Consider the following 288,358-nt stretch of genomic DNA (forward strand, 5'->3'; position numbering starts at 1 on the left):
GACATAATGGCTGACGAAAACCGCTCATAATTTAACATATATCTCTAGTCCTAAACTTAAATACATATATGTTGATGATTTTCACTATTTAGAAAACTTGATTAGAGTGGATATGTGACTGGTTGCAGAAAATCCATAGAACATTCTACTTCCTTACCGCACTATTAAATCAGCTTGAAAATCTGACCGAATGTAAATATTAAACACCTATGGTATATTCCCTATTGTGGACAAGATGACACCTCAGGCATGACTGTAGACATGTAGTTATTTAACGTGTACACCAATAGCTCAAAACTTATCAAAGCCCTTAAGGCACGGTAGGAACGGGATATTCGGACAGCTAAACGAAAGAGGCTGTACAAGTGCATGTACATACAGTATTTTTAATGCATGAAAACAACATGAACAAAGTGAGCCTTTCTTTCGGTAAATTAGAGTTAGTTCCGGTCAGATTTAAAGGAATTGTTTAACAATTGCAAGTGAATAACTCTAAACGGTAATAGTACACAGTGTCTTATTCTATCAACTTCCAGATAGTTTTGAGCCATCCCTTCAAAACTGTTTAATTTGGCAGATGAACTAATATTGCAGTCTCAACGTGTAAAATATATATTTATGACGTATATAATATATTGCCACTTCGTTTTAATCCAAAAGTTTCGAATGGAATATCAATGGCATTGAATAATGCGCCAACTAGTCTCTGATTTAAATAACGACATCACCAAGTCAAAGCCATTAACTCACAAATAGTCTTTACAATCGTGAAACGGAGCAGGGCTCAACCACTCACACAGCAGTAAAATACACTTAAATACAGTTAACATTGGTTCAATGTAGCCTTATTTAGGAAAAATATAAACACTGATTGTCATAACGCTTAAAAATAAAACAGCGCCTGACGTGGTTTGAAACTAACATTCATAAAGTATTATACACCATCCTCCAATCACAATAGACTGTCTGCCTAGTCATGTGCCACCATGAGCACGCCACTGAACGTGGTTTCCTGTGTCATGGTCGTAGGAGCCGAGCACCTGCCCAGGTAGACCTCGTCACCAGCTTTCAAATCCAGCACCACGGAGTTGCTAGCTTGCTGGTAAGATTGTGAGTTATCAAAGGCGCTGCGGGACGCTATGTGTATTTTCGGTTCATTGTCGACCATCAACGCGCAGTACGCCTGATTCACACCCATTTGTTTCTCGATACTCACGAAGAAGCTGTACAAGCCTGGAAAAAGAAATGTATGTATAATAAAAAGAACAGCTGTTACAAGTCAATACTTGATAAACGTTAGCATAACCTTAAACTCATCGCCACTTCAGAGAGAAATTCAGCAAGTTTTCATTTTTTCCGGTGGAAACTAAACAAACTAGAATGGTACATTTACATATTAAGGCAATTCTTTCTCAGAGCCTGCAGGTATCTGCAGTAAATAAAGAGAGCATATATATTCTTCATACTTTTATGACTTTATCTTCGTGGCCCTGTTATAGAGAAATTTAATATATCAGTTGCATTGTCATATGTACCAGGTAAAGATGTTATAGACACCAGTCTCGTTATCACAAGTACCTGGTATAAAGCCGTTAAAACACCAGGCTAGTTATCATATGCACCTGGTAGAGACATCAGTCTCTTTATCACAAGTACCAGGTAAAGGGGAGTTAAAGACATCAGTCTCGTTATAACATGTACCTGGTAAAGAACAGGTAAAGACATCAGTCTCTTTATACCATGTACCTGGTAAAGAGCAGGTAAAGACATCAGTCTCGTTATACCATGTACCTGGTAAAGAGCAGGTAAAGACACCAGTCTCGTTATAACATGTACCTGGTAAAGAGCAGGTAAAGACATCAGTCTCGTTATAACAAGTACCTGGTAAAGAGCAGTTAAAGACATCAGTCTCTTTATACCATGTACCTGGTAAAGAGCAGCTAAAGACATCAGTCTCTTTATACCATGTACCTGGTAAAGAGCAGGTAAAGACATCAGTCTCGTTATAACATGTACCTGGTAAAGAGCAGTTAAAGACATCAGTCTCTTTATACCATGTACCTGGTAAAGAGCAGTTAAAGACATCAGTCTCTTTATACCATGTACCTGGTAAAGAGCAGGTAAAGACATCAGTCTCGTTATACCATGTACCTGGTAAGGAGCAGGTAAAGACATCAGTCTCGTTATACCATGTACCTGGTAAAGAGCAGTTAAAGACATCAGTCTCGTTATCACATGTACCTGGTAAAGAGCAGATAAAGACATCAGTTTCGTTATACCATGTACCTGGTAAAGAGCAGGTAAAGACATCAGTCTCATTATAACATGTACCTGGTAAAGAGCAGGTAAAGACATCAGTCTCTTTATACCATGTACCTGGTAAAGAGCAGGTAAAGACATCAGTCTCTTTATACCATGTACCTGGTAAAGAGCAGGTAAAGACATTAGTCTCTTTATACCATGTACCTGGTAAAGAGCAGTTAAAGACATCAGTCTGGTTATCACATGTACCTGGTAAAGAGCAGATAAAGACATCAGTCTCGTTATACCATGTACCTGGTAAAGAGCAGTTAAAGACATCAGTCTCGTTATAACATGTACCTGGTAAAGAGCAGGTAAAGACATCAGTCTCTTTATAACATGTACCTGGTAAAGAGCAGTTAAAGACATCTGTCTCTTTATACCATGTACCTGGTAAAGAGCAGGTAAAGACATCAGTATCGTTATACCATGTACCTGGTAAAGAGCAGTTAAAGACATAAGTCTCGTTATAACATGTACCTGGTAAAGAGCAGTTAAAGACATCAGTCTCGTTATAACATGTACCTGGTAAAGAGCAGGTAAAGACATCAGTCTCTTTATACCATGTACCTGGTAAAGAGCAGGTAAAGACATCAGTCTCGTTATAATATGTACCTGGTAAAGAGCAGTTAAAGACATCAGTCTTGTTATCACATGTACCTGGTGTAGATCAGTAAAAGACATCAGTCTTGTTATCACATGTACCTGATATAGAGCAGTTAAAGACATCAGTCTTGTTATCACATGTACCTGGTACAGAGCAGTTAAAGACACCAGTCTTGTTATCACATGTTCCTGGTATAGAGCAGTTAAAGACACCTGTCTTGTTATCACATGTACCTGGTATAGAGCAGTTTAAGACGCCAATCTCGTTATATCATGTACCTGGTAAAGAAGCAGTTAAACACACCACACTTGTTATATCATGTACCTGGTATAGATCTGTTTAAGACACCAAACCTGTTATGCCATGTACCTTGGTTTAGAGCAGTTAAAGACACCAGTCTCGTAATCACATGTACCTAGTAAAGAAGAAATTAAAAACACCAAACTTTTTATACCATGTACCTGGTATAGAGCAGTAAAAGACACCAGTCTTGTTATCACATGTACCTGGTAAAGAGCAGTTAAAGACACCTGTCTTGTTGTAACATGTACCTGAAATAGAGCAGTTAAAGACACCTGTCTTGTTATAGCATGTACCTGGTATAGAACAGTTAAAGACACCTGTCTTGTTATAACATGTACCTGGTTTAGAGCAGTTAAAGACGCCAGTCTATTAACCACATGCACCTGGTAAAGAGCAGTTAAAGACACCAGTCTCGCTATCACATGCACCTGTCACAGAGCAATTAAAGACACCAGTCTCGCTATCACAGGCACCTGTCACAGAGCAGTTAAAGACACCAGTCTCGCTATCACATGCACCTGTCACAGAGCAATTAAAGACACCAGTCTCGTTATCACATGTACCTGGTAAAGAGCAATTAAAGACACCTGTCTTGTTATACCATGTACCTGATATAGAGCAGTTAAAGACACCAGTCTTGTTATACCATGCACCTGGTAAAGAAGCAGTTGAAGACACCAGTCTCGTTATCACTTGTACCTGGTATAGAGCAGTTAAAGACACCAGTCTCGTTATCACATGTTCCTGGTACTTAGCAGTTAAATTCACCAATCTTGCTATACCATGTACCCGGTATAGAGCAGTAAAATATACCAGTCTCGTTATCACAAGTACTCGGTACAGAGCAGTTAAAGACACCAGTCTCGTTATCACGTGTACCCGGTACAGAGCAGTTAAAGACACCAGTCTCGTTATCACATGTACCTGGTAAAGAGCAGTTAAAGACACCTGTCTTGTTATACCATGTACCTGATATAGAGCAGTTAAAGACACCAGTCTTGTTATACCATGTACCTGGTAAAGAGCAGTTAAAGACACCAGTCTCGTGTTATACCATGTACCTGGTAAAGAAGCAGTTAAAGACACCAGTCTCGTTATCACTTGTACCCGGTACAGATCAGTTAAAGACACCAGTCTCGTTATCACTTGTACCCGGTACAGATCAGTTAAAGACACCAGTCTCGTTATCACATGTACCTGGTACTAAGCAGTTAAATTCACCAATCTTGCTATACCATGTACCCGGTATAGAGCAGTAAAATACACCAGTCTCGTTATCACATGTACTCGGTACAGAACAGTTAAAGACACCAGTCTCGTTATCACGTGTACCCGGTACAGAGCAGTTAAAGGCACCAGTCTCGCTATCACATGTACCTGGTATAGAGCAGTTAAAGACACCACTCTTGTTATACCATGTACCTGGTAAAGAAGCAGTTAAAGACACCAGTCTCGTTATCACATGTACCTGGTATAGAACAGTTAAAGAAGAAAAAAAACAGTCTCGTTATCGCATGTACCTGGTACTAAGCAGTTAAAATCACCAATCTTGTTATACCATGTACCCGGTACAAAGCAGTTAAAGACACCAGTCTCGTTATAACATGTACCCGGTACAGATCAGTTAAAGACACCAGTCTCGTTATCACATGTACCCGGTACAGAGCAGTTAAAGACACCACTCTCGTTATACCATGTACCCGGTAAAGAAGCAGTTAAAGACACCAGTCTCGTTATCACATGTACCTGGTATAGAACAGTTAAAGACACCAGTCTCGTTATCACATGTACCTGGTACTAAGCAGTTAAAATCACCAGTCTCGTTATCACATGTACCCGGTACAGATCAGTTAAAGACACCAGTCTCGTTATCACATGTACCCGGTACAAAGCAGTTAAAGACACCAGTCTCTTTATCACATGTACCTGGTACTAAGCAGTTAAAGACACCACTCTTGTTATACCATGTACCTGGTAAAGAAGCAGTTAAAGACACCAGTCTCGTTATCACTTGTACCTGGTATAGAGCAGTTAACGACACCAGTCTCGTTATCACATGTACCTGGTACTAAGCAGTTAAAATCACCAATCTTGTTATACCATGTACCCGGTACAGAGCAGTTAAAGACACCAGTCTCGTTATCACATGTACCCGGTACAGATCAGTTAAAGACACCAGTCTCGTTATCACATGTACCCGGTACAGAGCAGTTAAAGACACCAGTCTCGTTATCACATGTACCTGGTACTAAGCAGTTAAAGACACCACTCTTGTTATACCATGTACCCGGTACAGAGCAGTTAAAAACACCAGTCTCGTTATCACATGTACCCGGTACAGATCAGTTAAAGACACCAGTCTCGTTATCACATGTACCCGGTACAGAGCAGTTAAAGACACCAGTCTCGTTATCACATGTACCTGGTACTAAGCAGTTAAAGACACCACTCTTGTTATACCATGTACCCGGTACAGAGCAGTTAAAGACACCAGTCTCGTTATCACATGTACCTGGTACTAAGCAGTTAAAGACACCACTCTTGTTATACCATGTACCTGGTAAAGAAGCAGTTAAAGACACCAGTCTAGTTATCACTTGTACCTGGTATAGAGCAGTTAACGACACCAGTCTCGTTATCACATGTACCTGGTACTAAGCAGTTAAAATCACCAATCTTGTTATACCATGTACCCGGTACAGAGCAGTTAAAGACACCAGTCTCGTTATCACATGTACCTGTTACAGAGCAGTTAAAGACACCAGTCTCGTTATCACGTGTACCCGGTAGAGAGCAGTTAAAGACACCACTCATGTTATACCATGTACCTGGTAAAGAAGCAGTTAAAGACACCAGTCTCGTTATCACTTGTACCTGGTATAGAGCAGTTAAAGATGCCAGTTTCTTTGTCATAATCCTCTCCGTCATTTGTCAGCACTATTGTCAGAACAATGCTGCCGTTCCGTGGGCCTTCCTTAGCGATACCCTTTACAGCAAAGGCAGATATTTCCTCTGAAAACCGAAAATATAAAAACATTGAGCAGAACAACAGTACTGGAGGTGGACTCCAACGGCCGTCTGACATTCTTTTGTTTCGGTCAAACATGGCATAACTCTATAATTGTTATTGTCAGAGCTTTGCTTCACGTCTCTTTTTTATCTCTGGCAATGTGTGTACCCAGTTTTATTTAAAAACGATTTTAAGGTAAGGTCAGAGGTTTCGCACGCCGAAGACAGAGTCGACAACACTAAGGTTATCACTCTACATTTAATGCTTATGCATTGTATTAGAAATGACCTGTATTGATATGCTATACTATTTTATAACTTTCAACTTCAATGGTCAGGATAACAGATCGTGGTGATGGCAGTATATCTGAATCATACTGTTTCTGAATAGTTGTAACGTATAGTTTCCCTTGAGGAATAAATAACGCACTTTCGCAAGCCTCGCTGTGACACAGAACAGTTTCCGAGTCCTTGCCAACGCACGAACGTCCAAGTATGCCATTGCTGTTGCAGTTCCGGTCACGTGACATCTGGCCCACTCCGCATGTGCGACTACACGTGCCCCATGAACTCCAATCATCCCACAGACCATCTGAAAAACAGATTAATGGAATTTTATGTAAATAAAATAATCTGACATGGCCGCTTTTTTGTACTTCAAATGATTTTACTGCTTGAAAAAACGGTCAACTGCGTAGATACTGAGTCTAAGCTAATTCACATTAAAATGATATCGTGACATTCACTTCATTGCATTACGTTATGCACAAAGCGCAACGTCGTGAAGCGTGTATTGGGGAACTGATTTTAATGAGATTTGGGCATTTAGTAATAAAAGTGTGTTTTTTTTTCTTTGGGAGCTTACGCCGAGATTTCATAGAAGAACATACAGTTGTAACTCAACATAAAATAAAGCAGTCTTGTGCTAAACCCTCGATATGTATTAAAGTAAGTCTAACTACGCATTTGCATGTATACATGAATATACTTTGGTCTCGTTACATACCATTGCAATCAATGACACACATTATTGTCTGCTTCGACTCCCCAAGGCATGCGTGTCCGAAGAGAGAAGGCACTGAACAATTTCTGGTCCTGGAAATGTAGCCGAAACCACACGTGGTACTGCATGTTCCCCAGTCGCTCCAGGCATCCCAGTGGCCGTCTTTAACATGAAATGGTTTCGAAATATTTCAGTATAGTCATATGGCATAAACTACCCGTAGCGTGCTTAAATAGCTGATTTTACTCAAATACAAAACAGCTCGGGCTATGTTTCATACATGTCTTAAAAACAACTACATATTTGGTGAATTTTTCGTAATTGCGCATGAAGGAGAAAACCCGAATTGCAATTACATTTGTGACAAACGACTCTAGTTAAAAGGAGATACCTTCGCAAGATTTGTTGTAGCAGATTTCGTACTCCCTCGCCTCGCCCAGACAGAACAGACCGTCGGCTTCGGGATAAGGGTCGTCGCAATTGCGGTCCCGGTGACGCATCCCCACCCCACATGTCTTGCTACATCCAGTCCACCTGCTCCATGTACCCCATTCACCGTCCGCTGTATATACAATTTGATAATAAAGAATAACATAACCTTAAGTCTTGTTAAGGAGACATTTCTGGAAGTTTTCATTATGATCGTAATCGATCAAAGTCGAAAAATGAAATGGTCTTAGTTTCATAACTAGTACTTTGGGCGCTTTGATTTCTTTGTAAAAGAGTGAGTCTTCATAAGATTTTGGGAACAAAACCTGGACATCTATCTCCCCCGCTGCAATCTTCGGTCTCGGTACTGTTACCATGACATTCTTCTCCGTCGTTTTCTGGGGCGGGGTCAGTGCAGTTGCGCATGCGCAAACGTGTTCCGTTGTTACACGAGACGCTACAATCCCCCCACTGTTCCCAGGCTGCCCAGTTTCCGTCCACTGAAAGATAAACGGAGCGTGGTTTCGTTTTAATATAAACAATACTGCCAATGTTAGCTACAAATAAATATGATTGGTAGCAGAGTAGCTGGCTGAGAATCTACTTTCATGTCGTATAATACAAGAACAAATCGGACTTGGACATCTACATTTAATGTTCAGTTACATACCATGTCGCAAGACTTCGCGTGTACATAGTCGTAAAATATAAGCGATTTAAATAAAACAATAACACAATAAAACAATAAAACAATAAATGAATGGCAATGCCGTCAGTTATAACTTACAATGACCATTACGAATACATTGTATGTTTATTTCGATTTTCAGTTTTGATTTAACTCAGTCAACTAAAAATTAACAACCGTATGACACTTGTGCAGTTTCAATTTGTATTAAATGAAACAGGTCCCAGCTATCTCGTTTTCTTAACAAAAATGCTTACCCAAATCACAAAGTTGGCATGACAGTTTACACGTCTTCTTGGCGTTTGTTTTGTTGCTACAGTAGTCCTTGTCAAGAATTACTTGGCATCCATGGGATCCTATTTCGTCGTAACACGCTCCTGTGTCAAAATAATCATTTTTGTATACTTTAAAATTTCTTTTGCTTTACGTTAGGCCGTTTTGATTAATAATTAGTTCACTTAAGACAAAAACAAGTAAGAATAAAATTATATAATAAGTAATAGTTAGATGTCATAAAGGAACATTTTAATAATGAAGAATGAGCGAAGTGAGTGTTGTGAAAGAGCCCTCTTAATCATTAAAACATTACTTCAGGTCATCTTTCTGTCTCTAGAATACTGACTCATTGGCTTATTCGGAACTCCTCGGCCATTTTTATCGAAAACAACCTCGGATTTTTGCCGGTAAATCAGGTGTAGTAGTTCGTAGATATTTTAATTATATCCTTCATTAAATGTAGTGTTTTAGAATTGGTTTTATTGATCTAAGTTTAAATTGATTGCCCGTGAAGTGTATTATTGCAAACATAATTAAGATTCCCAAGAGTTAAGTCATAAAGTTTAACTGCTAAATAAAATTACTTCGCGATCTACTATCTTTGTTTAATGTCAACTCCTCTTCCGAGTGTTACTGACATGAACGGTGCGCGCCGGCTTGTTAGTGAATTTTTTTTATAAAACACTGATGAGGCAAATCACATCAGAAAAGTGAGAACTAGGGTATAAAAGAGAACACAATTTAGGTAACATGATAAAAAGTGATTGGTGAACTGGTAAAAGGATAAAAACACTGCTCGCTTATTAAATGCTTAATGGTTGCCACAGCCACCTTGAATGTGTCAGGGTGGGCATAGTGACAATATGATTTGGCAAACTGTTCCAAAGTACAACCGAGTGAGGATAGAATGAAAATTTGTGATAGTCAGTTTTTACTTGAATTTGTCTGCGACATAGTGGGTGCATTAGTCTGGTAAATCTTATTGGTGTTTGAATATAAGATGGCAGCGTAATAGCAACATGATGATGGTATATGTTGTAAAACATTACAAGTCGGGAATCTAGTCTACGTTGTTCAAGTGAGCGCCAACCAAGACTTTCCTGCATGTTTGTAACACTGGAAAGAGGAGAGAAGTCATGTTTAACCCAACGGATAGCCCGACGTTGAACCATTTCAATTTTATTGGTGTTTGATTTTGTGTGTGGGTGCCAAATTGTGCTTGCATATTCTAACTGTGGGCGGACAAGGGTTTTGTAAGCTAAAGTCCTGACACTTTCTGTTTTTGTTTTTATATTTCTTTTAATGAAGTTGAGAGTGTTATTTCCATTGGTGGTAATTCTCGAGATATGAGTGTTCCAGGTGAGGTCTGCTGATATGTCAACACCAAGATATTTAGCACTTGAGACTAGCTCTAAGATCTGGCCATGGAGAATGTATCGATTTCTGATGATATGCTTATTCTTTGTTATGTGCAAAACTTGACACTTGGGGGGATTAAACTCCATATCCCAATCTTTTTCCCATAATTCCAGTTGTTTGAGGTCATTTTGAAGGATAGCACAGTCAGAGGGTGAATTGATGGTAAGGTAAACAGCAGTATCATCTGCGAATAGTCGAACTTGTGATTTGATAGTAGAAGGAGGTTATTTATGTAAATCAAAAAAAAACAACAAGGGACCCAGTACAGAGCCCTGAGGTACACCAGATGTTACGGGTACTTCTTCAGAATGATCGCCATCCAAGACTACTGTCTGACTTCTATGAAGGAGAAATGCCTCGGACCACTTGAGAACCTGTGGACAAACACCATAATCCTGTTGTTTGAGTAGAAGTTTGAGATGATTTACCTTATCAAAAGCTTTGCTGAAGTCCAAAAGAATTAAGTCAGTTTGATTACCTGAGGAAGTGATTCTTACAAGATCGTCGGTCAGCTCAATAAGTTGAGTTTCGCATGAGCGCTTTTCTCGAAAGCCACGTTGTAGATCATAGAGAATATTGTGTTTGGTCAGATGTGCAGAGAGATTTGAGGCAATAATGTGTTCTAATGATTTACATAAAATACATGTAAGTGAGATAGGTCGATAGTTTGCTGGGTTGCTGGAATCACCCTTTTTAAATAGTGGGCATACAAAAGCCTTCGTCCAGGTAACAGGGATAGAGTTTGTGGTTAGTGACGTTTGGAAGAGGACTGAAGCGGACTTAAACGTACCGCTTTTTGAGTATGTAAACCGACCAAATACATCAGTGGTTGTTTTCGATAAAAAATGGCCGAGGAGCTCCGAATGCCCATTGACTAACACATTGTCAACGCAAAATATGACGCAGGTAGTGTGTATTGGATGAGTGGCATCTAACTGATTAAGCCAAGTACTAAGAATTGACCTACATTTTCAGCCAATGAAAATGCAGCTATACAATCATAAAGATCTGTGCTTAATTCAATTAAGAAGTTCAATTTGTGCGGGTGTTTAAAGGTCCGCCTACTGCCTCTCATCCACACTTCAAGTGTTAGATTTTGCATTGACAATGTGTAAGCCAATGAGGTTGTATTCTAAGACAGTTAGATGACCTACTTCAAGGATTAAGAAGGGCTCGTTCGCTACGCTCACTATGACCAATCTTATTAATTAAAAAGGTACTTCAAGTCTTCTAACTATCACTAAATGATTGTCTTCATGCAACTTAATTAGCTGATAATGTAGATTGTATTCTAAGAGGTATTTTTTTCTGGTTGACTTGGTAATTCCCAAGCATCCAAGCCAATACGATATGTTATATTTCGCGCGCAACATAAAGCATAAACAAATACATTATATATACCAATTATTAAACAGCGTCTTACCGGGTTGGCATTTGAACAACTCATCGTTACAAACTATGTCACCAAGCGTATTGGTACATATTTGACAGCAGCTTTCTTCTTTGACTGGCTCAGGTTTTTTTGTTGTTGTTGCAGCTGGTCGAGCGGTTGTGTTTGCTGATGCCACTGTTGTTGTCTTGTTTGCTGGTGCAACTGTTGTTGTCGTGTTTGCTGGTGCAACTGTTGTTGTCGTGTTTGCTGGTGCAACTGTTGTTGTCGTGTTTGCTGATTCCAATATTGTACTTGTTGCGTAGTTGTTGGTTGTTGTATTATATGATCCTGTTGCATTTGCCGGCGCTGTTGGTATTTTCATAGCTCTAGTTGTTACCGCCATTGTCTTTTCTGTGGTAGTAAATGAGGGTGTAGTACTGGAAAATGTGTAGTACGCACCGAAGAGGCTTAATAACAGTGTTTACCCCCGTTGACGAATGATTTGAAACGCTTACTGATAAATAATTAATACGAACTCTTCTTTTAAATATTGTTAAAATATAATATACTTAATTTATATATCCATTCATGCTAACTCTATTGCTTAGCATGGGATCGTTTGTAATTTCACAAGTTAAAATTCCCATGATCATGAAGTAATTTTAAAATAACAACGCCATTTTAACTTTTCGAGTTAATTCACGCATTGAGTTCGAACAATATTATTGTTATTTACTGTACTGACCTGTGTTAGAAATACTTGGGGGACTAGATTCAGCCATGTTGTTTCTGCGATCATATCTGGATACCGCCATGATGTCTTCCAGGGAACGCCTTGTTTTATTAAGACAAGAGGATTGCTAAAACAAACAATTACATACGAAAATAAGAAATTGTTCTTAGTGGTTTGATACAAAAAATAATAAAAACATTCACATTCTTAAACTATTAGTCATTCTAAAACTATTAGTAAATGGATTTGATAACTAAAACATTTACATTCTTAAACTGAAAGTCATTCTAAAACTATTAGTAAATGGATTTGATAATTCAAGTAATAAAACATTCAAAAAAGATAAACAGTAGTGTAAGGCGGAATTTTATGAATTTGATGCAGGAAAAAAACAGTAGTGTATGAATTTAATGCAAGAGAAAAACCCAGTAGTGTATAAATTTGATGCAAGAGAAAAACCCTGTAGAGTATGAATTTAATGCAACTTGAAGAAAGAAAACCAGCAGTGTATGAATTTGATGCCAGAAAAAAACCCAATAATGTATGAATTCGATGCAAGAAATAAAACCAGAAGTGTATGAATTTGCTACAAAAGAGAAAAACAGTAGTGTATAAATTTGAAACAAGATAGAGAACCAGTAGTGTATGAATTTTATGCAAGAGATAAAACCAGTTGTGTATCAATTGATGCAAGAAAGAAAACCAAGAGTTATTAATTTAATGTAAGAAAAAAACCCAGTAGAGTATGAATTTGATACAAGAACGAATACAAGAAGTTTATGAATTTGATACAAGAACGAAAACCAGAAGTTTATGAATTTGACACAAGAAAGAAAACCAGAAGTGTATGAATCTGATGCATGAAAGAAAACCAGAAGAATTTGAATTGATGCAAGAAAGAAAACCAGCAGTGTATGAATTTGATGCAGGTTAAAAAAACAGTAGTGTATGAATTTGATGCAAAAAAGAAAAACAGTAGTGTATGAATTTGATGCAAGAAAGAAAACCAGTAGTATATGAATTTGACGCAAGAAAAAAAACCCAGTAGTGTATTAATTTGAAAAAAGAACGAAAACCAGAATTGTATGATTTTAATACAAGAAAGAATACCAGTAGTGTATGAATTCGATGATGATAGATAAAAAGAAGTTAATAAATTCGTTGCAGAAGAGATAACCGGTAGTATATAAATTTGATGCAGGAAAGAAAACAAGCAATGCATGAATTTGATGCAAGAAAGAAAACCAGTAGTGCATGAATTTGATGCAAGAGAAAATCTCAGTAGTTTATAAATTTGATGCAAGAGAAAACCCTAGTAGTGTATGAATTTGATGCAAGAGATAACCTCAGTAGTTTATAAATTTGATGCAAGAGAAAACCCTAGTAGTGTATGAATTTGATGCAAGAGAAAACACTATTAATGTCTGAATTTGATGCAAGAGAGAAAAATAGTAGTGTATGAATTCAATGCAAGAGAAAACCCCAGAAGTGTATGAAATTGATGCAAGTGAAAACCCTAGTAATGTATGAATTTGATGCAAGAGAAACCTCTAGTAGAGGATGAAATTGATGCAAGAAAGAAACCATGTAGTGTATAAATTTGTTGCTAACAAGCAAAACAGTAGTGTGTGAATTTGGTGCAAACAAGAGAAACAGTAGTGTATGAATGTGATGAAAGAAAGAAAACCAGCAGTGTATGAATTTAATGCAGAAAACCCCCCAGTAGTGTATGAATTTGATGCAGGAAGGAAAACCAGTAGTGTATGAATTTGATGCAGGAAAGAAAACCAGCAGTGTATGAATTTGATGCAAGAAAGAATACCAGTTGTGTATGAATTTAATGCAGAACAACCCCCCAGTAGTATATGAATTTGATGCAAGAAAGAACACATGTAGTGCATGAATTTGTTGCTAACAAGAAAACAAGTAGTGTATGAATTTGACGCAAGAAAGAAAACCAGAAGTGTATGAATTTGATGCAAGAAAGAAATCCAGTAGTTTATGAATTTCATGCAAGCAAGAAAACTAGAAGTGTATGAATGTGATGCAGGAGAGAAAGGCGGAAGTTTCTGGATTTGGTGCTCACAAGAACAAAACTAGTATATGCATTTGTTAAAAAACACGAAATCCGGTATGACAATGGTAAACAAAAAGCAGGATGTCGAGACGTTTATGAATTTGATGCAAACACAAAAACAAGAGCTGTAATACAAATGGTTTCGAAAACACAAACACCAAAAGCGTGTATATTTAATGCAACAATAGTGTATGAATCTGGTGTGAACAAGAAAATCAGTGGTATTGGTGTTTAGAAGAAAAAAACAAAAGTGAATGATTTGGATGCAAAGAAGAAAAGTAAAAGTCTAAGCATTTGATGCAAAGAAGAAAAGTAAAAGTCTATGCAATGATGCAAAGAGGAAAAGTAAAAGTCTATGCATTTGATGCAAAGAAAAGAGTAAAAGTCTATGAAATTGATCCAAATAAGAAAAACACTAGTGTTTGATTTTCATGCACACAAGATAACAGTAGGCTATTAATTTGAATTGGTGAACACACGATAATCTGTAGTGAATGTACCTCAGGTGCAAACAAGGAGCCAAATTAGCCGTATTCATAAAGCATCTTAGAAAAAAATGTCAACTTAGTTGAATTTGATAAAACAAATAAGTTTTACGCACAAAAATACAAGGAAAAGATACAACCAATAAAGCCATACGCATTATTTGAATTATTTTGGAAATAAATAGAGGGTATTTAAATAAACGCTGTTTCAATTCGAAAATGTTCACTTGACACAAATTGATTTTTTTTTCCTTTAAGAAGCTTTATGGAGTACCCATAAGTGTATTGAAATGGCGCAACATCTCAACAATTGTGAGTTACAAAAACTCTCACAAATAATAAATTTTGTTCGAATACGGAAGGCAATCATGTGCAGTATGAATTTAAATTGAACATAATTCATGAATAACATATAATATCACACTTAATATGTAAGAATAGTGTTTTCCATTTTTTTTTAATGTTAAGTTAAAATCATGTGAAGAATTCTTGGTTTAATAAGCACATGAATGATAGCGTATGGTTGTGAAATTATTTTTTCTTCATATATTTGAAAGGCAAATTCATATAGATAATGACCGAATTCTATTTTAATTAGATATGCATTGTACCCGTTTGTCGGCGCATCCCAATGTGTAGTAATAGGTGTTGTTGTACGTGTTTCTCTCCAGAAAACATACCTGTAAATGTAACATAATGATACAAATATAAGTAAGGAATTATCCGCCATTTCACTTATTATTATACTTTATGAAATGCTATTATGTAATTAATTTCGTAAGATGTATTTCAGAATTGCATTGTTCATGTCTACCAGCTGTGTTATTGAGTCATATGATGCAAGTAAATCACGTAGTAATTTCAGTTTACTCTTTATCATTAATGCAATTATACACTTCACTGGCAATCAATTTAAACTTGATAATACAAAATACACTTTAAAACACTACCATTTATCAATACCATTATTTCAAATTTTACGAACTACTTCAACTGATGTACGGGCATACATCCGTGGTTGTTTCCGATGGAAAATGGCAGAAGAGTTCCGAATGATGTTTATGGGAAATTATATCAATATTTACAATTGAAGAGCAAAAATGTGTGCAAAAATAAAATTTAACGTTTAACACAGTACCATTTCAAAACACCAAGACACGAAAAACAATAAGTCTTAATTATAACCAATATCTAACATCAAATACATGTAACAAAAGAAAGAAACAACTGAAATTGGGATGTCATAAAGCATTAGGAGTGAACTCGCCTATAATCCCTTTAAAGTTCACTCGTGTCAGTTTAATTTAACAACGTAATATTATTTTAACTATTATTGGTCCTCATACTTTTCTTTTGGAAATATTCAATATCAATACGTTTTAAAGCAATGATTTATCTGTTACTAGTGTTGGAGTACAAACCTCGCAAGCCTTTGTAAACAGAGTGCACTCTTCAGTTATATTAGTGACATTTTCACACTGTAAACACGGCCCCGCTCGATTCACTGGAAATAATAATGAATATACTCATACTAGTTCATACATACCCCGTTCACACAGAACTTCGATCTCACCGCGCTCATGCCGCTCATCCCGACCTCAAGAATTTATCAGACCGGTGCTGGATCGGCGTCAAAATCGATGAGTACATGTATATATCGTCCGCGGATCGCCTGATCTACGCTTGAATAACGATTTCTCCACGACCGTCGCGTTTCCGATACCAGGGGTATAGAGGTTTAGAGCGTGGTATAAGCAGGGCCCTGTGTGTGAACGGGAAAGCTTGAAAAAGATGATCAAATAAATTATTCGTTTATAACCCGTTCACACAGGGCCTCGCCTTTACCACGCTCTAAACTAGTTACCGAATCGTGACCATTCGTGGTATCATCATGGCAGATCGCGAGAGGGTCTTCATGAACATTGTAGGGTCGCAGTAGAATCGCTAAGATCGTGAAGCTTCACGACCTCGCTACGCTTATTTGAAAATGTTCAAGACAAGCGTAACAGGAGCGTGGCTACAATGAATCGGGGTGGACGCATTGTTATAGCGTAGAAAAATCGGCATAAACGTAGAAGCATCATGGAAGCATCGTTGCAAGATCTTCATTGTCGTAATAACATCGTAGTGCAATCGGCGAATAATTGAACTACGTTTATACTCGCCGACGTCGTGTCTACCAATCTAAACTCACTGACCTGTCTATCGTAATGTACAGTCTGAAGCCTTCTTTCTGCAGCTAGCCATGGCCGGAACCAGTATCTGCTTTCTCTCCTGCTTCTTTTCCTCCTAGTAATATTTTCAATCAGCTATTCGACCAGCATCTTCTCTTACTGAAGGATAACAAGGTGTACCAATTCCGGCCTATTCGTTTTTCAACGAGTTTGATTGATCTGAAAGGCTGTTTGAAGTCTCTCAATTTATTTAAACGCATTGAATCAAATCGTGCAATGATCGTGTCGAGAACGTAGTGTAGTCGGCAAGAGGGCGTAGAGCAGTCTTTTAAGTATGTCTATCAACGCAGTACGGTCGTGTATATCGTGGTGACAACGTAGTAGGAGCGGCACACGACCGGTAATGGTCGCGGTGGAAACGTGGTACAAGCGCGAAAGCATCGTATCGGAAACACGGTGGTCGTGGAGAAATTTTGTACAAGCGTAGATCAAGCAATCTGCGGACGATACTCATCGATTTTCAAGATTTTGACGCCGTTCTCGCCCCGATCTGATAAATTATTCAGGTCGGAATTAGCGGCGTAAGCGTGGTGAGGTCGTAGCTCTGTGTGAACAGGGCATAATGTTTTGCGAAACAGTTGGACAGGAACGGGGTTAATAATTTAAACCATATTTTCTTCTTTAAAAAGCTGGTGGTCTTTCGTTTGGTTCCACATTATTGTAAGTAGTGTAACAACGTAAGCAGCCCCTCTCAGGCTGTGTTTTTAATACGCCGTGTTTTCTACCCAATTCCTGTGTAACACGTACTTTTTATCCGATTTGACAGTCTGCGTACCGAATATTGCCAGCTGTTGAGTATCTACGTACAGCGTATCGTCCTCTTAAAATGCTGCATATTCCTTAAAAAGTCACCAATTATCTTGTACAAAAAGCTGAGTTGCACGGCTACATCCTCCGTTATTTTGTATAAGGCGTCCCGAAAAACTAGCAAAACCCCAGCCAACCCCATCTAGCCGACGCGACACGATTAATATTAATGATGATTCCAGACAGATGTAATTTTAAAAGACCTGGTGAGACCACCGACCACTGGTGGGACCACCGAACACCAGGACCCATGTTCGATTAATGTTGTGAGTTGGGTTTCATCCTCAAACTGAGAAATACAAGGTTACCAAGCTTAACTCATATAGTTACATACAAATGTCAGTTAACATTATTCGCGTTGGTAAAGGAATATGTGAAAATAATGGTTTTAAGACATGCTAGCTGATGTCTATGACAGATACACATACATTTCACGATAACGAAGGGTTAGTTAATGTGGGACACAGTAACTACACGTGAATTTACTTGGGGGAGGAATGTATCTAGCATTTATTATGAATATTGTCATGATGCTGCCGAAGTTGTCGTCGATTACTGTTTTTAAAAAACGACATTTGTTTTGCCACAGATTTCACTAAAGATCTTAAAAATATTTTAATTTACCTGATTCGAGAAATCCATCATTGAGAGCTACAAAGGCGAAAATCGCTACCAATACGATTCCAAGTGTTTCTTTCGACATCTTTTACAAACTCGAAAGCTGTTATTGTGAATTCAGAAACAATGAGCTCCCAACGTTTCTTGAATTGCACAATCCTAGTTGAATATGAGAATTTCTTATCTTTTCTTCTTAAAAGTGCTATATCGGGCCTTCCTGTTGATAACACACATAGATATGAGCACTGTTGTATAGGGAAGAGATTCTATCAAGGACCGTTGCCGCAGTGGTTCTGTACTGCACTGACAGTCGGTGAAAACTCACACACGACAGGAGAAGCAATATCGCAGCTCACGGTTAAGACCACTTGATTGAACTCAAATAACTTTGATAAGGAGTTTGGTCGTTTTAGTTTCATTAGTTAATGTTGTGTTCAGATTGCGCGTACATTATTATAGAGCGTGTGTGAGAGTGGTCAGTGTGTACGCATTATAGTGGTCAAACAACTTTCAATTGGTTAACTATTACATGTATTAGAATTCAATTATGCACGAAATCACCGTAACATTCCCGCCATTCTATCTCTCGGGCATCGCTGTCCTGACGGTCGTTTAGTTACAACTTGGAAACCTTTTCATATCTATTAATCTTTTGAATTGTTGCAAAACAATACTTTTACACCGCTGGTATATGTTTCATTTATTTACATTACTGTATTTAATTAGTCGGCGAAGGCCGCCAACTATATTTGATAATACTCAAGACATTGTTCCAACTAAGGGACCAGTTCATAAATTGCAGAACAGTGCTTTCGATATTTTCCACGTTGCACGATAAAATGTCAAGTTCAATGTGTTTTATAAAAAGTTACACTTTAATTGATAATGAAACCTTAAATTATAACTTTTAATTATAACTTTGAGTTTAAATACAAACTTCCCCCAAATAGAAGAAGGTTACACGGTACTATTAAAATATCCTTTATGTTTCTAAAACTGAGCTTAATTGTTTGTTTCCTTTGTATTAACCAGGTACTGTGTATTTAAATTACTTGGTGAAAGTATTCATTTATGTATCTTAATATGTTGTCTGGAATATACATGTATACTGTTTTCCATGCTTTTTCTCCTTGTGATTCGAATAAAAGTATATAAACCGGACTGACACCCGTCGTACTTATACCCTGGTTAAAATTGGCTCTCCGACGAAACTTCACACACTGAAAGCCAGCGGTGCCAGCTTCCGCGTTGAAACCACGAGGCGACGTCGCGTTGGAATGGCCACCCCGCCTATACACGTGCGCTTGAGATCTTCCTGCCCCGGCGACGTCCGGGTGCCACAGCGAGGTCGGTGACGCGAGGGCATTTCTTCTCTCCGCTGCTTCATAGATAACCGCCATAGGTCTACCCTCCCCGTCCCACCCGCCCATTTCATTAAAATTTGTAGTTTGTCCCTGTGATATGAACACCGTATTCTTTACTTAAGCGCGTTTGAGCAGCGTCACCGCTCTCAATCTCTATATCTGTGAAACCATGGACTCCGTATTCTTTACGTGATCGCGTTTGAGCAGCGTCACCGCTCTCAATCTCTATATCTGTGAAACCATGGACTCCGTATTCTTTACGTGAGCGCGTTTGAGCAGCGTCACCGCTCCCAATCTCTACATCTGTGAAACCATGGACTCCGTATTCTTTACGTGAGCAGCGTCACCGCTCTCAATCTCTACATCTGTGAAACCATGGACTCCGTATTCTTTACGTGAGCAGCGTCACCGCTCTCAATCTCTATATCTGTGAAACCATGGACTCCGTATTCTTTACGTGAGCAGCGTCACCGCTCTCAATCTCTACATCTGTGAAACCATGGACTCCGTATTCTTTACGTGAGCAGCGTCACCGCTCTCAATCTCTACATCTGTGAAACCATGGACTCCGTATTCTTTACGTGAGCAGCGTCACCGCTCCCATCTCTACATCTGTGAAACCATGGACTCCGTATTCTTTACGTGAGCAGCGTCACCGCTCTCAATTTCTACATCTGTGAAACCATGGACTCCGTATTCTTTACGTGAGCAGCGTCACCGCTCTCAATCTCTACATCTGTGAAACCATGGACTCCGTATTCTTTACGTGAGCAGCGTCACCGCTCCCATCTCTACATCTGTAAAACCATGGACTCCGTATTCTTTACGTGAGCAGCGTCACCGCTCCCAATCTCTACATCTGTGAAACCATGAACTCCGTATTCTTTACGTGAGCAGCGTCACCGCTCCCAATCTCTACATCTGTGAAACCATGAACTCCGTATTCTTTACGTGAGCGCTTTGAGTAGCTTCACAACTCTCAATTTCCTGTATCCGTCTTCATCAGTCTTCATCCGTGTTCCTTCGTCGCTGGAGAAAGAACTTACTTTCCTGGACGTGTTTTCTTTTTGACTATACGTGTTTTCTATCTCTGTTTTTTTATCAAAGTGTTTTGGTGTTAAATAGTGTGTATTTGGATATTTATTCTAACGAGTACTTAACAAGTAAGTGCAAATTGTCATCTTTTCATTTTTCGTAAATTGTTTTCTTTCTAGTTAACGCGTAGCTTATTCTTTGGTGTTCTGTTTATCTGTGTTTCTAGAAGGTTTCGCGTTTTTTATTCAAGGTCAATAAATATGATACATGTAAAAGTGTGTACAGTTTTTGACAAGTATCTTGTGTCTGGTAGGAGTTTGGGCTCTAACCTTTAGGCTTAGTGTTTTTCTTTCTCCGTGATAATATTAAAAGTAATTGGACTGCTTTATACATTTTTGTCCTCCGTTGGAGTGCATTTTTCACTAAATTACAGGCGTAACTAGGGTTACTAGATTTTGTGTGACTCCGTATATGTGACTAGATTTTAACAGATTGGATAAGATTTTCAGATGACAATTATTTAGTGTTAATATGTAAATATTGCAATATATACGATATCTAAACACAAAATTCTGGGTCTGAAAGATGGTTCGACAGATTTAAACAGATTGGATAAGATTTTCAGATGACAATTATTTAGTGTTAATATGTAAATATTGCAATATATACGATATCTAAACACAAAATTCTGGGTCTGAAAGATGGTTCGACAGATTTAAACAGATTGGATAAGATTTTCAGATGACAACTCTTTAGTGTTAATATGTAAATTTTGCAATATTTCACGATATCTAAACAAACAATTCTGGGTCTGAAAGATGGTTGCACAGTAAACACTTGATCCGAGCTCCAGTCTATTCGCAACTGCTTCTTGTACGTTGAACGATGTTGTTACGGGCCCGATATGCTTTTGGTATGCATTTTGTTGTTTATGAGGAAAGTCGATGCCATTGTCTGCACACCATGTATTTAGACGGCTATGGATGACATTTTCAAATAGCTTGTATAGCACCGGCAATAGAGAAATAGGTCTGTAGCTACTTGAGGAGGGTTAGGGTTAGGTTTCTGTATAGCAATAGAGAAATAGGTCTGTAGCTACTTGGGGAGGACTTTTTGGTTTTCCCTCTTTGTGAACTGGGAGAATGATACCAAGTTTGCATTCTTCTGGAACGTAAGAGCATTTGATCATTAGCGTGAATAGTCGTGCAATATATGCCCGCAGAGTTTTACCGCCGTATTTTATGTACTCCGGAGTTACTTTGTCATATCCGGGGGCTTTTCTCATCTTCATTTTTCTGATAGCATTATTTAACTCTTCGATATGTACGTTTTCTGTTAAATTTGGATCGAACTCATAATCATTAGATTGTATGAATGCATTAACATCAAAATCCAATTTGTTCAGAAATTCGTTGTCGAAATGTGGTGCACTCTTAGGTTTGAAAGTTTGTGAGTAGTAGTCACGAAAATCATTTGATATTTGGTGTGGGTGCCTCATTGAGGTACTATAGCTAGTTCATTTATTGGATTTGATCTAGAAGTACGTTTCGTCTTTACTTCATACCAAAATAGACGCATGTCACACTCCGCAGCCTCGTTTAAGTCATTATAAAACTTTTCATTGCAATTGTATATAGCAGCCTTTTGGGTGTTGATGAATGTTCGTTTTGCCGGTTTGTAACTGACATATAGTAGATTATCACGCTCTCTGGGTTTTCCTGCAGAACACCATTTTTTCGTTCATCTTTTTGTATCATATGTGCGAATTTTACATCACTAGTCCAATAAGGCTTAGCAAGCATATGTTATATTTTGACATGGGTAAGTTTGATTCAGCACATTCTAACATTGATCTAATTATATGATCATAGAGTGAGTGTATATCAGTATTACACAACCGTATACTATCAAGACTAAGTTTGCACAGTTTGTTATCAAGAGCGGCTGCGTATGTGTTAAAATGTTGATCTGTACATTTGTTCAATGCAATTAATAGTTTATCAGGCAAAGTGAAGTGATATAACGGAAAACAGACAGTGGTTACAATGGGTAAATGATCGGATACAACACAACAACCATCGTTAACAAATCAGCTATCTAACACAATATCTAACTGCGATTTACCTAATACAGTACAACATAATCTAGATTACTTTTACTTGGCTTTAATGTGAAATTCACTACTCTGTTTATACACGGCGAAAGTTCGTTGTCAGATAAAAACTTATTAAATGCAGTTGACCTTTTGTCATTAATATCAGTTAGTTGCACATTAGCACCACCACATAGCACTATAAAACCGTCATTTGAATACATATCATAAATAATTTGTAGTTCGGTTAAGCATTTTATATAATCATCAAATGTATAATTTGCCGATGGTAGATACATGCATAAGATAGGCGTAACAATAGTGGACTCTACACTTGTTAATTTTATACCAGTCAAGCGAGTTGATTTAATGTTTCTCAGTTCTTGCACAGCGAAAGTGAGAGATTTCTTATACATTATGCTCAAACCTCCTTTACCCCATTTAGCGTTTAAGTCAGCTTGTTCACAGACACAGATATACCTATATGACGAGTGTAGTGTATCTATGAATGTGGCGCTGGGTGACTTAAGTTTGTGCTCGGGAATACATGCAATGTCGATGTCGTGTCTAGAAGATTATGCACCAGTCAATTGTAACCACGCCCCCCCCCCAGGTCCGGAGAATAGCGGGGACTTTGACTTTCGGTCTAGCCAACCCCGGCTAAAATTCCCGCCCTGCGAGGACGAACAGATGGTAAAATCCCCGCCAAATGCCCCCGAACCCCAGGGACCCTAGGTAAGGCCCATTCCCCGCTGTATTTAAAGCGAAGACAAAACCACCGCATTCACCCGGCACTGCGGGGCTTCCATAAAGGTAAAAACACGGCCCATTTCCCCGGCTATCACCGGTAAAACCCCCAGACCTGGGGGGGGGGCGTGGTTACAATTGACTGGTGCATTACTTAAAGAGCCAGCTGACGACATGGCATCTCTTACGTTCCATGTAAGAATATTGCACTTAGTCGGAGTTACATTACTCATATTTACTAGAGTGGAAATGTAAAACATAAGAAAAATTAGCATTGTACTATTCATTATTATGTTCATTGTAGTTGTTAGCGACATTAAACATATCTTACCATGCCCTTTCCGAGTACCATCGGCGACAATACATCTTCTTTGGCCAGAATCAGGGGCTTTCTATCGTATCGCAGTCACTTTTGAACACAGTAAGCATTAGTGCTTAGCTTCCGCGTTTAGTGTTTATCAATTCAGCGGTCTCTGTGAATATCTTGTGACCTTCTAGAAACTACTCCTGAAGTCCTGATTCATTGGAGTCTCTCTGTATTGTCGATGAGGTAGAGTTTAGTGGCACCACGTTGTCAACGCCGTTTCGTTGCGTGTTTGTCTTTGTTATTTGTTCGTGGTTGTTGGCGGGGGGGGGGGGGTCAGGGGGAGGCTCTAGTTGCTATGGTGATGGGTTTCCGCGTGGCAGGAGCGGTCACATGAGCGCTTGGTGAGTTTTTAGGCAAATGCTGTTCATTTTCTCCTATGACGGCCGCGGCATATGAGTGCGGAAAATAAATTGATTCAAGTATGGAAAGGCAGTTCAGTCAAACTACTATTCATTCATTTAAACAGTTACGCAATACCTTAGCTGTGTACTGGGTATTTCTGTCTGTGTACATGTTTGTACATGACTACTTTCATAGATGTAACAGTAAAACAAGTTTTAAAATTTGTAAAGCCAATTTGAAATGTAAATCAATCATTTGAACATTTGATTTAACATCCGTTACATTGAAACCGCATCGGTTATCTTTGAACAGCCGTACTTTGTTTGTTCGACATAATAAGAAGACACAAATTTTAAACTAGTTACCTAAGAATGCGTACATTGCAAAATTATTATTACGGGTGATTTTTTAAAACATCAATTTCACTTCACATTTTTTAATCTTAAAAACATAATAACAACATATATTTCTGGAATTACTGAAGAATGTATTTAGTATTATATTTTAATATAATATGTATTGACAACACATTGATGTATATGACTGCATAATCCCGTCATCAACCTGCACTGTTGTGACCTTGTCTATCCCAGCTTTAATACAGGCACTGCATCTGTAAAAACCCAAAAGCAATTAACTTCTAAATCATAAATCATCGACACCTAGTTTATACATTTGGTATCTGGATAGAAACGACTGAGATATATACATATAGTATTATATATCCATTTCATACGCATGTTCACCTAAATTCTAAGCTAGAAGCAATACTACAATATATCAAAGAATTCCAATGCAACTTGTTCACTAAAGATCTTATGTTAAACCGGCAACATACCATATTTATTACATTATTATACCTTTTGGAAATGTAAACATATATCGTTAAACCTCGGAAGCTCTGTGTCCACCACTTTAATTCAACAACTGAATTCTGAGATAAATTTTGTACCAGGAATCACTTTCAGTAAATTTTACTGCAAAAACAATTGTTTACATTTTTTTACTACCTTCCTTGTAATTGTGTATCACGTGCACAGTGGCTTGATGACAAAGGCTCATTAAATAATAGCCAAAATTATATTTTATACATACTTGAACATCTATATTATCAATATAATACATTGCCATAAACATAAAATGAGTTTTGACAAAATTCAAAAATATCCTATACTGTAATATGGCAATGTATTAGATTGATAATATACATGTTCAAGTATGTATACTATAATTTTGGCTAGTTGAAATTATTTATTGTGACTTTAATGAGCCTTTGTCACCAAGTCACTGTGATCACATGGTATACATAGCAGAAAGCAATGACGTAGTTAGAAATTCCTCCTATACGAACGTTGACATCATGCATCGACATAATTAATATACTTGTATATCTTTTCAATGGATTATTGATTTATTGTTGTTGTTAGATCATTAAGACTTCACCTTTCATTTGTCACTAGTTCGATTAGTATGTGCTTTAAATTGGACTTAGTTTGAATATTGACACAAATACGTTGACTATATTGTATGTATATTTTTGTCCACATGGGCTATGGCCTTCTGGATATTCCGTAAATTAATCTTGAATCTTGAAATCATGTATTACCTACATGTGGTTAAGGCGAATAGATCATTACGTCATTTACAATAACTCATTTCCAATTGGGTAGCATAGTAAGTATGGAGGCTATTCGTTGCCAAAAGTCCAGACGTGTTATTCCCACAATGTGCTTCTTAATCGTACTAAATATCTCTTACATTTGTCAATGTAGACATGCTATTTGTTGTTTCTATTCGTCAGTTGTTCCGTATTGATTTGTCATTTGTCATTATAGTAGTCAAAATGTATATTTGTCAGATCGACCCTGTATAAACTCACTAAAACATAGATCGTATAACTTGCCTTTAACAATATGATGATGTAATTTAGAAAGCCGAATCGTGCATATGTAAAACTGCAATCCTACAGTCGACACTCGCACACAGGCATCTGAATCATTGTTTGCCTCTTAAATGTTGTTTAAAACCATTTTGGGTACATACAATGAGATAAACAACACATCTGAAGATATTTAGTGTCTTTCATATACAAAAAAGAAACAAGGTATGTAACTCAAACTTACCCGATTTCACGGTAGAGTCCAGTTTTATGCAAATTTCTCAACCAACATATTAACAATCCATTTTTAAATAAGTGACATGGAAAGAAGAGTCAATTACCTTTAAAATGGTGTGCGATATGTTGGTATAACTATATTGTCTTTAGACAAACAAGCATAATTCAATGTCCAATTCTCGTGTTTTTCTTTAGTCGGAAAGAGTACAGCAAATTCATATCTTCAATTTCCCCCGTGTAAACAGTACTAAACACAGACCTACTGAAGTTATTTTATGCTTCAGTGTACAGATAAATTAATTCCATTCCATAATATCACGAAAAGACTTTTTTTGTATATCAAAGACGCTAAATATCTTCAGATGTGTAGCGTAACCGCATAGTTGCACGATTACCGCCCTTTGTTATAAATTAGCCATTTACGCTTACAAAGTTAAATGTCTGGCGGTGTATTTCAAAGGTTAGTTTTACATTTTAGACTTATTTATTCCATACAAATATTTTATTAGCGACAATAATAATTAAAGAAATTATGTTAAACATTATTAATTAACCGGGAGTTGTTTTCATAAACAGTATAAGTAAAAATAAAGCTGTCTCCCTTCATGTTTTCGCAAAGTGGAATATACCCGTTTTACCCATCTTAATAATGAACTCGTCCGCCCAGTGAGTATATAAGCGCGTCGCTTAGCTAAAAGATTCATTCTGTGTTTGACCGCCGTCGAGGTAACTTCAAACAGTAAACCGGAAATAGTCTTTTGAAGGCAAATAATTAGAGTCTTGACCTTCTGGTTGTTTAGTATTGAACACAGAGCATTGGGATCTGTGGGATAAAAAGGCACCAGGAACTTGACATCTATAGGGTTATCTAGCGTTCCAGTTCAAGTAGCCAGATACATAGAGCATTGCGATCTAGTCTGGTGAACGGAACTGGTGGCTAGAAACTCTAATAAGCCTCATACCTGAGAACTGCGTTGGCCACAGAGCATTGCGATCTGCGCGCTGACAAAGGTTAAGGTATTTTGCATTGCCAATAAACAAGCTCCCGTAAGAGAAAGCCATTCATCATTAAAGTGACTGAAATTTATATAAACCAATGCATGATCTTTGAACCCTGATTATTTGGTTGATTATGTTTTAACTCACCAATCATTTTTCGAATCATTTGTTTTAATCATAAGGCAAAGTAGCCTGAGGAAAATTTATATAAGAGCGATCCATATAGGCTCTACGACACCGATTGAACATACAGCCGGCACGTTACAGATGTGTTGTTTATCTCATTGTATGTACCCAAAATGGTTTTTAAACAACATTTTAGTGACAAACAATGATTCAGATGCCTGTGCACTCGCATTCGTAAAATGAACATTTGCAGTCCAACAAGTCCAGGCTTACAAAAGTCAATTGACAAGTTCAGAATTACAAGGATAGACGATTTCGCCTATACCTTATATGGTAAATGTCACAGAAAGAAACGGAGGTGAATGGGCGGAGCTAACGAATCAGATTTTCTTTCGTTTATTTCCGTCGAATCAAGCAAGGGAGATAACATCTTCGCCAATCTCCTGTAAATTCCCGGTTGTAAGTCCGAGTACTCTCTCTCAATAAAAACTCAAATTAACTTTTATTTTTTACATCTTTTATTTTATTTTGACGATCAATGTTCCTAAATGGGTTTTAAATCACCATATTATTTAGTCAATTGCAGTTGGGTGTATCTGAGCTGGGCTAACGGACCCAGATTTATACTGCCACTGTCAGTGTTTTTTACTTATATACCCAAGCAGGCATTTATTTTATTTACAAGTGGACCATGGGCGGGTTGTTCAGTGGGGGGGATGGGGAGCTGTAGGGCTTGTCCCCCCCCCCCAGTTGGCCCGCAAGTAAACTTAATGGTTATTTTTTGTCAATATTTCTCAGAAAAAAAAGTACATAATTACGCCATAATGCACCAATTCAGACTAAAAATATTTCATATATTCTAGGGGGGGGGGGGGGGGGGGGGATCCCTTAACCCCACTTCCCACATTTTAAACATATTAATGTCATGCCCACTCGAGGGATCATGTCCAAAAAGTTGTGCCCTTAAGTAACGCCCCTCTAACGCAAGTCCCTGTTCAAAACCTGCTCCAGCAAACCCACGAAACTTTTGATGGACATCATAATGATATCCACCTAGTTTTGTCTGATGTTATACATTTACTATCTTAATAAGCATGTATGGTGTAAACGTGTAATTTCAATACATCATTGAAACAAAATATCCATGTGGATGGAAGAACAGCCCTCCAACCCACTTGTGTCCCCCAGTTATGAATTACGGGATCTGCCGCTATGAACCTTAACAATCAAGTGGGGGATTTCAAATGAAAAAAAATATCGTGAGTCTTAGATTAGAAAAACAAACGCGCGATTTTTCCCCTCCAAAAGGGCTAGGTCCGCTTCACCTAAATGTGAAAAAAGCCCTGACTGTTGAGTGTGGGTGGGGTATAAAAGCTAGCAGCAAGTAATAATTGTTTATTAGCAATAAATTGACTTCATCATTAAAATACTTTATTAATTACCTATAAAATAGTATTCGTTACAGTATAATGTACGAGTTATATGAAGTTGTAATCTTAGTGTATTTTATCCATACAGTTCCAACTACCAGGTAAGAAACCTCTGGGGCATCTTAGTGAATAAATAGATTTTTTTCTTCGTAAATTTTAAATTATCTAATATTACTTGCAATCTTAAACATTGCAAAAAGGCAAGAAAGTGTCCTCTAATGGTTGAATTTAAAATAGTGTCTATAGTAATTTAAAGCTGCACTCTCATAGATTGACAGTTTTGATAACCCTTTTTTGTCCCAGACGCGGCTGATTTTGGCAGCAATGCTTTCTATACAAATAATAAGATTACTCACAATAAAACAGATCTAAATTGTTTGGAAAACTGCCGACATTTTTCATTTTTCTTAAAACGTTACTGTATTATCACTTTTAGCCATAAAACATCAATTTGCGAACGTAAAACTGAAAAACTGTGTCTGATCTTTTGTCAGAAGTCTTATACCACTGGTATCCAGACATTTACGCAAAAATTGGCTAATTCCAAAACAAAAAATAAAAATAGTTGCCAACACGGTCAATCTGTGAGAGTGCAGCTTTAAAAGAAAAATAAGACAATGGGATTTTTCATTTTTGAAGTATAATTTAATGCTAATGACTTACATTTTGTTGTGTTTGAGTCAAGTATCATTTTGCATACATCTCATTTCATGTCATGTGTGCGTATTAATTACTATTATATAGACAAAAACATGTTGTAATATCGTATATTATTTTATTCGACATGAAATAATTTATAATCCATCCTGTTTCCAAATCATAGTCCATAGTGTCATAATATAGATGATTCGTAATGTCCATAATAAGGTTCGCAATGTCCATGGTCCAAAGTATCCATAATTGGTTTAAATAGAGCCGAGTGATAGCGGAAATTTCCGAAAGACGTAAGGAGGAGTTAAGACATGGTTAAGGCGGAGTTAAGACATGGTTAAGGCGGAGCTATCTATCAATAAAATTAAATTCATCTCGTAAACATGTTCACCTGCGAATGAAAAGTTACCACCATACAATGTGTTTTGTAGAACTACGAACTGAAATCTGTCTTCTACACTCCGCAATATAAAACCCGGCATGTGACTTTCACAGGATGACGTGTGTTTAACATACACAACTCTATAAACACGACTGAATCGTCTGATGAATAGATGCAACGAGAATAAAACTCCAATCGGTACAATGAAAAATGAAAATGTGCAGTGTAAAATGTAAACATACAACCGATGAGTTGGCGGTTGTAAACTGTAAATTGTTAAATCATCAATGATACAAACCTAGAATACACACATACACGTCTGGACTTTTGGCAACGAATAGCCTCCATAAGTAACTGGCTAAGAATCCACTTCCATGTGGTATAATACAAGAACTAATCGGACTTGGAAATTTACATATACTGTTCAGTTAGGGTTTGCCATGTCGCAAGGCTTGGCGATTACATAGTCGTCAATTGATATGGGTAAAGCAATGGATGGATGGATGTATGGTATGGATGGTATGGATGGATGGATGGGTGGGTCGGTGGTTTTTTTTTTTTTGGGGGGGGGGGGTGGGGTGGGGGGTGGACGGACGGACGCACGGACGTGGATGTGGATGGATGGATGGATGGATGGATGAGTGTGGATGGATGGATGGATGGATGGATGGATGGATGGATGTGGATGGATGAATGGATGAATAGATAACTAGAAGACCGTCAGTTGAATCGTACAATGACCATCACAGAAAAAGGTTGTGTTTGATTTTCAGTATTGATTTATCTGAAGCATGTTAACTACAACATTACGACCATATGACGCTTGGAAGTTTCAATTTGCATTGAATGGAACAGGTCCCACCAATCTCATTATCTTTTAAGAAATGCAATCGGAACACCTCGGCCAGTATCCAATAGGAATTGGCCTATCTCGAAGCTTGCCGGAGATGGGCGATTGAAAGAAATAGGGGTCAACTACTGGTCAGGCCCAACCTCCATGTCAAGTTTGAGGGCCATGGGTGCAGGCATTGTTGAGTTATCACTCGGACAAGCTTTAAAATTATTTTACCATTAAAGGTCACTGTGACCTTGACCTTTGACCCGATGACCCCCAAAATCAATAGGGGTCATCTACTGGTCAGCCCCAACCTTCATGTGAAGTTTGATGACCATACGTACAGGGATTGTTGAGTTATCACTCGGACAAGCTTTGGTCCACCGACGGACCGACCGACCGACCAACCGACCGACCGACATACCGACATGCCTGTGCAAAGCAATATACCCCTCTTCTTCGAAGGGGGGGGGGGCATAATAAATAAATTAATTAATGGCAAGACCGTCGGTTGTATATTACAATGCAATGGCTTTCACATGAGACAACAAGCTTTTCTCCATTTCGAGGAATTTGGTTTTTATTTCAATTTTCATTTTGATTTAACTCGAGCATGTAAACTACAAACTAACGACCGTATGACAGACATTTTCTATTTGTATCTAATGAAACAAGTCCCAGCTATCTCAAACAAATACTTACCCAAATCACAAAGTTGGCATGACAGTTTACACGTCTTCTTGGCGTTTGTTTTGTTGTTACAGTAGTCATGGTCAAGATATTTTTGAATTTGGCAACCATGGGATCCTATTTCGTCGTAACATGCTCCTACAAAAAATAATTGTTTCGTATTTTACACATTCTTTTGCTTAACGTTAGGTTTAAATAAAATCATAGTATACATAAATACTTTAATCTTAAGTATAATTAATCAAATGCCGTTTTGATAAATAATTAGTTCACTCTAGAACAGAACAAGTAAGAATAAAATTATATAATAAGTAATAGCAAAATGACATGAAGGAACATTTTATTGATGAAGAATGAGCGGAGTGAGTGTAACGAAAGACCCCTCTCAATCATTAAAACATTACTTCATTTCATCTTTTTGTCTCTAGAATACTGATTCATTGGCTAACACATTGTCAACGCTTAATATGACACAGGAAGTGTGTATTGGATGAGTGGCAGTAATCTTATTGATTAAGCCTACTACTAAGAATAAGACCTACATTTCAGCCAATGAAACTGCAGCTAGAAAATCATTAAGAACTACGCTTAATTATCAGAAACTTCAACTTCCGTGGGTGTTTAAGGTCAACCTGCTGCCACTCATCCGATACACACTCCCAGTGTTAGATATTGCATTGCCAATGTGTTAGCCAATGAGGTTGTACTTTAAGCCAGTAAGATGACCTAAAATAATACTTAAATGATTAAGAAGGGCTCGTTCGCTACGCTCACTATGCCCAGTCTTAATAATTTAAATGTTACTTCAAGTCTTCTTACAACTACTAAATGATTGCCTATCTGCAATTTTTTTGGTTGAAAATGTAGATCTTGTACTAAAAAGTGTTTTTCTCGTTGAATCGGCAATTCACAAGCATCCAAGCCAATACACTATGTTATATTTCAAGCGCAACATGTAGCATCAACAAATACATTATATATACTAATTATTAAACACCATTTTACCGGGCTGGCATTCGTACAAATTGGCGTTGCAAATTTGTTCTTCACGCGTATTAGTGCAGGATTGACAACAGCCTTCTTCTACGACTGGCTCAGATGATTGTCTTGTCAATGCTGTTGTTGTCACTGATGTTGCTGTTGTTTGTGTTATCGCTATTGTTGACGTCGAAGTTGGAATTTTATTTGTATTCGTTGTTGATGGGTGTAAGGATGGGAAAGTGTATAGTATTAACCGAAGCAGGTTTGATGGGAATCTTAAGAACATTGTTTATCCCCGTTTACGAATAAATTGGAGCGCTTATTGAACAATAATCAATACAAAATGTTCTTTTAAATCTAATAATCGACTAAAATTAATATTTCCATTCATAATATCGCTATTGATTAGCATGGAATCCTTTGTAATTTTACAAGTTAAAATTCCCATGATCAAGTAATTTTAAAATATTATTTATTTAAAGGAATGTTGTTTTGGGCTTTCGGCCGAGTATATCGATAGTTAACAATACACCGATATGGTCTGATCCATTGTGATGAGGTGAAAACAACATTATTTGTACTGAACTTTTCGAGTCAATTCACGCATTGAGCTCGGACAATATTACTGTAACTTATTGACCTGTGGTAGAATTACTTGGGGAACGAAATGCAGCCCTGTTGTTTCTGCGATCATATCTGGATACCGCCATGATGTCTTCCAGGGAACGCCTTGTTTTAATAGGACAAGAGGCTTGAGGCTACAACAATCAATTACATAAAAAATAAGAAAGCGTTCGTAGTGGTTTGATACAAAAATAATTAAAACATTAACATTCTTAAAGTATCATTCATTCTAAAACTATCAGTAATGAATTTGATTATTGAAACATTAACATTCTTAAAGTATCATTCATTCTAAAACTATCAGTAATGAATTTGATTATTGAAACATTAACATTCTTAAAGTATCATTCATTCTAAAACTATAAGTATATGAATTTGATAATTAAAACATTCACATTTTTAAACTATAAATAATTCTAAAACTATTAGTAAATGGATTTGATAATTAAATCATTCACATTCTTAAACTATTAATAATTCTAAAACCATTAGTAAATGGATTTGATAATTGAAACATTCACATTCTTAACCTATTATTCATTCTAAAACCATTAATAATTGGATTTGATAATTAAAACATTCCCATTCTTAAACTATTAGTCATTCTTAAATGATATACGCTTGAATACGTTAAATTTAGTTATTTTTGCCTTATAATTAAATATGCTTGTTCCGGCTATTCATATTTAAGTGGTGTTTTCAGTGTTCAAGACCATACTCATTTCTTTATATAATATCACTGTTTATTGGTACAGGTTTCTAAAAGGGACCAGTTTTCAAGTCAGTATTTATGCGAAAAGCTACAGAAACAAGCTCAGTGGCAAAATGTTTAAACATAAACCCGGTTTAATGGCACTGGGTAAATGCCAAAGACATATGACATAAAATCTCAAACAAGAAACATGGAAGAACAGCACAAAACTCCACAAGCAGCACAGTGCATGTACACACTTTATATATAAAAAAACTAGGTATGTTTATCAAGGATTGTTAGGTACCGCCTTGGAACGGTCAGTAAAATGTAAAGATTTGTTTATTGTCGGATATCATGTTACAAATAAACATAAGCAATGTAGCTTAAAATGATAGAGCCATATATATATATATATATATATATGTATATTCATCTCCAAGTCCAAGCGTTTTGGGGAACAATATGAATTTAAATGACAAATATTTCATATATGACATATAATAAAACATATAATTTTCGATTTCCTTTTTGAGTTTTAAGTTTAAAATCATGTGATGATTTCTTGGTTTATTAAACAAATGTTATTAAAACGTATGGTTTTGACATTATTTATTATTTTTAGTTTTGGAAAGGCAAAATCATATTAAAAGTGACCGAGGTCCTTTTAGATTAGACATGCATCATACCTGGTTGTCGGCGCATCCCAACGTGTAGTAATAGATGTTGTTGTACGTTTTTCTCTCCAGAAAACATGCCTGTAAATATAACATAATGGTACAAATATATGTAGGGGATTATCCACCAGTTAACACATTATGCTCTCTGAATTGCTTACATGTATTTCATTACGTATGATGTATTTTACAATTGCATTGTTCATGTTTGCCAACTGTGTTATTGATTGATATCATGGATATGCAGTTATTAGGTTGCTATTCTTTGTGACGTAGTTTGAGATAGAAGTGAAACTGAAACCATTAAATTAATACTTCAATCACTTCTTATGTTTCAAAATTACGTAGACATGTAACATACAATTCGATATTGCCTTTGCTAGCTTTCAGTTTTGTTGAATTGGTTAGGGTTAACCGTAACCCTAACCCTTGTTTTCTAAAATTAATTAGATACGCATTATATTCTTACAATATTTCAAGCGTATTATTGAATTAATAACGAAGATTCCCTAGAGGATAGTCATTAAGTTAACAGCTTAATTGAAATTACTACGCGATTTACTTGGAGTGCAGTTAAATGTAATGATTTCTAAATCGTAATCCGTCCATATACATCCGGAATTGTTTCCGACGGAAAATACCCGAGGTGTTCCGAATATTTATTACTGTGGGGGCCAATAAGAAAAAAACACCATGGTGCACTTAGACTGTCAAATGGTTTAAGATAAAATAAAAGTCGTCGTCTTTGCTAAAATTGTCTGCGACCACTTCAGACATAGCGATAAGAGTAACAGTGGGGGTTTATCTTCTACATAATTAAACAATATATATATATACGTGCCAAATGTTGGGGTAAATACTACTAGAAGTTGATGAGACATCCTAAGACAGGGATTGGCTCGTAGGGAACATCTAGGTCTAACAACTGATACCAGCCTCTGATGTAAGGTTGACCAAACAAATACTCAAGGTTAAGGCTTATATATATTTTTCTATTATTATCCAGTGTGTGGACTTTGTGTGTGGGTTAATACCACTAGAAGGAGATGATTTGACGCCAAAGACTTGGTACCAGGGAATAAGGGACAGCTCGGGTCAGTTTGACCAAAATATACTCAAAACGTATTAAATAAAGGGTTAAAAGCCAATATATGGACTTTGGGGTGTTTGTATGGTTCTTCTAAAAGGACGCGATGTGACGCCCGAAACCGGATACTGGCATGCATGAAATATATAGGACTCAAACTTGCTAACCGCCAAAATAGGCCAGGTTTGGTTCAGGTTGACCAAAAATGACTACACGAGTAAATGACCGCAGATTTTACTATTTTAAGCCAGTGTGTGGACTTTAAGTAAAGGTTAATAATACAGGAAGGACGTGATGTGACTTGTAAGTAGTATGTGTACACTTCACAACCTCTGTGTATTGATATTAATCTACTTGCCTTGTTCCTTCTTATCAGATATCCGATCTGAGAATCCTGCTGTGCAGTTTGGGAGGTTTTATTATAGAAATGGACCCTAAATGGCTCTGAGACAATAAACGAATACATAGGAACTTGGCCCCTACTTTGACACCAGCGCAATTAGCAGAAGAAAGTTCAATACTCATGTAAGAAAGCATCAATGCAATTAAATGTGCTAAAACGCGTTGGGAGAAATCTCTGCAAAGTAGGTAAACTTAATATCTACTACTCTTTTATTATGTCAAACTTTAATTTCTGTCCCTTAACATTTTTGGTCGAATGCATTTTTGTCGATAATTAAATACCAATAAGATTGAACAGATACAAGAACGAGCATTACGGTTTATCTACTATGACCAGACATCAAATTCTTCTTCCTAATCAATTAAGTCACATCTTCCATCATTAACAATTGGAAGACTAAGAACTATTGCCTTAGAAACCTTTAAGATCATATACAAACAAACACCACTTAATCTTCACGATATTTGGTAAATCAAAAACATCAGAGGTACCCCAGGTAAGGACCACAAAGTATGGCATCAACTCCTTCGGGTCTTCTTCTTCGCCCAAACTCTGGAACTCACTCGCTCATTACTTTCGTGATAAAACAAACTTGAGTCAGTTCTGAAGTTTGGTCAACACATGGAACGGACAGAGTTGTAGGTGTTCTTCATGTTCACTGCATAAATGTGTGTTGAAATTTTTGAGAGGCTGGTGCTAATCAGGTTATCTTGATTCTGATTCAAGCTGATGTGTGTTTTAGTATCCTTTTAAGTAATGCACGCTTGTGAACGCCTAATGATGGATTTTTTGTTTATTTAAAATGTATAAGTCACAATCTTAAGGGAAATCAATTTTCACTATCGAAAAAATAAAAATAACGTTAAACTAGGTAAGATTATAAAAATACTCCTGTATTTATAAAGATACGTTACAATGATTGAACTGGTGGATATTCCCTTCATGCAGTTCACTCTGTACAACATGTTACTATTATTGTATAACTTCTCGACAACTCATAGAACATGGGGAATATTTTTTATCCTCTGCATATAATGTCATATTTTTAAAACAGAGAAGTTCAAGCCGCACTTTGGTCTTATCAGATACATAAGTTTGGTCTTATCAGATACATAAGTCATCCTGATCATGGGTAGAAATACCCAATAATATGTATTAAAGCAATGTTTAAACTATAAAAGGTATTTCAGTACAAACCCGGCATTTATGTGTATAGTCAATGCACTCTTCAGTTATATTTGTGACATTTTCACACTTTAAACACGGCGACGTTCGTGGCACTGAAAATAATAATGAATATACTCATACCATTATTTACTGTAAGCTTGTAACACATATATAATATTATCAAATATATGTGATATGAATTATTCATTAACGTTTTGCCAAATAGGTGCATGGACAGGAACTTCTGCTGGTCTTTCGTTTGGTTCCACATTCTTGTGAGTAGTATAGCAAGGTAAGCAGCCCCCTCCCCGACTCTGTTTCGAATACTTCTACCCGATTCCTGCGTAACACGTACTTTTTTTATCAGATTTGACAGCATGCGTACCGAATATTGCCAGCTGTTGAGTTTCTGCGTACCGGTACTGTGTACCACCTGCTTAAATGCTGAATACTCCTTTAAAAGCTACCTAAATACCTGAGGTGCACGATTACATCCGCAGTTCTGTTGGATTAGGCGTCCCAGAAAACCGGCTAAACCCCAGCTAACCCCATCTAGCCGACGCGGCATGATTAATATTTATAAGATAAATACAATATGAATAGGACTTCATGATGATTCCAAACAAATGGAATTTTGAAAGATTTGGTGGGACCACCGACTACTGGTTGAAATCATAAATTTACATAGATATGTTAACATTATTCGTGTTGATAATGAAATATGTCAAACTAATGGTTTTAAGACATGCTAGCTATTTTTATGACCGACACACACACACATTCCATGATAACAAAGGGGAGTGAATATGGGGACCAGTAACTACACGTGAATTTACTTGGGGGATGAATCTAGCATTTATTATGATTATTGTCATGGTGATGCCGTACTACTTGCAGTAGATTACAGTTATTAAGAAAACAATGCTTGTTTTGGCACCAATACCACTGAAGATCTTTTTAAATAGTTTAATTTACCTGATTCGAGAAATCCATCATTGAGAGATACAAAGGCGACAATCGCTACCACTACGATTCCAAGTGTTTCTTTCGACATCTTTTACAACCTCAAAAGCTGTTATTGTGAATTCAGAAACAATGAACTCCCAACGTTTTTTGAATTGCACAATCCTAGTTAAATATGAGAATTTCTTATCTTTTCTTCTTACACGTGCTATATCGGGCCTTCCTGTTGATAACACACAGAGATACGAGCATTGTTGTATGGGAAAGAGATTCTATCAAGTCCGTGAGTCCATGTTGACGCAGAGTATGTGTGTGGTGATTATGTACCACACTGATAGTACTAGGTAAAAACTCGCAGACGACAGGAGTTGTAATATCGCAGCTCATTGGTAGGATCTCTTGATTGAGCTCAAATAACTTTGGAAACGAGTTTGGTCGTTTTAATTTCATTAGTAAAAAGTGCAACTCTTATTCAAAATCATCACATACACATGTATAACAAACATAAATTTTGAGTGATTAACCTTCGACTCTTTGCTGAATAATGCATTGATGGAAAATCTTAATTACTGATAACAAGTTCGCAACCGTGTATTTAATAGTTGAAAACGCAAAAACATTAAATGATTGGTGAATGCTAAAGGATTTTCTGTGATCTACTATCGACTCATAAGGTAGAAATACCGTGTTTTCTGCACCTTTCTTTCAAATTAAACGCAGTATCCTTCATAGGAACCATTGTTTTCAACATTAATTAATCCTGTTTGTTAAATTTAAACAATTGTATTAAATATGGTAAATCTTATTTGGGAGTAATAGTGCATGTTGTTCATATAGTAGACCGAATGAATCTTAGCTTAATAAACAATTTCTGCTTCTGTCTATTCTGCTTTTTCTTTTCTAGTTCTGCTTCAGCTTTTGATATTGTCTATTTTCCATATAATTGATCTTTTGATTGTCTTTGACTTTCGGTATTCACTAACGATTATTAATATGCATTTATATACTTTTGTTGGATAATTTTACTGGTCTTTTTTAATATACGCCATACATACACTTGACACAACTCATATTCTAGGTATGTTTTCACTGTCTCTCTACTTAAAATACTCTGTCGGAAAATTGCTCATTGGGCTAACGTTTCTTCTTATCATATACTCGACTTAAAGTAAAAGTTATTGTATCTTGTAAAATTAGAGAGATTCCTAATGACAATGTATTGACACATTTCTTGAAAGTAATTCCCCCCGTAGTATAGCTCCTTGCCTAGACTGATATTGGCACATCCAAAATTTATTTAGACGCATTTAAAGACATTTAGAGTGGCTGCCATTTGTACAGATTCAGGAAAGCCATTCTCAACAACAATGAGTTTTTCACATAAGTATTCATCCAAGCCTTTCCGCAATACTGATGTATTTCGGTCACACTTAATAATCCAGTTGTATGCAAAGTGGAATCATCGGCAAAGAGGTCAATGCAGGTTTTGTTCAGAGAAATATTAATGTTATGGATATAAATCAAAAAGAGAAGAGGACCGAGAATGGATCCTTGTGGAGCACCACTTTTAACATTATGAAGTGTAGATTCTTACCATCATCTTTTACGCATTGTCTTCGATGAAGTAAATATGAAGTCATGAGCAGAAGGATTGGACCAGAAGTGATATACTCGCATTTTCGCAAAATAATATAGAGATCAACAAGATCAAAAGCTTTAAGGAGATCTAGAAACCGTTCCAACAATTTTACCACAGTGTTTACCGACAGGAATGATACTGTCGAAAGCTTGAAAGAAAATTATGAAGTATAGAAAACTCCTTAGTAGATTTGCAATGTGTATCTTGGAAAGTGTAGGAAGAATTAAAATAGGTCTATAATTGTTAAGATAATTTATGTCTGAGACCTTTGTGAATTGGAATGATGATCTTGTAGTTGATCTGGAAATACTCCACTTGAAATGCTATTGTTAATTATAGAAGTTAAAGGTCCAATAGTAACATCTCGGAGTATTTGAGAATCTTTGGTCCTTTTTTCTCAAGCCAAGATGCCTTAGAATTATAAGTTTTGAGTCTTTGAATTTCAAATTCAGACTCGAGACGTTAGTGAATGGACTGGACCTTGTAGGCTGTAGAACTAGGTAACAAGATGTTATTGAAAGTTTTATTGCAAAATGTAAGTTAAGCAAACAGTGTAGGCAACTCAACTACAGAAATATGACAAGTCTTTATACACAAGAAATATTAAACACAGAAGATATAACCTTTTTATGTAAAAGTATAACAAAATGAACAGGGAATTAAGATCTTAAATATCTTATGAATATATTATAAGTTTTATACAAGTGCATAATACATCTGTAAACTGTATTATCAATGTGTGCTTCATATTCTCTTAGTTAAAGCAAATCTTAGTATTATGGTTTTATTGCAACAAATTAAAATATATCAAGCACTATCACATGTATATAATTATACACTTATTTTTAAGTTCACCTTATTACCACAGCTTGTATTATGCCACTTGTAACTGACTCTTGTATCACTAACTCTTGTAATTATTCTTAACAAATCTTTGACAAAATATGAATAGCGTAAAGCAGACTGGAATTCTGCCATCGAATGTGTCACCTGTCATACTTGTTCTGGTAAAGATCACCATTGCCATTGACCTATTGACCCCAGAACAAATAGGGGTCATCTGCTGACCATGACTAATGTTCACACCAAGTTTGAAGACTTGACACCAAGTTTTTCAAAAATAACTGATTTGAAACAAAAGACACCAACACCGCCAGACAAAGTAATTCGTACACGTCTACCATGCTCTGCAGGCATCACAGAACGGGTGTAGGCTACATGTATACTTTTACAATTGTGTCGAATGTATCAGACATTTAAAAAAAATAATTTACAAACAAACTGCTATTATTCAGCATAAAGGTGCAAAGGATTATATCTTAGAATGGTTCAACTTTCTCATTAATGAAAGAAGCCATCCAATTGTTTAAATGAAATAAACATTAAAATGATTAATATCATGCTATTGGAAAATGGAAAATGGACGCTATATTATAATTTATACATATGTGAATTAATGTATCATGTTTATACTACAAAAGATGTAAACAAATATTCTACTGCAAGTTCAATGCAATTCTGTTTCAATAGGATGACTAATTTCTAGTTACAGTATCATACATCGCAAGTACAACCACTGTTTACCCTCACAGCAAAGTTTTAAGACTTTTCTTTAATTAATAATATGTATAACATCATAAATGACATTGCCAGCATGAATAATGTCATTACATATTTCTGAGAAATAACAAAACTAGTACTGGTAGTCTTTGACATGACATGGTGTGGAGAAATATTGTTATAAATGTGGGAAATATATAGCAATGTTTGATGTCTGAAGCGCTGTAAATCATAACATTAGTATTTATTATATAAATATAATATCACATTGGTGGCCATTCAAGTCAAAGATTAATACATCTGTTTTATAAAGTCCATTTGTATGACACTTATGTAAATTTCATCGATTTATCATATTTACAACAAGTAAAAAGAACAGTAACTTACACACACAAACATATGGCAACATCATCAACTATGAAGAAATAAATTAGAATGGAATTTGATCTGAACAAATTTTTAGCACTGTAGTTACTAGTAAATGAAGCACTTACAATGTAACATAGTAACATTTAGAATGCCACGTTAGAATCATTAACAAGTCACGTTAGGCCACAATTAAAAAATACCTTGTTTGACCTCAATTTATCAACACTTGGAGGGGCTGGTGGTTTTTTTTAATTCCTAACCCCTTAAATGATAAACTGAAATAAAATAGAATAAAATAAATGTCCGGAGAGAGTAAACAAGGAGAATTTGTGGGTTGTTCGGCTTATGCCTAACAACTATTTATTAATTATAGCCTTAGTAACAATTTCTATACAGCACTTATAAAAATATGTAAATAAATAAAAACAAATTATTGTATTCGATTGTGAGTGGAGAAATTTAAAAGAAAACATAAATTGTCAATATCTGAGCTGAACAAACCCAGACCATAGATGAGATATTGTAAGAGACAGAAAGGGCTACATGTGAAGATATGGCAAATAACATCATCGACAAATCTAGAAATATTTTTCGTGAGAACATATAATGTGCATGATAACAAATTTTAAACATTTGAGAATATATTAAATGTTAAGAATTTATTGCAAAATCTCTGTTACACTATAGGCTAGTAAGTAATATTTTCTATGCTTTTTAGTGAAAAATCATGGTATATTCACTGCTTTAAAAAAAAATGCTTTCTGATCATATCTAAAAAAGCGCTGTTGCAGTCACTGTGGTGGTTTGAAAATCTTCAGAATGATGTCACCAAAAGGTCTTCAGAATGTTATTTATATCACATGCTTTTTCAATTTACACCTGTTAAATTGACATTTTATCAAAAGTTTGAGAATGAAAGTAACAGAAAAATTGCTCAACTCCTGACATCAGGAAATTATACTTCGCTTGTAGCTGCAAATTATCATTTGTTAATATGAAATCGCTGAATCATGTACTTTATGAATTCTTAAAAAAATAAGGTTAAAAACCATTTAAAAACAGACCTCCATCCTTTAACAATAACACGATAAAAACAGAAACAGTATTTTAACACTCAACAAATACATACAATGTAAGACATAATGATGAAACATAACTAAAAACAAGAGTGCCTCATGGCAAACACCACTCAGTTGGTTGTTTTTGTTTAAAAATAAGGGCTTGACTTGACTTGTGTCATGTGCCTTGCTTAACGTGTGAGTATTGTGTCTGGCAACATGAGTACCAAGTTTCATTTGAATACCTTCAACGGTTTTTAAATTACAGTCAAGGTTAAATTTTTCGAAACACAAATGCTGCCGACACCACAGCTAAGTCAATAACTATAATCTTTTTATTGAGAAAGACAAAAGATAATGAAAATTTCTTTCTCACGGGCAGATCCAATCATTTGTTCACAAATTTAAGTAATGTTTTTTTTTCAAAAATCTTTATCATTATTTTATTTGTTGTGAAAAAAAAAATCACGGAAAATATTTGTTCATGCTTTACGTTACAGCCAACACTAATGTTTCCACCATTTTCTGATTCCAATCATTATTGTAGCTTTAAGTTTACTTAAAGTTAACAGTGAACGTTTTTGTTTCAGAGAGCTTGAAAGAAAAGTCAATTTGAGAAAGTGGGAGTATTACAGAACAGCCAGGCTCTTCAGACACCACCCCCGCTTCGCTCCACTGAGATCTTTTCTACATCTTCAGCTAGTTCTGCAGCTTTTGCAAATCTGGAGTTTGTAACACTGCCTTTCTTTATGTAATTCATCAGCTGAAATTGAGAAAAGAATAGTTGTTAAAGTTTTACATCTTATGAAAACTATACCATACAGTACCTTGTAGCCCCATGACATACATGTAGGCTAGCAGAGTTTTCACACATAAAAAGTGAAGCAAAATGATATAAAAAAGAATACTTTACAATGATTTGAGACAGCATTTTACCCTTGAAGTGTAGAACAGTTGTAACTCAATTGCAAATAGAATGAAAAACAAATATTTTTAAAGCGTTTCTTTTTTTTTATATACATACAATCTTACATAAAGCAATAAAAACATAACTGCTAAAAAATAAAGTAAAAACTAATTCAAAATCTCCTCATAATATTTCTTTTATTGAATTACTACTGTATGTTAAAACATATTTGGTGTGAACAACCAGCCTTACCCCGTAGAAGCCACGTGATATATGATATTTAAAGCAAAATATTTGGGTGCAAAAATGTCAGTGTTGATAACTTTGCCTGCTACTATGGAAGCAATAAAGAAAATAACTTGGTTTAAAGATTCTATGAATCTCTTGAAGATACAAGAACATCAATAGAAAAACTAGAACGAAAGACAGTTTGGAATTGAAGTACTGATCAAGTTCATATCAAATTGCTCTTACAGGGAAAATTTTTCATTCCTGATCTTTCCTGGCCAAAGAAAACACTTACACAGTGTCAATGCTTTGACATGGTTTACATTATAACATCCAAGGGCCGTTCTGTCAACAATCCTAGGAGAGATTTTGAACCCAGGAGAGATTTTCATCAGTGAAAATTTCACCTAGATACGAAATAGCTCCTTGACATTAGCAGCACAGATTTAAGAAATATAGTATTATCGAAAATCAATCGTTTCTTTCTACAATCGCTCATAATTACAGAATATTTAGAATCTATACCTTAACACTTTAAATACAAATTTTATGAGGCTTTCTGAGTTATTTAATCCATTAGGGTATTCCAGGTGAGCTGAATGAATGTAAATATATAGAAGTTAAGACGGTGTCCATCTTTTGCCTTGTCCTATCCAAGGATGAAGGACAATAGTAGTATAAGCAGTACACCCCGCCCTCCTATAAAAAACCTATATATAGTAACGCAAATCTTGCACTTAGCCCTAATTGCAGTTAACTGTCATGAGTATATACATAGTGCAGACATTAAATGTTACAAATATAACATGCTTTAAATGCCTGGATGTTCATATTTAATTGATTCGTTTATAACCCAAAGGTGTTCTATAATGTCAAGTGTGTTCAGCTATTTACTCACCAATACCTAATCACTTCTAGAAGAGAAAGAACACACTCAGCGTATTAACAATATATTGATTGATTGTAACAAAAGCAGATGGCGCACGTGTCTGTTTTTTTAAATCACTCAACAATCATTTAAACCAGAGTTAAGAGACTTTCTTCACATGTCAAATATAAACATACATTGTAATGCATGAATTGTCATAGTGAGCACATGTGCTAAGGATTAACTGTATTCTTTTCTTGTCTTGTCACCTCTTCAAGTTGAAAAAAAAATGAACACCAAGACTATGTCAGCACCTCTTTTTCATCGCTTTACAGACAGGAAAATTTTGTTAAAAATCAATTAATATTTACACCTGAACTTCCATTCCTTAAATGAAAAGCCTTTCTGCAATTGCGAATATTTTCCAATGAATGCAACATCATTAGATATGTAAGGATCGTGAATTGATTGTTTTTATCTTGCCAATGTATTGTGTCAGCAGGCCACAACAAACTTTATATGTTGGAAAGTTTTAATTTATGATATGTTAAATGTATTTTTGTCATTAGCATTTTGATTGTAAGTTAAAAAGTTTAAATGTATCAACTATGAGGTGAATAAAGTTTTCCTGCATTATTATGTCATCATATAATAAACTGTTGCCAGTTACAGTCGGGCCATTTGATTTACCAAATGCGTGAAAAAATAAATAACTGTAATGTTAACTTAAATGAAATTCAGTATTTTTCTAAACAATTTTGCAAAGATATAATGTACTTTTGGTGTAAATATAAGTAATGTATTGCGTGATTGATATCATTATCTGGATATGAACACAGTTGGGCTCCTTCAAACTCCACAAACTTTAACCAGTCCAACAGAGTTCATACTCTGATAATGACATCAACTATACAATTCATTCTTTAAATAAAAATATATAGTTCAATCTTAAGTGCTAAATGCTACATAAAATCATAATGACTTTGATGTATTCACATCTTCAGTGTACAACAAGATGTCAAACAATCACACACTGATTTGTTACATCAAAAGCAAGAGAGCTTTAAAGAAAATGTTGATGCCTGTCTGATTTTTTAACTTGATCAAGGGGCATTACTTAACAATTATCCCAGCCAGCATTATGGGCCTTGCTACATGTGTGCACATTGTCTCCTTCAACATGTGAACAAAGTTTCATATGAATATCTTGATGGGTTTTCCAGTTATGACCACCTATGACACAAAGGCTATGAAAATACCTTGATCAATTTTCTCCGTAAAACATTTGAGTTACAAATTAATGTCTGAAACATAGTCATGTTGAGTAAAACTACAGAATATAAATTAGCTAAGGTCACAAAGAGGGATGTTAGACATCAAAGAAACCTTAGAAATAAGAAGGTGTCATTTGTTAGTCCAAAGCTTTAATAATTGGCAAGTGGGATGAATAAAGAGAAGAAATGATAGGCTCTATGGCTGGCTTGACTCTTTTGGCTTCAAGACTTGGGTTGCCAGTTTTTAAACAAACTCTTATGAAAAGGATTTGGTATCTTAATCATTTTTGTTAATATTGATACAACACAAAAACATTGATGTTGAAATTATTTAAAGTTGCAAAGGCCTGACAGTGAGCGACTAATTGGGGCCATGCAGCAACCAGGCTGGACTAGAAGCACTGACTTTCTCATCATGTTCCATTCACCAACTAACCACATATCTTTCTCAGCCCAATTCAATTGGCCCTTCTTACAAAAAAACCCACACAAAACAAGCAAATTCATTAATAGATATGGCAAAGTATATGGAATGAAACTCAAGTTTTGGATATAAAATATGAATTTGTTTGCAATTGTTTGAAATAAAAGAATACTGTTTATAGTGTAGCATTTAGAATTGACCTGGTAACCTAGTTTTTGACCCCATGTTACCCTGTTTCAAATTAATAAAAGATTTCATCAAGGTAAGCATCCTGAATAAATTTCATGAAGAAGTTTCATGAATATTGGACAAGAAATATTGCAAAAAGTATAGCCTTTAGAAGTCATATGCAAAGATTAAGTGACCATATTTTTGACCCCATGTGTCCTAGTTTCAAACTAACCCAAGGTGTCATTGAGACAAATATTTTGAATAAATTTCGTTGGTCCCATGATTTCTCTATGCTGTGATCTTATAACCTAGCTTTTGGCTCCATGTGACCTCAGTTTGAAGAAAGGATGACAAATCAATACCAATACTAGGTTCTGGACATGATTTTTCAAAGACTAGTGTCTGATCCCAGGTGACCCAGTTTTAAACTCATCAATTGTTTCATCAAGGCAATCATTCTGATTAAGTTTTAATAAATATTGGACCAGATATTTAGCCTCTAGAATGTTCTCAAGATTTGACCTATAATGCCTCAATAGTGTTCCAAAGATGTTTTCTAAGATTTGACCTTGTGACCTATTTTTACCCAATCTTGCCCACATTTACAAGTGGATGAGACTTGATTAAGGGAAAAATTCTGGACAAGTTTGAACATAATCTAACTAATCCCTACCAAAATATGGTTCTAATGATATGGTTCCAGACAAAGAAAACTATCTAAGATTTGGCCTAGTTATCTATTTTTGATCACATTGACCTATATGTATGTCCAAGAGTTCATCAAGATAAGATTTGACCTAGTGACCTAGATTTTTACCCCATATGACCCACTTTCACAAGCCGTTGAGATTTCATCAAGGAAAATTTTCTGACCCAGTTTAAGCATGATCTGACCAAACCCTACCAAAGAGGCCAGACTGACAACGCCATATAAATAACCCTCCTCCCAAAACCTTTCGTTTGGCAGTGGATAAATAAATAAACCCTGTATCTGTTGAAGCCAGAGTGATATGCCCTACTACACATAAATATATTGTCACATGTGTATTGTCACTTGTAACATGTGTGTTAAGTTTCTTGTAAATATTACAGAATATATAAATGGCCAAGGTTAACAGTTGTTGCAATATGACACCGCCAATTATATCAATGTTTTGACAAAACCTCATTAACTTTTTTGTTGAACAACATTTATTAATAAAGAAGACGCACAATTCCTTACCATTAACGGACAGAATGATGATCGACAAGTTTGAGGCGAGAATGTTGTTATGCCATATATTTCTATATTGAGCTATAACCATCTTGCAATTAGTGGTAATTTTTTAAAAACATATTAACAATCATCAAAATTAGTCTTTTGGATGAACAAGCCCAAATTCATTTTTTGAATCAGCCCTGCTGTATAAAACCCAGAATTCAAGCAAGCCCAGAAAGCATTTTACCAGTGCAGGGCTTGCGGGCTTGTGCTAATTGCGACAACTGTATTAAGTTTCGCATCATTAAAGGAAAAGTGAAAAAAAATGACAATAAGTGATGCAAAAATAAAGAAAAAAACAAACATTATTATGTGAAAAAGGTTCAGTCTTGGAAGAAATTCCGAAAAATTATTGAAACGCAATGTCGAAATCTGCAAACACTGTTAAACCTTGTATAATGAGAGGTAGTTTGAACAGATGATACATTTTACTGTATCAATAATTTTTCAGTGCTCTGTTAATAAATCTCAAGCACCAAATATAGTTGTCAAAATAACGGCACAGGTATTTGCATGGCACACTCGATTGATTGTTAACTTATCTCAAAATGTGTGCATGTTCAGTTTTCTGCTATTTAATGATTATTCATTGGTATACTGAATGTGAATGAAAATCAAGAAAATGGATTGTTTTTAACCAGTATTTCATTTCAAAGGTGTTGTTTTTCGGCAAAACAGAGTAATTTCATACTGTTATCGATATAGATAAAGCTCATTTTTATGCAATTTAAAATCTCATTAAATCAAACACACATTTTGAAAACAGTTACGCCCACCCCGAACCCACTCCCTTTCCCAACTCCCACTAACTCTATCCCTACCCACACCCCCCCTTGCAAAATGCTCGCAATGTGTCATGCATGTACATTACATGTCATAGTTGTCAGGAGTCATCATCAATATTTCTTCTCCTTAATGGCGCTTTCTGGGCTTTTATATTTGACATTAACTGAAGAAAATAGATGGAAAACATTGTTATTTATAAATTTATGTTCTCAATAAAAAAGATAGGAAATATTGTCATTTAGGACATGTTCTTAAATAAAATAGATGGGAAATACTGTAATTTAGGACATGTTCTTAAATAAAAAAAGATGGGAAATATTGTAATTTAGGACATGTTCTGAAATAAAATAGATTGGAAATATTGTTATTTAGGACATGTTCTCAAATAAAAAAGACAGGAAATATTGTAATTTAGGATATGTTATCAAATAAAAAAGATGGGAAATATTGTAATTTAGTACATTTTCTGAAATAAAATAAGAAGGGAAAAGTTTTTAGGACAAGTTCATAAAAAAGGATGAGAACTATTGTAATCTAGGACATGTTCTGATATAAAATAGATGGGAAATATTGTTCTTTAGGATATGTTCTCTAATAAAGTAGATTGGAAATATTGTAATTTAGGACATGTTCAGAAACAATATAGATGTGAACTATTATTATTGAGGACATTTTCTCAAATCGGGAGTAGCGTTTTGTGAAAGTATAAAACCAAAAACTTCAACAGAACAGAAACAATCAATGTTTAACAGCTAATGGACTGAAAGCCACTTTAAACTTGCAACATGAGTTACAGCAAATTGGTTACTCCTTCTTAAACCAGCCCGCGGCCACTTGTCGATGCTTTTTTCCCGGCAAGGCGTAATCTCTGTGCTCCACATCATGAGTTTTTAGAATGCTAAGAATCTACAATAATCACAAACTGAATTGCTCACCTTTGTTAAGTTATTTATTTTATCTAACATCATCACATATTAATGACATAATGGCCCTTTTATCAACATGCAAACCACAAAGATAAAGATTTTCCCCAACTATTCAGTCAACATCACAAACCAATTATAATGTTTAACTGCCTTAATAGAACAATCTTCACATAAACTGACCATTTTTTACACTTTTTTAAAAAAGCCAGTATTACTACCTAAACATTTGTTGTGAAACAGTGACTGGATATCTTGATTTATTTTTAGATTTTCTGTTCATGTCCACACACCTGAGTTTTGCTTATAAGTAATGTTTGAAAATTCTGCCAAACAGCTCATCAGTTAAAGATAAAACTACACAAATTATAGACTAGTATTTAACCTGTCAGTGTTCTTCTAGGGTAAAGAGGTTCAAGTCAAACTTATTGAGTTTGCCTTATTACTAACAGAAATAAATCTAATACAGCCATATGGCTTATCAGCAATCAGATGTAAATTAGAATTCAGTGAATCAGACATGTTGTCTGTCAAATTGCCAACCACTTTTCTAGAAAATAACTTGACCCACAGACCTAAAAATCAAGAAATAATGTGCATACCAAGTTTGAAAACTCTACAACTAGTCATTCAAAGTAATTGATGTAAAGTGTGATGTGGACAACAGGGATGCAGCAGGCAAAAACCCCAATGTATCTACCACACTTCACAGACCACACAACAAGAGAACAGCAAGCGGATGTCACATACTCATGTCTTTTTGTTTTGTCAAAATGGGGCATTATCAAACAACAATTGATAAAACCTCAGTTGAATGTTTTTTTTAATAATGGCCATAGTTTCATGTTTTGCATGGCGCAGCTGCGGACAACAACATCAACACTATTGCAATACCTCATTGTTTTAGGTGCAGACGAGCTAAAATCTACAAACGATAGAGCAGCATATTATAGTAAGTTATAACCAGGTCTGGGAAACTGAATCATGTCCCCTTGAAATTTGAAAGTTCAAGTCAACCTAAATGAAATTCAAATTCTGTGAAATCATAAATATTTGTGGGACATTAATTTTCGTGGATTTTGTAGGTTGGTTTATCCATGAATTCAAGATCCCAACTAAAATTTGACCTTTAATTCTGAAATCATACTGTCCTCAGGTATACCTAAGGGTATACATGTCCTCATATGAACATACATGTTCGCGGTATACAACTTGTAAGTACCGGATTCATTGTTTCTTTTACTATTAATATGTTTTATATTATATATTACTTAACCTTAATGATAATAAATTAAAGTCAATTGTTAGTGCTTGTTTCATTGAAGTGTCAAAAACTGCATGACATAGATGATACATAACATGATATCAGTGCATGGTGAATTTGCAGACAAACTTCAGAACCCATGAAATTGTCCTTTTTTTCGAAAAACCACGAAATTTCAAGCCCACTCATATAAATGATTTCCAGTAGCTTGTTATGAGTGAACATGTAAACAAGTATCGAACCTGTAGGAATTCTCCCATATCCACTTGAGCATTCTTGTTTAGGTCGACCTCACTGAGCATCTCGTGCAGCTGGTCGTCTGATACACGCTCACCGATGCTCTGTAACAGGCACATGTCACATATGGGCAAAACACGAGTACCAGGATCATAGTTATAAACATTTTCAAAATATGTTGTGTCCTATAGGGTGCATTCTGTTTTAAGAAACATGAATATCATCCTAGGGACATTTGAATGCAATTAAATTGTGCAGAATACATTTTCCTGACCTCTTAAAATGCAAATTCAAACTTGATTAAAGATATGGTCGGCACTTTCCTCAAACTTGATTAAAGATATGGTCGGCACTTTCCTCAAACTTGATTAAAGATATGGTCGGCACTTTCCTCAATCAAAACAAGAGCAGTCACAGGAAAGTCATAAAATGCCCAGAAAGGACTTGTTGGACAGAAAGCCATTAGTTGGCCCTGTGTGGCCTTGAGTATGTTATATATTTTCTTGATGACCTAACCCTCCCTTCCCATGAAGTTTGGAATATTGATCTTTAACTCAGAGTAAAGTATGTACATGGAAATGAAAAGTGTATATCAACATGTCTCTTAGCTAAACCATTGGTCATATATTGATCGGAAACAGATTTTCTACTCAAGGTGAACATAACCGTGGTCTTCGACTCAATGACCTCAAAATCAATAGCATTCATCAGCTGGTTATTGCCAACCAAGTTTAAGATCTCTTGGCATAAGCAATCTTCTGTCATTGATAGGAAACAGATTTTCTGAGGTCACTATGACCTTGACCGTTGACGAACTGACCGCAAAATCAATAGCATTCATCTGTTGATCATATCCAACATGCTTCAAGTTTGTTTGAGGTCTCTGGACCTTAGCATTCTACTGTTATTGATCATAAACTACACGGACAGATGGACAGACAAACTGTCAGATTACTATGTGCTGCTATTTTTGGTCATAAAAATATTAAATATTGTAACCATCAATAAGACTTACCTTAAAGTATCGTCTGAGGTCGTTCACAGTGATATATCCTTTGTTGTCCTTATCCAAGGAGCGGAACCTCTTGATGTAGTCGTTGATCTCGACCTTTGTGAGATTGACGGGCTCGTCCTGGTTAACGCGGCCCAAATCAAGGCCCATCTCCTTCCGTAGAAAGCGTTTTGCCCGCTCCATTTGCTCCTGTGAGGAGATCATTAGTCAATTTAGTGTAATATAAACTGGTGAAAAGGTTATACTGGTGGATATCACAAAGCAACAGAGGGTTTGGTGGAGGGCGGGCGGAGGTTGAGGGACTATATGGGATTTTGTTTGGTAGAGGTTTTCAATTTATTTTTGTGATAATTATCAAAAACAAGTATACAAATATTTTAGTCATCTATCTTAAAAGATTCATATAACCTTTATTTCACCTTTCTTCCTATCATAACATGTGCTCAAAAGCGATCATGCTTAACTGCCTGGATGTGTATTCAAAAGGCCCTCACAAATTTAAAATTGATTGCTGAATTATTTTTTTTATCTGCTCTTTAATAGTTAATTATGTTCTAATGCCCTTTCCAAATAAACACTGCAAATTTAACACCACATGTTTACCCATGTAGTTTTCAAGAGGTCAATTAACTAAATAAACCTTACCTTTTGTTTCTGTTTATTCCACTTCAACTCTTCGGCCATGATTTCTATGACCCTAGGAAGGGCCTCTTCCGCGGCATGAACATTACAGAAGGCAAGTCTGGTACGACGCCCGATAATGTCGATGGCAGTGCATGCGTACTCACGTATGGCATATCTGACCTATGAACAAAAGCATTTGGTATAAACAGTAACATAGGCCTAAAAATATACTTCTGCTTAAGGTAAAGAGGGAATGCTTCATATAACAAGAGCACCACAGGGACAAATGGAGCATTACTGGACAATTTTTCAAGTCAGAGTTATGGACCTTGCTTTACATGTGCATGATGTCTCTGGAAACATGAGTACCAAGTTCTATATGAGCATCTTGAACTGGTTTTTTATTTATTACCAAGATAAATGTTTTCCCATGACACTGACTACACCAAGGCATTCACAATTGTCTTTGAGTAGATTGTATAATACTAAAATGTTCTTTAGTTTAAGTTAGCCGAAATGTTTTATGATAAGGCAAAATGTATCCAGTAAGTATTATTACCCAACAAATCATTTGAATGTGCAAACTAGCCAAAAAATAACATGTGGTCAATCGATCAGAGGTTTTATACATTTGGCTAATGTAAGCTTTAAAACTCTTTATTCTTTGCCTAACTTAGCCTCCTACGAAATCACCAATGTATAGGAATGCCTTTAATCTTAAATGTTTGGAAAACAGACGAGGCAAATTATCCAAACCTCCGCCTCCAGATAGGGGAATTCCTCATGCAGTCTTCGGCCAACCACAGGCCAACGCTTTCCAGTCAATGTTGCCATCTTTGCAACCTTGAACGCTTTGTCTCCATACGTGTTAGCTAGATGTTTGGCAACCTGGAAGACAATGTACAGACTTGTTATATATGTTAGTTCATCCAAATTTCTATTACCTTGATAGACCTCCCTTGTTCAGAAACACACCAATCTCCATTGTGAATATCAAAGATAAAAATCAAAATCAAAAACCTATTCAATAAAAAATCAACTTAAATATGCAGACTGGTTATAACTACATGAGTACAAACAGAATCATACTAACCTCCATTTCAATACCAAAATCCTGCACCAGTCTAATGAACATTGTGGGTGACCACCCATGGGCTCCATCTAACATCAAGCCCTTGGTTCGGCAGCCCGAGGCAGGTTTGAGTCCACATTCCTTTATCGCCCGGTCAACTGTCTCCTCAGCCATATGTCGGTAAGTTGTCCATTTCCCTCCTGGAAACAAGAATAGGTTTATATAATAATCATAGAACTGAAATTTTGGATTTGTTTTAACGTGATATTTTATATTATAATACCTTAGTGACTTTGCCTTTAAGAAATTACTCATAGTCATCATTAGTAATTCATTCATGTCTCATGTAATAGCTTTTAATACGAAACTCACATGCAGTCTAAAAATAGATTTCTTGCTTTCTCCAGCACCTTGGCAGAATAGGTGTTTATAAAATCAAGTTGAAAATCTGACCAAATTCTATGATAGATTGTACACAATTATTCTTCCCAGAACATGGTTATCGCCTACATTCTATATATTGTATTAATGTACTTGGAAGAAATTTGCCCAGATATGATTTTTTCCCTTCATTAGAGTTTTGACCCAAGTTTTTCTCACTATTTTTCCACTGCTAATTATAGATGAGAAATAAGGGTAACAACAATACCTGCAACAGTGATAAGTTTATCCTCTGACACTTCAATAATATGGTTCCTGGCTATTGACTGAGTGTCCTTCTTGTTTGGGTCGCATACCAGAGGACGAATACCACACCAGGCTGATAAAACATCCCCTCGCCGAACTGTGGAAGAAAACGAAAGAAAACATGGAATTTCCCCAGTGGTTAAGAAGGAGGTCATTTGAAGGAAAATGTTAACAACCAACAATCACCCTATCACAACTGTTCATGCTAAACCCTTTGTGCTCAGGAAGGCTAAAAATAGATGCATTACATCGGTTTATTGAATTTTATTTCTTATTTTGATTTTCCTGGTTGGCAAATAAATTAATAGACAAATGTAATTAAGTTTAATTTTTATTTATATTTTTTTATGAACCGTCAAACTTTTGATACAAATATATATTTAAAATATCCATCAAAAAGCAATTTTATTTACACAAGCTACACTTTCAATGGCCCAAGTGAAGGCTTTTTCAAACTGGGATAAATTCAGGTTATCAAGCACTAGTGACTGAAAAACCATATCTTCGAAGAGTTTGGGGGCAGCTTTAGACTAAGGGCTAAGTCAACAGTCAACTTTTATTATCAGTTAAAAAACAATTTCTTTTGGTTCTTGGAGCCTTCAGATGCATGAAAGTCCATCAGTCTGTAGACAAATGACAGCCCTGAAATCCAGTTGGCAGATTTTAGTTTTTACTTCCCATTAACCAGTAGGTTAGTGGTTAATATCTATCACAACACATACCTTCTACGTCCGGGTGCAGGTAGTTTCTGACCTCCTTCAGGATAAACTGGATCTCCTTCTCGGTCGGGGCTGGCTGGAACGTCAGGTCGCACGCATTGTCTGTGGTGCCTGAAAATTCACCAGTTTTATGGTTGTAGATTTATAGGTAAGAAATCAATTAAGATATTTTTATCTAATTGTCTTCCTGCTCTACAAAAAAAGTAAATCTAAGGGAAGAAAATCTTGTAGAAGTAAATCTAAGGGAAGAAAATCTTGTAGAAGTCATTTAATTGTCAAGGGAGATAATGAAGGGAGATAATTGATGTACTAAACAACTACATTATTGAACCATTATTAACAGTCTATCATTGTGAGCTGCCTAGAATCAGAAAGAATTGAAAGGGACTTGCTCTTGAAATGTTGGCATTTTTTTTTAAATCTGCATGAATTTGAGTTATTTTAATAACTTTTATGAACAAACACCAACTGGCAAATAAGCCCTTGATTTTCAATTTTCAATAGTGTCTTTATTTATTCACAGCACAATAGAGCTTTGTTAATAATTCTTAACACAAGAGCTCTATTATGTGTAATTTGGTTATGTGTAATTACTGTTACAAGCTTTTTCTTTACATTTCACACACAATTATATTGTTTTATTTGTGACCCTATAAAACATGAACAAGCCCCTCTAAAGTACAGGCATATACTGGCTACAAGGCTACCAACCTGCCAGTGTGATGTTCTGCCACGGCAAGAAGAAGATAATTCTTCCATCACTGGTGGAGGGGTCCAGTAGTCCCATGTTCTGGGGGCTGAAAAATGGGGAAATAGAATAACAGCAACACCTTGACCATAATTTAGTTCAAGCCAAATCCATATCATTTAAACTAATGCACTTAAAGATGCACTCTAACTCCCAAATCAGATTTACCACAATAAATGATATTGTTTAAATATTCCAAAAAGGATGAATAAATGTCAAAAACAATAATTCTTACGAAGTTAAATTTGAAAGAAATGCGCATACAACATGGTATTTCTACCTTGAGTCTAATAGACCACAGTTGTATCTTTTACCATTCACCAATCATTTAATATTTTTCACTTTCTGCAATTAAACACACGGTTACAATTTTGTTTAATTCATATTTTCCATAAATGCATTATTTAGTAAGAAGTTAATGGTTTATCAGTCAAAATTGATGTTTGTTATATACATGCATGTATTGATTTTGAATAAGAGTGTTCATTTAAGTATGTTTGAGTATACACAGCATGTTGATGACAACTTCCGTGTCTTTAATGTTAAAGCTCTAGTTTGACGTCAAATGAATCATTGGATATATCTGCCTGTTTGTCTACTGCGCTGACTGGATGCAGGAGTTTCTATGTATGTATTTATTTTGAATAAGAGAGCCACTTTAATAAAGCTGAAGTCCTTGACATGTGTAATGGTGTATAGACAAAGGCCAAATAGACAATGTTTATACCTGTAATAGTTGGGTAGCACTACATGAACACCGGAGCTGGGCTGACAGATTTTGGGAGTCTGGGGGCTCCCCATGGTCCGTATTGAGTCTGTGTAAGGCCCAGTGGCATTGACAACACACTTTGCCTTCACGTCAAACTCTTTTTCTGAAATAAGACAATTTTAATAAACATTTTATTTACACAGTTTATCTCATAATCCAACTTAATCATGGCCATCTGTTCAAATTGGAGATAGACTTTTTCATTTAACATGGGGTGTTTCAGATTAAAAAATATCATTGAATAAAGCAGAGACAGCGAAGCAATACCTCAAAGTGTATTAAAAACACCTTCAATTAAGATATTCATCAGTGTGCAATACGTATGTAAGTGAAGCCCCCGTATGTAAGTGAAGCCCCCGTATGTAAGTGAAGCCCCCGTATGTAAGTGAAGCCCCCGTATGTAAGTGAAGCCCCCGTATGTAAGTGAAGCCCCCGTATGTAAGTGAAGCCCCCGTATGTAAGTGAAGCCCCCGTATGTAAGTGAAGCCCCCGTATGTAAGTGAAGCCCCCGTATGTAAGTGAAGCCCCAGTATGTTTGTGAAGCCCCATATGCTCGTGAAACACCGTAAGGCTCATTACTAAAGCTCTTTTCCCCCCCATCAATATCAACAAAATAAATGTCTTTCCCTATTCCTCTTTAATCGCATTTACATAAATTTACAGAACAGTATTTTTTGGTTTAGTGTTTTTTTTGTGAAAAGTATTTGGAAGCTTAATAAGAAAATTCTTAAGGAGCACTGAATGTTCGACTAGATCAATGATTCCCATCTCCATAAACCATAGAGTTAATAGCTAGAATGCAATAAAATATCACCTCAATTTCACAAAACCAGCGTTTCATTTTATTATGTATATTTAATAGTAAGAATATGTGTGAATAGTCCCACAGACATTGCTCTTACAAGAGTGTACTAATTCACAGAGTGTAATGGACCATTTACTACAGTTATGCGACAAACCTTGACTAATGGCAATTTCAACAACAAGCACATCACTATCATCATTATTGATTTGAAGTTTACAAACTATGGAATAAGAGCATGAAGCTTATATGATGTAATGTTTCTTTTATGTGGTTTCAAACATGATATCATCATTTTTTATCAAGGTATTGGGAAAAATATGTCAATTTGACAAAAATTAGAAACTCAAATTTTGCAAAGAAATGCAAAAGAATGCTTTAAAAATTGTCAGTTTAGAAAAAAGTAGGTGATTAAATTTATTTCTAAAGAGATACATCAACTCTTCCATGCAAAATAGATTGGGGGTCCAATTTTTTTATTAAGGAATATTTTTCAATTAATCAATCAATCTGTTTTTATTTCCAAAACATAAAGTTGGGAATTTTATTTTCACAGTTGAAATGGGACTGAATGTCAGACCCAAATTGGTCAGACCTCAGACACTAGTTTTAAGGCAAAAATGTGGAACTGTTTTCAGGCAAGCAGCACCAAGACATTTACAAAATATTCCTTATTTTACTTTAAATGAGGAGTATCAGGCTTCCCGTTGGCGATCACCATTGTTGCCATTTGCGACAAAATCGCAAGAGTGGAAGACAACTTTTCAAATTTGGCAAATTTCTGGCAACAATTATTTATGGAAAATATTTTCTTAAAATGACGTAAGCTGTGCCCATGCGGCCTGCATGATAATCGATTCTGTCACTGTTATAAATCAAGCTCATCAGCTGGTGCGACAAAAAATCCAATAATTAGGGCAAGCAGTCACGGCCCAGTCAATTCTGCAAATTATTGCGGAATTTTATTGGTTTAATGGATTAACAATGACATCCTTTAACTATAACGTCTCTTATTAGCAAACAATTTTAATATTTAGCTCAAATGCTTTGAGTAAGTTTTCAAAATGCAAATCATATATTTTAAGGTTGTCTGAAAGTCATGTGATATGCAAATTTCGTAATGACGTTGTCACGCTAAAAATATATTTGCTTTCAGTTTTGTTGCAATTTGTAATTGCTATATATGCAGCATTCTATGGGTTTAAAAAATGTCAAAAAGATTAACAGGAGTCATTTGAGTATGCTTACAAATAAAAAATGTTACATTCCATTTGATAAGGCTTCCGATAAGTTAGCTGGAGTAAAGAGTAGACAATTTTTTATTAGGATAGTATGGCCGTAGTTTGACAATGTATATTTCTTTGAAATCCATTTATTTTAAGTTTATCTCATAATTGTATTTTTTCATTCTATGACACTATTGTATGCAGGCATTAGACTGAAATCAACATATTGATGAAAATGTCGCATCTTTTGCGATATTTTCATTATTTTAAATCGCCACAAAGGGCGCTGCCCTGGACCCGTAAGGGCCTTTTGTGGCCCCCTTATCCCCCCCAAAAAAAGTGGCAGCAACTTTTTAGAACCCGGGGGGAGCCCTGAGTATTCCAGTAAAACATATATATATGGGGGAGGTGGTGATGGTGGGGGTGGGGTGGGGTAGGGGTTTTGGAAGGCAATTATTTTCTTAGTATATGGGTGGGTGTCTTTTTTCACTAATTTGGACCCCAAAAGGGTAAATTTGCTTCTGTTTGTGGGGTGGTGTGAACATTACACATTTTAAATCAGACTTTATTTAAAACATCAACAACTTCACTAGTCATAGTAAAAACAGCAAATTGATAATACTGGTTACTAATACATGAAGACCAGACAGCAATGTAACCTGTAGAATTACAGTAAGGCAGAAGTTTAAATCTGATTTTATTCAAACTTTATCTAAATGAATAAAAACAATTTATGTAAGGCAAATTAACTCACCTGTGAGCCTGTCCTTGAGTCTTGCACCAGTAACAACGTCGTTCCCGTCCGCGTCCTTACTTCTGTACAGTTCAACTAACTCTGTGTAGTTCGCTATTGTGCCCCCGAACCGCGCTGTTGATATGGCGATAGAGAGACACATTCTTGCGTCATCATGTTGACCTAGAATAGATTAAGGGCAGAGTAGGTATGTGAGTGCAACTCTCTAACTGTGTTTGCGCAGGAGTCAATCTGACTACCAAGGTACAATCAGTCTAAGTCATTATCAAGGTCTAGAGCAGTATTTAAAGCTACTTATCTTCAAAGCCATACCTGTTAGTCTTCAGAAACTCATATTGATCAAAATAGCTTCATTCTTATTGCATCCTCTTGCGCCTGAACTAGAAGTGTTTGACATACACCTGAGATAAATTAAGACCGTGCGTCTAACAGTGGTCGAAATTAGCACAAGCCCGCAAGCCCTGCACTGGCAAAATGTCATCCGGGCTTGCTCAAATTTTTAATTTTATAGGCAGGGCTTGTTAGAAAAATTGCCAAGCAAGAGTATATGAAATCAGGCTTATTCATCCGTAAGTCTAATTTCGATGACTACTCTAGCAAGAGTCAAACCTTGGACATTGTGATTTTTTTTAACAAGAATGATAAAATGCTAAAAGCTTTCCATCAGAATTTTCCGAAGACAATAATAGTTATATTATTCCCTATGATCAACTTAACAAACCTAATAAATGTTCCTGGAACAGTTTTACCTAGTAAACATATGTACAGAATAGAAAGTATCATAAAGACGCTCACCATCATAATACACTAACGCCCCGACCAGTTTGTCCCTTTTCAGCATGGGGAATAACTCCATGGCTTTCTTCTTGGACAGGAAGTAGCTGGGTTTTAAGCGCTGTTTTCCGGCTACAAAGTCATACATCTTGATCCCAGCCCAGTAATAGGGAACCTGCCAGTATCTATTTTAAAGACACAATATGACTTTTGATTCATGCTAAGTTGTATGAAACATAGATACATGCTTACACTCTTGCGCACAGTGGTCAGAAATTGGCTTAGGCCACAACAAATTGATCATTTGTTCGTCTGATTTGCCGCACCTAAAATTCGAAAAAACGAAAAAAAAACAATAAAAAAAACTTTTTTTTGCGCCCCGCACATACTTTTTGGCCGCGCATATTATTTTTTCTGTTTACTTCTGAATTTCCTCTACTTTTTGAAGTTCTTTTACATAGAATTTAAACCTGCAACGTCGACTTCGCCTTTTTGAAGGTATTTCCATGCTTTACATTCTTTGCGAGCAAAGTTTCCTCGTGTCAGGACAAAATCAGGTCCGGGTAACCGCAAAACAGCCGATATTTGTTGACAGTCTTTTTTGTCGGGAATGTTTTGCAGGACGCACCGTTGTTATTTATTTCCGGTATTATTCAGGTTACTTTCAGTTTTCGTAATGTATAAATACATGTTTAAAATGAAAATCAGTGTCATTGTCAATGGATTATAGACTTAAGTAAACAACAACAGTTTCACAGCACCGAAGGCAATAATTATTATGTGTGTTTTAATAATTCATTGTTTTGTACTCAAAATTAAGTGTTAAATAATAACTAGATCGGATTTTGAGTGCACAACTTATATTAAAATACACGGACACACGACTTACAACAATTGAACATGTTTTCGTGAGTAATTTTTTAATTCTAAAATGTATTTCTCAGTTTTCATATAGTCATAATTGTTATAAACAGATAAACATAGTAGGACTTGTAAATGTTTTAAAAATATTCCCCCCCCCCCATCCAGGGTCCGGGGGTTTACCAGGGTTAGCCGGGTGACTGTGGTGGATTTACCCGGGGTTGGCTGGACTGAAAGTCCAGTAAAGTGGCCTGTGATTAAAGTGGCCTGTTTCTTACGGGCATTAAAGCTATGGAGGCCGTCATGATATTCTTGTTCAAGGCACAGACCTTTACCCCGCAGGTTCATGGCAAAGGCGAGGTCTTGAAAGGAAAACGTCCTTATTCCACCACCTGCTCTTATATAATGACCGGTGCAACATTTGCAGATTTGTTTGGTGCTGCTTTAATCATGATGTGTCGCAATTAAATCCACAATGTCTTTTTTTTTAAATGTTCTCTGTGTTATTTACATTTTCGATCTTCTGCAATGTCAAAGTCACTACAACCTTATCATGTGCTTCAAGAGGTTCAAATTTAGACCTGACCCAATATTTGGAAATGCTCAAATGTTGATTTACTCTGGCAAGTCTAAAATGTTTTTTTTTGTGATAGTAAGGTACGGAATAAATACAAAAGGTTTGGTCTTCGAATAATTGCACGTTACTATGAGGAATGTTGTTTTTACAATATATCCATGTTTAAATTGAACTTAATAGTAAAGCACTGGATCTTATTGCCATTTGTTAAATATTGAGACAGATTTTCATGTGATACAATCAAAACCTTTTCATTTATAACTGAGAACCTATGTTTGCAATTAAAATGCATTTCTTGACATAATTGTATGATAAATTTGGTAAGAAATAAACTTTTTTATATTTTGTTTTAATTTTTCGCTTTGCGCTCGCCTCTGAAATGCCTTAAATTTAAAAAAAAGTATTATTTTTTTTTCGCTCGCTCGCTCCTACTTTTTTTGGGCAAAATCCGTAGAACAAATGATCAATTTGTTGTGGCCTTAGGGAAAGCAATATTTGATAAGCATACAGAGAGCTAAATTTTCTACCTTCTGTACCCTGTGCGTAGGAGTGCTTAGTTATTTTGTAATAAACGAATTGTTTTACATACTGACTTATTAATTATTTTACGCAATGTTTTATAATATGAAATGGAACACCTTTTCTGAGTGATGGTGGAAATCTTTTCTTTTAGCAAGAACCTGTACTCTGGAAATGGGACTTACTTATACACTGGCAGCATGATGGGGAATGGGTAGGCCAGGTGTGTGTGTGTGTGTGGGGGGGGGGGGAACAGGTGGTTAGGAAATGGGACTTACTTATACACTGGCAGCATGATGGGGAATGGGTAGGCCAAGTGTGTGTGTGTGGAAGGGGGACAGGTGGGTTAGAAATGAGACTTACTTATACACTGGCAGCATGATGGGGAATGGGTAGGCCAGGTGTGTGTGTGGGGGGGGGGGGGGGGGGGGGAACAGGTGGGTTAGAAATGAGACTTACTGGGTAGGCCAGGTGTGTGTGTGGGGGGGGGGGGGGGAACAGGTGGGTTGGAAATGAGACTTAACTTATACACTGGCAGCATGATGGGGAATGGGTAGGCCAGGTGTGTGTGTGTGGGAGGGGGGGAACAGGTGGGTTAGAAATGAGACTTAACTTATACACTGGCAGCATGATGGGGAATGGGTAGGCCAGGTGTGTGTGTGTGGGGGGGGGAAACAGGTGGGTTAGAAATGAGACTTACTTATACACTGGCAGCATGATGGGGAATGGGTAGGCCAGGTGTGTGTGTGGGGGGGGGGGGAAACAGGTGGGTTAGAAATGAGACTTACTTATACACTGGCAGCATGATGGGGAATGGGTAGGCCAGGTGGGGAGCAATCTCTATCAGGTTGGCTCGCTCATCCAATGCCTCCTTCACCATACGGTACTGAAACACAAACACTAAAGTTCTGTACGAATAAAATGGCATAAGTATTTCATACATTTGTTGTGATATTGATAGAAAAGCTGTATACATGATGAATGGGTCGCTTTGTGTTCTAATTATGATTAATGCATTTATGCAAACAAAACTTAATTTAAACCATTTAAAAATAAGTCAACATTACCACCAGACTCAATTGACTCCAAAAGAATAAAGATTGCAAAAAACTTTCAAATTTGTGAACATGTACCTAGCCGATATCTAGGTTAATCACAGCCTTCTTGAGATTGCGGTAGTACCCATTCAATATGAAGGTTGAGAACAACCTTCTGAAGAGTGTTAGATATCTTGGTTGAGTGTTTTGAAAATAATGGACAAACCTGTTCGATATCTAGGTTAAACACAGCCTTCTGCAGATAGCGGACACCACCGTGAATCAGTTTTGTGCTTCTGCTGGACGTCCCAGAGCCAAAGTCATACATCTCAACCATCGCTGTCTTCAGGCCTGAAACATTTCCAAATATTATTGTGAGGTTAGTTTATACTAAATTCTTTTAACTCAATGGTTTAGACAGCTTTAAGTTCACATAAGTCACTCTTTGCAGGGTAGAAATCAGTACTGGTGTTCATTTTAAGGTCATGAGAATATTCCACTGGTAGGGCATAAACCAACTACCACTTGGATGAGAGGTGGACACCTATACCACCAGACAAATCTTACTTTTGCATGGTTTATGACAAAAGGCACCCTAACTTTCAATATATATTGTTGCAATGTATCTCATGCATTAACACATTATATACAATACAGGAACTTTTACTCTTATAACATTGACGGCATTGTAAACTTCAAACTGTGCAATGTTTAGTTATCCTAAGTAAGTTACAAAAGTCCTCTGCTTAATGGAAAAACTGTGTTACATTCATGTCAAAAATGTTTACATAATTATTAAGCTTAAAAGCATGTTAATGAGTTGAGTTTAACCTTCTTTTGTACAGTTATTTCATACATCCCTTATATCCAGACCCCCTCTCTCATGCGTACCTCTGCTGACGGCGTCAAATGCCACCCCAGTCCCTGTGGCCCCTCCCCCGACAACCAGCACATCAAATTCTTCTGTTGCTAGGGACTTGAGTTGCTGTTCTCTTGTTGGTAACGGAGCCCATGCATACTTCTGCTCTACCTCACTGGCTGCAGTTACATGCTAAACAGAGCAGAACTAACATCTTGAATAGTATTTTATACAGGTTTACAATACAATATTAAAATGCTTAACTACAAAGTGTGAAACAATCTTCATGCTTGGGTTGTAATAATTGCTACGAGAAGTGTTCAAATTATATCAGAGATGATCATTTATATAAAAGTAAATTCTGAAAATCAATACCAAATACATTTTTGTTTTCCTCTTGAAGATCAACCTGCTCTTGTATGTTATGACAGTTTGACTTGTATTTAATACCTACAACCTCTACACTGTTAAAACATTTTCCAGGCTTGTCCAGATTCTTTATCTTACATAGCATTACTTTCAAGTCCAGTGAAACTGTCATAATTTGGGCTAATTTAAAAGATATAATTTGTAATCACTGAGTATTCATTTTAGATACATTAGGCTACCTTATATTTTACAATTTTTAACCTGTCTAAATTTCAAAAGTTCATAAAAATAAACATACCCGCTGTTCCTCTGGTTTCATGTAGGTCCATAACAAGGCTCCTCCCCCTAGCGCAACACTGGTGTAACCCAGCTTGGGCAGGATGCCGCTCACTTTCCGAAATGACCCCGCCATCTAGGCCTCAATTTGTATTGACATCCTGGTAGTTGTACAAAAAATAGACTATATTCCATTATTCTACAAATTTTGGCCATTGCTGGGGAGTATACCCACCACCAGTCACTCCAAAAGTAAAGGGCTTTTCAATTCACAGAGGCCGTGGTAAATACAGCTTATTTCTAATAAAAAAATAACATTTTTTCCCCGAATTTTTGACATTTGTAAAAAAAGTAAATATTTGATTATATTTTTTTAAAGGGACTATTTCATGGTTTGAAAAAGGCCCTTTTTACAGATAATTTAAAAGAAAAATGAAATAAAGTGTTGCAAATCATTAGGAGTGTTGAAAATAAGTACTAAAAGCTGGAACCTTTCATCAAATACTGATATATGCTCAAATATTGTGTTTAAAGTCCATGATTGTGTAATATAAGTGTTTTCAGATACATAACTAGGAAACCACATTTTTGGTGCCAAATCATAGGCGAGTCCGTTTGAAAAATCACAGAATCTCAGTATGATACAGCAGTGTTGGAATGTCAGCTTAGCTTCAATCATGAAAAGAGTCCCAGCATCTATTTATATGGTCTACAGTAGAGAATACATCAAGCTATATTGAGATACTATAATGATGTTAAAAGGGCTCAAATTAAGCACTCCCACACTCGCAAACTGTGAGTGAATAGTGGAATATGAGAGTTGAGATTAAGGTATTGTGCAAAATCTCGGAAAAAAAGCAACTTTCAATTTGCCTACCTTTTTTTCATAAAAACACATAACACAAAGATGACTATACAAGCAAAGTATGCTAAGCTCACATTGTGACTGGTATTTCGTGTTCAGATTTAAGGCAACAGTATTTGAGGAACAGTCTATAGGAATATAATGGACCATGATTTATAATTTTATTTACATTTCGTTTTAACTTTAATCTCCTCATCCTCTTCATATCTTAACAAATATTTTTTTCCCATTAACCTGACCAACCCTATTTTTTCCTGCAGACCCTACTTTCTTTGCGCAAATATTGTGCACATTTTCCCCTTTAAGAAAGCACCCTGCCCCGTTTTCGGACCTACCCTGTCTGTTTTAATTTCTGCTAAAACACAACCATAGTATAATTGTGTGAGGTGCATTTTTTGAGTGAACATGTTAAAGTTTGACCATTTGACATTTAAAATTATCTACAAAAGTGATATACCCTGATACTGTATAAATCGGTTTGGAAATTTTGATTGCATTTCATTAGTGTAAATAAGTTGTACTTATGGCCTATGGCCCGTAAGTATTGCTGCCATATCATTCAAGAAATATTACTATATATTGAGAGCCTTTAATTGGCAATCAAAAAAGTGTGAAAAACATCTTGTTGTCTTATTCTTTAAGTCATTTTCAAAAACAGTGGCAATACTATATTAATTGTCCATCTTATGTATAAGCATGGCAGAAGTGTCCCCCAAAAATGGTTCATAATAAACTTAAAACAAAGTCAAACATTATGCCCTCACTGAGCACCATGATGTCAGGATTATTTGGACAATTGATTGTATTATGTATGGACCGAAATGACAGCTGTCTTGTCATTGACATCGGATGCCTGTGAGGCAGTTTTAAGATTATGGCCATTCAGAGTGTGAGGATAGTAGGTATAGTTTTTAATCATGTTCAGATGATGACTGATATTTTTTTGCAGATAAAAATGTGTCCTCTTAGCAGCAGGGAATAAGTAAATATGACAAAATTTTAATGATGAATATGAGTTATGGCCATGACCTTTGACTCTATGACCTCATATCCATAGGAGTCATCAACTGGTCACCCAAAATCTTAATGTCAAGTTTGAGGGACATGGGCGCAGGCATTGTCAAGTTATCACACAGACAAGCTTTTTGCGTTCAATAACACTGTGACTTTGACCTGATGACCCCTAATATCAAAAGGGGTCATCTACAGGTCAGGCCCAACCCCCAAGTCAAGTTTGAGGGCCATTGGTCCAGGCATTGTTGAAATATCACTGGGAAAAGCTTTGTCAGCTTTTTCGCGCTAAAGGTCACTATGACCTTGACCTTTTGCCTGATGACCCCCAAAATCAATAGGGGTCATCTCCTGGTCAGGCCCAACCTCCATGTCAAGTTTGATGACCATATGTCAGACAACGCGAAAACTTTTTTTTCTCCATAGGACATTGCGACAGGTAAACACTGAAAGTTTACCTGTCGCACCAAATTTTTACCTGTCGCAATGTTACAAACGGTATTCAGTTACATCAGCCTAAACCTTGATTTTAAGTCTCTTATTTAAATAAGTTTTGTAATTCCCCATTATAACAGGCATAAATCTTCTTGGATAGATGTGTGTCTCCATTATAAATTACAAAAGGGAAGCTAAACATCATGTAAAAAAAAAAATTCGGATATTATGTCATTTTATTCCCCATACCACCCAAAAAAACTCATCTGGTTCGTCTACCAATGGAACAGCTAGATCTTACTCTTTTAATTCATCTTTAAATTAAAGATACAGTAGGGTTATAAAATGTAACAAATTGTACTACAAGTCAAACTCAGACGCAACATTAAACGCAAAAACGAAAGTAGAGTTCTTGTTATTGGCAATGTTAAACAGAGCGGAAAGAGTGGCAGCTCGGTATATTCATCATCTTATTTAAATTAACACGATTGCCGGGCACCACTTCGCCAAAAAAAAAAAAAACCTCCGGAATTTTGTAATTTCCGAACATTTCCGTAAAATTAAAGTATTAGAGTACGAGCTAAAATTGGAACCTTATGTGCTTTATCGGCTTTTACGGAAACATGTCGAAACGGGGTTTACAAATAGTGATACACAGATTAACACCCTGAATAATCATGATATAATAGTTAAAAATAACTCTGAGCATTTATTTAGAAACTGAAAGTAAATTTGCCGAAAATAAAACGGTGCTGACTGTAATTTTTCACCGGACATTGTAACCGACCAAAACAAAAGTTTCATCGGTCAAAATGGAAATATTCCGGATATATTCGCATTGTCTGATATGTCCAGGAATTGTGCAGTTTGCTTCAAGGTAATTGTGACCTTGACCTTTGACCTCTAAAACAATAGGGGTCATCTACCTGTCAGGACCAGCCTTCATGTCAAGTTTGATGACCATACATGTAGGTCTAGACATTGTTGAGTTATGACTCGGACAAGCCTTAAAATCCTTTTACCATTAAAGGTCATGTGACATTGACCTTTGACCCCTATAGCAATAGGGGTCATCAAATGGTCAGGCCCAATCTTCATGTCAAGTTTGATGACCATATGTCCAGGAATTGTTGAGTTATCACTCAGACAAGCTATTGTCAACCGACGGACTGCCTGAGTGGCCTACATGTGCAAAGCAATTTACCTCTTCTTCTTCAAAGGGGGGCATAATGAAATTATGAATCATTTTCCGTTATATTCCTATAGAATAATAGATGGCCCATAGATGGAACATATATATATATATATATATATGTCTGGACAAAGTGTCCATAATATGATGCTTCAACTGTATTGTCATCACTATAATCATATACGGCACTTCAAACATCCTATCTCTTATGCAAAACTGAATTTGTGCATGCTTGCAGATTGAAAGGTCCTGCCTGGTTGACAACATTGGGCATACACTCTTCCAAGGTTCAACAAATAATAAAACATTATCAATACTTCTCACCACAGCATTTTATGCTTACACTATTTTCAATGACAATGTTCACGTCTGTTTTATTCATTGCTCTTATCACATAAGTCATTTCTCAAAGGGTATTCCCTTACTAGTAGTTACATATTATAAAATGTCAGAGGGACTGGGACGAAACAAGTGGGATGAACTGGAGAGGTACGGTTGCTATTTTCTTTCGCACAATATCCGAGCTAAATATAAACAACTTATTAACAACGTGAAACAATTACATAGACACATTAAATTGAAATACTGAAAAACAGTAACTAAACGTGATGACCAGTAGACATCTTACCTCTGCGAAAAGTGAATGGAAATGTCAAGAGTGACTGACAACCTTCACCTCTCTCAAATCAGTATACAAACGAAAATGTTTATAGCGTCAACTTCAAAAATTATTTGTTCGTTTCTAATTTGGACCCACAACAGAGACAAACCGTTATATATAACATAAAGACATAATATCTTATTATTCAAGTGTTTTGTTGTCAATAACAACAATACTTTTTAATTGGCTTGTCTTGTGTTTTCGTTTACACTAATCTTTAAACCGGTGAAGGTCAAATTTGTTACCTGACATGTGAATCCAAATATGAATTGTATCTTTAAACAATTTGTGAGGTCATGCGCCTTGTCACATGCTAAACCCTTTATAAACACTCATTACAAATGTGGTTCTTTTATATTTACCAACACTTATGCGACTGAGAGTGATAACTTCCCTTCCTCCTTTGACCAGAGGCGAGCTCCCGTCTCTCGCAGGAGGGAGGGGCCAGATTTTGAGGAGGATGTCGATGTTGGGGAAAAGATTGTTAGCAGGCCATCACTACCTATTATCACATCGAGGTTTGAAATATATATTTAAAATATTAATGATAATGCAGATATTTTAATGTCCAAGCTATGTGACGATTACCCTTGGATAAGAACCAGCCGCCCAGTTAGCTCAGTTGGTTCGAGCGCCATGCTAGTGTTTAAGTTGTTGTTGGTTCGAGCCCCATACCAGAAGCACTTTTCCTCCTAAGTTATTAATCGTGGCAGCAGTAAATGGCAGGATTGCCTCTGTCGACCTATAAGGTTAATAAGGGGAGGAGTGTAGTGTGTGTGGGTAAGAACAGGTTAGCTCAGTTGGTTAAAGCGCCGTGCTAGTGTTCTGGTGGCCATGAGTTCAAGCCCCACACAGGGTGCACTTTCCCTCCCAGGTTTACTTCAGAACCAACTGCCTGATTATCTCAGAGTGCAGTGCCACTGTGTCTGCGGTTGTGGGTTCGAGCCCCTCAGTGGGCACCCATTTCTTTCCATTTTAACTTGGATGGTGGCAGCGGTAAAGGCAGAAGTGCCTCCATTGGCCTAGAGATTAATTGGGGAGGAGTAAAGTGTGTGTGTTGTTTTAGTGCCCTATTAGTGTTTTGGTGGTAGTGGGTTCAAGCTTTACACTTGGCACGCTTTTACTTCTATGTTTACTTAAATAATGGGTTTTTAAACTTGAGGGATTTTTTTTTATCATCAGCTGATCATTACTACATTGTTATGTTTCCCTTTTACTTACAACTCTCTGGTGTTAATCCCACACCAAACAATTTCGAGTACTATATGAACTTGAATACCATTTCAATTTCACAATTAGAAACTTTATTGTAAATTTATTTTCAAGTACATATACTTATATTAATCTTGAGTTTGTTATAAAAAAGGATGTTTTATTTGAACATGTGTTCAGTGTGTACACCATGTACAAATAGCTAAACATGCCCTCATTACATGAAGGGACTGACAAATACCTGCCCAATAGTTTATTTTGGTTTTCCTGAGGTTACGGTTAGTAGTCAATAAAGTATCTGATATCAATTCAAACTTTAAGTAGCTACTAATACCATAAAAATCGTGTTGAGTTGAATGCAGTGAGTCTGCTAAGATTTGTGAAAAGACCCATGGGCGCCTATATATATGGACTATGAAGACACAGTAACCCAGACACCATTTTTTTTGACAGGATCATCATATAAGCTCTTGGCTCTTATAACTAGTTTCATTGTATTTTAAATTCAAGCTTGCAAAGTCTTCTTGGATGATATATCCGTTCTAGCCATCGCAGTCACTCGCGAGGACCAGTAAACTTTCACAGAATATTCCTTTTGCCTGGACAAAATTGGTCTGGAAAACCGGAAAAAAAAGCTGATAGGCTTTTATGTTGGGATTATTTTGCAAGACACAGCATTTGAAGCATGAGCTCTTGTTCAAATATTGTTTTTTTCAAAGGAATGATGCCGGATATGGTCCGGTCACCAGGAGTCTACCAGTGGCAAATTTCTTAAAAAGACTGGTGTATATGTATATGGACAAGAGTTGCGGAATAATGAATTACATTTTAAAACTTTTTTATTATTTCTTTACAGAAAGATAGATTTTCCAAACCCTTATGTTGAGCCTAAACAGGCTTGGCTGGAAAATATGAACACAATCCGTACTGAGAAGCTCGGAATAATTGACCTACACCCAGACGTGTTCAGTGCTCCTCCGCGTTTGGATATTCTGTACGAAAATATCAAATGGCAGCAACTGTACAGGTATATAATTTTTATATTTGATAAATAGAAATTCATAAGCATGTAGATTTAGTTATATATTGGAATCCTGTTTGTCATATCACATCCCTTGTCCCATCACACTCTTTGTATTGAATATCTTGAAGTAGGATTGTTGAAAGTTTATCATCTTTACATATGGAAAAAATTACACACCAAATACTGCTGGCACATCACGGACTTGACTGTTTAAGGATTTACGCCCCTTGCCGAAATAAAAAAACAGTGATTACCAATGCAAGTTCTTGCCTTACTTGTCATTGAATACATTGCAGAACTTCGCACATATGTACATAACAGATAGTTCATTGCATAAATGAAGTCACATATGATCACTTTGACAGCGGTATTAAAAAAAAAGCGCTTTATGAAAGGGGCATGAAGTTTTGCAAATGTTGGTCTGTTGGTCTGCACAAATTTTAGAACTGTTTCATACCAGGTATTTATAAACCAAAACTTGATCCTCAAAATAACTCGAGACTGGCATGACCATTGTTGTTGCTGCAGTGACGGTGGCTTGCAAAAACTAATCTTAAACATATCTCAACAACTGTTAAGATTTTCAAAGGAAACTTTATAGTACACATGTAGCCATAGACTCTACACACATGCAGGGTTCTCAATAAGTTTCGGTTGAACCGTCTCAAATAGTAAAGTAACCAACCAGCTTCTACTTATAAATTCTACTTAAAATTCATTCGTTTCCAAATTTGAACCGGCCCAAATTCTTATTGAGAACACTGCACATGTGTAGCAAGGCCCATAACTCTTGCTTTAAGAATTGTTGAGTTATGTCCCATTTCAACTGAAAAAAAAGGCAAAAAAAAAAATGCTGAGTTTACTGTTTTTTTAATTTAAAAGTGATGTTTGATGGATTTCATAGAAATGTGAGGATTTCATAGTCATACTATTTGATACAGATTGACCTTTTTATGGTAGTTAACTTTCATTTTGCAGAGTGCTAGTGTTTTTCAGTCTTTTTAAGTGGTTGACTGTTTAACCCCTATTTTTATTTTTTGCACAGGTACACCATTTTGGCAAATGTCTAAGAATTTCTGTTTATTTTGATGATTGTTTATAACTCTCTTCAGGGAAATAAACTATGAGCGTGCATTGACAAAGGGTGACATGGACAAAGGTCGCAGAAAGCCTTTTAGACAAAAGAGCACCGGCCGCCATCGAGCAGGCAACACGAAGAACCCAAACTTCAAGAATGGCTGTACATCCCATGGGCCACGTGGTCCGCATAGCAAATACTACATGTTGTCCAATGATAAGCGAGAAATGGGACTAAGAATTGCGTTGTCTGTGAAATATGCACAGAACGATCTACATATCGTTGATTCTCTAGAAATTCCTGTAGATGATCCGGAATATCTGCAGGAAATGATGGACACACGTTACTGGGGATTTTCCGTACTGTTTGTTGATGATACGGATGTGATGCCCATGAACTTATCACTAGCGTGTAGTGAGCTGGGACAGTTCAACCTACTGCCCGTGTATGGACTGAACATTTTTAGTATCTTGAAGCATGAAACTGTGGTTCTTACTCTGGCTGCTGTTGAAAAACTTGAGAAAAAGTTGCTTGAGCAACTGCATAGGGCTGATTATAAGCAGCACACAAAGTAGTCTGGGCTTTTAACTGATCTGGCTGTTGTTTAGATGTATGTTATACAGCTGAATAGTTATCCAGGACTCAGCACAATATGATCATTACTCAGTTCGTTAAAAGAAGGAGATACATCTGTGTTGTTCTAAGCCCTCTGTTTACAAAAAAGCTTAGAGATCTTTGGAGATCATTGATCTTTATCTCAAAATTCCATATATGGATGAACATGTGATTTTGATCAGTGATAGCTGGGTAAAAAAAAGATATAAACTTGTTAAGGCTCCATTAAGGAATAGGTTTTGAAGTCTTTGTTTAGCGGGTAAGGGTTAGCTAACTGTAACCCGTAACTCCATATTGAAATTGCAGGACTTGATTCCATCTAGAGCCAGGCCCTTATTTTATGAATTAAGTGCGATGAATGATAACAATATGTAGTTAAATCCAAATTCTGACTGAAGACGAATTGTTTATTGTTGAACATGATGATGTTTTGACTTTGAATACAATTTTGTAAAAATTGTTTTGTCTTTGTCTCCTCCAAGGTATTTGTTTTGTTTGGTGCCTATTTATCCTACTACATATATATATATATATATTCTGGAGTTTCAAAGTTTCATTTATCACTTGTCTGTTGTCTGCTTAGCCCAGCGCATGGTTTCTGCTATCTTAAATTGGAACAGTTACCATTATTTGTATTAAATTGACCACTTTATGCATTTTTAACTGGAATATTTGTCCTGCAAGTTGTGATGTCCGTGGTGGCAGTCATACAAAAATTCCTGCCTTCTTCCATAACCCACAATTCATACAAGGTGTGAGACTGTGACCTGGATTTAGGTTAAAGGACGCACAACATCAATATATTATGTATTTAACTTATTGGTAACTTTTAAGCATTTTCTGATAATACTTGGTACATAACTATTCAAATTTTGACATTCGCCGAGTCTACTTGACATTCATGAGGAATTAGGACATCATTGTTCTAACACTACAGTCAATTGAAGTGGTAAAACATGTTTATTGTAAAACGACAATTGTCAATTTCTTGCAATTTTCAAGAATTTCTTTTTAGTTGTTGATTGGCGTATGTCTTTAAAATTCCTGTTGTAGACAATGTGTATGACTAGTCAATTTGGTGACCTTGACCTTTGATGTGGTGTTCCAAAATTCAGGAGTCTACATAGTAATCTGCGGGTTAGGTAAAACCAACCTCTCCAACAAATTGGAGGACCGTATGTCGGAGCGTTCTATTTATATTGATATCAGACAAGGGTTTTGTACTAAAGGCCACTTTGACCTGCTGACCTCAAAATGGGGGTGGGGGAGGGTAATTTGCAGGTCATGGCCAACCTTCCCAACGAGTTTTAGGACATAAGGCTTGAGCATGCTCTTTACATCAATCGGACAAGGTTTTTTGTTTGTTCAAAGTCACCGCGTACATGACCTTTGACTGATTGAGCTCAAGCTCAATATTGGGGCTCACGAATACGCACTTTGGTAGTTTGTTAAGAGTATTCGAAACTCCTCGTCCAACAAAACGTATGCCAGTACATCAGTAGAAAGTTTGTGAATATTTTGTTTGAATTATATTATAAATTAAATGTAGTGTTTTATCTTGTATTTGTAGATCTAAGTTTAAATTGATTGCCAGTGTATTATTGCAAACATAATTAAGATTCCCAATAGTAAAGTCATTAAGTTAAACTGCTTTTGAAATAACTACGCAATCTACTTAATTGCAGAGTAGTTAAACTGAACCGATTTCTGACATTGTAAACCTACCATATACATCCCAGGTTGTTTTCGATAAAAATGGCCGAAGAGCTCCGAATGTGTTAAGAGAATTTCTTTTAAATAAAGATGGTGCAATAGTTCAATGTCAGATTGGATTTCTAGTGTCCCTGATTTCTATTGTTGTTATCTGAATAAAAAAACATACACGTATGCTCAAGGTTCTCATTTACACCACTAGTAGACTACATGATGCAGAAATAACAAGAGAAGATCTAAATAATTATGTAACCCTGTCTCATAAAAACAGATTTAAAAGAAATACACAGAAATCATTCTTGATAATCTATGCCTACTTGTTAGTGGCATTATATCTATTTCATTATTATTGCATTCTCCCTGGTATTAAATTTCACTTCTATAAGAACTCAATACATACACCGCTGTTTTTCTAAAATATTTCTACCATGCTTGAATTCCCTTCATTGTTCTACTCTCTGGGTTCAGCAAAACTTCATTGAACAAAGTTTCTCTTTTTAAACTTTACTGTGCTAATTGAATGAACCGGGGAAGGATATGAAGTAAAATCGCGAAATTGTAAGTGTCTAGATTTTACTTGATTATACTATATATATTTGTATGTTATTATTAATTTATACCTCTTACATATTATGTTGTCCACTACGTACAAAGGTTTATTCATCAGTGTGCATGTGTTTTATATAGTAACTGAAGTGTGTTTTTAAATTCGTGCGTCTTTTGAAGCGTTAATAAAACTTTTTCAGCGAGTAAAAAAATCCCTCTATTCTGAAAGAGAATGACGGCACAGTTAGTGTCCCCACGTGCAGCGCACGCGCGGAACCTCCGTGAAAATGAGGAAGCTGTCGAATGCAGTCTGTGCCTCAAAAACTTCACAAAGCCGAAAATCCTGCCCTGCTTTCATTCGTTTTGCCTGAAATGTCTCCAAGACTACGTGGAGACGAATGCTCACAATCAGAAATTCGCATGTCCGCTGTGCGCGTGCGAGTGCGTCATCCCTTCCAGTGGTGTGGACGAGTTGCAGACGAACTTTTACATCAAAGCCGCGCAGACGAAACTCAAAATAGCGGCAAATAGTCCTTGTGAGGTAGGTTGGTTTAAAAGAGTATAATCATAGTTTCTTTTACGACGACTCTAAAATTTTTTAGTGAAATCGGTGTATCTCGACCTTTGGAATGTTTAATGAAACAGTTTTCTTTACTTCTTTCATACAAGCAGTCGCTTTGTTTTTGCAACACATTTTATTACAGTTTTCTTTTTTCCTTCAAATATTTGTGTAAATCACATGGATGTAGCATGCCTTTGGGTTGTTTTATTAAAACAAACCAAAAAAAACAACAACAAAAACTTGAAACTTACCACCGTTCTAGTTATAGTTTGTGTTCCAGAGATGAATTAGACTGGGGGTTTCTAACCCACGCCACATAAGCGTTTTAGTAACCAGAACAGATTATACTTGTTTCAAAGGATGTTCCAAGAATACGAATAAATAAGATTTTGTACTTATTTCAATATTCACTTCCTTGTCACATCTTTGTGACGATGAAACGTAGGGTAGAACCCGGGAGTAGGATTTGTTATTTGCCCCAGGTAGAACACAACCGTATACATTGTCAGTAGTCCCTGGGATGTTTAAGTGCAGGATCGTGGCGGTGTGGAGCTGAGGACTTATACAGCGCCTTTAGTATGGGGCTAGTACTGCGATAGATCGTAAAGGGGTTGTTGTTTGACAATATTGTTAAAGTAGTTACATGTAGTTTAAAGTTAGTTTTTTTTTGCCGTTCGCAGGTTTGCGACGATGGATCAAGGGCGGAGCGGAGCTGTATCGAATGTGAACAGAACCTGTGCACGAACTGCAGCAGGGGCCATCTCAAGATGAAGTCGTCACGTGACCACCATCTCGTGTCCTTGACCGAGAAGTCGCACGCGGGTGAAGGTCAGGTCACCAGCAAGTCGTTCTGCGAGAAACACAAAGGTATTTCGGCACAGTACAGTTGTTATCGATTTACGTAACGTAAAACGGAGGCGAATCCTGGATCTACTGTTTGAAGGGGCGTAACAAAATAACAATGCAGGCAGAGATAATTCGTGCCTCTGCTAGAAAGTCCAGTATTTTGCAACTTTGACAGATTATTTAACTTTCTACTGAAAAAGTCATAATTAGAGAAATTATATTTCTATATTACTGCATTATACATGAAGTGGCTTTGTTGAATTAATACTGGTTGAGCTATGTTTGATGACCGAGAAAGCTTACATGGACAAAACAACCTGTACACAACAATATGTTCTTGCAAATCAGAACATATTCTTACATGGTCGCACAAATCTATTGGAGAGCGTTCGTATTAAATTAATTAACAACCCAATCGACAGAAAATGAAATATCATTTCTTTTTTGCGGATCTCTGTTAATGGATAGGCAGAACACATCTTTCTTCGAGATGCGTCGTCTTTTCATGTATATCTTAAAACAATAATATATGATAGCGATCGCAAATGACTATTTTATGGCAGCGATTGCATACATCTGCAAGAGGGTCTACCCTCGATAGTGCATACACCTATACCAATGGTATACAGACTACAGAGCACTCATGTGATCGTCTGTCTGTTGCCCGTGTTGAGTCTTGTAATAGTGATGCGTTACATTCAATCGAACAGCGTAAGCGTAAGGATCTTTGCCGAAATCGATGCCACAATGGCGTTGACGGAAATGAGCACCCGTGTATACACACGTGGACGACACTTTTCTGCATAGGCCGACAACGGGAGAATACTAGTATGTTAACTTTCAAATGATGAAAAATACCCTTATCGAAAATGCCGAAAAGCATACAAATTGGAACCCTAATGCACCGTGTTAAAAATACTTTATCCTGCCAAAGGGAAGACAAAAAACGTCGTTTGCAAACTTGCATAGCAAATCAGGACTGATGCACATAATCAGGGACGAGTGGTTTGGGGCATCTATGAAAAGACGGTGCCTCACAAAGAATGAATTAGCATGCTTCCCATAGAGTTCACATCAATTCAAAGGGAACTCCTAAACGTAAATTATCATTGCCTTCATTTCAGATGTATTATTTAAATTCATGCGAACATATGTCTGTCGTCCCAAGGGTCACAGGTTCTTTCGCCCACACGCTCGACCACTGCACTTTCCGTCTTTGATGAGGGGACAAAAGTTCGCCTGCCCATAGGCTTGATTATGTTTGTGTACATTCTGTTTCCTAGGCGATGATTACTTATGGAGTACGTTTTATACATTCTGATTCCAAAGCGATGAGTTGATTGCCAATGGAAACAGGTTTATATACATTCTGATTCCAAAGCGATGAGTTGATTGCCAATGGAAACAGGTTTTATACATTCTGATTCCAAAGCGATGAGTTGATTGCCAATGGAAACAGGTTTATATACATTCTGATTCCAAAGCGATGAGTTGATTGCCAATGGAAACAGGTTTATATACATTCTGATTCCTAAGCGATGAGTTGATTGCCAATGGAAACAGGTTTATATACATTCTGATCCCAAAGCGATGAGTTGATTGCCAATGGAAACAGGTTTATATACATTCTGATTCCAAAGCGATGAGTTGATTGCCAATGGAAACAGGTTTATATACATTCTGATTCCAAAGCGATGAGTTGATTGCCAATGGGAACAGGTTTATATACATTCTGATTCCAAAACGATGAGTTGATTGCCAATGGAAACAGGTTTATATACATTCTGATTCCAAAGCGATGAGTTGATTGCCAATGGAAACAGGTTTATATACATTCTGATTCCAAAGCGATGAGTTGATTGCCAATGGAAACAGGTTTATATACATTCTGATTCCAAAGCGATGAGTTGATTGCCAATGGAAACAGGTTTATATACATTCTGATTCCAAAGCGATGAAGCAGGTTTATATACATTCTGATTCCGAAGCGATGAGTTGATTGCCAATGGGAACAGGTTTATATACATTCTGATTCCGAAGTGATGAGTTGATTGCCAATGGAAGCAGGTTTATATACATTCTGATTCCGAAGTGATGAGTTGATTGCCAATGGAAACAGGTTTCTATACATTCTGATTCCTAGTAGACGAGTTGATTGCCAATGAAAACACATATTATTTTTTTTTGTATTTTTTGATTCCTAGGCGACGAGTTGAGCTTCTACTGCCGGAAATGCTCAGTGCCGATCTGTCTGCGGTGTAAAGTGACGGTTCACGAGCAGCACACGACGGAAGACCTTGCTGACGTGGCGGCAGAAATACGTGTTCTCCTCATGGACATGCTTAAGGTATGAAATGAGTTCTTGAAAAAAATAACGTACATAAGCGGCCAGTGCCTTCGTCTGCGGTGTAAGGTGACGGTTCACGAGCAGCATGCGACGGAAGACCAGCTAGTGTGGCTGCAGCGATGCATTCTTTTGTAAAGGTATCACATCATTTTGAAAATAAACACATTTTGTCATGGCGAACTTATACCTTTGTCATTAAAGATATTCAAGTCAAACTTGATTCACAACTGTCGAAAATACACATGTACAAGAAAACCCCCACAATTCTGCGTTTCCTCTTCGGCGCTCCTTTTATAAATAAAATCAAAGCACTGAAAGTACTGAGCGGAGGGTACCATAAATCTGTCTGAGATGCTCAAGCCCAACCCAGAGGACGGACACCTTGTCCTTTGTGTACTAGATATCGTCTTCTCACGTACAATATTCTATCAAAAACGTTAACTAGTGTTGTAGACGTTCGACTTTTACTTTTTTTAAACAACATAATGTTGTATTCGATTTTAGGGTGCCCAGGGCATGCTACCTAAGTTCCACAGTCACCTTAACGACATCACCTTCTATAACGATCACCTGGAGAAAGAGCGGGAAAAACTCAAGGACGAGATTATCTCCCAGGTAGAGTGTGCAGCTTTCATTGTGACTTTAGGGAGTGGGATGCAATAATGAAAGAAGTGTCGTCTTCGATATATAATACCAAAACTTGACATAACTCTTCTAGCACTGAATAATCGTTGCACCTCTTTGTATTTAGGACGAATTGTCGTATGTTTTCATGAAAGACCGTAGAGCTAAAAAGGTTATTTTTGCAGGGTATCACAAAATCAAGTATCGAAACCGTTATATTCTACCATTATAATTTAACCAATGTTTAATATTGAATGTTTTTAGACAAAGAAGCTCCATGAGAAAGTGGACGACCTCTGCCGGAAGATGATGGCGGACGTAGAGGACGAGTATTGTGTCGAGGTGGCGCGCCTCGGCACGCGCAGGCACATGATAAGCGATAGGACGACCTCTTTCTCAACGCAGCTCCACTCAGCTAATCAGGTAAAAGCTTTACATATCTGCCAACAACCAGGTCGTAGCAGATGTATAGAAAGAACACTGTGTCGGGACGACGCGTATAAAATATCAGCGATAGAACAGCGCCAATGTCAACACAATTACACACTCATTCAATCAAGTAAGGTGAAGGATGAGTGAGACAGCATCGAGTCTTGTGTCGATGTTATACAAAGCCCCTGGAACGGACACAAATATGATCAGCGATGGGTTGACTTTGCTCTGAACTCCTTTTTCATTTAGCCAATCAGGTAAGAGTTTTTCTATATCCAACCAATCAGATTGAACCTGGCATAGACGACAACAAATGTCAAGATGAAGTGCAGAAAGTGCAGTTCGACTTCGTTCGGACGGCCATTCAGGTTAGCGGTATCCTGTTTCCAGACAATCGAATGGATTGGAATACGCGCATTATTTCGAGGTAGCGCGCAGATATAATTGTAAATTATATAGTTTTATTTATATACCGGGAAATAAATTTCTTATTCGTGAGTTGATGAGCACCTTAATTTCATCAGGTGGTGTGTTACGGGTCGGATGCAGACATCGCATGGAACCGTGACAACTTGGCGGAACAACTTCAGAAGATGGCGAGCCTTGTCACACCCTCGGACATGATTCACCTAAAGATGGACTTTATACCAAGCGATGACGTTACTTCCGCCGGCGTCGGCGACCTCATTGGCGCGCTGAAGAAGATCAGAGATCCAACCGAAAATTTTAAGGTGACTGTTAACAAACTTATTAGAAGTGACGATATAGAATTTGCTTAAATTAAGGTTGCAATGAATTGAAAACATCTAGCGAAGTGTCGTAGAAGTTAAACATTAGAGACCGGGTAAAACCAATTAAAAAGGGCAAATTAGAATTGTAATGCATACTTTAATTGTTATAAATTGTTAATTTATGCGAATTTTATACCATTATACGGAATTTGATGCTTTAACCCTAAGCCTTAAATACGTTTTCACTTTTTCTAGTTTTAAAACTATTTCCTATCAAAGGTTGAGGAGTTCTCGGCATTTTCCGTGGACAACAGTTTCAAGGCCGTCAATAGCGTCTGCCCCGCCGACGACGGGTCCGCATGGATCGCACTGGGCTGGACAGCAGACGCGCACCTGTTTTACCGGCACGGGGTCAAAGTTAAAACGCAGGTGGTGTCCAGGACGATCGACTGTATCGGGCGCGATGGCGAGACACTGATTATGTCAAGCAACGAGCAGAAAGTGGTCGGGAAGCCAGGTCCTGGTTTCAATCTGGACGATTTTGCGACGTTTCCTGGCTACAACCCACGTGGGCTTGCCGTGACGCCAAATGGTGACGTATTGATTTGCCTTGCACAGTCAGCTGCGTTCCAAGACTACAGGCCGAATCACAGAAATAAAGTTGTCCGCTTAAATTCAGCCGGGAAGATGATCAATGAATATGGCGCAGACGGGAAGTTGTTCATGTACCCGCTTCGGGTTGCGGTCAACGTCAACGGCGACATTTGCGTATCTGACTGCCGAAAACAGAAGGTCATCATTGTCAAAAAGACGGGCGAGTTGAAGACAGAATATAACGGTTCTCCTGGTGAAGAGGAAAGACGCTTCGAGCCGCGGGGAATCGCCTGCGATGCCCGAGGCCACATCTTCGTGGCGGACGGAGCGGGCCACGCCATACACATGCTTGACCATACGGGGCGGTTTATGCGCCATGTAGTCACAGAGGACCAGGGGCTGTTTGGCCCCTACTCGGTTGCCGTTGATAGGGACGATTACCTATGGGTCGGTTGTAGGGACGCTGATATTAAGGTGTACAAGCTTAACTGGACGTAGGGTGCGGCCCTGCTAATGTTTATACAAAGCTTAACAGGATATTGAGCTCGGCCGGGTGCATTTTTTATTCAGAGAGTATTTATTAAAACAAATCACGTGACAATATTGTAAGAACAAGTGAAAGCGTAACAGGATATTGAGCTCGGCCGGCTTAGTTTTTTCAGAGAATATTTATAAAACAAATCACGTGACTACATTGTAAGATCAAGTAAAGGCAAAAACACAGTCAACGCATGTTCACTCATTTGAGCATGTTAGTACAATACTAAGAGTCTGATAGATTTAGTTTCACAATGAAAACTTTTGGAAATAGATATGTGTTGTTAGAATAGGACTTTTACCGGAATGTTACGTTTTGATGGTGAACCCATACGAGTTTAGCATCACTTGAAAGCTATTTGCTAAGTGATTATTGAAAATTTAGAAAAAAACAACTCAACAACAAATAAAATGTAAAATGACCGAGTGTACTTCATTCATCAAGTATTATTAGCCTGTACATGGGCTCTTTAGTTAAACAGAAATCGGATTACACAAAATATTTTGGTATTTTTGAAAGCCAAAAGAAATTGTTATATTATGTTTGGTATATTTTTTACACTTTCCTTTCTCTTTCAAATGATACAGAAATCCTATGGGGGTCACCATGCATCTAAAATTGACATAATTGTGAGTCACATACCTTAATATTTAAAATGGTAGAGTAGTGCAGCAACCGTGCTTAGGTTAATTAGGTATAAATTAGTGAAGTGAAAGCCCTTTTGAAATGTGTAAAATAAAACGCACATGTGTTTGTCATTATATTTTAGTGCGTATTATGCATATTTATGCTGTTTGACGTGAACACATAGTTTCTTAATGATAAAAGAAATAAAACTATTTTTTTTTGTCATAAAGCTGAGATTGTTGGCTTATTAATATAAAATGTAAACTTCTTTGAAAGTACGAGCTAGAAGGTGGGCATAGAATGTGTGACTTACGCTGGCAAAATGACAGCATCTATGTAATTAACAATGTGAAAAGAGGTAACAAATAAGACCAAAGGTCACAGAGTTTATTATATAAATATAGGTTTTTTTTGAAAAGTCTTGGTCGACAGTGTTCCCTCGGGTTGACAAGATACACTATCACCTAAAGAAAGTGCAGAATATTGCCTTAAAGTAATGGTGAAACATCTATACACATAGGTTTCTTGAGTCCTTGCTTTACAAAGTTTGAACAATTTATACTTAACTTCATAATCTACTCAACAAAAACAGACAGTCTCCACTTATATTGTTTCTCTTTTAATGATAGTGACTTAAATGTACTGAGTGAAACGTACAGTTACTTTCATCAATGTGAATGTCACCCCCTCCCCCCGCTTTTTAAAGGAAGTTCGATACTATGTTCTAAATACGGATATGTATAAGGTTAGATTTTGATATATATATATATATATATATACAATATAAATGTATATATGGTTAGGGTTACATACTATAATTCAGTACAAAAACTCTGATAATATCATATATCAAACGTGTTAAAATTGCATCTAATAAACACTTTTTTGAAAGGTGTATCCAAGCGTTGGAAAATCTTTGAGCATGATAATCACTTAAACTAAACTACAAACCAGATTCTATACAACCAGTGTATGATGGAGTCCCTAAAAATAATGCTTTATGACTACATGAAGGTCCAGGTGATTCGTCGTATAATTGGTACGAGAATGAATGACATTCATATGCAGTGTAAAACTCATTGAAACCCTGGCTCTGGCCAGTCTCATGAACCTTACACCATTCAAACCGTAATATTACCATGCAAATCAGCAAACACATCAGTCGCAACATAAAATAAGTCTCATCGCCTTTAACTTATGCAGTATCTGACTCTACGATTTCCCCAGCGTGATCCCTGCCGTTTCCCTCCTCATCCCGCTCTGTGATACCGATTTCCTGTCCCTCTATGTAATCCTCCGCCAAATGGACCAATCGCTGCAGTGCGAGTAGCGATAGAATAGTGACGTCATCGTCAACGCAAGCCTCGTTCTCGTAGTTTTTCACGGGCCAGACATTGTTTCTCGGGACTCCAAATATTGACGACGCTTTGTTAACTTTTGTTTCAATTACCTGGCTTTTAAATACACCAGAAAGGTCCTCGGCCAGTGTCGGGCATGCAAGGTCAATTTTGGTCAGCAAAATTGCGAGAGGAATGCCTGTAAAAAGACACTTTTGTTTTATAACCGCATTGGATAGGATCAGAAAACAAACTAAAACTGAACCATTGTGATATTATTATATGCCTAAGAGTCGTGAAGCTAGAGTCACAACGAGCGCTGCCAACATGTCTTTAACCGACTGGAAGACATATCAGTAATATCGTTGTCGGATTCGAAGTCTAATGGAGTAGTGGAACGAAAAAAAAGACTGTCAATTAGGGGGTAAACATACATAGCAGTCTAATATATAGAGCCTTCATTTCTTACTTCTCTCATTGACGATGCGTGTGAATGTCTTCAGCCAATCAGCAGTCTCGGCATCCATATCCGGTGCTGAATCAACCACCAGGGCCACACAGTGAACCTCTCGGCCCCGGGGAGGCTTGCACACAAAACCCGGACTCCGGGTCGAGCAATGCACGCTCGGATGGAACTGGGATGGATAAAAAAATTCGTTACCACCTTCGGTCGAACTTTCCAATAAGCACCGGAAACACCAGAATTAAACTTTAATTGTGACATGACTTCTGTGTACAGTAGTTGCTTGATTTAGTAATTCATCGGAAAGGTAATTTTACACTAAACCATAATTACTGTGTAATGTTCCGGAATGTTGCCATCCAGAAGAAATCCCAGTTCTGTGGCGTCTAGGCCCCATCCCCGCCTTACCCCCGGGATGTCACAAAGCCGGATGTTTGGGTTGGCGCCTGACCTTGTCCGTAGCCTGTAGGGCTTGTACTGGGATTTGGAGTAATGGGAATGTTTTACCGTTCATGAATGTAGGTATCAAAAGGTTTACCAATCACAATTTCGACAATTACATTTACATTTGCCGAATACAATAACCGTGTTGTTTGTTAACCCTCGAATACAAAACTTATGGTTTCGAAGAGATCGCTTTTAAAAACAGAAAAGACATTGTAAAACGGTTCATTGACATAAAAGGAAGTAGATTTGTTTATCGATATTATCGCGTTTGATATTTTAAGCAAACCTGCGTGGTAAAACTGTTCTCGCCGATTCCAACCTGCGCTATCTGTCGGAGCCTTTCGGAAAAGGCCGACTGGACAGTGTTAACGAAGCCGGACTTCCCCGAGCCTACAGGCCCTAGCAAGAGAATACGTACATCGCCGGGCGCTGATTCCACCGGGCCCTGGTAGCACCCCAGTTCTTTACATAATAACTCGGCGAGCTGGATATGTATCAAATGGGTTGAATTAGGCTAAATAACAAATCACCATAACGTTCAGATGTAGGTGATTTGGTCAATATTAAAAACAAATATGTTTTTGTTGGTACAGATTTACATATAGTTGGATGTGTCGTATCATATTTACGGAGTTGACAGTCAATTATACGGAAAACACTCCGTCTCATGAGACCTAGGTTATAAAGAAACCAGTATTTAACATTTGTCAGTACACACATACTAGTGCCTCAAATACAATTCATTAATGGCATTTATTTTCTCCGTCATCCCGTCAATCCACCAGGAGAGACTCATTCACACGTCGTTACATCCGATGTGCAAAGCAAACACAAGTGTTGGTTCAAATTTGAGCGCTGCGAAAAGAACGCCAAACGCAAGTTTGTTGTTTGTTCTTCCAGTCGGAAAAGGGAAATAAAATCTACAATTATTAAAACAGAGTTATGGCCCTTGCTATACAATTGTGAATTGATTCTGACAACACATGCACCATTGTACTACTATTTCATTTGAATGTTTTGTTAAAAGTTTTTAGTAATAACAATGGTTATAGTTGTTGTACCACGCCGACGAAAGCACCAAGGAAATTAAAATTGCTCGAGTAGTGTCTTCGAAAACCAGAGATGCTAAACTTAGTATTTAATGTTCTATCACCTTTTGGTTCCAGTCCGGCGTTTTCCTCCAAAACTTCGCGGACTCCAGGCAGCATTGTTCCGTCTGTGTCTCCACCGTCTTGAGTCTAACGCCATCTTTGTAATATATTTAAAAAGACGTAATTTAAGAAATAATCTTATACAAAATTACCTGTGTAAATATGTATTTTTGGAGTATCGTTGCTACTATGTGGGTACCGTTCAAGCAATCATTTTCTATCTATAAATATAACGTTTATTTAGTATATTTGTTTTAAACATCGCGTTTAGCCACAGTAATATTTTATTCCGTCAAATTACATTGGCAGAATCTCGTAACTTAATGGATCGATAAATGATAGGACTTTTTCCGGACATGAAATGATTAAAACTATTCCGCATTAATTTATTAATAGCAAATCCATAGATTTAGACAGTTCACCTACCTGTAACTTTATACACTTCCAGCTCGGTGACGTCCATAGTGCCGTTATTGATATCCGCTGATTGAAGGCCAGCAGTGTCGAAGTTTGTGCCAAATGTATTCATATTGCCATTAAGTTTAAAAATGCCATTCAAACACGGCGCTTTTGAGCAGAATGGATTTAAATCACAACCCCCAGGACCAAACGCAGGCCCATGATCTGGACTCGAGATCACAGTGTTACAGCCCGGTTTTGCCGGAAACCTATTACATTTCCTTAAACCTGAAAACTTCAGCTGAAAGAGATAGGCGGCATTATCCACAGACCAGGTATATGAGCTTTCCCAGCCAACACTTGCAAACCCTCCATAGACAGACCCCTTTGGGTTATAGAGCACGGTGACCGTGGGCCCCTGGTTGTTGCATTTCTGGTGGAATGTGGCCACGTCGCAGCCGTCGTTAGTGAAGCTGTACAAGAGCGTGAACTTCTTCGGACTGCCGCCGATCCATGTCTCCAGTTGCTCTTTATCGGTCTCTGTCAAGCGGCCGCATGACATCGCTGATTTTGCCTGCCGGTGATTGGATAGAAGAAAATACCAAGTTAATAGTTTCTGGGGGACACATTTATAGATACGGATAGATATAGTATTGGTTAACATGCTATTACATAAACTAATTGTTTCATTATATATATATATATATATATATATACATGTATATCATGATCTGCGCTCACTTAGTTGCCACGCAGCGGTCCTACTAAACACTACAAAGTCAGGCAAAGTCAAGCAAAGTCTAGCAAAGTCAAGCAAATTGAAGCAAAGTCATTTTTATTTTGAACAAAGTCAATTTATTAACACTTATAATTAATATTTAACACAAAAAGATGTCTTTGTCGTATAAATGACTTTATGAGAACGAGAATAACGCATACTTGCATGATACAATATACAAGTTAAGCAATGTCAAGCAAATTGAAGCAAAGTTAGTTTTATTTTGAAAAAAGTCAATTAATTAACACTTAAAAGTAATATTTACAAAAATATGTCTTTATAGTATAATTGACTTTATGAGAACGAGAATAAGGCATATTTGCATGATACAATATCAAAGTCAAGCAAGGTCGAGCAAAGTCTAGCAAAGTCAGTTTTATTTTTAATATTTAGAATATTTATTATTTATGTTGGACAAATGTAGAATTTATAGCAAATATAGTGTTAAATGTGTGCAGTTACATTACCGCAAGGTAGCAAAGTCCAGCAAACTAAACTAATCGCGGAGCAATTACCCCTAGTCCACTAATTTTACACTTTCCTTCCATATTTTGAAAGGATCACATTTATTATGTTTTTCTATTATTCAATAATGCTTTTAATAAAATTATTTTAGATCTTATTATTGCAAATGCATCTGTTGTATTTTTTATGGTCTTGTAAAGTCATTCAATGTGTAGCAAAGTCAGTTTTTTTTTGCATTTATATAATATGTAGTATGTATGTATTATATTATCTATGTTGGAGAAATTTAGAATTTATAGAGAATGTAATTTAGAATATGTGAAATTACAGTAATCTACAGTAATGTAAGGTAGCAAAACCCAGGAAACTAAGGTATGCGGACCAATTACTCCAAGTTCATTATTAATTTTTACACTATTGCTGTTTAGAAACGATCACAATAATGTTGATGTACTAATGTATTAATATTCAATTATGATATATTATTTTAGATCATATATATGAAAATAAACGTTTTATTTGTTGTTGTGAACATATGATAATCTTTAGTTTTCAACGTCTAGCAAAGTCAATCAACGTGTAGCAAAGTCAGTCAACGTGTAGCAAAGTCAGTCAACGTGTAGCAAAGTCAGTCAACGTGCAGCAAAGTCAGTCAACGTGTAGCAAAGTCAGTCAACGTGCAGCAAAGTCAATCAACGTGTAGCAAAGTCAGTCAACGTGTAGCAAAGTCAATCAACGTGCAGCAAAGTCAGTCAACGTGCAGCAAAGTCAGTCAACGTGTAGCAAAGTCAGTCAACGTGTAGCAAAGTCAATCAACGTGTAGCAAAGTCAATCAACGTGTAGCAAAGTCAGTCAACGTGTAGCAAAGTCAGTCAACGTGTAGCAAAGTCAGTCAACGTGCAGCAAAATCAGTCAACGTGTAGTAAAGTCAATCAACGTGAAAGTCAGTCAACGTGCAGCAAAGTCAATCAACGTGTAGCAAAGTCAGTCAACGTGTAGCAAAGTCAATCAACGTGCAGCAAAGTCAGTCAACGTGCAGCAAAGTCAGTCAACGTGTAGCAAAGTCAGTCAACGTGTAGCAAAGTCAATCAACGTGTAGCAAAGTCAATCAACGTGTAGCAAAGTCAGTCAACGTGTAGCAAAGTCAGTCAACGTGTAGCAAAGTCAGTCAACGTGCAGCAAAATCAGTCAACGTGTAGCAAAGTCAATCAACGTGTAGCAAAGTCAGTCAACGTGCAGCAAAATCAGTCAACGTGTAGCAAAGTCAATCAACGTGTAGCAAAGTCAGTCAACGTGTAGCAAAGTCAGTCAACGTGCAGCAAAGTCAGTCAACGTGTAGCAAAGTCAGTCAACGTGCAGCAAAGTCAATCAACGTGTAGCAAAGTCAGTCAACGTGTAGCAAAGTCAATCAACGTGCAGCAAAGTCAGTCAACGTGCAGCAAAGTCAGTCAACGTGTAGCAAAGTCAGTCAACGTGTAGCAAAGTCAATCAACGTGAAGCAAAGTCAATCAACGTGCAGCAAAATCAGTCAACGTGCAGCAAAATCAGTCAACGTGCAGCAAAATCAGTCAACGTGTAGCAAAGTCAATCAACGTGTAGCAAAGTCAGTCAACGTGTAGCAAAGTCAATCAACGTGTAGCAAAGTCAATCAACGTGTAGCAAAGTCAGTCAACGTGTAGCAAAGTCAGTCAACGTGCAGCAAAATCAGTCAACGTGTAGCAAAATCAGTCAACGTGCAGCAAAATCAGTCAACGTGCAGCAAAATCAGTCAACGTGTAGCAAAATCAGTCAACGTGCAGCAAAATCAGTCAACGTGTAGCAAATTCAGTCAACGTGCAGCAAAATCAGTCAACGTGTAGCAAAATCAGTCAACGTGTAGCAAAGTCAGTCAACGTGTAGCAAAATCAGTCAACGTGTAGCAAAATCAGTCAACGTGTAGCAAAGTCAGTCAACGTGTAGCAAAATCAGTCAACGTGTAGCAAAGTCAGTCAACGTGTAGCAAAATCAGTCAACGTGTAGCAAAGTCAATAAACGTGCAGCAAAGTCAGTCAACGTGCAGCAAAATCAGTCAACGTGTAGCAAAATCAGTCAACGTGCAGCAAAATCAGTCAACGTGTAGCAAAATCAGTCAACGTGCAGCAAAATCAGTCAACGTGTAGCAAAATCAGTCAACGTGTAGCAAAATCAGTCAACGTGCAGCAAAATCAGTCAACGTGCAGCAAAATCAGTCAACGTGCAGCAAAATCAGTCGTGCAGCAAAATCAGTCAACGTGTAGCAAAATCAGTCAACGTGTAGCAAAATCAGTCAACGTGCAGCAAAATCAGTCAACGTGTAGCAAAATCAGTCAACGTGCAGCAAAATCAGTCAACGTGTAGCAAAGTCAGTCAACGTGTAGCAAAATCAGTCAACGTGTAGCAAAGTCAATAAACGTGCAGCAAAGTCAGTCAACGTGCAGCAAAATCAGTCAACGTGTAGCAAAGTCAGTCAACGTGTAGCAAAGTCAATCAACGTGAAGCAAAGTCAATCAACGTGCAGCAAAATCAGTCAACGTGCAGCAAAATCAGTCAACGTGCAGCAAAATCAGTCAACGTGTAGCAAAGTCAATCAACGTGTAGCAAAGTCAGTCAACGTGTAGCAAAGTCAATCAACGTGTAGCAAAGTCAATCAACGTGTAGCAAAGTCAGTCAACGTGTAGCAAAGTCAATCAACGTGCAGCAAAATCAGTCAACGTGTAGCAAAATCAGTCAACGTGCAGCAAAATCAGTCAACGTGCAGCAAAATCAGTCAACGTGTAGCAAAATCAGTCAACGTGCAGCAAAATCAGTCAACGTGTAGCAAATTCAGTCAACGTGTAGCAAAATCAGTCAACGTGTAGCAAAATCAGTCAACGTGTAGCAAAATCAGTCAACGTGCAGCAAAGTCAATCAACGTGCAGCAAAATCAGTCAACGTGTAGCAAAGTCAGTCAACGTGCAGCAAAGTCAGTCAACGTGTAGCAAAATCAGTCAACGTGTAGCAAAGTCAATCAACGTGTAACAAAGTCAGTCAACGTGTAGCAAAGTCAGTCAACGTGTAACAAAGTCAGTCAACGTGTAGCAAAGTCAATCAACGTGTAGCAAAGTCAGTCAACGTGTAGCAAAGTCAATCAACGTGTAGCAAAGTCAGTCAACGTGTAGCAAAGTCAATCAACGTGTAGCAAAATCAGTCAACGTGTAGCAAAGTCAATCAACGTGCAGCAAAATCAGTCAACGTGTAGCAAAATCAGTCAACGTGTAGCAAAATCAGTCAACGTGCAGCAAAGTCAGTCAACGTGTAGCAAAGTCGGTCAACGTGTAGCAAAGTCAGTCAACGTGCAGCAAAATCAGTCAACGTGCAGCAAAGTCAATCAACGTGTAGCAAAGTCAATCAACGTGTAGCAAAGTCAGTCAACGTGCAGCAAAATCAGTCAACGTGTAGCAAAGTCAATCAACGTGCAGCAAAATCAGTCAACGTGTAGCAAAGTCAGTCAACGTGTAGCAAAGTCAGTCAACGTCTAGCAAAATCAGTCAACGTGTAGCAAAGTCAATCAACGTGTAGCAAAGTCAGTCAACGTGTAGCAAAGTCAGTCAACGTGTAGCAAAGTCAGGCAACGTGTAGCAAAGTCAATCAACGTGTAGCAAAGTCAGTCAACGTGTAGCATAGTCAATCAACGTGTAGCAAAGTCAGTCAACGTGTAGCAAAGTCAATCAACGTGTAGCAAAATCAGTCAACGTGTAGCAAAGTCAATCAACGTGTAGCAAAGTCAGTCAACGTGTAGCAAAGTCAGTCAACGTGCAGCAAAATCAGTCAACGTGTAGCAAAATCAGTCAACGTGTAGCAAAGTCAATAAACGTGCAGCAAAGTCAATCAACGTGTAGCAAAGTCAATCAACGTGTAGCAAAGTCAGTCAACGTGTAGCAAAGTCAATCAACGTGTAGCAAAGTCAATCAACGTGTAGCAAAGTCAGGCAACGTGTAGCAAAGTCAATCAACGTGTAGCAAAGTCAGTCAACGTGCAGCAAAGTCAATCAACGTGTAGCAAAGTCAATCAACGTGCAGCAAAGTCAGTCAACGTGTAGCAAAGTCAGTCAACGTGCAGCAAAGTCAGTCAACGTGTAGCAAAGTCAGTCAACGTGCAGCAAAGTCACTCAACGTGCAGCAAAGTTAATCAACGTGTAGCAAAGTCAGTCAACGTGCAGCAAAGTCAGTCAACGTGTAGCAAAGTCAGTCAACGTGCAGCAAAGTCAGTCAACGTGCAGCAAAGTCAGTCAACGTGCAGCAAAGTCAATCAACGTGTAGCAAAGTCAGTCAACGTGTAGCAAAGCCAATCAACGTGTAGCAAAGTCAGTCAACGTGTAGCAAAGTCAGTCAACGTGTAGCAAAGTCAGTCAACGTGTAGCAAAGTCAATCAACGTGTAGCAAAGTCATTAAACGTGCAGCAAAGTCAATTAACGTGTAGCAAAGTCAATCAACGTCTAGCAAAGTCAATCAACGTGCAGCAAAGTCAATCAACGTGTAGCAAAGTCAATCAACGTGTAGCAAAGTCAATCAACGTGCAGCAAAGTCAGTCAACGTGTAGCAAAGTCAATCAACGTGTAGCAAAGTCATTAAACGTGTAGCAAAGTCAATCAACGTGTAGCAAAGTCAATCAACGTGTAGCAAAGTCAATCAACGTGTAGCAAAGTCAATCAACGTGTAGCAAAGTCAGGCAACGTGTAGCAAAGTCAATCAACGTGTAGCAAAGTCAGTCAACGTGCAGCAAAGTCAATCAACGTGTAGCAAAGTCAATCAACGTGTAGCAAAGTCAGGCAACGTGTAGCAAAGTCGGTCAACGTGTAGCAAAGTCAATCAACGTGCAGCAAAGTCAGGCAAAGTATAGCAAAGTCAATCAACGTGCAGCAAAGTCAATCAACGTGTAGTAAAGTCAATCAACGTGCAGCAAAGTCGGTCAACGTGTAGCAAAGTCAATAAACGTGCAGCAAAGTCAGTCAACGTGCAGCAAAGTCGGTCAACGTGTAGCAAAGTCAATCAACGTGCAGCAAAGTCAGGCAAAGTATAGCAAAGTCAATCAACGTCTAGCAAAGTCAATCAACGTGCAGCAAAGTCAATCAACGTCTAGCAAAGTCAATCAACGTGCAGCAAAGTCAATCAACGTGCAGCAAAGTCAATCAACGTGCAGCAAAGTCAATCAACGTGTAGCAAAGTCAATCAACGTGAAGCAAAGTCAGGCAAAGTATAGCAAAGTCAGGCAATGTCAAACAAATTCAAATAATCTTTTGTTTATTTTAACTGCTTTTAACAGTGTGTGTATAATACGTGATAAATTACGTCATATATGCTACGTCGGAAGGCAACATTTTGCTTAAAATAAAGACTTAAATCAAAGATAACTTTTCTTTTACTACACCATTTTATTACCAAAGTTTGATAAGGTGATAAGTTCCCTCAAACAATTCGACAAACCTGTTTCAAAAGTAATGATTTGACAGCGCTACGTCAGACGGCCGTATTGTGAAAAGGTTTGTCGAAGTGTTTTAAGAAACTAAACTCTCAATCAACCTCTGGTAAAGACCAAAGGCGGGGCTTCGTCAGCGGCGTAGACTGCGCTATGTTTCATTTAAAATGGTGAAAAAAAGTGAAGTTATCTTTGTTTAAAGTCTTCATTCTAAGCAAAATATTGGCTTCCGACGTAGCATTTATGACGCAATATATCACGTGGTATTCACACACTGTTTAAGCTTGCATTAAGTGATCCTTTAAAATTTGAAATGATACATTGTAAAATATATGTGCCATTACTTTTAGAAATAGTAGCAATGTACGAAATAGTAGCAATGTACAAAATATGTAGAATACAACTTTGCAAGCCAAGCAAAGTCAAATAATATTACACAGAGTCTAACTTGCTACACTAAAAGCCTTGAATCAAAATAGTTGAACTGTCTGGACATACAATACAGAGCTAGCTAGACTTTTATTTATTTTCTCCTAACACGCAGAGCAGACTTCTGAGACAGAGCTAGGGTGAGTTGGTGATGAACACACAATCATGCACAACGCAGTATATTGTTTGTAAAAATGTACATGTGATCGCGTGAGTCAAGTTTATTAAGGTCGGGCAAAATATCATATATTTTCAAATTCAAGCAGTCAATATTGTAAATAGTCCGGAAACGAAAGTAATTAGTTATAACCCATACAGGCATTAAATCGTACGTGTATACAAACTCCATTATATGTAGTAGGAATACGAAAGTTGACGATGATTAATTTTGAATGGCATTTAAAACACCCCTAGAAAATTGTACGACGTCATTAAATACATCTTTACCAAAAAACAAATAAATTTTCACTTACTTTGTTAGATGTGCTCGCAAAAAATCTCAAAAATGAATAAGTCTACTTCCCACGTACTTTATGTTACAAATACTTCTTATCTCCCTTTGCAAGTAAATGATAACCCCCCTTTTCGAGCTATCAGTATTCTGTTCAACATTGAAATAAGTTAACAAATTACAAGTGAATTTTTACCGTTTTTGATTTTAAACCTATATTTATGTTTCAAAGATGATTACCGTCTTTTCAAGTAGTGTTAATGTTGTCTTGTAGTTTTGGCCTTTATTTCTCAGGTAATAACACAGTCAATCAATTGGAATAACATCTCATGGAGTGCGAAGTTTAAGGGTTATTTTATCATGATTCCCAATGAAGACTAAAACATGTATGAATCTATATAATACCACCAGTTCTATAATATGTATATAAACGTTTAAACAACCCCCGCAGTTAAACGATTTGAAAATGAACTTGGTTTAAATAATTTATAAGACATAGTCTGATAGATACAAATAAAGAATTGGAAAAATGTTTAAGTATATATCAACTGAGCGTTTGTTTTTCGTGTTTTGTCAGATTCAGGCTGTTTTTGCTTTAAAACGTTTGTTTCTTTGTGTGATAAATACAAAACACATACAAATGTCATTGCCGTCAATATCATTAAACCTGTCGTACAAATGGCAGCCTTCTTTTTGTTATTTAAGCGCATGTTATTGCATATAAACAAGTTAGAATTTAACATCTTTCCAACACAAAAAGCGTTGTCTTATTAGAGTAACTAGTTTATACCAAACTATTTAGTACCGAGTGTCTATATGAGAAGCCACGAGGTAAACCCTTATGGGGATTGATTCCGAGATTTCATACGTGGGATACCCGGATGTAAGATGCGCATTCTACCCATGAATTAGTCCACACTATAAAATAGAGTGTTCTGTTTTACTCACAACGATTTTTGTCATGCTCAACTTCTAACAAAGAGATGTTTTCAGACTGGGAAGTGTTACATGGTCTCCTATAACTATTGCAACTCTACTGTAAAACAATAACTGCTGAAAGTATATAGCGTAAATAGTGTGTAATGACGTTAATGTTTCGTGTAGTGAATTGTTAAATACAATTCAGATTCATTTGTTGAGCAAGAGAAGCGAGCATGAAAATAAAAATAAAAGCAAAATAAATATTTTTTAAGATTAAAATACTCCTCTTATAGGTATTATTAAGCTTTTGTTTAAGCAAGTATGGAAAAGGTTTCCCGATTGGCGAACTCGCTCCTCACTAAGGCGTCCCGGGTCTGAATCCCGGCCTAGGCGTTGCGAGTTTGTAGTCACCAAGCCGGACTAGATGGTTTTCTCCAGGAACTCCGGTTTCCCTCACAACACATGACCACACTCTCGCGCAACACCATGCCAATGAGAGTGACCGAATCGTTGTAAACTATATATAGTTTACAATAACTATGGAACAACTGTTTATGCAGTTGTCTGTCCACGATTTTTACTTGCGGCTTCTGCAATGTATTTAATGTTTATGTAGTGCAAACGTTCGAATAATTATTAACTGACCTTAAACTATCTGTGAACTTGTATACATACAAGTTTCTTGAGACCTTGCAATACTTAAAAGGAACAGACAAGAAGTTAAATTCTCTGATGGTTTCCTCTTTCAATGCCCGAAGGTAAAACGCACAATTACTTGCAGCAATGTGAAGGTCAACTTATCGCACATTTTTATAAAGGTTTGATGCCTTGTTTACATAAATAATAACAAAACAAACCGTACTTATATAACATGTTTTTACTATATAGGTATAGAGTTAGGTTTTAATAAATATACATCTTTACCGTTTATGTACCGTATATATCATTCAGTACAAAACTCCGGATAATATCATATGCCAAAACTTTTAAACTGCATCTTAACTTTATTTGGAAGGCGTGTCCAAACGTCGGAATATCTTTGAGCATGATGATCACTAAAGAATCTACAAACAAGATTCTTTAAAGACCTGTATGCTAGTTTTCCTAACAACAATTCTTTATGACTACATGTAGGTCCAGATGATTCGGCGTGTAATTGGAACGAGAACTAATGACTATTCGTATGCAGTGAAAAGCTCATTGTAACCATGGCTCTGGTCAATCTCATAAACATTTCGAACCTAACACCACTCGAACCGTAATATTGCCATGCAAATCGGCAAACTCGTCTGTTGAAACACAATCAACATAAACCTCATCGCTCGTAACTTATGCAGAAGTATCTGACTCCACGGTTTCCCCAGCATGATCCCTGCCGTTTTCCCTCTCATCCCGCTCTGTGATACCGATTTCCTGTCCCTCTATATAATCCTCTGCCAAATGGACCAATCGCTGTAGTGCGAGTAGCGAGAGAATAGTGACGTCATCGTCAACGCAAGCCTCGTTCTCGTAGTTTTTCACGGGCCAGACATTGTTTCTCGGGACTCCAAATATTGACGATGCTGTGTTGACCTTTGTTTCAATTGCCTGGCTTTTAAATACACCAGAAAGGTCCTCGGCCAATGTCGGGCATGCGAGGTCAATTTTTGTCAGCAAAATTGCGAGAGGGATGCCTGTAAAGAAGACCCATGCATTTGTTTTACAACACCATTGATTAAAAGAGAGACACATGTATTATTAAATCAGGAAACAAACTGAAACTGAACCATAATGAGTAATATATTCGTAAAAGTCGGGAAGCTAGAGTCACAATTGACCTTACGACAGGATTTGATTGACAGGTCCTCTCAGCCAATCAGAATGTAGGGCTGATAAGCCGTGTTGCTATCCGCCATTTTGTCCGTCAAACTGACCAGAGTCCGTCATATACATGCGCTGGCAATTCCTCGCCTTTTTAAGTATTATGGTAAAAAGGTGTTGTCATGGCACTTGTAATTCGGATACAAGGTAGCCAGGCCGACTAAAGATGGCTTCCAATTCGTTCCGTATTCGAAACCAGCGAGTTATTTAGAAAAATGCAAGTGCTGTATCAGACTCTGTGGAAGACCTCATCAACAGCTGAACTTGGAAATTTTGAAACATCGTTCAAAGGCGAAACATCTATACGTCTGTACAAAAGTATTTTTTTTGAACAAAACTACTTATTTCAATCCTCTCAAAATTTATTTAATACTGAAATTGTCCGTGCATGACCTAAATAAGTGTTACTATTTTTAAACTATAAACATCGTACATTTATGCTTTGGCTTGTGTTGTCAAATCGGCATTAATGGCTATTTAATATCCGGTTCAACATGGACACGATTGATTTCATTCAAGATAGAGGTATTTTTGTTGATACCGTTATGTAGTTTTTATAAACTGCTTTGCTTTCAAAGTAAATCAGGAAATATCGTACAACTAAATTTTTGTCCGAACCATCGCATGCTTCCGAATCTCATCTACTCGTATGGTTCCTATGTAAACAATGGCTTTTCTAGCTGTCATTCAGACACATTTCATAGATTTCTTATTTTCATATCAGCACTTTGCCGACGGGAAATCCAATCAAGAAAACCCTGACCCTCAAGCAGCTACTGTATTTGACCAGCTCACACCAGCCAGGCCTCCTCCAAAACTCAGATAAATATTTGAGCCACCAAAACAAAACGAGAACAGATCGGTCTGAATCGTTAAGGTATTATTTTCTGTATACCAGTAAAACAATTTATTTCACTGTACATTTAAATCAATTATTATGTTCATTAGCACTTGATTCTGCCAAACATGTGCTGTAAAGACTTAGACTTATTATGAATAAAGAACAAGTCAAACATGTACATATTTTCATTGTTATTCTTATATTTTGGGCAATTTACAATAATCTACAATATTTAATGATAGTTCATCCAATGTTCAGAGTCTGGATCACATGCACACTCGATTAACAGTATTCTTTAAGTTGCACCCTTACAGAATTCTAGTTTGACACTTTTTGTCTCAGAATCGGCTTATTTAGGCATTCTTTAAATTAAGACCTAATATATAAATCACAAAGCAAACTTCTCCGAGCCAAAATATGATAAATGCAATCGAATCCTGTGTAAGTTGTCAAATGGATCAATCTGTGAAAGTGCAGCTTTAACAGTGAAAAATAACTTCTGCTAATGCTATATATTTTAAAATATATTTGCCATTGCAATAAAGAGATATTCACCTACAATATCATACATAAACACCAAAGAAATATCAAAGTTTAAGTAATGTTTGCAAAACAACAATGTATTTAATAAATCTGATATTAAATATGCAACAACTGGTGTTATACTCCAGAACTGAAGCTAACATCATAGAGGTACATCCTTCCAAGAATCCATCAAAACAACATGCTGAACAACTTCAAGAACTCTCTTCAAAAGACCACACTTTCCTGAAATAAATAAAAGATGCCAATATTAAAATAAATCAGTTACATGTATTGTTAAATATTTTAATACTAGCTGTAAATGCTACTGCCTTTGATGTTTGCTTTCTACATGTATATCATAATGAAATATTGACAAGATAATAGCTAATGTTTTGTGGTTGTTGTTTTTCTCTGAACAAATAGTCCATTACTTTTGTACAAAGGTAAAACCAAATGTTATAAAAAGCTTTAAAATAGGTCCTACCGATTATTTGTAAAACTTGTCATCACTGGTTTTGTCTTGCGGTTGACATTGCCTGGACTGGCAAATATCACGTGTGTGTGGGGGGGGGGGGCGGTTTCCGGTCTTATGCTAGGTCCCCTGTGGCGGTAGGCTTGTTGAAGACAATAATAAGGGGACTTCCTTATCTCCATCAATCAGAATTCTTTAATGGTGTCAACGGTAAATAGCAGGAGACCCTCCACCAGCCTTAACCGGTAAATGGGGGGAGGGTAGTGTGTGTGGGTTAGAACCAGCTGCCCGGTCAGCTTAGTTGGTTAGAGTGCCGGGCGGTTCTGGTGGTTGTGAGTTCGAGCCCCACACCGGGGGCACTTTTCCTCCCAGGTCTACTTTTACAGCCAGAGTGTGTGAACATGTTCCACAATTTCTGTAAGAACAAAAATCAAAGCATGTGAATGTTTGAGCAATGCAAAAGTTACAGATTGGTATCACCCACGATTGTCACTTGTCAACTATTACATTATTATTCATAAGGGAGAGTGTTCAATCGCTTAGAACTGAAACTTTTTATGCATAACTCCAATAAACCATTTCTGCTCATACTATCGAATACAAGGTTATACTGTATAGCTGGCATGTAACTGTTATTTAATGTCACTTCCGGGTTCCCCATTCGGGCCATTTATGATTTACTCATATTGTGCGATGATTTAATCTGTGTTCCAACAATACTGTAAGAAGGACCGGTGTTATTAAAAGTTAAACTTACCCTTGTTTTCATTTACAGTATGCGTCACACACACGCTTTTCCTTTGTATCGATGTCAATATTGACAACATGGCGGCTATCCGGTTTTCTCTGATTGGATAGATTTCACCCCGTAAATGTTAGATATCGTCATTTTCTAAAGATATATCGAGCCTTCCGATGTAGCAGCCAGTTACAAATTCCTTTGACTTCTATTTTTTCGCATTGTAATTTCACATTTATGATAATTTGTCAGGAATATCGGAAAGCGAAACGACACGAGACGCCATTACTTCCTCGTTTGTTTGACGGACATAGACAGAGTTCGCTCCCTTGATATCAGGGGGCGTGGCTTAGAAGCCGCTGTCGTAAGGTCAATTGACGTTGTCAACGTGTCTTAAATAGACCGGAAGACATATCAGTGTTATCATTGACGGGTTTGGATTCTAATGGTGGATTGGGCAGAAACTTAACTGTCAATTAGGGGTTTCAGACTCAACACTTCTGGTGTTACACTAAAGTAATATAGGGTCCATAGTGTCAGTGCCGGTGCACGTTAAATCACCTGGTCCTTATTTCTCAAACAAGCTTCAGTTTCATATAAAATGTTCAAGCTAAGGTCACTATTTTGTTCTGGCATACTTGTCATTTTCTCATTTTAAAGCTGGAGTTTAGAATATTTAAAGGTAAATTATCTTAAAGGTAATCGTTCTGAACATCTTTCTGTACAGCAACATCAAGTATAAGTAGTTTGGCTAAATGAAATAAGATACTTAAACCAGTTTTTAACCGAGAAATAAGGACCAAAGTAGCTCTTACCATTGTTGCATTGGTCTGTGTGTGAACGATTCCCGTAACATTAGCAGACTTGATTTTTCATGAGTCGACTCCTAATGACTGGTGTCGTCGTTAAATTGACATACACAGCAGTTTTAAATATATAGAGCCTTCATTTCTTACTTCTCTCATTGACGATGCGTGTGAATGTCTTCATCCAATCAGCAGCCTCGGTCTCCATACCCGTGGATGTGTCAAGTACCAGGGCCACACAGTGAACTTCTCGGCCACGTGGAGGCTTGCACACAAAACCCGGGCTACAGGTCGAGAAACGCACGAACGGATTGAACTGGATGGGAAAAAACTCTCGTTACCGGCTTCCTCACTTGCCCTTGGGTCAGAATTTCTTATCCTTGCCGATTTTCATGTAAAATATTTGTTGTATTTAAGTCAACACAAGAGGTTTTTATTTGTCACAAACAACCTGCTTACCGTGTACTGTTCCGGAATATTGCCATTCAGAAGGAATCCCAGTTCCGTGATGTCGAGGCCAAGCCTCCGCATCATCCCCGGGATGTCACAAAGCCGGATGTTTGGGTGACCGCCTGACCTTGACCTTAGCCTGTAGGGCTTATACTGGAAGGTGAAACACATGTAATACGGATGTGAAGGTTTTATGAATCTTTGTAGGTAAAGATTAGTTTTTTAAAGCGTTTTCTTTAATGTTTATGTCGTTAGGTTCAATCTATTCCAAAAGATAAACATACATCCGTGCAACATATTTTGGTGAGCAAATTTTACCAAGGAATGATTTTTTCAGATATTTGTTAAAATCCCATATGACTTTTACCAGAAAAGTATTTTGATAATATGAATCTGTTTTTAAGTCAAAAGTTGAAGATGTTTTTTGGCTTTTTGATAATATCTTTTGATATTTTTGGATTGTGTAAATCATGTTGGCAACTGCAACTTTCGCGGTTTCAAGTCACTAAACCGCGGGATCTTCTTTTCACAATATAAACCGGAACTCTTTTTTAATATACTCGCTCATATTTATTCCATACAGTCAAACAATCAATCAGTCAGCATAACAAATGGAACACATCGTAACGCTATTGTACGTATAGGAACGTGTTGGAACGTAAAGAAACGGTTATCTGAAATAACCTAAACACATTAATCAAGACGCATACCACATATACACACTAACAATCATAATATTGCAATTAACATAGCAAATAAAGGTTCACAAAGTGTTTTCATGCCATTCAAAGATACTTAAAAGTCAAAAAATGCTCTGAAGTTGTCAAGCCATCAACAATTGCCTTAACTAATATTTCCTTTATATTGTAGATTAACTTCATTTATAAAAAGCAAAATTGTAACAAAATATAACTAAACATTGGCACTTTTCCGATTTATTCAACAATCAAAGGACGAGGCGCTGAAAAACTATCTGCGGGCAAATATGTGAGAGTTGCAAATTTTATTTGAACTATGGGAATGGGTGAAGAGCACATAAATAAAAGTGAAAAATGTGCCGACAGCGCTTGTGCCCACACTGGGCGAAGAAACAAACATATCTATATCTTTATGGCGTCTTGTGTCATTTTGTTTTTGTAAATTTCACTTCAACCGTCGTAATCCCCCATCCCCATGTATTAGATGTTCCAATGCATATATATATATATATATATATATATATATATATATATCATTTATATCATATATATATATATATATATATATATATATATATATATATATATATATATATATATATATATATATATATATATATATCATTTCCTTTTAATACACGTTTTGTTTAAGGAAAATCATTTTTTACAAACAACTTCAGCAATAATTCCATTCAAAATGCATAGCTTTATATCAATTCAGTCGACGTATCCCCATGTATTTGAAGTTCCAGTAAATGCTCTTTTCAATCGCGTCTAAAGATTTTTCGGTGCTTTGATTAGATAGCATACATTTATTTAGATACATTTTATGAACTTACACGTTTTAATTCTTTGAGGAAAATGATTTTATTTTTACGAGCAACTTTAGCAATTATACCTTTTAAAATGCAGAGCTTATCAGATGGTCGTTTTCCCGCGGTGAGGACAAACATGTGGTCAGTTAATGTATGTAGAAATTATGTTTAGAATATCGGAACTAGTCTGTTTTTATGAATGAGAATAGGATTGTGCTTTTTAAAGTTTATTGATAAATTTAATGTTATATATATTTATGTTTAATGTAAGTACCTTTGTAAAAACAGTACTAGTGCTGTTATGAATGCTTCGTACTCTTTGGATGTTAAACAGGTTTAATCCGAACTACTTTGCTTCACCAAACGTATGCATGACTCACTGTCGTATCAGGGCATGTGTGCTTATATAAATTGAAAGCCTAATGTCTAAAACTATGCCAAGAATACACCGGAACGAAGCTTTAATGCAAACATGAAAACTTATCATTAGAAATATAAACGCCTAAAATCATAGAATGAATAGTATCTTGTTATTGTGTAGCAGGTAAATTACAATGTATAGTATTTGAAGCATTAGCAATGCGAAACCTGAGATACAACTATTTTAACACTAAGACAATAATCATATTTGTTCCTTATCTCATAAAAGTCTAATTAAAAACACCATTACAAAAAAGCATGCTCCAGGGTCACGTCAGGTTTAAATAACAAATCCTGCAGGCGATGGGACACTTGCGGTCGGTAATAATTTATGAAACATCATGGGCTAAACTAGAGTGAATATCAATACTGTATGTTATCTTCCTACCAGAGCCTCCATTATCTTGACCCTCATTAATCTGATAAATATAACGATCAAAAAATAGTTATACTCTGCTAAAAATAAAACGCCGGGATACATAATCACAGCGCGGAAATAGCCGAACAAGCAAAAACTCATACTCGGACTGCAACATGACCAATCCATGTGTATGGTTTCGACGTCATTCTGCTAAACATAGAGCGCATTGAGACAAAAAAAATGGGTTAAAACGACATGAATAGAAGTAGTTCTTTGGAGTTTGTGGTCTTAAGACTACCTGCGCGCATGCGCAGATAGTCTAAAAACCAACATTTATTCATGTTTTTTCACTCGCACGTCACTTACTTGCCAATTTTACTCTCGCCCGGAGCCCTCGCAGCTGCCAGCCAATTAAAACCCAAAACAAGCCCATGGTAACTTTGCTAAATATATTTCGTATACGTATCTTGCATATTCCGGAAAAAGAATCTAAATAATGGGTCTGATTTATTTCTGCTATGATTATTACCATGAAGCGTACTCGTTAGCGATCGACAAAGCTCATGAATTTAATAAACATGTTCCTAGCTGCGGCACAGGAACCATTCCTATTCTTATTACACTTTTTCATAAATATGCATATGCTTTTGAGTCAAAATATGTTAAAATCTCCGATGGTCATTTCAAAGCTATGAAATTACCTGAGCCTTTTCCGCACATGTCCGCAAGAATTTTGTATTACGGCGAAATGGTATAAAAGAAAATACATTAAGCTTAACCTTTTGAAAGTTTTGAGTCTTTTTCCTTCGAATCATTTCGTGTTGTGGCGATTCCATAACATTTTGAATTATTACTACAATAACTATTTTAATCAACATTGCCATATGTTTGGCTATAGCCTTACACACCGATGAAATGGTTTTGCAGAAATCTTTTTCAAAACTCAAGTAAGAGCTATCTTAAGAACGGGAGACATGAATGCCAACGAGTTGGCCTCGTCAAAGTGGTAGCCAATTGACCTCTAAGTGAAACCTTGACTTTTGAGAAAAGAGCACAAATGCTACGCGTGACACATCTTCCCGTATATAGTTGTACATTTCTGACATGTTTGATCGAAATTCTGAGTCAATTGGGACACAATTGTAACGCACAGACAACACGGACTAAAGAACAAACGGACAGTGCGACTACTATGACTCTCGTGGAGAACATTAAAACAATTCTTATGAATAAAAGTCTGTGTTCAAATATGTTTTGACTTCGAAAAATAGTATTTCATGTTTATTATCGCGTTTGAAAAAAAAGTCCCAAACCTGTGTGGTAATACTGTGCTCGCTGTTTCCAACTTGCGCTATCTGTCGGAGACGTCCGGAAAACCCCGACTGGACAGTGTTTACGAAGCCGGACTTCCCCGAGCCGACAGGTCCTAGCAAGAGAATACGCAAATCGCCGGACGTCGATTCCACCGGGCATTTGTAGGACCCCAGCTCTTTACACAAAGACTCGGCAAGCTAGGTAAGTATCAAATCAATCTGTTGTTAATAACGTATTAATATAGTCAATAAAGCAAACCTCTGTTTATATTGGTACAGATTATCATTTAGTTGGATGTGTCTTATCAATCAAATGCACATTTACGGAGTTGATAGTCCATCATACGGAAAACACTCCGTCTAATGAGACCGAGGTTATGAAGATACCAGTATTTAACATTTGTCAGTACACACACACTAGTGCCTCAAATATAATTAATTCATGGCATTAGATTCCTTCGTCCTCCCGTCAATCCACCAGGCGAGACTTATTCGCACGTCGTTGCATCCGATGTACAAAGCAAAAAAAGTATGGGTTCAAATTTGAGCGCCGCGAAAAGGACGCCAGTCAGTCGGACAAAGGGAAGAACTCTTCAATTTTAAAAACCGAGGTTATGGCCCTTGCTCTACATTTGTGAATTGACTCTGGCAACATATGCACCATCGTACTACCATTTTCTTTGAATATTTTGTTAAAAGTTTTTAGTAATAGCACAGGTTAAAGTTGTTGTTCCACGCCAACGACAGCACAAAATATGTAACAATTGCCCGATTAGTGTCTTCGAAAACCAGAGGTGCTACACTACTTATGAAACTTAGTTTTGGACGGTCTATCACCTGCTGGTTCCAGTCCGGCGTTTTCCTCCAATACTTGGCGGTCTCAAGGCAGCCTGGCTCCGTCTGTGTCTCCACCGTCTTGAGTCTGACGCCGTCTTTGTAATTTAAGACATAGTTTGATACATAATAACCTATGCGCATTTATTGTGTCTCACCATTACTCTGTGGTATATAATCAAGCTATAGTTTCTTACTTTTACCATTTTTTGTTTAATAAACTTACATTAAATTGCATTGCCAGTATCTTGCAACTGTATTGATTGATAGTTTAGCGTAACGCTATGGAAACCGCCAAGTATTCAATAAGATCTCAGAACAATTTCTCCAAGTTCATATTTTATTTAATTACTGAATATATTTACAGAGTGTAGCATACTCATAATTAGTCTGCTTCCCAAAAACCCACTGGTTTAGTTTTAAAGTTGCACTCTTACTCCCAAATAAGGTTTACCACACACTTAATACAGTTGTTTTAATATACCAAAAAGGATGAATACATGCTGAAAACAATGGTTCTTATGAAGGATACTGAGTTTAATTTGAAAGAAAGGCGCAGAAAACACGGTATTTCTACCTTATGAGATGAAAGTAGATTACAATAAATATTTTAGCATTCACCAACCATTTAATATTTTTGCCTTTTCAGCTATTAATTACACGGTTACAATCTTGTTATCAGTTATTAATATTTTCCATAAATGCATTATTTAGTAAGTAGTCAAAGGGTTATCACTCAAAATATATATTTGTTATACATGTGTATGTATTGATTTTGAATAAGAGTGTCACTTTAAATCTATGTCAGAACTTCTCTTTTGTACGTCTGAGTCCATCTCATCTTCTTGACTCCTAACACAGAGAAATGTTTGAAATATTTACCAAGATTGTTGGGCAAATGTGACAACTGAACTAATCAAGCCCATTCATTTGTTACAAACATGACAACTTATTCATAACTGAACATTTGTACACAATCAGCTGTCCGCCACATACGCATAAGCATAAGTGGGCAAGGCATATCAATCAAATATGCCCAATAATAGTTAATAAGTATTAAGAAGAAAACATGTATGACAAACATACATTTAATAAAATGCTAATTATTTCATAGAAGTAACGATGACGTTCTCGTAACATTACAATTGTAATCGGAATTTTCCCCGAAAAACATATTATTAAACTATGCCGCATTATTTATAACAAATCTATAGCTTCTGATAGTTCACTTTACCTGTAACTTTGTACACTTCCAACTCGGTGACGTCCATCGTGCCGTTATTGATATCCGCTGATTGAAGGCCAGGAGCGTCGAAGTTTGTGCCAAATCTACGCATGTTGCCATTAAGTTTGAAAACTCCATTTTCATTTGGTATTGGCTGACTGTGAAACGTGTTTAGATCGCCTCCGTAACCAAATACAGGCCCAAAAGTTGGACTCGAGAACACAGTTTTACAGCCCGGTTTTGCCGGAAACCTATTACATTTCCTTAATCCTGAAAACTTCAGCTGAAAGAGATAAGCGGCGTTGTCCACAGACCAGATACCTGAGCCTTCCCAGCCAACACTTGCAAACCCTCCATAGACGGACCCTTGTGGGTTATAGAGCACGGTGACCGTAGGTCCCTGGTTGTCGCACCTCTGGTGAAATGTAGCCGTGTCGCAACTGTCCTTTGTGATGTTGTACAGTAGGTGGAACACTTTCGGGCCGCCGCCAATCCATGTCTCCAGCTGATCTCGATCGGCTTGTGTCAAGCGGCCGCTTGACATGGTCGATTTTAACATGCTGGTGATTGTTAGAAAAAAAACAAGTTAATGAATTATTGCAACGAGCGATTTATGATTATCTTCGTTTTTTGCACATTCACACGGCAGCTTTTGTCGGTTTCTGGTTAGTGATTGTTTCCCATATTATAGAGACTATGTCCTTCGAGTTTACTTATGTTAAGCTATTTATGCAGGGTATTGCAATATATCATATGCTGCCGCCTATACAGGGTATGTCATATACTGCCACCTATGTATGGTATGTCATATACTGCAACCTATGTATGGTATGTCATATACTGCCACCTATGTATGGTATGTCATATACTGCAACCTATGTATGGTATGTCATATACTGCAACCTATGTATGGTATGTCATATACTGCAACCTATGTATGGTATGTCATATACTGCAACCTATGTATGGTATGTCATATACTGCAACCTATGTATGGTATGTCATATACTGCAACCTATGTATGGTATGTCTTATACTGCCGTCTATGCAGAGTATGTAATATACTGCCGCTTATGTATGGTATGTCATATACTGCCGCCTATGTAGAGTATGTCAGATAATACCGCATATGTATGGTATGTCATGTACTGCCGCCTATGCAGAGTATGTCATGTACTGCCGCTTATGAATGGTATGTCATATACTGCCGCCTATGTAGAGTATGTCAGATAATACCGCATATGTATGGTATATCATATACTGCCGCATATGTATGGTATATCATATACTGCCGCCTATGTAGGGTATGTCATATACTGCCACCTATGTATGGTATATCATATACTGCCGCCTATGCAGAGTATGTCATATACTGTCGCCTATTCAGGGTATGTCATATACTGCCACCTATGCAGGGTATATCATATACTGCCGTCTATGTAGGGTATGTCATATACTGCCACCTATGCAGGGTATATCATATACTGCCGCCTATGTATGGTATGTCATATACTGCCGCCTATGCAGAGTATGTCAAATACTGCCGACTATGAAGAGTATGTCATATACTGCCGCCTATGTAGGGTATTGCATATGCAGTCGCCTATGCAGGGTATTGCATATACTGCCGCCTATGCAGGGTATTGCATATACTGCCGCCTATGTAGGGTATTGCATATACTGCCGCCTATGTACGGTTTGTCATACACTGTTGCCTATGTAGGGTATGTCATATACTGCCGCCTATGTAGGGTATGTCATATACTGCCGCCTATGTAGGGTATGTCATATACTACCTCCCATGCGGGGTATGTCATATTTTACCGCCTGTTTAGGGTATGTCATTTACTGCCACCTATGTAGAATATATCATATACTGCCACCTATGTATGGTATGTCATATACTGCCACCTAGGTATGGTATGGCATACACTGCCGCCTATGCAGAGTTTGTCATATACTGCCGCCTATGCAGAGTATGCCATATATTACCGGCTATGTATGGTATGTCATTTACTGCCGCCTATGCAGAGTATGTAATATTCCGCCGCCTATGTAGAGTATTCATATATTACCGCCTATGTATGGTATGTCATATACTGCCGCCTATGCAGAGTATGTCAAATACTGCCGACTATGAAGAGTATGTCATATACTGCCGCCTATGCATAGTATGTTATATACTGCCGCCTATGCAGGGTATGTCATATACTGCCGCCTATGCAGAGTATGTCATATACTGCCGCCTATGTAGAGTATGTCATATACTGCCGCCTATGTATGGTATGTCATATACTGCCGCCTATGTATAGTATGTCATATACTGCCGCCTATGTATAGTATGTCATATACTGCCGCCTATGCAGGGTATGTCATATATTACCGCCTATGTATGGTATGTCATATACTGCCGCCTATGTATAGTATGTCATATACTGCCGCCTATGCAGGGTATGTCATATATTACCGCCTATGTATGGTATGTCATATACTGCCGCCTATGTATAGTATGTCATATACTGCCGCCTATGCAGGGTATGTCATATATTACCGCCTATGTATGGTATGTCATATACTGCCGCCTATGTATAGTATGTCATATATTGCCGCCTATGCAGGGTATGTCATATATTACCGCCTATGTATGGTATGTCATATATTACCGCCTATGTATGGTATGTCATATACTGCCGCCTATGTATAGTATGTCATATACTGCCGCCTATGCAGGGTATGTCATATATTACCGCCTATGTATGGTATGTCATATACTGCCGCCTATGTATAGTATGTCATATACTGCCGCCTATGCAGGGTATGTCATATATTACCGCCTATGTATGGTATGTCATATACTGCCGCCTATGTATAGTATGTCATATACTGCCGCCTATGCAGGGTATGTCATATATTACCGCCTATGTATGGTATGTCATATATTACCGCCTATATATAGTATGTCATATACTGCCGCCTATGCAGGGTATGTCATATACTGCCGCCTATGCAGAGTATGTCATATACTGCCGCCTATGTAGAGTATGTCATATATTACCGCCTATGTATGATATGTCATATACTGCCGCCTATGCAGAGTATGTCATATACTGCCGCCTATGTAGAGTATGTCATATATTACCGCCTATGTATAGGCTAATGATCTGCCCTATGATATAGAGACCTGAATTAGGGTCGTGTTTTCTAAGGAGCAGTGCGACAAGAAAGTAATATTTAAAAACCTTATCAAACATCATAGTTCAATCACAGGAATTTGACTCAGTGTTTGGTCTTATATGATATATGAAGTCATTATATGACCAAAAACTGACAAAAAAAATCTGAAGATGAACACAAACGGATCCCATCTTATACAGTAGGAAAACGAAAGTTGATGATGCTTGTTCATCAAATGGTATTTAGATCTCCCTAGACAGTACAAAGACGTCATAGATTGCATCGAAACATCAAAGGAATGTTCACTTACTTTGAAAGGTTCGCTCGTAAAAACACTAAAATAAATTTAAGTTTTACTTCCCACGTATTTAATTTGTAAACAAACAAATAAGTTTTGCCTCCCTTTGCAAGTGAATAATTATCTCCCTTTCTGAGGCATGATAAGTACAAATTACAACTGGAATTTAGACTGATTTCGATTTCAACCATAAATATCTTCAATATCAATAGCGGCTACTTAACAGAATATATCCCCGTTTCCAGGGAGAATGATAAGTACAAATTACAACTGGAATTTATACTGATTTCGATTTCAACCATAAATATCTCCAATGTCAATAGCGGCTACTTAACAGAATATGTCCCCGTTTCCAGGGCGGATACCTTCTTGTCAAGTTGTGCTCGTATCTTTCTGTGGTTTTGGTAATCGTAACACTCATTTGAATACAAAAAAGAGGAAATGGAATATATCTAGAAGTCAATACCTAACTCATGGAGGTTGACAAATTGCGCTCAAGATCTATTTCAATCAAATGTTCAAGGTAGTCAAGTCTAAGGACCATATAATTTTCTAAGTTTGAATGTAAATGAATTAGTAGAAAAATAATTCCGTTTGAATGTAGCGTAATATCCGCTAGGTGGCGGATAGAAGGTTTCGTGCACGAGGAATTAAGGGGAACTGTCATTCAGCTTTGGGCAGTCGACGTGTTAACTTCAAATACTTTTCTATCGATTGTACATGTACATGTAATGGCTAGTGACGAAATCCGGTCTGACCAGAATGCGCTCGAACAAGTGTGAGCTGAGCTGAAGCAACATAGGCAAAACTATTTATCTCTAAGAGACAAAGTTTGTGGAAATTCAGCGAGTGTTGCTAATGACGTAAAGAAATTTAAATCAGAAAAAGACATATCTTGGAAATATCAGGGCAATAAACTGCAGTTTGATTTCAATAGCGAAATTGACGATATCGCCAAGCAGTCACTCTGGGCGTCAGAGCATTTTAAGCCAGAATATTGTTAGGAGCAGCTCAAGGAACTTCTTGACAAATTGCATAAGCGCAACAAACTTATTCGCATCGCTGACTCTTCTTCCGGTGGCTGGGAAACAGTCCGGCATTATGAAAGTAATCCAGTAGCCAGTGACTCTGATGGTGAGGCAAACATTTACAAGGCGGAGAGCCGTGCTCTCAGAAGGAAAAAGTCTTCTTCACGCGGCAGGTCGTTGGGTCGTAGTTCGGACTACGTTCCTGATTTTACTGATAAGTCATGGGGAGCTCCTGCTTCCGTCGTCAGGCCGTCGGGACATCAGTCAGCAGGGGTCGGCTTTTTCGAGGCCCCTACGGAGCTTCATACGGGTCAGGATTCGCCGGTTCATCTTCCGGACCCACGGGACCCTGTTTTGCCTGTGGCGAATTCAGTCATATCCGCAGAAACTGTCCATACATTGCAAGAAACCCATCATCCGCCACAGTTACGTCCGGGGACCAGTCAGCAGTTCGAAAATGAATTTGAATTTACACACGAATATTTTGAATATGAACAAGGTCAAAAGAATATTATTGTTAGGGGCAAGTTAAGAAAGCATGTATAAGTTTGGCAAGATATTGGTTGTAACGATTTCATATTAGATATATTAGAGAATGGGTATAAAATTCCCTTCTATTCGAAACGTTTTCAGTCATTCATTAAGAATAACAAATCTGCTATTTTGGAGCCATATTTTGTATCTGAAGCGATTCAGGATCTTTTAGACAGAAATTTGATTGTATTGAAAGTGTGTTAGTGCACCTTATGTTGTTAATCCTCTGACGGTTTCTGTACACAATTCATGTAAAAAGAGATTAATACTTGATTTAAGAGTTGTCAATAAACATCTGTGGAAGCAGTCGGTTAAGTAAGAAGATGTCAAGGTGGCTCTTTCATTTTTGCGCAAAGGTTATTACATGATTAAATTTGATTTGACTAGCGCGTATCATTTTATAGAGATATTTAGGCCACACACACAGAATTTCTGGGTTTCTCTTGGACTGACAAAAATGGTGCAGAAATTTATCATAAGTTTTTAGTTCTTCCGTTTGGATTGTCAAGTGCATGTCACATGTTTTCCAAGGTAACACGCCCGTTAGTAAGCAAATGGATGGGGGGGGGGAGGGAGAAAAATTGGTGTCGATGTTTCTTGATGACGGATTTGGGTTTGTACCAAATGCTACGAAATGTTATTGGGTACCAGTTCAAGAATTAGAATATTTGGGCATCTTATTGAACTCAATGCTTGGGGTTTTGTATATTTCTGATCGCCGTTTAAATAAGGCAAAAGAAGTGATAGAAAATATGTTATGTTTTGTCAAGCAACATAGGAATGTCCACGTCAGAAAATTGCCAGTTTAGTTTGCCAGTTAATATCTTTGTCCATTGTCATTTGTCATGTTTCCCAAATCATGACCCGTAATCCGTCGACTGAAAGCATCGAGCAGTTGGAGTTTTGGCAAGCTAACCTGCATTTATACAATAGTAAGAATATGTTTGATTCACACAAATGCTCAAAGATCGTTTATTCAGATGCTAGGTCTACAGGTTATAGTGGGTACGAGGTATACTCGGTTAACGGTATTTCACATGGTATGTGGTCTGCGGATGAGTGTCAAAAATCCTCCACATGGTCAGAATTGGTTGCAGTGTATACTGCTTTCAATTTTGCACATTCTTGAAAACTAAAGGGTAAAATGGTTTACTGACAATCAGTCTGTTAGTTCCATAGGCATCAAAGGTTCTATGAAACCTGAGCTACAGGGTATTGCTTATGTGATTTTCAAGATATGTATGGAAAAGTCCATTAAACTTGAGATTGAGTGGGTTCCCAGATCTCAAAATGAGTTGGCTGATTATTATTCAAGAATTGTAGATTATGATGACTGGGGACTTTCGTTTCAAACACTGCATTTGTTACAGTTAAGATTTGGCAGGTAGATTGGTTCGCGTCTGAGCACAATGCGAAGTTAAAGACATTTTATTCCAGATGTTGGACACCATCATGTACTGGTATTGATGCGTTTACAGAAAACTGGGGTGGATCGTTTGGCTTGTTTATTCCATCCGTTTCTATTATCCTGAGAGTTTTAAATAAAATGATTGTTGACAAAGCGTCGGCTGTGATTGTTGTGCCATGCTGGAAGTTTGTTTGGTGGCCTCTCCAGGTTTTTTGCGTAGTTCGGTATTACTAAGCATTAGAACATGTGATATTATATTTTATGAAACACATATGTCATTGTTTATAGAAAGCAGTAAAACGGATAAATATAGAGATGGATCATGGGTTATCATAGCCCAAACTGGAACAAAATTGTGTCCTGTTGAAAATGTTATAAAGTTAGATTGGTGTGAGTTTAAGAATGATGATGTTGTATTATGCAATTTGAGTAAGATAAACATGGTTATAAACCAAGAAATAAAAATGTAAAAATGTTATATACTAATCTGCGTGATCTGTTTTTGGACGCTATTAAACCTCATGTGGGATAAATACAAAACACTTACAAATGTCCTTGGCTTCAATAGCATTGAACCTGTCGTATAAATGACATCCTTGCTTTTTATTTAATCGCATTTTATGGCATTTACATTAGTGATGAAACGATTATCGAGTACAATCCATAAATCGTCGCTGACAATGCTGCTATGTCGGCGACAATCCATAGTGGTTTTCCAAAATCAATGTCGCTAATGTTTCTCCCGGTAACTACGTATTTTTTGTTTTGTGGTAAAGTTGAGTAAATGTCAATTTTTCTTATACAAATGCGGTGAATATAAACACTTAAAAACTTACAAACTCTCCCAAAATGACAAATTGTTTTAATTGTTCATATGTTTCATAAAACCTTCTTCAATAATCTTACCTGCAAATCCCGGCTCGATGCATTCAGTTTTTGAAACCTTTTTGGTATCGTTTGTAATTAACTCATTTACTTTTTGTGAATGTTTTATGAAATTAAGATATTCTTATGAAATGTTCAATATAACAGGTTATTCAATGTTAAGCTGGTTCACAAATATTTAATATGCTTTTACATGGATAAAATGATAAAATACTTGCTGCGGCGTGCATCATTTTGCAATTGATGAGCAATTCTTAAGTATGGGTTGTGTTGTTATGTTTTTTCGTTCAGTTATTAAAGAAAAAAAGGTTATGAAAATTTACTAACTGTTGCAAAAAGCATGACTATTGTATCACAAGTACTGATTTCAGGTTAACCATTTAAATGATCATAATGATACTATGTATAAAGAATGTATTCTTTACTGTTATTAGGAACTTTCGATTATTGTCCGATAGTAAATCGAAATGCTTGGTTGCATTCGATTCGATTATCGATAGCAAATGGAGTCCGATTTTCAAACACTAATTTACAGGTTAACAATTATTATATTTCCAACACAATAAGGGTTGTCTTAGTGATAAATTGCTAGACCAGTCATAGAGTTACTAGTTTATACCAGACTAATCAGATCCGAGTGCCTATATGGGAAGCCACGAGAAGGTTCCCCTTTCGGTGATGGAACCCGAGATTTCATATCTATGATACCCAGATGCCATGAATCACCCCACACTTTAGAATAGAGTGTTCTGTTTAACTCACAAAGAATTTTGTCATGTTCAAATTCTAACAAAACGAAGGTTTCAGACTGGGAAGTGTAACATGGTCTCCCATAACTATTGCAACTCTTTTGTAAAACAATAACTTCAGAGAGTGTGTAGAGAGAATAAAGTGTGATGACGTTTAACGAGACAATTTTAAGTACTTGTACAACACAGTTAAATACAATTCAGATCCATTTGTCAAGCGAGAGAAGCGTGCACTAAAATTAAAAAATACAAGAAAAATGAATGATTTTATAAATAAAAAATATGCCTCTTATCAGTCTCATTAAGGTTTTGTTTAAGCAACTACGGAAAATGTTTTCCGGTAAGCGCACTCGCTCCTCACCAAGGCGTCCCAGGTCTAAATCCCGTTTGCGAGCTTGATTTGTAATCACCAAGACGGACAGGTGGGTTTTCTCCAGGAACTCCGATTTCCATCACAAGAAACAACACTATTGCGCAACATCGTGCCAACGAGAGTGCCCTAATTGTTGTCAAATAAGTACAGTTAACCAGCCAGTCCAGATCTTAACTTGCGGCTTCCGCAACGTGTTTAATGTTTATGCAGTGCGAACGTTCGTATAATTAATAAATGGCCTTAAACTAAGTGTGAAAAGTCTATTCATATACGTTTTTTAAGACCTTGCAATTTTTAGAAGGAACCGTCAAGAACCTCAATTCTTAAGGGTAAAATACACGAGTAAAACGCACAATTACTTGCAGTAACTTATAGTCAACCTTTCTTGCGTTTTTAAAAAAGTTTGATACCTTGTTTACATAAATAATAATAAAAAAATCGTATTTATATAACATGTTTTTACAATATAGGTGTAGGGTTAGATTTTAATAAATATGCATCTTTACTGTTTATCTACCGTATATATAATTCAGTACAAAAATCCGGATAATATCATATGCCAAAACTTTTAAACTGCATCTTAACTTTTCTGGCAGGCGTATCCAAACATCGGAATATCTTTGAGCATGATGAAAACCACAAACAAGATTCTATACAGACGTGTATGCTAGTTTTCTTAACAACAATGCTTTTGACTATTTGTAGGTCCAAATGATTCGACGTATTATTGGTACGGAGAATGAATGACTATTCATATGCAGTGTAAAAGTCATTGAAACCATGGCTCTGGCCATTCTCATAAACATTTCGCACCATACACCATTCAAACTGTAATATAATCATCCATCGGCAAACAGGTTTGTCTAAACACAAGCAACATAAACCTCATCGCTCGTATCTTATGCAGCAGTATCTGACTCCACGGTTTCCCCAGGGTGATCCCCGCCGTTTCCCCCCTCATCCCGCTCTGTGATACCATTTTCCTGTCCCTCTATGTAATCCTCCGCCAAATGGACCAATCGCTGCAGCGCGAGTAGCGAGAGAATAGTGACGTCATCGTCAACGCAAGCCTCGTTCTCGTAGTTTTTCACGGGCCAGACGTTGTTTCTCGGGACTCCAAATATTGACGACGCTTTGTTGACCTTTGTTTCAATTGCCTGGCTTTTAAATACACCAGAAAGGTCTTCGGCCGATGTTGGGAATGCGAGGTCAATTTTGGTCAGCAAAATTGCGAGAGGGATGCCTGTAAAAAGACACTTGTTTTATAACCGCATTGAATAGGATCAGGAAACAGACTGAAACCGAACCACATTGATATTATTATATTTCCAAGACTCCGGGAAACTAGAGTCACAACTAGCGCTGTTAACATGTCTTTTAGAGACCGGAAGACATATCAGTGCCATCATTGTCGGATTCGACGTCTAATGGTTTAGTAAGAAGATACTTGACTGTCAATTACGGGTAATAGGTTCGACCCTCGCATCAACAATAATTGTGTAACGCTAACCGTATATTGATTTTATACACTGGCGCACAGCGGGTTGGATTGTTTTCTCAAACAATGAATAAAGACTATTTGAATATATTGCCAAGAAAATATCGCTTTTATCTTTTATATCAGTTGATTGCAGATATCTGTACATACATTAATACTTCGAATGTTGTATAGTTATAAGGCAGAAATATATTAAACTATATTATTACGTATATACTCAGCAGCTTTAAAACGCTATAAACAGAATTGTCTGTATTTTAATTGACATGGTATATGCCGTATTTTTATGTTTTAATTCGGGGGGTCCAACGTGTTTTGTGTTTGCCGAAACAAGCAATAATTCAGCTTATACATTCAAGAACTTTTTCGTTAAGGCCTCTAGAAAAATAGCTAAAAAACTGAGAGAAGCACAAGAGTGTATCTTTATTGCGAAAAAAGTGATATCCTCCCAAAACACCCAAATCCCTTTGAACAACGCCATTTTATTCCGCATCACACATTTCCCTTACTTAAGATTCGGCAAACACAAAACACGTTGGACCCCCTGTAATCGATATCATGGTTTGTAAGGCCGATATTCTGGTACAAGATTAGCCTGTATTTGTATGATAAAAACCACCCTTAACGCACGAGCAGTGTTCTCGTGTTTTGCCCGTGGCTCGAACTTTTCGCAATAGCAAGTAGTATTATTGAACATATCCGACATAGATGCACATGCTTGAAAATCAACATCGTATTATTCCATAGTCGGATTTTATGATGCCACGTTTATAAGAACACCAACGTTCTGAAGCGTTAGGTATGTTGCGAGCCGTAAGTAGAATTACTGATGTCGCCAGAGTTTATATTTGCCATCCCGCAACAATACCCCGCTTAAGGGAGCCTTTTGAGGCGATTGGATCAACAAAAGATCGGCGCCCCACGTTCAGGACAGCCCCTGATCACGACGCAACAACAGGATGAAATATACGCCGGCTCCACCAAAGACATCCGTCGGGGGGCAGCCACTTAGCATCAGACAAACTTTCGGAGTCCGTGGGTTATTTGACTTTTTAACATCACTAAGCTCATGGTTTGTTAACAATTTCGATTGACTTTTAGACAATTGAGTTGAGATTTCTATTTCAGGCGACCAATTCATCCATGCACTGTAAGGCGTAGACTTAAGGACGTTGACCTACGATGCCGTCAGCTGGGCGACTCACATGGACACATGCTCATGTTAGATGGACGCGCAGACGATGGGGGCTGTTTTATTTTCGGACGAATCGAATTTAACGTTCTAAATTCTGACGGTTGCACTCGTGTTTATCGTGAAAAAGGAGAACGATATTTAGAACAATGTGTTAAACGAAGCAATCGTGGAGGTGGAGGAGTGTACAGGTGTGGGCAGGAATAACATAATTTGACAAAACCCAGCTTGTTGTTCTCAATGGTACTGTAAATGCCAGACGTTACATTGATAATGTTTTACGTCCTGTTGAACTGCCCATTCTGCAACTTAAGCATTCCATTTTGCAACATGACAATGCGCAAGCCCATACTGCTCGCTTGACAACTCAATTTCTAGCCCCCCATGCCGTTCAAACAATAAAAGTGGCCTTCTTTATCAGCAGACATGCCACCGACCGAGCATGCTTGAGGCGAGCTAGGAAGACGCGTTAACGCTCGACGATAAAGGCCAAGTAAATTTAACAATCTTTGTCAGGCTACAGTGCAAGATTGGAATAACGTTCCACAGGAGAAAATTGCTTATATTGTGCTTTCGATGAGGCGAATTTGCGTAGCATGTAGTGCGGCAAATGGAAGCTTCACAAAATATTAAATTGCGAATTTAGTATGTATAAGTACCGCTTATTGGAAAACGAATTCTCCTGATATCAATTTTCCAACAATTGCGTTTTTAAAGCTAGAGTTATATGGAGCCTCTATTTCTTACCTCTCTTAGTGACAAGGCGTGTGAATGTCTTCAGCCAATTAACAGTCTCAGTCTCCTTATCCGCGGATGTGTCAACCACCAGGGCCACACAGTGAACCTCTCGGCTACGTGGAGGCTTGTATACAAAACCCGGGCTTCGGGTCGTGAATTGCACGCACGGATTGAACTGGATGGAAGAAAAAAGCCTCGTTACCGGCTTCCTCACTTGCTCTTGGGTCGGAATTTCGCATCCGCGCCGATTTTCTTAAATTGCTTGCATGTTAAATATTTGTTTTATTTAAGTCAACAATAGAAGGTATTTTTAACACAAACAACCCACTAACTGTGTACTGCTCCGGAACATTGCCATCCAGAAGGAATCCCAGTTCCGTGATGTCGAGTCCAAGCCTCCGCTCCATCCCCGGGATGTCACACAGTCGGATGTTTGGATGACCGCCTGACCTTGTCCTTAGCCTGTAGGACTTGAACTGGGATTTGGAATACATGTACTACGGATGTATATGTGTAATGAATCTTTAATATACACCCGTGCATCATGTTTTGGTGAGCAAATTTTTACCAAGGAATATTTTTTCAGATATTTGTTGAAATCCCATGTGCTTGTTCCAGAAAAGTAATTTAATAATGTGAACATGTTTTTGCGTGAAATGTTTTGGATTATGTAAGTCATGTCGGCAACTGGAACCATTCATATTCTTTTTTCATAAAATATGTATCGATATATGAATTTAAAGCAAATCTGTTAAAATCTTCGATTGCAATTTTTGCAAAGCTCTTTTATTACCTGAGCGCTTTCTGCACACATCCGCAAGAATTTGGTATTGTGAAGAAATGGTTAAAAATTCAAACACATAAAGTTTGACTTCTTGAAAGTTTTGAATCTTTTTCCTTTAAATCATTTCGTGATGTGGTGATTCCATAACATTTTCAAGTATCACTAAAACAACTATTTAAAACAACAAAGATTTATATTTGCCTATAGCATTTAGAGCTACCTTAGGAGCGGGACACATGAATGTCACCTTGTTGGCCTTGTCGTAGATGAAGCCAATTGACCTCTAAGTGAGACCTTGACCTTTAAGATAAGGTCACAAATGCTATGCTTCCAATTTATTTGTACATTTCTGTGATGTTTATCTAAATTCTGAGTCAACTGAGTCACGAATACAACGCAAGGACACACGGACTAAAGAACAAACGGACAGTGCGACTAATATGGCTCCCGCCGAGAACACAAGATAAAACTATATTTTATCAATAAAAACTGTGTTCAAAGATATTTTGATTTCAAAAAGTAGTATTTCATTGTTATCATCACGTTTGAATAAAGTCCAAAAGCAAACCTGTGTGGTAATACTTTGCTCGCCGTTTCCAACTGGCGCTAGCTGCCGGAGCCGTCCGGAAAAAGCCGACTGGACGGTGTTAACGAAGCCGGACTTTCCCGAGCCTATAGGCCCTAACAATAGGATGCGAACATCGCCGGAATTCGATTCCACCGGGCATTGGTAGGACCCCAGCTCTTTACACAAAGACTCGGCGAGCTAGACATGCATAAAATGGGTTCAGTTAGGTTCAATTACAAATCACCATTACGTATATATGTAGATATAGATGTATTGTTCAATAACACAAATCTTTGACGTTTTTGTTGGATTTACATATAGTTGGATGTGTCTTATTTATCAAATCTACATCCTTCAAACGGAAAACACTCCGTCTCATGAAACCTAGATTATGACGAAACCAATATTCAATATTAGTCATTAAAGACAGTTGTTTTCTTTGTCTTCTCGTCAATCCACCCGAGACTCATTCACATGTCGCTGCATCCAATGTACAAAACAAACACAAGTAAGGGTTCAAATTTGAGCGCCGCGTAACAAATGACAAAGGGAAGAACTCTTATTTATTTTTTTAAAACCGAGGTTATGGCCCTTACTTTACACGTGTGAATTGAATCTGACAACATATCGTCCTTCCATTTCATTTGAATATTTTGTTAAAAGATTTTAGTAATAGCAAAAATTAAAGTAGATGTAACACGCCGACGACAGCACCAATGATATAACAATTGCCTGAGCAGTGTCTTCGAACACCAGAGGTGCTTTACTACTTTTGAAACTTATTATTGAACGGTCTATCACCTGCTGGTTCCAGTCCGGCGTTTTCCTCCAACACTTGGCGGTCTCAAGGCAGCCTGGCTCCGTCTGTGTCTCCACCGTCTTGAGTCTGACGCCGTCTTTGTAATTTAAGACATAGTTTGATACATAATGACTTATGCGCATTTATTGTACCTCACCATTACTCTGTGGTATATAATCAAGCTATAGTTTCTTTACTTTACCAAGTTCATATTTTATTTAATTACCTAAATATATTTACAGAGTAGAGCATAATAATAACTAGTCTGCTTCCCCAAAACCCACTGCTTTAGTTTTTAAGATGCACTCTAACTCCCAAATAAGGTTTACCACACACTTAATACAATTGTTTTAATATACCAAAAAGGATGAACACATGTTGAAAACAATGGTTCTTATGAAGGACACTGAGCTTAATTTGAAAGAAAGGCGCAGAAAACACGATATTTCTACCTTATGAGATGAAAGTAGATCACAATAATATTTTTAGCATTCACTAACCATTTAATATTTTTTGCGTTTTCAGCTCTTAATTACACGGTTACAATCTTGTTATCAGTAATTAATATTTTCCATAAATGCATTATTTAGTAAGTAGTCAAAGGGTTATTACTAAATATATATATTTGTTATACATGTGAATGTATTGAATTTGAATAACAGTGTCACTTTAAATCTATGTCAAAAACTTCTCTTTTGTACGTCTGAGTCCATCTCATCTTCTTGACTCCTAACACAGAAAAATGTTTGATATATATACCAAGATTGTTGAGCAAAATGTGACAACTGAACTAATCAAGCCCATACATTTGTCACAAACATGACAACTTATTCATAACTGAACATTTGTACACAATCAGCTGTCCGCCACATACGCATAAGCATAAGTGGGCAAGGCATATCAATCAAATATGCTTTATAATAATTAATAAGTATTAATAAGAAAACATGTATGACAAACATACATTTAATAAAATGCTAATTATTTCATAAAAGTAACGATAACGTTCTCGTAACATTACAATTGTAATCGGAATTTTCCCCGAAAAACATATTATTAAACTATGCCGCATTATTTATAACAAATCTATAGCTTCTGATAGTTCACTTTACCTGTAACTTTGTACACTTCCAACTCGGTGACGTCCATCGTGCCGTTATTGATATCCGCTGATTGAAGGCCAGGAGCGTCGAAGTTTGTGCCAAATCTACCCATGTTGCCATTAAGTTTGAAAACTCCATTTTCATTTGGTATTGGCTGACTGTGAAACGTGTTTAGATCGCCTCCGTAACCAAATACAGGCCCATAAGTTGGACTCGAGAACACAGTTTTACAGCCAAGTTTTGCAGGAAACTTATTACATTTCCTTGATCCTATCAACTTCAGATGAAAGAGAAACGCGGCGTTGTCCAAGGACCAGATATCTGAGCCTTCCCAGCCAACACTTGCAAACCCTCCATAGACGGACCGTTGTGGGTTATAGAGCACGGTGACCGTAGGTCCCTGGTTGTCGCACCTCTGGTGAAATGTAGCCGTGTCGCAACTGTCCTTTGTGATGTTGTACAGTAGGTGGAACACTTTCGGGCCGTCGCCAATCCATGTCTCCAGCTGATCTCGATTGGCCTGTGTCAAGCGGCCGCTTGACATGGTCGATTTTAACATGCTGGTGATTGTTTATAGAAAAAAACAAGTTAATGAATTATTGCAACGAACGATTTATGATTATCTTCGTTTTTTGCACACTCACACGGTAGCTTTTGTCGGTTTCTGGTTAGTGATTGTTTTCCAAATTATAGAGACTATGTCCTTCGAGTTTACTTATGTTAAGTTGTTTATGCAGGGTATTGCAATATATCATATGATGCCGCCTATACCGGGTATGTCATATACTGCCACCTATGTATGTTATGTCATATACTGCCACCTATGTATGGTATGTCTTATACTGCCGTCTATGCAGAGTATGTTATATATGGCCGCCTATGTATGGTATGTAATATACTGCCGCTTATGTATGGTATGTCATATACTGCCGCCTATGTAGAGTATGACATATACTGCCGCCTATGCAGAGTATGTCATATATTACCGCATATGTATGGTATGTCATGTACTGCCGCCTATGCAGAGTATGTCATATACTATCACCTATGTATGGTATATAATATACTGCCGCCTATGAAGAGTATGTCATATACTGCCGCCTATGTAGAGTATGTCATATACTGCCGCCTATGCAGAGTATGTCATATATTACATCAAAAGTATGGTATGTCATGTACTGCCGCTTATGCATAGTATGTCATATACTATCACCTATGTATGGTATACCATATACTGCCGCCTATGAAGAGTATGTCATATACTGCCGCCTATATAGAGTATGTCATATACTCCCACCTATGTATGGTATTTCATATACTGCCGCCTATGCAGAGTATGTCATATACTGCCACCTATGCAGAGTATGTCATATACTGCCGCCTATGCAGGGTATTGCATATACTGCGTCCTATGCAGAGTATGTCATATACTGCCGCCTATGCAGGGTATTGCATATACGGCAGCCTATTCGGGGCATTGCATATACTGCCGCCTATGCAGGGTATGTCATATACTGCCGCCTATGTAGGGTATGTCATATACTGCCAACTATGCAGGGTATGTCATATACTGCCGCCTATGTAGGGTATGTCATATACTGCCCCCTATGTAGGGTATGTCATATACTGCCGCCTATGTAGGGTATGTCATATACTGCCACCTATGCAGGGTATGTCATATACTGCCGCCTATGCAGGGTATGTCATATACTGCCGCCTATGTAGGGTATGTCATATACTGCCCCCTATGTAGGGTATGTCATATACTGCCGCCTATGTAGGGTATGTCATATACTGCCCCTATGTAGGGTATGTCATATACTGCCGTCTATGTAGGGTATGTCATATACTACCTCCCATGCGGGGTATGTCATATATTACCGCTTGTTTAGGGTATGTCATTTACTGCCACCTATGTAGAATATATCATTTGCTGCAGCCTATACAGAGTATGTCATATACTGCCACCTATGTATGGTGTGTCATATGCTGCCACCTATGTATGGTATGTCATATACTGCCGCTTATGAAGAGTATGTCATATACTGCCGCCTATGCAGAGTATGTCATATATTACCGCCTATGTATGGTATGTCATATACTGCCGCCTATGTAGAATATATAATTTGCTGCAGCCTATACAGAGTATGTCATAAACTGCCGCCTATGTAGAATATATCATTTGCTGCAGCCTATACAGAGTATGTCATATACTGCCACCAATGTATGGTGTGTCATATACTGCCACCTATGTATGGTATGTAATATACTTCCGTCTATGTATGGTATGTCATATACTGCCGCTTATGAAGAGTATGTCATATACTGCCGCCTATGCAGAGTATGTCATATATTACCGCCTATGTATGGTATGTCATTTAATGCCACCTATGTAGAATATATCATTTGCTGCAGCCTATACAGAGTATGTCATATACTGCCACCTATGTATGGTATGTCATATACTGCCACCTATGTATGGTATGTAATATACTTCCGCCTATGTATGGTATGTCATATACTGCCGCTTATGAAGAGTATGTCATATACTGCCGCCTATGCAGAGTATGTCATATATTACCGCCTATGTATGGTATGTCATATACTGCCGCCTATGCAGAGTATGTCATATATTACCGCCTATGTATGGTGTGTCATATACTGCCACCTATGTATGGTATGTCATATGCTGCCGCCTATGCAGAGCATGTCATATATTACCGCCTATGTATGGTATGTAATATATTTCCGCCTATGTATGGTATGTCATATACTGCCGCTTATGAAGAGTATGTCATATACTGCCGCCTATGCAGAGTATGTCATATATTACCGCCTATGTATGGTATGTCATATACTGCCGCCTATGCAGAGTATGTTATAAATTACCGCCTATGTATGGTATGTAATATACTTCCGCCTATGTATGGTATGTCATATACTGCCGCTTATGAAGAGTATGTCATATACTGCCGCCTATGCAGAGTATGTCATATATTACCGCCGATGTATGGTATGTCATGTACTGCCGCCTATGCAGAGTATGTCATATACTGCCGCCTATGTAGAGTATGTCATATACTGCCGTCCATGTAGGGCATGTTATATACTACCTCCCATGCGGGGTATGTCATATATTACCGCTTGTTTAGGGTATGTCATTTACTGCCACCTATGTAGAATATATCATATGCTGCCGCCTATACAGAGTATGTCATATACTGCCACCTATGTATGGTGTGTCATATACTGCCACCTATGTATGGTATGTCATATACTGCCACCTATGTATGGTATGGCATATACTGCCACCTATGTATGGTATGTCATATACTGCCGCCTATGCAGAGTATGTCATATATTACCGCCTATGTATGGTATGTCATATACTTCCGCCTATGTATGTTATGTCATATACTGCCGCTTATGAAGAGTATGTCATATACTGCCGCCTATGCAGAGTATGTCATATATTACCGCCTATGTAAGTTATGTCATGTACAGCCGCCTATGCAGAGTATGTCATATACTGCCGCCTATGTAGAGTATGTCATATACTGCCGCCTATGTAGGGCATTGCATATACTGTCGCCTATGTAGGGTATTGCATGTGTGGTATATCATATCCGCCGCCTAGGCAGAGTATGTCAAATACTGCCGACTATGAAGAGTATGTCATATACTGCCGCCTATGTAGGGTATTGCATATACTGTCGCCTATTCAGGGTATTGCATATACTGCCGCCTATGCAGGGTATTGCATATACTGCCGCCTAAGCAGGGTATGTCACATACTGCCACCTATGCAGGGTATGTCATATACTGCCGCCTATGTAGGGTATGTCATATACTGCCGCCTTTGTATGGTATGTCATATACTGCTGCTGATGTAGGGTATGTCATATACTGTCGCCTATGTAGGGTATGTCATATACTGCCGCCTATGTAGGGTATGTCATATACTGCTGCTGATGTAGGGTATATCATATACTGCCGCCTATATAGGGTATGTCATATACTGCCACCTATGTAGGGTATGTCATATACTGCCGCCTATGTAGGGTATGTCATATACTGCTGCTGATGTAGGGTATATCATATAATGCCGCCTATATAGGGTATGTCATATACTGCCACCTATGTAGGGTATGTCATATACTGCCGCCTATGTAGGGTATGTCATATACTGCTGCTGATGTAGGGTATGTCATATACTGCCGCCTATGTAGGGTATGTCATATACTGCCACCTATGTAGGGTATGTCATATACTGCTGCTGATGTAGGGTATGTCATATACTGCCGCCTATATAGGGTATGTCATATACTGCCGCCTATGTATGGAATGTCATATACTGCTGCTGATGTAGGGTATGTCATATACTGCTGCTGATGTAGGGTATGTCATATACTGCCGCCTATGTAGGGTATGTCATATACTGCTGCTGATGTAGGGTATGTCATATACTGCCGCCTATGTAGGGTATGTCATATACTGCCGCCTATGTAGGGTATGTCATATACTGCCGCCTATGTAGGGTATGTCATATACTGCTGCTGATGTAGGGTATGTCATATACTGCTGCTGATGTAGGGTATGTCATATACTGCCGCCTATGTAGGGTATGTCATATACTGCTGCTGATGTAGGGTATATCATATAATGCCGCCTATATAGGGTATGTCATATACTGCTGCTGATGTAGGGTATGTCATATACTGCCACCTATGTAGGGTATGTCATATACTGCCACCTATGTAGGGTATGTCATATACTGCTGCTGATGTAGGGTATGTCATATACTGCCGCCTATATAGGGTATGTCATATACTGCCGCCTATGTAGGGTATGTCATATACTGCTGCTGATGTAGGGTATGTCATATACTGCCGCCTATGTAGGGTATGTCATATACTGCCGCCTATGTAGGGTATGTCATATACTGCTGCTGATGTAGGGTATGTCATATACTGCTGCTGATGTAGGGTATGTCATATACTGCCGCCTATGTAGGGTATGTCATATACTGCTGCTGATGTAGGGTATGTCATATACTGCCACCTATGTAGGGTATGTCATATACTGCTGCTGATGTAGGGTATGTCATATACTGCCGCCTATATAGGGTATGTCATATACTGCCACCTATGTAGGGTATGTCATATACTGCTGCTGATGTAGGGTATGTCATATACTGCCGCCTATATAGGGTATGTCATATACTGCCGCCTATGTATGGTATGTCATATACTGCTGCTGATGTAGGGTATGTCATATACTGCTGCTGATGTAGGGTATGTCATATACTGCCGCCTATGTAGGGTATGTCATATACTGCTGCTGATGTAGGGTATGTCATATACTGCCGCCTATGTAGGGTATGTCATATACTGCCGCCTATGTAGGGTATGTCATATACTGCCGCCTATGTAGGGTATGTCATATACTGCTGCTGATGTAGGGTATGTCATATACTGCCGCCTATATAGGGTATGTCATATACTGCCGCCTATGTAGGGTATGTCATATACTGCTGCTGATGTAGGGTATGTCATATACTGCCGCCTATGTATGGTATGTCATATACTGCTGCTGATGTAGGGTATGTCATATACTGCTGCTGATGTAGGGTATGTCATATACTGCCGCCTATGTAGGGTATGTCATATACTGCTGCTGATGTAGGGTATGTCATATACTGCTGCTGATGTAGGGTATGTCATATACTGCCGCCTATGTAGGGTATGTCATATACTGCTGCTGATGTAGGGTATATCATATAATGCCGCCTATATAGGGTATGACATATACTGCCACCTATGTAGGGTATGTCATATACTGCTGCTGATGTAGGGTATGTCATATACTGCCGCCTATATAGGGTATGTCATATACTGCCACCTATGTAGGGTATGTCATATACTGCTGCTGATGTAGGGTATGTCATATACTGCCGCCTATATAGGGTATGTCATATACTGCCGCCTATGTATGGTATGTCATATACTGCTGCTGATGTAGGGTATGTCATATACTGCTGCTGATGTAGGGTATGTCATATACTGCCGCCTATGTAGGGTATGTCATATACTGCTGCTGATGTAGGGTATGTCATATACTGCCGCCTATGTAGGGTATGTCATATACTGCCGCCTATGTAGGGTATGTCATATACTGCTGCTGATGTAGGGTATGTCATATACTGCCGCCTATGTAGGGTATGTCATATACTGCCGCCTATGTATGGTATGTCATATACTGCTGCTGATGTAGGGTATGTCATATACTGCTGCTGATGTAGGGTATGTCATATACTGCCGCCTATGTAGGGTATGTCATATACTGCTGCTGATGTAGGGTATGTCATATACTGCCGCCTATGTAGGGTATGTCATATACTGCCGCCTATGTAGGGTATGTCATATACTGCCGCCTATGTAGGGTATGTCATATACTGCTGCTGATGTAGGGTATGTCATATACTGCTGCTGATGTAGGGTATGTCATATACTGCCGCCTATGTAGGGTATGTCATATACTGCTGCTGATGTAGGGTATGTCATATACTGCCGCCTATGTAGGGTATGTCATATACTGCCGCCTATGTAGGGTATGTCATATACTGCCGCCTATGTAGGGTATGTCATATACTGCCGCCTATGTAGGGTATGTCATATACTGCTGCTGATGTAGGGTATGTCATATACTGCCGCCTATATAGGGTATGTCATATACTGCCACCTATGTAGGATATGTCATATACTACCTCCCATGCGGGGTATGTCATATTTTACCGCCTGTTTAGGGTATGTCATTTACTGCCACCTATGTAGAATATATAATATGCTTCCGCCTATACAGGGTATGTCATATACTGCCACCTATTTATGGTATGTCATATACTGCCACCTTGGTATGGTATGGCATATACTGCCGCCTATGCAGAGTTTGTCATATACTGCCGCCTATGCAGAGTATGTCATATACTGCCGCCTATGTAGAGTATGTCATTTACTGCCGCCTATGAAGAGTATGTAATATACTGCCGCCTATGCAGAGTACGTCATATATTACCGCCTATGTATGGTATGTCATATACTGCCGCCTATGCAGAGTATGTCATATACTGTTGCCTATGTAGAGTATGTCATATACTGCCGCCTATGTAGAGTATGTCATATACTGCCGCCTATGCAGGGTATGTCATATACTGCCGCCTATGTAGAGTATGTCATATATTACCGCCTATGTATGGTATGTCATATACTGCCGCCTATGCAGAGTATGTCATATACTGCCGCCTATGTAGAGTATGTCATATATTACCGCCTATGTATGGTATGTCATATACTGCTGCCTATGCAGAGTATGTCATATACTGCCGCCTATGTAGAGTATGTCATATATTACCGCCTATGTATAGGCTAATGATCTGCCCTATGATATAGAGACCTGAATTAGGGTCGTGTTTTCTAAGGAGCAGTGCGACAAGAAAGTATTATTTAAAAACCTTATCAAACATCATAGTTCAATCACAGGAATTTAACTCAGTGTTTGGTCTTATATGATAGTTTTAGTTTTATTAACAAATACAATAGACAATATGTCCATGAGTATACATTTACAAATAGAGAATTATATGCATGTAAGTAATCAAATGGTCAAATAAATCACCAATGATCATATAAATAAATATTCATGTTTCATGTCATAATAGAGACACAATATAGCATTATGTACATGTATATGACAGCGAGAGATCATTGTGTACATGAAAAACACATATTATTCATAGTAATAATGGTATTGGTTTCTAACATTAAATGCCTTATGTATATACATAGCTAAATTTCTATTCACTTTAACATTGTCCGATTGCATTAACTCAACAAACTTTGGTACATTTGGTCTAGTCCAATAATATTTACTAATATAAGTTTTTCTTAAATCACTATACAATGAGCATTCTAAAATAAAATGAAATTCATCTTCTAATACATAACAACACAAACATTTTCTATCAATATATGGTATTGGGTCAGGTTTGTGCCATCTGCCTGACTCTATTGACAGTCTATGTGAAGAAACTCTCAATCTACACATGTCTTTTCTAAATTTGTACATATTAACATTTGTCAGATAAGGTTGTAACATAAAATTACTAAACATTGTATACGATCTTGCACGAGATGAGTTATTTAATTCTGACATCCAATTCTGAATAAACATATCATTTAGTCTTGTTTTTAACAATGATATAAACATATTTTCATCACCAACTCCTTGGTTTAACCATACATAATGAAAGCCTAGAGATTGCAATAAAGAACACACATCATTTGCCCAAGATTTACAATTAGGTCTTGTTTCAATATAACTACACATATGAGAATACATACCTTTAACATATTTATGAGCATCTAATTTTATAACTTTCAACCAATATCTTATAACATTAACAACTCTCCTAGTGTACAATGTAGTTCTACCAAGTTCGCCATATATAAAGTTATTCTGAGTTTGAATTTTAACACCTAATAATCTTTTGCAGAAATTTAAATGTACTCTTTCTAAAACAATAGAATCCTTTAATCCCCATACTTCTGATCCATAATTTAAAATTGGTAAGATTAATTTATCAAACAAATCTAACTTATTACTAATAGACATATATGGAAATTTAGCTAAATATGAGTTTAACTTGAAAATAGCCTTGGATGCCTGTCCTGCTAAAGTATCAAAGGTGGTAGTGAAGGAACCACCACAGGTAAAAATAATACCTAAATATGTAAAATGTTTAACTATTTCTAAATTGACCCCCTTATAAGAAAAAACAATATTTTTCCTTAACCTGCCTCCCTTTTTAAAAATCATAACTTTAGTCTTGGTAGAATTAACACTTAATTTCCATCTATCACAATACTGCTCTAGTAACAACAAACCCTTTTTTAACTGGTCTTCAGAGTCAGCCATAATAACAATATCATCTGCATATAATAACAGAAACAGTTTCAGCATACCTATATCAATACCATCAAAACCATTTAACATGTAATACTCTTCAATATCATTTAAATACATAGAAAATAAGAATGGAGATAAGCTTTCTCCTTGTCTAACACCAAGCATACATGTAAAGTCATCTTTACTAATAGTATTATGCATTTTAATTCTAGACTTAACAGTGGCATACATAGATTTAATAACATTAAACATATTTCCTCTAATTCCTAACTTCAAAAGTTTATACCAAATGACATCTCTCACTAAAAAATCAAAGGCCTTAGTAAAGTCTACAAAAACTGCATAAAGTCTCTTATTATTTTCTAACAAATAATTTATAACACCATGTAGTACAAAAATATTATCAACTGTGCCCATATTTTTTCTGAAACCAGCCTGTGCCTCAATACATACATGATATTTTTCAGCCCAACAATTTAATCTATTATTTATTACTTTAGTAAACAATTTACCAAATGTACTTAATAATGTAATACCTCTATAATTATTTGTATCATTCTTATCACCCTTCTTATGCAAAGGTACAATAAACCCTTCAGACCAAGCCTCTGGAAAATATCCACAACTCAACAACTTATTAAACAAAGTACATACAACAATAAAGAAATTATTACTATTAATACCATGTTTAAAAAACTCATTTAACAGATAATCAGGCCCAGCAGCTTTACCATTATTTAACTGGTTACATGCCTTAACAATATCCTCATGTGAAAATGGGACATTCAATTCTTCAAACATAATATTCAATTCTTCATTCATATATCTATCATGAAAATACAAAATATCTTCATCAGGTTGATAAAATGTTGAATCTGGGTCATTAATAGCCTTAAAATATTGTAGAAAATCTGCATTTGACAAATTACCACATTCTTCCTTAACAACTGACCCTTTTAACATTTTCCAATACATCTTAGCATTTGATAATCTAACACTTTCTAATTTCTTAGTCTGCATTTTATCATACATACATTTCTTTTTTCTCACAGTACTCTTATACAAGCTTCTGGATTCTACCATATTCTTTCTATTTACATCACATGGATAATTTCTATACATGTTTAAATTTTTATAATAACAGTGTTTTAAATTTTTACAACCATCATCAAAATATAAGCCATCATTTGCTCTACATACATGTGCAACATTATTATCACAATATTTTTTAAACAAAGGTGAACATATATCTTCTATAATATTACAGAATGATTTCAAATTGGAATCAATATCATCTTTACTATGTGAATTTTCAATGTCATCACACAGTGTTTCAAGCATATGTGTAGTCTCTTCATTATTTAATGTGTTAACATAATCATTCTTTTTGTCATCACTCCACATGTATTTATATGATATATTATCAACTGTATCATCAATTTTCACATCTTCATTACAAAGACTATTATTACCACAAATTTGTGAACATCCCAAGCTAAAACTAACAACACAATGATCAGACAGAATGTTTGGATCTAACACATTAAAACTCTTTACACAACAGAACATCTTTTTTGAGCATAAAACTAAGTCAATAGTACTGCATCCTGCTGCATTAACCAAAGTATATTTTCCTATATTGGCATCTAATCCAATCCTACCATTTAAAATTCTCAAACCTGACATTTTACAGAAATCTAACATCATATTCCCATATTCATTTACAGTTTTATCTAAATTGCTTCTATGCATATATTCATCTTGTACATAGTCATCTGGGAAAATATCTTCCAAACAAGTATGAATATTATCATTTAAGACAAAATCTGGCCTTTCTCCAACTCTAGCATTAAAGTCTCCACAAACAAAATATTCACAAGTATTTTCATATATAATATTAAAATCTAAAATATCATCCAAAATCAACTCAAACACTGAATTATCAGTTAAATATTCTCTGCAACTACCCTTAGGAATATTATAAGTCAGACACAATAATACATCATTATCTGTATTTAGTAACTGTCTATCTAATTTAATCCACTGAATACAGTCACTAGTATTTTTGACAAACTGAACATATTTTGATAATTTATTATGTACATAAATCATGACACCTCCACTACTTCTCTTTGAATGTTTAACCTTATCCTTTCTATTTAGAATATAGGTAGAAAAATTAGCTACATCATAATTAAATAAATCATTTGACCAAGTTTCAGTAAATAAAAGTATGTCATATGTTTTAAACAATGATTTCATTTCAGAACTGTCAAGTTTATTGTATTGTTTACCTACAAGACCTTGTACATTTAGTAAACACACTTTGACCTCGGTCATGACCCCATCGCTGTCCTACTTCTGCGTTCCTGGTCTCTGGTTGGCTGCTTCTTTTCGCCCACCTGTCACCTTGTCTTGTTTCTGATTCCCCGCGCCTCTACGCACTATAGTCTCTTTCTGGGATTCCCCGATCGGTTTCTCGCTCCCCACGCTATTTTTAACACTAACACTATGTTTATTTTTACCGCTCGACACGGTCACAGCTGGTTTCCCAATGTGGGGTTTCACGCTCCTAGTTGAAGACGCCCGTGTTTCGTGTGTTGTGATTTTCTTCGCCCCGGAATTACTTTTAAATACTTGTGTTGGGGACTTAACATGTTGTGTCTGATTGTTCATGGATGTATTTGGATACGACGTAGCCTTTGCTGCCACAGGTAAGTCATCGCTTATCACATGTTCATTGCTCGAAGTACATGTTGACCCAGTTTCAGGACGAATGTTTACATATACATCCGAGGGGGCGTGTCTCTCAGGGGTGTCCTCTTTGTTGATACTCGGTTCGTCCACGAAAACGCTAGTTTCTGCTCCCTCTACGACCGTCTCGTTGGAATATACCCGTTGCCTAGTTACATTAGCATTTTCTACGATGTTTTGCGACTGATCGATGTACATTTGTATGCGATTAGTGCCTAGTACTCCAAACCAGTCCGGAAATTCGTCCCTCACACATACTCCGTCAATGAACAATCTCGCTGGGTATCGTATTTGTACGTTTCTGCGATTCACTCTAGCTTCAACCGCTTGCTCCGATTTGTAAAGTGCTGATCGTGCATTGGCTATTTCCTTTGGGTACTGCCTGTCAATGCCGAAATTACTTTGTTTCAGTAAGTAGGCTTTTCGCATGATGATTTCGGTATCCTCATAGTCTCTAAATCGCGCTATCAACGGTCGTTTCAGATCATCATTAGCCCCGTTTCTCTTCCCCCTGCCTAATCTATGTGCCCTGTCAATACAGAAATCGTCCTCATCTAACCCTAGCTCACTCTCTAAAAAACGAAGCAGGGTGCGCTTGTCATCGTGCTTATATGACAGTTTTTCGGTTATGCCATAGAAAATGAGATTATTCCTCATGTTTCTAGCTTCATTGTCTATTGATCTGTAACTAAGGGCCTTTGTAAATGTTAGTTGCTTATTAAACTGCTGTTCTAGTTCTACAATCCGTACCTCAAGATCACTACAGTATTTGTATATGTTTTGTACATCATCCCTACATGCATGTTGCTCGTCTTCTACGTCGCTGATCTTCTCAAAGTTCTTATTTACTTGATCAAATATACTGTTTAGCTTCTCGTCAGTAGACAAATTAGCAAACCTTTCACTACTGCTACTACTTCCCTTCTTTCTTTTCTTTCCCTTTGTCACCTGTGTGAATTTCCCGCCATCTCCGCCATTGTTCAAACTTGAAAAACGATTCATCACTGGTATTTCCTCGTCTATTTCGATCCCTTCCTCCTCATCCCCACTCAAAACGTTACCATCACTGTCACCACTAACACAATTAGCCATTTTCTATGTAAAACAATCCTGTTTAAATTAAATATTTATATTTTTCACTGTCCACTATTGTTTACACGTCTTGACCACTTGACCACTCAACCGTATGATATATTCAGTCATTATATGACCAAAAACTGACAAAAAAAACAACAATTTTGGAGTTTAATAAAACGATTAAAATTCTGAAGATGAACACAAACGGATCCCATCTTATACAGTAGGAAAACGAAAGTTGATGATGCTTGTTCATCAAATGGTATTTAGATCTCCCTAGACAGTACAAAGACGTCATAGATTACATCGAAACATCAAAGGAATGTTCACTTACTTTGAAATGCTCGCTCGTAAAAAAAACACTAAAATAAATTTAAGTTTTACTTCCCACTTATTTCATTTGTAAACAAATAAGTTTTGCCTCCCTTTGCAAGTGAATAATTATCTCCCTTTCCGAGGCATGATAGGTACAAATTACAACTGGAATTTAGACTGATTTCGATTTCAACCATAAATATCTTCAATATCAATAGCGACTACTTAACAGAATATATCCCCGTTTCCAGGGCGGATACCGTCTTGTCAAGTTGTGCTCGTATCTTTCTGTGGTTTTGGTCATCGTAACACTCCTTTGAATACAAAAAAGAGGAAATCGAATATATCTAGAAGTCAATACCTAACTCATGGAGGTTGACAAATTGCGCTCAAGATCTATTTTAATCAATGTTCAAGGTAGTCAAGTCCAAGGACCATATAATTTTCTAAGTTTGGAAATGTAAATGAATAAGTAGAAAAATAATTTCCGTTTGAATGTAGCGTAATATCCGCTAGGTGGCGGATAGAAGGTTTCGTGCACGAGGAATTAAGTGGAACTGTCATTCAGCTTTGGGCAGTCGACGTGTTAACTTCAAATTCTTTTCTATCGATTGTACATGTACCTGTAATGGTTAGTGACGAAATCCGGTCTGACCAGAATGCGCTCGAACAAGTGTGAGCTGAGCTGAAGCAACAGAGGCAAAACTTTTTATCTCTAAGAGACAAAGTTCGTGGAAATTTAGCGAGTGTTGCTAATGACGTAAAGAAAGAAATTAAAATCAGGAAATGACATATCTTGCAAATATCAGGGCAATAAACTGCAGTTTGATTTCAATAGCGAAATTGAAGATATCGCCAAGCAGTCACTCTGGGCGTCAGAGCATTTTAAGCCAGAATATTGTTAGGAGCAGCTAAAGGAACTTCTTGACAAATTGCATAAGCGCAACAAACTTATTCGCATCGCTGACTCTTCTTCCGGTGGCTGGGAAACAGTCCGGCAATATGAAAGTAATCCAGTAGCCAGTGACTCTGATGGTGAGGCAAACATTTACAAGGCGGAGAGCAGTGCTCTCAGAAGGAAAAAGTCTTCTTCACGCGGCGGGTCGTTGGGTCGTAGTTCGGACTACGTTCCTGATTTTACTGATAAGTCATGGGGAGCTCCTGCTTCCGTCGTCAGGCCGTCGGGACATCAGTCAGTCAGCAGGGGTCGGCTTTTTCGAGGCCCCTACGGAGCTTCATACGGATCAGGATTCGCCGGTTCATCTTCCGGACCCACGGGACCCTGTTTTGCCTGTGGCGAATTCAGTCATTTCCGCAGAAATTGTCCATACACTGCAAGAACCCCATCATCCGCCACAGTTACGTCCGGGGACCAGTCAGCAGTCCGAAAATGAATTTGAATTTACACACGAATATTTTGAATATGAACAAGGTCAAAAGAATATTATTGTTAGGGGCAAGTTAAGAAAGCATGTTCAATTTTGGCGAGATATTGGTTGTAACGATTTCATATTAGATGTATTAGAGAATGGGTATAAAATTCCCTTCTATTCGAAACCTTTTCAATCATTCAATAAGAATAACAAATCTGCTATTTTGGAGCCAGATTTTGTATCTGAAGCGATTCAGGATCTTTTAGACAGAAATTTGATTGAAAAGTGTGTTAGTGCACCTTATGTTGTTAATCCTCTGACGGTTTATGTACACAATTCATGTAAAAAGAGATTAATACTTGATTTAAGAGTTGTCAATAAACATCTGTGGAAGCAGTCGGTTAAGTAAGAAGATGTCAAGGTGGCTCTTTCATTTTTGCGCAAAGGTTATTACATGATTAAATTTGATTTGACTAGCGCGTATCATTTTATAGACATATTTAGGCCACACACACAGAATTTCTGGGTTTCTCTTGGACTGACAAAAATGGTGCAGAAATTTATCATAAGTTTTTAGTTCTTCCGTTTGGATTGTCAAGTGCATGTCACATGTTTTCCAAGGTTTCCCAAATCATGACCCGTAATCCGTCGACTGAAAGCATCGAGGAGTTGGAGTTTTGGCAAGCTAACCTGCATTTATTAAATAGTAAGAATATATTTGATTCACACAAATGCACAAAGATCGTTTATTCAGATGTTAGCTCTACATGTTATAGTGGGTACGAGGTAAACTCTGTTAACGGTATTTCACATGGTATGTGGTCTGCGGATGAGTGTCAAAAATCCTCCACATGGTCAGAATTGGTTGCAGTGTATAGAGTACTGCTTTCAATTTTGCACATTCTTGAAAACCAAAGGGTAAAATGGTTTACTGACAATCAGTCTGTTAGTTCCATAGTCATCAAAGGTTCTATGAAACCTGAGCTACAGGGTATTGCTTATGTGATTTTCAAGATATGTATGGAAAAGTCCATTTAACTTGAGATTGAGTGGGTTCCCAGATCTCAAAATGAGTTGGCTGATTATTATTCAAGAATTGTAGATTATGATGAATGGGGACTTTCGTTTCAAACACTGCAATTGTTACAGTTAAGATTTGGCAGGTAGATTGGTTCGCGTATGAGCACAATGCAAAGTTAAAGACATTTTATTCCAGATTTTGGACACCTTCATATACTGGTATTGATGCGTTTACAGAAAACTGGGGTGGATCATTTGGCTCGTTGTTCCACCCATTTCTATTATCCTGAGAGTTTTAAATAAAATGATTGTTGACAAAGCGTCTGCTGTGATTGTTGTGCCATGCTGGAAGTCAGCTGTATTTTGGCCATTTATCTGTCCGAATGGTAATTTCATTAGTAATGTAATTGACTGGTTTGATGTACGTCGATAAAAATATCAAAACCCAGCGTATTTTATGCGCTTGTTTGGTGGCCTTTCCAGGGGTTTTGCGTAGTTCGGTATTACTAAGCATTAGAACATGTGATATTATATTTTATGAAACACGTATGTCATTGTTTATAGAAAGCAGTAAAACGGATAAATATAGAGATGGATCATGGGTTATCATAGCCCAAACTGGAACAAAATTGTGTCCTGTTGAAAATGTTATAAAGTTTATAGATTGGTGTGAGTTTAAGAATGATGATGTTGTATTATGCAATCTGAGTAAGATAAAACATGGTTATAAACCAAGAAATAAAAGTGTAAAAATGTCATATACTAATCTGCGTGAACTGTTTTTGGACGCTATTAAACCTCATGTGGGATAAATACAAAATACTTACAAATGTCCTTGGCTTCAATAGCATTGAACCTGTCGTATAAATGAAAACCTTACTTTTATTTAATCGCATTTTATGGCATTTACATTAGTGATGAAACGATTATCGAGTACAATCCATAAATCGTCGCTGACAATGCTACTATGTCGGCGACAATCGATAGTGGTTGTCCAAAATCAATGTCGCTAATGTTTCTTCCGGTAACTACGTATTTTTTTTTGTTTTGTGGTAAAGTTGAGTAAATGTCAATTTTTTCTTACACAAATGCGGTGAATATAAACACTTTTGCTTAAAAAATTACAAATTGTTTTTAATTGTTTATTTATATGTTTCATAAAACCTTCTTTAATAATCTGTCTCTAAGGTGTCGTTGGTCCGGTCTTACCTGCAAATCCCGGGGATCCCGGCTCGATGCATTCAGTTTTTGAAACCTTTTTGGTATCGTTTGTAATTAACTAATTTACTTTTTTGGGATCGTTTTATGAAGTTAAGATATTCTTATGAAATGTTCAATATAACAGGTTATTCAATGTTAAGCTGGTTCACAAATATTTAATATGCTTTTACATGGATAAAATGATAAAATACTTGATGCGGCGTGCATCATTTTGCAATTGATGTGCAATTATGAAGTATGGGTTGTGTTGTTATGTTTTTTCGTTCAGTTATTAAAGAAAAAAAAAAACTTACTGTTGAAAAAGGCATGACTATTGCATCACAAGTACTGATTTCATTTAAATGATCAAAATGATACTATGTATAAAGATTGTATTCTTTACTGATATTAGGAACTTTTGATTATTGTCCGATAGTAAATCGAAACGCAAAACACAAAAAGGGATGTATAAGGGATAAATTGCTAGACCAGTCATAGAGTTACTAGTTTATACCAAACTAATCAGACCCGAGTGCCTATATAGGAAGCCAAGAGAAGGTTCCCCTTTTGGTGATGGAACCCGAGATTTCATACCTGGAATACCCAGATGCACATTCTACCCATGAATCACCCCACACTTTAGAATAGAGTGTTCTGTTTTACTCACAAAGAATTTTGTCATGTTCAAATTCTAACAAAACGAAGGTTTCAGACTGGGCATTGTTACATGGTCTCCCATAACTATTGCAACTCTTTTGTAAAACAATAACTTCAGAGAGTGTGTAGAGAGAAAAGAGTGTGATGCCGTTTAACGAAACAATTTCAAGTACTTGTACAACACAGTTAAATACAATTCAGATCCATTTGTCCAGCGAGAAAAGCGTGCAAAAAAATACAAAAAAATACAAGAAAAATGAATGATTTTATAAATAAAAAATATGCCTCTTATCAGTCTCATTAAGGTTTTGTTTAAGCAACTACGGAAAAGGTATTCCGGTAAGCGCACTCGCTCCTCACCAAGGCGTCCCAGGTCTAAATCCCGTTTGCGAGCTTGATTTGTAATCACCAAGACGGACAAGTGGGTTTTCTCCAGGAACTCCGGTTTCCATCACAAGAAACAACACTATTGCGCAACATCGTGCCAACGAGAGTGACCTAATTGTTGTCAAATAAGTACAGTTAACCAGCCAGTCCAGGATCTTAACTTGCGGCTTCCGCAACGTATTTAATGTTTATGCAGTGCGAACGTTCGTATATTTATTAAATGGCCTTAAACTAAGTGTGAAAAGTCTATTCATATAAGTTTCTTAAGACCTTGCAATTTTTAGAAGGAACAGTCAAGAACCTCAATTTTTAAGGGTAAAATACACGAGTAAAACGCACAATTACTTGCAGTAACTTATAGTCAACCTTTCTTGCGTTTTTTTAAAAAAGTTTGATACCTTGTTTACATAAATAATAATAAAAAAAAAATCGTATTTATATAACATGTTTTTACTATAAATGTGTAGGGTTAGATTTTAATAAATATACATCTTTACTGTTTATCTACCGTATATATAATTCAGTACAAAAATCCGGATAATATCATATGCCAAAACTTTTAAACTGCATCTTAACTTTTCTGGAAGGCGTATCCAAACATCGGAATATCTTTGAGTATGATGAAAACCACAAACAAGATTCTATACAGACGTGTATGCTAGTTTTCTTAACAACAATGCTTTGACTACATGTAGGTCCAAATGATTCGACGTATTATTGGCACGGAGAATGAATGACTATTCATATGCAGAGTAAAAGTCATTGAAACCATGGCTCTGGCCATTCTCATAAACATTTCGAACCATACACCATTCAAACTGTAATATAATCATCCATCGGCAAACAGGTTTGTCGAGACACAAGCAACATAAACCTCATCGCTCGTATCTTATGCAGCAGTATCTGACTCCACGGTTTCCCCAGCATGATCCCCGCTGTTTCCCCTCTCATCCCGCTCTGTGATACCAATTTCCTGTCCCTCTATGTAATCCTCCGCCAAATGGACCAATCGCTGCAGTGCGAGTAGGGAGAGAATAGTGACGTCATCGTCAACGCAATCCTCGTTCTCGTAGTTTTTCACGGGCCAGACGTTGTTTCTCGGGACTCCAAATATTGACGACGCTTTGTTGACCTTTGTTTCAATTGCCTGGCTTTTAAATACACCAGAAAGGTCCTCGGTCAATGTTGGGAATGTGAGGTCAATTTTGGTCAGCAAAATTGCGAGAGGGATGCCTGTAAAAAGACACTTGTTTTATAACCGCATTGAATAGGATCAGGAAACAGACTGAAACCGAACCATAGTGATATTATTATATTCCCAAGACTCGGAAAACTAGAGTCACAAATAGCGCTGTTAACATGTCTTTTAGAGACCGGAAGACATATCAGTGCCATCATTGTCGGATTCAAAGTCTACTTTCAAAGTCAATTACGGGTAACAAGTTCGACCCTCGCATCAACAATAATTGTGTAACACTAACCGTATATTGATGCTATACACTGGCGCACATTAAAGAAGCGGGTTGGATTGTTTTCTCAAACAATGAATAAAGACTATTTGAATATATTACCAAGGAAATATCGCTTTTATCTTTTATATCAGTTGATTGCAGATATCTGTACATACATTAATACTTCGAATGTTGTATAGTTATAAGGCATAAATATATTAAACTATATTATTACGTATATACTCAGCAGCTTTAAAACGCTATTAACAGAATTGTCTGTATTTTAATTGACATGATATATGCCGTATTTTTATGTTTTAATCCAGGGGCTCCAACGTGTTTTGTGTTTGCCGAAACAAGCAATCATTCAGCTTATACATTCAATAACGTTTTCGTTAAGGCCTCTAGAAAATTAGCTAAAAACTGAGAGAAGCATCTTTATTGCGAAAAAAGTGATATCCTCCCAAAACACCCAAATCCCTTTGAACAACGCCATTTTATTCCGCATCACACATTTCCCTAACTTAAGATTCGGCAAACACAAAACACGTTGGACCCCCTGTAATCGATATCATGGTTTGTAAGGCCGATATTCTGGTACAAGTTTAGACTGTATTTGTATGATAAAAAACACCCTTTACGCACGAGCAGTGTTTTCGTGTTTTGCCCGTGGCTCGAACTTTTCGCAATAGCAAGTAGTATTATTGAACATATCCGACATAGATGTACATGCTTGAAAATCAACATCGTATTATTCGCCAGAGTTTATATTTGTCATCTCGCAACAAAACCCCGCTTAAGGGAGCGTTTTGAGGACAGCCCCGGATCACGACGCAACAACAGGATGAAATATACGCCGGCTCCACCAAAGACATCGGTCGGGGGCAGCCACTTAGCGTCAGACAAACTTTCGGAGTCCGTGGGTTATTTGACTTTTTAACACCACTAAGCTCATGGTTTGTTAACAATTTCGATTGACTTTTAGACAATTGAGTTGATATTTTTATTTCAGTCGACCAATTCATCCATGCACTGTAAGGCGTAGACTTAAGGACGTTGACCTACGATGCCGTCAGCTGGGCGACTCACATGGACACATGCTCATGTTACATGGACGCACAGACGATGGGGGCTGTTTTATTTTCGGACGAATCGAATTTAACGTTCTAAATTCTGACGGTTGCACTCGTGTTTATCGTGAAAAAGGAGAACGATATTTAGAACAATGTGTTAAACGAAGCAATCGTGGAGGTGGGGGAGTGTACAGGTGTGGGCAGGAATAACTTAATTTGACAAAACCCAGCTTGTTGTTCTCAATGGTACTGTAAATGCCAGACGTTACTTTGATAATGTTTTACGTCCTGTTGAACTGCCCATTCTGCAACGTAATCATTCCATTTTGCAACATGACAATGCGCAAGCCCATACTTCTTGCTTGACAACTCAATTTCTAGCCGCCCATGTCGTTCAAACAATAAAAGTGGCCTTCTTTATCAGCAGATATGCCACCGACCGAGCATGCTTGGGACGAGCTAGGAAGACGCGTTAACGCTCGACGACAAAGGCCAAGTAAAGTTAACAATCTTTGTCAGGCTACAGTGCAAGATTGGAATAACGTTCCACAGGAGAAAATTGCTTATATTGTGCTTTCGATGAGGCGAATTTGCGTAGCATGTAGTGCGGCAAATGGAAGCTTCACAAAATATTAAATTGCAAATTTAGTATGTGTAAGTACCGCTTATTGGAAAACGAATTCTCCTGATATCAATTTTCCAACAATTGCGTTTTTAAAGCTAGAGTTATATGGAGCCTCCATTTCTTACCTCTCTTAGTGACAAGGCGTGTGAATGTCTTCAGCCAATTAACAGTCTCAGTCTCCTTATCCGCGGATGTGTCAACCACCAGGGCCACACAGTGAACCTCTCGGCTACGTGGAGGCTTGTATACAAAACCCGGGCTTCGGGTCGTGAATTGCAGGCACGGATTGAACTGGATGGAAGAAAAAAGCCTCGTTACCGGCTTCCTCACTTGCTCTCGGGTAGGAATTTCACATCCGCGCCGATTTTCTTAAATTGCTTGCGTGTTAAATATTTGTTTTATTTAAGTCAACAATGGAGGTTATTTTTAACACAAACAGCCCACTTACTGTGTACTGCTCCGGAACATTGCCATCCAAAAGGAATCCCAGATCCGTGATGTCGAGTCCAAGCCTCCGCTCCATCCCCGGGATGTCACACAGTCGGAGGTTTGGATGGCCGCCTGACCTTGTCCTTAGCCTGTAGGGCTTGAACTGGGATTTGGAATACATGTAATACGGATGTATATGTGTAATGAATCTTTAACATACACCCGTGCATCATGTTTTGGTGAGCAAATTTTTACCAAGGAATATTTTTTTCAGATATTTGTTGAAATCCCATGTGATTGTTCCAGAAAAGTAATTTAATAATGTGAACATGTTTTTGCGTGAAATGTTTTTGGATTGTGTAAGTCATGTTGGCAACTGGAACCATTCATATTCTTGTTACTTTTTTCATAAAATATGTATCGATATATGAATTTAAAGCAAATCTGTTAAAATCTTCGATTGCAATTTTTGCAAAGCTCTTTTATTACCTGAGCGCTTTCTGCACACATCCGCAAGAATTTGGTATTATAAAGAAATGGTTAAAAATACAAACACAAAGTTTGACTTCTTGAAAGTTTTGAATCTTTTTCCTTTAAATCATTTCGTGTTGTGGTGATTCCATAACATTTTCAAGTATCACTAAAACAACTATTTAAAACAACAAAGATTTATATTTGCCTATAGCATTAAGAGCTAACTTAGGAGCGGGACACATGAATGTCACCTTGTTGGCCTTGTCGTAGATGTAGCCAATTGACCTCTAAGTGAGACCTTGACCTTTAAGATAAGGGCAAAATGCTATGCTTCCAATTTATTTGTACATTTCTGTGATGTTTATCTAAATTCTGAGTCAACTGAGACACGAATAGAACGCACGGACACACGGACTAAAGAACAAACGGACAGTGCGACTAATATGGCTCCCGCCGAGAACACAAGATAAAACTATTTTTATCAATAAAAACTGTGTTGTTCAAAGATATTTTGATTTCAAAAAGTAGAATTTCATTTTTATCATCACGTTTGAATAAAGTCCAAAAGCAAACCTGTGTGGTAATACTTTGCTCGCCGTTTCCAACTGGCGCTAGCTGCCGGAGCCGTCCGGAAAAAGCCGACTGGACAGTGTTAACGAAGCCGGACTTTCCTGAGCCTACCGGCCCTAACAATAGGATGCGAACATCGCCGGAATTCGATTCCACCGGGCATTTGTAGGACCCCAGCTCTTTACACAAAGACTCGGCAAGCTAGACATGCATGAGATGGGTTCAATTAGGTTTAATAACAAATCACCATTACGTATAGATGGAGATATAGATGTATTGTTCAATAACACAAATCTTTGTTTTTGTTGGATTTACATATAGTTGGATGTGTCTTATTAATCAAATCTACATTTACGGAGTCCTTCATACGGAAACCACTCCGTCACATGAGACCTAGATTATGACGAAACCAATATTCAATATTAGTCAGTGCACACATACTAATGCCTCAAATATAAATCATTAAAGACATTTGTTATCTTCGTCTTCCCGTCATTCCACCATAGACGCATTCACATGTCGCTGCATCCAATGTACAAAACAAACACAAGTATGGGTTCAAATGTGAGCGCCGCGTGACAAATGACAAAGGGAAGAACTTATTTTTTTTAAAAAACCGAGGTTATGGCCCTTACTATACATGTGGGAATTGAATCTGACAACATATCGTCCTACCATTTCATTTAAATATTTTGTTAAAAGATTTTAGTAATAGCAAAAATTAAAGTAGTTGTAACACGCCGACGACAGCACCAATGATATAACAATTGCCTGAGCAATGTCTTCGAACACCAGAGGTGCTTTACTACTTTTGAAACTTATTATTGAACGGTCTATCACCTGCTGGTTCCAGTCCGGCGTTTTCCTCCAACACTTGGCGGTCTCAAGGCGGCCTGGCTCCGTCTGTGTCTCCACCGTCTTGAGTCTGACGCCGTCTTTGTAATTTAAGACATAGTTTGATACATAATGACTTATGCGCATTTATTGTACCTCACCATTACTCTGTGTTTTATAATCAAGCTATAGTTTCTTTACTTTACCAAGTTCATATTTTATTTAATTACCTAAATATATTTACAGAATAGAGCATAATTATAACTAGTCTGCTTCCCCTAAACCCACTGCTTTAGTTTTTAAGATACACTCTAACTCCCAAATAAGGTTTACCACACACTTAATACAATTGTTTTAATATACCAAAAAGGATGAATACATGTTGAAAACAATGGTTCTTATGAAGGACACTGAGCTTAATTTGAAAGAAAGGCGCAGAAAACACGGTATTTCTACCTTATGAGATGAAAGTAGATCACAATAAAAAAATTTAGCATTCACTAACCATTTAATATTTTTTTGCGTTTTCATCTCTTAATTACACGGTTACAATCTTGTTATCAGTAATTAATATTTTCCATAAATGCATTATTTAGTAAGTAGTCAAAGGGTTATTACTAAATATATATATTTGTTATACATGTGTATGTATTAAATTTGAATAAGAGTGTCACTTTAAATCTATGTCATAAACTTCTCTTTTGTACATCTGAGTCCATCTCATCTTCTTGACTCCTAACACAGAGAAATGTTTGAAATATATACCAAAATTGTTGAGCAAAATGTGACAACTGAACTAATCAAGCCCATTCATTTGTTACAAACATGACAACTTATTCATAACTGAACATTTGTACACAATCAGCATAAGTGGGCAATGGCATATCAATCAAATATGCCCTATAATAAGTATTAAGAAGAAAACATGTATGACAAACATACATTTAATAAAATGCTAATTATTTCATAAAAGTAACGTTACGTTCTCGTAACATTACAATTGTAATCGGAATTTTCCCCGAAAAACATATTATTAAAACTATGCCGCATTATTTATAACAAATCTATAGCTTCTGATAGTTCACTTTACCTGTAACTTTGTACACTTCCAACTCGGTGACGTCCATCGTGCCGTTATTGATATCCGCTGATTGAAGGCCATGAGCGTCGAAGTTTGTGCCAAATATACCCATGTTGCCATTAAGTTTGAAAACTCCATTTTTATTTGGTATTGGCTGACTGTGAAACGTGTGTAGATCGCCTCCGTAACCAAATACAGGCCCATAAGTTGGACTCGATAACACAGTTTTACAGCCCAGTTTTGCAGGAAACTTATTACATTTCCTTGATCCTATCAACTTCAGATGAAAGAGAAACGCGGCGTTGTCCAAGGACCAGATACCTGAGCCTTCCCAGCCAACACTTGCAAACCCTGCATAGACGGACCCTTGTGGGTTATAGAGCACGGTGACCGTAGGTCCCTGGTTGTCGCACCTCTGGTGAAATGTAGCCGTGTCGCAACTGTCCTTTGTGATGTTGTACAGTAGGTGGAACACTTTCGGGCCGCCGCCAATCCATGTCTCCAGCTGATCTCGATCGGCCTGTGTCAAGCGGCCGCTTGACATGGTCGATTTTAACATGCTGGTGATTGTTTATAGAAAATAACAAGTTAATGAATTATTGCAACGAGCGATTTATGATTATCTTCGTTTTTTGCACACTCACACGGCAGCTTTTGTCGATTTCTGGTTAGTGATTGTTTCCCATATTATAGAGACTATGTCCTTCGAGTTTACTTATGTTAAGTTGTTTATGCAGGGTATTGCAATATATCATATGCTGCCGCCTATACAGGGTATGTCATATACTGCCACCTATGTATGGTATGTCATATACTGCCGCCTATGTATGATATGTCTTATAATGCCGTCTATGCAGAGTATGCTATATATGGCCGCCTATGTATGGTATGTAATATACTGCCGCTTATGTATGGTATGTCATATACTGCCGCCTATGTAGGGTATGTCATATACTGCCGCCTATGCAGAGTATATCATATATTACCGCATATGTATGGTATGTCATGTACTGCCGCCTATGCAGAGTATGTCATATACTGCCACCTATGTATGGTATATCATAAACTGCCGCCTATGAAGAGTATGTCATATACTGCCGCCTATGTAGAGTATGTCATATACTCCCACCTATGTATGGTATATCATATACTGCCGCCTATCCTGAGTATGTCATATACTGCCGCCTATGCAGTGTATGTCATATACTGCCGCCTATGTAGGGCATTGCATATACTGTCGCCTATGCAGGGTATTGCATATACTGCCGCCTATGCAGGGTATGTCATATACTGACGCCTATGTAGGGTATGTCATATACTGCCACCTATGCAGGGTATGTCATACACTACCGCCTATGCAGGGTATGTCATATACTGACGCCTATGTAGGGTATGTCATATACTGCCGCCTATGTAGGGTATGTCATATATTACCGCTTGTTTAGGGTATGTCATTTACTGCCACCTATGTAGAATATATCATATGCTGCCGCCTATGTAGGGTATGTCATATACTGCCGCCTATGTAGGGTATGTTATATACTACCTCCCATGCGGGGTATGTCATATACTGCCGCCTATGTAGGGTATGTCATATATTACCGCTTGTTTAGGGTATGTCATTTACTGCGACCTATGTAGAATATATCATATGCTGCCGCCTATGTAGAATATATCATATACTGCCGCCTATGTAGGGTATGTTATATACTACCTCCCATGCGGGGTATGTCATAAACTGCCGCCTATGTAGGGTATGTCATATATTACCGCTTGTTTAGGGTATGTCATTTACTGCCACCTATGTAGAATATATCATATGCTGCCGCCTATGTAGGGTATGTCATATACTGCCGCCCATGTAGGGTATGTTATATACTACCTCCCATGCGGGGTATGTCATATATTACCGCTTGTTTAGGGTATGTCATTTACTGCCACCTATGTAGAATATATCATATGCTGCCGCCTATACAGTGTATGTCATATACTGCCACCTATGTATGGTGTGTCATATACTGCCACCTATGTATGGTATGTCATATACTGCCGCCTATGTATGGTATGTCATATACTGCCACCTATGTATGGTATGTCATATACTGCCGCCTATGCAGAGTATGTTATATATTACCGCCTATGTATGGTATGTCATATACTGCCACCTATGTATGGTATGTCATATACTGCCGCCTATACAGAGAATGTCATATACTGCCACCTATGTAGGGTATGTAATATACTTCCGCCTATGTATGGTATGTCATATACTGCCGCCTATGAAGAGTATGTCATATACTGCCGCCTATGCAGAGTATGTCATATATAACCGCCTATGTATGGTATGTCATGTACTGCCGCCTATGCAGAGTATGTCATATACTGCCGCCTATGTAGAGTATGTCATATACTGCCACCTATGTATGGTATATCATATCCGCCGCCTATGCAGAGTTTGTCAAATACTGCCGACTATGAAGAGTATGTCATATACTGCCGCCTATGTAGGGTACTGCATATACTGTCGCCTATGTAGGGTATTGCATATACTGCTGCCTATGTAGGGTATGTCATATACTGCCGCCTATGTAGGGTATTGGATATATTGCCGCCTATGAAGGGTATTGCATATACTGCCGCCTATGTAGGGTATTGCATATACTGCCGCCTATGTAGGGTATTGCATATACTGTCGCCTATGCAGGGTATTGCATATACTGCCGCCTATGCAGGGTATTGTATATACTGCCGCCAGAGTATGTCATATATTACCGCCTATGTATGGTATGTCATATACTGCCGCCTATGCAGAGTATGTCATATACTGTTGCCTATGCAGAGTATGTCATATACTGCCACCTATGTATGGTATGTCATATACTACCACCTATGCAGAGTTTGTCATATACTGCCGCCTATGCAGAGTATGTCATATATTACCGCATATGTATGGTATGTCATATACTGCCGCCTATGCAGAGTATGTCATATACTGCCGCCTATGTATAGTATGTCATATATTACCGCCTATGTATGGTATGTCATATACTGCCGTCTATGCAGAGTATGTCATATACTGCCGCCTATGCAGGGTATGCCAAGTATATATATATGTTGTTATGTCATGTTTGATATAGGCTAATGATCTGCCCTATGATATAGAGAGCTGAATTAGGGTCGTCTTTCTAAGGAGCAGTGCGATAAGAAAGTAATATATAAAAACCTTATCAAACATCATAGTTCAATCACAGAAATTTGACTCAGTGTTTGGTATAATGATAAAAAAAAACAATTTTGGAGTTTAATAATACGATTAAAATTCTGAAGATGAACACAAACGGATCCCATCTTATACAATAGGAAAACGAAAGTTGATGATGCTTGTTCATCAAATGGTATTTAGATCTCCCTAGACAGTACAAAGACGTCATAGATTACATCGAAACATCAAAGGAATGTTCACTTACTTTGAAAGGTTCGCTCGTAAAAAAAAACACTAAAATAAATTTAAGTTTTACTTCCCACGTATTTTATTTACAAATAAGTTTTGCCTCCCTTTGCAAGTGAATAATTATCTCCCTTTCCGAGGCATGATAAGTACAAATTACAACTGGAATTTAGACTGATTTCGATTTCAACCATAAATATCTTCAATATCAATAGCGGCTACTTAACAGAATATATCCCCGTTTCCAGGGCGAATGATAAGTACAAATTACAACTGGAATTTAGACTGATTTCGATTTCAACCATAAATATCTTCAATATCAATAGCGGCTACTTAACAGAATATATCCCCGTTTCCAGGGCGGATACCTTCTTGTCAAGTTGTGCTCCTATCTTTCTGTGGTTTTGGTCATCGTAACACTCCTTTGAATACAAAAAAGAGGAAATGGAATATATCTAGAAGTCAATACCTAACTCATGGAGGTTGACAAATTGCGCTCAAGATCTATTTTAATCAATGTTCAAGGTAGTCAAGTCTAAGGACCATATAATTTTCTAAGTTTGAATGAAATTGAATTAGTAGAAAAATAATTTCCGTTTGAATGTAGCGTAATATCCGCTAGGTGGCGGATAGAAGGTTTCGTGCACGAGGAATTAAGTGTAACTGTCATTCAGCTTTGGGCAGTCGACGTGTTAACTTCAAATTCTTTTCTATCGATTGTACATGTACCTGCAATGGTTAGTGACGAAATCCGGTCTGACCAGAATGCGCTCGAACAAGTGTGACCTGAGTTGAAGCAACAGAGGCAAAACTATTTATCTCTAAGAGACAAAGTTCGTGGAAATTCAGCGAGTGTTGCTAATGACGTAAAGAAAAAAATTAAAATCAGGAAAAGACATATCTTGGAAATATCAGGGCAATAAACATATACAACCTTTATAGTACTAAGCTACAGGAGTAGTATGCGTTTCCAGCTGTTGAACGGCTTGTTTATCAGCCTGAAAAAGAAATACATTAAGCGTATAAAATGATGAAGTGCTTGGTTCGAATAATATTTCGTAAGTGCTTGGTTCGAAAAACGGTTGTAGCGTTATTACCGCAAAATGCGGACGTTGCTATGATAACATAACTTATGGAATATCGATAGGTGTACGGTTAATGTTTATGAATAGTTATGTAAACGAAATTGCGTATATTACGGGCGAAATTTTGAAAAAATGGACAGTTAATGCTTGGTTCAAAGATTCCCGCAGCACATTTCGCCTCGATTGAAAACTTGTGACACGCATTCCAACTAAACTACAGAACTGTCTGACAAAATGAAGGTACCATATCACAGGGAAAATTTGGCGCTGGAACATGATTGATGTTAGGAAATTTAATTGTTTAATTATGGAGAGAAAATAAACAAAAATACATACCGTCTCACTGGGCGCAGCATTTTTTTAGTGCTTGGTATCAAAACAATGTACCACGTGATTACCGCCTCTGATTAGTGATGAAACGATTATCGAGTACAATTCATAAATCGTCGCTGACAATGCTGCTATGTCGGCGACAATCGATAGTGGTTGTCCAAAATCAATGTCGCTAATGTTTCTTCCGGTAACTACGTATTTTTTTTGTTTTGTGGTAAAGTTGAGTAAATGTCAATTTTTCTTACACAAATCCGTTGAATATAAACACTTTGGCTTAAAAATTTACAAACTCTCCCAAAATGACAAATTGTTTTAATTGTTTATATGTTTCATAAAACCTTCTTCAATAATCTTACCTGCAAATCCCGGGGATCCCGGCTCATTTACTTTTTTGTGAATGTTTTATGAAATTAAGATATTCTTATGAAATGTTCAATATAACAGGTTATTCAATGTTAAGCTGGTTCACAAATATTTAATATGCTTTTACATGGATAAAATGATAAAATACTTGATGCGGCGTGCATCATTTTGCAATTGATGTGCAATTATGAAGTATGGGTTGTGTTGTTATGTTTTTTCGTTCAGTTATTAAAGAAAAAAAGGTTATGGAAATTTACTAACTGTTGCAAAAAGCATGGCTATTGTATCACAAGTACTGATTTCAGGTTAACCATTTAAATGATCATAATGATACTATGTATAAAGAATGTATTCTTTACTGATATTAGAAACTTTCGATTATTGTCCGATAGTAAATCGAAATGCTTGGTTGCATTCGATTCGATTATCGATAGCAAATGGAGTCCGATTTTCAAACACTAATTTACAGGTTAACAATTATTATATTTCCAACACAATAAGGGATGTCTAAGGGATAAATTGCTAGACCAGTCGTAGAGTTACTAGTTTATACCAAACTAATCAGACCCGAGTGCATATATAGGAAGCCACGAGAATGTTTCCCTTTCGGTGATGGAACCCGAGATTTCATACCTATGATACCCAGATATCAGATGCACATTCTACCCATGAATCACCCCACACTTTAGAATAGAGTGTTCTGTTTAACTCACAAAGAATTTTGTCATGTTCAAATTCTAACAAAACGAAGGTTTCAGACTGGGCAGTATAACATGGTCTCCCATAACTATTGCAACTCTATTATAAAACAATAACTTCAGAGAGTGTGTAGAGAGAATAGAGTATGATGCCGTTTAACGAGACAATTTAAAGTACTTGTACAACACAGTTAAATACAATTCAGATCCATTTGTCGAGCGAGAGAAGCGTGCAATAAAATAAAAAACAACAAGAAAAATGAATGATTTTATAAATAAAAAATATGCCTCTTATCAGTCTCATTAAGGTTTTGTTTAAGCAACTACGGAAAAGGTTTTCCGGTAAGCGCACTCGCTCCTCACCAAGGCATCCCAGGTCTAAATCCCGTTTGCGAGCTTGATTTGTAATCACCAAGACGGACAAGTGGGTTTTCTCCAGGAACTCCGGTTTCCATCACAAGAAACAACACTATTGCGCAACATCGTGCCAACGAGAGAGACCTAATTGTTGTCAATTAAGTACAGTTTACCAGCCAGTCCAGGATCTTAACTTGCGGCTTCCGCAACGTGTTTAATGTTTATGCAGTGCGAACGTTCGTATAATTATTAAATGGCCTTAAACTAAGTGTGAAAAGTCTATTCATATACGTTTCTTAAGACCTTGCAATTTTTAGAAGGAACAGTCAAGAACCTCAATTCTTAAGGGTAAAATACACGAGTAAAACGCACAATTACTTGCAGTAACTTATAGTCAACCTTTCTTGCGTTTTTTAAAAAGTTTGATACCTTGTTTACATAAATAATAATAATAAAAAAATCGTATTTATATAACATGTTTTTACTATAAAGGTGTAGGGTTAGATTTTAATAAATATGCATCTTTACTGTATATCTACCGTATATATATAATTCAGTACAAAAATCCGAATAATATCATATGTCAAAACTTTTAAACTGCATCTTAACTTTTCTGGAAGGCGTATCCAAACATCGGAATATCTTTGAGTATGATGAAAACCACAAACAAGATTCTATACAGACGTGTATGCTAGTTTTCTTAACAACAATGCTTTACTACATGTAGGTCCAAATGATTCGACGTAGTATTGGTACGGAGAATGAATGACTATTCATATGCAGTGTAAAAGTCATTGAAACCATGGCTCTGGCCATTCTGATAAACATTCCGAACCATACACCATTCAAACTGTAATATAATCATCCATCGGCAAACAGGTTTGTCGAAACACAAGCAACATAAACCTCATCGCTCGTATCTTATGCAGCAGTATCTGACTCCACGGTTTCCCCATCGTGATCTCCGCCGTTTTCAAACAATGAATACAGACTATTTGAATATATTACCAAGGAAATATCGCTTTTATCTTTTATATCAGTTGATTGCAGATATCTGTTCATACATTAATACTTCGAATGTTGTATAGTTATAAGGCATAAATATATTAAACTATATTATTACGTATATACTCAGCAGCTTTAAAACGCTATAAACAGAATTGTCTGTATTTTATTGACATGATATATGCCGTATTTTTATGTTTTAATCCAGGGGCTCCAACGTGTATTGTGTTTGCCGAAACAAGCAATCATTCAGCTTATACATTCAATAACTTTTTCGTTAAGGCCTCTAGAAAACTGAGAAGCAGAAGAAACACCCAAATCCCTTCGAACAACGCCATTTTATTCCGCATCACACATTTCTCTGACTTAAATTTCGGCAAACACAAAACACGTTGGATCCCCTGTAATCGATATCATGGTTTGTAATGCCGATATTCTGGTACAAGTTTAGACTGTATTTGTATGATAAGGACCACCATTTACGCACGAACAGTGTTCTCGTTTCTTGCCCGTGGCTCGAACATTTCGCAATAGCAAGTAGTATTATTGAATATATGCGACATAGATGTACATGCTTGAAAATCAACATCGTATTATTCCATAGTCTGATTTTATGATGCCACGTTTATAAGAACATCAACGTTCTGAAGCGTTAGGTATTTTGCGAGCCGTAAGTAGAATTACTGATGTCGCCAGAGTTTATATTTGCCATCCCGCAACAATACCCCGCTAAAGGGAGCGTTTTGAGGCGACTGGATCAACAAAAGATCGGCCAAGTTCAGGACAGCCCCGGATCACGACGCAACCACAGGATGAAAATATACGCCGGCTCCACCAAAGACATCGGTCGGGGGCAGCCACTTAGCGTCAGACAAGCTTTCGGAGTCTGTGGGTTAATTGACTTTTTAACACCACTAAGCTCATGGTTTGTTAACAATTTCGATTGACTTTTAGACAATTGAGTTGATATTTTTATTTCAGTCGACCAATTCATCCATGCACTGTAAGGCGTAGACTTAAGGACGTTGACCTACGATGCCGTCAGCTGGGCGACTCACATGGAAACATGCTCATGTTACATGGACGCGCAGACGATGGGGGCTGTTTTATTTTCGGACGAATCGAATTTAACGTTCTAAATTCTGACGGTTGCACTCGTGTTTATGGTGAAAAAGGAGAAAGATATTTAGAACAATGTGTTAAACGAAGCAATCGTGGAGGTGGGGGGGGGTATATGGGTTTGGGCAGGAATAACATAATTTGACAAAACCCAGCTTGTTATTCTCAATGGTACTGTAAATGCCAGACGTTACATTAATAATGTTTTACGTCCTGTTGAACTGCCCATTCTGCAACGTTATCATTCCATTTTGCATCATGACAATGCGCCAGCCCATACTGCTCGTTTGACAACTCAATTTCTAGCCGCCCATGCCGTTCAAACAATATAATGGCCTTCAGACATGTCACCGATAAAGCATGACTGTGACGAGCTAGGAAGACGCGTTAACGCTCGACGACAAAGGCCAAGTAACGTTAACGAGCTCTCTCAGGCTACAGTGCAAGAGTGGAATAACGTTCCACAGGAGAAAATTGCAAATCTTGTGCTGTAAATGAGGCGAATTTGCGCAGCATGTAGTGCGGCAAATATAAAATTGCGAATTTAGTATGTGTGAGTGCCGCTTATTGGAAAACGAATTCTCCTGATATCAATTTCCCAACAATTGCGTTTTTAAAGCGTTTGAGTGTTTACGTCCCCGTGTGTACATGCAATGAACTATCAATTTATAAAACTCTTTTATTTAATATGAGATGATTTGGCTCTGTACTGAATTATATTAAAGGATCAGTTTGAGTTATATGGAGCATTTTTTACCTCTCTTATAGACGAGGCGTGTGAATGTCTTCAGCCAATGAGCAGACTCAGTCTCCATATCCGGTGATGTATCAACCACCAGGGCCACACAGTGAACCTCTCGGCCACGTGGAGGCTTGTGCACAAAACCCGGGCTTCGGGTCGTGAATTGCACGCACGGATTGAACTGGTTGGAAGAAAAAAGCCTCGTTACCGGCTTCCTCTCTTGCTCTCGGGTCGGAATTTCACATCCGCGCCGATTTTCCTAAATTGCTTGCGTCTTAAATATTTGTTTTATTTGAGTCAACAATAGAAGGTATTTTTAACACAAACAACCCACTAACTGTGTACTGCTCCGGAACATTGCCATCCAGAAGGAATCCCAGTTCCGTGATGTCGAAACCAAGCCTCCGCGTCATCCCCGGGATGTCACACAGTCGGATGTTTGGATAGCCGCCTGACCTTGTCCTTAGCCTGTAGGGCTTGAACTGGGATTTGGAATACATGTAATACGGATGTGTAAGTGTTATGAATCTTTAACATACACCCGTGTATCATGTTTTGGTGAGCAAATTTTTACCAAGGAATACTTTTTTCAGATATTTGTTGAAATCCCATGTGTTTGTTCCAGAAAAGTAATTTAATAATTTGAACATGTGTTTGTGTCAGAAGTTTTTGACTGCTTGACAATATATTTTGATAGTTTTGGATTGTGTAAGTCATGTTGGCAACTGGAACCATTAATATTTTTGTTACTTTTTTCATAATATGTATCGATATATGAATTTAAAGCAAATCTGTTAAAATCTTCAATTGCAATTTTTGCAAAGCTCTTTTATTACCTGAGCGCTTTCTGCACACGTCCGCAAGAACTTGGTATTATGAAGAAATGGTTAAAAATACAAACACATAAAGTTTGACTTCTTGAATGTTTTTAATCTTTTTCCTTTAAATTATTTCGTGTTGTGGTGATTCCATAACATTTTCAATTATCACTATAACAACTATTTAAAACAACAACGATTTATATTTGCCTATAGCATTAAGAGCTACCTTAGGAGCGGGACACATGAATATCACCTTGTTGGCCTTGTCGTAGATGTAGCCAATTGACCTCTAAGTGAAACCTTGACCTTTAAGATAACGGCACAAATGCTATGCGTGACACACCTTCCAATTTATTTGTACATTTCTGTGATGTTTTATCTAAATTCTGAGTCAACTGAGACACGAATACAACGCACGGACACACGGACTAAAGAACATACGGACAGTGCGACTAATTTGGCTCCCGCCGAGAACACAAGATAAAACTATTTTTATCAATAAAAACTGTGTTGTTCAAAGATATTTTGATTTCAAAAAGTAGAATTTCATTTTTATCATCACGTTTGAATAAAGTCCAAAAGCAAACCTGTGTGGTAATACTTTGCTCGCCGTTTCCAACTGGCGCTAGCTGCCGGAGCCGTCCGGAAAAAAGCCGACTGGACGGTGTTAACGAAGCCGGACTTTCCTGAGCCTACCGGCCCTAACAAGAGGATGCGAACATCGCCGGAATTCGATTCCACCGGGCATTTGTAGGACCCCAGCTCTTTACACAAAGACTCGGCAAGCTAGACATGCATGAGATGGGTTCAATTAGGTTTAATAACAAATCACCATTACGTATAGATGTAGATATAGATGTATTGTTCAATAACACAAATCTTTGTTTTTGTTGGATTTACATATAGTTGGATGTGTCTTATTAATCAAATCTACATTTACGGAGTCCTTCATACGGAAAACACTCCGTCTTGTGAGACAGAGGTTATGACGAAACCAGTATTCACTATTTGTCAGTACACACATACTAGTGCCTCAATTATAATAATTCACTAAAGAAATTTCTTTTCTTCGTCCATCCGTCAATCCACCCGAGACCCATTCACACGATGTTGCATCCGATGTACAAAGGAAACAAAAGTATAGGTTCAAATGTGAGCGCCAAGAAAAGAACGCCAACGCAATATTTTTATGTTTTAATTCAGCCGGAAAAAAGGGGAAAATCTCTACAATTATTAAAACCGAGGTTATTGTTCTTGCAATTTTTTACATTTGAGAATCGACTCTGACAACATATACACCATCGTACTACTATTTCATTTGAATATTTTGTTAAAGGTTTTTAGTAATAGCAATGATTCAAGTCTTTGCACACCGGCATAGGAAAAGCCGACGACACCACCAAGGTTATTACAATACCCCGATTATTGTCTTCGAAAACCAAAGAAGCTGAACTACTTTAAAACTTAGTATTGGACGGTTTATCACCTGCTGGTTCCAGTCCGGTGTTTTCCTCCAGCACTTTGAGGTCTCAAGCAAGCTTTGTTCCGTCTGTGTCTCCACCGTCTTGTACCTCATGCCGTCTTTGTAATCAAGTATAAAAGACATGATTTGTTTCTTAATGACTTATGTGTTTGATTATGTTTCGGCAGTGTTACTATGTGGTACATTATCAAGCTATACTTTCGAGCTTTGTTCGCAATTTTTCGCGAGCTACAAATGCATATATTTATGTCATTTCACATATCTTTAGTAGAAGATGTCTTTTAAACATCGCATGTAAACATATTTTCATAGCACTGAGTGGATTTATTAACAGCGCGCTCGACTACGCCGCTTTGACTTGGAAGTGAATGCAATATTGATGTATGTGCCTGTCAAAAGCAATAGAAATTAAATTAAAAAGTAAACAGTGACCATAACTCTCGGAGGCCCAAACATTATCTAATGAAAGGTCTCTATAAACTCTTTATATATACCAAGTTTGCTCGCAAAATGTCAACCCTTACTTAAGTTATTCAATACCAACCATTTTTCTATTAATAATAACTTTGACCTTGACCTTGATCCTATGGGCCTCAAACGCAATCTTATAAAAGGTCTCTTTAACCTCTTCCTATATACCAAGTTTGGTTACTAGATTTCAAACCTAGCTAAAATTATTCGATATATAAGGTGACTTTGACGCTGCCCTCCCACCAGCCCGCCCAAACAATGACACAAGTCAATCTTATAACTTGTTTTCCATTTGTGAAAATCTGGTGAAGAATAAATGTGCTTGTCAAAGATCAGAGGAAAATTTAAAAAAAAAGTCAATCAAGGGCCATAATTGGTATTTATGGTTTAAATGGAGTTATGTAACCATATTGTAAGATGGTAGTCATTAATTGTGCAAACTATTAAGCCAATCGAATCAAGGGTATAGAATCTTTTGTTATTAAAATCCAAACTTGCCCTAAAAACTTTAACCCAAGTTCCGAAGTCAACCAGGGGCCATAACTTGTATTAAGGATAATATGGAGTTATGTAACGTCATTGTGTGATGGTCCTAAACAACTGTGTGAAATATCTAGACAATTGAATGAAGGGTATTGGACTTGTAAGTGAAAATCCCAACTTCCCCTGAAACTTTAACCGGACACCGATGCCGACGCCGACGCTGGGGCGAGTAGTAAAGCACTCCTTATTCTTTGAATAGTCGAGCTAATAAACGGTTAAATCATTAAACCATGCTGCATTATTTCAAGTAAATCAAGAGTTAGATAGTCCACTTTACCTGTAACTATGTACACTTCCAGCTCTATGACGTCCATCGTGCCGTTATTGATATCCGCTGACTGAAGACCAGGAGCTTCGAAGTTTTTGCCAAATGTATTCATATTGCCATCAAGTTTAAAACACCCATTTAAACACGAAACATTTGAGTAAAATGTATGTAAATCGCAACCACCACTGCCAAACACAGGTCCATGATCTGGATTTGAGAAAACAGTTTTACAGCCCGGTTTTGCAGGAAACTTATTACATTTTCTTAATCCTGAAAACTTCAATTGAAAGAGAAAAGCGGCGTTGTCCACAGACCAGATACATGAGCCTTTCCAGCCAACACTTGCAAACCCTCCATAGACAGATCCTTGTGGGTTATAAAGCACGGTGACCGTTGGTTTCTGGTTGTCGCACTTCTGATGAAATGTGACCGCTTTGAAACCGTCCCTTGTGATGCTGTACAAGAGCGTAAAAGCCTTCGGACCGCCGCCAATCCATGTCTACAGGTGATCTTGATCGGTCACTGACAAGCGTCCGCTTGACATCGCTGATTTTGCCTGCAGGTGATTGGAATGAAGAGAATACCAAGTTAAAGTTTTCTGGCGGACAAATATATAGATACGGATATATAGTATTGCTAAACATGCTTTTAAATAAACTTATTGTTTCATTATATATTTTGATCTGCGTTTATCTCATGTACGAGTAGTTGCAGCGTAGTGCTTTTGTCTTTGACTAACTCAGCAAGACTCTTGGAACTTACTACACTAAAAGCCAAAAATCAAAATAGTTGAACTGTTTAGACATACAACAAATAGATAACTAGACTTTTTTTATATTTTTTCTCCAAAACATGCAGAGCAGACTTCTGAGACAGAGGGTGAGATGCTGATGGTGATGAACACCAAATCATGCACAATGCATTCTATTGTTTGTAAAATGTACATGTGTTCGCGTGCGATTTGACAGATACTAAAGATTTAGGTTGTGCATATTTTCATATTATTTCAAATTCAAGCAGTCAATATTGTTTTAACGTCCGGAAACGAAATTAATTAGTCATAACCCATACAGGCATTAAATCGTACATGTATACAAACTCCATTATATGTAGTAGGAATACGAAAGTTGACGATGATTAATTTTGAATGGCATTTAAAACACCCGTAGAAAATTGTACGACGTCATTGAATACATATTTAACGAAAAAACAAACAAATAATTTTTCACTTACTTTGTTAGATGCGCTCACAAAAAAACTAAAAAATGAATTAAAGTTTATTTCTCACGTACTTTATGTTTCAAATACTTTTTATCTCCCTTTGCAAGTGAATGATAACCTCCCTTTTCGAGCTGTCAGCATTCTCACATAGCTGCACTCTCACAGATATACCATTTTCACAACTTTTTCATTTTTTTGTCCTGGAAAGAGCTAATTTTTGCATACATTTCTGCAAACCAATGATTCAAGATTGTTGACAAAAAAAACAAAACAGATCGTAGAATTTTATATTTCCGTTTGAAAACTAATGTTTTTATGGTTTAGACCGATACTAACGGTTTAAGAAAAATGCATAAAACATCACTTTTTGAATTTAAATTAAAAAAATCTGCGATCTATTTTTTTGTCAGCAGTCTTGAATAACTAGTTTGCATAGATTTTCGCAAATTTTGGCTCGTTCAAAGACACAAAATAAAAAAAGTTGTCAAAACGTTCAATCTGTGAGAGTGCAGCTTTATATTAAACATTGAAATAGGTTTAAAAATTACAAGTGTTTTTTTACCGTTTTCGATTTAAATCATAAGTCTATGTTTCAAAGATTATTACCTTTTCGAGTATTGTTAATGTTGTCTTATGGTTGTGGCCTTTCATTCTCGGGTTTTAGCACAGTCAAATAATTGGAATAACATCTCGTGGAGACCGAAGTTTAAAGGTTAATGTCATCATGGTTCCCATTAAATATTAATCATGTATTAATGTATATAATGTCATCGGTAATGTTATATGTATATCAACGTTTAAACAACCCCCGCAGTTAAACGATGTGAAAAGAAACTTTTTATCAATTCATAAGACATGGTCCGATAGATACAGATCGAGAATGCCAACATGTACATTGATCCACTGCGCTTTAGTTTTTCGTGTTTGAACAATCAGAATTAGGTTGTATTTGCCTAAAAACGTTTTTTCTTCTTCTTGAGATCAATACAAAACACATACAAACGTCATTGCCGTAAATATCATGAACCCTGTCGTACCAATGGCAATCCTGTTTTTTTTTTATTTCATCGCATTTTATTGCATATAAACAAGTTAGCATTTAACATCTTTCCAAGTAATCAGTACCGTGAACCTATATTGTAAGCAAAGAGAAAGGTCCTTTACGCCGATTGAACCCGAGATTTCATACATGTACCTGGGATACCCGGATGTCAGATGCACATTCTACCCATGAATCAGCCCAGGCTTTACAATAGTGTTCTGTTTTACTCACAACGAATTTGGTCATGCTCAAATTCTAACAAAGCGATGGTTTCAGACTGGGCAGTGTTACATGGTCTCCTATAACTATTGCAACTCTATTATAAAACAATAACTTTAGCAGGAGCGTAGCTAGCCCTCTATTCATGTGGATTTATAGTTGTGGTAGGGGTTTCGCGGGCATGACCCGTCGGAAAAATTTGAAAACCCTGACACAATCTGGTGTATTCCGGGCGTTCTGAGATGCTTAATTTAGTACTGGAAAATGGACATTTTTAGGATCATGAAGTCAAGTACGCATACTGAAACTTTGGCTCGCAAGACCCAGGTTGGGTTTCAGTCCCGGGTCTGAAACCCAACCTGGGTCTTGCGAGTTTGATTTGTAGTCACCAAGCGGGACAAGTGGGTTTTCTCCAGGAGCTCGGGTTTTCGTCACAGCACAAGACCACACCCTCGCGCAACATCGTTAACCAAGTTAAGTTTCAAAACAATATAACTAATTTTCAAAATGTTCATTATAATTAATTAAATTGAATAAACATTAAATCATTTTTTTTTAAATTAAATTAAATTAAAATGCTCGCAAACAATCTGAACATGAAGTGTGTCAGCAATGACAAAGCATTGTTTTCTATTTTATTTTCCATATATTTATGCATGTTACTTTATAACATACGTTCAATTTCAGAATTCATGAGATATACGGAACATATTTTTCATATTTAATCCATGTAAGTAAAAGTGGCCTAAACCAGACATGTGAAACTAGATAAATGGTAGCAGGTTAAAATGTATCCAAATTTAAATGTCTCCACCAGATAACACACTCTGTAATAGTGAACAAGAGCCCCACGGAGCAAACGCGCCAATGTTCGTCTGTCTGACTCAATTATTATTTAAAGCAGTGTTTTCATAAGATTCACCTGATGAGATTAGTGTGCCCATATACACTTGGTTTCGATCTTGAATGATTTGCCCTGTATCATGTTTGCTCTGATTTAACAAGTCATCAATACTGATATTGTTCACAATTTATTGTTCACATAATTAACTTATTGACTTAACATATTTTGAATTGAGACTGTTCTGTGATGGCCTTTTAATATTTTTGTATTTAAGTTATTTGCAATAATCTTATGCATGCATCATGCCAAGCTTGTGCATATTGTCTATGGCAACATGAAATTATTAAGAATATCATGGTATGGCCAAGATAAATTATTTTGATGCGGACAACAACATCAAGGCTCTCATAATAAAAAAAATGAAAAACAGGCAAGCTTGAACAAAGAAGCAGGACTATCAACTAATTTATCAATAATCAAAAGTTATCTTTGCTCACAGAGCATATTTAAGGTCATGTGTGACAATCACATACCAGCACCAGCTCACTCTTGTCCTCTAACCAAATAGTCCCTTGTCATGACTCTAGCACATAGAATTTTCTTCCTAATAGAATCACACAATCACTAGTTATGTAAGCCTTTAATGTTTTTTTTATTCATGCTTTAACAGATCATTGCACCTTGATGCTTTAGCACACCAGCCGTTTTCATGATCAATACAAATGTACATTTAACTCCAAGCCATTCACCCAAGTCAATAATAATACTTTCTTTCTTTTCAACAGGTGGCAGTCAACAGATCATGTAGGCAGAGGACATTCTAAACTTCATCTCATTGAGAATGGCAGTCACCAGTTCACACAGAGTGTGGCAGTCAACAGTTAATCTTAAGGTGTCAGTCAACTGCTCACAAAGAGTGTCACACTCCACAGTTTATCTTCAGCTGGCAGTGAACAGTTCAAGTGGAGGCTGGAATCTTCTGTGTGTCATTTCTGATGGAGTTGATGAGATCTTGGTTGATGAGGAAAATAAATCGGAGACAAGTAATCTGAAATACAGAAATTTTAATCAATTATCAATAATAATGCAAACACTAACGAGACAAGTGCCACGGAGTGAACACCAATTGTCGTTTGTTATTTTTTTTGCGCATAACTCAACAATTATTAATGTCAAGGCCAATTTCATGTCAATGATTTGAGACAGAGACGACCCAAAAGATACATGAAAAACAAAGATGAGCTAAAAAAAAAAGATTCTCTGTATGCCAAAACATCTATCACCTGTTTATGTAAAACCTGTCCCTTTAAGTCCTACCTGTCCCTTTAAGTCCTACTGTTCAAGATCTTATTGAAATTCTGAAACAAGCAAGTCCACCAAACAAGGATGATTCTAAGTAACAGGTCTGCCTCTGTCCGGAGATGCACTTTATCCCCCAAAACAAAATAACTATCAGCACTGGTTTGTACTTTCAACTAGGGCTCAACCCCTTTGACGCACTCCCACTCACCTCGACCACGGAGTTGTTGCTGAGTCTCTGCTTGTTTCCTGTCAGTATTGGTTTGCCATCAATGTAAATCGGCCGCTTTCCTTCATTAGCAATGTAAAAGTCTCCGTTACCGCGGAGTTTGATCATGCCCTGACGACGGGAGATTTTCCACGCAGGGCCTTCCAGAGAGAGGTCAACATCTATCTGGTTGTCTTTTGTGGCCCGACCCAGAGTTATCTGGCATAGATAAATATTTACAGATTCTGACATCGCCCTGCCTTTTAAATGTAATTTCATTGAAAGAAATATCTGCTCAAAAGGTAACATTCCTGCAATTTCTCCTTTTGTAATTATGTTAATAGTGATTTAATCATTATCTGAAGTCAAGTTGTTAATATTCTGTCAAAATCATTTTTTTTATAAAAATTGAAATATTTCTCCTGATGCTCTTAAAAATATATTTTAAGACTTTATGATTAACTAAAAAGATTTTTTTTCTACTTTCTATACATTTTCTTCTCTGCTTATGTTGTGATTCTTAACTAAATTTCTTTTAAGTATTTTCTTTCTAATCTTAAAGATTTTTTTTATCCAAAATATAATCTGTTTTAAGTTCTTCTGTGTACAACATTTCTGCAATGGGAGAATGGCATTGCTTTGTAGTTTAGGGCCTCAAGGGTGGTTTCAATATTGGTCTTAACTGGATCTAAGATTGATTTAGGGTATCGTATTGGTATGTTATAAATAACTAACCAATAAAGTGAATAAAGTCACTGATGTATAACCATAAATTTTACTTAAGTTCTATATTGAATACCACCCCAGCAGAATTTATGAAATGGGTCGATTGTCTTTGTGTTTTTTAAATTGAAAAACGGATGTGACAAAAAGAATCTGAGAAGAACAACAGCTTACTGAAAGTTAACATTGTCTTCCAGAATATTTGAAAGTTAACAATAACAATATTAACAATGTTGAGGTTTACAAGGTTTCAAACTTAAACATGAGTTCTGACCAATCACTATTATTGTCTTACCTCTCTAGACCGCATGAGATATCTGACAAGCCGACCTCGTAACACGGCCAGCGTCTGGTTGTCAAAGTCTGGCGGGCTGATGCCTGCAACATATACATATAAGTGACATAACTATAAGATTTTTGTTTCATTATTATAAAAAGGTGCCTGAGTTCTATTGAATTGGATGCTGAACTGGTAGATCATGATAAGATGGCCGAGTTACGAGGGGTATCTGATACTGTATAAATTTACAAGATTGGTGAGGTACCTTTTGTCACTTAAAGGAGCCCTGCTGAGTGAACAAAAACACTTTGTTTCTATCCAACAAGGTTTACTACTTGACAATAAAAATCAGAAGTTCTTTAATAATGACTAAAGCTTAGACAATACGTCAATATTTTTGTAATTATAAAACCCTGACAAACCTACAAAACAACCAGTAGCACTGTCTACCAGCATGTCATGCACATGTTTTCTCCCTTTCATAGTTATGAAATCTTTTTATGAATTACTTCAGTCACTTTTACAATAAGGTCAATAAGGTCCCTCTCACCTGTAACACTGTCGACAAGCACCTGCCATCGTGGTAACTCCTGTTCAAGGTTTCGTATCTCACGTTTGTTTTTCCTGTCAGCAACAGCCAGTTCCTGCTCCAGAATATCATCCTTCGCCTCCTGTGTGAGGGATAATTAATTAATTAATAATTGATTTCTAAATAATACTTGTTTAAATTAGACTTTAATAAACTTACAAAATTGCAAAATTCTAGTCAATATACTTATAAATTTGAAATAGCGTATAAATTGTATATAAACCAACTATCAAATAACTAAATAAAATCAACACTTTACTTTGAAGGCTTGTCATAAAAAATTGAAAACGTTTACCCATGAAGCACATGTACTTGATATGTAGTACTCTAACCTTAAGGTCTTCATCAGTAAGTAGGTCCTCAGCGTCTGAGAAGTTGAGGACATGATCTCCCCGTGGCATTGGCTGTATGGACTGGTCCGGTAGAAGATGATACTGCTTCATCTACAGAAGGGGAAATGTTAAAATTAATGAAGAAGTTGAGGACATGATCTCCCCGTGGCATTGGCTGTATGGACTGGTCCGGCAGAAGATGATACTGCTTCATCTACAGAGGGGGAAATGTTAAAATTAATGAAGAAGTTGAGGACATGATCTCCCCGTGGCATTGGCTGTATGGACTGGTCTGGTAGAAGATGATACTGCTTCATCTACAGAGGGGGAAATGTTAAAATTAATGAAGAAGTTGAGGATGTGATCTGCCCTTGGATTTATCAGGATGGACTGGTCCTGTAGAAGGCTATCCTATGTCATCTACAGAGGGAAAAATGTTATAGTTAATGAAGAAGTAAGTTGAAGACATGATTCCATACTGTGTTCATAAACCATAAAGGCAAGAAAAAATGTGAACAATATTGATATTTACATTTTCAATAATTGTTTACAACACTTAAAAATTAACAGTATCTTCTGCAATCAAGTATTTGCTATTAAAGATATGTAACCAACAACATGTGTTGGTATAGAAAAGCTGATATTTGTATCGTCATATCATTGGTTAAATGATGTCGCACTTATCCAATGGGAGCACAATTTTGAAATAAACAATGATGTTGTAACTCCTTGTGTGTTATACAACATGAACATCAAGTCATATCTATACAAAGGACTCTGCGAATGCAAGTATTTCTGCATGTTACAATCATGCAAATGTATGAATAATAACAGTAAATAGAATCTAAAAGCATTAATAAGAGCATGACGCAGTAAACTCCGCCATTTGTCTGTTGTTTTTGTAGTTACAAAAGGAGCATAACATAACAATTATTAAGCCAAAGTTATAGGCCTTACTGTGCCATTGTATATATGTCTGGCATTATGTGTACAAAGTTTCATTTGAATACCTTGAATAGTGGCCATTTTTTTTGCACATCGACAAGCCTTAGCCATAACAATTAATTTCAATGATAAGTGTTCAAGAAATAATACCCAAAGGAAAGGTTCAGTGTTCACCCAAGATACCTTCCCTTCAACCACTCACCAAAAGCCAGTGTGCGTGCAGGCACTTGGGTGTCCTGGTTGGGTGGTCACCCTAGATACCTTCCCTTCAACCACTCACCAAAAGCCAGTGTGCGTGCAGGCACTTGGGTGTCCTGGTTGGGTGGTCACCCTAGATACCTTCCCTTCAACCACTCACCAAAAGCCAGTGTGCGTGCAGGCACTTGGGTGTCCTGGTTGGGTGGTCACCCAAGATACCTTCCCTTCCACCACTCACCAAAAGCCAGTGTGCGTGCAGGCACTTGGGTGTCCTGGTTGGGTGGTCACCCTAGATACCTTCCCTTCAACCACTCACCAAAAGCCAGTGTGCGTGCAGGCACTTGGGTGTCCTGGTTGGGTGGTCACCCTAGATACCTTCCCTTCAACCACTCACCAAAAGCCAGTGTGCGTGCAGGCACTTGGGTGTCCTGGTTGGGTGGTCACCCTAGATACCTTCCCTTCAACCACTCACCAAAAGCCAGTGTGCGTGCAGGCACTTGGGTGTCCTGGTTGGGTGGTCACCCTAGATACCTTCCCTTCAACCACTCACCAAAAGCCAGTGTGCGTGCAGGCACTTGGGTGTCCTGGTTGGGTGGTCACCCTAGATACCTTCCCTTCAACCACTCACCAAAAGCCAGTGTGCGTGCAGGCACTTGGGTGTCCTGGTTGGGTGGTCACCCTAGATACCTTCCCTTCAACCACTCACCAAAAGCCAGTGTGCGTGCAGGCACTTGGGTGTCCTGGTTGGGTGGTCACCCTAGATACCTTCCCTTCAACCACTCACCAAAAGCCAGTGTGCGTGCAGGCACTTGGGTGTCCTGGTTGGGTGGTCACCCTAGATACCTTCCCTTCAACCACTCACCAAAAGCCAGTGTGCGTGCAGGCACTTGGGTGTCCTGGTTGGGTGGTCACCCTAGATACCTTCCCTCCCCCACTCACCAAAAGCCAGTGTGCGTGCAGGCACTTGGGTGTCCTGGTTGGGTGGTCACCCTAGATACCTTCCCTTCAACCACTCACCAAAAGCCAGTGTGCGTGCAGGCACTTGGGTGTCCTGGTTGGGTGGTCACCCTAGATACCTTCCCTCCCCCACTCACCAAAAGCCAGTGTGCGTGCAGGCACTTGGGTGTCCTGGTTGGGTGGTCACCCTAGATACCTTCCCTCCCCCACTTACCAAAAGCCAGTGTGCGTGCAGGCACTTGGGTGTCCTGGTTGGGTAGAACGTCTCAGCGTGTTGGTCCAGCAACTCCTTGAATGTCTCTAGGTTTGGCGTTGTTGTCTGGAATATCACATGAAGAGAAGATGTAAGATACATTTCCGAAATTGTATTCAGATATTCCGTCCGTCTTTAGCACAAATCATTTTTCTATCAAAGGCTCCATGACCTTGACCTCTGCCCTACTAACCTCAAACCCTGTTCGAAAACAAACTAAGCAAAACAAGCTCGTCAATCAGATTAAGTAAGCATGATCACAATGCCATTCACCATTAGAGAAACAAACAATTCAAAGAGTTTCCCTTAACACCGAGTGTGTTTCTAATGTTATGATTGAATTGGCTGACGAGGAACAGATACAAACTGTGCATGTATGGATGCTTTGAGCATGCATAAGACTGTCCCTATAGAAGTTAGTTTCAGGTTGATATGTAAAAGAAAATGCCTGATTAAACTTGATCGTCAAGCTATAGATGTTGCCCTACATGTATTTAGGCAGAGCAAAATCCACAATCATTCGATGCTTAAATTATAATAAATACATTTAAATGCTAAGTGTTAGATCATTGTCACTAGTATTGGATTATTATTTAAAATTGGTTTCCTTATAAATTTTCTTGAGGCTCTTGACTTATTCTTTAAAGAAAAAGAATCCTTCGATAACATGATACCAGTACATACCGAGGGTACGTTCCCCAGCAGCGTCTCCTCTGCCTTGCTGTAAAGGGCCTTAGCCTGGACTGTGGCCAGAACATCCGGGTGAAACTGCTTCATTGCCTGTACTGACAGTCTGCAGAATAACAAGGTACCTCAGTGGTTATGTCAGGCCTGACATTTTTTATTGAAATAATGGGACCCAACAAAATATCCAAAAAAGTTCACCAAAATTTGACTCAAAATTTAAAAACATAAACACATTTTTTTAAAACTCTTAACAGCTAGAACAGATAAGAATGCCATCTATGATTATTTTCTCCAAACTCAGCAGCTTAAAGGAAGCCATGCATTGTTTCTTTGTTTGTAACATACATGCACTATGGTTAATTCACAATTTTAGGCATTTTCAAAATTCTAAGCCCCTCACCCCATTTCCAAAAATGTGGGAGAAAAACCCAGAGTGTAATTGACCTTGTCAGACATATGTTTTTTGTCATTGTCAGCCTTTGATAGTGTGCAGGGATGTCACAGAAACATAACAAATACCCCCTGATGGGGCCTTATTTTCAGATTGTGAAACATTTATATAATGCTCTTAGTCTGTTCGTCTGTGAAATAGAGTTTTAAGATACAAATGTATACCAAATAATACAAATACTAAATTAGACTAAATAAATGAAAACAAATGTTCTGCCTTGTCAATTTCTCAAACAGAGCAAGGCCAGCAAACATTTTTCTTGTAAGCCTTTTCAATTGTATTGACCAAAGGGAGTTGTTGGGTAGGCTATACTAATTTCATCATCTCCCAATGCCAACCCTGCCACCTTCACATTCCTTATTTTCACAATTTCATCATCTCCCAATGCCAACCCTGCCACCTTCACATTCCTTATTTTCACAATTTCATCATCTCCCAATGCCAACCCTGCCACCTTCACATTTCTCACTTTCACTATTTCATCAACTTCCAATGCCAACCCTGCCACCTTCACATTCCTTACTCACAATTTCATCATCTCCCAATGCCAACCCTGCCACCTTCACATTCCTTACTCACAATTTCATCATCTCCCAATGCCAACCCTGCCACCTTCACATTCCTTACTTTCAAAATTACACCATCTCCCAATGCCAACCCTGCCACCTTCACATTCCTCACTTTCACAATTACATCATCTCCCAATGCCAATCCTGCCACCACCTTCACATGCCTCACTTTCACAATTACATCATCTCCAAATGCCAACCCTGCCACCTTCACATTTCTTACTCACAATGTCATCATCTCCCAATACCAACCCTGCCACCACCTTCAGATTCCTTACTTTGAAATGATGGGGTCATAGAGGAGACTGTACCAACGTTCCTGGATCTCCTTCAGGGTGAACTTGCAGGAGAACTTCACCCCCAGGTACACAGCAGTCAGGTCGTTTGTCTTAAAGACACAACATAACATGGGATTAAATGTTTTTCTGTCATAAAAGTTAATTTGATGTTAAGGAAAACTGTGATAATTGTAAAAAACGCTCAAAACACATTAACTTAGATAAATAATATCATTCAGTGAGAATTTGCATACAAATGCAGCAATAAACTTAACTCCCTTAAATGCCTATCTGTGTTAACTATATCAGTAAAATAGCATAATTTTTTTGATATCCAGTATCATGTTGAGTTTTGTTTATAAACACAAATAGGCGGCCAAGATGGATGCATGTTTATACACTGAATGAGAGGTGTAATAGGTCGTCTAAAAAGCTTCCTAATGTTATATTTTTTTCATTCTCTCAATGCATATGCCACTAGCATGATATGTGATCAGAAAATGATGTGATATGGATTTTCAATATGGCTTGAATATTTTAACAGTTGGATATGGATAAGGAAATTAAAATTATATAATAGGACTAAATCTGTGAACTTGATTTTCTGCCATTATGTTTTGAATAAAAAATATATTAAAATTTGTTCTACTGAATTCAAGCCAGTAGTTGTTTAGAAATAGCTCGACGGATTGGTCCTATATCATACTGTATTAAAATTAAAAGGGCCATGTTAAAAAATCAGTACGGAATGTGCTGATAATATGCACATCTCTTCTTGTAGATGAAGCTTCCCATATAGTTTCATATAATACGGGACAGTGATTGGCAAAATGATGGACGGACAAAAGGATGAAGCGGCGACTATTTGCTAACCCGAATTAATTTGGGAAAGCATAATAATCTTACTGTCTGCCGCCATGCATATTATAAGTATTATGTACATATACCTTGTTTGTCATAAAGGTATGAGTAAAATAAACCAGGTTTGACTTGACATTACCTGTTGAACAGCTGTGATGAGGGCAAGGTCATCTGTAGGTTTCCAGCGCCCGAGATCCTTGGTGGAGGCCGGGGGAGGGGGCTGGAATTAATAGGGGTTACTTTAAGGAGGTTCCAGGTTTGAACTAAAAGGAGCTTAACTCAGTGGCTTCCCTACAAAAATAACTTAATGGTGCCGACATAAACTGCTCTGATCCATGTAGTTTCTATTGTTATATGTAACCATATTTAATCCTTTTACAATCTTGACATGCCTTCAAATTTTGATGGCTTAAAATAAAACCAGAATGCTTTTGAAGTTCTGAAAATGTTAAAGTTTGTTCATACAAAAATGGACATAATAAGATTCATACAACTTAGAAATAGATAAAAAAGTGAAGTAAATGTAATGTTCATTTAACTCCTATAGAATACAGAATGATGGGTCAAAACAAAATAGGTTCTATAACTTTAATGTCACTTAAAACTTTTTCTCTTTCACCCCTTGGGTCACCATCCTGCACCTACCCGCATTTTCTGTTTTTTGGACTTGTTGCGTGAGCGTGAGGTTTTGCAGACTTTCCCTGTGCTAGGCCTCTTGCGGGGCTCAACCGGGGGCGCAACCGTCCCAACCTCTTTCTTCACTATCTCACGTACTGGCCTCTCCGGCTCCACATAGATGGGGCCGGAACCTGCACCAGTAAAATAGGTCTCAATTCCTACATCAGTACATGCATTATAAACCAGACTAGGTCAATGAACATAAACATTTAACTAACACACATTAAGCAACTCGACTCTGCATAAAAGAATCAACCCATAATACATATAGTCAAGTCATTAAGATTGTTGAATATTCATATATGTAGCCAACCACCAAACTACATATACCATCCAATGTTAAAACTTTTAAAATATGACCGTAGTACATTACATGATATAATGACAAACCAATTTCAAAAGAAATCTTACATTTCCTGTCCCTTGTGGGTCGTTCCTGTTTTAGGAGGCTGGACTCTACCACTTCATCATCAAACCTCTTCCGCTTGATTGACCGCTTTGAACTCCGCCTCTCGTTGGAACCGTAAAGGTCTGGAGTGGGCTGGTACCTCGTTGAGTGGGGAACACTGCTGGCTGCTATGCCAACTCCTCGCATTGCCATGGAAACACTGTGTGATTTAGTCACATTATAGGCAGTGTTTGCTGTCACTAAAGGTGTGCTTGTTGCTAGGGGGAAACTGGTTGTCAGGGACTCAGAGGTAGCCATAGTAACAGGTGACTGTGCGGCAGCCATATCCATGGTGACAGGGGTAGATGGAGAGGGTCCCAAGTTTTGAACAGATATGTCTGTCATTTGAAGATTCTATAAAGAACAATAATTATAATAATTTTAATACTGATACTCATTATAAAAGTAATCATGATCATAGAAACGGAAAACAAGGGGCCCATTTGGGCCTATGCTCTACTAGCATGGCTCTTTTAAGCGATGCACTGAAGTGAACCCATGTTCAATGGGAAGCAATCAGTGAACCATATGTTTCAAAGGGAGTCATACACTACAATAATACACAACTCTCTGTACAAAGCTGTCTCGCTTTGCATTTCAAAGGCCATAATCCTTTCATACCTGGGCGCATCTGGCTGGTTTTTGAGAGGAACCAAACTCTCATATATCTTACTACTATATTTATATATTTATTTAGATACAATTAAAACCATAATCCAGTCATACATGGGCAGATCTGGCTGGTTTTTAACAGGAACTGAGGAAAAAACTGAAAACTTTGTCGCCTTCACAAGCAACCATTTACAAACACATGGATGACGGACAACAAACAATTGCATAAGCTCTTCTGGCCTTTATGCTGGCTACCGTTAATTTTGTCAGAATAATTTTATGCTATAGGGGTTTATTCAAACAACAAAGAACTAAATATGGTATTCAAATGGTATTTTTGTTATTTTCATGATTATTTGATGTGTAAATGATAATTTTATGAAGAATTAATGATAAAGGATGCTTTTTAAATAAAAGAATAACAAAAATTAACAGAAATCAGGACTTGATTTAAGCATGACCAACCAACTTTGTTACACATTTTTGCGATATGGCAATTAATTAATGGCACATCAGACCAGAACAGTCTAGTGATGTGTGAATGTTAAGAACGATGGGATATTTTGACATTCCTACAAGTACTTAAAGGTTACACCAGATTGGCACCTAAAAAAGTTTTTTCTGTAACGAATCTCAGGACAATTATTTAATAAAATGTTTTACTCTTTGATATTATAATTGTAAAAAAAAAATTGCAAGAATGTAAATAAAAAAGTTGGAGACCGGGTTTGTACCGATGTCGCCAAATTGCAGTCCAGTTTTGTATCCACTGTGCTACGAAGGCTTTAATATGCAAAACAAGAGGCCCAAAAGGGCCTATGCTCTACTGGCATGACTTTTGTGGTCATATCAAGTCAGAGCATGTATGTATGGGTAAAAGGCAACAGACATATAGTTTATGTTTTGTGTTTGGGTTACCTGAAAACGTAGCACGTTCAATATCTGAGCCCAGAAAGTATTGTAAGCAGATTAGTTGCATGAACTATTTTAATATGTGCCAAGTAAAAGTCATCTGACAAAAAAAAATGCTTTCAAAACTGTACTCATAGTAAAAATTTCTGTAGTTTTAAAAGTTAAAAAAAGTTGGTCAAAAGGTCAAAGTCAAGGGCATCCTAGGACAACATTGATCAATTTGAACAAACATTCACAATCAATTGTGCTGAGATGGAAGCACAAACACACAAACAGATTTTCAAACCTTTCCAGATTAATGTGAAAACCTGTGAACCCTGGGTGTGGCCAGTAATGACACCAGGTGCATAACTTAAACATTCATAACCAATTTTGTTAAGATGAATGCGCAAACTACAGAACTTAAAGCTAAATAATGGCCTTTGGGCTTTCAACAAGAACAAGGCAGTGTAATTCGCAAAATCAACTGCAGAATTGTCTCTCAAAATCCTAGACTTGTCTCCCTTAACTCTAGACTTGAATTTACATGTACATGTAAACTTGGCTAAAAATAGAATTCGCTCATGCAGACCTGGCTAAAAATAGAAAGCATTTCTTTAAAACTTTCATGGCCCATAATCTAGGCATTCATGGGCGGATCTGGCTGGTTTTCGAAAGGAAACGAGCTCTAATGGATATCTAGATACTGTACAAGTTTCTTCGAGATACAATCAAAACTGAAGACTGTATCGTGTTCACAACCAATTGTTTACACAATAGCATTTTTTTATACTATCAAGGGCCATAATCTAGGCATGCATGGGCGGATCTGGCTGGTTTTCGAAAGGAACCCAGCTCCAATGGATATATAGATATTATACAAGTTTCATCGAGATACAATCAAATCTGAAGACTGTATCGTGTTCACAAGCAATTGTTTACAGACGCACGGATGCACATACTACGTACACATTACCATCGCATAAGCTCTTCTGGCCTTTGGCCAGTAGAGCTAAAAAACCATGTTCAGTTATCATAAAACACTTACATGTGTGGATTATTTGTCAAGTATTCCAATATCTGTAAATCTGGGACAAATCTGACAGGTTGTGTATATGTATAAAACGGTATTTGTGACCCAGATATATTTATGTGAAAAAAACTTATGACTTATTCATTCCAGTTTAGATCACGGTCAAGTAAATATGGGTAGTTGTTTCGTCAACATATTTTTACAGTTCGTCAACCTAATTATAAGTAGCAATTAATGAAACTATTATGTCAAAATTATTAGGTGTGAGCAAACACCAATTTACAAAGAAAGGAATAATTAAGTAAACCATTTTATTTAATATTTTACCTTTTGAAGTGTATGTTGACAAACGAAGTGTGTGAAAACGTTTATTACTCAAAACTGTTTTTACATATTTCTTATTTAAAATCACATTGTTAATAAATGAAGAAATCTTGGTGTTTAAATCTTTTTAATAAATATAAACAGTATAGCATATATATTTTTAACACAAACAATATCAAAAGTTAACAGTTATTTATGTGACATTAATAAACACAAAATTTGACACATCATTAACACAACAATCTTAATATATTTATTTATTTATTTATGTGACATATGCATTTTTTTCACTTACAGTCAGATTATAAAATTCATGGACATATATATAACAAAAAAATTAATGCGCATGAGTTAGATTCTGATTTGTCAGGTCATCGTTGTGTACATCGTCTGATGGAGTCTGTCCCAGCGATGTTGCTGATAGTCTGAAGTAGTTGGGTGCTGTTGAGCTTGTCCTCCTGGTAGCGGTCCCAGGCGACACACTGACACGTACGGTTAATTGGGTCATCAAATGTTTAAGCTACTTGGTTTCGCATAAATGTGTGAAATAGTTCTAAACAATTAAGTTGACGAAACCGCTTATAGGTGTGACAAAACATCTTGGCAATTTACTATATAGAACATGTGTGATGAACTGGAGAGTCGACTAGTCCAAATAATTGTACGTTGACAGATTTTTTTTAGATTTTTGATATGGCAAATCCTTCAAGTACAAATTGTTTAGTATCAAAAGTGGGTAGTTGTTCCGATCAGGATTCCGGGTTAAAGCATATAGCGTCTATAAAATATCATAAGAACAAGAATTATTACCCGATAATGTTAATTAATATTAGTTCCGTACACAAAAAATAAATATCCAACTTATAATTATGAGTTTGACGGCTTTTCTTCATTTCATTCTGTCAAATCATAACGATATATACATGACGGGCACCTGCAAGGCTTCAGGGCACAGTTTTAAATCGCTCGGAACATTTCGGCCATGGCCGAGTTGCTACGATTGTGTAACGAGGTCTATCTCGAAGCTTTGTCGGAGGAGGCCGAGTTATTACGATTGTATCGAGTTGTTCCCCTTCGCATAATTGTTTTCTGTGTCAGTCAACTTTCGTTTTATTGGAAAGGTAAACAACTTGTTTTAATGCATTAAATGCTTGTTTAGTGCAAAATAACATTTCACTTACATGGATAAATATGAATATAACTCTTTATGATCAATTTCAACCATAAAATACTTCATTTTAAACAATTTCAATATTTTTAAAACACCCCCGTTTTTTGCACATTCCCGTTTAGACGTTAGGGATTGGAAGAATCCCGTATAACACGTTTATTATTTTAGACTAGAGAGTCGACGAAACTCTGTAATTAATACTAAACAATTTTGTCATTATTATTCAACATCATTGATGCAGAATATACCTATACATTTTTTCGCCCAGTGTAAAATGGTAGAGAGTTGTAGCTTTACAGGGACACATAAGAAATGTCAAAATAATAAGAAAGTATCCCTGATTGTAGCTTGACATATGGGGAAGACATAGGGGTAACAATAGACTAGAGGATGCTCCGAGTTACATCGTGGGTTAGTTCTCTAGAGTTCTGGCTTGTGTGTTGATAGAAAGCATTTAAAAAATGATCAAACGAACCATTATAATATAAAACGTTACATACAAAATGTAGTTATTTGAACAGAAAGTACCCATCAAACAGCGATATGAAAATAAAATGTTATTATTTCGACCAACGTCGCCATTGTTGATACAGTAAAACATTATTTCATCATCGTCATCGGAATGGTTAGTAAATATAAACATCGAATAAACATCATCATCATCATCATCATCATCACCACCACCACCACCACCATCATCATCATCACCACCACCACCACCACCACCACCACCACCATCATCATCATCAACATCATCATCATCATCATCATCATCATCATCATCATCATCATCATCATCATCATCATCATCATCATCATCATCACCACCACCACCACCACCACCACCACCATTACCATTTTTTATCTAATCTGTGTCACTGTGGTCATCGTCGTCGTCACCATTTTTTGTCATCCGTCGTCATCATCATCATCATCATCATCATCATCATCATCATAGTCGGTATCGTATTGTCATTGAGTAGGAAGGCCTCATGATTGGGCCATGGACGGAGCGGGGAATGGGGGAATGGATGAGTCCGCTTCCACTCAGATATTTTTTAATAAAGCTTCTATGAAAATCTCAAATTCAAGCACGTAAATAGATGAATATATATATTGTTGCGGCGCGCATTTTCCAACTAGAAAAGATGGACAGAGATGTTTGTGGCCCTATTGTAGTTGCTTGGCAGAATATTTTGGCGGCGACCCAGGCAGCCGCCCATCACCTATACCACATCCAAATCACAACCTTTGTCATCGTTGGACGTATTGAAATGAACAATAATGATATGCACTGCGAACATAGCCTAAACATATATTTTTTAGTAATTATAACTACTAATATATTTTATTAAATATTGGTACCGTTCACCCTTAGAGACTGCGTATTGTCTTCACGCATATGTAACTTATTTTGGTAGAATGTTTAATTCAGATTCTCCTTTCTGGCACGGGAATTAGAAGATATATTTAAACTGGAGTCAAGCCATAATTTAGCCGTATAGGAGCGGTCAAACCAAGTTACAATAAGACCACGACGACTGCCAAATGTATTATCTATTGCCGATGCTGGCAGAGAGTTCCTGTGCAGGGGTACATATCGCCAACAGAGATACAAACTTTCATTTTTACAGTTAACACTATGCTGACTACTTATTGAGTTTGAGTATCAAAGATCTTTACTTAAACCCAGTCCTGCAATTTGAAATGGTGTTTATACATTTAAAAAACTCGAACTTGATATTTAATATTAATCCGGATAAAGTAATATTAAATTTGAAATTGAAATCTTTTAATCTAGAGCTCAATGGTTGCGCGTGACGTTTTTATAGAATTAAATTAATGAATTGTTAAATGTAGTCGATATGAATACATGTATTATTAAATGAATTATTAAAAAGTGTTTTCATATTGTTTTAGCAGCAAGATTCTTGGCAATTTGGGAATAAACAAATAAATAAAGACTTTTAGTGCTTATATTTGTGTGTATTTTTTAATCAAGTTATTAACTTGCTCTCACTAAATATCTTAACTTGAATACCACGGAATATCTTACATATATACCAGTCAATGCTCTCTGAGCAGCAGTAAGATTGGAATGCGTTATTGCAATACAAAGAACATGGAAAACGATTAGCCATTCCAGTATCAATAGTTGTGAAAGTTGCGATGGATAAACTGCAATATTGTGATGCCTGCAACTAGCACTCACCACCATGCGCTCACCACATGAACACGTCGCTCTCCTTCTTCTAGCGCTCACCGGTAGGTAGTTGGCTGGACTTAAGGCTGGCTCATACTTTTTGATTGAACTCTTTTAAAATTACTAGTGAAATGGCAAAATAGGGTTTGGGAATGATGACATATATAAGTCCAAAAATAATTCAGATACGATGGGAAGGTCAGACGAGGATGTACAATTTATGGAAAGCGTTTCAATGTCAAGAACTGCTAACCCAGGAGCTAAGATAACGTTCCAAAGCAAAATTTGTTCGAGATTGTCTTGTCTAAAACTGCTTAACCAATACCTATGTTAGAGATCTTTAATCAAGTTTGATTGAGATCGTATTGTCTAAAGTTGCTGACCCTAGAGCTAAGGTACAGTTCCACTACAAAGTTTATTTGAGATTGTCTTGTCTTAAACTGCTTGACCAACCCCTAAGAAAGAGATCTCTTACCAAAGTTTGTTCGAGATCGTCTTGTCTTAAACTGTTTGACCAAGACCTAAGAAAGAGATCTCTTACCAAAGTTTGTTCGAGATCGTCTGGCCTTAAACTGCTTGACCAAGACCTAAGATAGAGATCTCTTACCAAAGTTTGTTCGAGATCGTCTGGTCTAAAACTGCTTGACCAAGACCTAAGATAGAGATCTCTTACCGAAGTTTGTTCGAGATTGTCTGGTCTTAAACTGCACAACAAAGGCCTAAGATAGAGATCTTTTACCAAAGTGTGTTCGAGATCGTCTGGTCTTAAACTGCTTGACCAAGACCTAAGATATAGATCTCTTACCAAAGTTTGTTCAAGATTGTCTGGTCTTAAACTGCATAACAAAGGCCTAAGATTGAGATCTCTTACCAAAGTTTGTTCGAGATCATCTGGTCTTAAACTGCATAACAAAGGCCTAAGATTGAGATCTCTTACCAAAGTTTGTTCGAGATCGTCTGGTCCTAAATTGCATAACAAAGGCCGAAGATTGAGATCTCTTACCAAAGTTTGTTCGAGATCGTCTGGTCCTAAATTGCATAACAAAGGCCTAAGATTGAGATCTTTTACAAAGTGTGTTCGAGATAGAATTGTCTAAATCTTCTTAACGAAGACCTAAAATATTTTATCAAGTTTGTTCGAGATCGTAACTGCTTGACCAAGACCTAAGAAAGAGATCTCTTACCAAAGTGTGTTCAAGATCGTCTGGTCTTAAACTGTTTAACCAAGAGCTAAGATAAATTTTCTGTACTAATACTGTTCGAGATCCTCCTATCTAAAGCTGCTTTACCCAAAGCTAAGATTATGTTTTACTACGAAGTATGTTGAAATTGTCTTGCCAAAAAGGCTTGCCTTAGAGATAAGAAAGAGTTCCACTACCACGCGTCTTACCCATGAAAATTGAAAAACATATCCTCTCGATATGTGCTTATTCAACTTATTAAGGATACCAATACTTGAATGGAACATTCTCAACCTCTCATTGATATATGTTTGGTCACATCAACAGATATAGTCTCAATATCTTGAGTTGGCGAAGCTTTTCTCTACCAACCATGTCGATAAGACTGTCTTATTTATTGCCAACTCAAGTATGACCAGATATAAAACGAATTATGATCGCCTTCATGCGCTATTTTTTGTTTTCGACTAAGAGTGCTGTAGTGATCTAAATATAGATGTTTATATTGCAATCTATACCGACAAACTACTTTGCTTTTTCGTGAACTTAACCTTATAAAACTTTTACAATTCGAACGTGTGAGCCTGTGTGGGTTTGCCCTGGAATTCGTTAATCAATTATTAAGCGAATAACGCCTACAAAAAGCAAAACAAATGCATCAACTTCCAACGCCTGTAACAGACCTAAATTATCCAAGCATTTCAGATTTTCACGTGACACTTCTAGAAGTTGCCCCTGGTGGCTAAATTCTAAAAAAAATGTAATGTACTGAAAGAAGTCCAATCAGAACTTTCTGCTCCCATAGCAGCTCTCTTCATGATTTCTTTGAGTATTGAGAACTGGGAAAGTCCCAAGACAGTGGAAACTCGCGCATGTCTGTACTATCGTTGTTGAGTGTGAGTAAAGTTGTCGAACGTATTATTCACAAACATGTTTTTTTTATTATTTTCTGCAACAAGCCGTTCAATCCGTACGTTCTAATGAAGAACAACATCATTGTCCAGGAAGTTGGAAACCATAAGCATTTCGGCATAACCTTATCACCATCTGAAACTTGAAATGATCACGTTTCCAGCATTAAGCAGAACGCATGGCTACGCATTGAGAAAATTTAAATTCGCGCTCAGAGATTCTCTTGAAATCATGTACAAAACATTCATCCGCCCAACTTTTAAATACGCAGAATCAGCATACGATACCATTACGGTTGTACAGCAGGAATATTTGTTTCTGGTGTGTGGATGTTTGTCTTTCTGTTCTGTGTGATTGGTGTTGTTCCCGTGGTATTGAACGGAGTTCATGTTATAACTGTAGTTTTTCCACATACATATTGCAAGGATTCAGTTGGAAGCAGCTCGTATCATATCCGGAGCAACTCGGCATGTATCGTTTGGAAACCTTTATGCTGAAACCTGTCTTAATGTAGACGCCGGAAATATAAACAATATTCTCTATAAAATGCATTCATTTCATGAGGCTTACATACATAGCTTTGATGTCAGACATTACATCATTATACATTACATCATTACGTAACATCATTACATTACATCACACAGCCTCGGAAATTCCCATCTAAGAACTCTTCAATGCATAACCGAACTTTTCTCTCACAATCTTTCTTACTATGGACAATTTCGCTCTCGAATTATCTTCCAGCGACAGAAAGAGAAAAAACAACAACAACGACATGATGCCTTTTTTGGAACTAAAACCCTGAACAAAACTTTGTTACAGCTTTTTTGTTTCCCACGTCCCTCACAGTGTCAACAAGCATATTTTCGTCGATGTTCATATACATATCGCCTCAATGAAACGCTTTCCATAGATTTCATATCTACGTCTGACCTCCACACCGTCTCAGAGAACACCATCATTCTATAATAGTTGCAATTGTATTCTCATACTATCAACCTGCACACTGACCTAGCAAACGCTCGTTTACCTAAACGTAATAAATAAAACACACCTTTTGTTTAGGTTTACTTACTTTTTGTTTACTTTTTTATATATGTTTACATAACTGGTTTTATGCACCGATACAGGATTAATAAGTAATTGTTTGGAAAGGTACAGGTTGACAGAACACACATGTTTAGCACTATCAGTGTCAATAATCTATATCTCGCACTGACCTTGTCCTGTGCTAGCATTAACTTTTAATAAATATACCGCATTATGATGTTTATGTATAAGTATGCATACTTTCAGCCCCGTGTGTACTGTCCTACTCCACCATCAGTGCCAACAACCTGTATACCGCTCTCACCCTCGGCTTTCAGAGCATCGTCCGTCCGTCCGACACTACCAACGTTACCCTGACACTCGGCATTTACGCCATCAACTATCTGGTAAAGTATTCTTCTTACACAAGTATATAGTGTAGTTATATAATTTATGGTCCTTAGTGATCATTGATTGAAAATCGACCCTCGTTCAAAGGATGCCGCTTAGTTAAGTCTAACTACTTGTCATTCTGTAAATGAATCAATCTAACGGAAAAGGCCATTTTCATAAAATGTTGTACTTCATGCTTTCCAAACGACCACTCATAAATATTCATTGTATTGTATAGTATAGTAAAGTATTATAGCGTTTTCCAAATTATAGGTAGGCTTATCTAGAAAATCAGCAAAGGTTAATTTACCTGAGATGAGTAGTTTCCAATACTGGAAAGTGAATGTATGTTTTTTGTCATGTAACTTCGGGAAAAGGCTGTTTTTACATTTTTTAACCCTGGTTATGAAATTTGGATAATGTTTCCATGGTTTTCATAACATGAAACAAATGCTCTGAAGACTATTATTATTTATATAGTACAGTTATTACTCTATCCGAACTTCTGAAATACTCTTATGAATGTTAGTTGGCGAACATTTTCCTGTTAGTGTCAAAGATATTTCGACGATGATTTCGTTATGAAAAACTTATTGTTTTGTCAATAAGATATCAATGGTGTATGTTTCTGATGAAATACTTGGATTGTGAATATCTAACTAAGCAAAGTGTTTGATGCTACTTGGAGAGCCAATTTCTCCAGACCACTTAAGTCTTCTTTCATTAAAATTGTTATCTTGCTCCGTAACTCCGAATCTGTTACAAGTGACTGAATCTTTTCTGTAGTTGTCATCTAAAGGCGTCCTGCTATTTTTCAAAACACACCTTGGTTTTAGAGAAGGATTAGCGCGGACTAACGCCAAAATGAGATTTGGATTAGGCAGGCTTATTTAACCTTAGTTCTTTGATCTTTGTTGTCCGATAATTAACTGGTCAATTGTAAATAATATTAATTTCATTTCACTCCTTGCAACTCACCGTGATGAAAGCAATTTTACCTACCTTTTAACAGAAAGACGTCTATGCGTTACTATAAACAACTCTTTCTGAAACTTTGTCCTAGGGTAACCGATGTACAAGATACAACATAAGATATAAGATACAACACTAGATATAATATACAAGAATCTTTTTTTAAAGTCGGGTATGTGTTAACAAGAAACATTAGCCCAATTAGCTATTTTCTGACATGAACAACAAAGATACATAACAAATAACAATGAGCTTGCGACCTGAAAATAAAAGCGTATAGGTTAAAATGAACTAATATTGGAACAAGTATTAACAAAAGCCGTTCGTTATCATATTCATGCATACAATAACAAATAGTAACAGTGATAACATGGACAATTTTTCCCAGCTGTATGCCCAGCTGTACGGGCAATCCACCAGCACACGGTTGTACAGAGTTTTTCATTTCATCAAAGCACTAGTACTAATGGGTACATTTGGTATCATTTGAAAGGGCATTGCTTGGTGATCATTTATTAAAAATATCTGGTAAGTAATTGCGGTTCTTTATTTTGACTGAAATCGAACGTTAAATGACCAATTTTGCAGTCGTTCAATTTCCTTACAACTACGGTCCAAACTCATAATGTCATAATGTCGAAGTCGTCGGGACCATGGAAAATACTTTGAGATTACGTTCACAGGAGCTGAAATAACACTTCGGTTTTCACGACGGAAATATTTAACAAGACCGATTCAATTGCGGATGTAAACAATAGACATAATTCGGACTAAAATGTGTTGGGTTTGGTGCCATACTTTTTGTATTTCGGATTTGTCGAGTGCTCGTTTTCTCGAAATAGTTTCCAAGGTCCCGACGGCTTCGACATAATGAGTTTTGAACTGCACTTTGTAATGTTTGGTATAATTTTCTTGCTCTGCACATAACAACGTATGTATGGTTACCAGACATCTAAAATAATAATAATAATAATAATAATAATAACAATAATAATAATAATAATAATAATAATTATACGTAGGCTACCTTAGATACTTCAAGTCAAGTCAATATTTATTTGTTGTCGGGTACTACATACGGCAGTAAACATAAGCCATGTATATGTACATTATGTTATAGCAGTTAATTAACGGATTTATTTGCAGGTACGCTTTAACTCTAAAGAAAACTAGTTGTCATAATTTGACAAATACGGGAACAAAGCTGATTTTATAATATCACTACATTAAGCAAAATCAAAATACTTTAATGATCGTTTGCACTTTCGAAGTAGGGGCACGAACAATTTGTGTGAATCACAGACATAAGTATGATACAAATTGAATGTTTCATGTACAGAGATGTGTGAGTATTTTCTGCTTGGTCTGCGTATAGAGCTTTCAATGTCATTTCAAAACTAGAGCTCATATATTTACACCCCCCCCCCCCCCCCCGAACAATACAATCCGAGCTATGCTGGACGCAAGTAGGTGTTCTTAACGAGTGAAAGAATGAGATTGGACTTGAGTAGTTTCGGTATTTTGGGGCCTTTCCTTGAAAAGTATTCTTGATTGCCTTTGAGCATTTTGTTCATTATCTGACATTTAGCTTAGAAGTCAACTTTCACCGAGGCTAGGATATATCTTTTTACCCGTATTTTTGTTTAGAGAAAATATTGAGTAAAAAAATAACACCAATATTAAAAAAAACGTATATGGATGTACGCAGTTTTCTCGTGCAAATCCAAACCCTGGGAACTGTTGTATACCCATTGTTTTTTTTCTTCTGTATAGTTCTTAATTTCTGTCGGTCTTTACTGCGTTTCTGACGCTGTCACTGACCTAGACTGAGTTTCTGAGTGGGTGTGTTTTCTCATATTTGGCATATTCTTGCATTATATCGAGTTCCGCCTGTTCCAAATTGTTTATGAATATTTTATAGATATTATATTTTAATCGTAAAGATATAAAATTTTGATTTGAAAAAAGCAACACAAACAACAATAATGTCATTGGAACACATGGCTTGGTACTAGCCAATCTTTAACATTTTAGTCTCATGTTGAAATTTGGGAACTCCAGGTTAGTAATTTTGGAAATGATTGTGTACAAAATAGTTAAAGACATCGTTTGTAGAACATACGTCATTGTTTACAAAAACGGTCATCCAATAGCAATTGGCAATGCCTGCCCTGTCATAGCAGCTTTTTTAAACGACATTAGTGTTTGTAGTATGGAATCCGACGCAAAATGTTATTGTTTGTTGGCCCCGTCAGCCTGGAACCAGTTTCCATTTTGTGTTTTCTCATGTTATCGATTTGTTAATAATTGATATTTTGTTTTGCATTGTTACATAACTAAGTAGCTTTAAGACATGAGTGCGCTTAGAAGAGGCTAATATTTCGAAGTTACATCTGGCTTATCCTTCAACAATAGACATGTAATAAAAGGCACTGTCTGTGAACACATCGTAACCGAACAAAGATTTGAACTTCTTTAAAGATTGCAAAACTGATATAAGAATTAAAGTCTAGGTTATTGAATGTTATTTTTAGAAATAAGAAACAAACACCGTACACCGTACACCATACACATATGGTGCATAAACACTTGGGATTTAATGTTTTCAATTCATTTTAATTTATTTTCTTTTGACAAACTGGACTAAAATGCCGGAAATTGCATTCTTTGCAATTATTAGCTAATAAATAAATACCAAACCTCGTCGTACTATAAGTTCAGTGTATAGTCTAACTTACTACCAATTCATTTAAGCTCGATTGTTAAAACGGCACACCGAGAACGCTTCATCGGCGGAAGAGAGGTAATACATCATGCATGGAGCTCGAAACTATGACACCCCGAATGCGAAGCGGACGCGAGCCAACACTTTCCGCCATGTTGGACCACAATATTCACAAATCATTTCTGTCCACACATTTTAATAAATCGATTCGTGAAAAATGTGTATTGTCAAACAAACTATACTCAGTTTCGGAGCTCCACTGTCATTTTTATCGAAAACAACCTCGGATGTATGCCGGTACATCAGTTGAAGTAGTTCGTAAATTTTTTAATTTAATCATTTATTAAATATATTGTTTAAGAGTTGTATTTATTGATCTAAGTTTAAATTGATTGGCCGTGAAGAGTTTTTTTGCAAACATAATTGAGATTCTCAAGAGTTGAGTCATAAAGTTTAACAGCTAAATCAAATTACTACGCGATCAACTTGCAGCGGACTTGTACGTACCGCTTTTGGAGTATGTAAATTGTCCAAATACATCCGAATGCTATACTCAAATATATTTCCACACACGATGTCGTTTACGTCATCTGCATTTACCATCGTCTCTCGGTCCGCTTGCAGACGTGTTGTACTGCGCTTAAAATATAGACAATATGCTTTAGGCCAAGTTCACACAAACGAGTATTTTTTCTGATTTGAATTTCGTTTACATATAAATTCGTTTAATAAAAATCATCAGCAATCAAGCAAAGCTAAAAACGGGAAGTTTATATAGTTTGTGAAAAAAGTGCTCGTTTACAAAAGAGACAAAAAATATGCTTCGATACGTGTAGAAACTACCATATCAAGCTCAACATTTACAAAAGGTTTTGGAAAATGTCATCACATTGTGGACAATGTGTTTTGTAAATATTGATGGCCCATGTGGCCTTTGTGTGCCTTGTGGGGATTTAAAGGAAAATGTGAACCTGCATTAACCGTGTCCGATCTGGACTCTGTGCATTTGGCCCAAACGTCTGTGTCCAATCTACACGTTTTGCATCCGACCGAGTGTCTGATCTGCACTTTACGTGTAGAGACACTGGGTATGTCTCACCCTCTACGGCTGCTTGCAACATCACTGTCATTGAAAGTTTACTTTAAATATTAAACAAATTCTTACAGTATCGTAATTATGCTGTTCTTATGTTTTTTTCAACTGTCATATTTACAGGATGTGCATAACCAGGAACTTTCAGTCTCCGTCTGGATTCAAGCGGTAAGAGTGTGTTACTTTTATATTTTGGCGTTTGCCAATGTCTTTCAGTAGAAAATATCATTTTATTTAAGTAATGGACCTGTAAACTATGATGTAAAAGGTTGCCACACTTAACAGCGTGCACTTATAAAACCGAACACTCACCAACGCGATGACAGATTTAAAAAAGTGTTTGTCTACAGGGCTGGACGGACGGACGGTACTCCTGGTCTCCCACCGACTTCTCCGACATTGAAACCATGTACCTTGACGCCGACGGAAGCTGGGATCCAAGGATATCTGTACAGAACGCGTGAGTTGTAGCGTTATCATCAATATTCTTGTATCTTGTGTGCCCATCACCATCGTCATCATCATCATTAAATAATTATCATCACCACCACTACCGTTCGCCAATGTAAAGTTGTCGATTATAAAAATGCTCTAGAAAGAAAGAAACATATAAGGCGCCGACAAAATATTTTTGTTTGAACAACTTAATCAAATTAAAAATTTCCAAGTTTAGCCACTATTCTGTCTGCCCCGTAGGCATGACCAGGATGCGTACACATCAAGTGAACAGGTGTTCCAGGTGAACAGCACGGGCTACGTGGAAATGTCCTCTTCCGGTCAGTTCACGATCCACTGCCCAGTTGATGTACAGTACTTCCCGTACGACGTCCAGACCTGCACACTGGGTAGGCTAAGCTTGAATGTTGCATGCATTATGTACATTTCCTTCCCTATAGAGCTCTACAGAGCGTATATATGACACATATTCATAATTGTGACGTTGAAAAAGGGGTTACGTTTACTTGTACCTAAATGAAGGTTATAGCACATGCATTCCGGAAACACTGTATTAACGTTTATATAACCTGTGTTAGTTGTCTTGTCAAGTTTTTAGTCTCGTTACCTTTGACGTGTATGCCTTTTTCTTAATTTGGCGCAATGCGTTTTATTTGTTTTGTGTTGCTTTGCAGTTATTACAAGTTCGGTCTATCCAAGCGCCAGTGTCTTCTTCACTGGCGAGAACGCTGACACAAGCCAGTTAACCGGAAATGACGAATGGGAAATAACGTCACATTCAGTTGACTCATCCGATTATGACGCAAATGCTACGTCATCGTTCAGGTGAGTGACTGTAAATAATATTAACGCAGTAATTAAGTATCGCTTTGTCTTTATGTACACGTATGAGAAGTTGGTTATATATCGGATAGGAAAAGATCCAAGACAGTCACAATTTTATTTTTGATTATTTGAAATCATTTTAGCGTAATGTATCATTTGTTTGCTATAAAATAACACATTCGTCAAAATGTCCTAGTATTGTTGTGTACATGTAACATACAAGGTACGTGAGACGTCAAGTTAGGATATTGTTATAAGGGAGGCATCAATTCTCAACAGTTTTATGCTTTGGCTATGGAAAGCTTGAATTTTTAATACTGTTTAACACATTGTTTCACTATTCACAAATGATGACGTCATTTCCCGAAAACTTCCGCAAAGTACAACAACCATATAAAATAGTGTGTGTATACCACGTGATAAATTGCGTCATTAATGCTACGTCTGAAGGCAGTACGATTTTAAGAGCATCCGTAACATGTACTGCAGGTTAGCATACACGTACAAGTAATGTTTCGCATCTGTAAATCAGTGCAAGCAATTTACGCTTTTGTTGAACTTTTGTACTATTGAAGATTTGGTGGAATGTAGCACTGTCTAAACTTCTTCTATCTATCGCTTGACATAGCTATAAGACTTTGATCAATCTGCAGCAAAGTAACGTACACATTGGAGCTGACACGTCTGACGTCCGGGGCGCTGCAGGGGGCGCTGATGACGCCGCTGCTTCTCTCCTCCTTTCTCGGGATAAGCACCTTCCTTGTGCCGTCAGAGGCTTCCGGGAAGCTCTTGGTCCCCCTTGCGATCCTGGTTGCACAGGCGCTGTTTATAAACCTCCTGAGCGAGGAGATACCCTTCTCTGGTAACCCATCGCCAGTTATAGGTAGGTTTCTAAGATATGTAATAATAAAATTTGCATTATCTACTGGTCAATGTAAAGTTGAAAAATAACTGAGATTTGATGCTACAATCGGCAACTGACATATGGTCGGTTTGTTGTTAAGTTTGAACGTTATTTGTTTGTTTTTATTTACATTTGGATTTGGTTTTACAAAACAACAACATGAGAATACAAAAATTAAAGGGTATTTTCTCTTACTCCATCGTTTCGCATTTAATCTTACCTGACTTAAACATATACATATACTTTTATTTTCACCTCGTGTTCTTGTGTCTGATCAGGCGAAGACTGTTATCATTTTTTCTATAGAGACCACTGATGTATATTACGTCATTTCAGGTACGTATTTGAAGGCTTTAGTGGCAGTAAGTGTGGTAGAAACGGTGTTAACAATTTTCGTGGTGAGAATTTATCACAATAAAGACAGACGGAAGCCAATGAGCAGACTGTTACAGCGGTTCACAGCCTTTCTCACCGTCGTTACGTGTGTTGGTTCAAACCAAGACAACTCTAACTCTGCCTCGACCCCTACCAGTGAGTCGGAGATTGAGTCAAATATAGAGACTCCAAACACAACCACCACGGAGGTGCCGGAAGTGGTTCATACGGTAAATGGGGCGAAGAACCCCATCAAGCGCCGCTTGAGTCTGAAAACGATCAGCCCTGACCACAGCTTCGCTACCTCGAGTAAGGAAGACTTTCGTAAGGCGAAGCGTTCGCGCGCGTGGGGTGACACGGGCACTTTATGTGGGCGAGGCACAGACCGGAAGTGGACATGGGAGGATATGTCACGTGGTTTTGACAGGGTGTTCTTCGTATTGTTTTTGTTGTTAAGAGTGATTTTAGCAGCGGTTTATATGACAAAAATTGAAAGCGGCAATAGTTCGTAGTTTACAGAAAAGGCGTCATTAATGTAAATAGATGTAAAACGTTGGTGATATGTATTAAACGATGGTACTGAGTTACAGAGAATCAGAAAGCAGTGTATTTCAGGATAAGGAAATATGTATCCGATTTTTAAGGCATTACGTATTTACTCGACCACGCAGGCAGATACGTTCATATTCGTAAATGATAATGTGATGTGACTTATAGTAGCCGTAGTTTGAGGGTTTATCCATATATATTGTTAATTTGGATCCGACCGGAAAAATGACAACTGTTTATTTTTCTGTTTTATTTCTCACCTAATGCCAGTAATGTTTGAGAGTATTTTAACGATTTTGTTGAAATAATATTGTTCGTTATTTGTTGTTTCATTCCGCACAGTTTCATCAAAATGATGTACATATGAGTACATTTATGTCATAGCATCTCTTTCTCTGTTTAGTTTATAAATAAACTGATATAGCATTTCTTTCATTGTCTTAAAAGCTTTCATTGTCTTAAAAGTAAAAAAAAACAGCATGTAACCTATCAAATCCGTATGATTCAAATACCGTTAAGAATTTGATAATGTATCTACAGTTATTCCGATCTTATTTCATAAACTATACCGCTTTTATGATAACCTATAAAACACCATCACAGGATAACATTATATACATCATAATATATCGCCATTGAATAAAGCTATTAATTCCGAGAGATTTTCCAAGCCAGGTCGACACCTCGTAAAGAAGCTATCTGCTAAGCTGTTTTAATGACCTGCTGGAAATCTTTTTTAATGGCTAGCTGGAAACCTTTTTTTATGGCTAGCTGGAAACCTTTTTTATGGCTAGCTGGAAACCTTTTTTATGGCTAGCTGGAAACATGCTTTCAATGGCTGACTGGGTTGAGACCTATTTTAATGGCTGCCTGGAAACCCTTTTTAATGTCTGGCTGGAAGCATGTTTTAATGGCTACTTGGAAACCTTTTTTCTATGGCTGACTGGTAACATGTTTTAAAAGCTGGCTGGAAACCCTTTTTTATATCTGGCTGGAAACATCTTTAAATGTCTACCTGGGGACCTAGTTTATGGCAAACATGTTTTAATGGCTTGCTGGAAACGAGTTTGAAAAGCTGGCCCGAAACCTGTTTCAATGACTGGCTTGATACTTGCTTTAATGGCTAGCAGGAAACCTGTTTTTATAGCTGGCTGGAAACCTGTTTAAATTGCTGGCTGGTTTTAAGGCTGGCTGGAAACATGCTGGAAACCAGAATTAATGGCTGACTGGATACCTTCTTTAATGGATGACTTGAAATCTGTTTTAATGGCTTGCTGAAAACCAGTTATAGTGACTTTAAGTGGTGAACAATAATATTCGATCTGCTGGCGAGCGATTCATGCGGAGAGCACGGGGCTCCCTATTGGGATGAAGATATATTGTATGCAGCCGATGGAGACCAGCGATGTGGTAGATGGGAGCCCTTTCTTTTGTAAAAAATAATGTCGGCCCTGTGGAACCATCCAGATTTCATCTATCGGTTTCCACAGCATTCAGGTTTGAAAGTAGCGTATACTCTACCAACCTGTGCGGGTAAATTACCCTCTTTGGCATCAACACTTTCAGTTTAGGTCACACATGGAGAATAATGCAACCATATTGGTGCGGGCATTATAAGCTCGAATTGAAGACGTCGCTTGTGCCAAGTTATTTCCATATTCTTACAATAAAGTGGGCACCAAAGTAGCAATCTGACATTTGACACATACACAATCGGACATCTGATATTTGATTCCTATATTTAGCCTAGATCTTGAAGGTATTTGTGGCCTTGACCTTGAAGGCATGTAGCTGAAAAATACACTAGATGCACATCGTCTTCATGTGGTGTTTTTGTGAAGTTTTTTTGAAATCCTTTGATGAGTTTTAGTCAGTTGTTGGGATCTCTCCAGACCTATTAACGGAATTTCGAAAAGACGGATACACGAACAAAACACTGCATTCTTGCCCTTCCAGGACAATAAGAAAAGGCATCGTCAAAATGACCGGAAGCGGATGGTTGTTAGTCGGGAGGCCAAATAGTAAAGGGAAGGATAATAAGAGCGACACAGAGCGAGTGTCCTCGCCCGGCTGCTTTGAACATATGCATTTTGTCGCCAACATCACATGAACCATGTTTCTAATATATTAAACAGTTTGTGAGCTACGGTCAAGGTCAAAGAGATTTCACTCATCCTACGAAACCAACGACACGACAGACACCGACACAAAGGCTTTGACCATGTTTCGACTATTTTATGTCGAAAAACAGACGGACTAAAATGACTAGATCCATAACGACTACAACAAATATTCTGTATTTTTATTTTGTATACATATCAAACACTCGAAATCAGCTCAGTAGAAAATGCTAAAGCTTTGTTGTCAACAAGATTCTCTCTAACAATAAATAGCTACGACTAGTTATTTACATTTGAGATTACGTTTCTAAGATTTTAATAAACTTATCTCAGCAAAACTTTACAGTCATGTCTCTCTATCTCAAACTACAAACTTAATAATGATATGTGCATAATAAGGAAATACAACGCAACAATATTAAAGATGCACCTTGCGAGTGTTTCGCAAAATTTGTCCTTTTCACAACACACTCACATATATACATATAAATGTTTGTCAGTAATTACTTCTTTTTCTGTAAAACCTGATCTCTAAGAGCTTGAATTTCGGGCGTCAAACATTTGTAGACAGTCAACTGAAAGAAATAAGAATCCAGTTGTTGTTATCAATATTGAAACGAAATAGAACGGAAGTAACCAGGAATTGCAGCGAAGTTACCAGGAATAACAGGGAAGTTACCAGGAATAGCAGAGAAGTACAATAATTACAGAGGAAGTTACCAGGATTGGCAGGGGAGTTACCAGGTATTTCAGAGAAGTATCAGGATTGGCAGGGATGTTACCAGGAAAAGGCAGGGAATGTACCAGGAATAAGCAGGGAAGTAACCAGGAATAGCAGGGAAGTAACCAGGAATAGCAGGGAAGTTACCAGGAATAGCAAGGAAGTTACCAAGATTGGCAGGGATGTTACCAGGAATTTCAGAAAAGTATCAGGATTGGCATAGATGATACAAGGAATAGCAGGGAAGTTACCAGGAATATCAGGGATGATACCAGGAATAGCAGGGAAGTGACCAAAATTGGCAAGGAAGTTACTAGAAATAGCAGGGAATAACAGGGATGATATCGGGCATAGCAGGGAAGTTGTCAGAAATATCAGGGACGTTACCAGGAATAGCAGGGAAGTTACCAGGAAGATGAGGGAATAACAGGGAAGATACCAGGGAATATCCAGGAATAACAGGGAAGTTACCAGGATTATCACCAGGAGTAGCAGGGTAGTTACAGAAATAACAGCATAGTTACCAGGATCGGCAGAAAAGTTACCAGAAATAACAGGGAAATTACCAGGTATGGTAAGGAAGTTACCAGGAATGGCAAAAAAGTTACCATGAACGGCAGGAAAGTAACCAGGAGTAGCAGGAACTTTTCAGGAATAATACCAAGAATAGAAGGGAGGTTACCAAGAATAGCAGGGAAGTTACCAAGAATAGCACCAGGAATAGTAGACCAAAATAGACCGATACTTTACCAGAAATAACAGGGAAGTTACCAGGATAGCACCAGGAATATCAGGAAAATTACCAGAAAAAAACACGAGGAGTAGGAGGGAAGTCATCAGGAGTTGCAATGAAGCTACAAGGAGTAGCATGGAAGTTAGCAGGAGTTGCAAGGAAGCTACCAGGAGTAGCAGGGAAGTTATCAGAAGTTGCAAGAAAGCTACCAGGAGTAGCAGGGAAGTCATCAGGAGTTGCAAGGAAGCTACCAGGAGTAGCAGGGAAGTTAACAGGAGTTGCAAGGAAGCAACCAGAAGTAACAGGGAATTTGGCAGACGTTGCAAGGAAGCTACCAGGAGTAGCAGGGAAGTTAGCAGGAGTTTATAATATAGCCACAACCACATGAATAGAGTCATGTTCATCAGTTTCGTATGAAATATGCTTTTCATAAAACAAAGCTAAACTTCTTTAAAGGAACACACACATAAACAAGATTACGCGCCATAAACCCTCCTCCTACAATGTAAGTAAAATCTGTCACTTACGTCATCGATTTCACCATGGAAACTCTGGAAGCCCTCGCATGATCCTACCAGCAGCCCCGCCTGTCGCCGCTCTACGTTTCCTGGAGATGAAAGAATATTCAACATATAAATGGAATGGAAAATTACTAATACATATGTACGTCAAAAATATTTTTTCAACCTTGACATTTGCAGAAATTATTAACACTAGTTTTCTTTTGATTGTTGCGCACTGCTTGTACATGTTAAAATATGAAAAAAATAACATTGGAAAATGAATATTAAACACAATTGAAATCAAGCTTTGTAAAGGAAATATTTTAAGGATCATGTCTCAATTAAACTGTACAGCGAACCTTTAAGGTTGACGGACGACCGGTGGAAACCCTTCCAGTTCTCCACGATGCCTGTTAACGTCTGACCGTCGTACACGAGCGTGACGTCATTCCAACCTTCAACCTGTGAACATGACGTCACACAATAAATTGCTTTACTCTATGAATAGCTGTTGAAATATCAAATGGACAATTAATACAACATGTAAAATGACATCAAATAAAAAGATAGCATTGATATAAAAACCATTGACAGTGATGGCAGGGGCACACTGAGAACGCCCCATATCATTGATTGTGACCATTGGCAATGATGGCAAGGGACCACTGTGAACCTCCTTAGCAATGATTGTGACCATTGACAATAATGGCAAGTTGACCAATTTGAACGCCCCATAGCATTGATTGTGACCATTGACAATGATGGCAGGGGGACCACTGTGAACGCCCCATAGCATTGATTGTGACCGTTGACAATACTGGCAGGGTGACCACTATGAACGCCCCATAGCATTGATTGTGACCATTGACCATGATGGCAGGGGGAACACTGTAAACGCCCCATAGCATTGATTGTGACCATTGACAATGATTGCTGGGGGACAACTGTAACCGCCCCATAGCATTGATTGTGACCATTGATAATGATGGCAGGGGAGCCACTGTGAACTCCCCATATCATTGATTGTGATCATTGACAATGATGGCAGTGGGACTACTGTGAACGCCCCATAGCATTGATTGTGACCATTGACAATGATGGCAGGGGGGCCACTGTGAACGATCCATATCATTGATTGTGATCATTGACAATGATGGCAGGAGGGCCATTGTGAACGCCCCATATCATTGATTGTGATCATTGACAATGACGGCAGGGGGATCACTGTGAACCCCAATAGCATTGATTGTGACCATTGACAATGATGGCAGGGGGACCACTGTGAACCCCAATAGCATTGCTTGTGACCATTAACAATGATGGCAGGGGGGGCACTGTGAACGACCCATATCATTGATTGTAATCATTGAAAATGATGGCAGGGTGCCACTATGAACGCCCCATGACATTGATTGTGACCATTAACAATGATGGCAGGGGGGGCACTGTGAACACTCAAAGGATTGATTGTGATCATTGACAATGATGGCAGGGGGACCACTGTGAACGTCCCATAGCATTGTTTGTGATCATTGACAATGACGGCAGGGGGACCACTGTGAACGCCCCATAGCATTGATTGTGACCGTTGACAATACAGGCAGGGTGACCACAATGAACGCCCCATAGCAATGATTGTGACCATTGACCATGATGGCAGGGGGACCACTGTAAACGCCCCATAGCATTGATTTTGACCATTGAAAATGATTGCAGGGGGACAAATGTAAACGCCCTATAGCATTGATTGTGACCATTGATAATGATGGCAGGGGAGCCACTGTGAACTCCCCATATCATTGATTGTGAGCATTGACAATGATGGCAGTGGGACTACTGTGAACGCCCCATAGCATTGATTGTGACCATTGGCAATGATGGCAGGGGGGCCACTGTGAACGATCCATATCATTGATTGTGATCATTGACAATGATGGCAGGAGGGCCACTGTGAACGCCCCATATCATTGATTGTGATCATTGACAATGATGGCAGGGGGGGCACTGTGAACCCCAATAGCATTGATTGTGACCATTGAAATCAATGGCAGGGGGACCACAGAGAACGCCCCATAGCATTTATTGTGACCATTGACAATATTAATGACAAGTGAACCACTGTGAACGCGCTATAGCATTGCTTGTGACCATTGGCAGAAATAGGAATTCAATGTTTTCAATGATAACAATAATTTCAGAGCTTCGGTTTCTTAAAGAATTACAACAGGTCGTAAGTAGAACACATATTTAGTTGCTTCTACATTTTGCATGCCGGATGACACTTAAATGTTTAATATGATTTGAAAAAGAAATTTTACAGCTAGAAATACCAAAAATACCGGGAACACACTTACCGCAGGGACGTTGATGACAGCAGGCTCGTTATTGTACGTCTTGATGGCGAATTTGACGTCGTTGTTGTTGGCGACCACCATGATGGACGGACGGCCGGCCTGGCCCTGACAGTTTGTCACCAGAGCCTGGTACGCCGAGCGGTTGGTGCTTTTAGCTTGGCGCCTTCTCCGAGTAGACCTAAGATGGTTAAACGTAATTATAATAATGATTCGAAACAACAGTATTGTGGATTTCAACCTTTTATACAGAACGCTGAACATATTTTAGACTTGACATCAAAATTTAAGTCTCGTCTCAAAGATAATAATTACAGAAGTTAGGGTTTAAAATTTGACGTGATTAAGATATTTACTATACAATTTCACAAACAATAATGAGCTTAAATAAGAAGTACACCCACCTTTTTCTCCTCTTGCCCGTGACCCCGTCCCACAAGTTTTCTGATACCATGAACGGAAGTAGGTCGTTGGATGCACCCCATCCACCCGACGCCCCTCCACCCATAGAACCACCTTGGCCCCCGCTGAAAAAGCCTCCCTGTGTACTTCCACCGGAAGTTGCACTTCCACTTGAAGTTGCTCCGCCAGCGGATGAAGAGGTGCCGAAGAACTCACCGCCGACTTAGAACAGATTATATATTGATATGATAAAACAGGGACAAATAATACAGGTACCTTAGCTTTAAAAGTATTTAATTGTATACCTAAACAAATTATTTTGTATTTAAATCAACCCTCTCATTTTGATTAACTAATATATTTTAGCACTTAATGAAGGCCAATTTTAAAATCATAGCATTAAGAACATACCCGCCGTTCCACCGGTAAACTGCCCCGTCTCCGCCGGCTGCACGCGAACCGAATGCCGGATAATATTCTTTCCTTCTGTACCGCCCAGTCCCAGAGACGCTAGGCTGACCCCACCGTCAGGGTTGAAATTGACGTCACCCGCTGGAAGTCGCTTAACATTGGTGTCGATGATGCGACGGACGCCGCCACCGGAACCGACAACTTTCCCCATCTGCGTGAAATCGCCGCCCGACATTCCAGATACGTCGGTTAAAATCTGAGTGATGTATTAGAGTATGCATGACTGTTAGAAAAGCAATTAATTACATAAGATAACAATAACTCCAAGTATACTTACAAATTTCCGTACGGAGTTATCTGTCCCCGTTGTAAATATCCGGATGTTAATACCGAAAATAGAGTGCTCAATATTTAATAAAAGGTGAATGAAAGAGAAGAAATGGGTGGTCTTTTTGCATAGAGATTAACATAATTTGACACTGTATTGCAAAAAAGATAGTTTTCAGTGTAAAAATTGGAAAAATCATTGCCTGTGGAACTATGTATTATTGGTTGTCTGTAAACTTATTCCGTCTTGACCTCAGGGTCATGTATTACTACACAATTTTGTGAGACACAGCGTTAATCAACCCTATGTTTTCTTGCGATTAAATTTTGTGTCTTGGGTTATTCTACAGCAGCCAGTTACTTATTTTTCAATTTGGACTGTTTCAAAGTGAAAAGCCAGGTTAGTGTATCAATAAAACATATAGCAAAAATAACTTTGGCCAGAACTAGGAATCTGTTTAGTTTAGCGGGGAACGTTTCAGTTAATAGCAGAACGTTTTACCAAAATATAACTATATGTACTTACGCCGGTTCCCTGCATAGATGCCCTGCCCCCGAAGCCACCCGACCGACCGCGATCTGGAGAATGTAATAATGCATTTAGCCTAACGTTCGTACACATATTACCATTATTGCAAAGGCGTAATTTAAAAACAACATCAAACAGTAAGAGTACTTTATAGCATGGTAATCTTTTCAAGCACAAAGCTACGCTGTACACAACTTTCATCTCAAGACAGAGTGTTGATATCAAAACAACATGTAATTTAAAGGTTAAAACGTGTGTCAATGTTGTTGGTCCAGTATTAAGTTGTTAACGAGCATTGAATTTGTTCCCGAATACACAACGCCGCAATATATCTTCTAGGCGTAACGGCCACAGAGCTACAATTCATGAGTGGTTGGATAAACATGTACATATTTTTTGGTGTGGTGGAGAGGTTTCCTACTCACTCATGACTGTGGCGCCGTTGATAAAGCTCCCATCTCCGGGTACATGCAGTCCGAGGAACTTCCCTTCCTCGTGCTTGCTCACACCCGGTGCAGACGCACCCCGGGGCGCGGACCGGTTAACGATACCTGTGCCCGTGCCCTGAAAGTAAAAGGAAACCGCATCATAGCATCACCTTAACATGGCAGTAAACGCTAGATTTTTTTAATTTATGAATGAACAGCACAATTATGGCAGTAAACGCTAGATTTTTTTTTAATTTATGAATGAACAGCACAATTTTTGTTTAATTTACGAATATAACAACACAACAAGTTATACAGTCAAAACTTGACTGAAAAAATATCATAAAAGTATCATTAAAATACATGCAGCCGATTGTATTCTTTGGATTGGTTAGAAGTTTGAAGAAATGTTTATTGATTGGTCAATATGTATCCAATAATTATATTGGTGTTATATATTGGTGTTATACATTCATGATTAGTGTTGACGTCCACATCCCAGTTTCTCGAACATTCTCACGTTCTCATCCAACTGAGTTAAAAAATATACATTTTAAAATCATTGGAATTAGTTTTTGAGTAATGAAGTACATTCGAGAAACTGGCGCCAGGGGCCTGGTTTCAATAAGATATTTTAGTCGTTAACTTTACGCTGCTTAAGAGCTCGGGGATACACTTAAAGTAACGGGTAGAATCAAAGTAACGGGTAGAATCTTTGAGATAAATTTCTTAATGATAGTTTTATTGAAACGCAATTTTCGCCCAAAACGGGGTTCCGCCTGGAAATTTACAATCTTAAGCCTTTCGTTTTTTATTGAAACGGGGCCCTAGCCAATAAAGATCTTAATTATTATTTTATGTGTGCTCATGTTATCAGATTTAAAGGCTTTAATACACATAATGCATTTTTAACAAAAAAATTAAGTTCCCATGCATTTGTTTTTCTGTACAGTAAACACTATAATAAAAACAGCCATACAACCAGATTGATATTAATGTTTTATTATATTATTAAATTTATTTTATTACATTCAAGTAGTATTGAGTAAATGTTTTAAATAAATGCACACATACAGTCAAACCCCGTTGGCTCGAACTCTCAAGGACCGGCCAAACTATTTCGAGTCTGGGGAAATTCGAGCCAAGCGGGAACGACGAGTTTCAGTAAAAAGAAATCGGTGCTTTAAATCCAATTCGAGCCAGCGAGAGAATCGAGCCAAGCGATTTCGAGCCAACGGATTTCGACTGTAGCAATAATCTGGCATGCTGTCCCTCGTCTCATGTAGAGACGTGTGCATGTTTGCAATGTGACCGATGATTTGTTAAATAAATAGATTTCAGTTATTATATATATATTCGAACGAGCAAGAAATGCAATAACTGATCAAACTGTGTAAATGTTATGCAGGAACAAGCATAAAATAGTTGGTATCTAAAGTAACTGTTAACCACATAGAACAGTACATTGCGCAATTTCCATTGTACATGCATCAGTGCGCGGTGACTTCACTACCTGTACAGTTGTCTCCACCTTGACCACGCGCCCGGTGCTGGACCTACCGCTAGGGAGCGGCAGCCCCTGGGACGTCTGACGGACACTAAACGACTGACCACCGCCACTGCTTGACACTGTCTTACCGCCCGGCGCGTTTCCGTTGATGGTGAAAGTTCCCGCACTTCCCATGCTGTTTGCGGTTTTGACTTCGGCGGTACTGACTACGTTACTCGACGGTCCGGAGAGTGTGAACCTTGCTTCCTGTGTCGATTGAACCGGGCCGGTCTGAACGGAAATGGTGCCCTGGGGAGATAACCCCGTTGCGCTGGCGTCTTGCGTGTTAACGGAAGCCAACATAGAAGCGGCGTTTGCGTTTTTGTTATCAGAGATTTGTGTATTTATAGCTTGCGAAGCGTCAGTGTTAACTGTGGACGCCTGCTGGTTGCCTACCGTGCCAGAAGCTGAACGCTCCACTGTGAACGATCCAGAAGTTCCAGATAACCCTGCGCCCGCCGCCCCAAGTCCGCCTGCGATGCCGGTAGGAAGATTTTCCACTGTGAAGTAAAGTATAACGATATCATGAAGTAATAACTGTAGCGAGTTACCAGAATCAGGACTCTATCAAATAACGCACCTTATCCTTAAAATAATTCAAAGGAAACGTTGAACAGGCTTATCGGATATAGCTAGAGATGTAACCCTTATACCGACACCTGATATTTACCAGTAAATTGTCCACCCACAACACGACCGCCGGAGAGGGTGTTGGTGACCTGCGGCCTCTGGTTCTCAATCCGCTCCTGGACCGTCCATTTAGAGCCACCTCCAGCGGCAACACCTCTATTTGATCCGCCGCTCGCAGCTGCACCGCCGGTCAGACCGCCGGTCCATTGAGAGTCACCAACCGTCCAGTCACCGGAAGTACCACCAACCATTGAGCCGCCAGACAGGTCGCCCGTCCAGCCTCCGGAAGTACCCTCACCCGTGGACACTCCAGATAGATCGCCTGTCCAGCCACCGGAAGCGCCGCCACCCATTGAGCCTCCGGACAGACCGCCCGTCCAACCACCGGAGGCGCCGCCACCCATTGAGCCTCCGGACAGACCGCCCGTCCAACCACCGGAAGCGCCGCCACCCATTGAGCCTCCGGACAGACCGCCCGTCCAACCACTGGAAGCGTCGCCAGTCATGGAACCTCCAGAAAGTCCACCCGTCCAGCCGGCCGTTCCACCCGTTTGTCCACCTGGCGAACATTGGGTAATTTTATACAGAATAAACTATACAATATATATAATGATAAAACGTTTTCTCGCATTTTTTTAAAAATTTATATCCGCTCAAAACGAAATAAGGAACGCTTAATCAAACATCAAATTTGGTACTGTCGTAATTAACGATGCACTGATTTACTAAATACCACGAGCACCATGCGATATTGTAGATTTTAATATCATTTGAATATGTTATTGTTATTACAGTGTCAATACGGACAAAGGTACTGTTGGACTAAATTAAAACTACATACCTGTAAATGAACTTCCTCCTGACGAAAATAACCCAGCTGTGTCGATTCCCAAACTTCCGGATTGTTGTTGTTGTTGCTGCTGTTTGGTCATCTGGTCCTTTAGCTGTTTGAGCAGGCCGCTCATGAGGGAGGCGTCAAACTTGGAGCCGCCAGATCCCGTACCACCTGGCGTACAAAAATGGAGGGGAAGCATGAAACAGGAACATCTCCAAAATCAGTATTTTTCTGGTTTGTTAGGCTTCTTAATTTATTGTGTTAAACATGGAAATACGCTTCTGTAAATTCAAGATAATGTAGTTGAGTAACATTGTCAGACATTGATAATTCAGGGTAAATGACATTAAAGCACACTATTTCAATGTCCTATAAACTCTTAAGTGAATTGACAGATTTACTCGTGATATAACACTGATTTCTATTGTTTAACGAACACAATAAATGAAATGCAAGTTCCACTTGTGTTCCAAAAACAAGATAAGAAAAAGGGTTCAGTTTCTTACAGAAAATGGTTTGAAGGCATCCATTATGTATTCGATAGTTACACAATCCCGTGCAGGAATACAAACAATGCGGTGTAAGTGTAAACAATAAAACAAGTATATGCAGCATGTTCAGCATGGTCAGCAAGATTGCTTGAAATCACAAATCATTCAGCTTCAAAACCTACAGAGATGGAAAGTTCCAAATAGTCTGATATGTTTCTTTGAATCACTGTCATGTGTTAATAAAAACACATGTAATACTTCCGAACAGGTGTTGTATGCTCCAACTCTCATTTTGCCAGTGTTTTTGACGAATATAGGAATACATATCAGGTTTAGTAATACCTCTTGAACACTTCTCAACAACCTTCTACCTAATGGTAAAAAGTGTCCATATTATTTCATTTTTCATCGAGAGCTATGCATCAATAATGGTTTTAATGTCTTAACTTATTATTATAAAATGTTTCTCAAACATTTCTTAAAGGATTCATATTTTGTTACTTTATACGTGCAGCTAATGGGCCTTTAAGAGTTATCAGTCTTACAAATCACTTTGCTCTGATCGTATGCAAACTTCACTTTCACGTCTTAATGTCTGTCTGGACCTCACTGACCTGTCGAGCTTGTCCAGTAGAGACTGTTGGCAGTGTTGGCAGCACCAGAGTTCCCGCTGGTGCCCGAGGTCACGCCGGTACCGGAAGACCCACCGAAACCCGCCTGCAGCTGACGCAACATGGCGTCTAGGTCCGTCGTGTTTAAGCCCGTTCCCGACATAGTACCGCCTGAAATATGACCTTGGTATGTCACCGGAGTGGATAAATGCACCCGTTATATGGTCCATATGTAGTTTCACAATCCAGAAGGTGATAAGGGTTATTGTGCAAAAATAGGGTTCGGTTTTTTCTCGGGTCTAAAATTTCAACATCATATACTATCTCTATGTACGCGAGACTTTCCCTAGCCTTATACACCATAATACTCGATATTTTTTAGAAAAGTAGTAAAAAAAAACGACTTCGATAGAGGAGAGGCTAAGTAGCCTAAACTTCAAAAGAGGTTCTATCAAAAGCAACAGGTTCAAACGCCAATCAAACACAACTACACAGGACAATTATTATTTCACATACATGAACATATCGTTATTATTCAATGCTGGAGTGCGTACACTAAGTGTTAACTTAGACCCAATCTTAACTCCCAGTAAGCCGGACGTTACCTCCGATTGTGCCTCCGGATGATGTGAACTCCCCCGATATATTGAAATACCCGGTGCCGCCCTGGTTAGCCCGCGCCATCTCCTCCATGAGCGCCTTCACCTGGGCGCCGTCAAGACCTGCCAGGTCAGCGTTAATGCCTACATGGAGTGGGAATAATTATATCTTGGAACAAGGTCAATGTAACATACGAGTTCATATGAAATTATATGTAACATGTTCTCTAAGCGACGTAAAGTCCTGTTAGATCAGTGTCGACGCCTACACGGCGTGAAGGTAATATTTAACAACACGCTCAAAGTCAAATCGAAGTTTTAAGGACACACCTGTGAATATAAAACAAGAACGAGGACTGTCCGGAACTTATCTGTGAATGTTAAAACACGAACGAGGACTGTCCGGAACTTATCTGTGAATGTTATAACACGAACGAGGACTGTCCGGAACAGATAGATATATTTATTTCAGAAATAAAAATGTACATAACATGGCATTTAAATACATGATAAAAGTACAAATAAATAAATGCATCCATGTTAAAACCACATTATATTGCTAAGGATAACTGAAAAAAGAGATTAAAAATCCCTTATTTCCATTTCCATAAGAACTTACCTGTGAATGTTATAACAACAACGAGGACTTTCCGGAACTTACCTGTGAATTTAGAACCAGATAGAAGATTGCACGGCGCAAACCTGTGAATATTAAACAAGAACAATGACAGTCCGGAACTTACCTGTATATGTTGTACCGGAGGGAGAGAACCCAGCCGAAACGTCGAAGGAGTTGGCGCTCGTCCCGGAGTTACCGCCTTTGGCAGCCATCTCCGTCATCATTTTCTGGAGATCTAGCATGGTGAGCGTTCCCGCGCCGCCTGGTGATTCCGGAGAAAATCAAAGCCGTGAATGATTTAGGTACATTAAAATAAAGCACTTTAATGTATGTTCTGAGTTTAACGTGGAACGCGAATATGAGCGAATTTTCGAGTTAATGTCTAAAAATTGGTATACGAATAGAAGAGCATATTCCAAGTTAGGGACTGTTTTTACTTTTTCAATATTAAATTAAAGCAAAAACGTAATTTTAACGTGGTACATTTTTGTATGTGTTTAAGGTCTATTAAAAGGTCCATATATATAATATCCTATAATCAGAATGGCTTTTGCAAATGGTATCGAGTGATAGCGACATTTACCTGTGGTGCTGGAGCTCATTCCAGAGTTACCGCCCGTAGCAGCTCTTTCCATCTCCGTCATCATTTTCTGGAAATCAAGCATGCTCAGAGTGCCCGCGCCGCCTGGGAAAGAAAATAGCGTTAAACAAAGGATTTGATAGTATGAACTGAAATTAAGAGTAGATTTTTTTTATCGCAAACTCATTGACTGACTATATAATAGGATAGTTTCTTGGCCGTCAATTTCCTTTCGTTCATTTGAGATAACTGACCCAACACCCTACAAAAAATGTAGCCGCTATGATTTATATAAACCTTTATTGTCATTTCATCTCTACTACTGTCTCCATTGCTTGCTAAACCACATGCCCATGACCATGGTGTCAATCTTGGTAGACTGCTCCATACCACGACTACTTCCTTTCTATTACCCACAGCTCCTGCCCTCCCCAGCCCCAAGCCTCCCCCAGCCCCCCAAGCCCCATTCCTAATTCCAGGGTTGTACCTGTAAGGCTGCAACACATAGATACTCTAACATACGACACTTGACGTAACCATCGTTAAACAGACTACATATTTCTCAAATACTGCTTCTTGTTTTACCTGCGGTGCTTGAGGTCATCCCGGAGTTACCACCCGTTGCCGCTCCCTCCATCCCAGTTATCATATTCTGGAGGTCCAGCAAGGTCAGCGATCCCGCGCCGCCTGGTTTTGGAATGAAATATCGATGTGTTTGCAATACAAATACAGAGTTTTGAACCAAAACAACAGCATCTAAATTAAAAGGTCCGCTGTCAAAAAGTAAGAATGGCTTTTGCAAAGAGTAACCCAGTTGGAAACACCTATTTTAAAACCATGGCAACTAGTCTGAATGGTCCCTGAGCGCCTAAATCACTGTTATTTTACATCGCTTTATCGAGACTACGGCCTTCCCTTTCCCCATCGCGAGGTATACCTGTGGCGCTGGTGTTCAATGTACCGTCCCTGGCCGCTAGCGTCAGTCGCCTTCCTAGCTCCCGCATCATCCCCTCCAAACTGCTTCCGTTACCTTGGCCACCACTACTTCCGCCTGGAAGGGAGGAAACCGAGCTTATGCCAGCGTTTGCGTGTGGAAGAGCATTTACTAAAGTAAATATCAGTCTCATGTAACTTCTTTGCTTTTTTATCGTTTTTAAAATAGAATATCATACAAGCACACTATTAAAAGTGAGCTGTACTGATTTCTAGTCAGAAACGTTTTAAAACTTTCCTAACAAAGTTCTGCTTTTTCAGTCGAAAACAAAAAAACACAAAACCGTCTAATGTCTTTTGAAAACAATGCCATTAAATAATGAATGAAACATTAATTAATCGCCATTAAAAGTGATTCTCTACCGGAAGAGGCGCCCCACTCCCAGGAGGCTCCGCCGTTGGCACCGCCTCCAAGATTAAGGTTGTTAAGGAGTCCCTCAAGCGCGCGCTGGTTTGCATCCCGCGTTGCGCTGCCGGAAGCTCCCTGAGTCGTCCATTGCCACGTGCCAGAAGTCGAATTCTGATGTAAATTGTATGCCAGAGTTATCTCAAACTCATTAATGAGGAATGACGGTTACAGAAGCGTTATATCTAACCAATATAAGATATTGCCGTTAGCTTTGTAAAACCTGACTCAATCTTAATTAACTCAAAATATAAGAAACCAGATAATTTTTCGCCAGTTTACATATATAGTTTATACGCATTTAAAATGAATTTTAAACAGAAAACTAGAACATCAGATCACCCAAACCTGGTTGTTCATCAACATCTGTACGATATCTTTCCACGTGAGACTACCGGTGCCGGTACTTCCTGTAACAGATCCATTTCCGGTCGTGGACTGGTTTCCAGTTCCCGTAAGCGGACTCTGGGAGCCCCGTGCGTCCCACTGCCAGGAATTGACACCGCCCACACCTGGCAAGGAGATGGCATAATGTCTTATCAGTCTATGATTTCAGAACCCGATTTATTATGTAATTCGATATTAGATATGATAACGCTAATTGAATTTACTTTCTATTTTTACTTATTTCCTCATTAAAGAAGAAAAACCCACACAACTTCACCGTTTCGTTCAAGTTTATATCCAATAGCGCCTCCTTACCTACCGGCTGGACAACTGACTTACAGTGTAAGTTACAGCCCTCCAACAGTCGCTCTTTCGAGTCTCTCACCTCCTTGCTGTGACAGCTGTCCGCCCGCCGTGTTGACGGAAGATTCCGTGTGGAGGTGCAACCCACCATGGACGCCGCCGCTCGCATCAACTGCAGCATAACGCTCCCATTGACCTGGAAATGGACACGAATGACATATAATGAATAATCATATGCGTTAATAACTATTTCGGCAAATAAATGACGAGATTCAATCATTAAATCAAGTTTATTTCACAGATGCGTATACAGAACAATCCCTAAATTTTACACGACTGCAACCCTAACTCCATCATCTATACCCACTCACCTGTCTGCGCGTTAAAATGCCAGTCAGAGGTGGTGGCGGTTCCGCCTATGTTGAGCAGGTTCGCCCCGGTCCCGAAGCCAGTTGGGCCGCTTGGCGCGCGACCGGAAATCTGAATGCGGATCCACCGACCCGTCCGTCCGTCCCAGATCCACTCACCTGACCCTGTCATCTGCGGGGAAGAATGTACGCATGAACAAAAATGAAATAAATGCATATACCATGTATGCCTGTTTGGTTGGTCGTGTTTCAAGAAACATGAGCCCTTGTTTACGAAATGTCTCAGGTCTGAGTTAAAACTCAAGACTCAAAATTGCCAAAATATAATCCTCATTTTACTTATAGCCTTACAGAATAGTGAATATTGTTAGTACATATTTTTCACATTCAAAGTGTTCAAATTATATGCACATAATTTGTAATATGTATTTGCAAAAAGTGTTTTTTGATTTAAAGTATTTGCTTTTCCGATGCTGGGTCTAGAACCAGTCTGAAACTATTTGTCGACTTGGGCCTTGGCATTGGATTGGGTTAGCATGCTTGGGCTTTCCCATGATTATGCAATAAAACTATGTACATGTATGACAAACTACGGCCTGTATATATGTTACCTCGTAACGCGATGTGTGTTTTAATTATCATATATACATGTATTGACAATACATTCTAATGATGTACGTTTTGTAAGTCAGGAGTAGATGGCTTACCTCTGCGGTGGAGCCGGCGACAGTGGAGGGAGTTGTTGTCTGCTCCCCGCGCAATCGTCGGACGATTTCCTCCCAGTTGACAAGGCCGCGCATGGACCGCAGTAGCGTGAGAATGTTCCGCAGTCCCGTCGCCGAGCTCCGGTCCACGTCCACTCCACCATTCATTCGCGCGCGCATTTTCTCCAGAAGAACCTTAATGTATATAGGGAACAAGTATAAATCATCTCCATAAGTATTTGATCGCTTAAATCACAACCAACTCTAACGTCCTGTTATGTACACTTGATTCCCATAAAAAGGTAGCATGTTCGGCGCCAGGGAATATTTGGCATCAGTATAAAACATGGCGATTAATGGAACTTCAAAATAACATATTAAGGTATCATATACCTTGAACTCGGCGAATGCTTCCGGTGTGCTGAGCACACGGACGACCTGGTGGGAGTCACTGGTTCCCGGCTTGAATCCGAGCGTGCCCAGGAAGATGTAGAAGGTCCGTGACTGGCCGAACTCCTTCAGCAGCCGCTGCCAGTCATCCAGGGTTCGCACCTGGGGAAAAACAGCGAAATTACTGTTTTTTTGTCCTATTTAGTGACGTCATTTTATTGAATAGGTAAACAGTTGAGAAATACGACCGTTGTTGAGGAATATGACCGGATGGACGGAAAAAAATGGGATTCATATAAAAAACAACAACACCCCCACCCACAACAACAACATCAACAACAAAAACATAAACAGCATGTACTGAAATATTATTTTTGAATTGTAAGATTACCTGTCTTAGCTGATCCCAGAGGCGCCAGTCCATGTCAGTCATGTGATGATCTGTGACGATCTGGGACAAGTCGCCCTCCACGCCATAGTCCACCGGAAGTCTTCCGTAGTCAACCCGCTGGTCGCTGTACGCCATCCGGAATTTGAACTTGATCACCTGCGTTTCAAAGAATCAGTCATATAGAAAGTAAGGGAAAAAAGTCATTCGAAATAAACGTGAAAAATCAACATTTCTCTTTTACTAAGTCTACGAATGGATTACCAAGCCCGACAATAAACACTTAGAACGCACTTTAACTTAGTCAACGTAAACTGAAGAAATGTTACATCGAATATACCACTTCCATTATTTTTTTAAAAGTAGTTCCCATATTGAATTGATTACCAGTTGATTGCCCCAGTCTGCGTTTGCGAAGCGCCAAAGGTTCATGTTGCTGTTTCCGTTAAAATACGCGGTGCCGAGGTCCGTCCGTCGTACACCGTTCACCCCCACGTTAGCACCCAGCAGGGACTTGTCTTCAAGGTCAAGGTTAAACGGGAATGAGGCCAAGGGCTGGCATAGCACTGAAAAAGTAGCGAAAAATAAGAATAGATTTAATTCATACCAGGAACTGTCCCCTTATAACAGTAATTTCATCAGATCGAAATGTTTGCATAGACTACTAAAATTAGATACGAGCTTATAGGAAGTATGGCTAGTGTCGTACGATGTAAATGTTTTTTATGCCATTTTAAAGATATTCAATAATGCAATCAGTCAGACTTCGTTAATAATTTCTGAAGTTTTTCGAGTGGACGTACACTCGGGGTTTGCTGGTTGCAGTCCGGAGAGGCCGAAGTCACATTCGCACTTGTTTTCGTAAAATACCGTGCCCGCCGGACATGGCCGAACCACCTCGCCTCTTCCGTACACGATCTCGATATAGTACCGCTTGTCCCAATGGGGTTTCCGGTCACATGTCGCTGAAAATATGAAAATGGGGGTAACAAACATGGTTGATAAAACATAATTATACACGATTGCCATAACAGTGGCATGTACATTCAAAACAGGTATATACATATATGAACTACTGACATCAAGTATTCACGTGTACGCGTGCATTACAAATTATTTGTTAGTGAAATCGTCGTACACAAGTGTGCATACAGCCTTTTGCGTGTTTGTTGGTTATGGTTTCTGATATCTGCTTCAAAACGGATAAAGAATAGGTTGAACCCGATTTATTTTTGACATCCTTATGAGTACGGGATATTTCACAAAATGCTTTTCATAATAAGGCCTAGAAAATGGGCTTGTTTCGCGTTAAACGACAGTCCCCATTGCTTTTCGAATTAGAAACAAAGTTAAAACAAGTGATCCAAAACGATCCAATAAAAACATCAATGTAAATCTGACAGTAAATTAGACGAATTAGTATAATTCGGAGGTAGTTAGCTTTGAAAAAAAGAAAAGAAAACAAAACGTACCTCGCAACCCATTTGTGATCAGGCCTTTTACCAGAATAAAACGATATTTGGCCTATTAGAACTCTTCGGTAATTGTTTTACTTCTGTACCCATCTTTATAATTTGTATGACAATATTCGTAAATCTGCATGTCTACGTACGTTGCAGGGCGGTGCCGTGTTTGGGCGGACAGTCCTCCACGCACGAGGCAGTCTCCAGGCAACCAAGTCCCTCCACGTACGCACTTCCGGTAGGACAGCAATGGCCCACGCTGAATCCGTCGATACACTTCCAGTAGCCACGGCAACCGTACTCCGGGATTCCATATGTGAAGCCGGAGTCCGCGTACACACACGGATCTGGTATGGGGTTGAGATTTAACGTGAAAAATGAGATGTCTGATTACATTAAATAATTAAAAACACCGGCCTTGCATGAACGTATGAAGTTCATGCATTTTTATTTCTTCAAGTAGACACTAACTTTAGTGATTATACAATTGAAATTAAGTATTTGCTCTGTACAAGTCGAACAAGATAAAGATTCCCTTTGTTTAATATCTAGAAAAATATTATATGGTTATATTAATAAGCAATCAGTTATTATTTTATAATAATGCAATTCATATTTTAAATAAAATGCAATGCTTTTAACGTCCGCCTACCTGCCGTGCACCTGACGAGGAATGAAGGCCTGCACGTGATTGCGTCTGCGTCCCAGTACTGCCCGAACGGGCACGAGCGCACGAGCGCTCTGACGTCCATTCCGTCCCTCCAGCACTGCACATACTTGGTACAGTCTCCGGGAAGTGGAGTAAACCCGACACCGCGGTCCACGAGGCAACCTGCACATAGATCACCTGTGTAGGGGGAGAAATACACTCTCTGTGGTTAGTATTGGTTCCCGGCACCACACATATATAATACACATACACATACATATACACATGCAATAATTCATTCATTTCAAGAGCTTTTACGGTTGACATATAAACTAATCAAATAATGATAACGCCCGTTCATTTCACGAGTGTGTCGAAGATGACCGCGCAGGTAAGGTTGTCATAGTATACTAATCAGTTCACGAGATTGTGGATTGTCATACTTGAATAATGAAATAAAACAGGCAGGCCGAATAAAAAAAAAATCGCTAATCTTTGAATGGTTGACGTCTAGTCGTATAGAGACAAAATAATGACTGGATATGCTTCAATACATTACGCAAAGAACGTATATTTACTTCACAGATGTTTAATTGTTTTAGGAAGAACTTCATATAATCATATAACATTCTAATATTTAATCGTAAAAAGTATATATCATGCTATACGTATGCTGATAACATGTAATATATTTCACTATATAGTTTACAAAATCTCTTCAGACGTTTTTTATATTTGAAAAAGTGCATGGTACTATTAACCCGTATAAAAGAACACATACACGAACAACACACAATTCCACACAGTCAGTACATTGTGAGAACATGATTATAAAAAACAAGGTCAACACAGATGATAGCTGAACCTCACCATGCATGTATGTGCTTATAGAATTATCATTCATTTTGTATATTGTTTATGAAGTGTTTATGTTTTAACAGACATGGTGTTAATGACACGTTATTATATTGATATGTTTTGTATATGGTATATATACTTCCCACCAAATTATACCGTTTGAACATATCCCGTGGAATAAAAACACAATTAAATAAAATACATGTAAAACTTCAATGTTATTTAACACATATAAATTTCAAAGATTCTACAGCTATTCAATTTCTAAGGGAAAAACTGAACAATCTACGTGAAAATCAAGTTTATGTTTTAAAACAGTAAACTACACATGTAGAATATCTATTTAGAAATGCAAGACAGCGAAAATAGTTTGAGTTTGGTAACGGTAACAAGATACTTGTATCAAGCTAAGGAAGTATAGCGTACCTGGTGCCGGGGTGGTGGTGGGCAGTTGCGTGGTCGTTGATGTTGTTGTTCTCCGCATCACTGAAAATATCATGGCGCTTTTAACATTGTGTATACATATAACAACTACTAGAAATAGGAACCTAGTTTTATTGTTGCACGGTGTGTCTAGGTGTCCGATCAAGCCCGAACTTATCGAAACATCGGATGGCATACCCCACCAAAAACATCTTAAGTTACAAGGGAAAACATTTCACGAGCAAAAGTGCTGAGTTCATCTAACTAACAGTTAAGAGAAGTGAAGTTTAGAAAACGTTGATGTTGAGATATTAAGTTTTAATTTCAAAAGGAAATGTAAGACTTCGCTTACGTTCGCAGACAAGTCCCTGGAGGCGACGCAGCTGCCCAAATGAGCTGTCGAAGGAGGGTGTTGTGATGGTTAGGCCCGGCCTGGTCGCCATGGAGTCCAGCTCCATCCGGCTAACTCGCGGCCCGACACCAAAAGCGACGATGTCCACACCCTGGTTCTTCAGCTTCGCGGCCTCCTGTAATGATAAAAATAATCAAAACCGTATTTAACAAATATCATTTTCACCACCAAGACATACAGGGTAATTGTTTGTTTATCGTAATATCGCCATAGGTTTCGCCGAGTGAGCATTCATTGCAATCATAAATTGAAACAAACAATTGTTATGTTTATGTTGCTAAAAAGGATATAAAATGACAGTGTATTGTAGTTTTTCAGAAAAACAGGCCAATTTCAATGCAAATTTAACGCCATTTCGGAAATGATGTAGTTGAATTAATGCCACAGCCCTGCGCTCGTTGAAAGTGGGCTTAACTTTCAAGTATTGGAAAATATCAAAGCGATATTTTTGCTGTATGAGACAGAAATATCATTTGATTTTCGCTGATAAATTTCAACAAATCGCCGTAAAGCATAACATAAAGCATGTTTCTTTCTTTAAGGTATCCACTTCGCATGTCATGTGTCGGCCATGAAGCGCAACTGGCCGTCATATCAGTCTGCTCCCTGGTCATCTCTGGTGTGCGTGCGCGCGTGCGTGCGTGCGTGTGTGTGTGGGGCTGCCTATCAGTTTTTACAATCCCGAACTTTGCATAGCCCTTTCACCACCCGCCTTACCCTCTGCGTATCGGCCATGGAGCGCGACTGGCCGTCCGTCAGGTACACCAGTATTTTCTGACTGCCGGGACGGCCCTGATTGGTAAATGCCTCGTGCACCTTTCGCAGCCCGCTCACAGTGTCCATGTCCCCAGCAGGGTGGACCAGGCTCTGGATAGCACTCCGTAAATACGCCCTTCAATACACAAAACATTGATAAATTATTGAGACATTTTCACGAGGAAGAATGAGGCACATCCTGTATTTAATGCTAGTGTCTCCTTTAGAAAGAACAGACAAAGGCAAAAAATAAGCAAAATGGCGACTGTCGTTTGATCAACTCTAGCATTGATGTTTACATAAACTAAAGGAATACTGTTTCTAACAATCTGCTTAAAGCTTATGAATTTAACATTTTATTTTATACAACATGGGAATATTATATATTTACTTAGTCTTGAACGGCGAGATCCCGATCGCGTCCGGTCGTGTAGAGTCCGAGACGACGACACCCACGTGCACGTATTGGCGCTGCACGTGCACGGCTTCTAGAAAGTTCGACACGAGGTGCGTGTTCATCATCCAGTCGTACGGCGCCATTGTACGCGTGCCCTCCACAAGGAACATGACGTCAGCCTCCGTCATACTCTCTTGGCCTGGAGGATAACAATTTAGAAGTAATTTTATATTGTCGTTATTTCTTTGTCACGAAGGAGGATACATTATCTGACAATGTAGACTCGTACAGGAGTTGTGGAAATCATTAAATACCCAATTCCTTTCCATGACTAACCCTATGTGTCTTAATATAACCCCAACCCTAACCCTAACCTTTAATTTAAGATGTTATGCTGTCGACACAAATGGAATATTGATTGTCGATCGTGCTGTTGAAATACTTCATATAGCATGGGGCTCGGAAATATTACTCCTACGATTGCTGGTTTGTATAACGTACTAAGGTTGTACGGAGGTTAACGATACAAAATCTAAAATGATATTGCATTTATGAACGACATGTTAAAAATCCACGAACAAAATATGGCATGTGTTATAAGAAAGAATTAACATACGATACACCTACAAGGATGGTTTTATTTATTTTCCTGTTTCTTTTTACCACCATATTTTTGTAGAATTAAAAAGAAGAAAAACAGGTTCACTTGGAACAATTGTTGAAACAGTTGTCCCATTGAACAGTTTCATTCCCTAGCACTAACAGCACTGAGAGTTCATGTTAAACATGTTACTTTATGATTGCATAATGAATAGTGATGTACAATTAATAATAACAAAAGCAGACAACTTACATGGATAGAGCGGGAACATTCTTGGGGTCGTCATCTGTGTTGTCGTCGTAGTCGGCATTGTAGTCGTCGTCGGCGCAATCGTCGTTGTCTGCACCACTGAAAAACAGGAAAAGTGTGTGTTTTACATCGTCGGTACCGATGGTAAACATTTTGTTATCACTGCAGGACATGAAATATCCAGTGCCGACGACATCCGACGATGGTTAAGTCAGGTTTTCAAATTTATTATTTATATAAGATGTCTGATTAACAGTAATGTTAAAACTTGATGCCTGTTGACCTATATAAAGAATCATGTGAAAGAGTGTAATGTGTAGAAGAAGAATATGCAAATTATGCACTGACAAAAATAGTGCAACACGCTGTTTTGACCATTAAACATGGACATATCTGCCATTTCATTTCCCATTGCAGATATAACAAAGAACACACATATGAACTGCCTAGACTTAATCTGTAATGTATTTTTGGATGATACCAAAGCGGCATTTTTTTTCGATTAAAGAAAAATACAACATGCTATTCAGCATAGGATGACTAAGAACAGTGTACACTTTCAAAAACAGGAATATTATCTATATGTTCTATAAAACGTTTTTACTTCAAAGTTATATTTGTGAAAGACTTGAACTTACTAGTAGAACCCAAATCAACATAGAATTACCATCCCAAAAAAGATAAGATTAAGTTGGCTTGTAAATACTGATATTTAGAGCCAAGATTATTTTCATATCACATAAATAAACAAATCATACTAGCCCTATATGTATCTATAATCAGTGATGAACGGGGACTTAGGCATTAGTAACAGAGATCGGGGGGTCTCCCATGAACAACAGATAGCTGTTTTCCGAAACACTCACCTTGACAGATGCTATCCCTGAGTTTACCGATGATCTTCATGAGGGAGGCGAAGTCTGGGGCGTTATACACTAAGCTATTGGAGCTCGCTATATGGTTCAGTTCGTCTTCATAGGTGTCAGCACCAACTCCCACCGCCATCATCGTAACGCCTGAATTTGGAGTTAACAACAGTCATCGTAAAGCCTGAATGTAGAGTTAACAACAGGCATCGTAACGCCTGAATGCAGAGTTAACAACAGGCATAGTAACGCCTGAATGTAGAGTTAACAACAGGCATCGTAACGCCTTAATGTAGAGTTAACAACAGGCATCGTAACGCCTGAATGAAGAGTTAACAACAGGCATCGTAACGCCTGAATGTAGAGTTAACAACAGCCAGCGTAACGCCTGAATGTAGTGTTAACAACAGTCATCGTTACGCCTGAATGTAGTGTTAACAACAGTCATCGTTACGCCTGAATGTAGAGTTAACAACAGTCATCGTAACGCCTGAATGTAGAGTTAACAACAGGCATCGTAACGCCTGAATGTAGAGTTAACAACAGTCTTCGTAAAGCCTGAATGTAGAGTTAACAACAGTCATCGTAACGCCTGAATGTAGAGTTAACAACAGTCATCGTAACGCCTGAATGTAGAGTTAACAACAGGCATCGTAACGCCTGAATGTAGAGTTAACAACAGGCATCGTAACGCCTGAATGTAGAGTTAACAACAGGCATCGTAACGCCTGAATGTAGTGTTAACAACAGGCATCGTAACGCCTGAATGTAGAGTTAACAACAGGCATCGTAACGCCTGAATGTAGTGTTAACAACAGGCATCGTAACGCCTGAATGTAGAGTTAACAACAGTCAGCGTAACGCCGGAATGTAGAGTTAACAACAGTTATCGTAACGCATGCATGTAGAGTTAACAGCAGTCATAGTTACGCCTGAATAAAGAGTAAACAACAGTCATTGTAACGTCTGAATAAAGATTTAACAACAGCCATCGTAACGCCTGAATTTAGAGTTAACAACAGCCATCGTAACGCCTGCATGTAGAGTTAACAAAAGTTATCGTTACACCTGAATTTTCAGTCAACAAAAGTCATCGTTACACCTGAATTTACAGTAAACAACAGTCATCGATACACCTGAATTTACAGTAAACATCAGTCAGCGTTACACCTGAATTTACAGTAAACAACAGTCATCGATACACCTGAATTTACAGTAAACATCAGTCAGCGTTACACCTGAATTTACAGTAAACAACAGTCATCGATACACCTGAATTTACAGTAAACATCAGTCAGCGTTACGCCTGAATTTACGATAAACATCAGTCATGGTTACACCTGAATTTACAGTAAACAACAGTCATGGTTACACCTGAATTTACAGTAAACAACAGTCATCGATACACCTGAATTTATAGTAAACGAAAGTCATCGTTACACCTGAATTTACAATAAATAACAGTCATCGTTACACCTGAATTTGCAGTAAACAACAGTCATCGTTACACCTGAATTTACAGTAACAAAAGTTATCGTTACACCTGAATAAAAGGTGAACAAAAGTCATCGTTACACCTGAATAAATAGTAAACAGCAATAACCGTTACCTGAATATAAAGTAAAGAACAATAATCGTTATACCTGAATAAAAAGTAAACAACAATAAACGTTATACCTGAATAAAAAATAAACAACAATAATCGTTACCTGAAAAAAAAGTTAATAACAATGAAAGTTACACCTGAAAATACAGTTATAAAAAATCAACGTTACACCTTAACATACAGTTACAATAATCATCGTTATACCTGGATAAAAATAGGTTAAAAACAGTCATCATTACACCTGAGTATACAGTTAACAACAGTCATCGTTACACCTTAATAGACGGGAAACAATAATCATAACTTCGCCTGAGCATTCAATTTAACCGCAATTATAGTAACGCCTGATCCTACAGTTTAACCGCGTTCACCGTAACGCCAGAACAAACAGTTTACCCACGATGATCGTAACGCCTGAACCTACAGGTTAACCGCGATCATCGTAACGCCTGATCCTACAGTTTAACCGCGTTTACCGTAACGCCTGAACAAACAGTTAAACCGCGATCATCGAAACGCCAGAACAAACAGTTTAACCGCGATCATCGTAACGCCTGATCCTACAGTTTAACCGCGTTCACCGTAAAGCCTGATCCTACAGTTTCACCGTGATCACCGTAACGCCTGATCCTACAGTTTAACCGCGTTTATCGTAACGCCTGATCCTACAGTTTAACCGCGTTTACCGTCACGCCTGAACAAACAATTTAACCGCGATAATCGTAACACCAGAACAAACAGTTTAACCGCGTTTAACACGTGAACAAACAGTTTAACCGCGTTCACCGTAACGCCTGAACAAAGAGTTTAACCGCGATCATCGTAACGCCTGATCCTACAGTAAAACCACGTTCACCGTAACGCCTGAACCTACAGTTTAACCGCGTTTACCGTAACGCATGAACAAACAGTTTAACCGCGATCATCGTAACGCCTGATCCTACAGTTTAACCGCGTTTACCGTAACACCAGAACACACAGTTTAACCGCGTTCACCGTAACGCCAGAACAAACAGTTTAACTGCGATCATCGTAACGCCTGATCCTACAGTTTAACCGCGTTTACCATAACGCCTGAACAAACAGTTCAACCGCGATCATCGTAACGCCTGATCCTACAGTTTAACCGCGTTCACCGTAACGCATGAACATACAGTTTAACCACAATCATCTTAACGCCGGATCACACAGTTTAACCGCGTTCACCGTAACGCCAGAACAAACAGTTTAACCGTGATCATCGTAACGCCTGAACCTACAGTTAAACCGCGTGCACCGTAACACCTGATCCTCCAGTTTAACATCGTTTACCGTTACGCCTGAATACACAGTTTAACCGCGTCCACCGTTACGCCTGTACACATAGTTTTACCGCGATCACCGTAACGCATGAACACACAGTTTAACCGCGATCACCGTAACGCCTGAACACACAGTTTAACCGCTTTCACCGTAACACCTGAACACACAGTTTAACCGCGTTCATGGTTACGCCTGAGCTTACAGTTATACCGCGTTCACCGTAACGCCTGAACATACAGTTAAACTGCGTTCATCGTAACGCCTGAATACACAGATTAACCGCGTTCACCGTAACGCCTGAACACACAGTTTAACCGCGTTCACCGTTACGCCTAAACAGACAGATTAACCGCGTTCACCGTAACGCCTGAACACACAGTTTAACAGCGTTCACCGTAACGCCTGAACACACAGTTTAACCAAATTATAGTAACGCCTGAACACACAGTTTAACCGCGATCACCGTAACGCCTGAACACACAGTTTAACCGCGATCACCGTAACGCCTAAACACACAGTTAAACCGCGTTTATCGTAGCACCTGAACACATAGTTTATCCGCGTTCACCGTAACGCCTGAACACACAGTTAAACCGAGTTTATTGTAACGCCTGAACACACAGTTTATCCGCGATCACCGTAACGCCTGAACACACAGTTAAACCGCGTTCATTGTAACGCCTGAACACACAGTTTATCCGCGATTATCGTAACGCCGGAACACACAGTTAAACCGCGTTCATCGTAACGCCTGAACACACAGTTTAACCGCGATCATCGTAACGCCTGAACACACAGTTAAACCGAGTTTATTGTAACGCCTGAACACACAGTTTATCCGCGTTCACCGTAACGCCTGAACACACAGTTAAACCGCGTTCATTGTAACGCCTGAACACACAGTTTATCCGCGATAATCGTAACGCCTGAACACACAGTTAAACCACGTTCATCGTAACGCCTGAACACACAGTTAAACCGCGATCATCGTAACGCCTGAACACACAGTTTAACCGCGATCACCGTAACGCCTGAACATACAGTTTAACCGCGTTCACCGTAACGCCTGAACATACAGTTGAACCGTGATTACTGTAACGCCTGAACACACAGTTTATCCGCGATCATCGTAATAACACCTGAACACACAGTTTATCCGCGATCATCGTAACGCCTGAACACACAGTTAAACCGCGTTCATCGTAACGCCTGAACACACAGTTTAACCGCGATCATCGTAACGCCTGAACACACAGTTTAACCGCGATCACCGTAACGCCTGGACATACAGTTTAACCGCGTTCACCGTAACGCCTGAACATACAGTTTAACCGCGATCACCGTAACGCCTAAACACAGTTTAACCGCGTTCATCGTAACGCCTGAACACACAGTTAAACCGCGTTCATCGTAACGCCTGAACATACATACTTATTTGTTTAAAGAATCTGAAACAATTTATTATAACATATAGCTGTATTCATGATCATCACTGTAGTTGGTACGAGTTTCCACGAGAGTGTCGACTAAGGTGGGGGAAACCTGGCTGACACAAGGAAACACATTTAACGCCATCAAAAAGCAGGTGCGCCCAGTCCGATATTCGAATATAGAAGCGAGTGCGCTTACCGGACGACCTTTGGTGTTGTATTTTCATATAGTACAAGTTCTAAAGGTTATTTAGTTGCAAACACTTCACTTCTCAAATGTGGCGTTATTATTTAGTTTTGTTTTATGTACGTATACTAGTAGTAAATGGCTACAATCAGGCTTACATGGTACTACGGTAAAACTGCGATCGCTCGAGGACGCCAGGGACCGAGCCAAGACCTTAAGGTTACAAACAGTAGCAACATATCTGGTTTATCAAGTAATGTTATTATATAAACAATTACATAAGTCGAAAATAATATATCATAACCCCATCATCAACAAACATCCTACCGTCTGCCTTGGCCATTAGAGACTGCATGGCGGTGTTCTTAGGGTAGGTGGACTTTCCATCCGTGACCACGATCACGATGCTGGGCGCGTCCGCACGACCTTGGCCTTTGAGGATTTCTCGAGCGCGCTGGATACCTGCAGTTACCATGGAGAGTGTTCACCATATTAAATCTCACTGATAACTATAGTAATTTGATTTGCATATTAATATGTCATCTTCTATGTACGACCATGCGTTGCTAGTATTTGTAAAATATTGTATCTCTCTCAAGGCTAGGTCCGTTCACGTGTCTGTCTATGACCAATCATTTTCCGTCAACACATCTCCATTCTTCCATAATGGCCGAATAAAGAAACGTAGAACTGAATATTCAAGGGAGACAACCCGTTGATGAATATGTAAATGGCGATGAGTTATACCATGTTAGCGAGCACCAAAAAAATCGAATGGTGAAATGTTTTTGTTTAGCAACGGAATTTAAGATTACAACAGATGTTTAACTCGTGGTTTTATCGATTGAAAGCTGAAATATTTTTTTAAAAGAAGACCGATTAACAACTTAACGTAAATATATTTTTCATTACCAATCGCAAAGTTAAACAAAATCCGGACGGGCATATTCGGACAAAGGCATGACATACACAGCGGTTTCATAACAGATTTAGCACGTAATGAAAATACATTCTTAACTCTTTAACTGTACAATAAACTTAAGAAACGTTATATTGACATATAATCTAGTCCACCTGACCAGGCTTTTTGCTCATCTGAGGTAAGTTCCAAAAACAACCGTTTGGCCGAAAGATGAACGCAAAAGTAAGTTTTAAAAGCAGTTTCAATATAAACAAATAGCAAATATATATGAATAAAAATACACCCATACATTTTAAAAGATTTAATGATTAGTAACTACTCGCCGTTATGTGGTACTTTGATCGCATTATGGACAACTTCGGAATATACACGGATAATGCCGTTCAGAAACAACATCATAAAATACTTTATTTATAGCCCCGCCCTATGCTATCAGAACGATATTAACATTTATTTTAGTTATTGTCGATTCGCAGCAAGTAGTTTCTATTACTCACCGAGAGCGGTGTCCGTGCCAAAGCGAGGCTGTGTAAGCTGCGCCACGTTCCTTTTTAGCATGAACTTGGAGCGGAAGGGGATTAGAGGGATGACGTCACCGATCGTTGTGCTGTACACGACCACAGATACGTGAATGTATTCCGGACCTACCTGCACGTGGAAAGAAAGGTGCGTAAAATTGTGGTACACGGAGACCTTTTACTTTATAACATTTTTCTTCTCGAAGAACGATCACTTTGAAGTCAATTGAAGTGTTTTCAATAAATAAAATTATTCGCATTCTATGATGTTTTACTGTTGGAAACTACAATGCCGATAAAAAAGATTTCCCTTATTTCAAAAGGAATTTTCTGTCATTCGTACTTCTGTCTGTATCTGAAACCTGCATACCAAGATATATTTTATTTTGCTACAGAAGACTGTCCGAGAATTGATTCACGTGGTAATGTGGTTACACGTGGCCAATTACCTCGAGGTGGCTGATAAGGTTGGCGACAAAGTTCCTCTGTCGGATCCAATCGTTCGGCTTGATGCTGTTCGAGCCGTCCAACACGAACATGACGTCACCCGGCACGTTACAGATAAGACCTGCAAGAGGATGAAATGATGTATTGTCACAGCTCTTCAGACAATTTGCATATCAGAGGGAAAGAAAAGACGCGTTTAGGGCAAAACATCACGTGAGATTTACTGTTAAACAAACTAACCTCACCATGCACCTTACAGAATATGCAAAGGGTAGAATTAGAAAGAACATAACCAAGGTATTTTAAATTTCAGGGATGGTATTCATTAAATAATATTTTTAACTAAAGTAAATTTCCAAAAATCGGAGTCAATTTGAAAAAAAAAATGTTTACATTAAAAACGAAAGAACGAACCGGATCAGAACTAAAGAACAAAAGAGAAGGCGCCCTATGAAGAAGGGCGGACAAATGACCCTACAGCAATGAGGCAGAATTCCCTCCCTTAATAATTATTTAATTTCCTCAAAATTTGTTATATGACTTAAGTTAGGAAACGACTTAAGATGTTTTATAAATACCGGCCCTGATCTACGGTATAATAAACGGTCTCATCAGAGCAGGCTTTAGAAGATAAATAGGAGAATGTGAAAGATTAGAACCACGGTATAAAAAGCTGTGACCAGGGTATGTTGTACAATAAATCTACGGTAGAATCGGATGATGTCATAAAAACGCCTTCCAAATATTGAAAAAAGGCGCCATTGATGTATATCCTAGTTAAAATAAGCATAAAAACAAGGTGCACCGCTATCAATGAAAAATGTGTTTGAGTGTTCGCAATCGGTAAACTAATCATGGTATATGATTGTTAGCTAAATTCCAACCTCCGTACTTGATCATGCAAATGATGGTTTTAAGGGTTAAACAATGCAATTTGATTTCTTTGGTAAATAAAACAATGTAAACTACAGGGACAAGATAAGTTGCTTAAACTTTAACTGTGATATTAAAATATTGTAATTGGTCAATGTTATTAACTTGAATGTATATCTGACTGACCATCAGCTGGCGGCGGTATTGATGGAGGTGGTGTTGGTGGTAGCATCGTTGTTGTTGTTGTCGCTGGTGTTGTTATTGCTGTAAGAAAATGATAACATGTGTTAATAATCGTGCGTTTATATTTTTTATTACCTATCATCATAATGTTTCAAACAAACGGGGTGAAAAATAAACGATCGTCACGTGAATAAGTTCCTTCCGTCACCTATTACAAACTACCCCATTTCTGAGGATTAATCCGCAACCATCCAATCTCTTGCCTCTCTCCTGCTACTTCACTTTCCCTGGCCACTCACTTGCTACTGCCCTATCCCTTGTCCTTCTCCCGCTTCCACCTGATCCCTCGATCTTCTCCCGCCCCTACCCAATCCATGGCCACCCTCCATCTATTACATCATGCCTGGTCCCTCTCCAACTACAATCCCATTCCTTTCCCCTTTATCACAATTAACCCATTCCACATACCCCTCGCCCACTTATACCCCCCGACTCTCTCGGTTTTACCCAATCTTTGCCCCATTTCCTGCATTATCTCATATTCCATCTCTACAAGATCGGATACCTTTACTCACAAATGGCAGCACAACATTCAGAGTATTTCAACCCATATCCCAATCTCCTTCCAACCTGCTTGGATATTGTATGGACATCTAACTAAAAACTCGCAGTATTCAAAACATTATCCGTATACCATTCTTCTTCCAATCGATACCACCGGATAACACTATTTAAACATCCCTAAATTATTATTATTTATCTATGCTCGCAAAATATGTGTTCTGGCAACCCTTAAACTCCCTGACACCCCCACCTGCAACCGTCCCCAAACCCCGAGTACTAAGGTACAGAATTATGCCACGTGTTGGGTTATATCTCATATTTCTAGATTCCGAGTCGGATATGTGAATATCACGTTCATGTTAATGTCCAGACCCCCTATGCCAGTCACGCTCTATAACCAGACCATATCCATTCTCCACAAAGCATTCTGTCTCATTTACCTCTTCCAATCATAAGCATTTGCGTTATTTTCTAATTCAGATACCTTTCGGATGTGTGTCATCTGCAAGACGTCCCCTTTCCCACATCAATTTCGGATATTCAGGTACCTTCATGTATGCATGGTAATTTCTATCCTATTGAGCCTCTGCTGAATCATACATATCCTTCAGCTGTTCTATGACGCGTTATATAACATCCTATGTACTACTAACGCCATTTCTCCCCTCATCGTTCGCTATCCCACAAATATTATGATCCTCCCTGTGCTATTATCAATCTCACTCGAAAATCCATTCTCAACGTCTGAGTTTCCTTCCTTTGCCCAATCTTCCACAATACAAAGCTATAAAGATTTCCCAAGATCTCTCCTTCCTTTCACCCTATCGTCCCTCCCTCTTACCGAGATACTCACAAGAACAGATGATGGTTTTGAGGACGTTTACAATATCCCCCAGCCTCATCACCTCTCCCCGGGTCAGCCCCACCCCTGAACACCACTATACTCACATGTACAGATAAGGTTTCGCAGGACGTTCACGATGTTTTCCAACCCCTTGAAGTCCGCTACCTCGGAAACGTAGTTGGGGCCACTGGCGATCTGCCTCAGTTCCTCCGAGAAGATGTCCTTCCCGACACCGATAGAGATCATCGTTATACCTTGGGCCTTAGCGATACCCGCCTGCAACAGGTCGGAGAAGTACGGGTTATTTGGTAAAGTACTGCCAAAATGACATCGTAGCACGATGTTATTTTCCTGGTTAGCAATCAGTGTTGGTATACATTTAATCATTGACGAATTCAATGATCTAGTCTTTATAGTGGACACACTAACCAAGAGACCTTGATGTTTAAGTAGACGCATGAATGCACACTGGTTCATCTCTAACTTACTGACAGTATTTATCAAATATTGATGTCAAAAGTGCAAAATTGTTTTGGAAGGAAATGGACAGAATATCAAATTCCAGTCCAAGGGTATTGTCCATTGAAATAAATACCTGGTATCACCATTTCGAGACTTTGTTATCTTCTGACATTGGTTTTAATGGCGGTGATGCTAGCGTACAGGATGTAAATGGTAATCTCTAATCTGGATGATGTTAAAGACTGTTGACTTTTTAAAAGTCCTAAATCGCAAGAAGAGATGATTGATACTGTTAATAAGTTAATACTACCACTGAATTGTACACTTTTTAATAAATGCATTGCTTCAGGGTCATTTGCTGAAAAATAGTTTTCTTGTATTTTTGTACCATTGTAAAAGAAAGGCAAATCCTTTTAGTAAACGAAGATTTGCACTTATTGATTGGATAAGCAAGATTTATATTACTATTGTAACCACTCGTGTAACTTTTTATGTTAAGGCATATAGTTGATTATTTAAGTTTCAATCTGGTTTTGGAAAATATTTCTGTACTACGAGTACTGCTTTCGCATTAAACTCTGTAATTGCGATATACCTACAAAGAAAACAGAAACTTATTTATGTTTCCTTTAAAGATAAAAAACAAAAACATTTAACTCTGTTTACCGTTTATTATTGTTTGATATTCTATGTAAAAACAGAATCTCAGGGTGTTTGTATTGAAAATTAAGTACGTATACGCTTCTGATAAAAGTTTTGTTCAGACGATAACTTGACCTTCCAATATTTTTATTGTCCAGTGGTACAACGTCAGGGTTGTAGTTTAAGCATAAAATTGTTTACCTAAATCGATAAATAACAAAGTTTGTTCTTAAACAACAATGTAAGAGTTAAACAACTTTTTCCTGATGAATATTCTACAAGACTTTTGGAATGAGTGAAAGCTTGTAGTTGCGAATGGTGGACAAGTGTCAAGGCATAAGAGCGGGTCGTATGGAAATAGTAAACTTGATGTTGTAAAGAGTCAATTTAAACAAGACGAGTACTTCTGCATGTTTTAAGTTCATTTAAGAATTAAAGTTATGTACCATATAAATATATATATCATATAAGACATTTTTAAGTATTTGATGCAAAAACTATACTAATTATGTTGTATGGCTCAGACCTATGGGGACTGAGCAATAGGGTTTGTATTGATATTGTACATAAGGTAGGAATCAAAAGAGTCTTGAATGATCACCAAAAATGAAACGATGTGAATCTAGGTTCTAGTTGGGCCGTTTCCTGTATATATTTATCATTGAAAAGTTACATAAAATACTGGATACTTTTTAATACTGCAAATATAAGATACCATAATATATATTATTATTTGCTTACATATTAATTTGTAATTACTGTAAATACAATAAGTTTATAAAGTAACGGCTTTGGCTTCATTTTGGAACGGCGATAATGTTAGATTTGTTTTATTTATGTATACTTAAGGGTTAATTGATAAGTATTACAATTGTTTAGAACCGGATGTAAACAGAAAATTAAGTTGTCATTTTATACTCACTTAAAACAAATCTAACAATGGATTAATATGTTTTTGTATGTACATTAATTTCATAACTGTTTTGCGTCATTTAGATGTTCTATGCGTACCATTTCTAGTGTGACTGGTAGACATTATGGGATAAAAAAGAGTGGAAGGCGCTTGCCCATACTTCGAATGTTATATTGATAATGAAATAAATTTGTACAATACACTTTGAACTTTGCAAGTTTTTAAAGCAATCCTACTGAGTTTCACTAAGTTTATCTTGACCAACTACCAGCTCTGCATGAGTATGCTGTATACGAAAATAAGTTCAAGTAAGTGCAAATAAAAGTGTCTTACTTGTATAATGGTGTTGCGGGGACTAGCGGAGCGGCCGTCCGTAATAACCACGATCATTTCTGGCGCGTCCGGGCGGCCCTGGGTCCGTAGCATGTCGCGCGCAGCCGCCACCCCGGCAGCCGTGTCTGTGCCAAACTTGGGATGTTCCAGGTTCTTAGTGAGCATCTTCAGAACAAACTTGTTCTTGAAAGGGAACAAACTGCAAAGAAGGTTATTTTTTTAAGTCACTCTTCCAACACATGCGAACATAGCTAGCTTTTAGCTATTTAATCTTTTATGAAAAAACAACAACATTTGTTTTGGTGCTTATGCGATATTATATTACAATTCAATAAAATAGTGTTTTCTTCCTAAGTGAAAACAAAATATAATGAAAGAAAACGTATTCTATTTAATTTTTGATCATTAAGTAGCACTCGTTCGCTAGACTAACTCAACCCATTCTTAAGCATTAGGATTTTAAATCATGTCATCTAACTAGTACATAAAGAAGTTAGTCGAAAACAATCAGGGGTATGAATTTCATAACATAATGGAGACAGCTTACGGCACTTTATTCCCAATGAGAGTACTGTAGACGATCATGCCCACGTGGATGGCGTCATTGGTGATCTCGAAGTTTTCGATGAGGCGAACCACGAAGTTCTTGAGGCGAACAAAGTCGGCATCGCTGATACTGTCAGAGCCGTCAATCAGGAAAATGATGTCGGCAGGGTTGTTGCACTTTATGTCTATATGAGGTATGGTATTTCAAAACATTAGTTTATTTCCTCATATAAAAGAATGGGGAGATGGAAGAGAAAGCAATATTTATGTGAACAACTACAGAAACAAGCTCAGTACCCATAAGTTTAAACATAAACCCCATTAAATGGCACTGGGTAAACGGTAAAGACATAGAACACAAAAACAAAAACCCGTTCGCCAATAGCAATGGGCTGATATACATAAATGTAATTTTCTACATATTTTATTGTCAAATAAAAATAAAAATTGCTTAACGTAAAAGTATATGTATATATTTATACTCAAGACAATCAATGTTACTTATTTATTATATCATATTAGCAGTGCGATGTGTAAAGAAGCCAAATGACTTCAGCAAGGAAATAACTTCATATAACTGAAGATGGTTTTGTAAACATATTTTTAAATTGTTAAAATGAGTTATATTTCTTATCTCATTGACGTAATATTATGGATATTGTTTGCCTGCATATACATTTTTTTCTGATTCCTTATGTAATTCAGTTTTCAAGATAGTCGTAATCCACATTAACATTGTTCTTTGTGTGAATAACTAAAATTGAACAGCTTGTAACAAGCAGAAATGGTCTTATAGTTATTTTTGAAATTGAATTTTTGGTGCCCTCTATAGATAAGTTTTACACAAAAAGCGACGTTACCTTGCAGGTTCTATTGACAATCAAACAATGTCACACCATGGGTCCCACCATTCTTATGTCAGTTTTATAAGTAATTATTTCTGCTTGCTATAACGGGTTCCAAAAATAAATCATTCTTAAAATAGTGCACGACCTGTCAATCACTTACTTTCAGCCAATGGGAACCTGGTAGGAGGGGGCGTGGGCGGTCCGAACGTGTATGGTCTCACTGTGGTCGTGATCACTAGAACAGCCGGAAAAACATAAGTTTAAACAAGAACTAATACTTAATGTAAAACTATACAGGATTGTAAAGTATGAAACAGACAAATTGTTCGATTAAAACATTAACAGCATCTTTCCATCAAAAATTGCACTGAAATCAGTTACCGATTTGACTTAGTGTAAGAAAAATAATGAAGCATCCACGCACCTTTACAGATCATGTTCCTGATTTGCGACTCTATCCCACTGAGCGCGGCGAAATCCGGTGAGTTGTAGTACTTCTGCTTATTGGTCGCAATTTCCCGCAGCTCCTCCTCAAAAATATTTTTCCCAACGCCGACAGTGATAATTTTTATCCCGTCTTGCTTTGCAAGGCCCGCCTGTCGGATCGTCTCCGCCGGGTTTTCCGACGAGCCGTCCGTGATTACTATCATGATCTTTGGAGAATTCGCTCTCTCGGGTGACTGGTTCCGGAATGCCTCCCGGACCTTTATGTTGAGTTCAGACACAGGTTATTCAGCAGCAAGGAGAAATAAGACATTAACATACTAATTGAAATCGATTGAAACCGACATATAAACTTAAGAGTCTTTTCCATATGCTATATATTTACACACTGGCATTTGTGTATATAAAAATGTATAATTAATTGTTATTAGAACATTTCTTTTCGTAAAAACGTTTTGGATTTTTCTACAAGCATTAGTGGTGTTTTTTGTTCTGTAAAGCAGAAAAAAACAATGGGCTAAGGTAAAATAAAACAAATAGTGAATATCCTTGCTGGATTTTAGATCAATAGCAGAAAATGGAAAAAAAAATGATAACGTTTGCGATGCCCTAGCGGTTGGGCTATATGGCAGAAAACAAGCACACTCATTTGGAACACATATCGATTACCTTTGCGATGCCGCGGGCGGTGTTTGTGGCAATGCCAGTCGGGCGTGCCAGATTCTTAGCCATGGCGTTGAGGACGAGGCGGGGTTTGAAGGGTCGGAGTCCGACATGCTGGTCGATGTCAGAACTGTATACGGTAAACCCTACATTGATCGTGCCAGGGCTAATGTTCAGGGAGTTCACCATCCGGGCCACGAAATCTCGCTCCTGAAACGTACATTGGTATACTTTGTTAATTGGAGTGTGTATTTTTTATATTCAAATGCATGTTCTGTTTCTTTTTTGGTGGAACGTTTTCTTCGTATGGAAAATCGTTTGTAAACATTGATACCCATTGTTTAATTTTCATTTCATATTATTTTATTTAGAAGGTTACATATCTATGTTAGATGTCGTTAAATCTATGTATGTGTGTCTTGAAGTTATATATATATATAAGCTACATATTCGTCAATATTGTCAATGTATAATAAGTAAGGCTGTTGAAGACAAGTGTGTTATTTTGTCATTATTTTATTTTTGTACCTATTGCCTTTGCAAAATTATTGTGAGATGTTTTATAATTGCCGCAAACGTTGGAATTTCTTAGTGTACGGTGCAGAATATGGGGATTAATCGAACATGAACGTTTTAAAAGATTACATACCAATGCATGTGACATGTTTTTACTGTTCCGCAATTAACATGTAATTCTCCAATTTAAAAGGCCTGCAGTCGTATCCCATTGCATATTTGTTTTTGTAAAGTTTTATATGTTACTTAATAAAGAATTTACGTATTCCAAAATATGTTTTGTTAAGATAATTTATGTTGTATATGTCAACTATTAACATCCTTAATCGTCCAATGTTTTGGTTATGTTTATGAAGCTTAGTGTTTGACTACTGCAACCTCTTTTTTTGTCAGAATACATACACTGACATAAGGATCAATAAGCATGTGTTTAAATGCTTAACTACAGCTTTATGCAGGATATAAACTACATTTTGAGAAAGAGCCTTACGTTAATTATCATTGTATAAGAACATTTCGGAACGTGAATACCTTTTCCTGTTGTCATGCTTTTTATGTAAGGATATTGGACAAGCCTACATAAGTAACAAATGTTGTTTTAACTCAAAAATAAGTAAGTTTGCTATTTTGATTTCTAGTAAGATTGAACATGTTTGCAAATGAAATGATAAAAAGGCTTTTCTCTAGTGAACCTTATATCCTAAATGTCAGTCATATTATGTGCCTGTTTCTGTTAATACTTTTCATGTAATATTACTTTGCATGAGTGCCTAAATATATCGTAGATGACAATTACGTTATGCAAATACTAGTACTGTAGGTTCCATGGTTACAATTTGCTCGTGTAGTATTGTAATATTTGTTCTGTTACTTTTTTTTGCTTTGACGAAAACTAAACAGGTTGTTTCTTTGTTTCCTCAACATGAATGCAATTTGCTTCTATATACAGTCTCTTCCTTAATTCGTTTGAGAGGGAAGATGCTATTTAGCTAATATGGACATAGAACTGGCTTTTGTTCAAAATAAGACTTAATGTCTTTCAAACACTTGCCAAATAAATTGCTTAAAATACACTGTTCGTGTCAATTACTTGAGAAAACGTTGTTTACGGAAGGTGAACGTTTTAGACGTATACTTGTTTGCGGAGAGTGAACGTTTTAGACGTGGGTGTTAAACAGACGTAGTAGATCCCAACGTGCTACTAAGCAGCTGGTATGGGTAACGAATATGTACGCATTCGAATATTCCGATGGCTTTCTTGACGAAAAATAATTAATATAATAATATACTCGAGTCATTTCAATTTAGTTTAATAATAGTTTATTGCATGTATGTTGACAATAAATCAATACAAATAGATCATATATATACATTGTTTAAAGCAAATGAGTGATTATCTGACATGCAAAGGGAGATAATCACTCATTTGCTTTAAATAAGGTATATATATGATGTATTTGTATTGATTTATTGTCATCATTTCAGTGTTGTACATTCATGAAATAAATACGTTCTTTAACTATCTTGAAATATGTTTCCTTCTTTTGCATAAATTTTGTATTGTACTAGTACATATATTCGTACTGATTATACTAAATGTTTGTCTCAATTTGTAAGCCATATTGAAATACCACTGTTAAAATGTGTATTTTATTATAAGGTTTAGGTACAGTTTCATTCACATCTATAGCATATACACACAAAAATACATACAATGAACATTTTTATCGAAGCAATTCATTGAAATTCGAACATTTAAATCAACAAAATATAGAAATAAATCAATGTAGCATTACATTATTTAAAAAAAAGCGTAACACTCGTGAACTATTTTTAAGGGAATATCTCTTGAATATTTTGACATTTCATTGACTAACGCATTTGTATATGTATTGAGGAAGGATTAACGACGTATTTATATATAACGGCAAACAGATTGAAATTGTGAACACTTTTTGCTATTTAGGGTTAGTCATAAGTTCAAACGGTTCTTTTCGCAAATGTTTAGACGCTGTGGCAAGTAAAGCTATAAAATCAGTCATGTCTCCCAAAAGCATTACGTCTGGAGGGTATATACCAGTTAATATACAATTTGATTTATTTGACGCGTATGTGCTCCCTGTGCTCGAATACTGCTCAGAGTTATGGGGCTTTGCTGCAGCTGGAACGACTACACAAAAAAATCCTTAAACAGATTTTAAATGTCAAAATAACGACTAATAATTTGTCGTTATATGGAGAAACGGGACGCTTTCCATTAATAATAAACAGAAAAGTGAAAATAGTCAAATATTGGTTTAAACTCATGAACAGTTTTAATTCAAATTGTATATTGTATGAGACTTATCGTATGCTTTTAGATGAATGTGAAAAAGGCCATATAAATTGGTTAACCAAAGTAAAACTATTATTACAATCAGCCGGTTTTAATGAAATTTGGCTGTTTAGAGACTCAGTGCTTAATATACCATGTTTTATAAGCCAGTTAAAATTAAGACTGAAAGATACCTATATAACACAATGGAATGAAGGTGTTAATAGCCCAACAAGTCTTACTCTATTTCGTGCAGTGAAATCCACTTTTGAAATATCTTGCTACCTGAACATTGTTGACAATGTTAAACACAGACATGCCTTAAACAAATTAAGATTATCCTCTCACAGGCTTAAAATAGAAGAAGGACGTTATAGGAACATTCCCCGACATGAAAGGAGATGTGATGTATGTTCATCGAATGACATTGAAGATGAATATCATTTTGTACTGATATGTGATAGATATAAACACTTAAGAGATCATTATATACCTAGTTATTATCGAACACGACCTTGTATGTTAAAATTTATTACTCTTCTTAACTCTAAGAAGAAGTCGTTGTTACACAAACTGGCTATATTTACTATTAAGGCAAATCAGATCAGAGACAATATAATTAATATTACAGCGTAACTCAAACTGGATGTTATTGCTCTCTTCTTGTTGTTTCTTTTTGTTTGAATTCATGTTAATTTTTATATCCTGTTGTGCATGCTATGATAATTGTTTTGATGATCATAAGCTGTATATGCTTGTATCTAAATAAATGTTCTGTATACAAACTTCATACTTGATCGATTGTCATTTTCTTTTATAAATAGAATTAAGTTTAACAATCTGACACTAGTACTGTACGTGAGGATTAGTTGCAGATAACGGTATGTCTACTGTATGATTTATTGTTGATTTTAGCATATCCTTATATATTTTTTTATATATTAACGACGCGTTAACAAGTATTAACGGAGCTGGTTATACTATGGTATTTGGAGTGAAATAGATTTCTGTTTAAATTCAAGTACTGAATAGGATTTAGTTAAACAATTCGTTTAAGGTTAGGTTCTTACGTTAATTGCATAATATATATATTTTATATTTTGTTTTCTTCATCTTTAAGGTTTTCATTTTCGTTGCAGATTCGGCCTGTGGCAGTAAAACGGGCTCAAGTATTTTCGTTTTAATTACTCTGAGTTTCCCAAATGTAGCTCAGCCCATGCGGGTCAAGAATAGTTTTTGTCTGCAAAGCCCAGTTGTCAGCGTTTGGTGGTCCATTATCAACTTAAGATCTACACATTGAATATGATTTATTTGTATATCGGATTTCGACTTGAGTAGTGGGGACCAATATTTTATCTTTGACATCTCTCTGTTTATATTAAATGGCATTAATCTCCGTATTGAGCTTCTAAGTTTGTTGATTTTTTTACATTCATTAATTTCTGCCGAATATAGTGTTTATAACTTCTTTATTTTCACACTTGTGGAATCAAAATATCCCAGGACCATAATTTAATATTGGGACCACAAGTAAGTTGAGGAGATTTATTTTTTCAGAGGTTGGTAGTTAATTTGATAATATATGATAGAACATGTTGTGAAGAGAGTGACATGCATGCTGTGCAATTCGCTCCTGTGTTCTTAAGCACTTGTTGTTTTTTAATAAATGCACGCCAAGATATTCAAATGAATTAACGACTTCTATTTTATGACTCTCAATAAAGTCATAGGTTATTGATCTTCCTTTCTCGAAAGTCATGACTTTAGTTCTTTATATTATTTAGTGTTAAGTGATTTTATTAGTTGCTTTCACCTGAGGAACACTAAATGAAGTAAAAAAAACCCTGCTGAAGAAGGACTCTTTATAAAATAGTAAATGATATTATAAAGATATGGACACTACTCATCAATCAGCTTGATTGTTTCTCTGTACTTTTATTTTACATAATAAGGTGCACTAGCATAACGGAAGCATCATAAACGAATAGCTATTCTTAACGAACATTAATAGTAACGTTCGAGATTTCAATGAACCATATTGTTTGTTTATTCGTTTTGATCAAGGACTTTCCGCGTCAATTGGTTGCATTACGGTTTGACCTCGCCATTACACCATTACGAGTTGAATTGTCTCTAAATGTTATAAGTGACATGAAATAAAAGTGACTGCAATTCCAAATTCCGATATTAGAAAACTTGACGAGAACAGAGTGATATATAAGAGATCCGGCTTCGATGTCTTAGCTCGTTGCAAAAAGACCTCTTGGATTTTAGCGTGGTCGGTGTACATCAACTTTCCTGGGTAAAACAAGTACCGGGTAAAGACATGAAACAAACTTCAGATGTATCTCTGTGTGACTTAAATGCTGCTCCAGGGTACTGTCCAATCAGATGGCTAGAAATCAAAGCAATAGTGATGTGTGTTTTTTCAAAACACTGTCAAGTCCAAACAAGATGCTTAAATATAACTTCTCTGCCTGTGTAAAATCAATATTCTTGGGAAAAAAATATAGAACCTATATGTTGTTATAACTATGAGAAAGCAAATACAATGACACGTACGAGTTTCCATTCCCGCTGATCAATGCTGTCGGATCCGTCCAGTAGAAACATGATGTCGGCCGGGTTATTGCAGGTCAGGCCTGAAAACACAAAAAAGACTTGCAATATAATATACATTTATTTTAAATCTATTACGCGGTATATTGGAAGTGATTTCCAGTCAAATTTCATGAGCGACAAAATTGAAGGAAGGGTATTTATGACAAGTTTTGGATTGTGCAATGGGCGTGTTTTTGGTAGATTTTATAATTATTGGTTAATGTACAGATGGTAGGATACATGTAATATATACGTTATTTTCAAAAGCTATTGTTTTTGTTGCGCGGCTCAAACTGTGTTTGCATGCCTATGATGCTCACATTTTGTGGCATTTCTACCGTACTTAAAAGACTTAAGTTGAATGTTTGGTTTCTAATATTTTCCACTGTGTATCTCTTTTAGTGTTCACAAGAATCAACTTCTTCCATTCGATTAGAAGCTTGTAAATGAACTTCGTAAGAAGATACTTTAAAGTCAAAAGTCCATGAAATGTTTCTTCTAAAAGCTTCAAAATCATATTCAACTTTTCGAGTCGAATTTCATTTACATAGTGCAGCATATGAGGGCGAATGCGAGCGTCATACACGAAACAAGCGATTCTATGTATGAGTCGTGTATGGCCACACGTATGAGTCCGGTACGCCTCTTACCTGAGAGCGACTGTGAGGGTCATCAAGGAAAGAATCGGGACCATGTTTATAAAGGTGTGCCACTTATAACTAAACCATACTTCATAACAGTTTTATATTTGATACACAGAATTCCTGCTTGTTTATAGTCCCTGAAAGTAATATCTCTTGGAGCGAATGATTAAATTCATCTCCTTGGCAACGCCTGGATACCGGATCCCTCTTACCTTGTGATATTGCTCCGTGGATGAGGGCCAGTGCGAAGACCATACGAAGAGGTATCGAGACCTTGTTTACACGTATGAATCCAATATGCCTCTTACCTTGTGACATTGCTCCTTGGATGAAGGCCAGCACGAAGGCCATACACGAAAGTAACGGGGTCATGTTGATATGTTTGAGTCCAATATGCCTCTTACCTTGTGACATTGCTCCGTGGATGAAGGCCAGCACGAAGGCCATACACGAAAGTAACGGGGTCATGTTTATATGTTTGAGTCCAATATGCCTCTTACCTTGTGACATTGCTCCATGGATGAAGGCCAGCACAAAGGCCATACACGAAAGTAACGGGGTCATGTTTATATGCTTGAGTCCAATATGCCTCTTACCTTGTGACATTGCTCCGTGGATGAAGGCCAGCACGAAGGCCATACACGGAAGTAACGGGGTCATGTTTATATGTTTGAGTCCAATATGCCTCTTACCTTGTGGCATTGCTCCGTGGATGAAGGCCAGCACGACGGCCCTACACGAAAGTAGAGGGGTCATGTTTATATGTTTGAGTCCAATATGCCTCTTACCTTGTGACATTGCTCCGTGGATGAAGGCCAGCACGAAGGCCATACACGAAAGTAACGGGGTCATGTTTATATGTTTGAGTCCAATATGCCTCTTACCTTGTGACATTGCTCCGTGAATGAAGGCCAGCACGAAGGCCCTACAAGAAAGTAACGGGGTCATGTTTATATGTTTGAGTCCAATATGCCTCTTACCTTGTGACAATGCTCCTTGGATGAAGGCCAGCACGAAGGCCCTACACGAAAGTAACGGGGTCATGTTTATATGTTTGAGTCCAATATGCCTCTTACCTTGTGACATTGCTCCGTGAATGAAGGCCAGCACGAAGGCCATACACGAAAGTAACGGGGTCATGTTTATATGTTTGAGTCCAATATGCCTCTTACCTTGTGACATTGCTCCGTGGATGAAGGCCAGCACGAAGACCATACACGAAAGTAACGGGGTCATGTTTATATGTTTGAGTCCAATATGCCTCTTACCTTGTGACATTGCTCCGTGGATGAAGGCCAGCGCGAAGGCCATACACGAAAGTAGAGGGGCCATGCTTACATGTTTGAGTCCAATATGCCTCTTACCTTGTGACATTGCTCCGTGGATGAAGGCCAGCGCGAAGGCCATACACGGAAGTAACGGGGCCATCTTATGTGTGTCCTGTAATAGTAAAATGAGGGTTTATAAAAGTAAAAGTGATTAGAAAGGGAGATTTTCTTCTGTTTTCCTACATTTTAAGCGATTATTTACGCCTATTGATTTTCAATAATTTAATGATACTGTATTAAATGCTCGTTTCACCATTTTTGTTATAATTTGATTTTATAAAGCAAATCATCATGTTATATAGGAGTTTATTTCACAACGAGGGCTAATTTCTCAGAATTTGTTTAACATATAATGTAGACTCTTGTTTGTTGAGTTTCTTGTTTGACGTCCAAATGTGTGGACATGAAATTTAAAAAAAAATGGCTTATTTTTTCTCCAGTTGTTTGATTTACCTTTGTAAAAGTGACGTTTCCTACGTTGTATACCTTAAATTATCCATGCACAAGTTTGTGTCAACAGGATCGGGCAAAGCCATACATTACACACCTAGAGTTTGTGGTCTACATGGAGCTTGTTTAATATGGTGTATATTTGACAAGAGGTTTGGTTCTTACCGCCTTCAAGTAAAAACACAAACAACACTGAAACGACATGCAAAACCTCCCACAAAAACAGTAACACGTGACATAACGTGAATACTTGAAAAGATGAAGCTGTCAAAGTTACTCCCCTCAGATAAGATCCTGCTAGATAAGGTTGTTGTGACATGTCAAATGCACTTACTGCACGGGGTCAATTACGCCCTAAACATTACGTGTATCCCAACGATTAGGAATAACAATGTTAAGCGTGTTATCATCTGATTTTAAGGCAGTGTAACGGTCCGCTGTATGCGGCGGATGTGCGTTCATAGTTTTCACTTCTATGCACTTGCTAGAAAGCTCAGCTGTCCTGTGAGGCATAGTAAGTTGGAACTTCAACAATCTTTAAAGCTCTGCTTTCCTGATGGTTGAAGTGTAACGGTCCCCTGTAGGCAGCGGCGGAGGTGCGTTCATAATAATATTCCGTATAAAACGGAAGTACGTTCATACCGGATGTAAACTTGGTTGGTAATATGCAAATTAGCAAAGCCCGGGCTATGTGAGAATAGAGAAGTTAGTGTATATAAAGACCAGTATTTTTTTATACTATGATAAATTCGCGTGATATTTTTTATGTTTCTCGCGTTTACAGCACGAAGCATTGTGGTGTATTTGGATCACATTATGTGATTTTTATTCTTCAACAACGTCGTTAAGTCTCTTAAATGTACTTTCTCCCGTATACAAACAAATCGCAGTTACAAGGACAGCTTATAGATTGAACAAAACAGGTAGGTATATTATTGTGGTCCGTTGGTGAAGTTGAGGTCCAGCGAGAAACTTGATTTTACATGATGCGGGTTCGAAACCAAGTAAAATTTAATATCATTTACTCATTTCTGCACATTTCTTTATAAAAGTAAATTCATATAAATAATTAATATTCGCTAGTGATTATGTAAATAAATGGTGTTAAAGACGCATAATTCAAACTGCTTTTATTTCATCACTTCAAATATAAGCAAATTAATTGCGCAAACTATATATATCAGGTGCTTTAAAGCGATAAAGGACCCATACTTAACAAATGTGAAACCCGCAAATATCATCTATTAAACTCAAAATCTACTATGACTTAGTTAATATTTTAGTCTGAGGCCCCCTCTTTAAAGACAATTACATTATTTAGGATCGTTTTAAGTTTTGTACCAAATATTTGATTTTCACTTCTTTGACACCAACTTAAATGTACTCTTAAATCCCCTTCTAAAACAATAGCTGTGTAGTTAAATAACCGATGAGTGGATCGGGGTGGGTGGGGTTCATACCATAGCTGATAAAACTGGAGAGTTGCCTCCGAAATAATCAATCACACGTTGACGACCAATGTTCATAGTCACACCCGGTGTCACATCTATCACGTGGCTGTCATAATTGTGACACTCCAATTAGTAGACATGTTTAAACCATGTTTAATTGAATACACAGACACCCTATACGTACTGTCGTTTGACAGGCCCCATCAGATCTAACGCTACCTGCATGTATGATGATGTCTGAAGTGTTTGAAGCAGTTGTTTTGTGTCAGTATATTGGTTTATATTCAGGAATGCTAACAACAACAATTTACTGATTACATTAGGCCAACTTTAACACATTTGGAACTCCTCGGCCATTTTTATCGAAAAAAACCTCGGATGTATTCCGGTACATGAGTAGAAGTAGTTCGTAAAATTTTGAGTTATATCATAATTAAATGTAGTGTTTTAGCTTGTATTTATTGATCTAAGTTTAAATTGATTGGCAGTTAGGTGTGCTATTGCAAATATAATTAAGATTTCCTAGAGTAAATTCATAAAGGTTCACTGCTAAATTAAATTACTACGCGATCTACTTGCAGCGGACTAACAGTGTAAGAATTTCTGTCTATGCAAAGCGTCCAAATACATCCGAGGTGGTTTTCGATAAAAATGGCCGAGGAGCTCCGAATGACTTGAGCACTTTTCATTAACTGTTAGCGAAATGTGTCTATAAAAAGAAAATGTTTACTTAAACTGTATTTAGCATTCGCTTAACCGTTTGAATTTCAAATTCTGTGATTACAAATTCCTATATAATCATGGATCATGTTTATCTTGGTAAAACAAGCTAGTTGACATCGATGTCTCAGTGGTTTAGTGGTAACGACGCGGCTATTTTGATACATGTACACATGTACTATACGACACCATAAACCGCATGAAGACAAACATATGAACAATTGATGACACTGAACCTGCTGTAAAGCCCCATAAGCCACAAATGAGCCTCCAAAATTATTTTTGCCCCAAAATGCCGTATGTACTCATAACAGTCATAAAAATATATTGCAATCTTACATTTAAAGCTGCAATCTCACAATTTGAACGTTTTGAAAAAAAATTCTCTGTCTTGGTACGACATTTTTGCGATAATCCACGGAAATCAGTAAAATACATTGCTGAAAAAAATCAGATCGCAGATTTTAATATGTAAGTGACAAAATTGATGTTTTATGCATTTTTCTTTAACCGTTAGGAGCCATAAAACATTAATTTTCGAACGGGAATATGAAAATATACGATCTAATTTCTTGTCAGCAATCTTACTAGTATCATTGGTTTGAAAATATTTGCGCAAACGTTTGCTCTTTCCAAGACAAAAAAATAAAATGTTGTTAAAACGGTCAATCTGTGAGAGTGCAGCTTTAACCAAACTATTTTTCTTTTAATTATATGCCTGAAAAGAATATGAAATGTTTGAATGTGAAATATCAGTTTTTTTTCACTGATAAATCCCTATAAACCACCAAAAGCAAATAGTAACAAATACTTATTTGAATAAAAAAAATATTTTTTCATCTAAATCATACGAAGAAAATGTGATATTTTCTTTTGATTTCATGAAAAACACCCATATCTTCATCATTTTCTATGTAGGAAAATTGCGGTATGAACATATAAATTATGAAATAATTTAACCAGGTGACGTCATCATTTGAAAGAAAGCAATTTTCGTAAAAGTATTGGTATAGTGTTTATGTGGTGTTAATGTTTTAATTCTAAACGCATATCTCTCAATATTCGTTCTACTCATAAACGGAAATATAATGAGCGTATACATATTTCGTTTATAATTCTGTTGGCACTATATTTATTCTTTGCATGTGGCACGGGAAATATCATTGTTTTGATAGTTTGTGGTATTCGGCTCATTTTCACTAGCGGATTTAGACGGGGTGCACCCGGCGCGCGCTTTCTCTAAAATGGTTCATGATTACTTTTTATATCAATATCCGAGGAACAATATGAAAATATTGCACTGGAATGACTAAAGTGCCTCAATCTTGTTGATCGTACTCCTTGGGAAGCGAGTGTACTTTTTTGTGGCACTCCCATAGTGCGCCCCCTCTAACACGATGACCCTGATCTTCAGCACAGATGAAACAGGTTGGTCTTTTTTTGCTATTTATTAGCAAATTAAAAATGCTTTTGTTTAGAAGAATCTGACACTCGCCATTATATAAAACAAATGTTCAACTCGTCCAGAAAATAAGGCTCGTTAACTTACAAATTTCCTGAACTCGTTGAATAAAATTGTGTGTGTATATATATATATATATATATATGACGACTCGTGACTAGAAGTGAATAGTTTTTATGGGTTATGCGTTGCCAAGTTGTATGTTAAAAATACATATCAAAATATTTAAAACGTATTATATTTTCTGAAAGTAGCATCGCAAGGTTCTCTCGCGTTGTCATGCCCTGTTTTATGGTATTGTATTAAGATTAACTGAACAATTTTAACTTAATAATAAATGTTCTGTTCTGATAACCGTATGCACTTACGTCTCGAATCTCAGAAAACTAATTTCTTACATGCTTCAAACTATTTATGATATAACTTTTTTTTGGCAAAATATGTTTTTTGTGATTGTAGAACAGATTATGTGTAATAACAAATGTTAGCATCTTTGCTCATATAAAAGTGTTTTAACCACAACATACGTAATTTGCTTTTCCGATACGTTAGTCGTTTTTACGAGATACGTAAGTAAATTTAAAACAAGATACGTTAATCAATTTAAAACGAGATACGTTAGTCAATTTAAAACGAGATACGTTAAACAATTTAAAACGATATACGTTAAACAATTTAAAACGATATACGTTAGTCAATTTTAAGCGAGATACGTTAGTCAATTTAAAACGAGATACGTTAGTCAATTTAAAACAAGATATGTTAATCATTTTAATGAGATGCGTTTGTTCGCTTTAGCGAGATAAAAACGTATTCCACCTCTATGTCGCCGTAGAAAGGACCTTTTTGGCCTTGTTTATTTGCATCGTAACTGTTTTTGTTTAAAACGATTACATGATTGTGGTCGTGCACCCTATCATTGTTTTTCATGGCGCATTGCAATATACGAGCGGACTTAAGTTACTGCCCATCAGATCCGTATGTCAACATGTTTTCTACTTCATATAACATGTTTTCTACTTCATATAACATGTTTACGAATGCTCCTGATGAGAAGACTTAGCAAAAGCACGGAAAACTATTTTTGTCGGGCTTCTGATTGTATTTTCTTCCTTGCATTTGACCATGCAGTCCAAGTTTTGAAAATACTTAAATAAAATCCTGAAAACAACTTCTATAAAGAAAGTAATTGATGAACTTTACTTATTTAGCGTGTTTTTTTTAAAAATAAAAATCAAACGTTTCATTGTATCAACGTTTCATTTGCGTTAAAGTGACACTTTTATTCAAAATCAATACATACACATGTATGACATACGTAAAGTTTGATTGTTAAACCTTTAACTACTTTAACTACTGACTATATAATACATTTATGGAAAATATTCATTACTGATAACAGTTTATAATATTTAATAGCAGAAAACGTATTAAATGATTGGTGAATGCTAAAAGATTTACTGCGGTCTTCTATCGTCTCATAAGTCAGCGATACCGTGTTTTCTGCACATTTCTTTCAAATTAAACTCGGTATCCTTCATAAGCACCATTGTTTTCGACATTTGTTTATCCATTTTGGTATATTAAAACAATTGTATTTAATACGTCAATTTTTTGGGGGGAGTAATAGTGCATCTGTAAATATGTTTAAATGGATTTCTTCAATAATTCGAAAGGAGAACATTTCCCATGTCAACACTTTACCCACCAGTTTGGTGACATTGAAATGATTCGACTTGAAAGAAACATACAAGTAAACTGAATGTAGCAGTTAATTGCCTAACATCGGTTTGTAAGGCGTGTTTCGACAGTGCAATTTACACGAACAAACGTGAACATCTTTTCAGCCCCTTCATTTATATATTTGCCGTCTTAAACTATTATAACGAATTTTAAATATTCCATAATGTACTGAAAGCATTTCTTTATAAAAAGAATATGTTTAAACTCACAACATTGAAAAGTGATTGTGTTTGATAATATGTGCATGTACACATGAAAATGAGTCAAATGTATTATTCAATATCTTCCAAACACTTTCAGCTCAATGAAAGAATGTGGTCGATTCTGCTAGATGCAATTTAAAAAAAAATAGAATACGGTTAAGAAGAAGAAAGCACCTACCTTTATAACTCCGAAGTAGATAGAATATTTAAGATTATATACACATTTTAATCAATAAATTAATCTCAGTTACAATATGGATTTCACTCGATGGTTCGGGAGCTCCTTTACCCAACTTCACAGACGAAATCAGTTTAGCGTTCTTACTCCTGTCTGAGTTTCATAAAGACACGAGCGGTTTGTTTAATTAATAGTTGACTAATGCCTCTGTCCCGCTAATGTTATTAATGATAATGAGCGTCTAAGCGAAGCGTATAAGAAACAAACGCCTTATGACATTGATCAACAAACATGGCCGAAAGGGACGTGTGTATTATTTCCACCGGACTATATTAAACATGCTTAACCTTTTTTGTAACGTTTATATTTCTTTTGTATCAAAATTTTGAAAAACATTGCATTTATTAAAAATTCCATAACGATTCGAAAATATATTTTGAATAAACTCAGAACGAGTTCACAATACTCTTTAATTTTTAACATGGATACCGATGGACGCCCCCACAAAAGTTTTTTATAAGAGTATTCATGGCTTTAAAGTGGTTACTATTTTATTAAACAAAAATCCAAATGTTTTATTATTGCTTTCTATAGTTTTTGATTTATTTTTATTGATAATTGCAACGTGTTATTTTAGCGTCCTTTTGTATAAGACTGTCATACATTTTTAGTATTGTGATAAAGACGTTTATCTTAAGAGTTCAATTAATATTGTGTATAGGTAAAGGAATAATTTCATAGATTTACTATTTCAGTTTAGCTCAATTGTAAATGAAAATATACAACGAAATGAATCATTATGTAATATGTTTTCTGGCAAGTTCAAAAGCAAAACTGGGTACGTTAATATCGGTCATGTGTTTCCGTTTCGGATAGAAAAATCCGACCCAACGGCACCTGTGTTGCCTGGTAGCGAGGCTTGCCGAGCTACTGGCTACGCAGCGTGCCCGAGGGTCAGAACGGACACACATGCTATATATTTTTCTAGCATACCTTGAAATACATTTGTTTTGTGAAAAGATACATAGAAAAGCGCTTTTTTGTACATTTCACTTAAAATAGCGCGTGCGATGATGTTTACTGACGTCATGACGCGCAGTATTTTTTATTCACTGCATACGTTAAGAAGTTCCCTCAGTATCGCGTTTTTTTAATGTCATTTTTTGTTTTGAAGATATATTTTTAAAAAGGTAATGTTTATGGAACTAACCTATTGAACTCTAATAATTATGGTTACATGAAGTGTATAATAAAATAAATAATAATAAAATAAATAAAATTTGTTACGTCACAGCACGTGACTCATCTGGCATGGGGGTGCCAGATGGAATTTTCTAGCACACCGGATAGGCATTTCCGGTAAATTCAGCCGTGCTGGAAAACTCCATCTGGCATCCCCCCATGCCAGATGAGTCACGCGCTGTGACGTAATACTTTCAATTTATTTTATTAAACACTTAATGTAACCATAGTTATGAGATTTCAATAGATGAGTTCCATTAACAATAACTTTACAAATATATTCCTTGAAAACAAAACAAAACAAAACAAAATAACCCTTAAAAGACGTGATAGCAAAGGAACTTATTGACGTATGCAATGAATACAAATTACTGCGCGTCATGACGTCGGTAAACATCATCGCACGCGCTTTTTGGTGAAATGTACAAAACGCGCTTTCTTATGTGTTTTTTTCACATTAAAATGTAATTTAAGGTATGCTAGAAAAAATATCTATCATGTGTGTCCGTTCCGGATAGAAAAATCCGACCCTCGGGCACGCTGCGTAGCCGGTAACTCGGCAAGCCTCGTTACCTGGCAACGCAGGTGCCCTCGGGTCGGATTTTTCTATCCGGAACGGGAACACATGACAGATATTATTATTCCAGCACGGCTGACGTCACCGGAAATGCCTATCCAGTGTGCTAGAATGTTATGTCATGAATTCAACGAAATGAAATGGTCTGACATGAGCACCAAGAGTACTATTTCAAGATTTTTATTTTTATAGTATGCCTAAAAATTTAATTAAAAGTAATTTTATAACATGCTTTTAGAAAAAACGCGCGAATTTGTATATGCACATAACGCCGTTTTGGAAATGACGTCGTTGAAATTGTGTCAATGCCCTGTGCGCGCTGCCGTTTGTATTGGAACAGAGAGCGGGCTTAACTTATTTATTTGTTTGACACAGTGAAATCTCAGTGTTATTTCACTGATAAATTTCTATAAACCACCAGAAAGCATATAATTGAATGTTATGACGTGACATCAACGAATTGGATACGACCAATATGCCATACGGAATACGGACATACGTTATTATTTGCAGATATATGACGTTTGTATAAGTAAATACTGTGTGTTTTGCTGGAATGTAAAGAACAATTAAATGGTATGGGATTTAAGTTACTTTTAGAAGATACATATCTGTACATGCATAGAAATTCCTTTAGGGTGTGATTTCTCTACATGTGTACTATATAAAAAGACACAATCTGAATCGCCAAATACCAACTGGAGGTAGTTGGATATTACCGACTTGAAATGTTCGAATATCATACTAGCAAATGCAGAGAAACGTTTAAATAAAAGCAGTGTTTCTCACGCAGATCTGTATAAATGAATATAAGTACATTTTGCGTGTTATATCTTCACATGTGTACCTTTCAACCATAAAACAGGACACAATCTGAATCCCCACCTACCAACTGGTTTGTAGTTTGATATTCGCAAATTAGCAGCGTGAAATGGTCTAGTAGCTATATATTAACATCATTATCTAACTACTTAGTAGTTGAATATTCGAATCCCCAACTGGCAATTAGCAGGTAGTTGAGTATTCCAATCCCCAACTGACAATTAACAGGTAGTTGAATATTCGAATCCCCAACTGGCAATTAGCAGGTAGTTGAATATTCCAATCCCCAACTGGCAATTAGCAGGTAGTTGAGTATTCGAATCCCCAACTGGCAATTAGCAGGTAGTTGAGTATTCCAATCCCCAACTGGCAATTAGCAGGTAGTTGAGTATTCGAATCCCCAACGGGCAATTAGCAGGTAGTTGAATATTCGAATAACTTACTACCAACTAGTAGGTATTTAGATATTTGAGTCCCCAGCTACCAACTACCAACTAGATCCCAACTTTACCGTAATAAATCTTCTTTCACATATAATAAGTGCATACAAGGGTTTGCTACATATTGTATTGCGTGCAGATCTATGATGTGCACGCACAGCAATACTAAATGTTAAAATGAAAATGTGTCCGTAAGTACCGTACCAATAACCCACTTTATTGCATGAATCTGAACTCGGACTTTTTATGCATGGACAACAATATTTATGTGATCCATTAACTGACATTGTAACATTGGCTGTGAATTTGACGTATTTTTGTGCCGGTATATTTCCTGCCCTGACATAAACCATCAAGGCTACACGAAGGTGAACTACCTGCATTTGTTCATTTGTTTGTTTTTTTGCACATGTTTGACACCTTATTCGTATTACTCAGGACTACAAATTTGTACTTTGTCCATCTTGTTGTTATTTCAATGAAAACTCTTAATAAGGCTGATATATTCAACCTTAAATTTAGTTTCTAATTTACCAGAACGAATTGAACATTGTTTATGATGGAAAGGGGAAGCGTTCTGTCTTCTCTTTTATTCAGTGTCACTTAAAACCTTTCGCTCCTTGCACATGTTCAGGTTCATTTGATATATGTTCAAGGATCAAAGCGAAAACGCTGTTAGTGACATTAAATAAATAAGTAGATACAACCCTTTTATTTTCACTCTTCTATAAGTTCCCACTGTTTGAGATGTGATCCCTTATTCCGGATCCCAGAAAAGGGTCAACACCAAGTCTGTTTTAATCTATACCTCTGTTTTTGAAATTGTTTCTTACCCTTATCCTAACCATAGTCTTATCAATTTGCTGAATTCCAATCGACAGCAATGTCTATTTCTTATATAATGACAAGTCAAATTGAAATTTAACTTTCGCTTAATTCTGTCTGTGTAAAAAACAATACTCCGACGCAGAAATTTGATATTTCTTTTGTGTATTTGGACAATAATCGGAATAAGTTTCTGAAGGCAGAAGGGTTTTATGTATGAAAAATGAGCCAGGTTAATATTAAAATATTCTACATGACAACGCCCTTTAAATTGGACTATTTTATTGACGCCAAATACAGACAGCTGTTATGACTATAATTTGTAACAACATAAAATGAGTTCATTTTTAAATAGTGATATTTAAATATTTTATGCATTAGCCAAATGATATAAGGTCCCATTAGTAAGTTTATTTGTATTTTATTGACTATTTCTTTCGCTCTTTCTGCTTGACTGAGTATAATTTTAACGGTCTCATGAATCTGATATGTTGCTCCTGACCTGAGTTTTTACACATGAATGTTTAATGTTAACATCTACAAAACGATTATTAAACAGTGATGATTCGCCGCAAGTGCTACAATTAATTACATCATGAAGAATAAAGGCTGAAGTTATGCCTCTTGGCCAAATCGTGAACAAAGTCAAGTTGGATTTTACACTTAACCTGACGTTCACTCGTATCTTGGCTATCATGATAAGTATTATTAATTTCTTTCTCATTTATTTCTTTCCATAAGCTTCGTTTTAATAACATTCCAGTATTTATAAAGACTAGGCCATGAGTAGGTCTAGCGTTAAAAAAACAACATAAATTAACACAGGCCGATTTTTGAAATGTGTGTCACTATGTCTTCCAGTTTAATGTTGGATGATATGATTAGTCACATGGACTGCAAGCTTCCTGCTGTAAGCGTGCTACCCTGTTTGGGTGTATTTGGTTTGACGGTAGCAGGATATAAGATGTGAATGATATTTTGCCATTGTTTCGTTATCAAATCATTTTGGACGAGCATTTGATTTGGAATGAAGAATGCGGTTTTTCAATGCTTAGCCGCATAGTATTAAATTATTACAGCAATAGAGGTTTTGTAATTGCAGTTATGAGCACGTAAACGTGCATAAAAGCTGCAACCCGGTGCGGTAAACGGGGAAAAGAAACGCGCGTCGGTACATGGTACGGACTTATGAGCTTCTGGCGTTTACCAAAGTGTCACATCAGGGCGTGTGATTTACCGACAGGCGCTTCCCGACCGCTCGACGAACACCACCGACATTCACCTGTATAACAACCCTTGAAATATGACAAATGGGCGGCTGTCACAGTCATTTATAGTGGATACTTTCTGCTGTGGTAATTACAGTCGGAGAAATGGATACAACACAAATTAAATCATGCATGAACATGCCGGTATCCAATAAGCTCACATGCTTAAACCGCACCTCCAATATGCCGAAATAATCTGCAATATAAGCATTGGAGACATATGATAATTAATACATGTACATGTAATAACATAAACCAATAGCCAATACAGTACTGACTACACTTTTGTATCTAGTGTGCTTTAAACAATAATGGCAATGGGTTAAATATGTTCCCCATCCGACTCGAAAACCCCCGAATTAAGACGAATCAGCTGCTGGCCAGTTTCACGAAAAAACTAAGATGAGAAAACATTTTCCGCCAAAAATCTTATAACCTGATAAAACAGTTATAATAACATTCCAATAAAGTAGCCGACACTTATTTGGTAATTCCACTATTTTGTGAAAACCTCGTCAATAATTACGACCTTTTGGAGCTAACAAAGCGTTATATCTGCTATGAAGTATAGAACGTTGATCGTTCCGTGGAGACTCATAATGCTTATTTACTTTTGTCCATTCAGTTTTATTGCTGGCCGCAGAGAATATATCCGTTATCTTTTACAAAAGACGTAATTACAGAAATTGTCAAAATGCCATTAGGCAAATGTTTATTCGCAGATATCGACAGTCTGGAATAAATCTATTCTTAACAGGCATCGTTTAGAGAATGTTGTTTTAATTGTCCAACTGGGTTCATTTTTGTATTCGTTTCTACCAAGGCACCTATCCCATTCCAGACAAAGGAGACCCCTTAGCAACGATAGCACGACAAAATAATTTCCGTTAATAATTAAGTCAACGTCTCAATTTCAACATAAAGTTTAGCTGCCTGTATCAATTCAACGTCTTAATTGACCAATCAAACTATTTCTGAATAAAAAATATACTTAAAAAAATATACTTAAAAAGTTCAATTCGAAAAAGCGATTGTACGATAGTTCGTCAATAACATGATGCCAGAATATTGTTATCAGCCCGGTTTGAACACAAATGGATATAATGCAGATATTCATGTCAAACACACTTGATATCCGAAGGTACTCAAGGCTAAACAACAAGGCTAATGTTGATTCAAGGTATCAAAGACGCGGCAAAATAGGTTGTACAATATAGACTGAACATGTGGTAGTGACGTTACCAGTAATGCTGACGTCATTCGGGGTACTGAATAAATCACTAGATTTGCAAATAACGATACACCAGATTCCTTAACACACAATCTTAACAATTTATATTCAAATGTGATTTGAGAAACGTTTTAAAACATGCAGGTAACACATAATGATAGAAACAAAAGGTTTTATATTTTGTTCTATTATTTCTCTTTTCCTGGTTTATAGGGATTTATCAGTGAAATGAAAATGTAATTTCACTTTTTGAAACAGTAAAATAACAGTTTGATATTTTTCGCCTCTTAAAATTAAAGCCGGCTCTAACTTTATCTTTCGTATTCAATGAGGTGCGTTTTTTTAAAACACAACGACAGCAACAAATAATTTACTGCCATTTTATATTCTTTTTAGCGTATACATACTATAAAGAAAAACAAATATTGATTATATGAAACTATATATTTCCCCTCATGAACATAAACAGCAAACATTTTGCTTTTGTAAATACCACTTGTGAAATATAGATGTTGGTGCTCTCACGGTGAAATTGCGTTGCACTGCTTCATTGTATAATTTTCTACATTAGGCAAATATCTTTTGGATAAAAGTGTCTGTATACAATTATATTGTTTGAAGTAATTTATGGTTAGTTTTAAATCTGAATAATTTTATCCCTTTGCATATGGCATTTTCCGCCTAAAGTTCTGCCTTTATTTGTTGTTGTGGGTGAATCATGAGATACAGTGGTTTCGTATGGCGTCAGGAGTTTCTTAGAGAGCAAACATGCATTTAACGATTAGAAGCTATTGGAAATGGAATCTCTTTATATAGCTTCATTCGTCTGCCGTGTTTATACGAGCCTCGTGTCAGTTGTCAACAGAATTATCAATTTGTCCCTCGAGACACGAGGGCGGTTATAAGACATAGACAAATTACACTCTTTGTGCTAACTGTGGATTATTGATAGAACTAATAAAATCTATACTGTAATAGAACTCTCTGCGTGGTAACTAAAAGCCATGATTTCCGGGTTTTGGATTTGAGAAGTACATTCACATGCGTTTGAAGGAATTCACACACGAGGAACAAGTTTGTTTGAGATAAAACAATATTACGTTATGGTATGTAGGACTTTATAAAATTGGATTTACGGAGAGATCATTATTAGTAATGGTATGTACGTCTTTTTATGCAATTTCACAAAATTGTTTCACTTATTTTAATGAAAGTTATTGCTATTTTGTATTGTTCGCTTACGAATTTGCAATGCTCGTTCATGTTTACTCAACAAGTGTTTAATTGCTTTTTCATGTTGTTTTTAAATAAATTTCATAATTGTTATGTAAATGTTTAAATAAGTGGAGTTGAATCGTGTAGAAAAGCTCTGACATGTATTTAAGAAATGTTTGGTACAAACTATGTCACATTCTGCGTGCATGTCAGCCCATTTCAACATTGTGGCGTACATATATAAGCATTTAACTGGAGGACGTAACTCTCAAATATAAGGTCATATTTCCATGTCCATTTTGATACGCCAACTAGAAAGTCATGAATAATCACATGATAATCCGTTGCAATTAACCATCACGTTTATTTTCTGTATAACACATATGTAATATAACAATATTTCTCTGTATGTTTGCAAACAAGTTCATTGGAAAAGATAAGTGTTTAATTGGTTCAATTGCAGCAGGCCATACCGTTTATGTCTCATGTTGCTATTTTGATGAAATTTCATTTGAATAAAGTAGTTCATTTTTCCTTTTATTAATAAGAGGAAAGCGCGATATTTTCAACAGGAAATGACGTCAATAACATATTACAAATTTGTGACGTAATCCTTTAAAAAAGAAAGCAAATATCGTTAAAATATAGTGCTCATGTTGTGTTTCTTACTAGATAACTTAAATAGTTTTACATAGAATCGAAATTAAAAGGATCGGATGTATGTTTTCGGTTATTTCATTTCTGCAATGCATGTAGAGCGGGAACTACCATTGGTCGGCTCATCATCAACGCAGGTAAAACAGGTTAGTTTATTTTCTTATTGATTACCGGGAAAAAGCATGTGGTCAAAATCTGACACTCGTCATCTTTTTTTTTTATCTCGTCCAGGAAATATGTAAGTAAGCTCGCCTTATACTCGCTCACTAACAAAATCCTGAACTCGTTTAGTAAAATTGTGTATTATATGACGAATCGTGACATATCATAGTTCTCTTTTTTCCAAAATATAAACCATATATAAAATATTGCAATTGAAAATTAACAAACAAATATTTTATTTCATCATACAGTACGAGTTCACTTTTGCGTTAAATGTATAAAAATGCATCGGAAACGGTAACACAAGCTAGGCTCAAAGCGATATATTCTTTTTTTAAATAAGCCACTATGTATACGGAAAGGGGTAAATCTGACCATTATTGAGTTTTAGATACACACTGACATTCTTGCCATAATTTACAGTACAGACTTAGAATTGTTGTTTTTTTCACTTGATTCTTAAACAATGCAAATGTCTCTCCTTACAATCATTGACAGGAAAAAGTGTACTTAATAATTTCCCTTTGGCTGAGTAACTTATTAAGTAAGTCAATGCACCGGCATATAACTATTACATTAGTTTCTATGAAAATTAGGCGTAAGAATTTTCACTGATCCAAGAACAATTGTGATGTTTCTGCGTAAGAAGTTATTTGCGGAGAATGTGATAGAATATGCAAATACCATTGATTTTATAGCCGCTATCAACTGCATGGCAATGACACAGCGTTCACAAAAGAAAACGGGTCCTTACTTTTCTGATTATGAGATTGGATATTGCATCATACGTTTTTACCGTTTAGATCATAAAATAAAGTGGCGTGAATTATGTTGTTTTCGTTAACGTCTCCAACATAGTGTAAATTGTTATAAATGTAGCGTAACTCTTTCTTTGATCACATACAGTAAAACTATTTTCCATTCATACAGCTTTCATGTCCTGAAATGTTTAGCGCGCAATGTATATTCCGCTAGTTCCCCTCTGTAGTTTAGGCCCAATAATTTTATATGTACCTTAATCGTATGCCTATTTTGTTTTTATCATTAAAGTCAAATGGGTTAAACGAAATATAATGCATGATATTTAAAAGAAAACAACACCAACAATGTTTTGCATCAATCTAAATTGTGCGCCTTTAAGTACACCATCTAAGATAGTGCCAGAAACCACAATTCCCTTTTCTACTATATGCATCAATGCACTCAGTCTCACTGTTAGAACTATATACTTACTGCTATTAGGAAGGCTTATCTGCATGTCTGATTAAGGGATTTACAACAAGGGGTAGACACCATAGACACAAATACTGGTGTCCGTTGCGAGCCAATCACTTTAAGGTCGGCATTAATAAGGGTTTGTCTAGTAAATGGCAAAAATCAACGTTTTACGCCTTATAAAGGGAGCAATCTTCACAAAATGAGTGTTTGATTACACATGCTAAACACTGAATGCTTTGTTTCAGGAGAACTCTTCCCGGTAAAGCATCTTTCCACTGAGACAGAAAACGTGACAACAAATGAGACCTGTATCCATTAAACAAGACTTCTACCCATTTAACAAGACTTCTACTCATTAAACAAGACTTCTTCTCATTAAACAAGACTTCTACTCATTAAACAAGACTTCTACCCATTCAGTGAGGCACAATTCAACTGAATGAGGCATTTTCCAAAATGCGGGGCTACATGATAAAACAAATATAAAAATAGTTAGGTTTCATATGATGCTAAAGCTAACTAAAGGAAGGAAATACGATCAACGGTCAGCATTTCAGAAGGATCCATCGGGAAAAGCAACGTGAATATTTAGCACGTCACAAGGACTGTTTAAGATATTTTCAGAACAACTGCTGCGGATGAGGCATCCCCTACCGAAATCATGTAGAATCGTACAATACTAATTATAGTGTTTACGAACGGCCCAATTTTTTTTTTTTTACCTGAGAACAAACACGAATGCAGGTAAAAGTTCCTGCCCACAGTCACGTAAATACGGTGTTGTGCATTTCAGGAAGACTAGGCTGTGGTACAAGTGGAAGGCGGAACAACTTGAGACCGTTCAGGGGGTTTGGAAGCGTCGCGTCATCTTCGGCCTCGTAAAGGCCAAGTTCCGAATATACTTGGACAATACAAGGCAATGAAGATGGAGAACAGTCGTGCACAACTTTGTCAAACCCTTTTTATGTGAACGTGCATGCGAAACATGCGAACGGCAAAAATGAGTCCGTATTATGACGTTGTCTAAAGTAATTTTATAGGAACAGCTACGGTCAATGAAAAATCAAACATAGTTTGCCTCTCAGTCAAAAACTTGAACATGATTGTAAACATGTAAGGGATCATACTTATTGAAAGTGGACGCCATGCCCTGATTCAGCATTTATGATTGTCCATAGCCAGAACATCTTATTAAGCACATTTAAATTTGCTGCACCATCATGGATACGGCTGTTCAGGTTACGAGCTGGAATGAAGCGGATGGACGAACGGAAAGGCGTCTCGGACAAAATAAAGGATCACCTCAATAAAGCCTTGATACATATTCAAAGGCAATGAGAATATACATTTTAAAATGTTTTATTAAAACATATAGAAAGTTATATGATCTGTTATGATGGTGTTACTCAAAGATCGGAGATTTTGCACAGGATTCTAATGTTAAGTCATTAATCCACATAAATTAAGTATTTAAATGGCATAGTTCAGTATTGGTTTTCTTTAATATTTTAACTTCCTTGTCATATTTCTGGCATAATGTTTTATTTTGAAATTTTGAAAAATCTTGTAACCTTAATTTAGAATACATCTCTTCTCAATCTTCTAAAAGTGTTTGCCTAACAAAATACAGCATCATTTTATTAAAACAAGTATCAGCTGTTACATGTATGTCTCCTTACAGACTCAAAATAACGAATTAGACGAATAATGTCCGGGTCAATACTACAGCTAACAAGGCGTTATTTCTTATATGGACTCAAACGTTCAATGTACCCTGGAGATCTGAACTGCCCATTAACTTCCATCTATTGTTGTATTATAGCTGTTCATTGAGAATTTTTGCCGTCATCGTTTACAATAGCCTTAATTACAAAAAATGTCAAAATGCCATTAAGCAAAATGTTGTTTGGCAGATATCAAGGGAATTGTAAACTGTATTCTTAAGAACCATCATTTCATGCGATTCGCTTTGAAGCGTAAAGCACTGCTCCAATATTTGCCAACTAAACCATTACATACCATAAGATACCCTTACCCACTTTAGTGTCACGTGTTGCGTGTGTAGTCAGGTGTATATTACTGTAAAAAATAAAGACACCCTATGTTAGCCCATATAAATTAGCGCGCGAGATTTCATATAGAGCGGTTTTTTTTTATCTTATTTAAATACTGCTCAAGCAATATTTGCGATAAATACATTATTTGTATCTAAAATGAAGCTAAAGCGCTTCATGGGGATTTCATGTTTGACCTAGAGCAGTCAACATCGCATTAAGTGTCCCGAAATGAATTTCATCCTGAATTAAATGGTAATTTAAATTTACATTTTACTGACTGTTCCAAGGCGGTACCTAACAATTCTTGATAAACATACCTAGCTTTTTATCCCCCGCTGAAGGGGGAGGGGGATATTGTTTTGGCGTTGTCCGTCCGTCATTCCGTCCTTCCGTCCATCTGTCCTTCCGCCCTTCCGTCCGTCCGTCCGTCCGTCCGGTACCATATCTTGGTAGGCATTAATCAGAAAATGATCAAACTTGGTCAGAATGTTCCCTTTGATCATATCTCGACAACTTTTAAAAGTGGGTCACATGGGATCAAAAACTAGGTCAGTAGGTCTAATCTTAGAAAATGTTGTCTTTGGAACATACTAGAGGCATTATACAAGGTCAAATATTCATGAAACTTGATCAGAATGTTTTCCTTGATGAACTTTTGGTCGTAAATAAAACTGGGTCGCATATGGTAAAAAAATAGGTCACTAGGTCAAATATTAGAAAATTCATGTCCGGAACCATATCATGGTAATGATTGGTCAAGTTATGTTCAAAATTGGTCATGATGTAAACCTTGATGAAATATAGACCACTTAAAAAGTGGGTCACATGGGGTCAAAAACTAGGTCAGTAGGTCAAATCTTTGGAACATACTAGAGGCATTATACATGGTCAAATATTCATAAAACTTAATCAGAATGTTTTCCTTGATTAAATCTTGGACTTATTTAAAACTGGGTCACATATGATCGAAAATTAGGTCACAAGGTCAAATCTTTGGTCCGGAATGGAAATGATTGGTCAGATTATGTTCAAACTTGGTCATGATGTACCCCTTGATGAAATATGGACCGCTTGTAAAAGTGGGACATATGGGTTCAAAAATTAGGTCACTTGGTCAGATTTTAGAAAAATCTTTGAAACACATAAGAGGCAATATGTATGGTCTTATATTCATGAAACTTGATCAGAATGTTTTCCTTGATGAAGTCTTGTACCTGTTTTAAACTGGGCCGCATTTGATAAGAAATTAGGTCACTAGGTCAAATCTTTCAAAAATCTTGTCCGAAACTATTTTATGGTGGTGATTTAGTTAAAAAATGGTCAGAATGTTCTATTAGGTTAAATTTCGACTGCGTTTTAAAAGTGGGTCATATGGATCAAAAATTAGGTCACTAGCTCATATCTTACAGAAATCTTGGGAACCCTCTAGAGGCAATACATCTGCTCTAATTTCCATGAAACTTAATCAGAATGACTCGATGAAATCTTGGAATGGTTTGAAACTAGTAGGTCATGTGTCGTCAAAAATGAGGTCACTGAGTCAAATCTTATAAAAAAACTTGTGGACACTCCAAAGGCTATATTTTTTCATATATCTGGACCAATCTTCATGAAACTTGATCAGAATGTTTGCCTTGATGAAATCTTAGATTAGTTTGGAACTGGGTAACATGGAGTCATAAACTAGGTTTCTTGGTCAATTATAAATGTTACATTATATACAATATTTTTTATTTATTTCAAACATTTGCAATCAAACTCAAACTCATATATGTACAACAATTAATTTCCATTTCTTGTTATATATAGTATTTATGCACTGTGATGTTTGTGAAGTTTTGTGCTGTTCTTCCATGTTCCTTGATTGTGAAGTTTTGTTTTTATGTTCTATATCTTTGGTGTTTGCCCAGTGCCATTAAATCGGGTTTATGTATAAACATTTTGCTACAGAGCTTGTTTCTGTAGCTTTTCGCATAAATATTAATTGCCGCGTTAGGTGTCGTAATCGGTGTGTGTTTTGTCAAAATCCGTGTGCCTCAAAAAGGATTTCGGTTAAATGCTTGACCGTGTTGGTTCGTTGTTTATTTTATGAGCCCAGTTAAATGCAGAGGTGACATTATCAAAAAGCGACAGAACTAAATCAATGCATGGATGTACTTTAAGGCTAGCTACCGCCTTTATAAACAAGTCGCAAAAAAAGCTCATGATGTGAATGGTTTGGGCAAAGTCTTGATTTCTATTTCAAGAAATATATAAAATACGTTAATATTTTTTTTTTTAAATATTGCTTGTAACTACCACAATGAAGTAAAAGATCGCTGCCTTTTCCTTCTTTTTTAGTATTTTTAATATGCAAAGGAGAGTACTAGTATGTATTAAGGTGGGCGCGCGGTTGGGTCCGACCAGAAGTGACCACGCATCAGACTGCACCGAACTGGGATTACATGCCTTCAAAATTACCCGCAATATATAAATTACCCTCATCGGTGTATGATGGCGTGACAAACATTCTTATCTTAACCAATTTCCTTAGGATTAAGTACTTAAGAACATGTCTTGAAATTATTCAGATATTTACAGTATTACACGCGAGGTTTTGTGACGAGAACCCATTTGGGGAAAGCCAATTGTCTAACTATTTCCTCTTCTTGTAACCGGATGTTTTACGCTCTTATCCAAGACCTCGTGTACACAATTATCGGCTTATCTATATGTAAGGACCATCCAGTAATATTATTTTAAATTAAATTGCCGCAGACGTATACAACGGAAATATTGACTTTATACATAAGATGATTGAATTGTACATGTTTACATATGCTTTAGTGTTTTAATTTGCTTGTATTTTTTGTATAGAAGAAAAGAGAAGTTAAGACTCTAAAGCAGTTTGAATAAATACAAATAAACATATCTATAAACCTTTCTATTGAAAAGTAAAAGTTTTTTGTCAGTTAGATTTCAATGGAAAATAAAAATATTAAATAATCAAACACCATATTAAAGATGCACTCATGCTCCTAAATAAGATTTACCATAATTTAAAATATTGTTTTATTATTTCAAAAAGGATGAATAAATGTCGAAAACAATTGTTCTTATGAAGGATACCAAGTTAAATTTGAAAGCAATGAGCATACAACACGGTATTTTTACCTTATGAGACTATAATAGATCACAGTAAATCTTTTAGCATTCACCCATCATTAAATATTGTTTGCGCTTTCTGCTATTACATACACGGTTACTATCTTGTTATCAGTATATGAAATTTTCCATTAATGCATTACTTAGTAAGTTGTTAAATGTTTATCAGTCAAAATTGATGTTTGTTATACACGTGCATGTACTGAGTTTGAAAAAGAGTGTTCATTTAAGTAGGTTTGAGTATACACAGCAAGCTCCACTTTGACGTCAAATGAATCATTGGACATATTTGCCTGTTTGACTACTGCGCTGACTGGATGCAGGAGTTTCTTAGAGAACAAATATGTTCTTAACGACTGGCAGCTATTGGAAATGTCATTGCTATATATGGCTTCATTAGTTTACGGACCTCTCTGTCAGTTGTCAACGATATTATCAATTTGTGCTCCGAGACCAGAAGGCGGATATAAGATGTAGAATAATTAAACTCTGTGCTAACTGGGGATTATTGATAAAACTATACGCCACTAATCGGATCTATACTGTAATAGATCTCTCTACGTCTGAACTAAAAACCATGACTTCAAGGTTTCGGCTTTGAAAATTATATTTACTTCACGATTGAAAGAATAAACACAAAGGGGAAGACGCTTGCTCCAATTAAAACAGTATAAAATTATGGTTTGTACGTTTGTATTTTACTTTTATCGAACTGAACACACCCGTGTGACATTTTCATTCAATGAGAGTTAAGGATATTTTGTATAATAATTTGGATCGCTTCCGACAATTGCAATGCTCTTTCATGTTTTTCAATGGACACAACGACTTTTTTAACTGGTGTTGAATTGCTTTCTCTAGTATTTAAATAAATTCCATTATTGCGGTATCGATGTTTAAATTGGTTGAGTTGAATTAAAAATAATAATCATAACAACCGTTATTTAAGAAATGCTTCGTACAAATACTGTATCATTTGGTAATGGAAACGCATACAATTTTACGGTAGACGTAGAACATTGTAAACATCTGATTCATAGTTGAACATGCGCTGTAAACTATATGTTTTTATTTCAAAACTATTCGGAGTCTATAATTTGGGATAAGTGTGATATGTCTTGAGAATAAGTTTTAGTTTCATATCATTTATGATTTCTGAATATACATATACAATACAAAATACGCCTTAAAACGCTTTTTTGTATATATAAAGTAAACCTCATTGAAGAAATAGAAAAAGTATTCAAATATGAATGAACGTTTCACAAGTCACATACAATCTGGGAGGAAGGTCCATCAGAAACACATATTACATGCATAGTTTATAAATAGAAGCTTCGCTTGCTTGTCTTTTATGTTAGGGGAGGGGGATGGACGTGGGGGCTGGGATTGGGTATGTTTAAGTTTTCGACTACTGGACTTTTTTGTACATGTTCATGTAATTATTGATTGTAACGGTTCAATGCCAATAACGACAACTGCAAACGCCCACTATCACGTGCTGTGGAAGCGGAGTATTATTTCTAAGAATCATAGAGACAAATTCAATGGGCCAGACGGACTAGATAGTAAATAACTACAACAATTGATTGAAAAAAACACACAACAGAAGCATGTCCAAAACAAGCTTTAACATTAAACCTAATGGCACAGGACCAAAGGCAAAAACATATAAAACATCACAAACATTGTTAAAGATGCACTCTTACTCCCAAATCAGATTAACCACAATCAATATTTTATGTAATATTCCAAAAAGGATGAATAAATGTCCAAAATAATGGTTCTTATGAAGGATACCGAGTTGAATTTGAAAGAAATTAGCATAAACACGGTATTTCTACCTTTGAAAACTATAGCAGACCACTGTAAATGTTTTAGCATTCACCAATCATTTAATATTTTTGCGCTTTCTGCTATTAAATACACGGTTACAATCTTGTAATCAGTAATTCATATTTTCCTTCAATGCATTATTTAGTAAGTAGTTAAAGGTTTATCAGTCAAAATGTATATTTGTTATACATATCTATATAGTATATATTGATTTTTTAATAAGAGTGTCTTATCAATCAACGAATGTTAGGTACCGCCTAGGAACTGTCAGCAAGATGATAGTTTACCTGGGGTTAAAACAAGTTTTATTCGCACAACCTCACACTTAACTCAACAATGTCGAATAAAGTTGAAACGTAAATGGTAAATCTTATCCAAGTATGAATTAATTTGTGGACCTAAATCGTGATAACAACATAAACAAATATGAAATATTGCTTACCAGCAGCAATTCGTCCGATGTTTATTTTTTTCATTTGAGACATCAGTACATATTAAGTGGACACAAATACGCACTCCAAAAGCTTGTATTGTTGTATTTAAATGTATTTGAAATGTATGTCCACAAGATGATAAAAAATCAAGACACAATGTCACTTAACATATCGAAAAGGGTATAACTGACCAGAATTGAGTTAAAGTGTCTTACTGACAGTCATGTGTTAATTTGCAGTAAATCTTCACACTGGCTGGACTTGTAATTTTCACTCGATTCCGAACAGAAACGTATTTAGACTTTTGCATCGGCCAAAGACCTGAAAAAGGCTGCTACATCCGATATCCAGAACGATTAAGCATGATTCTTTACAGTGATCCCAGAACAATTGTGATGGTTCAGAAGCGTACGAATGTATTGCTGGAAATTTTAAAAGAAAAAACAAATGCCATTAATTTCGCAGCTTTAATAATTTGGATGGCAATGGCTTGGCGTTTACAAACTAAAATATACAGTTTCTTACTGTTTTGTTGAAACTCAAGATTATAGGTGGAGCTTTTTCCCGTTTAGGACCATTTAACAGAGTAGCATGAATTTTTGTTTTTTAATAACGACTCCAAAATATGTTCAGTATGTATAAACTTATCTAACTGTTTATTGAATCATATAATAACTAGCTGATCACTCGGCTATAACATTAGACTAGTGTTCTTTTAAACTATGTTATAATTTTCCAGGAAATGAAATGCTCAATGATCACTCTTTTAATTGAAATTTACTGCGAAGGCAAAACCTATACTTGATGACATTTATCAGAAATAATCATTGTTGTAAATGTCCTTATACGTGTTGTAACTTTCATTGTGCATCTACCATTCATACCCCTGCTGTACATACCATTTTGTGCTTCATGTAAATCTTGAAGGAATGAAGGCAATAAAGATGTATTATAGTTTTGGTAATTTATTTTGGTCAGCACTAATCTTGACCCTGATTATTATACATTATGATAATAATAAAAATACATGTGCATTTTGCGGAGAAAAGCATAAAAAACAAGCTTGAAAATAGACAAACGAAAATTCCATCAAACAGTTAGTATAGATTATTTAAAAATGTTCTTTTAGCTGAGCTGTGACGAAATTTGGTGGGTTATACACCGCTCGTATCCGTGTCCTAGGTATGTCCTAGGTATGCATCAGTACTGGTATAAGTTTTGAGTCAAACACATTTTACGAACTGCATTGAATATGGGCTTTTGTAATCAAACAATGTTGTAGGAATTTTGAAGGGACCATTCTGCACAAAAGAGGTATTGGCTGGCACATTCTAATGCTTTTATCTCTAAATCATTGCAGGACAATTGCTGCAAATCAGGGATCATACCACTACCTGAGGCCTCGTTACACCGAACCAGCCAACGTCCTAATAAATGAGGCTTCTACCCCATTTAGGAGACACTGTCCTTCTGAATGAGGCATTTTAGAAGCAAATGCGGTTATACATGACAAGTACAATCGCGTCGACAACCGAAGCCGGAAGTGACACTTCATCGTCATTGCTGTGGTTACCATACGTTTCAATAGCGAGTGTGTGCATCTTATTTCTGGCGGTGAACTTCTGTTGCTACCATCGGTATCATTACTTGTTTTCTTTCTTTCCTTTGTACTGCAACAACCTGTCGTACAAATAGACTGTTTAAGACATGCAACATGTTCATTGATTCAAACGAATGACAAAAACACATTTAATATATATTTCAATGTAAAAAAAATACGTTTTGTTGCATTGTTGCAACTTTGTTTCAGAAATATTTCCAAACGTTTTTTAAGAAGTATGATATTTAAATACTTTTTATTGCTGACTCACAGCACAAACTCTACATTGTTCTGCTAACGGTCACGTAAACACCAGTGTTGTGCTTTTAAGGAGGACGCGGCTGCGGTACAAGCGGAAGACAGAACAGCTGGAGACCAGGCTGCGGGTCCGGGAACGCCGAGTCATCCTCAGTCAAGTTAAAGCCAAGTACCGCATCTACTTGGACAATACACAGAACGATGACGACAGTGAACAATCGTGCACAATTTTGGCGAACCCTTTACATTCGAACGCGCATGCGAAACCTAGCAATGACAGGAAGGAATGCATATTATAGCGGTCTAAAAAGACATTTTATAAAATCAAGTAGAGTCAATGATTAATCATGTTTGGTGTTCTTCTTAAAAGATCCGTCACATAAAGTTTTACATTTATGCATGTCTTTCATAACGATAACCTGTTTTGGCATATAAAATCATCCATAGTAAAAGCAATATGAAACACAACATCGAAAAGGGGCTTTACAGTAATAATGATACGGCTGTTCAACTTTCGAGCGGATATGAAGTAGACGAAGGTTGTTAGAAATCTTAAAATATCCATTTTCAACGTTTCAAATCAATTTTAAATTAAGAAAGTAACACCATGGCTAAGGAACATAAAGTTGTACGCTGCGATTATTATGATTATTACCTTAGTAATTAAAGTTGTTCTGTAATTGAGGCATGTTATACTAGTATGATTTAGATTGTTTTCAATACATTATGAATATTGCCCCAACCATAACCCAATAGACGATATTGTTTCTTAAACTGATGGAATTAAAATCTTTGGTAAATTAGTAAAAACCATGCAATGTACCATTTCATAGTTTTACGCAAAAGTTATACCAAGCATCAAAGACGCCGCTAATATTATTGAACGGGACTAAAGGACGCAGATGCAGTTCATCAACATTCGAAGTTTGAGGTACCTGGATACCAGCGATCTTCAGTTATTGAACAAAATCGAGTTTTCAGCTCAAGGTTACCACGAACTTGACCTTTGACCAACTGACGTCAGATTAATTGGGTTGCTGGTCATGTTTGAGGGACCTTTACAAGTTCGAGGTGTCTTAGCCAAAGCCTTTTTTAATTATTGATAGCAAACTTCGTAATTTCAGCTTATGGGCTCAACGACCTTGACCTTTGACCTTCTAACCTTAAAAGGAAAAGGGTTCATCTTCTGGTTGTGACAAACCGGCCTACAAAGTATGAGATCCCTGGGCCAAAGCGTTCTTCAGATCTTCATCGGAAATCAATTTTCAGCTTAAGGTCCACATTGACCTTTGATCCACTGACCATAATATAATTCATCTGCTGTTCATATATTTATGCGAAAATCTACAGAAACAAGCAATCATATTGCCACGGTTTAGGTCCCTGAGCTAAAGCATTCTTCAGATAATGAATGTAAACCGTATTCAACTGAAGGTATTCAATACATTCACCCTCTGATCTAAAAAGCAACAGCTTTATATCGTGGTCAGTGCCTACCTACCTAGAAAATTTAAGATCCCTGATCGTAAACCGATTTTCAGCTTAAGACAACCTTAAGGTCACCACGACTTTAAATTTTGACCAACTTACATCCAAATAAATCAGACGTTGTCTGCTCTTCATACCTAACCTGCCTACAAATTTTAAGAACCCTGGGCCTCATTTAAATTAAAAATAATTATAACAAGTATAATGGTATTTATTATCAAAAATGAGGATTTATGATGTTTAAAACAAAAATCACACTGTTCTGTTATGAGGAATCATAGAAGTTTTACCGGTCCCGTATTACGGAGGCATCTTTAGAAAGTTTAAATTACATGTTTTTACATTAAAGTTTAAAAATTAAAAATGATATACTTCCAAATTCATATAAGAAATTTAAGATGTTTTAACAGCTTTATCATAGGAATAGAAGTAGTATTCATTAATTTATCTTAATTTAACCACACATATATTATATATTTAAAGCCCCAGTCCCAGTATCTTTTAGTAATGTAAACTCATCAAAATTTCATATATCCAAATGACTTCTCTTTGATATTTTGGAAAAGTGTTGTTGGATTTAAACAGTGTTTATATGGTGTGTTTCAGTGATCTAGATCATTCAACTTTTAGGAGATAAAAGTTTATTGTTGGTTCTCTTTCTCTGTTGCGTTTGATGCTCATGATTGAATGTAAGGATCTCGTATGATGTTCAATCAATATTAGACATATATTAAGAATAATAAAGTTTTGAATTGGTAGTTTCCCTTTAATTTTTAAATTTCTTGCCATATATTATTGTCGAGGACAACAATTTTCAAAAGAAAATGAATTTCTCACATAATGTTTTATTTCGTAATTGTTAACAATAACCTTGTTTCCTAAAATTAAGATATATACTCGTTTTCAATGTTCTTAAATACGTTGAATACAAAATTGCAGTAAGTTTCTTAAAAAACCCATTTAAATTTTATACGTATGTTCTCAGACTCGAAATCACGAATAAGACGAACAATGTACAGGCTAATAATAACGACCTTCTACAGCTAACAGGGCGTTACATTTCGTATGGAGTAAAGACGATAAATGTACCCTGGAGATTGTTACTGCGTATTTACTTTCATCCACTGTTTTTCTTATTGCTTGCAACTGGTATTGTTTCCATCTTCGTTTACAATAGCCGTAATGAAAGACATTGTCAAATGTCCAAAATGTTTTTGCAGATATTGACGGACTGGAATGAAATACATTCGTAATGTAACCGGGTATTGGATACATAGCAGTACGTATTCTGACTTGCTTTGGAGAGGTAGCTTTAACGCCAGAAAACTTTAGTGCCGCTTAAATTCAATATCCGGTTACATTAACAGGCATTGTTTATACAGTATGAGTGTGATTTCATTGAAAAACTGGACAACTGTGCTTATGTCTTTGCTCAATGTTAAGCATTAATCTAAGATCGACCAACTATCACACTATCTTCTTGTGGACCTCGTACCCACTTGAGTGTCACGTGATATATTAGGTCAAGTAGAGCAATAGGGAGCCTCTTAACAAATATACGGTTTAAAACCACAGTTATCTGCCCCCCCCCCCCCGTTGACGAAGATCCTGATGTAAATACAGAATAGATAGTGCTTTTGTTCAAGTATCAATATTTTATTTAAGATGAATGTAAGAGAAGAAACAGGTGGTATATTTGCATAGAACTTCATACATTTTGATACTGTATTGCAAGAAAATGTCTATATGAAACATATAGTAATAAAAACTTTGGTCTTAGGTCATAGGATCACGAATTTTCGTTAATTATTGTCAACGTCACAAAATAAATGGAACGTTTTCTGCGTTTATGAAATAATGACCAATCAGACACTTCAAAAGAAGCTGAGGCAAGTTTCACCAAGGACACAATTTATTTGGCATGTTACTACTCTCTAAAAGAGAAATTCAAAACAATGTATACGGATCACTCGATATATCATTGAAGTTGACAGAAAGTACACCAGATTTTCCGTGCAATTTATCGTGAAACATCTAAGACAATCTATGACATGACAAGGAGTTAATAACAGTTATTTAACAGTTACTATTCACCAGGCGTACAAATCCATATGCAAAACAACGACATTCTGATGTTTAAAATGAAAATGTCATAACCATCCTAATCAGCCACTCGAGACAAACGGCCCCATTCATTCTTCTCCAAACTAATAACACTGACTTAAAAACCAAATTCAAGGCTTAACATCAGTTTTTGAAATCTGAACATACTAAATTTGTCAATGCAAACTATCATACAATCTTCATTCCAACATCACTCTTCATCTAACTATTCATCTGTCTCCCATGCGTATAATTTAATAATTCCTTTCCCATCGGATTTGAATATTTTTTAAAGGGGTTTCATACGAAGCTCGAGCGTGGAATGAAACCACTGGGGGTGTACATCACATATCCGCGAGCTACTAACTGTGTAACGAATATATCTCACCCAGTACTTTTATTTAGTGACGCTTTAATATTGTCTCAAAATTATATTTTAAGAATTACAAATAATTTATGTAATCAAGTTTATTTGGAACAAATACAATAACAATGTAAACATAGTAATACAATTGTTTAACCGCATATATATGTTTTCTCAGTAAGGTTACATTAAATTAAAACTGTACAGGCAAGATGTATAACAGTTAATTAAATCGAATAATAAAAAACAAAAATAGCTAGTTTCACAATTAACTGTTTTTAACACTTAATTTTTAACAATTTCTTGAAGGTAACACCTCAGCACATTTGCAGATTTCTTGTTGCATCGAAGCGTCTCTTTTTAATTTAATTTTAACATTTTTCGGCAGATTCGTCACTTGTGCTTGTAAACCGTTTTTAGTCGCCATTTTGTAACCAATGACTCATGTAAACAGTCGGTTACACTTAACAGATTGCTTCAATAAAATGGATATTCAATAACAAGCATAAGTTAGCTCCCCTACAGTGAAAAGATAAGCCGAGAGAGTTACACATTTTTGGCCGCCATTTTATTACGTCTTCTGCGCAGGATGGAAGTAACAGGGGTGGTATGAAACATACTGGAAATTACAGGGTGTGTATGGATTATACACGTCATGCACGTGACCGCTCTAGGCCAATCGGATAGCGTCATCCATGTAGGAGGTGAGATATTACACCATTTGCAAACTGAATACTTATAGAAAAATATATGAATTCCTTTAAAATCTGACACATTTTTAACTCACGTTCACGAAAAGAAACGTTCCATACACGTTCTAATTAGGGTTAGAACCCATTGCGCTGCGATTACATAGCTTGTAATGTTTTGCATTTTATAACAACATTGCTGCAAATCTTTCTCCTTCAATTCAATGATTGAATTTATAATACTTATCTTTAGATGTTGAGTTCATGGCCACAACGAGGGCTGATGCTGTCTTGGGATTTAATAACATAAAACCACAACAGTCTGGGGAACACCACCGGAAGCGCGGCACCTGAACAAGTGACATCAACCAAGAACAACTACCAGGAGGTGATACAGCTGCACGTGTGTTCACGTGGTGGAACCGTGGAGTCTGTATAGCCCCGGTATCATTGTTTCTGCATCTTTCTCCTCCGGTTAGCTCGCAAAACAGAAATAAAAATAACACCTTAATATCCCGTAATATCATGGCAATAAAACACTCTGTGTTACAAAAAGTTAAAGTTTAAACTTTTAACACCATTTGCTTCAACTAATTAAAACAAGAGAAAATTTATATCAAAAAAGCGGAAATAAATTCCTCTTACACAAATTCATTGTTTTTTTCGCCACTCGTGAAAATATGTTTTTCTATAACACTCGTGAAATAAAATACGACCTTTCACTGAAATAAAAAAAAATCTGTTTCTTTAATGCTTATTTTCGGAGTTGTATTAGTATTTTAATTTATTTTCTTAATAACCCCCTTTTGAAAAGGTTTTTTTTTACGCCGTAACCCTTGGGACGCCCCTCTTGCAAATTCTATATATATATAATAGGAGATGACGTAGCCGTCAATTTCCCATTTCCGGTTTGCTGAGAAAAAGTTCTCTGATTTTTTTATAGTTAATATTTGCTCGTTTTTTAGTTCAAAGACTTTTTAAACAGTCATCTAAGAAGTTTTATTAGTATATCTCTGTTTCAAAAAATAACGAAAACACTTTTTTAAGCGGGGTATGACTACATTACCAACCAAATTACTACGCCGCCATTTACTAAATGAAAATTTGAAAGGTCAAATATGTTAGCAAAACAATTGCGGATAATCATTGGATATAAAACATTTTTCTTAGTTTTAGAGTGTGTCTCATGATACATGGATATTCAGTCATCTTACTGTCAGAGGCCTGTCTCTTTTGCTTGAAGACAGATAAGATTTCAAGGTAATGATGAGGACCACGCTAGTTTGTTGACAAATTTTCAGGCGTGGGTGGGGTAAACAAATATCAGTAAAACTTTAAATTGTTGTGTAAATTTTCGGGGAAGTACGTATTACTTAAAACAACAACAAACAGTTCAAAATACATTTGAACGATGATATAACATTGTTATATTCATAAAATTGTTATCCCGTTTATCAAACGTTTTCTTGATCTTGAAGCTGAATGTTCGAACAGTTGCTTTCGTCTGTAATTGGTTTGGTATGAAAGCAAATGTTCGAACATATACTCCGAAAAGCATGAAATAAACTGAATTAATTCAGTATTTCTTCATATTGCATTGTTCAACTACGTACTTTGATTTATTATAATATTACATGTACTCGTCATTTGAAGTAACTGACTAATCCTGTGCACGACGATTAAAAACATGCTTTGTCAGTTAACACGAACACCTGCCTACTGCCAGGTTCGACCTCAAATTTAACCATCAATTGAATAGATGTGAACGTACCGGTTCCCCAAAGCTGAATGTTTTTACATTCCTATGCACAATAGTCATTCGTGCTTATAAATGCCACCTTGCGGTTATAACATTATAATACACATTTTACTATAAATAGTAACATTTTACTATAGAAACTCATTCCCGCAATAATGATTATCGTTTCCGCCCGTGAGATCATCACGGCGCGTAAGGGCGATTATGGCATAATTGTCTGACGAAGACGAGAACGTGCACACTGACGTCATTTTCACGAAAATTTGTAGGCAAACATTTAAAAATTATTTAAATCTTTTGAGGGATTAAAATGGAACTATCGGTGCAATTATAGTGAAATTAGTTTTACCAATAATGACACCTTCCGTGTTTCCGTAACGAGTTCTACCCGAAACCGTACCGGATGTTTACATTCGGTAAAGGTCATAAAGTAGTGAGACAAAGAAATGTTTTGTTTTAACGTTTTGTTTTACTTTATTCGATGAGAAATGTTAATTATTCCAGCGAAATGGCTAGGGTCATTCAAGCGGAGATTCTTATGAAACTGCTTATAGGATTGATCGGCCCTAGCTGTGCTCACCTATTGAAATGAACATCACAATCAGCCGATGTAAAACAGGAAATATTTGAAGAATGGAAAAATTGCAGGCTTATTCTGAAAACACGTTCGAAAAGGTTTGCTATTTTGATTTTCAGTCACTCCTAATTTTTCGCAGCTAATGTCATTCAAAACCATTTTGTTTGATCTCATTTTTAAGACTTTCAGACTACATGCTAATTCTATGACTTATCGTTCCATATTCCATAAAATCATGTTTTTAAATCCATTTGAAATCATTGACAAATGACAAAACATATATATTATAGATAACTAAATTATTTACGATCAAGTTTGTAGTGCTATTTATCTGCTTACGCATAGTATATCGCTTAAAGAAGATAAATAATTAAAATGCTTGTTAAAAAAAGTCTGTGTAATATTACAGAGTGTTTCAAAGCTATTTAAAACTCAACACAAAGTCCCCTTAACTAACGGCATTATCATACCATAACATATGAGAGGTGATAAACCTTATATTAATAATTATACAGGATTAACATTGTGAAGCAATGTTGCCAATTTATTTTAATGTGTTATTCAAGAGCAAATAATTGAACGTCTTTAAGAAAACAGTTTATTTCTGATGCATAATTTAATTCGGTTTAAATCGGTTTATAATATATTTTTTATTCGTATGCTCAAATACATGCTAACTTTAACAAACGTTTCTATTGCTTTTATATTGGCATGGAACGTTGTTCGATAGGAGCATAAATGCAAAGGGAGATAATCTACACACAATTGTTACCAATATTCATTGAAGATTTACGGCCGTTGGCTCAGCTTTTTCTTAATATCGCAATATTTGACGATATAAGTACAATAGGATTACTTCTTTTAAAGCAAATACACTCGGTTTAGGAAATATAGGTAAACCGGCAATGAGAATAGAAATAATAGTGGTTAAGCATTACAAAAAATATGTTATATCAAATTGTTGCTTTTCGCTCATTATAAAGATCTTCGTTGAGACAGTTCGAACAGATGTACAACTGACGCTCGATCGTTTGTACTTAGTAATACACGAGTGGTAAAGGAAAACATTGCCTAAACAAATACTGCTGGTTTTCGCCAAAGAGAGAACGTAATGAAAATTGGTATGAAGGCAAATAAAGTGTAGCTTTGCAGTTATTTCTGTTGCGTTCCGTCTATAATTACGTACTGGTGTATATGTGGAAATACAAAATCTACAGCGTCTGTAAAAGAAGATACATTTTAAATTTTGCAAAGGAAAACTTGGTATCAACTTACAAAGCTGATGTGTATGTCAAATTGGATAGATACCTATTACATAAAAATAAATAAGTATGTATATTCAAATGTGGTCACAAATTGAAAATAAGTGATAGTATAGTTATTCAATAGGTCGTATGAGATATTTGCAAGAATTGACAATAAAGCAAATAGTAAATTTTAAGTTAACATGTATTTGAGCATACACATAAAGAATAACAACTTGATCGATAATACACCTGCTTCTCCTAATATTAATTATGAATGCGAAAAAGGCAGTTTTTCTTCAAAAAAATTAATAAAAGAAATTATGTAAAATATATTGGCAAAATTGCTAAATAATGTTAATCCTGTATAATTATTGACATAAGGTTTATAACCTCTCGTATGTTATGGTATGATAATACCTTTAGTCAAGGGAATTCTATTTTGTGTTTTGAATGACTTTGAAAGACTCTGTAAAAACTCCATCATAAATATCACAAACCATAAACAAGCAATTTAATTTTCTTATGTCGTTGAAAACCTGTTTGGTAATATCTACGTTAGAGTAAAATAAATTAAAACGAAATTACTTTTCCTTGTGTATAATAATATAACCGCCCGGTCGCATTTATAAGCACGAATGACTATTGCGCATAAGAATGTAAAAACATTCAGCTTTGGGGAACCGATACGTTCACATTGATTGAATTGATTGTTAAATTTGAGGTTGTACCCATACAGAGGGCTAGTCTTATTAAAATATGTTTGATGTATTTACTTGAAATGGCGAATACTTGTATTATTATAATTATGCAAAGTGCGTAGTGGAACAATGGAATATATAGAAATAATGAATTAATTTAGTTGCTTTGTTACCAGAGAGGAAAAGTTATTGTGTTTTCCAAGGCATTAATGAAATGGTGTAAGAGGAATTTTCATGCAAAAATAGTTTAATAGTTCATTGATATAAGTTAAACATATAAATATCCTCGCATTTTAATACTCATATGATGGATGGCTTACCGTAAATAGTGAATACTATTTATCAAGTTATAAAAAACTTAAGTTACAAACCCAGCACAAGAACGCTGACAAAACATATAAAATTGTTAAATGATACATCTAAATATTTTTTCACAAATGGGTTTTAATAAGAGGCTCACATGTAGCATTTAACGTATCTACAAATGTTCAAGCCACAATGGAACTAGCAGGGACAAACCCACTCGACTAACATTTATTAAAGATCTTGTTATAAGCACAAGTTTCAGGACACACACTCATCAAACAAGGCACGGAAAACAGCTTAGGACTGAAAATGATTTAGGAGGCTATTTATGCTATGTTGTATGACCTAAGTTAAACTTGCCTCAGCCTCTTGCAAGGTGTCTAATTGGTCAGTATTTGATTAACGCAGAAAACGTTCAACTTATTTTGTGACGTTAACAATATTTAACGGAAAATCATGACCGTATAGTTGATAAAAGGCTCCCAAAGTATTGCTTAACTTCACCCTTTGTATCACGTGACTCTCAAGTGGGTACGAGGTCCACAGGAACTAAGTTGGAGTATTGACAGATCTTAGATTAATGTGACTACCTTATTCAAAATCATTTGTTTTAATGAGAATGTCACTTTAACTGTTTTTCACCATATACGACATGACGTCTTGTTAGCTGTAGACGGTCGATAGTATTGACCCGTACATTGTTCGTCGAATTCGTGATTTCGAGTCTAAGAATGAACATATATGGAGAATATTTTAAATGTTTTTAAGAAACGTACGGCAATCATGTTTACAAAGTATTTTAGAACATTGAAAAAGTGCTTATCCTTATTCACGGTTTTGAATAATTTAAAAAACATTATGTGGGAAATTCATCTCCTCTCGAAAACTGTTGTCCTCGACAATAATATATGACAAGGTATTTCAAATATTAAAGAAACCTAACAATCCAAAACTTTATAATTTTTAATATATGCGTATTATTGAATGTACATCATATGAGATCCTCAATTTTTTTACGATTATCAAACGCAAAAGAGAAAGAGAAACCAACAAGAAATAATTATCAACAACAACAACAACATGTTTTTACAAAAAAAAAACAAACTTTCAAGTAAGTTATACTTTAATTTGAATATCTTCAAGGCTAGAATGAACAATCATTTCCAAAATGCTGAATAATCCAGATCACTGAAACACGCTATATAAACACTATTTAAATCCAACAACACTTTCAGAATAATTCTAACAAAATGTTTTAGCTGTTGTAAACCTGTTGTAGAAGATTTGATCTTACCCAAAGACTAATGATCTGAGAAATATATACCTAAAATACCTTGTGTAAGAATGTTTGAGAACAACCAAGAACTTTATCTTAAGCTAATATAAAGTTTTTTTTTCTGAAACTTCTATACATAAAATATATTGAACATTCGAGAAAAAATGAATTTAGTCCGTTTAAATCAAAACTAGATTATAAAGAAAAAAGTACTACATTTCATATGCATATACATTGAGCAATACTTACTTAATTGAAATCGCTTGAAAATGTGATGTCAGTATCGAAAAGGTTTCAATGTAGTATCATTGAGGGTCACGTGAAAAAAATAGACCAGCCAACATTATTATTGTAAAATAAAATTGTAAAATATATTTTATAAAAAAACAACCTTTAAGAACAAACAATTGCATTAACTGATCAAAAACGTATGTCTTATTTAAGGAATAAATTGCGGGGTTGATGTCATTATCGGGGATATGAACGCAATTGGGTTGGTCAAAGTACGCGTGGAGTCCTTCGGACTCCACACACATATATGATGATGTTTTGCATATTAAAAATAATCCGATCTTAAATTAATGTGTAAGCTTGAAAAATCAATGACAATTCGTTACAAATAACAGAATGCATGAAATAATGTAGGAACTGTCAGTCAAACAACTAAGCATGGCTGTATCATTGTCTTATTACCTCCTTTTCTCCAAAGAAATATTATTAAGCTTTCAATTGAAAAACTTTGTGACAATAACACTGTTAGTATGATTATTTTGTTTAAAACAAATATCTAAACGCATAACTTCTTCATTAAGATATAAAACTAATTAGTATAATAAGAAATATGGTATTTTTGCATTAAGAAAGTCACGTGATTTTCTAGAAGGGAGGTGGGGGGGGGGTAGCGGTCAAAAGAATAAAGAGAAGTCATTTGTGTATACATAAATTTCTCTGAGACAGGGGCTTGAAACAGAAAGTATATAATTATGTGGTTAAATTTTGATAAATAAATGAATGTTTTTCTTATTTATATGCTTAAGAATTTTAAGCATCTTGAATTTTTAAAAATTATTTGTAGGTATTTCATTTTTTTTTTATAAGTTATTGAAAATATATTCAATTTTCTAAAAATGCTTTTGTAATACGGGCCTTGTTGTACTGCTCAGATTCGTCTCAATACTGTACAGTTCGTTTAATAATACTATTGTATTCTTGCTAATTGTTGAGTAAAGAATCATGTGAATTTACCCTAAATATCGTAAATGCTCATGTTTGATAATGAAAACCAATAAACTTGATACAATTTCTTTGAATTTCTTTTGTCATACATGCTTCTGTTTTTATTATCAAACAATATAACCTGGAAGAGTATAGTATTTTTTTAATCATCCAATTCTTGTAAAACGGTCAACTAATTATTAAAAACATTAATCCTTAAGTTTAAAGTTATTAGTATTACAGCACCTGGGATTATTTTAATGACCCAAATAGTGGCAAATAGATTTCTGATTGCCTGTCCGTTTATCCGTCCATCTCGACGGTTTCCGATCCATATCTGAAGAACACTTAGGCCCAGGGTTGTTAAACTTTGTAGCAGGTTGGTAATGACCAGCAGCTGAAACCTATGGTAACGGGGTGAACTTAAATACAGAACACCAAACTAACAAGTCTAAGATTATAACTTTTTATAGAAATAGTTTTTCAACATTTCAATGTGCAATAAAAATGCTTATTAACTCCTCTCCCCCCCCCCCCCCACTCCCACTCTTCTCTTGGAACACTCGGTTTATATACGATTTCAAACACGCCTACCGACATCCCAGCTGCGACGGCAAATGTTCCCGTAACAGAATGTGTTTGTACAAAGAGACAATCATGTTACTTTTACTAAATCATTGCTTATAATCGCTTAATGTTAACTAACAGTTACTGGGTAAAATCATCCGGAGATTGACAGGGTTTAATAATAAGTAACCAAAGTTCCGAAACATCCTGCACCAGAAACACTGTCTGCTCACCTTTTGGACATGTGGTATTGAAATGTATCCAACTTTTAACATAAATGTGTTTAAAACTGTTAACAATAATCTACAATAAAATATGAACCACAGTCGAGACGAGTGTGGACAACCACAACATCTTCAAATAAACACAGTATTAATGAAATCATTAATTACATAAATATGAAGTCACATAAACCAATATGCTACGTTCCTCCCGTAACAAGAAATTAATTAATATTACGTTAGTTATTTGACATACACTGGAGTTTAAGATAATGCTGAGTTTCCAAATCTGGAATAAAACATGTATCAATTCACAATATCTACATTACTTAAACTAATTAAATACACACAATTTAACAGAACGTTTATAATAAAATTTTATCAGAGTCACACATGCAAGTTCGTAGTGTGGCACCGGGTAAACGCCAAAGACATAGGAGTTGTATGGTTATAAATAGGAGTGCACGTGTTTAATGACTAACTATTAAAATTTACAAAAGGTTGAATTTGCGATCAATGGATGCACCTTTGTTAAATATTTGAAGGATAGCCTGGCAATTTTAGGTGTCAGCTAATGATGTCACGTTACCAATACTTATGTGAAAATTTACCGAAAGAAGCTCAGTAGCAAAAAGTTTAAACATAAACCCGGTTTAATGGCACTTGGTTAACGCCAACGATATAGAACACAAAAACAAAAAATCACAAACAAGAAACATGGAAGAACAGCACGAAACTCCACAAACAGCACAGTGCATACACACTATTTATATATTTATATATATATAAAAAACTAGCTTTAATAATCAAGGATTGTGAGGTACCGCATTGGAACGGTCAGTAAAATGTAACTTTACTGGGGGGCTAAACCAGTTTACGTGCATAGGCCTCGCTCTTGTCCCAACAATCCTAAATAAGGGAAACCGTAAAAGGTAAATCTTATCAAAGTATGGATTAACTTGAGGAAACTTAATAATAAAACAAATAAAAATTAACTTAAAGGTAAACCTCAAGTACTTCAATGATTAGAGATCCCAACTTTATCTGCAGTAGGAGGAAAACAACTCAGAGCACCTCATGCAAAAACTTTTAAAATATACGATACAGTCATTGTTTGAAACTATGAGCATCACACACAGTCTGCCTTATAAATTAAAAGGTTTAAAACTGTGTGGTCATAGAGTTTCATAATGAAAAGTATCATTGTACTAAAACTTGGAACCAAAAAAGAAAACTTTATTAAAAATAAAAGCGACATATGTTAGCTAATATTTTCTTCCAAATGATTACCTGTGTAAAATATTTGAAGAAAATGACGTCTAATTTGATGCAAAGCATTAAAGACGTCGCGCAATATGGCTAAAGGGAAGCAGATTAATTCTACTAGCATACCAAGTTTGGGTTACCTGGATACAAGTATTCTTCAGTCATTGAAAAAAATCGGATTTTCAGCTCAAGGTCACCCTTTATCTCAGCCCAATTGGTGTCAAAATAGAATGCGCGCTTGTCATGTTTGAGGAACCTCTACCAAGTTCGAGGTATCTAGGCCTAAGCACTGACCTAAATGGTAAACTCAAACCAAAACCGGCACCAAAAACTGAACGGTAGAAATGGCTCGGGTACGATATACAATACAATACAATATACAATAGTGATTTATTTGTAATGCATAAGGCCACCGGCCCAAAATACAAATATACAGTGTTCAAAAAGTGATGTACATGATTTCATATAATATAAATGGTATGCACAATTTACAGTTGTATAAATTAAACAAATCAATGGAAATGATATATAATATGTGAGTTTTAAACAGAATATTTTATAACACATATATCTAATTAATACTATTTATGTAGACCTCTCGTAATTCAAATGATGATTTTAAGAACTTAGATAATGCAAAAATAGAAGTGATACTGTCGTTAGCCATCAATTTAACAAAACGGCTTTCACTGCTAACAATATTTTCTATATTCAATAAATATGTTGCTCTTAATTCATCATACAAAGGGCAATCAATAAGGAAATGTATTTCATTTTCTACAACATACACATTTCGATTGAGACAATATAAACAGAATCGGAAATCTCTTTCGATATTTTGATGTCTCCCTATTTCAATATTTAGAGCATGACTTGAGCATCTAAAATTGGCTAATATCCTTTTGTATTGAAACGGTATTGATGCAGAAATGTATGTCTCTGGTGTCAGTGCTGATTTAAACAGTCTATAACACAAAGCTTTATGCGAACTATTGATATCCGCCATAGTCTTCTGATTATAAGTGTCCGTCAACCTGTCCGTGAACAGTTTTATTAACATGTCTGCTTGTCCTATTTCCTGGGCAATCCAGGCGTATCCGAAGCCATGTTGGAACAGCAGACGTTTAACGCGTGTCGCCCACGTCGTGCGTCCGCTTTCGTCCAGGCGCAGTAACATCTCGTAGCAATGACGAGGGTTGCGGTCACGTGGCATCTGTGTGAGTTTAATCCAGTACCGTATACAACGTGACATGTATGTGACTGAGAGCGGATGTCGGCCACACTCACTTAGTGCAAAAAAGTTAGCGACGTTTTGGTTGAGACATGACACTCGCTTACACAATGTTATTTGGACTTTTTCGATCTGGTGGCTGTACTCGTATCCCCGTAACTCTTTAGTCTTTGTCCACGATAATGTAGGTGTGAAGTACGAGCCAAGATACTTATAACAGGGTACGACTTCGATTTCTCTCCCTTTGTAAAACCATTTTTCGTAGCGTCTAAGGCCCCCACCACCTCTGAAGACCATGATTTTGGATTTGTCAAGGTTTATTTTCATTCCCGTTTCGTCACAGAACTTCCCGATAGTGTCAATATTGCTCTGTAGATTGTTAACGGTGTCGGCGAAAGTAGATACATCGTCGGCGAATAACAGTCCATATAACTCGCCCGTAACTTCGGTGACGTATATTCCATTTCGTGAATAACGCTTAAGACATTCAATCAAATCGTTAATGTAGAGATTAAATACAATTGTAGAACTCACGCAGCCTTGCTTTGTGCCTACTTTGCAGTCAAAGAAGCTAGTTAGTCCGGTTGTGGTATCAGTTTGTACTTTTACACATGACTTTAAGTGGGAATAAATATTTTTAAACACTGTTAACAATTTACTGTCTTGGTTAATGCCTTTACGCTCGAGACTTTGCCACAGCTTTTCATGAACACAGTTGTCAAAGACCTTCAAGAAGTCGACATAGAAGACATAGACACGCCCCTTCCGTTTGCTGAGATATTTTTGAATAATGGACTGTAGACTGAAAATACTATCTGTGGTGGAATATCCAGTGCGAAATCCGGATTGCGCTTCGTCCAGTATACTGTTATTTTCAGCCCAGGTAGTTAGTCTATTGCTTAAAATTTTCATGATAACTTTGCTTAGGCAATTACCAACTGAAATAGCTCTATAATTGTTCGGATCAGTGTTAGAGCCCTTTTTGAACACGGGGGTTATAATGTTCTCACACCACGTTGCAGGCACGTTTCCAGTAGAAAGAACAGCATTAAACAGTTTGTTTAAATATGTCAAAGTGTAGTCAATAGTGCTTTTAAGCATCTCTATGCATATACCGTCTACTCCAGATGAACAGGAACCTTTCAGGGCCCGAACACTTTTCAAGATTTCGTCGTCCGTTATATCGGTGTCGAGTTCGGAGTCATCACTGTCAATGCGCAGGTCATTTAATATGTTTTCTGAGCCAACGTTTAAATCTAAGGAGTCCTTAGCCCTGAAGAGCTGGCTAAAATATTCAGTCCAAGTGTTGTGGTCAATTGGCACTTGAGGTCTCTGTTTATTTACATTGCCTTTTACAGAAGCCCAAAACGCTTTTGGATTTTTTCTATTGGCTATTAGTTTATTTCTCATTTCACGTTGATATAATTACGACTTTGAACGACACACACTTTTAAAAACTCGTTTCTTTGCTAAGTATGTGGTTAAGTCTAATGGTGAGCGTGACTTCCGGTGACGTCGAAGCGAAGCATATTTTTCGTGTTTAGCGTTATCACAGTCTTTATCCCACCATGGAGGCTGCGTTGCCGGAAGTTGCTGCCGGCCGCCTTTCACGCGCATGCATTCACCGCTCTTTTGTAAAATGTCCACGAACTGCTGTTGACTTTCAATAATGTTATTGTCATTGACCGTGTTCAATAAGGTGTTAAAAGCAGGCGCGAATGTTTCAATAAATAACGACCGTAACGTATCTTTCCACTTAAACGGCGTGTAGTTGGTTAAGTTCGATTGTGAATTCGGCCTATGTTCAAGCCCATTCCCCGGCTTGTTAATATCAAGTCTTAAACAACAACTTAGTGGAAAGTGATCAGAAATGTCTAGCAATTCTACACCAAAATCGACAATAGTTTCAAAGATATTCGACGATGCCAAGAAGTAATCCACAACACTGTTTCCATTATTAGCAAAACAAGTGTAGTCGCCATTCAAATCTCTCCCAACTCGACCGTTTACGATGTGTACGTCTAGTGTGCAACATAATTCAATTAGTGATTTTCCGTATCTGTTACATTTCGAGTCACAATTTTGCCGTCGGCGGTCGAAGTTATCCCCAGGATATTCTACATTCTTTTGGTAAACAAAGTCTACATTATCATCCAGAATAAAATCTTGCATATGACCTGTCCTGGCGTTTAAATCCCCTGCCACAATGAGCGAAATATCATTCATGTCTGATAAAATACAAGTGAGCTTTTCTGATAAAATTTCAATACCGTTATTTGAGTTCGTGTCATATATAGTTGAACCATCTGGAGAAACATACGTAAAAAACAACACAATGTTAGTGGGCAACATAGTAAATTGTTTATCAATATAAAGAACAATGCATTCTTTAAACTCGCTATATATTCGCTTAATAAACCCAATCTTACAGAGCTGTTTTTTTACGAATACAGTCACACCCCCGGAGCCACGAGTGCCTTTCGATAACCGGGGACAGTCATAGTTTATATATTTTGTAGACAATAAATCGTCGAACTCCCCATTTGCAGTCTGCCAAATCTCGCATAGTCCAATAATATCATACTGTGCGCAAAAAGTTAGAAATTCATCATTACCATAATATTTTCTTAAGCCTTGTACATTTAATGAACATATATTTAATAATGATTGTATATCTGGGTATGTATATGGGCCTCGGCCGACGTCCTATTTATTAACGATATTTGGTTTCTTAAGATCTTTATCGTACGTGTAACTAACGCCGTCCACAACTAGAAGATCTTGCTTGAAGTGCACATTTTTGCCAGAATCTTTGCACTCTTTAAAGAATGGAAACAGGTCAGTGCGTGCGCGAGATATTCTTTCCGGCAAGTCTTCGCTTATTCAGAACAGTTTCTTTGTCAACAAAGCGCGAAAACTGCACAAGTATAGGCCTTGGAGAAGACTTTGTGGGGATCCTGAATGCGTTCTCAATATGCATGTTAGGTTCGTTTATTCCAAGGTCGTGACTAATACTGTCTTTAACGGCTTGTTCTAAACTGGATGGCGTTTCATTGGGTGCTTCGGGAATGTTGAAAAATTTCAGATTGTTTTTCTTGATTAACATTTCTAAACGCTCTGTTTTCTTCGTTGATGATGAAAGCTCACCTTCTATTTTGTTAACCTTTTCATTTAACACATTTACGCTAGAGGTGAGTTCAATGTTTTGCTCTTTAAGAACCACATTATCATTTTTGAGTTATTCCACAGTTTTCTCGAGCGTGTCAAACTTCCGGTTTAGATGCTTGACGTTTTGATGGATCTCGAGGAGAACTGACTTAGCGTCGTTGTCGCTCAGGACGGTATCCTCTGTGTCGTGGGGGTGACTTGGTCGGCCACCGGATGCCAGTGGACCCTGCTGACCACCGGTATGGAGCCAACCGCTGACGCTCGGTTGGCTATGTGGCACGTCCGGTCGTCGGGGTTGCGAGCCTGGTAGGGCGCGCAGATCTGTTTGCGAAGCATCAGGCGTGCTTATGACGTCTTCCGGTTGAGTTTCGGGATCACACTGTGCTCGGCGCTGTGTGCAGCTACGGGACCGGGAGGCCCCACGCCCAGTGGGCCCAGGGTTCGACTCTATGCCGTGGGCGAGAAGTAAGAAGAAAAGTGTTATCCTTACAGCCAGTGAAACATATTTCAACTTAAAGTTTTTGTATGAGTTTTTTTTTTAACTGGTTGTGAAAATGTCCCAATTTTAAATCGCCACAGCGCTGTTGAAATGCCCATTGTCCTGGATTTGAGATATCACGTTTAACAGGGATCAGTGTATTGTCCGTTTATTGTATATACAGTGTCCACTCACCGGTCAGTTTCTAGGTACATAAATCCTTTGTTTATATTCCCGCCGTAAACACTGAACACAAAGAAGCTCATCAAAGTTCACTTTTCAGTGAATTACATCAAAAGTTTTATATCGATGTTAAACACAATGTCTTCCGAACACGTTTTGTTATAAATCCATATGTTTCACATCGGTTTAAACTGTACGGAATGACTACATAAATTTATCGGCTATTCAAAAACAGGCACATTTTCAATGTATTAATGAAAACGTTGATTGTACTATTTTTTCATCACATTCAAAAACACAAAAACACGAACAATGATTATTTAATTAAAAGCTACTATGCTCAAGATTAACAGTATGTTTAAAATGCGAAATTTTACCTTTTAATAATGCTAATAATAAATTAAGTTGTTTAACATATTCAAAGTCATAGTAGATTATTGTGGACATTGATACCGGGCCTATCGCTACTGGGATTTCTTAAGAAAATATTATATAACCCGGTACTGAATGTGACAAAATAATCCTTTATCAACATGATCCGGTACCATAAACTGTGATACCGGCTTTTCCCAATATCGATACAAGGTCGCGGGTATTAGCATCACCACCGGAAAGTACCTTAACTAAAATTCCTGCGATTTGATTGGATGACGAATTATTGTGTGAGCCTAAGTAATTGTTGGGTAACGTACAGTTTCTACTTTTTATCATTGATACTGTATATGTAATGAATTGTCCTTGACTCTTAAAGTTTACCAATTAATAAGAAATCAGGTTAATTTCAATAAGCAAAACATCCTCCGAAACTGTTTTCTGAGCTTTGATGAGTTGGGACATATGGCTCATACGTTATTTTCGTATCTTGATGTTTCCTTAAATCAGTTTATACAATTGTTTGCTTGAAAAGGTTGATTTTTTATCAAACAAATTTTATACTTTTATTTTACAATTATAATTTGGTTGATCCATTTTGATCACGTGATCCTCCAAGGTACAACATAAGTAATACATACTTGTGTTAAACGAGTTTAAGATATTGTTAGTAAGCGAGTAAATGGCGAGCTTACTTACATATTTCCTGGGCGAGTTAGAAATGATGACGTGTGTCAGATTATTTTGACCACATGCCTTTTCCCGGTAATACGTAAGAAATTAAACCTTCCTGTTTTACCTGCACTGATGATGAGTCGAACAATGGTATTTCCCGCTATACACTTTTTAAGTACACACAATTATCCACAAAGGTATATTTCTGTATTTAATCCAATTGTTAGTAAAAGTCCAAGTAAATATTTTACACCTTTTTAATCCAATATAAACTGATTAATATTAGTCCAATAAGTAAAAATGATCTCTGTGGTACAACTTGCGCACCGATTTATATACTAATTATTTCCGCCAACTACACATGAAATGCACGAGGATTGTGGGTAACATGGAAGTACATGCTAACGGAGCAAATGGCTCCGGTGAGAGCCGTTATGTAAAACCTCAACGGTGCAAACATATCAAGTAAACACAAAGATACACTCATGATGGAAAAATACAACGGAGCCAAACAAACATTATACTTTATTTTTAGTTACCAAAGATCAATATAATAAATATTAAACATAATATTCCACATGAACTATATCAATTATACAAAGATATAAATGTTTTAATAACATATTCATGGAGTTTGCGACACTAGTCAATGTGTTTCAAAGTATATTGCCCTTAAAATTCAATACATCTTCTGTGCCAATCTACCCACTTATGAATAATTTCTGCGTATCACACCTTATCGCAGCTGTTACCGCCGACCTGATGGCAAATTTCAATTCTTAAGCCGATTCAAATCTGCCACCTCGTAAGTCGGCCTTTAATCTTGGAAATACACAGTAGTCCAAAGGCGCTAGGTCGACACTATTTATCGGGAAATGCAGTCTTTCATACCCGAAAGATCTATTGTTAGTAATGAGTCTTCAGCCAGAAGTGCAGGAGTGTTGTCTTGATGAAAGATCAAATTTCGCAGTCCGACGTTTCTTTCTCAATGAGTTCGTGAGATGTCTCTGCACGTCTTAAATGTTACGCACATATGTTAACTCAATGTGAACCCCATGCATATCATAAGAAATGCCAGGAATCAATTATAAATAAATAATTATCAAGATGTTTTGTTTATTCCCATGGCTAAATCCGACACATCAGCTATTTCGTCGATCGATTTCCGCCGATCTACCGAAATGACACGCTGCATTTTTCTAAACTGCCACTATCCTGTTCCATTATTGTCAGTTATGTCGTTACGACCGTTCCGAAAATGCTTGTGCCAATCCAATACGAGTGTCCGGGAACATTTAAGTAAACCACCTACCAGATTCATAAATTTCTATGCGTCCTTTGGTGTCATTCCCGCTCTCGCAGAGTAGTTAATGACTGTCCGTTGCTGGGTTTGCTCGGATGACGTTAACGTTTCTTCACCGGCGATATCTTCCATGGCATCAGACAATGCATACTAATTAAATAATTTTTAAGCGATGATGTTTCTTTTAGACATGTGTTTAGAAATGACGTTAGTGAGACGTCATGTAAATTAACATGATAAAACGGCGCCAAAATATTGCATATCTTTCGTTCATAATATACAATTTCGTAATCGTTAATAATTCAAAGTGATCCGTGGCGTAGGTTACATACTACAATGAACATATTTTTCTATCAAAATATGGATGCTATGTAATTAAATCTGCTTACAAAATGTAAACATGTTGTTAGGATTTATGTGTGACAAGTATCGTCATAGTCAGACGTCATAAGTGTGCAATATATAACTAGCCCGGGAACTTTTTGACTGCACCTCGTACAGCGCATGCACGACCATTCATGTAATTATTAATGACTTTCTAGTTGGTGTATCATTATGGACATGGAAATATGACCTTATATTTGAGAGTTACGTCCTCCAGTTAAATGCTTATACATGTACGCCACAATGTTGAAATAGGCTGACATGCTCGCAGAATGTGACATAGTTTGTACCAATCATTTCTTAAATACATGTCAGAGCTTTTCTATACGATTGAACTCCACTTATTTAAACATTTACATGACAATTATAAAATTTATTTTAAAACAACACGAGAAAGCAAATCAACACTTTTTGTGTATATCTCTTTGTCCAATATAAAACATCAACGAGCATTGCAAATTCGTAAGCGACCCAAACAAAATAGTTAAAACTTTCATTTAAAATGAAATTCAAATGAATTTGCTAAAGGGGCTCAGTATAATTTGGCTAATGTATAAACAATTAAATATCATATTTAAAAAGATCTATTGATATTCTGTCACAAATTAAAGTCCAATCAGCTAGCTGTATTTGGAGTCAATAAAGAAGTCCGATTTTAAGGGCGTTGTCATGTAGAATATTTTGATATTAAACTATTCATCTGGCTCATTTGTCATATACACAATCCTTCTGCTTTCAGAAACTTCTTTCGATTATTGTCCAAATACACAAAAAACACATCTATGCACTACAAAATATTATGTGATAGCTGATATAGAATTTTTTGCGTCAAGAGTATTGTTTTTACACAGGCATAATCAAGCGAAGGTTATAGTAAGACACAGACACCTGATAAGGCTAGGGTTAGGATTAAGGTAAAACAGAAATCGAGATTTACATTATAACAGACTTTGCGTTGACTCTTTTATAGAATCTCTAGAGCAGGAACGACACCCCAAACTATGAGAGCATATTTGAGAGTGGAAATGAAAAGGTTATAACTACTTATTTATTTAATGTCACTAACAGCGTGTTCGCTTTGATCCTTGAACATATATCAAGTGAACATGTACATGTTGAAGGAGCGAAAGGTTCTAAGTGGCACTAAATAAAGAAGAAGACCTTTCCCGCTTCACCCAACGAACTATGTTCAATTCATTCTTCTAAAGCACATACTGAATTTGAATTTTGAAAATAATAATTTTATCTAGTGTTCATTGAAATAACGAAAGGTTGACTAAGTAAGTACAGGCTAGTTGTCCTGAATAAATCGAACCAGGTCTCGAGCCTGTGCAAAACAAAACTATTAAACAGATGTAGGTAGTTCATCTACGTGTTGCGTTGATGGTTTATGGCAGGCCATTAAAATACCGACACAAAATACGTCAAATTCACAGCTAGAGTCACAATGTCTGTCACATAAATATTTTTATTCATTCAATACAATGGGTTATTGGTAAAGAAGTTACTGACATTATGTCATTTAACACTTAGTATTGCTGTGCGTGCGCTTCATAGATCTGCTCGAAATACAATATGTAGCAAACCCTTGTATGCACTGATTACATGTGTAGGACGGTTTATGACGGTAAAGTTGGGATGTAGTTGGTAATTGGTAGTTATGGACTCGAAAATACAACTACTTACTAATTGGTTGTCAGTTATTCGAATATTCATATACCTGCTAGTTGCCATTTTTGGATTAAGCTTTTTGCATAAATATTAATTACCCAATATGTACTCTTACTCCTAAATACGATTCACCACAATTTAAACAATTGTTTAAATATACCAAAAATGACAAATAAATGTCAACGGATCTTATAAAGGATACCGAGTTTAATTGAAAGAAAGGTACAGAAACACGGTATTTCTACCTTATGAGACGAAGATAGATCACTCTTTTAGCACTTACCAATCATTTAATATTTTTGCGTTTGCAGCTATTAAATACATGTTTACAATTTGCTTTTAGTAATTCATATTTTACATAAATGCATTATTTAGCTGGTAGGTTTAGCACTCAAAGTTTATGTTAGTAATACATGTGTATGCATTGATTTTAAATGAGAATGCCACTTTGAACTACATAGTAGTAAAATGTTGGCATTGATATTTAGCTACCATTTCCAACTGCTTATTTGCGAATTTCAAACTACAAACCAGTTAGTAGGTGGGGATTCAGATTTCATCTTGTTTTATGGTTGAAAGGTGCACAAGGTGAAGCGAGTTTAATAAAGTCTGGTGGAAATAATACATACGTCTCTTGCGGTCATGTTTGTTGAACAACGTCTTAAGGTGTTTGTTTCTTATACGCTTCGCTTAGACAGTCATAATAATTAATAACATAAGCGGGACAGTGGCATTAGTCAACTATGAAACAAACCGCTCGTCTTTATAAAACTCAGGAGTAAGAACGCTAAACAAATTTCTTCTGAAAGATTGGTAAAAGAGCTCACGAAACATCGGGTGAAATCCATAAACTGAGATCAATTTATTGATTTCATTGTGAATATAATAGTTAACATTCTATCTATTAAAAAGGTAGGTTATTTTTCTTTTCAACCGTATTATATTGTTATTGCATTTAACAGAAGCGAGCACATTCATTCCTTGATAAATATATCTATTGGATATGCACAGACGTCCTTCAAGTTATAAATTTTGTACTCAATAAGTCTTTTCTAAAATTCGGTAAATGTTTATATAAGCAAACAATTGGAATTCCAATGGGTGTCAATAATGTACCTTTACTTGCAGACCTCTTTTTATATTGCTATGAAAGTGAATATATTTTAAAATTATCTAGGTCTGGAGATCTCGCTCATGTTGATAAATTCAAAACCACTTTTAGATATATTGATGATATTCTAAGGTTAGATAATCCTGTGTTTACAGATAATATTATATCGATATACCCTTCACAACTGCAACCTGATAAATATAATACATTCGATTCAAAAGCGTACTATTCAGATCTGCAACTCGAAGAAAAGGAAGATATATTAAGTATCAATCTTTATGATAAACGTGATGATTTTAATTTACAAATAATTAATTACCCTTCTTTAGATGGTGATGTTGCTTGTTCACCATCATATGGTGTTTTTATTGCACAGTTAATAAGATCTGCTAGATATGTACAGATATGAAAAAAACAGCTCTCGCAGTAATCTTATGACGGAAAAACCTTTAAAACAGGGTTTCAGATTTTATAAATTAAGGAAAACTTTCTCCAAATTTGTAAATGGTCATTATAGTCTCATTTCAAAGTACAATAGTAGTCTTAAATCGCTGAAAGGCTCAGATAGACTCAATGAATTTCTTGGATTTTATTTAAACCGTGGATATAAAGGCAATATTTTGAAGAGTACTTGCCTTTTAGTTTTTGTAGATGAATTCTTGAAACAAAATACATGGTTGAATATAGCATCCTTACATAAATAAGCTTTCAGTCCTTTGATTGTATGAAGATTTTTCTAATTCATTTATGTTTAAAACCTTTTTTGGCTGACTCGGAGTGTTTTGGCATGTGACTTTATTTTCTTCAAATATTTTACATTTTCAAATCATTTGGAAGGAAAGATAAGCTAATACATGTCGCTTTTATTTTTAATAATGTTTTCTTTATTTGTTCACAGTTTTAGTGCAATGATGCTTTTTATTATGAAACTCTTTGATCACATAGTTTTAATCCTTTTATTTTATAAGGCAGACTGTGTATGATGCTCATAGTTTCAAACAATGACTGCATCGTATCTTTGAAAAGTTTTTGCATTAGGTGCTCTGAATTATATTCCTCCGTCTGCAGATAAAGCTGGGATCTCTAATTATAGAAGTAATTGGGATTTGCCTATAAATTTATTATTATTTGTTTTATTGTAAAGTTTCCTCAAGTTAATGCATACTTTCTGTAGCTTTTTGCATAAATTTTGATTATATTAACCTTTTGCGTTTTTTCTTTGTTTTGGATTGTTGGGATAAGAGTAAGGTTTGTGCACTTAAACTGGTTTAAACCCCCAGTAAATTTACATTTTACTGACCGTTCCAAGGCGGTATCTAACAATCCATAATAAACATACCTTGTTTTTATATATAGTATATTTGCACTGTGTTGTTTGTTGAGTTTTGTGCATGTTTCTTGTTTGTGATTTTTTGTTCTATGTCTTTGGCGTTTACCCAGTGCCATTACATCGGGTTTATGTTAAATCATTTTGCTACAGAGCTTGTTTCTGTAGTTTTTCGCATAAATACTGAAAGTGTTAAAAACATTGAATAATACATTTGACTCTTTTAAATGTGTACATACACATATTCAAACATAACTACTTTTCATTGTTGTGATTTAAAACATATCCTTTTCATATATAAATGTTTTCAGTATCAGTATATTATTGAATATTTAAAATTCGTTATGATAATTTAAGACGGGATATATATAAATGAAACAGATGAAAATATGTTCGTGTTTGTTCGTGTAAATTGCACTTACAAAACACGCCTTACAAACCGATTTTAGGCAATTTAGTGCTACATTCAGTTTAACAGTATGTTTCGTTCAAGTCGAATCATTTCAATGTCACCATATCGGTCGGTGTTGACACGGGAATGTTCTCCTTCTGAGTTATAAACAAAATCCATTTAAAGATATTTAACGCAAATTCTGACAGTCTTGAAAATGAAAAGTTGACAATGAAAATAGGAAACGCTTGATTCTTATAAAAACATACATAATAAGTAAAGTTCATCAATAACTACCTTTAAAATAGTTATTTTCAGGCTTATATATTGTATTTATTTATATATTTTTAAAAAATGGACTGCGCGTGCATGGTAAAATGCAAGAAACTAAAAACAATCAGAAGCTCGACAGAATATATTTCCCGCGCTTCTGCTAAGTCTTCTAATCAGGTGAATGTGTCAACATGTGCTATTAAGTAGAAAACATGTTTACATACGATATATACTCGTATATTGCAATGCGCCATGAAAAACAATTTGGGATACAGGGCTACAATCATATCATCGTTTTAAACAAAAAAAGTAACGATGTAAAAAAAAAAGCTCACAAGTTTCCTTTTTACGGCGACAAAGAGGTGGCATACGTGTTCATCTTGTTAAAATGACTAACGTAGCTCGTTTTAACGACTTAGTTACTCGTTTTAAATGGACTTACATATTTCGATAGAACGACTTATTTTGTGTACCGGAAAAGCACATCGCTTATTTTGTGGTTAAAACACTAGTATTGGCGAAAAGTTGCTAAATTTGGTGTTATACATTAGCTGTTCTACAATCACACAAACATTGTAAAAAGATGTCATAGTAGGTGGACTCCATATATTTTTAACAATGAATGCCCCCTCGAACTAACATGGTGACGTGGCATGGGCTTCGGTCTTGGAATAGGGTAGCTCCATACGATAAGGTCAATATTTCTTCAACGTCAACACACGTCTCGAGTGCTTCTTGTCGAGGGTGATGCTAACAATAAACAACATGTTTTTTCCCATAATTGGAACAAAGAGTGAAGCTTTGAACATGGGTTTCAAATTAAAGAACTTATTTATACATATAAAGTAGTAATAGAACGCCACTTACTTGCCACAATACTTAAAAGTTAAAGTGGGGAAACACACAATAAAAAACATTTAAGGCCATTTACAGATGTTGTTAGTCTAAACAGGGTCTACCTAGGCTACACAACCATCACATACCTCGGCTTTACTTAACTTGAATCTAATCACGACAGTGACTATAGCCAGCAGACTACGGGATCGAACCAAGGACCTTTGAAATGTTATACTAGCATTTTACCAACTAATCTTTGTTTATGTTGTTTTTAACATCTGGTTTAAGGGTTTATCATCAAAAGTAAATAAAAATGTCAAAAGATAATAACAACAAGGTAATAACAAATTCTAGTTATTATACTGTTATTAAAAAAAACCTCTTAAATAGCGTAGTGAGAGAATGTACCTTTTATTTGGCAACTTGTTGTAAATTTCCGAACCGACATCATGGTTTTCAAGGCATTAGTAGATGACTTCTATCAGTGTTTAACTCTACAATTTTTAAAAATATAAATATTTTAAATAACTGGTGGATGCTTGGAATGCTTCGTTCCAGATTGTTGCGTCATGATCGAGGAGTGGTGCATCTTAAGCCCATTAAATTATACTTAATTTATAAAAGCTCAATCCTAATTCAAAGGAGAATGGGTGTTACAAGTGGGGAGCATGTTTGTCATCCTTGTGGTCTAGTAATAACACACAATGACTATCAAACCGTGGGTTGTTGGTTACCAGCTTCGCAAATAAAACAAAGCGCGTTTTGACAGGTATGTTTAATTGCAATCCTCTGTAATAAAGTCATACACTGGAT

General features: G+C 37.1%; 13 protein-coding genes and 2 long non-coding RNA genes across 24 annotated transcripts; 4 read left to right on the forward strand and 11 right to left on the reverse strand.

Annotated features, from left to right (window-relative positions):
* Positions 1-370: 370 nt before the first annotated feature.
* Positions 371-16,203, reverse strand: LOC128241678 (coadhesin-like). Its single transcript, XM_052958711.1, has 11 exons — positions 16,124-16,203; positions 15,314-15,382; positions 12,153-12,267; positions 11,459-11,818; positions 8,598-8,717; positions 7,979-8,152; positions 7,615-7,785; positions 7,227-7,385; positions 6,651-6,812; positions 6,086-6,223; positions 371-1,233 (listed from the first exon to the last, which is right to left on the reverse strand). Exons 3-11 carry the CDS (start codon positions 12,220-12,222, stop codon positions 971-973), a joined length of 1,617 nt encoding a protein of 538 aa, XP_052814671.1. The 5' UTR covers positions 12,223-12,267; positions 15,314-15,382; positions 16,124-16,203; the 3' UTR covers positions 371-970.
* Positions 16,204-24,809: 8,606 nt separating this feature from the next.
* On the reverse strand, positions 24,810-38,255 carry LOC128241846 (uncharacterized). 3 transcript variants are annotated; one of them, XM_052958948.1, is made up of 7 exons: positions 38,143-38,255; positions 37,198-37,280; positions 34,523-34,591; positions 33,174-33,276; positions 32,543-32,692; positions 31,550-31,675; positions 24,810-24,921 (listed from the first exon to the last, which is right to left on the reverse strand). In XM_052958948.1, exons 1-7 carry the CDS (start codon positions 38,219-38,221, stop codon positions 24,893-24,895), a joined length of 639 nt encoding a protein of 212 aa, XP_052814908.1. In that variant the 5' UTR covers positions 38,222-38,255; the 3' UTR covers positions 24,810-24,892. The 3 variants fall into 3 exon arrangements, with proteins under 3 accessions (XP_052814908.1, XP_052814907.1, XP_052814909.1); XM_052958947.1 differs by having other exon boundaries at positions 33,159-33,276; XM_052958949.1 differs by lacking the exon at positions 32,543-32,692 and having other exon boundaries at positions 33,159-33,276.
* Positions 38,256-40,278: 2,023 nt separating this feature from the next.
* Positions 40,279-68,971, reverse strand: LOC128240354 (glycerol-3-phosphate dehydrogenase, mitochondrial-like). 2 transcript variants are annotated; one of them, XM_052956972.1, is made up of 18 exons: positions 68,913-68,971; positions 64,804-64,942; positions 64,169-64,328; positions 63,504-63,628; positions 63,029-63,126; positions 60,305-60,468; positions 59,510-59,671; positions 56,686-56,830; positions 55,922-56,007; positions 55,214-55,321; positions 54,454-54,588; positions 53,826-54,004; positions 53,489-53,620; positions 52,754-52,912; positions 52,112-52,297; positions 51,102-51,200; positions 48,758-48,835; positions 40,279-43,519 (listed from the first exon to the last, which is right to left on the reverse strand). In XM_052956972.1, the coding sequence occupies exons 2-17, from the start codon at positions 64,915-64,917 to the stop codon at positions 48,770-48,772; spliced, it is 2,118 nt and encodes a 705-aa protein (XP_052812932.1). In that variant the 5' UTR covers positions 64,918-64,942; positions 68,913-68,971; the 3' UTR covers positions 40,279-43,519; positions 48,758-48,769. The 2 variants fall into 2 exon arrangements, with proteins under 2 accessions (XP_052812932.1, XP_052812931.1); XM_052956971.1 differs by lacking the exon at positions 48,758-48,835.
* Positions 68,972-69,176: 205 nt separating this feature from the next.
* Positions 69,177-73,333, forward strand: LOC128240126 (39S ribosomal protein L4, mitochondrial-like). The gene is made up of 3 exons (XM_052956641.1): positions 69,177-69,463; positions 71,014-71,184; positions 72,294-73,333. The coding sequence occupies exons 1-3, from the start codon at positions 69,210-69,212 to the stop codon at positions 72,832-72,834; spliced, it is 966 nt and encodes a 321-aa protein (XP_052812601.1). The 5' UTR covers positions 69,177-69,209; the 3' UTR covers positions 72,835-73,333.
* Positions 73,334-74,938: 1,605 nt separating this feature from the next.
* On the forward strand, positions 74,939-82,651 carry LOC128239968 (E3 ubiquitin-protein ligase TRIM71-like). The gene is made up of 8 exons (XM_052956440.1): positions 74,939-75,145; positions 75,334-75,674; positions 76,376-76,562; positions 78,746-78,888; positions 79,393-79,503; positions 79,777-79,935; positions 80,469-80,675; positions 80,955-82,651. Exons 2-8 carry the CDS (start codon positions 75,366-75,368, stop codon positions 81,765-81,767), a joined length of 1,929 nt encoding a protein of 642 aa, XP_052812400.1. The 5' UTR covers positions 74,939-75,145; positions 75,334-75,365; the 3' UTR covers positions 81,768-82,651.
* A 143-nt stretch (positions 82,652-82,794) lies between these two features.
* On the reverse strand, positions 82,795-94,202 carry LOC128239969 (interferon-induced protein 44-like). Of its 2 annotated transcripts, none has more exons than XM_052956441.1 (7): positions 94,067-94,202; positions 86,259-86,805; positions 85,835-85,929; positions 84,968-85,165; positions 84,568-84,711; positions 84,241-84,406; positions 82,795-83,970 (listed from the first exon to the last, which is right to left on the reverse strand). In XM_052956441.1, exons 2-7 carry the CDS (start codon positions 86,791-86,793, stop codon positions 83,630-83,632), a joined length of 1,479 nt encoding a protein of 492 aa, XP_052812401.1. In that variant the 5' UTR covers positions 86,794-86,805; positions 94,067-94,202; the 3' UTR covers positions 82,795-83,629. The 2 variants fall into 2 exon arrangements, with proteins under 2 accessions (XP_052812401.1, XP_052812402.1); XM_052956442.1 differs by lacking the exon at positions 94,067-94,202 and adding an exon at positions 93,849-93,917 and having other exon boundaries at positions 82,797-83,970.
* Positions 94,203-95,596: 1,394 nt separating this feature from the next.
* LOC128239970 (interferon-induced protein 44-like) lies at positions 95,597-109,673 on the reverse strand. Its single transcript, XM_052956443.1, has 7 exons — positions 109,591-109,673; positions 106,116-106,666; positions 104,885-104,979; positions 104,048-104,245; positions 100,450-100,593; positions 100,141-100,306; positions 95,597-96,420 (listed from the first exon to the last, which is right to left on the reverse strand). The coding sequence occupies exons 2-7, from the start codon at positions 106,663-106,665 to the stop codon at positions 96,077-96,079; spliced, it is 1,497 nt and encodes a 498-aa protein (XP_052812403.1). The 5' UTR covers position 106,666; positions 109,591-109,673; the 3' UTR covers positions 95,597-96,076.
* On the forward strand, positions 97,065-98,366 carry LOC128239972 (uncharacterized). Its single transcript, XR_008261978.1, has 3 exons — positions 97,065-97,132; positions 97,332-97,484; positions 98,120-98,366. It is a non-coding gene; the product is annotated as an uncharacterized LOC128239972 (long non-coding RNA).
* Positions 97,623-99,550, reverse strand: LOC128239971 (uncharacterized). Its single transcript, XR_008261977.1, has 3 exons — positions 99,203-99,550; positions 98,458-98,860; positions 97,623-98,216 (listed from the first exon to the last, which is right to left on the reverse strand). It is a non-coding gene; the product is annotated as an uncharacterized LOC128239971 (long non-coding RNA).
* Positions 109,674-115,270: 5,597 nt separating the features above from the next.
* Positions 115,271-134,447, reverse strand: LOC128241295 (interferon-induced protein 44-like). Its single transcript, XM_052958231.1, has 7 exons — positions 134,367-134,447; positions 121,247-121,797; positions 120,137-120,231; positions 119,336-119,533; positions 118,316-118,459; positions 117,993-118,158; positions 115,271-115,798 (listed from the first exon to the last, which is right to left on the reverse strand). The coding sequence occupies exons 2-7, from the start codon at positions 121,794-121,796 to the stop codon at positions 115,455-115,457; spliced, it is 1,497 nt and encodes a 498-aa protein (XP_052814191.1). The 5' UTR covers position 121,797; positions 134,367-134,447; the 3' UTR covers positions 115,271-115,454.
* A 5,023-nt stretch (positions 134,448-139,470) lies between these two features.
* Positions 139,471-159,577, reverse strand: LOC128239973 (interferon-induced protein 44-like). 5 transcript variants are annotated; one of them, XM_052956449.1, is made up of 13 exons: positions 159,491-159,577; positions 158,267-158,813; positions 156,979-157,073; positions 155,010-156,278; positions 149,904-154,852; positions 149,699-149,755; positions 149,338-149,391; positions 145,531-146,081; positions 144,447-144,541; positions 143,610-143,807; positions 142,582-142,725; positions 142,259-142,424; positions 139,471-140,217 (listed from the first exon to the last, which is right to left on the reverse strand). In XM_052956449.1, exons 8-13 carry the CDS (start codon positions 146,078-146,080, stop codon positions 139,874-139,876), a joined length of 1,497 nt encoding a protein of 498 aa, XP_052812409.1. In that variant the 5' UTR covers position 146,081; positions 149,338-149,391; positions 149,699-149,755; positions 149,904-154,852; positions 155,010-156,278; positions 156,979-157,073; positions 158,267-158,813; positions 159,491-159,577; the 3' UTR covers positions 139,471-139,873. The 5 variants fall into 5 exon arrangements, with proteins under 5 accessions (XP_052812409.1, XP_052812408.1, XP_052812406.1 ...); XM_052956448.1 differs by having other exon boundaries at positions 148,989-149,391; XM_052956446.1 differs by having other exon boundaries at positions 148,989-154,852; positions 155,010-155,153; positions 156,080-156,278.
* Positions 154,667-158,369, reverse strand: LOC128241296 (interferon-induced protein 44-like). The gene is made up of 6 exons (XM_052958232.1): positions 158,267-158,369; positions 156,979-157,073; positions 156,080-156,278; positions 155,508-155,518; positions 155,010-155,153; positions 154,667-154,852 (listed from the first exon to the last, which is right to left on the reverse strand). Exons 1-6 carry the CDS (start codon positions 158,367-158,369, stop codon positions 154,667-154,669), a joined length of 738 nt encoding a protein of 245 aa, XP_052814192.1.
* Positions 159,578-161,757: 2,180 nt separating the features above from the next.
* LOC128241700 (microspherule protein 1-like) lies at positions 161,758-175,976 on the reverse strand. 2 transcript variants are annotated; one of them, XM_052958738.1, is made up of 12 exons: positions 175,871-175,976; positions 171,303-171,693; positions 170,859-171,022; positions 170,353-170,433; positions 169,353-169,462; positions 168,052-168,160; positions 167,329-167,433; positions 165,015-165,125; positions 164,644-164,764; positions 164,109-164,191; positions 163,094-163,309; positions 161,758-162,631 (listed from the first exon to the last, which is right to left on the reverse strand). In XM_052958738.1, the coding sequence occupies exons 2-12, from the start codon at positions 171,682-171,684 to the stop codon at positions 162,542-162,544; spliced, it is 1,572 nt and encodes a 523-aa protein (XP_052814698.1). In that variant the 5' UTR covers positions 171,685-171,693; positions 175,871-175,976; the 3' UTR covers positions 161,758-162,541. The 2 variants fall into 2 exon arrangements, with proteins under 2 accessions (XP_052814698.1, XP_052814699.1); XM_052958739.1 differs by having other exon boundaries at positions 175,899-175,953.
* Positions 175,977-177,586: 1,610 nt separating this feature from the next.
* On the forward strand, positions 177,587-189,265 carry LOC128241297 (neuronal acetylcholine receptor subunit beta-3-like). Its single transcript, XM_052958233.1, has 8 exons — positions 177,587-177,635; positions 180,966-181,105; positions 186,005-186,049; positions 186,232-186,341; positions 186,578-186,726; positions 187,012-187,162; positions 187,816-188,045; positions 188,403-189,265. Exons 1-8 carry the CDS (start codon positions 177,587-177,589, stop codon positions 188,951-188,953), a joined length of 1,425 nt encoding a protein of 474 aa, XP_052814193.1. The 3' UTR covers positions 188,954-189,265.
* Positions 189,266-191,278: 2,013 nt separating this feature from the next.
* LOC128241298 (uncharacterized) lies at positions 191,279-234,298 on the reverse strand. The gene is made up of 46 exons (XM_052958234.1): positions 234,249-234,298; positions 233,162-233,241; positions 227,776-227,979; positions 227,087-227,366; positions 226,823-226,897; positions 225,816-225,999; positions 225,269-225,467; positions 223,023-223,194; positions 221,514-221,591; positions 220,457-220,575; positions 219,987-220,137; positions 218,895-219,029; positions 214,043-214,192; positions 213,180-213,275; positions 212,321-212,525; positions 211,891-212,065; positions 211,114-211,288; positions 210,765-210,824; positions 209,484-209,678; positions 208,981-209,178; positions 208,172-208,333; positions 207,756-207,934; positions 207,372-207,527; positions 206,984-207,142; positions 206,594-206,785; positions 205,890-206,058; positions 205,601-205,714; positions 205,177-205,340; positions 204,786-204,942; positions 204,367-204,480; positions 204,015-204,116; positions 203,433-203,534; positions 202,974-203,111; positions 202,237-202,374; positions 201,635-201,802; positions 200,536-200,700; positions 199,735-200,253; positions 199,029-199,564; positions 197,513-197,651; positions 197,085-197,137; positions 196,232-196,487; positions 195,823-196,042; positions 195,422-195,599; positions 193,427-193,529; positions 193,092-193,171; positions 191,279-191,685 (listed from the first exon to the last, which is right to left on the reverse strand). Exons 1-46 carry the CDS (start codon positions 234,289-234,291, stop codon positions 191,614-191,616), a joined length of 7,509 nt encoding a protein of 2,502 aa, XP_052814194.1. The 5' UTR covers positions 234,292-234,298; the 3' UTR covers positions 191,279-191,613.
* Positions 234,299-288,358: the final 54,060 nt, after the last annotated feature.

Source organism: Mya arenaria, chromosome 7, assembly GCF_026914265.1.
Source record: "Mya arenaria isolate MELC-2E11 chromosome 7, ASM2691426v1".
Lineage (NCBI taxonomy): Eukaryota > Metazoa > Mollusca > Bivalvia > Myida > Myidae > Mya > Mya arenaria.

Coding starts and splice junctions, on each gene's coding strand:
- LOC128241678 (XM_052958711.1), bottom strand. CDS start 12,222: ATGGCGGTATCCAGATATGATCGCAGAAACAACATGGCTGAATCTAGT. Junction 7,386..7,614: donor CTACAACAAATCTTGCGAAG/GTATCTCCTTTT, acceptor TTCATGTTAAAG/ACGGCCACTGGGATGCCTGG. Junction 6,813..7,226: donor GTGTGTCATTGATTGCAATG/GTATGTAACGAG, acceptor TCTGTTTTTCAG/ATGGTCTGTGGGATGATTGG.
- LOC128241846 (XM_052958947.1), bottom strand. CDS start 38,221: ATGTCGAAAGAAACACTTGGAATCGTAGTGGTAGCGATTGTCGCCTTT. Junction 33,277..34,522: donor TGGGATGCGCCGACAACCAG/GTATGATGCATG, acceptor TGATTGTTGTAG/CCTCAAGCCTCTTGTCCTAT. Junction 31,676..32,542: donor TTTGTACGAATGCCAGCCCG/GTAAAATGGTGT, acceptor TATTTTTTGTAG/GAGCATGTTACGACGAAATA.
- LOC128240354 (XM_052956971.1), bottom strand. CDS start 64,917: ATGGCGGGGTCATTTCGGAAAGTGAGCGGCATCCTGCCCAAGCTGGGT. Junction 64,329..64,803: donor TGAAACCAGAGGAACAGCGG/GTATGTTTATTT, acceptor TGCTCTGTTTAG/CATGTAACTGCAGCCAGTGA. Junction 59,672..60,304: donor GGCGTTAGTGTATTATGATG/GTGAGCGTCTTT, acceptor AATCTATTCTAG/GTCAACATGATGACGCAAGA.
- LOC128240126 (XM_052956641.1), top strand. CDS start 69,210: ATGAATTGTATCTTTAAACAATTTGTGAGGTCATGCGCCTTGTCACAT. Junction 69,464..71,013: donor CTACCTATTATCACATCGAG/GTTTGAAATATA, acceptor ATTTCTTTACAG/AAAGATAGATTTTCCAAACC. Junction 71,185..72,293: donor AAATGGCAGCAACTGTACAG/GTATATAATTTT, acceptor AACTCTCTTCAG/GGAAATAAACTATGAGCGTG.
- LOC128239968 (XM_052956440.1), top strand. CDS start 75,366: ATGACGGCACAGTTAGTGTCCCCACGTGCAGCGCACGCGCGGAACCTC. Junction 78,889..79,392: donor TCCTCATGGACATGCTTAAG/GTATGAAATGAG, acceptor ATTCGATTTTAG/GGTGCCCAGGGCATGCTACC. Junction 80,676..80,954: donor ATCCAACCGAAAATTTTAAG/GTGACTGTTAAC, acceptor TTCCTATCAAAG/GTTGAGGAGTTCTCGGCATT.
- LOC128239969 (XM_052956441.1), bottom strand. CDS start 86,793: ATGTCATGCGGCCGCTTGACAGAGACCGATAAAGAGCAACTGGAGACA. Junction 85,166..85,834: donor CGCCGGACTGGAACCAAAAG/GTGATAGAACAT, acceptor ATACATATCCAG/CTCGCCGAGTTATTATGTAA. Junction 84,407..84,567: donor ACATTCCGGAACATTACACA/GTAATTATGGTT, acceptor TATCCATCCCAG/TTCCATCCGAGCGTGCATTG.
- LOC128239970 (XM_052956443.1), bottom strand. CDS start 106,665: ATGTTAAAATCGACCATGTCAAGCGGCCGCTTGACACAAGCCGATCGA. Junction 104,246..104,884: donor CGCCGGACTGGAACCAGCAG/GTGATAGACCGT, acceptor ATACTTACCTAG/CTTGCCGAGTCTTTGTGTAA. Junction 100,307..100,449: donor ATATTCCGGAACAGTACACG/GTAAGCAGGTTG, acceptor TTTCCCATCCAG/TTCAATCCGTTCGTGCGTTT.
- LOC128241295 (XM_052958231.1), bottom strand. CDS start 121,796: ATGTTAAAATCGACCATGTCAAGCGGCCGCTTGACACAGGCCAATCGA. Junction 120,232..121,246: donor GGAAGTGTACAAAGTTACAG/GTAAAGTGAACT, acceptor TAAATTACAAAG/ACGGCGTCAGACTCAAGACG. Junction 115,799..117,992: donor ACGCCTTGTCACTAAGAGAG/GTAAGAAATAGA, acceptor GTCTTTTTACAG/GCATCCCTCTCGCAATTTTG.
- LOC128239973 (XM_052956446.1), bottom strand. CDS start 146,080: ATGTTAAAATCGACCATGTCAAGCGGCCGCTTGACACAGGCCGATCGA. Junction 142,726..143,609: donor AGCAAAGTATTACCACACAG/GTTTGCTTTTGG, acceptor TCCAAATCCCAG/TTCAAGCCCTACAGGCTAAG. Junction 140,218..142,258: donor ACGCCTTGTCACTAAGAGAG/GTAAGAAATGGA, acceptor GTCTTTTTACAG/GCATCCCTCTCGCAATTTTG.
- LOC128241296 (XM_052958232.1), bottom strand. CDS start 158,369: ATGAATACATTTGGCAAAAACTTCGAAGCTCCTGGTCTTCAGTCAGCG. Junction 157,074..158,266: donor GGAAGTGTACATAGTTACAG/GTAAAGTGGACT, acceptor TTGATTACAAAG/ACGGCATGAGGTACAAGACG. Junction 156,279..156,978: donor CACCGGACTGGAACCAGCAG/GTGATAAACCGT, acceptor ATGCATGTCTAG/CTTGCCGAGTCTTTGTGTAA.
- LOC128241700 (XM_052958738.1), bottom strand. CDS start 171,684: ATGACAGACATATCTGTTCAAAACTTGGGACCCTCTCCATCTACCCCT. Junction 169,463..170,352: donor TCATCACAGCTGTTCAACAG/GTAATGTCAAGT, acceptor TGTGTCTTTAAG/ACAAACGACCTGACTGCTGT. Junction 163,310..164,108: donor ATCTCATGCGGTCTAGAGAG/GTAAGACAATAA, acceptor TATCTATGCCAG/ATAACTCTGGGTCGGGCCAC.
- LOC128241297 (XM_052958233.1), top strand. CDS start 177,587: ATGCGCTCACCACATGAACACGTCGCTCTCCTTCTTCTAGCGCTCACC. Junction 177,636..180,965: donor CCTTCTTCTAGCGCTCACCG/GTAGGTAGTTGG, acceptor GCATACTTTCAG/CCCCGTGTGTACTGTCCTAC. Junction 181,106..186,004: donor TTTACGCCATCAACTATCTG/GTAAAGTATTCT, acceptor TCATATTTACAG/GATGTGCATAACCAGGAACT.
- LOC128241298 (XM_052958234.1), bottom strand. CDS start 234,291: ATGGCCTTCGTGCTGGCCTTCATCCACGGAGCAATGTCACAAG. Junction 205,715..205,889: donor GCATTTTAACGCGCAGACAG/GTGAGTGGGTAT, acceptor GTCCATTTCCAG/GTCAATGGGAGCGTTATGCT. Junction 203,535..204,014: donor GATGACCTCAAGCACCGCAG/GTAAAACAAGAA, acceptor TTTCTTTCCCAG/GCGGCGCGGGCACTCTGAGC.